This window comes from Ornithorhynchus anatinus, chromosome 6 (assembly GCF_004115215.2).
Source record: "Ornithorhynchus anatinus isolate Pmale09 chromosome 6, mOrnAna1.pri.v4, whole genome shotgun sequence".
NCBI classification, from domain to species: Eukaryota; Metazoa; Chordata; class Mammalia; order Monotremata; family Ornithorhynchidae; genus Ornithorhynchus; species Ornithorhynchus anatinus.
In genome coordinates, this window is record NC_041733.1 from 16,754,762 (window position 1) to 17,043,119 (window position 288,358).

A 288,358-nucleotide genomic window follows, 5' to 3' on the forward strand; every position below is an offset into this window, starting at 1 on the left:
AAAACTTCACAGGGGATAGGGATAGAGAACCAACATGGCCAAGTGGATAGAGCTCAGACCTGGGAGTGAGGATATGACTTCTAATCCCTGCTCTGTCAAAGCAGCGTAGCTCAGTGGAAACAGCCGGGACTTGGGAGACAGAGGTCATGGGTCCGTATTCCGGCTCGGCCACTTGGCAGTTGTGTGACTGTGGGCAAGTCACTTCACTTCTCTGGGCCTCAGTTACCTCATCTGTAAAATGGGGATGAAGACTGTGAGCCTCACGTGGGACAACCTGATTCCCCTGTGTCTCCCCCAGCGCTTAGAACAGTGCTCTGCACATAGTAAGCGCCTAACGAATACCAACATTATTATTACAGTGGGGATTAAGACTGTGAGTGTTATGTGGGAAAGGGACTGTGTCCAGCCTGACTAACTTCCAGCTGCCCTAGGGCTTAGTACAGTGCCTGGCACATAGTAAGCACTTAACAAATGCCATAAAGGGAAAAAAAAAGGACTGATGGGGCTGATGATTTTGTGTCTGCACAGAGTAAGCAACTCAGCAACACCCAGTGATTATTTCCGGTTTTCCTTGTGGAAAGGGTCAGTTCACCTCAGCGTTATCCCCCTGTGACCTCGCCTCTCTAGGGCTGCAGACCGCAGCACCCCCTCCCCGTCCCCCCTTTCCGGCTCCGACCGAAGACTCCCCTTGGAGAGGCCTGTGGTCCGTGTGACTTGTTGACCTGTTTAAAGAGGAGCTGACCAGGCCCGGCTGCTGTTGACAGACCTCCGCTCCTCTGTTTGTCACCCTGTAGCGGTCACTAGGAAATGCGTCCTGGAGCGACCTCTCTCCTCGTTACACCCCGGGACTGCCCAGTAGAGCTGCAAGGAGTCACTGGGCAGTGTCCTCCCAGCCCCTGGACAGACAGGCGGCTTTGGGGGAGGCAGAGAAGGAGGCGGAGAAGGTGGGGGAGGAGGAGGAGGAGCAGGAGGAGAAGGAGAGGAGAAGGAACTGGGGCAGGGGGAGACCTGCTCAGTGTGCATTGACTGTTCAGCCAGTGGCAAAGTCCCGGGGGCCTGGTCAGGGCCTGTCTGCTCTGTGGCCAGAGAGCAGGCCCCCTTTCTTTAAAAATGATATTTTTTAAGCGCTTACTAAGTGTGAGGCACCATACTAGGTTCTGGGGTGGATACAAGCAAATCAGTTTGGACACAGTCCCTGTCCCATGTGGGGCTCAAAATCCCCGTTTTACAGATGTGGTAACTGAGGCCCAGAGAAATGAAGTGACTTGCCCAAAGTCACACAGCTGATAGGTGGCAGAATGGCGATTAGAACTCACGACCTTCTGACTCCCAGGCCAGTGCTCTAACCATTACACCATGCTGCTTCTTGGTGACTGGTGCCTCTTGATGAATAGAGCGGTCCCCTCACTCCAGACAGCGCTAAGCGCTGAGCGTATGCTTTGTGAGCAAACACACATGTTTGCTTAAGGTCATCAGGTGTCTCTCTTTCCTTGTGTCTATTGCTGGCGTCAGCCTGTGGTCCAGAAGATGGGGAGAGAGGCAGGTGAGTTGGCTGGCGACCCAGGCCAGCTCTGGGGACTGGACCTATCGGCTCCTCCCTCAAAAGGTCAGGTGGCTCCAGAAATCACAAGAAGCAGTGTGGCTTAATGGATAGAGCACGAGCCTGGGAGTCAGAAGGACCTGAGTTCTAATCCTGGCTCGGCCACTTGTCTGCTGTGTGATCTAGGGCAAATTGCTTCCCTGATTAATTTGTATCTACTCCAGCAGCTAAATCAGTGCTTCGCACATAGAAAGTGCTTAACAAGTACCATAATAATAGGAACAATAATAATAATAATAAGTAGTAGTGTTATTATTATTGACTAATACCCACCCTCCCTACCACAAGAGCTCTAACTCCATGAAGCTGTTCCTCTTCAATTTGAGAAGAAAGTCAATGGGAGAGTAGGAGGAAGCCATCCCAGCTGCCAAAGACTCAGCTAGGAGCTGGTGGAGCACAGAGGTCTTCTTCTTGGTCGTGATTTTGTTCTTTCTCATGAGAGACTTGGGTTTGTGTTCTAACTGGCAGAGAGTTCTCTGTCCTCGGCCTGGAGCAGATGGGGAGACTAGCCAGAAAGCAAGAGCCCAAAAACGTATTCCTGCAAAGCAATAATCACTGTGGTACTTGTGAAGTGCTAACTCTGTGCCAAGCACTCTTCTAGGTGCTGGAATAGATCCAAATCATGGTTAGCTTACTATGTGCCAATCATGTGGAGAGGGGACGGGGGAGGGCGCCCCCTGAAAGGCAGGATGTAATAATAATAATAACAATGGTATTTGTGAAGTGCTTACTATGTGCCAAGCACTGTTCTAAGTGCTGGGGGAGATACAGGGTAATCATGTTGTTCCACGTGGGGCTCACACTTTTAATCCCCATTTTACAGATGAGGTAACTGAGGCACAGAGAATAATAATGTTGGTATTTGTTAAGCGCTTACTATGTGCAGAGTACTGTTTTAAGCACTGGGATAGATACAGGGTAATCAGGTTGTCCCATGTGAGGTTCGCAGTCTTCATCCCCATTTTGCAGACGAGGTAACTGAGGCACAGAGAAGTTAAGTGACCTGCCCACAATCACCCAGCTGACAAGTGGCAGAGCCGGGATTCGAACCCACGTCCTCCGACTTCCAAGACCAAGCTCTTTCCACTAAGCCACGCTGCTTCTCTAGGATGTGGCTCTGTGGCGCGGAAGGGCTGGCAGTGCCTGCTGTCTCTGACCTCAGGGAGACTGGATCAGATCTGTGGCTTTCCCTGGGGGTTTGGGTGTGTTCTTGGGCGAACCTGCGTGAGGCTTTGAGGGTCCCAGACTGAAGTGGTCCAGGCTATTCATTAACTCCACAGAGAGGCAAGATGGCCAACCCCAGCCCCAAACCCACCGGACATACCATGGCCACATTTTATGTTTCTGGTGACGTGTTTATGACCGCGTTAGAAAACAAACATCGCTCCAACACTTTTCCTCCATCCAACCCTCGGGGCTTCCAACAAAAGAGAAGCACATGACCTCAGAGTCAGGGGGCCAGAGAGCAGCTAAGAAAAGCACTTTCCAAATCCCCTCTCGGACCTATGGTTCCTCCTGTAAGAGTCTGTGGCTTGAAGGGGAGGGGGAACAATTTCCAAACTTGGAGCCATGGGGAATATCTTTTACATACCAAAGCAGGCCTGGCTATACACACGCACGCACACACCATCCCCAAACCCCAAACCACCACGCATAAATAGTTGAGCCACACACAGCCAAACTAACCTGCTTCCATGCCCAAAAAAACCCAAAGCCTTCCCAAAAGCACACAAACATACAGACACAGAGCACTTGTGAACTCACGAACCTCCTGTAGCACTTATAATAATAATGATGGTATGCACTAGAATGCTTACTATGTGCCAAGTTTTGGGGTAGATGAGAGATAATTGTGTTGGACACGGTCCCTGTCCCACATGGGATTCACAGTCTGAGTGAAAGGGAGAGCAGGTGTTGAATCCCCATTTTACAAGTAAGGAAACTAAGGCTCAGACTTGCCCAAGGTCACTGAGGAGGCAAGTGACAGAGCCCAGATTAGAACCCAGGCCCTCTGACTCCCAGGTCCCTACACTTTCCAATAGGCCACTCGGCTTTCATGAGCTCTAACTCATTTTTCTTTTTTCCTCTATCTGCAATTTATTTTAGTGTCTGCCCCTCAAGCTGGATTTAAAAGCTTCTTGAAGACAAGGACCATGTCTCTTATCTCTACTGCACTCTCCCTAGCCCCAAGTGCTTAGAACAGTGCTCTGCCCATAGAAGATGCTCAGTAAATACTAAGGATAGATTGATTCTCCCCAACCCCATTCGCAAGCCAAGCTATCCAAATCAGCATGCCCACACAAACCACCATTCACTCATTCATTCAATCTTATTTATTGAGTGTTTACTGTGTGTGGAGCACTCCACTAAGCGCTTGGGAGAGTACAATTCAACAATAAACAGACACATTCCCCGCTCACAATGAGTTACAGTCTAGAGGGGGAAACAGGCATTGATAGAAATAAATAAATGACAAATATGGACATAAGTGCTGTGAGGCTGGGAGCAGAGATGAATAAAGGGAGCGTGTGTGTCAGAGTGACGCAGAAGGGAGTGGGGGATGAGGAGAACTGGCCTGTCCACTCAACCCAGAGAGCCCCTGAACTCACCTTCTAAGCTCTGCCCATCCCACCCCGCCGCATCCCGTCCGACCACAACAGTTTGGCTGCGGCCCTGAGTTCCTGACACTCTTCTTCCCTTATCGAAAACACCTCCCCACGTTAGCGCTTGTGCAGGAATAATGCCCTGCAAGTTATCTTTAATCCAGGTTGTTGCGGAGATCTTGCAAACATCCATTTCTCCGTCCAACACCCTGCTGGGGTAAGGAAGCACTAAAACCCCTACGCAGAGATGGGGAAACCTAAATGGCTTATGCAATACCACCCAACGAGTCAGAAACGGGGCCAGGGGAGGGTGGGGAAAAGCCCAGGATCCTTGGAATCAGACAACAACCTCATCCTGTTATGTCACCCCAAACCCCCACCCCACCCCCTCAGACTCCTCAATACAGGCTGTGTTTAGCCTATACACCCCCAGAACTACATGCCAAAGAAGCAGCATGGCCAAGTGGAAAGAGCCCTGGCCTGCCAGTGGGAAGATGTGGGTTCTCATCCCGGTTCTGCCGTTTACCTGCTCTGTGACTTTGGGCAAGTCACTTCACTTCTCTGGGCCTCAGTTCCCTCATCTGCAAAATGGGGGTTCAATACCTGTTCTCCCTCCTACTTAGACTGTGAGCCCCTTGAGGGACCTGCTTATCTTGTATCTACCCCTGCGCTTACTAGGGTGCTTGGCACATAGTAAGCTCTCAACAAATACCACATTTATTACCATTATTACACCTACTCACTGTACCTCAATCTTGTCTATCTTCCCACCAACCTCTCGCCCACATCCTGCCCCCGGCCTGAAACACTCTCTCTCTTTATATCCTACAGACAATTTTGAACCTACCGATGCCTGTCTCCTTGTTTTGTTGTCTGTCTCCCCCTTCTAGACTGTGAGCCTGTTGTTGGGTAGGGATTGTCTCTGTTGCCAAATTGTACTTTCCAAGCTCTTAGTACAGTGCTCTGCACACAGTAAGCGCTCAATAAATACAATTCAATGAATGAATGAATGAGACGATGACTCTCGCCCCCTTCAAAGCCTTATCAAAGGTGCATTTCCTTCAAGAGGCCTTCCCTGACTTAGCCCATCTTTCCTGTTCTCCCACTCCCTTCTGCGCCATCCTTTATTCACCCCTCCCTCAGTCCTACAGCACTTATGTTCATATCTGTAATTTATTTCATTCTTTCACTCGCAATAATAATAATTATGATACTTGATAAGTGCTTACTATGTGCTCAGCACTGTTCTAATCGCTAGGGTAGATACAAGGTAGTCAGTCCTACGTGAAGCTCACAGTCTTAATTCCCATTTTACAGATGAGGAACTGAGGCACAGAGAAGTTAAGTGGCTTGCCCAAGGTCACACAGCAGACAAGTGGCAGAGCTGGAATTAGAACCCACATCCTCTGACTCCCCAGCCCGTGCTCATTCCTTTGAGCCACGCTGCTTCCCTGCTTCCTTGTGTTTATTGAGTGCTTACTGGATGCAGAGCACTATACTAAGCACTTGGGAAAGTACAATACAACTATAAAGAGTGACATTTTCTGCCCACAACTAGCTTATTTAAATTACCATCTGTGATTGAATAGGGTCTTGAAACAGTGAGTGAGTGAAGGTAGGAGGCGTTCATGGGCTCTCCTGAGGACTCTTTCATTTATTCATTCAATCAATCATATTTAATAATAATTATGATATTTAATGAGTCCTTACTATGTGTAAAGCACTATGGTTTAGTCCCTCAAGCTCTGCTAAGTCTGAGCGACCTGCTCATGCTAAGTGAGTAAGCTCCAAGAAACTTTGGGAGTTCAGAATCAGGGCACTCTGAACTTTATTCCAACGTTTGTGTCTTTCTGAGTTTCTGGATTGGGGATGTCATTAACAGGGTTTACTCTTCTTCCCACTGCTGCTTCAGTTGAAATGGTCAAGAGAAAACATCTTTCTCTAGTTTTCGTGCCAGCTCATCCCACTCCAGTTAAGACCCAGAACAATAGAGGGAAAACTCCAAGCATTTCCCAACATTCTTCTGGAGCCCCAAAGAGGGTTTTGGGGACTGTGATGGGATTCCCGGCTAACTAAGTTGGGCTAGCTACAGATTTGACCACCTGCACAGATTTAGCTGTAAGATTTTCCTTCTGGATTCCTTGTGGCAAAGATAAAGCAGCGAGGGTGGTGAGCAGAGAAAAAGAAGGCCACAAGTGGAGGCTACTATCTAGGGGGCAACTAGTAGTCAAGTTATGACTGGCCCCTGGGCTTCTCTTTGAGGACATCCCTGAATTTCCACCTCAGACGGAGGAGAGGAAATAAGAGTCTTCTGAGGAAAGATGAAGGATAAAAAAAATCCCTGCCTTTTTCCCTTTGGAATCCAACAAGCAGAGAATCCTAGTAAGAAGCATTCTGAGAAGCAGGAGGGTCTTTTCAGTGATTTGTTTATAGAGAGAACATAGCAGTTCTCTCAAGATTCCCTGAACTCTGAGCTTCCTCTCCACGCTCAGTCTCAAATGCTGGTCTGGTCTTCCGCCAGACTCTAGACATGTTGCTCCACAGCATAAAATCTCCGGAGAGCACTGTAGGGGAAGAATCTCCCCAGAATACTGTAGAATTTGGCTCCTTGAGAGCACTGTAGGGGTAGGACCCCACTGCCCGACCCCCACCCAGAGAAGAGTGAGGAGGTGAAGCCTCCTCGGAGCACTGTGGAGGAAGGGGCCTCTGAGAGAGAGCACTGTAGACCTAGGACTCTCTGGGGCAGAGAGAATCTGTGAGTCCCTCTCTCCTCTTCACTGAGTGGCTCCTGACCCAAACTCTACCCATTTTTGGAAACCCTGGAGGTCAAGAGGCTGAAGTTAGAATGAAATGGGGTGTATGGTACCAATCTCGCTTCCACCTGAGTTAAAAAGGGCTCTCTCTCTGACTCCATGAAAGGAAGGCTGGGGTTAGAACTGCCCATTTTACCCAAGGCCAACCCTGACCAGATCATCGAGATTCTATAGATTCTCATCTGTAAAATGGGGATTAAGACTGTGAGCCTCAGGTGGGACAACCTGATTACCCTGTATCTACCCCAGCGCTTAGAACAGTGCTCTGCACATGGTAAGCGCTTAACAAATACCAACATAATTATTATTATTATCAAGATTTTCCTTCTTGATGAAAACTCCTTGTGGCAGAGATAAAGCAGCGAGGGTGGTGAGCAGAGAAAAAGAAGGCCACAAGTGGAGGCTACTATCTAGGTGGCAATGAGGAACCAAGTTACACATCACCCCTGGGTTTCTCTGTGAAGGCATCCCTGCCCGTCAATGGGCAGGGATTGTCTCTGTTGCCAAATTGTATATTCCAAGCGCTTAGAACAGTGCTCTGCACATAGTAAGCGCTCAATAAATACTATTGAATGAATGTATTTCTGCCTCAGAGGGAGGAAAGAAAATAGATCTGCAGAGCAGGGGACAGGGCAGAGAGGAAGCCCTAAGCCACAGCATTCTCTGGTCACAAAGCACCATCACCACATGCCCGAACATCCAGCCGTTTTTTGGAAACTACAATCTTGGAGGCAGAAATGGCTTCATGAACCGCCATTATGTTGCAGCATGACATTTTGGGGCCATAGGAGTGGCACATTCTACAAGTCCTTAAGGTTTTGGTCACCATCCAGATGCTGGGGGTTCTGGACTGCCCAGGCAGATGCCAGGCAAGTGTCAGTCTTAGCTAGAGTCCTGAACTGTGCTTGAGCTTGAATACTACTACTACTAATAATGATAATAATAATAATACTTGTGGAATTAGCTAAGTGTCTGGGAAAGAAGTGTGAGTGTGGTGTGGTTAGAGAAGCAGCATGGCTCAGTGGAAAGAGCACGGGCTGGGGAGTCAGAGGTCATGGATTCAAAACCCGGCTCTGCCGCTTGTCAGCTGTGTGACTTTGGGCAAGTCACTTCACTTCTCTGTGCCTCAGTTACCTCATCTGTAAAATGGGCATTAAGACTGGGAGCCCCATGTGGGACAACCTGATCACCTTGCACCCTCCCCAGCGCTTAGAACAGTGCTTTGCACATAGTAAGCACTTAACAAATGCCATCATTATTATTATTATTAGTGGATAGTCAGTCAGTGGGTGAATTGTATTTATTGAGTGCTTATTGAGTGCAGAGCTCTATACTAGGGGGGCACGCAATATAACAATATAATAGACACATACCCTGCCCACAGTCTTACAGTCTAGCGGGGGATAGAACATGGGCCTGGGAGTTAGAGGACTTGGGTTCTAATTCCGGCTCTGTCACTCATCTGCTGTGTGACCTTGGGCAAGTCACAACGTCCCTGGGCCTCAATTACCTCATCTGTAAAATGAGCTGTAAGCCCAAATTTGGGACGAGCTGTGACTGTGGGCAAGTCACTTCACTTCTCTGTGCCTCAGTTACTTCATCTGTAAAATGGGGATTAACTGTGAGCCTCACGTGGGACAACCTGATTACCCTGTATCTACCCCAGTGCTTAGATAAAGGGTACATAGTAAGCGCTTAACTAATACCAACATTATTATTATTATTATTATTATTATTATTATTATTAACTGCCATTTTTTAATCCACTAAATCACACTACTTCCCCAAGCACTTAGCAGATTCCAAAAATATTATTATTATTATCACTAGGATAAATACATTACAATCAGATCAGACAATCTCTGTCCCACATGTCCCACAGGTCCAGAGGGAAGGAGAGCGGCATTTCATCCCCGTTTCACAGATGAAAAAACCGAGGCCCAGAGAAGTTAAGTGACTTGCCCAAAGTCTCACAGCAGGCAAGTGGTCGAGTTTGACTTAGTATCTGGGTTGTCGGACTCCCAGACCTGTACTGTTTCTGCTGCCCTCTGCCTAGTTTTCAAAACACAATGGGCATTGGGTGAATTCTCAGAAGTGATTGGGGGTGTGAGGGGATTCAAACGTCGTGAAGGAGAGAGCTATCTCTCAGGCCACATAACCCTGGACTGACTTTGATTGGACTGGACATGTCCCAGAGTGGACATCTGGGAGAGGGCAAGGAAATGGGAAAAGCCTAATATGGAAGAGAATGGATGGGGGGAAAAATGTGACCCCAGTGGCTGATTACAAGAGACTGTGCTCTGAGCTCATTGGCCTATCAGTCGATCAGTGGTATTTATTGAGGGCTTCGATTAGACTGTAAGCCCGTCACTGGGAAGGGATTGTCTCTATCTGTTGCCCAATTGTATATTCTAAGAGCCTAGTACAGTGCTCTGCACATAGTAAGCGCTCAATAAATACTGTTGAATGAATCAATATTATGTGCAGAGCACTGCATTAAGTGCTTGGGGCTGTTACCTGAAAGGTTGGTGGTTCGTGCCCACCCAGGTACGGGGGAGTTACTCTTTAGAAAAGCAGCATGGTGTAGTGGATAGAGCTCGGGCCTGGGAGTCAGCAGGTCAAGGGTTCTCATCCTGGCTCTGCCACGTGTCTGCTGTGTGACCTTGGGCAAGTCACTTCACTTCTCTGGGCCTCATTTATCTCATCTGGAAAATGTGGATTAAGACTGTGAGCCCCGTGGGGGACAGGGACTGTGTCCAACCTGATTTGCTTGTATTCACCCCAATGCCTAGTACAGTGCCTGGAACATAGTAAGCGCTTAACAAATATCACTATTATTATTATTTATACTGTAGACATAGTTCTGGGTAAAGGTACCAAATACAGGAGTCTAGTGTCTTACCCATTAGTCAGGTTTTATACTCTAGACTCAGTTCTGGGTAAAGAGATCATATGCCAAAGCCCAGTGTCTTATCTTTCAGGTTCTATACTCTACACAGAGTATTATTACTATTAATAATAATAATAGTACTTTTTCAGTGTTATGTTCCAAACACTGTTTTAAGTGCTGAGGTAGATACAAGGTAATCAGGTCAGACACAGTGCCTGCTCCGCATTGGGCTCACAGTCTTAATCCCCTTTTTATTGATGGAAGTATCTGAAACACAGAAAAATGAGGTGTCTTGGTCAAGGTCACACAGCAGACATGTGGCAGAGCCAGGATTAGAACCCACGCCCTTGAACTTCCAGGCCCATGCCCTTTCCAGTAGACCACATACAAGCGACCAGTTTCTTGTTCGTCAGGTTTTATACTCGAGACACAGTTCTGGGCATAGGTAACAACTACAAGCATCCAACGTTTTATCCATTCAAGGATGCTTTTATGTTGGGCGCTTTAATGTTCAGTACCTGGTCACCTTCTACCTGCTGACTACAAGGGACCCAGGGAGGGATTTCACAAAGCCCTGGGAGGGGACTTTAATAGCTCTGGAGAAACTGTGTGCTGGACAGGGAGAGGTAAGGGGCTGCCCCCCTAAATCCAGAGGAAGGGGCCTGCTTCTACAACATGGCACAGGTGACAAAATGTGAGAAGCAGCGTGGTTTAGCAGAGAAACCACGGGATTGGGAGTCAGAGGTCATGGGTTCTAATCCCGGCTCCACCGCTGGTCAGCTGTGTGATTTTGGGTAAGTCAGTTAACTTCTCTGTGCCTCCGTTACCTCATCTGTAAAATGGGGATTAAAACTGCGAGCCCCACGTGGGACAACCTGATTACCTTGTACCTACCTCAGTGCTTAGAACAGTTCTTGGCACATAGTGCTTAACAAATACCAATATTATTATTATCATTATTATTAAGACTTTGAGCCCCACGTGGGACAACCTGATTACCTTGTATCCTCTCCAGTGCTTAGAACAGTGCTTTGCACATAGTAAGCGCTTAACAAATGCCACCTTTATTATTATTACTATTATTACCTTGTATCTACCCCAGCGCTTAGAACAGTGCTTGACACATAGTAAGCGCTTAACAAATACCATAATTATTATTATTAATAAAGTATGTGTCTCCTTGTCTGGCCTCCTCAAGGGCCGATAGTGGTCACCCTTGATCCAGCACCTATAACAGGGCTTAATGTTGGTATTTGTTAAGCGCTTACTATGTGCAGAGCACTGTTCTAAGCGCTGGGGTAGACACAGGGGAATCAGGTTGTCCCACGTGGGGCTCACAGTCTTAATCCCCATTTTACAGATGAGGTAACTGAGGCACAGAGAAGTTAAATGACTTGCCCACAGTCGACAAGTGGCAGAGCTGGGATTCAAACTCATGACCTCTGACTCCAAAGCCCGTGCTTTTTCCACTGAGCCACGCTGCTTCTCTAGGGCTCTAGGGCTTGGCACATAGTGAGCGCTTAACAAATACCATCATTATTATTATTCACATGCAACTTTGCAGACACTAAGAGTTAGACAAAGGCAATAAATAAATAAATGAATAATAGCCAATCTTGCACTTACTCTATAACTGAGAGGCCTTGCTGCGCCCTCTGTTGGAAATATCACAGACGTAAATTACAAAACCCATAGGAAAAGAGTTTGGGTGATTTGTTTTTATTTATCTTCCAGTAAGCTCCTTGTGGGAAGGGAAGCAACGTGGTTCAATGGAAAGAGCCCAGGCTTGGGAGACAGAGGACGTGGGTTCTAATCCCGGCTCCGCCACTTGTCTGCTGGGTGACCTTGGGCAAGCCACTTGGCTCAGTGGAAAGAGCCCGGGCTTGGGAGTCAGAGGTCATGGGTTCCAATCTCGGCTCTGCCACTTGTCAGCTGTGTGACTGTGGGCAAGTCACTTCACTTCTCTGTGCCTCAGTTACCTCATCTGTAAAATGGGGATTAACTGTGAGCCTCACATGGGACAACCTGATTACCCTGTATCTACCCTAGCGCTTAGAACAGTGCTCTGCACATAGTAAGCGCTTAACAAATACCAACAAAAAAATTCTCTGTGCCTCAGTTCCCTCATCTGTAAAATGGGGATGAAGACCGTGAGGCTCACCTAAGACAACCTGATTATCTTGTATCTATCCTAGCACTTAGAACAGTGCTTGGCACATAGTAAGTGCTTAACAAATACCATCATCATCAACAAATAACTTAATTATTATCATTGTTTGCTTTGTAGTTCCAAAGAGCTCACTGTAGTGAATTTTTCTCAGTGGGTACTCAAACATTCAATTTATCTAAGTTAATTAACTAATGACTGCTCATAGTGCCTCATAATCAACCAATCGGTGATATTTATTGAGCACTTACTATGTGCAGAGCACTGTACTAAGTACTTGTGAGATATGAATAGAGAGAGCCATACAACCACTGAAGCAGTTTGTAATCTACATTACAGGTAGGGAAGTGGCCAAGTATAAGTTTATCAGTCAATCAAACAATAACCAGTCTGTGGTATTTATTAAGTGCTTGCCAAGGGCAGAGCACTGTACTAAGTCCTTAGGAGAGCACAATATAACAGAATTGGTAGCCATGCTCCCTGCCCACAAGAAATTTACAATTTAGAAAGATTATGTACATAAGGGACAAAAACTTAACTGTGGTATTTGTTAAGCACTAAAGTGCATGCCAAGCACTGGAGCACACACGAGATAATCAGATCACAATCCCTGTCCCACATAGGGCTAAGTGGGAGAGGTGGCATTTAATCCCCATATTACAGATGGGGAAACTGAGGCACTGGGATGCTAAATGGGGTCACAGAGCTGGGGGTAGAACCCAGGGTCTTTGATGCCCAAGCTATGTTCCTTACCTTAGGCTATGCTGCTTACGCTGTAGACCGTAAACTAACCTTGTATAGGGAATGCGTGTACCAATTTGGTTACAGTGTACTCCCCCGAGCACTTAGTACAATGCTCTGCCCACAGTAAGCCCTCAATACATACCACTGATTGATAATTGAGTAAGCTCTCAATAAATATGATTGATTGAGGAAAGTATCTGCCAATTCTGTTGTGCTGTGCTCTCCCAAGCACTTAGTGGGAGAGTACAGCACAATAAGTGCTCAATAAATACCACTGATTGATTAATTGCTGTGGGGTGTACGGTGGCCGAAGGGGGTGAGCAACAAAGTGTTTGAAACTAATGGGCCTCCTCTAGACCGAGTGCTCACTGTGGTCAGGGAATGTGTCTGTTATTATTATCATTATCATTATTATTTTTATTATGGCATTTGTAAAGCACTTACTACGTGCCAGGCACTGTACTAAGCGCTGAGGTGGATACAAGAAAATTGGGTTGGGCAGAGTCCCTGTCCCACCTGGGGCTCACAGTCTCAATCGCCATTTTACAAAGGTGGTAGCTGAGGCCCGGAGAAGTGAAGTGACTTGCCCAAGATCACACAGAAGACTCACTGTGGCGTCAGGATTAGAACCCTTGACCTTCTGATTCCCAGGCCCGCGCTCTACCCCTTATGCCATGCTGCTTATAGTGTAGTGCTGTACTCTCCCAAGTGCTTAGAGAAGCAGCGTGGCTCAGTGGAAAGAGCCCGGGCTTGGGAGTCAGAGGTCATGGGTTCAAATCCTAACTCTGCTACTTCTCAGCTGTGTGACTGTGGGCAAGTCACTTCACTTTTCTGTGCCTCAGTTACCTCATCTGTAAAAGGGGGATTAACTGTGAGCCTCACGTGGGACAACCTGATTACCCTGGATCTACCCCAGCGCTTAGAACAGTGCTCTGCACATAGTAAGCGCTTAACAAATACCAACATTATTATTATTATTATTATTCTCTGTGCCTCAGTTACCTCATCTGTAAAATGGGGATTAAGACTGTGAGCCTCATGTGGGACAATCTGATGACCCTGTATCTACCCCAGCGCTTAGAACAGTGCTCTGCACATAGTAAGCGCTTAACAAATACCAACATTATCATTATTATTATTATTACAGTGCTGTGCACAAAGTAAGGGCTCGGTAAGTATGACTGACTGATTGACTCCTCACAGATCAGCCCCGAGGAGCCTTCCTAAGCCTGCAGCTTCTGCACAGCCTCCTCTCCCAGCTGCTAGGCCACTGGAGGATCGGCCCTCATTTCTGGCCTCCTCCTCGTTCTCATTTCAGTCAATCAATCAATCAATCAACCTGTTTTATGTATCGAGAGCTTACAATGTGCAGAGCACTGTACTAAGCACTTGGAAGAGTCGACTACAACAGAATTACCCGGCACGTTTCCTGCCCGTTAACGAGCTTACGGTCTAGAAGCAGCAGAGAAGCGGCGTAGCTTAGTGGAAAGCGAACGGGCTTGGGAGTCAGAGGTCATGGGTTCTAATCCCAGCTCCGCCACTTGCCAGCTGTGCGACTGTGGGCAAGTAACTTACCTTCTCTGGGCCTCGGTTAACTCATCTGTAAAATGGAGATGAAGACTGTGAGCCCCAAGTGGGATAACCTGATGACCTTGTATCTACCCCAGTGCTTAGAACAGTGTTTGGCACATAGTAAGTGCTGAATAAATACCAATATTTATTTTATTTTATTTTTTAGAGGGAAGAGGAGTCATTTGGAGAAATCAAGGTTGAACGGTTCCTGTCTCTTTAAATCTTGATTGACCGGTGCCTTTAAAAGGGGGAGTGGGAGGGTAGGACTATCTTTCTCACCCCCAGTGGGCCGGCTGGGAGAGTCAGAGGAGCAGCATCTCAGCCTTGGCTTTCCACTGCTGTTTGATTGTCTTCATGCTGCTTTCTCAGAGGGAGGGACATTGTTTTAAATCCTGGGGTCTTCAGTTCGAGGCCTGCCCCCCTTGGGGGTCTGTTTACGGATGGTGATTTTAATCCAGGTGGGCTAGTTAGGAGCAGCTGAGCTGAAACTCTAAGGGCTTCCCGACTCCCCTTCTGCTAAGCCTCAAGGGATGAGGGCTCTGGATTAGGGTCACCTGGATGAGTGGAAGAAGGCCAACTAGACAGCTAGTAGGAAGAGAGCAACTTCTGGGAAACTTCTTGGGGATTTGCCCCTTAGCACTAGTGGGCTGCCCCACCTGATTCCCAGAGGCCCCAACATGGCTCTCCTCCGCTTCCTCTTCTTGGCTCTGCTCCCTTGGGAGCTGGCTTTCAGAGGGGCCGGTATGAATCCTCAGTCCCTGGCCGCTGCCTCTGAACTGTCTTTCCTCCAAGAGCTGCTGGGCAAGACCCCAAAGAGCACCTTTACCGGGCAGCCGCTGCAATACATGCTGGACTTATACTATCGCTCGGCTAACCAGGAAGGGCTCCCGTGGGAGAATCGGACTCTGGGAGCCACTTCGGTCAGACTGGTCCCCGCCTCGGCCAGCACTGGCATCTCCACCAGAGGTGAGTCGTTCAATAATAATGGTGGTATTTGTTAAGCGCTTGCTCTGTGCCGGTTGCTGTCCTAAGCGCTGGAGTGGATAGAGGCAAACTGGGTTGGACACAGTCCCTGTCCCACGAAGGGCTCACAGTCTCGATCACCATTTTTACAGAGGCACAGAGAAGTGAAGTGACCTACCCGGGGTCACCGAGCCAACAAGTGGCGGAACTGGGATTAGAACTCATGACCTTCTGACTCACAGGCCTGTGTTCTATCCACTACACCATGCCGCTTCTCACAATCGTATTTTTTTGAGCACTTGCTGATTGCAGGGCACTGTACTAAGTACTTGGGAGAGTACAATATAACAGAATTAGCGACAGGGTCCTTACCCTGCCAGTCTAGAGTTGGGGCTGAATGTTTCGCTCATTGAAAAGTGAGAATAAACTGTGTCCATTAAAAGGAAAAAAATTCCAGGGTTGGGGTAAGTGAAACCTGTCTCAGGTGTGGTGGGGCATCAGGAAAAGGATTCAGACAGTTTTCTTGACAAACACAGTGACCCAGCATAGAAAGAAGCATCATCTACTCTTGCCAACTAACCAGGGCATAAGGAGGTGAAGGTTAATGGCCTTTGAAAGGAATGAGATTGTCTTTTGCCCAAGCATCCAGGATCCCAAGAAATAAAACAAGCTTCAGCTGAGGAAAACTTGATAGCTAGTCTGCAGAAATGGCTCTGCTAATAGAACTCCATTGCATCCAAGATAGAGCATTATAGCTTTTGGGGCCTGAGCCTGGGTGAGATGGACCTGTGGGAAGGGTAAGAGTCCTTGAGCTATGAATGGTATTTATTGAGCAGTAATTCTGTGAGAGCACTGTAGCAAGAATAAGTAGACTCAATCCCTACTCTTAAAGTGCTTACAGTTAGAGGGGAAGACAGATATTAAAAGACATCTCAGGACTGTAAGCTCCTCGTGAGCAAGGAACGTATCTGCCAACTCTGCTGTACTCTACTATTCATTCATTCATTCAATAATATTTGAGTGCTTACTATGTGCAGAGCACTGTACTAAGCGCTTGGAATGTACAAATCGGTAACAGAGACAGTCCCTGCCCTTTGACGGGCTTACAGTCTAATCGGGGGAGACAGCCAAGAACAATGGCAATAAATAGAATCAAGGGGAAGAACATCTCATTAAAACAATAGCAAATAAATAGAATCAAGGTGACGTACATCTCATTAACAAAATAAACACTTACTACAGTGCTCTGCATATAGGAAATGCTCAATAAATACTAGTGATTGAAGATTAGACCACAGGAGGAGACAGACAGAGTAAATTAGGAATAAAGGAAATGGAGTATCAGAACATTTCTAAAGGATTGTGGGGCTGAGGTGAGTATCCAAGTGCTTAAAGGGGTACACGGCAAAGTGCGTAATTGCTGCTGATGGATGGATGGATTAGGGTGTTTTATGTACTGCGTTCCCCAAGAAGTGAGGGACAGGAAAGGAGAACCATTACTAACTGCTTGTTGGAGGCAGTAGGGAATCAAGGGGAATGGGAGAAGTTGGAGTTTTCGAGACCAAACAGACTGTTGGTGTAATGCCGTAGCTTAATTATTTTAATTACTACGGTATGTGTCAAGCACTGTACTAAGCAGTGGGGTAGATCCAAGTTAATCACGTTGGACATGGTCCCTGTTCCACTGGGGGCTCAGGGTCTAAGTAGGAGGGACCACAGTAATGGTGAGGAGAACCCTGGGAGAGACAGTCATGGGCAGGAAATGCTTCTGTTTACTGTTCTTTTGGACTCTCCCAAGCACTTAATACAGTGTTCTGCACACAGTAAGCTCTGAATAAATACGACAATGAATGAAAGGAGCGAGCAGTCGCAAGAACCTTCAGTCAGTCGGTATTGTGTGCAGAGCAGTGTACTAAGCGCTTGGAGAATCCAATACGATAATATAACAGACATGTGCCCTGCCCACATGGCGTCTATAGTCTAGAGGGGGAGAAGATGAGGATTTACAGGAAAGCGGCCACCTGACATTCACGTTTGCCTCTCTCCCTTCCCTCCCCAAAGGGACCTGGTTTGTGCAGAGCCTGGAATACCCCATGTCGGTGGTCCAGGAGAGGCAGATCCTGGTGAGGGCTGCCGTGGTTTATCCGTCGGTGCTGCGCAAGTCTGACACCCAGTTCTTGTGTCAGATGAAATCTAGGATCCGGAAGAACGAGCCCCATGTCAGGGAGCCTGAGTTCGAGGAAGCCTCTTCCCAGCTCTACCGGCCCACGGCCTGGCAGGAGACGGACTTCACGGCCTACATCCGGCAAAGGCTCCAGAAGGCCCATGGCCAGTTCTCCGTCTGGCTGCACTGGAAGTGTCGACAACAGAGGGCGAGAAGCTCCTCCAGGGCCCCGTGGAGGGGGACGGCCGCCTCGGAAGCTCCTTTTCTCTTGCTCTACTTCAATGACACCCACCAGGGCTACCAGGAAGTGGGGCCGCCTCTCCACCGGAGGGTCCGTCAGGCCGGCAAAGCCCCCGGGAGCAGCTTGGAGCTGAAGTTCTGCTCTCTCCGCCCTTTACTGGTCACCTCAAAGTCGTTGGGCTGGACTAACTGGGTCATCGCCCCCAACAAGTTCAACCCCAACTACTGCCAGGGGCTCTGCCCTCGGATTCTGCACATAGGGCTCAACTCCCCCAACCACGCCATCGTGCAGAACCTCGTGAACGAGCGGGTGAACCGGACGGTGCCCCGGCCCTGTTGCGTCCCCTACCAGTACAGACCGATTAGCTTCTTGTTGAAGGAGGACAACGGGACCGTCTTGTACAAAGAATTCAGGGACATGGTCGCCCAGTCCTGCACCTGCCGGTGAGAGCCTCGCGTTCTCCCCGCACGAGACCGCAGGTGTAGGAAATTAAATAGTCTGATGTCGCTGTACGAGATGCACGAAAATTCTTTACCTGACCCTCTTGCCCCAGAGGAAGCCATTCATGTGTTCTCTTCCCAAGAGGACTCACTGCTATTTATGATTTCCCAGGCTTACACCGCTTTCCTGACTGATCTTATCTGTATGAGTTTTGTATTGGACTTTGTGTGATGCAATGGGCCAACCGACACTGATGCTGTCGTGGTGGATTGGGGCCGGGAAGACGGAGAGTGTGGTGGGGAAGAGGGGAGAAAAGAGGCAAGAATCTGGACCTGGCCCTCCAAATCCATGAACCTCGTCTCCTACTACTGAAGAAGCGAGGTTGGGGCAAAGCAGGATAAAATGAATTTCAGGCTTTTTGTAATGAGGTTATGTGCCAGGATGGCTGAAAAAATTAATCTGGTGTGTGGGGGAGACCTGCTGAGGAGTCTCTGTCACTGTTGCCTGCTGCTTCCCATTTTCCGATTGGACCTCGCCTTGTACGAATCTGCCACCTTGAATTTGAACTTGGCTCAGTGGATCTAATTCCATCCCCCGATCCTCTGCCTCTCTCAGGAACAGCTGGGATAAAAGACTAATTCCTGGGTTTGGATTAGACTACGGTCGCTATCACCTTTTAAGCAGCCCAACTGGGTGACCTCACGGATTACAGGAAAGAGAAGGTTTATGGCTTTTCAAAGTGTGGGAGAGCTGGGGTTTATGGTTTTCAACCCACAGTGCTTTTGGGGTAAGTGGAGCCCAGACTGGAGGAAATGTGGGAAGAGTAGGATTTTTAAAAAAAAGAAAATTTGTATGAAATGGAGAAAGCACTTCACTAAATGATGCCTTGTTTTTAGTAGCACGTTCGATGAACCACCTAATGGAACTAGGATACACTGTGCTCAACCAGGGAAGGGCTTGCCTTGTCACTAATAAATCAAAGTTTTGCATCTAAAAAAGCAACTTTGGAGACTGTATGTGGGTTTCATGATGGTGAGCTGTGGCTCGATTCACTCCCCAAATTCTTGTGGGGCTTTTAAAACACGGCTTAAGTCTCTCATTTCAGACCTTCTTATCTTTTTATTTTTTTCGGTTATTCGGCTTAAGAGGCTGTTGGAAACTTGGGCCTTCTCTGGGTGGTTAGAGCTGGCTTTCCGAATCACTTATGAACTATGGCTGAAGCCCTTTGCCTCTGCAACCCTGAAATTGGATGTTCAAACACTAAAGTCTGAATGGATCCTATCATATGCTCTGTCTTAGAAAATGTGCTGTGTTGCAAATAAATCAATTGCTTTGCTAATGACAATCTCCCATTGCTGTGCCTTTGGTAAAGGGATGGAACTGTGGGTGTGTGTCTCTAGCTACTTCAGTGGAAGAAGGTGGAAGGCTCTTCCGCTTGTATGAGTCAAACACGTTAGTCCTGACCTCAAACCCAATCAATCATATTTATTGAGCATTTACTGTGAGCATAACATTACACTAAGCCCTTGGGGGAGTGTAATAGAATTAATAGCCATGATCCCCATCCTCAAAGACCTTACAGTAGAGTGGGGGAAGACAGGAAAATTAATTCCAGCTACGAAGCAGTAGTGGAGTATACATGTGCTTAGGGAGAGAGTGGTCGGAGTATTCAAGTGTCCAGGAGGCCAATAAGAATTAACTTCTTCACAGAAGAAGCACATGAGCTAGATAAGCAGAGTCCTGTAAGTAGAAGGAGGGGTTCTAATCAGAGAAATTCTCCGTATGCCTCCAATCTCCACTCAGTGTTGAGGAATTGTCTGTCAGGCTCAGATCTGGAAATCTACATATTGGATACTCTTTGGAGGGAAAAAAAAGTATACAGGAGTTATGATCCTGGACTACTATCTCAGGTGATCTGGTAAAGGTGAATGAGCTGATAGTATATGATGAAAAACGTCATGTCTTCCGAAGATGCCTCTTTTAAGCGGCTGAAAAGCATTGTAGTGAGAAGCTCAGGCAATCAAAAATTCTTCATTCCCCCCATTCTTCATCATCATCAAGGATATTAGCACGGGCTTGGAAGTCAGAGGTGGTGGGTCCCAATCCCGGCTCTGCCATTTGTCTGCTGTGTGAACTCGGGGAAGTCACTTAACTTCTTTGTGCCTCAGTTACCTCATCTGTAAAAATGGGAATTAAAAAATGTGAGCCTCATCCACCTCTATATCATACAGAAACTCCTTTTATCATTGGCTTTAAAGCCCTCAATCACCTTGCCCTCATTTCAGTCTTTTTCATGGGCTCCTCCTCTGCCTCCCACCCCTTATTTGTGGATGTCCCTCAAAGTTCAGTTCTCAATTACCTCAAAAGATGAGAAATCCTACCTCACCTCACTACTCTCCTACTACAACTCAGCCTGCACGTTTTGCTCCTCTATTGCCAACCTTCTGGCTGTACCTCAATGCCATCTATCGTATTGAAGGAACGTCTCCAAGAGGCCTTCCCTGACTAAGACCTCCTTTTCCTTTTCTCCCATTCCCTTCTGCATCACCCTATTTTGTTCCCTGAATTCATACCCCCTCCAGGCCCCATAGCACTTATGTTCACATCTGGAATATTATTTATTTAAATTAATGTTTGTCTCCCCTTCTGGACTGTAAGCTCATTGTGGGCAGGGAATGTCTATTATATTGTTATACTATACTTTCTCCAGGGCTCAGTTCAGTGCTCTGAACACGGTAAGCACTCAATAAATGCAACTTACAGAAAGGCACATATAGTGCTGTGGGGTTGAGGGTGAGGTGAATACCAAAAGTCCCAGGTCACATAGATCTAAACCCCCATTTTCTTCAGAATAGTTTCATTTGACTCCCAATCTATTTTCTCTCTCCAGAGCTGGTTAGATCTGTTCCAGGAAACATCTGCTATATTTTAAAAGTTGATTTTTATTTTGTTTAAACTACAGAGATCCTTTCCTATCTCAGGAGATAGAACAGAATTGGTGGTGGGATTCTCAGTTTGAAAGCTGGGGGATTTCTTTTTAATAAACTAAATGTATTGATCCAGTTCACTGGAAAATTAAGAAATCTGTCTAGATGTTGACTGTTCCAAAATTAGTGCCCAGTCAGAAGTGGCCTCTTGAAAGTGCAATTTTCAGTGTAACAATTCTGTGATATGCAATTCCATATTATTCACACCAGCATCTATTAAGTATTTACAGTAAGCTGTGGGGCCATTTCTGGCCCATAGACACTCGGTCTACAGGAGAGGACAATCTATCAATGGTACTTACTGAGTGCTTACTTTGTGGAGAGCACCATACTAAGCACTTTGAGTATAATCCAGCAGAATTCCCTCCTCACAACGAGTTTACGGTCATAGTGGAAAAAACAATCAAACTGGAAACAGAATTTAACTGAAAAATGTTGTGAAGAACACTGTTGACCCAATGACTGTATTCATGCATTGTTCCTTGGGCATATTTGCTACTGGTCAAAGTGGTTTCTTGCCAATTTGAGATCTCTGCCATGTCAGATGTAGCCACATACCTTAAGGGCATTCACCTATCATGAGGTCACTCATCATGGAGAAGCAGCATGGCTTAGAGGATAGACCATGAGCCCGGGACTCCAAAGGACCTGGGTTCTAATCCCAGATCCGCCACTTATCTGCTGTGTGACCTTGGGCAAGTCGTGTGAATGCTCTGTGCCTCGGTTACCTCATCTTTAAAATGAGGATTAAGATTTTGAGCCCCAAGAGGGACATGGACTTTAACCATCCTGTATGTACCCCAGTGCTTAGAACGGTGCTTGACGCATAGTAAGTAAGCCCTTAACAATGCTATTTATTATTATGAGGCCCAGTTGTTCAGAGCATTTGATCCACAAGGCATCTTGAAACACAGCTTCCTGTGCCATCGCCAACCAAGTGAAATGATGGAAACAATGAAACCTAACTTCCTTCCATAATTCCCCATCCCACTGGGTGATGTCAGTTCCTCAGCCACTGCCCAAATAAGAAACCCTTATGTCATTCTTGACTCACTACTGTCTTTTGTTTCACACACCCACTCTCCTGCCAAAATCTGCTTTTTCTAGCCTCTCCAGGGCCTAATCATACATTTTTTTCAATGGCATTCATTAAGGGCTTATTATGTGCCAGTCATTGTACTGAGCACTGGGGGTAGGTACAGGCTAATCAGGTTGGACACAGTCCCTGTCCCCCATTGGATTTACAGTCTTAATCCCATTTTACAGATAAGGTCACCGAGGCAAAGAGAAACGAAGTGACTTGCCCAAGGTCACACAGTGGACAAGTGGCAGAGCGGGGATTAGAACTCAGGTCCTTCCGACTCCCAGGCCTATGCTCTACCCACTAGACTACATTGCTTCTCATCTTGCTCCTCCTCCTTAAATTCCCCACTATCTGGACCCCTCTTCCTCAACTCCAAAAGGTTCTCAACGCCCGTGCCAAGTGTATCTCCTCTTTTTTCGCTTTGTCACCTTCATTAAAGAGCTAAAATCTCAGCATTATGTCAGAACCAAGAGCCTGACTCCTTTCGGATGACTTTCACCAGGCTACTTCCTGATTAGGTTGACCAAAATAACCATTCTCTTTGGTTCTTTGGAAGTTTAGCACATCCTTTTGTTAGGTAAGGGGTCACCATAATACTAAAGGCTTCCTCTTTCATTATGGGTTTTCTGGTTTGGGGGCCTTCTACACTTCTCTCTCTCTCTGCAGCTAGAGAACACCACCTTCCAGGTTTAAATGGTATATGTGTGCATCTCCTTCTGTGCTGGGTATTGACTGGGGATGGATGCAGGTAAGGAAAATAGGAGAATGAAGTGGGTAGGGGAGAGGGAAGACTCCCTTCTGGATTGTAAACTTGTTGTGGGCAGGGAATGTATCTGTTAGATTATTCTCTCCCAAGCTCTGAGTACAGTGCTCTGCACACAGTAAGCACTCAATAAATACGATTGATTGACTGACTCTTTTTAAAATATATAGAGCCAGGGCAAATCAGAGGACTCTCCTCCTCTGCTTTTCACTCAGTGGCTTTTATTGAGCAGGGTGGCTTTGTGGATAGATCCTAGCCTGGGAGTCAGAAGGATGTGGGTTCTAATCCTGACTCTGCCACTTGTCTGCTGTGTGACCTTGGCCAAGTCACTTCACTTCTCTGGGACTCAGTTACCTCATCTGTAAAATGGAGCTTAATACTGTGAGCCCCATGTGGGAAAGGAACTGTGTCCAACCTAATTAGCTTGTGTCTACCCCAGAGCTTAGCGAGCTTAGAACAGCGCTTGACACATAGTAAGCACTTAACAACGTCATCGTTATTATTATTATTATTATTATTATTATTGTTGTGCACTTAATGTGTGTAGAGCATCGTACTAAGCATTTGAAAGAATAAATCTGAGTTGTTAGACGTGTTCCTCGCCCACATGGAGCTTGCTGTCTAGAGGGAAGCACTTAATCTACTTTGGCCCACTAATGTTATTATCAACTACCATCGAGTCATTTCTGATTCATAGCAACTCTATGGATATATTTTCTCCAGAAGGTCCTGTCTTCTGCCATAATCTGTAACCTTGCTAACAGTTCTTCCGTTATCATTGTTATGGTCTCTATCCATCTAGCTGCTGGTCTGCCTCTTCCACGTTTTCCCTGGAATTTTCCTAGCATTCATGCCCTTTCCAGAGAATTAGTTCTCCTGATTATGTGTCCAAAATATGCTAATCTAAATTGAGTCATTTGGCCTTCCAAAGACCATTTTGGCTTAATTTGTTCCAACATCCATTTATTTGTTTTTGGGGCGGTCCACAGTATTCACAAAAGCCTTCTCCAACACCACATTTCAAAAGAATAGATGCTTTTTCTATCCTACCTTTTCACTGTCCAGCTTCCGGATACAAACACTGTCACTGGAAATACCATAGAATCAACAATTTGTACTTTTGTGGCAATTGTTACATCTCATTGCAATTGTTACATTGTTACAACTGTTGCCCTGCGAGTCTCTCCTATTTCATTCTCTTCCTTTTAGTTGCTCAGTCTTTCCCATGATCTCCCCCTGTACCTCAGATTCATCTGCTGCCTGACTTTGGACAAGTCTATTTATTTCTCTGTGCCTCATTTCCCTCATCTATAAAGTGAAGATTGAGACCATGAGCCCCTTGTGGGACAGGGACTGTATCTCACCTGATTTGCTTGTATCCATCCCAGCACTTAGTACAGTGAGGGGCACATAATAAGCACTTAACAAACACTATTCGAATCGCGCCTCTGCCACTTGTCAGCTGTGTGACTGTGGGCAAGTCACTGCACTTCTCTGTGTCTCAGTTCCCTCATCTGTAAAATGGGGATTAAGACTGAGCCCCACGTGGGACGACCTGATTCCCCTGTGTCTACCCCAGAGCTTAGAACAGTGCTCTGCACATAGCGCTTAACAAATACCAACATTATTATTATTATTATAGGCACTTGGAAGATTAAGGAGGAGGAAGAGAGGGGCAGAGAGACAGTCCTGAACATTAGCATTACCACATTATGTGTTTCCCTAATTGTTTTGTATCATCCTGTGCTGCCCATTTTCCTGCCTTTATTTTGCTATCAATCAATTAATAATAATTAATAATAATGGTATTTGTTAAGCGCTTACTATGTGCCAGGCACTGTTCTAAGTGAGGTAGATACAAGGTAATCAGATTGTCCCACGTGGGGCTCACAGTCTTAATCCCCATTTTAAAGATGAGGTAACTGAGGCACAGAGAAGTAAAATGAGTTGCCCAAGTCACAGAGCAGTAAGTGGTGGATCTGGGATTAGAACCCACTTCCTCTGACTCCCAAGCCTGTGTTGGTTCCACTAAGACATAATGCTTCACACCAGACACACGCTCTGCACACAGTAAGAGAGGGCGCCCAGGGTAGAGTCTTTAGATTTTCAGCCATTCTCCTGTTGCCTGTGTTGGGTAGTCTAACCCCATTTGGGTGTAAATTCCAAGCGCTTAGTACAGTGCTCTGCACATAGTAAGCGCTCAATAAATATTATTGAATTAATGTAAAAAGGTTTACTTCTCCCCCTCTAGACTGTGAGGTCGTTGTGGGCAGGGAGCATGTCTACAAACTCCATTATACCGACTGATTGATTGATTGATTGGTTGGTTGGTTGATATTGGTTCTGGGCTTACAATGTGCCAGGCGCTGTACCGAGTGTTGGGGTAGATAAAAGATAATCGGGTCAGACAGAGTTCCTGTCTCACACAGGGAATCACAACTTTTAACCCCTTTTCCAGATGAGGTAACTGAGTCACAGAGAAGTGAAGTGACTTGTCCAAGGTCACCCAAGCACTCAGTCCCATGCTCTGCACTCAGTAAGTGCTCGATAAATGCAATTGATTATGATTATGATTTCTTTATAGATTTCTCCTGGATCTTTGGCCTTCCCCAACTAAGGGGCAGGATTTGTTCAGAAGTGTCCAGTTTGGGGAAGGTCCTGTGAGTTGTGTTCACATGGTCTCTTAAACCCAGAAAAATGCCAGAGCAGTGTGACTTCCCTTCTTGTCCCAGCCATGGCTAAAGGTGACCATGCATTCTCCGCTGAATGAGTTGGTTCTGAGGACCACCCCGGGCCCTCTCAAGAGCTTAATACAGTGCTTTGCACATAGTAAGTGCTCAGTAAATACGATTGAATGAATGACTGAGGAATCGCCTGCTGTTATTGACTCAGTTTTAGCACCTGAGAAGTGGGAAATGGAATCCCTGGCCTGTAGTGAAGCAGCGGGGCTTAGTGGATAGAGCACGGACCTGGGAGTCAGAAGGACCTGAGTTCTAATCCTGGCTCCACTACATCTCTGCTGTGTGACCTTGGACAAGTCACTTCACTTCTCTGGGCTTCAGTTTCCTCATCTGTAAAAATTGGGATTAAGAGTGTGAGCCCCTTGTGGGACAGGGACTGTGTCCAACCTGATTACCTTGTATATGCCCCAGAGCTTAGAACAGTGCTTGGCACATACTAAGCACCTAACAAATACCATAATTATTATTATTATTGTTAGTGAGTCATTACACTCAGAGCAGGGAAAGGTGACTGAAAGTACTTATTGCTCAATTTTCCTTGTAAATAAGTTCTTATCATTAATGATCATAGAAATAGTCATGGTATTTAAGTGCTTATTATGTCCCAAGCATTGTACTAAGCCCTCCTTTTGTAGAGGTCTTTGATTAGAGAGGTGCAAAAACACATATGCCAGAGACCCAGCCCCCACCAGAGAGTTACAGAAGCATGGGGCCAGGGCAACTCAATACTAGCAGCTTAGCTTAGTGGACAGAGCACAGGCCTGGAAATCAGAGGGACCGGCTTCTAATCCTAACTCCCCTACTTGTCTGCTGTGTGACCTTGAGCTAGTCACTGCACTTCTATGTGCTTCAGTTACTTCATCTGTCAAATGGGGATTAAGTCTGTGAGTACCATATGGGACATGGAATATGTCCAGCCTGGTTAGCTTGTGACTACTCCAGCGATTAGTACAGTGCCTACCTCCCCCTCCCCCCCCCCCCAAAAGAAGAAAACAAACAAGAAACAAACATCAAAAGAAGTGAATAGGCATCAATATGAATAAATAAAATTATAGATATATACATATATACATTCTTTTGATGTCTGTCTCCCCCCTTCTAGGCTGTAAGCCTGTTGTGGGCAGGGATTGTCTCTCTTTATTGCTGTATTGTACTTTCCAAGAGCTTAGTACAGTGCTCTGCACACAGTAAAGCGCTCAATAAATATGACTGAATGAATGAGCACTGTACTAAGTGCTTGGAAAATACAATTCGGCAACAGATGGAGACAATGCCTACCCAACAATGGGCTCACAGTCTAAAACTGTCTGTAGAGCTGTCATTTATTCATTTCTATTAATATCTATCTCCCCCCTCTAAACTATGAGCTCACTGTGGGCAGGGACTGTCAAATTGTATATCCCAAGTGCTTATTACAGTGCTCTGCACATAGTAAGCGCTCAATAAATACGATTGAATTAATGAATGAATGGTATATGGTCCTACTCTACTCTCCCATGCTCTCAAGTATAGTGCCCTGCACTAAGTAAGCTCTCAGTCAATACGATTGACTGACAGGACAGGGAATTACACAAAGGCTGGGCTCCACAACAGGGCTGGAATGGCTGCCGACCACCTGGAATTGCTCAAATATTTGATCACGGACTGAGGGCAGGAAGGTAGCATATTTGAGGCCCAGGGAATGAAGGCCACATTCACGGATCATCCAGCTGGCTGATAAGTGCCCTGTCAGAGATTCTTTCTCTACCTTCAAACTCCAGGCGAGTCTGTGAGTGGTCACAGGTCGCACAGTTCCCTCTGTCAGCAAGAAGCCCAACATGATGAAGACCGGGACATCCATGATCTTTGTGCTGTCCTCGCTGCTTACTGCTCACCAGGTAGGTTTGATTTGCTGAGGAAGCGAACCTGAAAGTGGACAGATGAACGGACACTCCGGGGAAATGCATTTCTTGCTGAACATTAGTCAGTCAGCCACCAATCCAGCTTGAACATTCCCTAGCCCCTCTCTCCATCTCCCTACCCTCCCCCCGGCCAAACATACCGACACAGCACTGGTCTTTCTGCTAGAAGTGTTAGATTCAAGTAAACACAAAATCGAGCAAAATGCCTAGTCTTAAACAGTTTAGATTCAATTCCTCTGATTCCTTTGGTTCCAGCAGCCTCTGGACCAGAGCAGCTGGGAGCTGTTAATGTGATTGCGAACTGTTGGCCATGACAGTCTTAAGAAATGGCTTAGCAGTCAGGGATCTAGTGAAAATAAATGAATGGAAAATATGTGGTAGAGCGGAGAATTGGATAAAGCAGAGTGTTTGTGCCCTTTCGAGAGAGTAGAGGTTGAGAAGCCTGTGGGAGAACAGTCTGGCTTCCATATTTAAAATTCATAATTCAGATCACACCTCATGCATTTTCCAGTTGGCCCTGTCCTGCTCTGAGGATTAACCTTGGTTCCTAGGCCTGGTCTGGTTTCTGAGCCTGTGTCTGCAGGGGGAAGTTTTTAGCTCCCCAAATGATAGGCACTAGGAATCCCCTTTTGACAGTGGAAGGCCCATTTCCAGTAAGAGCTTCGCTTACCGTGGTAAAAAAAAAAAAAACTATTTTGAAAACTCTGAGGCCACAATTAGACTGAATCACAAACTGCATAGTTTTTGCTACTAGGGAGAGGAGGTAACTTTGGTCCAATGTTTTCTTTGCCATTATAAATGAAAAAGAACCATTGGCCCTTAGATAAGCTGAACTTAAAAGACATTTTTATCTTGGGCTGTAATAATAATGATAATTGTGCTATTCGTTAAGCACTTACTATGTGCCAGATACTGTACTTAGCACTGGGGTGGATACAAGCAAATCATGTTGGACACAGTCCCCGTCCCACATGGGGCTCTCAGTCTCAATCTCCATTTTACGGATGAGGTAGCTGAGGCCCAAAGAAGTGAAGTGACTTGCTCAGGGTCACACAAAAAGCAAGTGACAGAGCTGGGATTAGAAGCCATAATCTTCTGACTCCCAGACCTGTGCTCCATCCATTAAGCCATTTTGCTTCTGAGATCCCCATGTGGGATAGAGACTGAGAACACCCTGATTACAATATCTCTACCCCAGAGTTTAGTACAGTGCCTGGCACATAGTAATTACTTAACCAATGCCATTAAAATAAATAAATAAATATGATTGATTGATCTCCCACTTGGGATGTCCCTCTGTGGAGAAACCCTCTCCAGGAAGCCCAGCGGGTACTTCCCATGTGGGTCGGAGGTCATCACGGCATCATCGGCGTCAGAAGGTCATGGATCCTAATCGCAGCTCCATCACTTGTCTGCTGTGTGACATGTTGTCCATGATGTCCATGTCCTTATGAGGCTCACAAGCTTAATCCCAGTTCTACAGATGAGGTAACCGAGGTCCAGAGAAATTAAGGGACGTGTCTAAGGTCACACAGGAGACAAATGGTGGAGATGGGAGTAGAACCCAGGCCCTTCCAACTCCCAGGCCCACACTCTACCCAGTAGGCCATGCTTTTTCTTCTTCTCCTGCTTCTGCTTCTTTGTTTAAAAATCTAGTAATACTGCCCAACTAGAAAATTCTAGAATGAGTGCACAAAACAGAGGAAACTCTCTAGCACAACTCTCTACTTCTTTAGGTGGAAGTGATTGAGTAGTAACAATTCTAATCTTATAGGGGAAACCTGGTAGGTGGAAATTAGACTATTTTGTAATATGAATGACTATTTGAAACTGATCTAGATAAATGTATTTATTGCTTTGATTTTATTTCCTTCAAAGCAGCAAATTTATAAGATTTACCTTAAAATTACTATCTTAAAATATTATTCTTCAAACAGAAAAGGCAATTTTATTCAACCTATTAAAAATTGTGTTATAATCATTCCCTGTCAGCTGCAGTAATTCTAGGATTCCTCTTCCACTAAGTCTTCAATAATTTCATCTGTAGACACAGCGAACCAATCTATTACAATGCAGGGCTTACGTCTGTCAAATTGACTTTAGTCGATCGATCAATTGTATTTATTGAGAACCTACTATGTGTGGAATGTTGGAAGAGAGCAATAAAGAGACATGATCCCTGCCCTCAGAGAGCTTTCAATGTAAAAGGAAAGATGGATACTAAAATAAATTTCAGGGAGGGAAAGCAACTGAGTATAAGGATTTGTACTTAGGATTTGAGGGCAGGGGTAATTATGTAGGTGTTTAGAGAGCAGAACTAAATGCACAATGGGGAGGGAAAACATGCTGGGGAGAAGAGGGATTAGTTAAGGAAGCCTCCCTTGAAGAAATGAGATTTTAGGCTCATGCTTATTTATATCAAACTCATTTGTTTATCACAAAAAAGTTCTTGGTAAATGTTTAAGACTTTTGTATTTTTAATAAAAATGTGTTTTAGATTGGGCATAGAGATTCAAATCATCTATGAAGGGAAAATGTGTCTTTTATTAAAGCCATGACTGGAATTAATTAGTTTTTTGCTTAGAGGATCCAGTCCCAAACAAAACCATAATGGACTTTGCAAGTCTCTTTAAAATATTTTCCTGTTTACAAGGAAGACACTCAATTTGCCTGTCCTTTCCTCAGTTGAAAGGAATAAAATGTGTGTTTTTTTTGTAGCAGGCAAAAGGCAATAGAATTCCACCTATCTTTAATGCAGAGCACAAGATAGAGAACTAAATTAATGCTCCTTCTACATGTCATTCTCTTTGGTCTCTGCAAGCCGCAAATGATTTCAGTTGTACAAACCATTGGGGTACTGATTTTTTTTAATAAAAAAGCTCATAGGCAGATTGCCTTGGTTTTTGGTCTCTTGATTAACCATCCAGAACCTACAATCTAGATTTTGAATCCCAGTGGAAATATGCAGCATCATTTTCTTCCTGAATGATTTCATTCTTTCAATGTGAACAAATTTTCTTTAAATAGATGTCACCAGTTGGTAGATAATAGGTCAGTATATCAGAGCCTGTACTTTGCTGAATCTGAAGCAGCAGCATCTAGTGGAAATGGCAAGGTGAGGGAAATAAAGTGCCTATCTTCTAATCCTAGCTTTGCCACTGGTCGATAGTGTGAACTTGATCAAGTCACTTCATCCCTCTACGCTTCAGTCCAGGGCTTAGAACATCCCTCTGTGCTTCAGTCCACTGTCCAGAACAGTGCTTGGCACATAGTAAGCACATGACAAATACCATCATTATTATTCACCACTAAAACAGGGAAAAGAGACTGACTTCTCCTTATCTAATAAAAGCAATACTGGGGTACACCCCAGCTCACCTCCTAGCCGTACTTTGTTCTAGACTCTTCCATCTCCGATCCAATGTGCCCATCTTTCCCTCTCCTTGGACGCTCCTCCTCCTTTAAATTTGTTATCAGAGATGCAGGGTGGCTTAGTGGATAGAGCACAGGTCTGGGAGTCAGAAGGATTTGGGCTCTAATCCCAGCTCCACCTTTTGTCTGCTTTGTGTCCTTGGGTAAATTACTTCACTTCTCTGGGCCTCAGTAACTTCATCTGTAAAATGGGGATTAAGACTGGTAGCCCCATGCTGGACATGGACTCTGTCTAATCTAATTACCTTATATCTACACCAGCACTTAATACAGTGCCTGGTACATAGTAAGTGACTAACAAATACCATTAAAGAAAAAGAGGTCCCTCCCCACCTTCGAAGCCCTCCAAAAAAACACCTCCTCCAGGGGGCATTCCTGGACCAATCCCCTGATCAGATCAACCCAGTGCATACCTTTACTAATGATGGGTATTTCAATTTATTTATATAGCCATTCATTCCTTCTAGACTGTAAACTCCTTGTTAAGTGTTAGGCTGAGTGTCTGAGCCACAAGAAGATGTTGAAACTGGAAAGGGAGCAGAGAATTTACTCCCTTAAGAAAAGGAAAGGGATAATAATAACAATAATGTTGGTATTTGTTAAGCACTTACTATGTGCAGAGCACAATTCTAAGCGCTGGGGTAGATACAGGGTAATCAGGTTGTCCCACATGAGGCTCACAGTCTTAATCCCCATTTTACAGATGAGGTAACTGAGGCACAGAGAAGTTAAGTGACTTGCCCACAGTCACACAGCTGACAAGTGGCAGAGCCGGGAGAGCCGGGATAGAGAGAGAATATCATCTGCCCCTAATGACGCTCCCTACGTGCAGTCTGCCAGCTTTCACCAGGAGTTTCAAAAACCAGCAATGCCTAGTATAAAGAGCAAAGGACTGAAGTTCCAACTCCACTCTGGCACTTGCCTACTGAATCACCCTGGTCAAGTCACAGTTTTTCTGGACTTCAGTTTCCTCCTTGCAAAATGGGGATGAAATACCTTTCGGCCCTCTTTTTTTTTTAAGGTATTTTCTTTTTATGGTATTTGTTAAGTGCTTGCTATGTGCCCGGCACTGTACTAAGCGCTGGGCTAGATATAAGGTAATCATTCATTCAGTCAGTCAGTCGTACTTATTGAGAGCTTCCTATGTGTAGAGCACTGTACTAAGTGCTTGGAATGTGCAATTCAGCAACAGATAGAGACAATCCCTGCCCAACAACGGGCTCACCATCTAATTGGGGGAGACAGACAACAAAACAAAACAAGTAGTCTGGCGTCAATATCATCAAGATAAATAGGATCATAGATATATACACATCATTAACAAAATAAATAGAGTAATAAACAATACATACAAATGTGCACAAGTGCTGTGAGGATGGAAAGGGGGAAGAGCAGAGGGAGGGAATAGGGGGAATGGGGAGGGGAGGAGAAGCAGAAAGAAAGAGTAGATGAAGGATAGATGAGGGATAGATGAGATCGAGATACAGTGAGGAGGTGGAATTAGAGGAGAAAAGTGTGTGGGCTGGGTTGTAGTAGGAAATCAAAGAGGTAAAGTTGGAGAGGGCAAGCTGATTGAGTGCTTTAAAGCTGATGGTAAGGAGATTCTGATTGATGCAGAGGTGGATGGACAACCACTGGAGGTTCTCGAGGAAAAGACGTATTCCCCGCCCACAAAGATTGCAATCTCTTGGAGCCCTTTCACTTATCTTGGTTTCTTTTCCAAACGTCCCAACTGATCATCACTGTGGCTAGTGGAAACCCTGTCCCCGCTCTCTTTTTTCTCCCCCGAATGTACGTGTCACCTTTTTTTCAACTACAGCCGAGGTTCATTCGCTGAATGGAAATCTTCTGGAATCTGGACAAGGTGACAGCACATTACTTATTGGAATAGCAATATCTGTGGTGCCCAAAACATGTACTTGGCCTGTTCCTGTGAGAAACATGGTCTTTCCCCAAATGTTGGCTCTTTTTGATTCAGGGCATCAGCATTCCGTGTGATCTCGAGTTCAAATTCCTCCATGCCAAACAGAAAAGCTTGTTGGTTTAATCCCTCTCGCCCGAGGTTTGGAAAGTGGGTCCAGGCAAGGCCACGAAGCACTAGCTATGGGAGGAATTTGGAATTCGATCGTACACCATTTTGGACAATTCAGGCCATGTCTCTGTCATCTGGGGAGGGAATAAAAAAGATGCTAATATTCTGAATGGTACTTAGGTACCACACTCTGATTGTGAGTGAAGAAGTTGCTTCTTAGCCGGGCAGAGGCAGGAGAGAGGCTGAAGAGGGTGGGAAGGTAGAGGAAGAAGGAAAGAGGAAGGAGAGGAAGAGAGAAAGGAGAGAAGAGGAAGGAAAGGAGGGAGGGAAAATAACAGGAATTGAAAAAAGGTAGTGAATCAGGAAAAAAAAGAAGTTTCCTCGGGTCGAAGATAGGAGAGACCAGGAGAGGCAATCAAAAATAAGAACACTGGGCACAGGAAGAAGAAAAGAGGGGATTGGGTATAAAATAAGAGACTACAAATGGAGAGGAAAAAGTGTGGAAAGAACAGTGAAAAATGCTTCTAGAGTAACCGAATGTGAAAACCTTTCCTGAGATTTCACTGCCACCTAATGGTCAACTACCACCCAATCAATCAATAAAAAATCGTATTTATTGAGCGCCTACTATTTACAGAGCACCGTACTAAGCGCTCGGGAGAGTACACTACAACAGAATTAGCACACAATCCCTGCCCATAACGAGCTTACAGTCTAGAGGAAGAGACAGTATGAAAAACAAATAATTTATAATATATAATTTAAAGATATGTACCTAATAATCACGGTATTTGTTAAGCACTATATAATAATAATGTTGGTATTTGTTAAGCGCTTACTATGTGCCGAGCACTGTTCTAAGCGCTGGGGTAGACACAGGGGAATCAGGTTGTCCCACGTGGGGCTCACAGTCTTCATCCCCATTTTACAGATGAGGGAACTGAGGCACAGAGAAGTTAAGTGACTTGCCCACAGTCACACAGCCGACAAGTGGCAGAGCTGGGATTCGAACTCATGAGCCCTGACTCCAAAGCCCGTGCTCTTTCCACTGAGCCACGCTGCTAGCATTGTACTAAGCGCTGTACAAGCAAATCGGGCCGGACACAGTTCATGTCCCATGAATCTCATACGGGATTCACAGTCTCACTCCCCATTTTCCGGGTGAGATAACTGAGGCACATAAGAAGTGCAGCGACTTGCCCAAGGTCACACAGCGGACACGTGACAGAGCAGGGATTAGAACCCGTGACCTTGTGATTCCCAGGCCCGTGCTCTAGCCACTAAGCCATGCTGCTTCTAACTGAGTTAGCCACTATGCCATGCTGCTTCTAATTGAGTTAGGGATGGGGCAAATATCAAATCTGGGCTATTATAATTATTAATAAGAATCAGTCTGTCAGCCAATCAATGGTATTTGAGCTCTTACTATGTGCAGAGCCTGTACTAAGCGCTTGGGAGAGTTCAATACAATGGTGTTATCACTGACTCCTGTCTCTCATGCAACCCACATATTCAATCTATCACTAAATCCTGGAGGTTCAACCTTCAAAGTATAGCTAAAATCCACCCTTTCCCCTCCATCCAAACCTCTACCATGTTGATCCAACCAATTATCCTATCTCGCCTTGATTACTGCACCAGCCTACTTGCTGACCTCCCCGCCTCCTGTCTCTCCCCACTCCAGTCCATACTTCACTCTGCTGCCCGCATCATTTTTCCACAGAAACGTGCAGTCCATGTTTCCCCACTTCTCAAGAACCCTCAGCTTTACTCATCCACCTCCACATCAAACAGAAACTCCTCACCATTGGCTTTAAAGCAGTCAATCCCCTTGCCCCCTCCTACCTCACCTCACTACTCTTCTGCTATAATCCAGCTGACGCACTTTACTCTAATGCCAACCTACTCACTCTTCCTCGATCCCATCTATGTGCTGCTAGAAGCTCTCATATTATCCCGACTGGATTACTGCATCAGCTTCCTCTCTGATCTTCCATCCTCCTGTCTCTCCCCGCTCCAGTCTATACTTTATTCCGCTGCCCGGATGGTCATCTTTCTACAGAAATGCTCCGGGCGTGTCACTCCCCTCCTCAAAAATCTCCAGTGGTTGCTTTACTGTTTTGCTTCGCATAAAACGAAAGATTCCTCACTCTTGGCTTCGAAGCTGTCCATCCCCTTGTCCCCTCCTACCTCACCTCCCTTTTCTCCTCCTCCAGCCCACCCCGCACTCTCCGGTCCTTTGCCGCCCACCTCCTCACCGTCCCTCGGTCTCGCCCATCCCGCCGTCGACCCCTGGGCCGCATCCTCCCGCTGCCCCGGAACGCCCTCCCTCCTCACCTCCGCCAAACGAACTCTCTTCCCCTCTTCAAAGCCCTACTGAGAGCTCACCTCCTCCAAGAGGCCTTCCCAGACTGAGCCCTCCCTTCCCTCTGCTCCTCCCTCCCTCTGCTCTTCCCCCTTCCCCTCCCCACCGCACTTGTGCATACTTGTATATATTATTTTTTACTCTAGTTTGCTAATGATGTGTCTATATGTATGATTCTATTTATCTTGATGATATTGATGCCAGACTACTTGTTTTGTTTTGTTTTCTCTTGCGGTCTGTCTCCCCCGTTTAGACTGTGAGCCCGTTGTTGGGCAGGGATTGTCTCTATCTGTTGCTGAATTGTACAGTCCAAGCACTTAGTGCAGTGCTCTGCACATAGTAAGCGCTCAATAATCACGACTGAACGAATGAATGGCAGCTGACCTCTCTCCCATATCCTGCCTCTGACCTGGAACACCCTCCGTTTTCATATCTGACAGACAATTATTCTCCCCCTCTTCAAAGGCTCCAAGGAGCCACATCTCCTCCAAGAAGCCTTCCCTAACTAAGTCCTCATTTCCTCTTTTCCCACTCCCTTCTGCGTCACTCGGACTTGAGTATCAATCCCCATTTTACAGACGAGGTAACTGAGGCATAGAGAAGTGATGAGACTTGCCCAAAGTCACACAGCTGACAAGCGGCGGAGCCGGGATTTGAACCCATGACCTCTGACTCCCAAGCCTGGGCTCTTTCCCCTGAGCCACGTTGCTTCTCTGATGAGGATGATGACTGTTCTGCACTCTTTAATCATCATAATAATTATGGTATTTGTTAAGCGCTTACTATGCGCTGAGCACTGTTCCAAGTGCAGGGCTAGATACAAAGTCATCAAATTGTCCCATGGGGGAGGCTCACAATTTTAATTTTAATCCCCATTTTGCAGCTGAGGTAACTGAGGCACAGAGAAGTAAGTGGCTTGGCCCAGGTCACACAGCAGATGAGTGGCGGAGGTGGGAGTCGAACCCAAGACCTCCGACTCCCGAGCCCGGGGTCTTTCCACTAAGCCACGCTGCTTCTCGAATGATGATGATGATTTCCCGAAAGCACACCTGCTACGGAAGCAGAAGCAGCGTGGCTTAGTGGAAAGAGCCCGGGCTTGGGAGCCAGAGGTCATGGGTTCTAATCTCGCCTCCGCCACTTGTCTGCTGTGTGACCTCGGGTGAGTCACTTCACTTCTCTGGGCCTCAGTTCCCTCATCTGTAAAAATGGGGATTAAAAAGTGTGAGCCCCGTGTGGGACAATCCGATTACCCTGTATCTACCCCAGCACTTAGAAAGGTGCTCGGCACCTAGTAAGCGCTTATCAGCGTGGCTCAGTGGCAAGAGCCTGGGCTTGGGAGTCAGAGGTCATGGGTTCTATTCCCAGCTCTGCTGCTAGTCAGCTGTGTGACCTTGGGCAAGTCACTGCAGCGTGGCTCAGTGGAAAGAGCCCGGGCTTGGGAGTCAGATGTCATGGGTTCAAATTCCGGCTCTGCCACTTGTCAGCTGTGTGACTATGACCAAGTCACTTTACTTCTCTGTGCCTCAGTAACCTCATCTGTAAAATGGGGATTAAGACTGTGAGCCTCACGTGGGACAACCTGATGACCCTGTATCTACCCCAGCGCTTAGCACATAGTAAGCGCTTGACAAATACCAACATTATTATTATTCTCTGCACCTCAGTTACCTCAGTTACCTCATCTGTCAAATGGGGATGAAGACTGTGAGCCCCACATGGGACAACCTGATCACCTTGTATCCCCCAGCGCTCAGAACAGTGCTCTGCACATAGTAAGCGCTTAACAACTACCACAATTTTTTATTTATTTTAACAAATACCGTAATTATTATTATTATTATTATTATTCTAATTCTTACAGATGAAATGGCCTTTTGTTTGCCATCTGGGAGGCGGCCTGGCGGCCTGGCTGGGCCAGTGACACAGATACTATTTTCAGGCTGGTGACCTGACATTTGCCAACAGGCCGAGCGCAGAGAGTTCATTCAATTCATTCATTCAATAGTATTTATTGAGCGCTTACTATGTGCAGAGCACTGTACTAAGCGCTTGGGATGAACAAGTCGGCAACAGATAGAGACGGTCCCTGCCGTTTGACGGACTTACGGTCTAATCGGGGGAGACGGACAGACGAGAACGATGGCGATAAATAGAGTCAAGGGGAAGAACATCTCGTAAAAACGATGGCGACTAAATAGAATCAAGGCGATGTACAATTCATTAACAAAATAAAATTTTGTTAATTTTAGAGGAGAGGTCAGCGCTTAGTGCTTAGGGACATTGGAGCTTTCTTAAGTGCCGTTTTTGCCTTGCTCCCGGTGACAGCCGCCCGGCAGCCAAACCAAGCACCAATTATCGTTCGTCCCCAAGCTGCCCTCTGGATCCATTCCTCCTCGCCAGTCTGGTGGCAGAGGGTTTCCTCTCACAGCTCACACACATTCATTCATTAAATAGTACTTATTGAGCGCTTACTATGTGCAGAGCACTGTAGTAAGCGCTTGGAATGGACAAATCGGTACCAGATAGAGACCGGCCCTGCCCTTTGACGGGCTTACGGTCTAATCGGACAGACAAGAACAGTGGCAATCAATAGAATCGAGGGGATGAACGTCTCCTTAAAGCAATAGCAAATAAATAGAATCAGGGTGATGTACATCTCATTAACAAAATAAATAGGGTGATGAAGATCTATACAGTTGAGCGGACGAGTACAGTGCTGAGGGGAGGGGAAGGGAGAAGGGGAGGAGCAGAGGGAGAGGGGGGAAAGGAGGGTTTAGCTGCGGAGAGGTGAAGGGGGGGATAGAGGGAGCAGAGGGAAAAGGGGAGCTCAGTCTGGGAAGGCCTCTTGGAGGAGGTGAGCTTAGAAGCAGCGTGGCCTAGTGGATAGAGCAGGGGCCTGGGAGTCAGAAGGTCCTGGGTTCTAGTCCCAGCTCTGCCGCTCGTCTGCTCTATCACCTTGGACAAGTCACGACTCTTTTCCGTTCCTCAGTTACCTCGACAGCAAAATGGGGATTAAGACCGGGAGCCCCACGTGGGACAGTGACTGTGTCCCGCCCGATTGCCTTGTATTTGCCCCAGTGCTTAATACAGTGCCTGGCACCTAGTAATCGCCCAACAAATACCACGATAAAAGCACGATTGAGCGATTGCTTGAGTGACTGCCATTCGAGTTCTTAGAAACAGGGCATTTCCATCTGATTAGACTAGATTATTATGATGATGATTATTAGATTATTATGATTAGATCTAATGATTAGATTAGATTTTATTAGCTTGTGAGCCCATCACTGGGCAGGGATTGTCTCTATCTGTTGCCGAATTGTCCATTCCAAGCACTTAGTACAGTGCTCTACACATAGTAAGCGCTCAATCAATACTACTGAATGAACAATGAGAAGCAGTGCGGCCTAGTTGGAAGAGCATGGGCCGGGGAGTCCGAGGATCTGGGTTCAAATGCTGACTCTACAAGTCACTTCACTTCTCTGTGCCTCAAGTGCCTCATCTGCAAAATGGGGATTCAATACCGGTTCTCTCTCCTAGTTAGACTATGAGTCCCAAGAGCTGATTATCTTGTATGTATCCCCCGTGTTTAGTTCGCTGCTCATTTCATAGTAAGGACTTGTGCTCGTCCGCTCATTTGTGCTTGTCCGCTCATTTGTGCTCGTCCGCTCATTTGCATATATTTTTAATACCCTATTTATTTTGTTAATGAGATGTACATCCCCTTGATTCTATTTATTGCTATTGTTTTAATGAGATGCTCTTCCCCTCGATTCTATTTATTGCCATTGTTCTTGTCTGTCCGTCTCCCCCGATTAGACTGCGAGCCCGTCAAAGGGCAGGGACTGTCTCTATCTGTTGCCGATTTGTACATTCCAAGCGCTTAGTACAGTGTTCTGCACACAGTAAGCGCTCAATAAATACTACTGAATGAATGAATGACTTTAGAAATGCCACAATTATCCTCCCCTATGTTTAGTACAGGGTCCAACACAAAGTCATAATAATAATGTTGGTATTTGTTAAGTGCTTACTATGTGCCAAGCACCGTTCTAAGCGCTGGAGTAGATACAGGGTGATCGGGTTGTCCCATGTGAGGCTCACAGTTAATCCCCATTTTACAGGTGAGGTAACCGAGGCACAGAGAAGTGAAGTGACTTGCCCACAGTCCCACAGCTGACAAGTGGCAGAGCCGGGATTTGAACCCATGACCTCGGACTCCCAAGCCTGGACTCTTTCCCCTGAGCCTCGCTGCTGCTCTAATAATAATAATAATAATAATAATAATGTTGGTATTTGTTAAGCGCTTCCTATGTGCCAAGCACTGTTCTAAGCGCCGGGGGAGATACAAGGTAATCAGGTTGTCCCACGTGGATTCACACTTTTAATCCCCATTTTACAGATGAGGTCACTGAGGCCCAGAGAAGTGACTTGCCCACAGCCCCACAGCTGACAAGTGGCAGAGCCGGGATTCGAACCCATGACCTCGGACTCCCAAGAAATACCATTAAAAAATTCTGCAGGGCAGCAAGAACTTTTTCAATTTTATTTTATTAAGCGCTTACTCTGTGCCAGGCACTATTCTAAGCGCTGGGGTGGATACAAAGTCATCGATTGGCCCCGGTCCCTGTCCCGCGTGGGGCTCCCAGTCTTCACCCCCATTTTCCAGATGAGGTCACCGAGGCCCAGAGAGGTGAAGTGACCTGTCCACGCCCGCCCGCCCGCCCTCGTCTGACCAATAGGGCGGCGACCCCTGCCCTCCCCCGACCAATGGGGTGGCGCCCTCAGTGCCCCCCGACCAATGGGGTGGCGCCCGCCCGCCCGCCCTTGACTAAAGGGGCAGTGCCCGCCAAAGCTCCCTTGGCCTTTAGGGTGACACCCCAGCCCTCCCTCGACCAATGGGGTGGAGCCCGGCCTCCTCCCCCGGCCAATGGGGTGGCGCCCTCAGTCCTCCCCGACCAATGGGGTGGCGCCCGCCCGCCCTACCGTGGCTAAAGAAGGGGTGCCCGCCCGCCCTCCCCCGACCAATGGGGCGATGCCCTCAGCCCTCCCCGACCAATGGGGTGTCGCCCGCCTAAAGAGGCGGTGCCCCCCGCCCTCCCCCGACCAATGGGGCGGTGTCCCGTCCCTCCCCCGACCAATGGGGCGTCGCCCGCCCTACCTCCCCGGTCTAAAGAAGCGGTGGCCGCCCGCCCTCCCCCGACCAATGGGGCGGTGCCCTCAGCCCACCCCGACCAATGGGGTGGCGCCCGCTCTACCTCCCTCGGCTAAAGAGGCGGTACCCCCCCTCCCGCCCTCCCCCGACCAATGGGGTGTCGCCCCAGCCCTCCCCGACCAATGGGATGGCGCCCGCCCGCCCCCCCCCCCCGGGCTAAAGAGGCGGCGCCCGTCGTCCCCCCCCGACCAATGGGGTGGCGACCCCAGCCCTCCCCGACCAATGGGATGGCGCCCGCCCCCCCCCGGGCTAAAGAGGAGGCGCCCGTCGTCCCCCCCGACCAATGGGGTGGCGACCCCAGCCCTCCCCGACCAATGGGGTGTCGCCCCTGCCCTCCCCGACCAATGGGATGGCGCCCCCCCGGGCTAAAGAGGCGGCGCCCGTCGTCCCCCCCCCCCCGACCAATGGGGTGGCGACCCCAGCCCTCCCCGACCAATGGGGCGGCGTCCTCCGGCGGCCGCGGGCCAATGGGAGGGCGGGGCGGGGCGGAGGGGGGGGGGGCGCCCGGAGCGCCGGCTAGAGCCGGGCCGGGCGGAGCGGGTAGGAGGGCAGGCAGGCGGGCAGGGGTCAGAGGTCAGAGGTCACCGGGGGGCTCCCACCCGCAGCAGCATGAGGAGCAGGAGCAACTCGGGCGTCCGTCTGGACGGCTACGCCAGGCTGGTCCAGCAGACCATCCTCTGCCACCAGGTGGGTGAAGCCCCCGCCGGCATCACTCCCATCGTCTAATAAGGAGGATGAACAATCCCCACCCCGCGGGGCTCAGCGGCCCCGGCCCGGCGGGGGGGGGGGGGGGTCAGAAGGGCGTGGGTTCTAATCCCGCCCCCGCCACCTGTCTGCTGGGTGACCCTGGGCCGGTCGGCGGTGATAAAATCAGGTTGGGGTTGGTTAAGCGCTTACTACGTGCGGAGCGCTGTGCTAAGCGCTGGGGTCACAATAATAATAATAATAGTAATGTTGGTATTTGGTTGTAATAATAATAATAATAGTAATGTTGGTATATACTGGTTGTGTATACTGGTTGTAATAATTTGGTTGTAATAATAATAATAATAGTAATGTTGGTATATACTATGGGCGGAGCGCTGTGCTAAGCGTTGGGGTCATAATAATAATGTTAATGTCGGTATTTGTTAAGCCCTTACTATGTGCGGAGCGCTGGAGTAATAATAATGTTGGTATTTGTTACGCCCTTACTGTGTGCGGAGCGCTGGGGTCACAATAATAATGTTGGCATTTGCTAAGCCCTTACTATGGGCGGAGCGCTGTGCTAAGCGTTGGGGTCATAATAATAATGTTAATGTCGGTATTTGTTAAGCCCTTACCATGTGCGGAGCGCTGGAGTAATAATAATGTTGGTATTTGTTACGCCCTTACTCTGTGCGGAGCACTGTGCTAAGCGCTGGGGTAGATACAGGGTCATCAGGTTGTCCCACGTGAGGCTCCCGGTCTTCATCCCCATTTGACAGAGGAGAGAACTGAGGCCCAGAGAAGTGAAGCGACTCGCCCACGGTCACACGGCTGACGAGTGGCCGAGCCGGGAGTCGAACCCATGACCTCGGACTCCCAAGCCCGGGCTCTTTCCACTGAGCCCCGCCGCTTCTCTGGGCCTCAGGGACCTCATCTGGAAAATGGGGAGGAAGAGTGTCAGCCCCGTGTACGGCGGGGACGGTGTCCACCCTAACTTGACTCTTCCCCAACGCTTGGAACAGTGCTTGGCTTCATAGTAAGCACTTAATAAGTGCCGTCATTATTCTTACTGTTGTTTTTCATAAATGGCAATGTAGTAATGTAATATTGTTGATTAATAGTGATAACTGTGGGTTTTGCTAAGCGCTCACTAGGTGCCAAGCACTGTACTAAGCGCAGGGGTGGATACAAGCAAATACAAGCAAGGGGAAGCGGCGTGGCTCAGTGGAAAGAGCCCGGGCTTCGGAGTCAGAGATCACGAGTTCGACTCCCGGCTCTTCCACTTGTCAGCTGCGTGACCGGGGGCGAGTCACTTCGCTTCTCTGGGCCTCAGTGACCTCTTCTGTAAAATGGGGATTAAGACTGTGAGCCTCACGTGGGACAACCCGATGACCCTGGATCTCCCCCAGCGCTTAGAACGGTGCTCTGCACATAGTAGGCGCTTAACAGATACCAACATTATTATATGGTGTTCATTCATTCATTCAGTCGTATTTATTGAGCGCTTACTATGTGCAGAGCGCTGGACTAAGCGCTTGGAATGGACGATTGGGCAGCGGATAGAGACAATCCCCGCCCAATGACGGGCTCGTGGTCTAAAAGGGGGAAGACGGACAACAAAACAAATAGTCAGGAGTCAGTACCATCAAAATAGAATCAGATATATACACATCATTAATAAAATCAATAGAGTAATAAATAATATATACAAATATGCACAAGTGCTGTGGGGAGGGGAAGGGGGGAATGGGGAGGGAAGGAGCAAAGGGAAAGGGAGGGCTCAGTATGGGAAGGCCTCCTGGAGGAGGTGACCTCTCAGGAGGACTTTGAGGAGGGGAAGAGAGTTTGGTGGAGGGGAGGAGGGAGGAAGCGCCTATATGTGCCGTGCACTGTACTAAGCGCTGGGGTGGATGCAAGTAAATAGGCTTGGATAATAAAGGGAGGAAGCGCCTATATGTGCCGTGCACTGTACTTAAGCGCTGGGGTGGATGCAAGCAAATAGGATTGGATAATAATAATGATGGTATTTAAGTGGTTATTATGTAATAATAATAATGTGGGTATTGGTTAAGCGCTTCCTATGTGCAGAGCACCGTTCTAAGCGCTGGGGGAGACCCAGGGGAATCGGGTCGTCCCACGTGAGGCTCCCAGTTAATCCCCATTTTACAGATGAGGGAACTGAGGCCCAGAGAAGCGGAGTGACTCGCCCACGGTCACGCGGCTGACGCGTGGCCGAGCCGGGAGTCGAACTCATGACCTCTGACTCCGAAGCCCGGGCTCTTTCCACTGAGCCACGCTGCTTCCCGTGCCGAGCACCGTTCTAAGTGCTGTAATCGAGTCGTCCCACGTGGGGCTCACAGTTTTTAATCCCCATTTTACAGATGAGGGAACCGAAGCACAGCGAAGTTAAGTGATTCGCCCAAGGTCACACAGCAGACGAGTGGCAGAGAAGAGTCCCTGTCCCGCACTGGAGAGGTGCGGGACCCTTCCGCCGCAGGGACCAATCAGTCAACCCGTGGTATTTATTGAGCGCTTACTGCCTCCAGAGCACTGTACTAAGCGCTTGGGTAGCAGAACCGAGCCGGGAGACCCGTTCAGTGGGCAGAGTTCAGCGCGTTTATCTTTGGCCAGGAATTTGCAATTGAGCGGTCTCTCCTGCCCCCTTTGACAGATTGGGAAACTGAGTCCCAGAGGCTGACGAGGGGTCGCCCGAGGTCGTCCAGCAAGTCAGGGAGGGTTAAAAACCACTCCTGCCCTGTGTGTTGTCCACGGGGCCACGGACATGGCTTTGAAAACCTTGTCCGGTCCCTTGATTGGGACCGCAAAAAGCCCATTCTCTGCACTCGATCAATCAATCAATCAATCAATCAATCAATCAGACGTGGCATTTTCTTTACTAGGATCGGCTCATTCGCCTTTATCAGAAAAGAAGAAAAACTTCTTCCACCTCTGTCTGACCAGGAAAACGAAAACACCCGGTGGTGGCGAAACGCTTCCGAGAGAAAAGAGCGCCGACAAGAACTCATTTGACCTCGGTTAAAATAACCGCTCGATTGGCATCGTGGCTCGGTGGAAAGAGCCCGGGCTTCGGAGTCAGAGGTCATGGGTTCGACTCCCGGCTCGGCCACTCGTCAGCCGCGTGACCGTGGGCGAGTCACTTCACTTCTCTGGGCCTCAGTTCCCTCATCTGTAAAATGGGGATTAACTGGGAGCCTCACGTGGGACGACCCGATTCCCCTGGATCTCCCCCAGCGCTTAGAACGGTGCTCTGCACATAGTAAGCGCTTAACGAATACCAACGTTATTATTGGCATCGTCAACGAGTGTCTGCCGACACTGTTATTGCTATATTGCACTCTCCCAAGCGCCTAGTATAGTGCTGCGCACACAGTAAACGAAGCAGCGTGGCGCAGGGGAAAGAGCCCGGGCTTGGGAGTCGGAGGTCATGGGTTCGAATCCCAGCTCTGCCACTTGTCAGCTGTGCGACTGTGGGCAAATCACTTCACTTCTCTGGGCCTCAGTGACCTCATCTGTAAAATGGGGATGAAGACTGGGAGCCTCACGTGGGACAACCCGATTACCCTGTATACCCCAGCGCTTAGAACAGTGCTCTGCACTTAGTAAGCGCTTAATAAATCCCAGCATGGTTATTACAATTGGCAGGATTGTCCTCCGAATGAAGCATTCTGGAGTTTTAACGAGGCTTTGTTAATTTAATCGGCGTGTGACTGTTCAGAGGACTGTAGATGTAAAAAGGGTTATAATAATATTATGAAAATCTACCTTTATTCATTTCTACGGGTCCGTTCCATTTCTCGTGTTGCGTTGTCCCTTTTCAAAATGCCACGCTTCCATAATTAAGCCGCTCGCAATGCCCCGATGTGTGTAAATTGGAGTGGGATCATTCTTAAGTAGGAATCTGATTTCAGTTTCTCGTTTCCAGTAAGTGCGAACAGAGTAAATATCAGCAAGAGAGTCCAGTGGGGGCTCAGAGGGAAGATCGTCCTGATTATGAGGGTCAGGAAGGTGGAAAAGAGGAATTAGTATATAGAAAATTGCAACAGGTAGTTTGAGGAGTTTGCCCCCGAAAGCTTTGGTAAAAATAGAGACTGGTGGTGGGGTGTGCTAGATATTTTTCTCCTGCAGTCCTTTCTTCCTGACTTCTAAGTCGTGACATCGTCGCGATTTTATGAGGGGTGATTTGACATAATCCCAGTGTTCTTTGTTCTTCGATAACAGTGTAGTTCGGGGAAGCGTCGATTGACTTTGTGCCCAGACCGAATGGGGAAAGGGTGAAGAGGGGGAGGCCGGTGGAAATGCACACTTTTCCGTTACCGTGAGAAGCAGCGTGGCTCAGTGGAGAGAGCCCGGGCTTGGGAGTCCGAGGTCATGGGTTCGAATGCCGCTCGGCCACTCGTCAGCTGTGTGACTGTGGGCAAGTCGCTTCTCTGGGCCTCAGTTACCTCATCTGGGAAATGGGGATTAAGACCTTGAGCCTCACGTGGGACAACCTGACGACCCTGTATCTCCCCCAGCGCTTAGAACGGTGCTCTGCACATAGTAAGCGCTTAACCAATACCAACGTTATTATTATTATTAACAAATACCAACATTATTATTATGATAGACCTTGTGTCTGCAAGTGGGCAGGTACAGTTGTGCAGCGGACAGTTGATTTCTAATGAGCAGACGGCGAGGGAAAACTTGGAAATTGGTAGTGTGGCCATTTCTTTTTCCAGGGTGTGGGGCAGCAGTTCTTTCTCATTATGAATAATAAGGGTGTCGACCACTCTGCTAAACATTTAGACACAAGAGTATACCTGTCCCACGAGGAACTCACTATTTAAGGTGGTGAGGAGAACTGGGGTTATCCCCATTTCAGAAAGGAGGACGCTGAGGCCCCGAGAGCCCGAGCGACTTGCTTAACGTCTAGGGCAGGTCAGTGCCAAAGCTGCCGTTAGAACCAGGGCCTCCGGACTTCTTTTCTTATGCCCTTTTTCCACTTAGTCACTTAGCCACTTCTCCAGTTTCTTCCCAGGGAAAATTGAGGTTTGACTGGGGCTAAGGATGTTATCTTGTTATTAACAATGAATAATACCCGTGCCCCTTTTCCCTCTGCTCCCTCCTACCCCCCTCCCTCAGCTAAGCCCTCTTTTTCCCCCTTCCCCTCTGCTCCTCCCCCTCTCCCTTCCCCTCGGCACTGTGCTCGTCCGCTCGACTGTATATATTTTCATTACCCTATTTATTTTGTTAATGAGCTGTCCGTCACCTTGATTCCATTTATTGCTCTTGTTTTAATGAGATGTTCATCCCCTCGATTCTATTTGTTGCTGTTGTTTTTATCTGTCGGTCTCCCCTTTAGACCGTGCGCCCGTCAAAGGGCAGGGCCTGTCTCTATCTGTTGCCGATCTGTCCCTTCCAAGCGCTTAGTCCAGTGCTCTGCACATAGTAAGCGCTCAATAAATACTCGGGAATGAATGAATGATAGTAAATACTAAAGGGCGTTTTTTCCTCATAACCAGCGGGAGACGCAGCATGGTCTAGTGGACGGAGCCCGGCGGGAACGAGAATGGAAACGAGTGCCGGAGGGAGAAGAGATGTAAACAGGCTTAGAGAAATGGAACAGTCATTCCCTGTTCCAGAAACTCCTCCTTCGGAGATTAACGGGGCCGCCAGGCTACCTCAGAGTAGCAAGTCACCCTCACCGTCCCCCAAGATCTGTCTCAGTGGAAGGAACCCGGGCTTTGGAGTCGGGGGTCATGAGTGCGAATCCCAGCTCTGCCCCTTGTCAGCTGTGTGACTGTGGGCGAGTCACTTCACTTCTCTGGGCCTCAGTGACCTCATCTGTAAAATGGGAATGAAGACCGTGAGCCCCACGTGGGACAACCTGATTCCCCCTGTGTCTACCCCAGCGCTTAGAAGAGTGCTCGGCACCTAGTAAGCGCTTAACCAATGCCAACGTTATTTTTAATTAAGATGCATCTCCCCGAACCTTTCTTGGTCTTGCAGAATGCCGTGACGGGACTGCTCCCGGCCAGCTTCGATCAGAAAGATGCCTGGGTGCGGGACAACGTGTACAGCATTCTGGCTGTGTGGGGGCTGGGCCTGGCTTACAGGAAGAATGCCGACCGGGATGAGGACAAAGCGAAGGCCTATGAGCTGGAACAGGTACGTACGCCAGAGGGTCACTGCGTCCTTCTAAGGAAGGAGCCTGGAAGGGTGTGCGTTTGTGCGTGGTGGGGGCCCGTGACAGGGGTAGGGAAGCGAACTAATCATAATAATGGTAATGGTGGCATTTGTTAATAATGTTGGTATTTGTTGAGCACTTACTATGTGCCGAGCACCGTTCTAAGCGCTGGGTTAGATACAGGGTCATCGGGTCGTCCCACGTGAGGCTCCCAGTTAATCCCCATTTTACAGATGAGGGAACTGAGGCCCAGAGAAGCGAAGCGACTCGCCCACGGTCACACGGCTGACGAGTGGCAGAGCCGGGATTCGAACTCATGACCTCTGACTCCCAAGCCCGGGCTCCTTCCACTGAGCCACGCTGCTTCTCTGCTTGCTATATGCAGAGCACTGTTCTAAGCGCTGGGGGGGGGGGGGGATACAAGGTGATCGGGGTGTCCCACGTGGGGCTCACGGTTTTAATCCCCGTTTTAATAATAATAATAATAATAATAATGTTGGTATTTGTTAAGCGCTTACTATGTGCCGAGCACTGTTCTAAGCGCTGGGGTAGACACAGGGGAATCAGGTTGTCCCACGTGGGGCTCACGGTCTTAATCCCCATTTTACAGATGAGGGAACGGAGGCACGGAGAAGTGAAGTGACTCGCCCAAAGTCGCCCAGCTGACGAGTGGCCGAGCCGGGATTCGAACCCATGACCTCTGACTCCAAAGCCCGTGCTCTTTCCACTGAGCCACGCTGTTACCGAGAGGCAGCGTGGCCTAGTGGATAGAGCACGGCCTGGGAGTCAGAAGGTTATGGGTTCTAATCACGGCTCCGCCACTTGTCTGCTGCGTGAGCTTGGACAAGTCGCTTTACTTCTCTGGGCCTCAGTTAACCTCATCTGGAAAATGGGGATTAAGACTGTGAGCCCCGTGGGGGACAGGGACTGAGACCAACCTGATCAGTTTGTATCTACCCCAGCGCTTAGTGCAGCGCCTGGAACACGGTAACCACTTAAATACCATTTTTCAAAAGGCGCTCAATAAATACCACTGATGGATGGATGCCCAAACACCTCTCGCAAGGTTTCTGAGGGGAGAGAGGGTTGGGTCTAATGCAACCTCCTAAAGAGCAGAAAAGGAGTGGTTTCTGCTCTTTAGGAGATTGCATTAGAAGTCATGGCTCAGTGGAAAGAGCCCGGGCTTGGGAGTCAGAGGTCATGGGTTCGAATGCCGGCTCTGCCGCTTGTCAGCTGTGTGACTGTGGGCAAGTCACTTCACTTCTCTGGGCCTCAGATACCTCATCTGTAAAATGGGGATGAAGACCGGGAGCCTCACGTGGGACAACCTGATTCCCCTGTGTCTACCCCAGCGCTTAGAACAGCGCTCTGCACATGGTAAGCGCTTAACAAATACCAACATTATTATTTAGAAAGTCCTTACTGTGTGCAAAGCACTCTACTGAGCACTCAGAGGGTACAGTACAATGGAGTTGGTAGTCCGTTCCAACCGAGGCATTGAGAAGCAGCAGGGCTCAGTGGAAAGAGCACGGGCTGGGGAGTCACAGGTCATGGGTTCTAATCCCGGCTCCGCCGCTTGTTAGCTGTGTGACTTTGGGCAAATCAATTAACTTCTCTGTGCCTCAGTTACCTCGACTGTAAAATGGGGATGAAGACTGTGAGCCCCACGTGGGACAACCCGATCACCTCGTATCCTCCCGGCGCTTACAACAGTGCTTTGCACATAGTAAGCGCTTAACAAATGCCATCATTATTATTATTGGAAGAACCGGTTTGGGGGCTTGTTTTCAGTCAGCTCCTCAGGCGAAATGGAGCCTCCTTATCTTGCCCCCGAGAATTGGGGAAGCTTCCTGGAGGAGGTGGGAGTGGAGGAGGGTTCTTAATGCAGAGTCATCCTGCTAATCTCCCCGGGAGTCAGTTGCTTCTAGTCTGTCCCGAGTGCTTTTTTTAGAGGAGGAACAGGGCGAGGGAGGACTTGAAGACCGGCGTGTTGGGTTTTGATGATTCGTTTTAGCAGCTCGCTGGTCCGGCGGGCTCCTTCGGTGGAGAGGTTCTTCCGAGGAAGCAAAACACCTGTCTGGCATCCTCTAAATTAGAGTGCCTTCAGCCCGTACAACTGTCCGATGGGCCTTTGCCAAGACGTTCGGATAGTTTGTAGTTAGACTGGCAGATTCAGGGATTTTCCAGGCAGCCCTTTAAAGCGTTTCAATTGTGAGTGAGTCTCGGCTACAGGGAGAGAAGAGGAAGATGGCTTAGACCCAGAGATCGGAAGGTCTTATGGTTTTCCTGTCATTTCCCAGTCACATTTTACTCTTTCCACTTTTCGGACATAGACCCTCCTCACTTGCCAGTCTGGCCTCCAAATGGGGGTCTCCTTGGGTCGTCTGAGGCAACGTCACGCGGCTCAGTGGCAAGAGCCCGGGCTTGGGAGCCAGAGGTCATGGGTTCGAATCCCACCTCTGCCACCTGTCAGCGGTGTGACTGCGGGCAAGTCACTTAACTTCTCTGTGCCTCAGTTCCCTCATCTGTAAAATGGGGGTGAAGACTGTGAGCCTCATGTGGGGCAACCTGATTACCCGGTATCTACCCCAGCGCTTAGAACAGTGCTCTGCACATAGTAAGCGCTTAACAAATACCAACATTATTATTATTTAGAGAAAGGATACCGGCTTCCCGAACTGCAGGCCGATACTTCGAGAATCCAGGAACTTTAGCTCCCTGAGTTGTTTTTATTTCTCCCCCTCACCCCGCTCCTTTCCCTGAGGATAGGTCCACCGGATGGTTGGGGTTTGTTTTTCTAAACTTAAATCTGGCCCATCTTTGATTTACTTCATCTACTGGTTGTCTTGCTTTGATTTAAATGAAAGAAAAAATTAATTCCCTTTTGGTTTTTGGCCTTCAAGCAGCCAGCGTTCAATATGATCTTCTGTCCTTCTCTCAGCAAGTTCTGCTCTCTTGGGCACCCAGCAAATGCCATGTTAAGATGAACTCAGGGTAGGGTTACGTGCTCTTGAAAGGTCATGTGCCAGCTGCAGTTGCTGAATAAATGTTCTCCCCATCTAGGACTATGCGTAACAGGTTTGTTTTCCATTCCTCTTTACAGAGTGTAGTGAAGCTGATGAGAGGATTGCTGCAGTGCATGATCAGACAGGTAGAGTATGGGCGACACTTTCCCACTGTAATTTGCTTCTGATGGGCTTCAAGAATTTTCCTCCTGTTGCATGGCATCCTTGCCTGAGATCAGGAGGTGTTAAGCATTGCTATTGCAGTGCCATTTATGGGAGGAGAAACCGAGGCCCAGATGGGTTGAGCCAGTTCAATCTTGCCCCTGATGGGTCAAGAGTAACGTTTGCAGTACTGAGGTAAAGGACAAGGATGATCATTCAGACCTGGTTTCTGTCCCACAGTCTCTGAAAATTGGGGAGCGGGGGGAGGTTGGCGATGGGTCCACAAGGAAATATAGGAAGGATACAGACAGCAAAATAAATGAAGCCGACATGGACAGCAACCCCAACAACTAGAACAGTAACTGCAACAGTGAGAAGCCGCATGGCCTAGTGGAAAGAGCACGGGCCTGAGCGTCAGAAGGACCTGGGGTCTCATCCCAACTCTGCCACTTGTCTGCTGTTTGACTTTGTGCAAGTCGCTTCACTTCTCTGGGCCTCGGTTACCTCATCTGTAAAATGGGGATTGAGACCGTGAGCCCCATGGCGGGACAGGGAGTGGGTCCAGCCTGATGAACTTCAATCTACCCCAGAGCTTAGTACAGTGCCTGGCATATACTAAGCGCTTAAATACCATAAAGAAAACTCCGGTACTTCACAACTGAAGAGCCCCAGTTCCTGCCCCAGGAGTCTGGTTCAGAGTCCAACATCACATCCATCCCAACGTTCTTAAGGCTTGGAAGATTGGTTCATCTCACTCCAGTGGGGCAGTATTGGACTGCCAGGGTGGCAAGGTGGGCAAATGGCGACTTTCCGCCCTGGCACTTGGGTGGAAGAGGAGCCACCCGGGATGGGTGTTTGCTGCTCCTGCTTCTACCTAAGCTAAGCACTGTAGTCAGAGCTCTGGAGAGTATAATGAAAATAGAAGGCAACGTCTCTGCCTTCAAGGAGCTTACAGTTTAGTGGATGAGATGGACAAACGGTGGGTGCAGAAGGAAAGGCAGAAGCAGCGTGGCTCAGTGGAAAGAGCGCGGGCTTGGGAGTCAGAGGTATTACCGGAAATAGCAAAATTGAAAGGAGTGAATAAACGCAGAAGGTTATTCGAGGCATATATATGTACGTGTGTTATTCTGGGGTTGGGAGACTGGCATAAAAAGGTGAGCATGGGGACATCCAGAACCCGACATCTAGTTCCAACTTGCTGTGGGACTTTACTACATATGCATATATATATATATATATATATATATATATATATATATATATATATATCTGCGCTAAGGGAGTTTGCCTGTGTATGTGCTTCTGTATAAGCAGTAAAGTCTCAGCAAGTTGGGACGAGATTTTGGATTCTTTAAGTGCCTCCCATCCTCGCCAGTTTTTGCCATTCTCCCAAACCCCGGTGTAAGTGCAAATACTCTTTTGTATGAAGGTTGGCCTGTTGGGAATTTCCTTCCCTAGGAGTTTATATAGGGTCATAACTACTTGTAAGTATGTGGATGTACTTCTGTAGAGAAGCAGTGTGGCCTAGCAGAAGAAGCATGGGCCTGGGAGTCAGAGAACGTGGGTTCTAACCCTGACTCTGCCACTTGCCTGCTGTGTGACCTTGGGAAAGTCACTTCTCTGTGTCTCAGATCCCTTGTCTGCAAAATGGGATTCAATACCTGTTTTACCTCCTAATTAGTCTCTGTGAGGCCTGTGTGGGACCTGCTTAGTACGGTGCCTGACAAATAGTAAGCGCGTAATTAAAAACCACGATTATTATTGAATAAAGCCCAAATTCCACTCAAAACTTGGTTGGTTTTTATTTTGACTGGCGAATTTAGTTTTCATGCTTCCTCCTGCCAATAATACCTTTCCTTCAAACTGAACCCCCAAATTCCTCAGTATCGTCTCCCAGTCTTCTCCTCACACCTCCCCAGATAGCTTCCATTGCCCTCACTCTAAAATGCGCACTTATGTCCTCTGAACATGCCACTGCTCTTGGCTCTCTTGCTCAGATTTTCTCTCAGCTATTTTGAATCTCCCAAGAGGAAAAGATGGCATTGGTGGATTTAGTGTGTTATACACTTTCCCAATCAAATCACTTCATGCTTAAGTGTGTCAGTATTAGAGCCACTGGACTTGTGTGGCGACTTTTTTTTTTGTATGCTATTTAAGGACTTACTGTGCGCCAGGCACTGAACTGATCGCGGGGCTAGACAAGATAACCCTTGTCCCACAGAGGGCTCATGGTCTTAAATCCCATTTTGTAGAGGAGGTACCAGAGGGACAGAGAAGTGAAGTGACTTGCCCCAAGTCCCACAGCTGACAAGGGCTGGAGCCGGGATTAGAACGCTGGTGATTTACCTCCGGAAATGGTTTGTTTCAGGTGGACAAAGTGGAGTCCTTCAAATACAGTCAGAGCACCAAGGACAGTCTCCATGCTAAGTACAACACCAAGACCTGTGCCACCGTGGTGGGAGATGACCAGTGGGGACACCTCCAGTTAGACGCCACCTCTATTTACCTTCTCTTCCTGGCCCAGATGACCGCTTCAGGTAGGTGAGGGGTTAGGGACGACAGCGGGCCGGCCATACCGGAGGGTTGCTATTTAGGACATCCTGACTCTCTGGGGATTGGCAGAACGAGGAAGAAGTGGACCGACCCATCTTCGTGGCTGTTGCGTCAACCAAATTAGCTGTTGGGATTCTGGAGGAGAATTGTCGGGCCGTGAACGCCAGTGGTGATTCATTCATTCATTCAATAGCATTTATTGAGCGCTTACTATGTGCAGAGCACTGTACTGAGCGCTTGGAATGTACAGTTTGGCAACAGATAGAGACAATCCCTGCCCATTGACGGGCTTACAGTCTAATCGGGGGAGACAGACGACAAAAACAAGACAACTTAATCAAGGGGGATGTACACCTCATTAACAAAATAAATAGGGTAATAAAAATATATACAAAAGAGCGCAGTGCTGAGGGGAGGAGAAGGGAGGGGGAGGAGCAGAGGGAAAGGGGGGAAAAGGGGGCTTAGCTGAGGGGAGGTGAAGGGGGGAGAACAACTTGTATCTTCTCCCTCCTAGGGCTCCATATCATCTACAGCCTGGATGAAGTGAACTTCATACAGAACCTGGTGTTTTATATAGAAGCGGCTTACAAAACAGCTGTGAGTATACGTTGGGGAACCGTTGCTGACCACACGGTATTCTGTCTTCCCTTTGTGCTTTCCCTTCTCACCCCCCATCACAAACTGAGATGAATCCCTGATCTCCATCAGCTAGGCGAGTCAGCTTTCTTCATCTTTTGTTGAGCTTTCTTTCCTCTGCTCCCCTCTTTAGCGTGAGACTGAATTTTAAGCAGCAACGAGGTGTCCAAAGCACTTGGCTAGAGAAGCAGGGTGGCCTGGTGGATAGAGCATGGGCCTGGAGTCAGAAGGACCTGGGTTCTAAGCCAGGGTCCGCCACATGTCTGCTGTGTGACCTTGGGCAAGTCTCTTTACTGCTCTGGGCTTCTTGTTACCTCATCTGTAAAATGGGAATTGAGATCGAGAGTCCCATGTGGGACAGGGACTGTGTACAACCCAGTTAACTTGTATCTCCACCAGTGCTTAGAACAGTGCGTGGTATTAATTGCATTTAACAAGTACCATAATAATAATAATGATGTGGGAGAGGGAATGGATCCGGACTGATTACTTTGTATCTACCTCAGCACTTAGAGCAGTGCTTGGCACATAGTAAGCGCTTAACAAATACCATAAATATTATTATAACTCGGCTGCCGTTTGGTTTTTTTGGTCCCTACAACTATGGAATGTAGATTAGCCTTGTAAGTTGAGTTGGGTTAGTCAAATATGTTCTGCTATTTTGGAATGCCAGTCTCCGTTTTGGGTTCTCAGTCTTTCTGGGGTGTTATGGCTCCTACGTGTGAGTTTCACTGCAGTGGATAAAGAGAAGGTGGGGGGCTCTGGGTTTGGGAGAGAGGGGGAAGTTCTCCAAGGGATCAGATGCCTGTCTGGAAGCAGGGGAATCCCAGAGCCAAACTTCCCGGTGCGGAGAGGGAAACAGAAAGAACCCGGATGCCATTTCCCCAGCTTTACGATGAGTCGGTGACACACCAATAAGTTTTATCTATTGAGCGCTTACTGGGGGCACAGCACTGCCCTAAGCTCTCGGAAGAGTACGATACAACAGAATCGGTAGACGTGTTCTCTGCCCACAACCAGCCAACAGTCTAGCCTGCAAGTCTACCCCAACTCCCACTGTCCTGACCCACTTGGGGCACTATAGGTGTTCTTTATCTCTGGGGCGGGTTGGGGGAAGATGATGATGATGATGGTGGTATTTGTTAAGCGCTTACTATGTGCCAAGCACTATTCTAAGTGCTGGGGTAGATACTAGGTAATCAGGTTGTCCCATGTGGGGCTCACAGTCTTAATCCCCATTTTACAGAGGAGAGAACTGAGGCACAGAGGAGTGAAGTGACTTGCCCACAGTCACACAGCAGACCAGTGACGGAGTCCGGGATTAGAACCCACAACCTCTGACTCTCAAGCCCAGGCTCTTTCCACTAAACCACGCTGCTTCTCTAAGCCACGCAGCGATCCCTACACAGAGCTAGAAAATCCACCTCCCTCTGCCTTCTCCAATCTCACCGAACCCTCGGGGGTTCACTGGCAGGAGCTGGTATTCCCAAGCCTCACGGGAGCAGATCAAGGCTGCAGGAGTTGGCTCCTGCCTTTGTTTACCCATCCCCTTCTTATTCAGCTTCTCCATTCTGGATTTCTGAGCGGTCTTTCTCCTCGGAGGGGATCCCAGTCAAGTTTGCAGACCACATGACCTCGTCTCATTAAGTTGTCCCCTGGGTGGCTCTTAAGAAAGCAGGGGCCTAAAACCTGTTGCTTTATTATCCCTTCACCCGTGTCCGGTTCTGGGCTGTCCTAAAAGGGAGGGCTTCATCCACATTAGCTGATGATGATGATGTCGCATATTGGTGCATTTCCGGCAGGACTTTGGGATTTGGGAGCGCGGAGACAAGACCAACCAGGGGATCGCAGAGCTGAATGCCAGCTCAGTTGGCATGGCGAAGGTAAGTCGCATCATTCTTTCAGCAGGTATCAGGTTGGGGAGAGAGTGGAAAGGTCCACTAAATATTTCCAGGCTACGTCCCTATAACAGTCATAATAATAATGGTACTTGTTAAGCACTTACTATGTGCCAAACACTGTTCTAAGCATTGGCGTAGATAAAAGATAATCAGGTCAGACACAGTCTGTGTCCCACATGGAGCTCACAGTCGTAATCCCCATTTTACAGATGAGGAAACTGAGGCAGAGAGAAGTTAGGTGATGTGTGCATAAGTGCTGTGGGGCTGATGGGGGGTGTTCAGTATCAGGTGCCCAAAGGGAACACATCCACAGGGATAGTGGTTAAAAATCAGCTGCCTGTGGGCACTGAGTGGTGCTATTTTTCAGAGAAGCAGCGTGGCTCAGTGGAAAGAGCCCGGGCTTGGGAGTCAGAGGTCGTGGGTTCTACTCCTGGCTCTGCCACTAATCAGTTGTATGACTTTGGGCAAGTCACTTAACTTCTCTGTGCCAAAGTTACCTCATCTGTAAAATGGGGATTAAGACTGCGAGCCCCCCATGGGACAACCCGATTACCTTGTATCTAATCCCGTGCTTAGAACAGGGCTTGGCACATAGTAAATGTTTAACAAATACCGTCATTATTATTAGTAGTAGTGGCTAGAATTCTCGGCACAGCTCTGTGGGACTTGGGACTTGGGGGTGGGGGTGGGGCATGTATCTTTTATTATTATAATTTTTTTGATCTGAGGTACTCGTGTCCTTCCCTCCTGTTCCCAGGCAGCGTTGGAAGCCCTGGATGAGCTGAACCTGTTTGGCGTGAAAGGTGGTCCTCAGTCAGTGATCCACGTCCTGTCCGACGAAGTGCAGCACTGTCAGGTGAGCGCGTCTGCAGAGCTAACCGGAGACTGGGGTGGGAGGCGTCCTGGCTCGCTCGGTCAGTCAGTCCAGCATCTGTAGGACACCGTATTGAGCACCGGGAAAGAGTCTTGTCTTAGGCTGTTGAGTCGTCTCTGACCCGTAGCCACACCGGGGACACATCTCTCCCAGAACGCCCCACCTCCATCTGCCATCATTCTGGCAGTGGATCCAGAAAGTTTTCTTGGTAAAAATGCGGAAGTGGTTTACCATCGCCTCCTTCCGTGCAGTGAGGTTGAGTCTCCGCCCTCGACTCTCTCCCGTGCTGCTGCTACCCACCACGGGTGAGTTTTGACTCGTAGCCTTCCACTCGCTAACCACTGGCCGAGCTAGAAATGGAGTGGGTAGGCCTCTGCTTGACTCTCCCTCCTGTAGCCGAGACTGTTAGAGGACTGGGAATTCTCCAGGTGCGACCCTGAGAGAGGTGGGAAAGCGTACAGTAGAGCAAATTCGATAGGGAGAGACCTGGCGAAAGACAATTCAGAAGCAAGAGACCTGTGTCAGAGGGCTCAGCATCATGCCCAGGATGAGTAATAAAGTCTCTCACTACTTGAGACGGGTTCCTCCGCTACTCTTGAAGTAAGAATTGTCTAGGCCTGAACTCTTTTTGTATACTCCCCTCCCTCTGCCCAGAATAAGTGCTCAATAAATACCATTGATTTCCTCAGAATGCTCTGCTGGCTTGACGTATATCAAGGCTCCCCCAGCTCACTCAAAACTCTTTTTTCATATCATACTCTCCCAAGCATTTAGTATAGTGCTGTGCACAGCATAAGCAATAAATTTCAGTGATTAATTCATCAGAATCTCCAGTGGTTGAGGTATGTCTGGGCTTGCCCAGCGCTTTTGGACTCAGCCCTGCTTGCTCTTAGAAGCCCGAGTCTCTCCCTTCCTCCACCGGCTCCTCCCTAGGCAACCTCTGTCAGTTACTCCGCCATGTTCTCTCTCCCACATGAGGGTTCCTAGTTAGTAGCCCTGTGGCAGCACTGTAGTGGAAGAGAAGTGTGGCCTGATGGATAGAGCACGGGCCTGGAAGTCCGTAGGACCTGGGTTTTAATCCCGGCTCTGCCACTTGTCTGAAGTGTGACCCTGAGCAAGTCGCTTTACTTCTCTGGGCTTAAGTTACCTCATCTGTAAAAGGGGGACTAAGATTGTGAGCCCCAGGAGGGACATGGACTGTGTCCAAACCTACTAGCTTGGATATACCCCAGTGTTTAATACAGCGCCTAGCAAGTAGTAAGTGCTTAACAAATACCATTATAAAAAGAGGCAGGCCGACGGCAGGGTTGAATGTTTCAGGGGTCAGCGTGGGGAAGTGGTGGACTTGTATCTCTTCAAATCTTGCTCAAGGCCAAGCTGGTGTTGCTGTCTGTGTTGGGAAAGTCAAGTCCTCGCCTGTTGGCGTGGTGAATTTTGACTTTGCATCTGATTAGACCCCTATAAGTGGAGGTGTATATATGTTTTGCCGGACATTCCATTTGGACCTTCCTAACACGTGGATTCCCCCTGCCCGCTAGCTTCTTCAAGTGACTTTTCTCCTGCTATTTGCTGTAGGATTGAAAGCTGGTGAGAAAAGCAGTTGCACTTTTCACCCAACTCCACAAGTGTCTAAGACTTCCAAGCACTCTCCAGAGCTACTCCCTAAGCACAAATTGGCTTGCTCTTTTAGAGAGCCTCCCTGAGCTAACCTTTGAAATACAACCCATCAGTTTTATAACACCAAGGAGCTTACTAATGTCAACAGAGGGCGGGGAGGGGGGTTACGCAGTCTACCACGGGAAGTCGTGCTGGCCGAAAAATATCAATAGACTCCAGAAGGCTTTAGAAACTTCGTGAAGGGTGCGTCCTTGGTGGTTGAAAGAATACTGGGCTGGACTGTGAGCTTGTAGGCAGGGAACGTGTCTACCAATGCTGTTGTACTCTCCCAAGCATGTAGTACAGTGCTCTGCACGTAGTAAGCACTCAATAAATGCCATTGAGTGATTGGATCGGGTTGACCAGTCTGGCCCAATATGGCATATCGCGTGTCCTTATGTCCCATTTCCTCTCTCTCAGTCCATCCTTCACTCGATCCTGCCCCGGGCTTCAACATCCAAAGAGGTCGATGCAAGCGTCCTGTCGGTCATCTCTTTCCCGGCGTTCGCAGTAGAAGATAGCCAGTTGGTGGAAATAACCAAACAGGAAATCGTATCCAAGCTCCAGGTAAATCTGTCCGACTGTCTCTGCCTCTCCCAAGTAGGAGTCGTTCTAAAAAGGAAATATCAACTTCTTCACTGTGGATCTTGTAGCCCCAGAGGTATTGACGGACAGTTAAAACAAAGGTGAGACCTACAGGGCTCTGATCTGCCCAGGCGGATTTAAACGGTGGGGGCAAAAGCAGAGGATTCATTCCGTTTTCTGGCGGGAGTGGATTTGTCAGGCCTGGGCTGCAAGGCACCGGCCCATTCCTAGAGTTCCGAAAAAGCAGAGTGGCCTCGTGGATAGAGCCCGGGCCTGGGAGTCAGAAGGACCTGGGTTCTAATCCTGATTTCCCACTCTTCTGCTGGATGATTTTGGGTAAGTCATTTGACTTCGGTGCCTCAAGTTACCTCATCTATAAAATAGGGATTAAGAACTGTGGGCTCAGTGCAAGACATGGACTGTGTCCAACCTGATTATCTTGTATCTACCCTGCCACTTAGTACAGTGCCTGGCACACTGTAAACACTTAAATTCCATTTAAAAAAAAGAAAAGGTTCAGAGCACCTGGGGATCACAGTGGCCATGTCCCACTTTTCAGGATCTGGTCATGTTGAATTCCTGTGTCTGATGCTAGCCTGTCTTGTTCTGGTGACCTAAAGTGTAGTATGAACCATTTTCTAAACAGTGTAGAAGTTTTCAGAATGACTCACCATGACTCTTCTCTTTTCTTCCCCAGGGCCGTTACGGCTGCTGCCGCTTTCTCCGAGATGGATACAAAACCCCCAAAGAGGTACAAACCGTGAAGAGATTCATTCTCCTCAAATAAGGCACCCCTCCCCTCCACCTCTTTTTTTCAGCTCTGTAGAAAGGTGCAAGTTTTCCTCCTAACGATCTTCCCCATCTGTGAATGTTCCTAACTGAGGCATGAAAAATGCCATCTTAGGTGTTTCCTGCCCTGCTATAATTTGGCAGTTAGGCTTAAAACTGATCTGAGACGCCTTGGGCTCTTCTGATGAGGGTGAGCTGTGGGAGATGGCTTTGTTTTTACTTTGTCATGGCTATCAGGATGGCTCTGGGGCACGGTAGTTGGCATCTATTTAGCTTCCTTACCCCAAATCGCATCAGATACTAACTGGGAGAAAGCGACCAAGGCAACGTCATTCTGAGATCTTCTGGCAAGGCAGCATCTTTGAAGGCTCCAGGCAGCTATCTAAAGCCCTATTAACTTTTAAAAAATTGAAGTACAGAAGGTTGGAGGGGGAGAGATGGAAAAATGGATAGAACCCAGCCTGAGTTGGCTGGCTGACGATATGGCAGTTGGCAGGACTCTGAGTTGGATAATTAGAAAAGATAGAAGTGTACTTGAACACAACGCAGACTGTGAGATGGTGGCTTAGGCTGGCGTCGCAATAATGATTCCCTGAGTAACTTCTGGTTTAGACACTGACCTGCAGTGACAGAGTCCGAACTAGTGACTTAACTGACCCTCTGTGGTGAGTGATTTTTCTTTTTAGAACAAAGAGGGTAAGTTCCAAAAGGAACGACTGCTCCGATTCCCAGATTATTTTTTCAACAGGGCTTTTTTTTTTTACTGTGCATCTTCTGTTCCTTGGCCCTCAGGGAAAACAGATAACCAAGAATGAAAGGGCCATTACCAACTTCTTAGGCTAAAGGGACTGTTCTAATTGAGTGGAGTGACCTAATGGATTGACTTTTTTTTCTCCCAGGATCCTAATCGTCTGTATTATGAACCTGCTGAGCTGAAACTGTTTGAGAACATTGAGTGTGAATGGCCATTGTTTTGGACGTATTTCATCCTGGACGGGGTCTTCGGTGGCAACGCAGAGCAGGTAACGTGGGCGCCGTCCTCGAGCTGGTCGGGCAGTCTCTGGAGAAAGGTTTAGGCTGTCGCTGTCCTTGGGTGCAAGTGGGCAGTCCATCCAACCGGGAACAGTTTGTTCTGTTTTCAGGCATTGAGCTGCAAGGCAGGAGGCCCTTTCTGGCTTCTTCGCTGACCATCGTTGACCTGCTCCGTGCCTTAGCTTACCTCAACTGTAAAATGAGAGAAATTCCAGCTTCCCTCCTGCCTCCTAAAGGCAGCACTTATCACTTCCTGCCTTGACTACTGCATCAACTCTTTGTTGACTTCCCTACCTCCTGTTTCTCCCCTCTCTAGTCCATATTTCATTCTGCTGCCTGGATCATTTTTTTGAAATGATCCTCCCCCTCCCTCAAAAACCTCCCATGGATGCCCATCCACCTCAACATCAAACAAGTTCCTCATCGTCAATTTTAAGGCACTCAGTCAGCTCTCTCCCTCCTTCCTGACCTTGCTGATTTCCTACTGCAACCCAACACACAGTCCACTCTTCTAACACCAACCTACTCTCTGTACCTCAGAGTTGTCTGTCCTACCACCTACCCCTTGCCCATGACCTCCTTTGGGCCTGGACTTTTTCTCCCCCATCAAATCTGACAGTCAACCTCTCTCTCCTCCTTCATAACCTTTTAAGATCACATCTCCAAATTGACGCCCTCACTAAAGCCTCGTTTCCTCTATCCGCCTTCCCCTCTGCATTGACTATGCACTTGACTATAACGGAAATAGTAAATATGGTGTTTGCTAAGCGCTTACTATGTGTGAGGCACTGTACTAAGCACTGTAGCCCTTACACAATTGAATACTCATCCCAGCCCCACAATACTTATGTAAATATCTTTATACTGTTTTCCCTCTCTGTAATTTATTTTGTCTGTCGTCCCCTGTAGACTACAAGCTCTTTGTGGGTAGGGGTAACGTCTACCAACGTTATTATATTTTTTCCCAAGCACTTAGTACGGTGCTCTGCACACAGTAAATGGTCAGTAATTATCACTGACTGATTGGAGGGGAGTGACCTGTCTGTAAATTGCTTTGTACGCTCCCTAGTTGGACATTACTTCCTGAGTGTCCATTGCCCTCTTTCTCTCAATCAGTGGTATTTATTGAGCACTTTTCAGCGTGTAGGGAACTGTCCTAAGTGCTTGGGAAAGTTCGTAGAAGCGAAAGGGCAGATTTTAGAGATGTTTTGAGGGGAAGATGATTGGTAGATGTGAAAGGCCTGATTCTAGAAATGTTTTGAAGAGAAGTAACGAGGCTCTCCCTACCCTCCTCCCCATCTTTTGCAGGTTCAGGAGTACAGGGAGGCACTCGAAGGCGTCCTCATCAAGGGAAAGAATGGAGTTCGCCTCTTGCCGGAGCTCTACAGCGTTCCTCCGGAAAAGGTGAGTCGGTCAGCACGGCTGTAACCGGTTGGCGAAAAGGCCGTGGGTGGGCAACTGTCTGAGTTCTTTCCATATCCTCATGATCACATTTAGGGGGATTTTTCAACTAGCACTAGAGGCAAGTGATTACCCAAATGAAGACCCAAAGTGACACGGGCAGGGGTGGCGGCAGGAGCTGTGGATTTGGGGAGAAAAGAGGGGAATGGACATGATCTCCTGAAGCGGCTGCCTGGATTTGAGAGTCTTAGTTCCTAGGATCACCGAAGTGCAGGAACAGATCAGTGCTGCTGCCTTCCCAAGAGGCAGCCTTTTGGTACTCTAGCCCCAGGTGAGAGGTTTGTCACTGAAGACTGGAATGGATTGAACTCTGAGGCTAAGCAGAACCTGGCGGACCAGGGGTTCAGTAGCATCCTCTGACCCTTCTTCCTCAGAATGACCTTCCAGAGCCCTAGGCCCAGCTTAACTTGAAGGCCCAAGGGAGCAGTCAGTCAGTGGTATTCATTGAGCAGTAGAGCACTAAAATAACAACAATAATAGTAATAGTGTGGTATTTATTAAGCCCTTACTGCGTGCCAGGAACTGTACTAAGCGCTAGGATAGATACAAGCTGATCAGGTTACTCAGTCCCTGTCCCCCATGGGGCTCACAGTCTTAATCCCCATTTTCGAGATGTGGAAGCTGAGACACCAAAGAGTCAAGTGACTTGCTCAAAGTCACACAGCGGACAAGTGGTCGAGCTTGGATTAGAACCCAGGTTTTCCGAATCCCAGGCCCGGGCTTTTCCACTAGGCCACGAAGGGCCCCGGGGGAGTACAATAGAGCAGAATCTGTTGGTACGGGATGAGAGGGAGCATTTCTCTTCTGGCGTAGAAATATGGAAGAAGCACCATGACGCAAGGGAAAGAGTGGAAGGAGGGCGGTGGGGGACGGGGGGCGGAGCAGGGGAACGACGGGTGTTCAGAGGGCCGAGTTCCACCTGGATGGGCTCAATGTGTCTGCAGTTATTAACTGAGCTTGTGTCTTGCAGGTGGATGAGGAGTATCAGAACCCCCATTCTGTGGACCGAGTGCCCAAGGGCAAGCTCCCGCACATGTGGGGTCAATCCCTCTACATCCTGGGGAGCCTGATGGCCGAGGTACGGGACATTCACCCCCGGGCTCTTTCCCTTTCCTCTCTATCTTCCACAATCGCTGGGTATCTTGTTGTGACCGCCAAGCTAGGCCGGGTTCCCGAAGTCTGATTATTGGTTTCTCTTCTCTCCTGAATCCGTTTGCTTCCTAAGTCCAGGGCCGCAGAAGAATGAAGCAGCGTGGTCTAGTGGAAAGAGCCAGGGCCTGGGAGTCAGGAGACCTGGGTTCTAAATACTAATGAGATATGACCAGTGAGGAAAGAATGAGGAATATTTTTTCAGGAGAAAAACAGACGTGTTGTCTGACCGGCCGCTTGTCTGCCGTGTGACCTTGAGCACGTCACTTCGCTTCTCTGGGCCTCAGTTACCTCATCTGTAAACTGGGGGTGAGGATTTGGAGCCCCATGTGGGACAGGGACGGTGTCCAACCTGATCGCTTGTATCCACCCCAGTGCTTAGTACAGTGCTTGTCACGTAGTAAACGCTTAACAAATACCACAATTATTATTATTGTAAAGATCTGAGAACAGTGATTTCTGGTGAGCCAGAATTGCCATCAGAGAAGCAGAGGAGTACTGTTCCTTAGCAAGGTTGAATGAATGGAATTATGGTATTTGGATTGCATATCCAAAACTTGTAGGCCCTCAGTAAATGCTACTGACTGATTAATTGCAAGAGGCTGGGAGAGGGGGCAGGAGTTGAAGAGTGTGTGTGAGTCTGTGCTCCCCCTCTAGACTGTAAGATCGCTGTGGGCAGGGAATTTTTCTGTTTATTGTTCTGTTGTACTCTCCCAAGCACTTAGTACAATGCTGTGCACACAGCAAGCACTCAATAAATACAGCTGAATAAAATGAATGAAATTGTACCGCCAGGGTAGGGAAGCCTCACATGGTTGAAAGTGCATCCAAAATACCTGCCTCTGAATCTTTTTAAAAAAGAAGTTGAATGGAGATATGACATGACGGTCGTTGGCATTTTTTTCTAATGACTCTGTTAGGGGTGAGTGTAAGGTTTTGAATTTTTCCATCAATAGTGAGTTCACATCTGCTGCAGCCGCCTCAGCTCTTGAACTGTGGTGTTTTTTCCTGAATTCACCTATTGGTGTAGGCTTTTGACTAGTGTAGTTATATTAATAACTGTGGTATGTGTTAAGCACTAACTATGAACCAAGCACTTTATTAAGTGCAGGGGGAGATACAAGATAATTAGGTCCCACATGGGGCTCACAGTCTAAGTAGGAGGGAGAGCGGGTTTTGGATCCCTATTTTGCAGATGAAGGAACTGAGGCACAGAGAAGTTAAATGACTTCCCCAAGATCACCCAGTAGTGAGTGGAGGAGCTGGGTTTAGAACCCAGGTCCCCTGACTCCTATAAACCTGTAGACCTTGAAAGTTGTTGAGATTTATATTTGTATACACAATTTATTTACATTAATGTGTGTCTCCCCCTTGGGACGGTAAGCTCGTGGGGGGCGGGAAGCGTGTCTATCAGTTCTGTACTTTCCCAAGCACTTAGTCCAGTGCTCTGCATACAGTAAGCGCCCAGTAAGTGCCACTGACTGATTGGCTGTTCCTGCTTTTTATTCAGGGATTTCTAGCCCCTGGTGAAATTGACCCCCTGAATCGCAGATTTTCGACCGTCCCCAAACCAGATGTGGTGGTCCAAGGTAGGCGTGTCTTTGTCCCGTCCAGAACCTCATAGATCCATCTCTCAGGAAAGCGTAGTAACGTCTACTTGAGTCACCTCATTTAGTTGCTTCCTGGACTCCAGACTGTAAGCCCGTCAAACGGCAGGGACTTTATCTGTTGCCGACTTGTTCATCCCAAGCGCTTAGTACAGTGCTCTGCACATAGTAAGCGCTCAATAAATACTATTGAATGAATGAATAGATTTGGTTTAGTTTGATTTCCAAAAGTGCTGGTCATCCGCTGTGTCTGCAGAGCAAACAGGGCAAACAGTCTAGATTGCTTTTGGGGGTATTGAAAAGCATCTGGAGGGAGGATTTCCTTCCCTTCTGCATTGTTCTTGCACTTGGATTTTTATTGTTTTTTCACCTCACCCTCAGCTCCCCAGGGCTCGCGTATAGATCCATAATATATGTCTGTCTCTCCCTCTGTAAGCTCCTTGTGGGCAGGCACGTGTCTACCAACTCTGCTATATAGCACTCTCCCAAACGCTTAGTACAGTATTCTGCACACAGTAAGCGCTAGCTATCGGCAGCGCACATTAAATCCATCTCGTGGATGTTATGGCTGAAGCCTAGAGCTATTGCAGTTATCTGCCACATCTATTAAATTACTCAGTTATAGGGCACAATCTGGGTCTCCAGAGCTCCCAGATCATCCTCCTTTTAGAGGGAACATTTACAAGCCACACATTTTTCTGTGGAGCTCAGACTCTTCCCTTTTAAAAATGTATATATCCGGAAGCAATTATCATTGGTGTCCTTGTCCAGTCACCTTTATTCACTAGTAAAATCTGGGGAACAAAGGCAAAGTTCCTCGGGAAGAGAATGTCTTCGTGATGACTCCTTCTTCCCTGTCCCCTGGTTCTCCCTCCAGTGTCCATTCTAGCCGAGTCGGAGGAGATCAAGGCCATCTTGAAGAAGCACGACTTGGAGGTGGAGACGATTGCGGATGTGTATCCCATCCGGGTACAGCCGGCCCGAATCCTCAGCCACATTTACGCCAGCCTGGGTGAGAGATGCTGACGGTCAGCGGCACTCGGGCTACCAGTGGAATTCTGTCGGGGTTGTCGTCCAGTTTGGGCCGGCCTGGTCCGAGCTAAGGCCGGTGCTGTACCCAGTCCTTCCCCGACTAGGCCCTCATTTTCTCCTCTCACGCTCCCTTCTATGGCGTCCTCATGTTTGGATCCGCTCCTTTTATTCGCCCCTCCCTCAGCCCCCCTGTACCTATGTCCATAGCCTCCTTTTTTTTATTATTTATATGAATGTGTGTCTCCCCCTCTAGATGGTAAGCTCCTTGTGGGCAAGGAATGTGTCTCTGTTGCATTGGCCTAGCGGATAGAGCTTGGGCCTAAGAATCAGAAGGACGTGGGCTCTAATCCCGGCCCTCCACTTTTCTGCTGTGACCTTGGGCAAGTCACTTCACCTCTCTGGATCTTAGTTACCTCATTTGTAAAATGGAGATTAAGACTGTGAGCCTCATGCGGGACAGAACCGTGAGCCACCTGACAATTTGTATCTATCCCAGCGCTTAGTACAGTCCCTGACACATCGTAAGCACTTAACAAATACCACAGTTGTTACTATATTACTCTCCCAAGTGCTTAGTACAGTGCTCTGCACCCAGACGATAAGTGGTCAAATAAATACTGTCGAATGATTGAGTGGTTGAGTGACAAGCCGATTTCTGGAGGGGGAGGAATGGGGTCATGCATCCTCAGTTGTTTCCTCCTCTTCCCCTGCCTCCACGGCACATCCCAGGCTTTACAGTGGAAAAGTCCGAGGAGATCAGAGTAAGGAACTGCCCTCAGCCTGTCTTTGGATAGCCTGGCCCAAGGCCCGCATGCAGAGCTCTCTTAGTGGGAGGGGCTGAAGCACAGAAGCCTCCCACCTTAGGTGGAGGACTGGGTCTTAATTGCTTATTTTGTAATAATAATAATGTGATATTTGTTAAGCGCTTACTAAATGTCGGGGTAGATACAAGCTAATCAGGTTGGACGCAGTCCTTGTCCCAAATGGAGCTCATATTCCTAATCCCCATTTTGCAGGTAACTGAGGCACAGAGAAGTTGTGTTTTGCCCAAGGTCACGCAGCAGCCAAGTGGCGGAGCTGGGATTAGAACCCAGGTCCTCTGACTCTCAGACTGGGCCACACTGCGTCTCACTTAAAATACTATCATCATCACCATTATTACTGTTATTAATATTAAATAAATACCATAACTAATGGATTCTACCATAAACCCGAAACCCGAGTTCCCAGTTGGGCCCGTCTCATGTTCTCGTGCTTTGTAAGATGCGGACCCAGATAACGGGACGTTGATCTTTCCGTTTCCACCCACGTCCCGTCTCAGGCCGCAACAGTAGGATGAACCTGAGTGGAAGACCTTACCGGCACATGGGAGTCCTCGGGACGTCCAAACTTTACGACATCCGAAAGACTATCTTTGCCTTCACTCCACAGGTGAGTCAACAGCCTAGGGAGCCTCGATCAGCTGAAAGATCATTCGGTTATATTTATTGAGCCCTTACTGTGCGCAGAGCACTGTACTAAGCGCTTGATCACTGACTGGGCGCGTCCCGAACATTGACTAGTAAGGCATGATAGAATAGATGCTGGAACCTGGTTGATTCCACCGCATAAAGAGGGTGGAGAAGACTTGAGGTGGAACTGGTGTGCCCCGCCTTGGGAGTGGGATTTGTGAAAAGAGTGTTTGAAGCGGGGTGGATAGCAGGGAAGCAGCATGGCCTAATAGAGTACGGGCTCAAGATAATAATAATGTTGGTATTTGTTAAGCGCTTACTATGTGCAGAGCACTGTTCAAAGCGCTGGGGTAGATGCAGGGTAATCAGGTTGTTCCACGTGAGGTTCACAGTCTTCATCCCCATTTTACAGATGAGGTAACTGAGGCACAGAAAAGTTAAGTGACTTGCCCACAGTCACACAGCTGCCAAGTGGCAGAGCTGGGATTCGAACCCACGACCTCTGATTCCCAAGCCCGGGCTCTTTCCACTGAGCCACGCTGCAAGATCACACGGGAGACGAAGGGCAGAACTGGGATTAGAACCCGGGTCCTTCTGACTCCCAGGCCCATGTTCTCTCCCCTAGACCAAGCTGCTTCTCAGTCTATCCCAGCACTTAGTACAGTGCTTGGCACATAGAGCTTAACAAATGCCATGCTTATTATTATTATTTTAGGTTGTCGGTTAACAATCCTACAATAAAGTGTGCGCATTTTGCTTTACCTGTTAAAGAGATGGTCTTGACTGGATGGAAGTCGATGTGCCAAAAAGGCCTGGAAGATTTGGCCTCCGTGTAGACATTGCTTTTTTTCATGGCATTTGTTAAGAGGGTACAGGCACTGTGCCAGGCACTGTGCTACGTGCTGCGGTAGAGACAAGCTCATCAGGTTGAACACAGTCCATGTCCCACGGGGGGGCTCACATTGCTAACTAAAGCCACTGTGGACTGGAGCCAGAAGCAGGTCTGAGAGCCTCCAGGAGCATATGAAGCGGCACGGCCTAATAATGTTGGTATTTGTTAAGCTCTTACTATGTGCAGAGCACTGTTCTAAGCACTGGGGTAGATAATAATAATAATACTAATAATGGTGGTATGTGTTAAGCGCTTTCTATGTGCCAAGCACTGTTCTAAGCGCTGGGGGGATACAAGGTGATCAGGTTGTCCCACGTGGGGCTCACAGTTAATCCCCATTTTACAGATGAGGTAACTGAGGCACAGAGAAGTTAAGTGACTTGCCCACAGTCACACAGCTGACTAGTGGCAGAGCCGGGATTCAAGCCCATGACCTCTGACTCCCAAGCCCGTGCTCCTTCCACTGAGCCAGGCTGCTTCTCTAGTGGCTAGAGCACGGGCCTGGGAGTCAAAAAGTCATGGGTTCTAATGCCGGATCCGCCTCTTGTCCGCTGCGTGACCTTGGGCGAGTCACTTCACTTCTCTGGGCCTCAGTTACCTCATCTGGAAAATGGAGATTGAGACTGGGAGCCCCGAATGGAGCAGGAATGGGAATGGACTGCATCCCACCCGATTTGCTACCCCAGTGCTTATTACAGTGCCTGGCACATAGTAAGTGCTTAACAAATACCATTATTATTATTATGAGAGAATCTTGCCCGGGGTCCGTTCGCCAAGCAGAGACTCGTTGAGCGTTGGGGGCTTTTAATGGGGAGGGCGATCAGGTCATTTCAACCCTTCCTGCCTCCTCCCCACCCCCACCCCTTCCTCCCGCCCCAGTTCATCGACCAGCAGCAGTTCTACCTGGCGCTCGACAACAAGATGATCGTGGAGATGCTACGCACGGACCTCTCCTACCTCTGTAGCCGCTGGAGGATGACCGGGCGGCCCACCATCACCTTCCCAATTTCCCACACCATGCTCGGTAAGCGGGGCTGGGGCCGGGGCTTGGGTGGGTGATGGGGGCTGGGTAGAAGACAGTGTGAGTGTCCACACAAACCCCAAGACTAAGCTAGAACTTTGAGGATTGGTTGAACCCTTCAGACTCTTGGTTTCAGGAGAAAGCTGAGAAGCCGTGTGTAAGCTTGTTGTGAGCAGGGAATGTATCCACTTATTGCGATACTGTACTCTCCCAAGTGCTTACTACAGTGCCCTTCTGATCGCAGTAAGCGCTCAGTAATTACAATTAACTGATCGACTCTAGCAGAAAGAACACGGGCCCTTAGAGGCGGAAGAGGAACCGAGTTCTAATCCCCGACTCTGCCACTTGTCCTCTTTGTGATCTGGGGCTGGTCCCTTCACATCTATGGGCCTCAGTTGCTTCATCTGTAAATGGTGGTTAAATACGAGTCTAACTTCCCCCCACCCTTTCTTCCTCTTTTACGGTATTTAAATGCTTACTCGTGTCAGGCACCGAACTAAGCGCTGGGGTAGATACAAGCTAATCAGGTTGGAAACAGTCCCCGTCCCACATGGAGGTCACAGCCTGAATCCCCCTCTTACAGATGAGGTAACTGAGGCCCAAAGAAGTTAAGTGACTTGCCCAAGGTCACGCAGCAGAAAGCTGCAGAGTCGGGATTAGAACCCAGGTTCTCCTGACTCCCAGACCTGTGTTCTATCCACTAGGCCAAGCTGCTTCTCCCGTTAGACTCTGAGCCCAACTTGGGTCAGGGATTGTGTTTGTCCTCGTTATCTAATAGTCACTTCAATGCTTAGGATGGTTTTAGGCACAAAGCTAGCAAATAATAAAAATAAAGCAACTTCCTGCCCTAACCAGCATCAACTCCCGAGATCTCAGCTTGATGAAGCTTTGCTAATATGCATATGCTGTAAGGCAGCAACCCAGCATAGCAGAGGTGGATTTTAACCGACGTCTTGCAAGAACTCACTTTCTGGGGAAGTCCTTGAGGAGTGGGCTGGTGAGTCCCGAGCCCCCATGAGTTAGGAGATAAAAAGTGAGAAAGTTCTTCATTTTCTTCATTCCCTCCCTTTTCCTGGCACTGCTCGCTGGACTCTAGCTGAAAGGCTTTGTTGTTCTCTGCCTGGCAACCTCGCCTTTCACGGGAGCGAAAGAATCCCCTGCCTAAAGCCAGGCAGACATCGAGGGATTCAGGTCACATCATCAGGAAGTTTCAGCCTTCGGGACAGCAGGCAGCGGACTTTTCTCCCTAAAGATTAGAGCAGCCTTGGCACACAGACCCCACAGACAGTATTTATTGAGTGAGTACTGTGTTCAGAGCACTCTCCTAAGCGCTGGGGAGAGTACAGTAAGACAGAGATGTACATCACCCTGATTCTATTTATTTGCCATTGTTTTAATGAGAAGTTCTTCCCCTTGACTCTCTTTATTGCCATTGTTCTCGTCTGCCCGTCTCCCCCGATTAGACTGTAAGCCCGTCAAAGGGCAGGGACCGTCTCTATCTGTTGCCGACTTATACATTCCAAGCGCTTAGTACAGTGCTCTGCACATAGTAAGCGCTCAATAAATACTATTGAATGAATGAATGAACATTCCCTGCCCACAGTGAGCTTACAGACTAGAGGGGGAGACAGATATTAATATACATAAATAAATGACAGATATGTACAGAAGTGCTCTTGGCTGGGACGGGGGATGAACAAAGGGAGCAAGTCAGGGTGACACAGAAGGGAGTGAGAGAAGGGGAAAGGAGGGCGTAGTCAGGGAAGGCCTCTTGGAGGAGATGTGCCTTTGATAAGGCTTTGAAGAAGAGATGGGATAGGATTTGGGGCCACTAGCTACATACCAGCCAGATTTTCAACTCCTTGGGGCAGCGGAGGGCATTTTCTAGATCTAGATCCTGCCCATCTGCTCTACTGGCATGAAAGTGCCCTCTGACGAGTGGGCATGGAAGAAGTGCTTTGCCTGGATCAGGCTTTCCGGATGCAGTTGGCTTTGTGTCAAGCTGTTGGCTGGTGGCCGGTGTCCAGGCAGAACCCAAGCCTGAACCAGGTTTTCTAGGCAAAATCCCCTAAAGGCTTGTATGTGTCTGCTAGCGATGTGACCGTGACTTGAGCTGGAGAGGATGTAATTTTGTGCATGATGGTTGGAGCGGAGGCTAGGAGAGGGTGCGGTACTAAGATCAGGGAGAAGGAAACGCAGGCAAGTAGAAGAGGTTAAGGGGGGCAAAAAAGGGGGTGATGGGGAGAGAGATATTTGCAGGATGATCCCGGCCCCTCGGGGGCCTTCAGAAAGGGGTCACACTTGCCTGAAGTGTCACCATAAGCAATTGGGTTTGAAACTCGTGCTGGTTTTTCCTGGCCTTGGCTCCAATCTCAAACATTTTTCTCTCTCTCTTCCTTCGAAGACAAATCTGGAACTGCTTTAAATTCAGCCGTCCTGGCTACCCTGAGGAAAATGCAGGATGGGTACTTTGGCGGGGCAAGGTAAGGGGCCCCTGCAACCTGTTTTGCGTGTAAGGTATGGAGGGATCTGATAGGTCGTGGGCAGACCCGCCCTGGGACAGAATTCAGCCTGAATTAATCGAATCCTGTTCTGATTAGAGTTTCTTGTTGCTTCATTCGGGGTTTTACCGACCAAAACCTCTAAGAGTTCTAAATCTAAAAAGGAGGGAGGCAACCTGACCTCATGGAAAGAACATGAGATCAGGAGTCAGGAGATCTGGGTTCTAGTCCCCGCTCTGCCTGTTCTGTGACCAACAGGCAGGTCGCTTAACTTCTCTGGGCCTGAGTTTCTTCATCTGTAAAAGGGCAATGTAATTTCTGTTCACTCCACTCTTGGACCGTGAGCCCTGAGTCGGACCGAGGCCGTGTCCGACCTGATTGTTTGTGTCTACACCCACACTTAGTGCACAGTGAGCACTTAATGAAACGTAAAATTGGTCGTTTTAGTTACTGCTTATTGAGGGTGATGATGATGATGATGGTATTTGTTAAGCGCTTACTATGTGCCAAGCACAGTTTTAAGTGCTAGGGTGGATAGAAGATAATCAGGGTGTCCCACATGGGGCTCAGTCTTAATCCCCGTTTTACAGATGAGATAACTGAGGCACAGAGAAGTTAAGCGACTTGCCCAAAGTACACAGCAGAAAACTCTAGTAGTTGAGTTGGAGTCAGGACTCTTGTATTTTGTTCATGTCTTGAAGTAGGACAGAGTAGCAGACTGTAGACTGTAAGCTCACTGTGGGCAGGGACTATGTCTGTTTATGGTTATATTATACTCTCCCAAGAGCTTAATACACTGCTTTGTACCCATTAAACCCTCAATAAATACGCTCAAATTAATGAATGAATGAAAATAGTGGTTTATCCAGTTATTAGTGAGCTTCTGGGGGAGGAAAGGAGTGGCTGAGAATCCCACCTCAGCCACTTGTCAGCTATGTGACTGTGGGCAAGTCACTTAACTTCTCTGTGCCTCAGTTACCTCATCTGGAAAATGGGGATTAAGACTGTGAGCCTCACATGGGACAATCTGATTACCCTGTATCTCCCCCAGCGCTTAGAACAGTGCTCTGCACATAGTAAGCGCTTAACAAATACCAACATTATTATTATTAATTTTATTCTAATGATTGGGCGACGATTTCCGGATCTTTCAAGAGCCCTCAGATGGCTCAAACTTTTACTCATAACTGTGTGTTCCTTACTTACTTTCCCTTACTCTCCCTCTCAAATTTTCAGGGTTCAAACAGGTAAGTTGTCAGAGTTCTTGACGACTTCATGCTGCACACACCTGAGCTTCATGGACCCTGGGCATGAGGAAAAGCTGTACGGTGACAGCTTTGAGGACAACTACAGTGGCTTAAATTCTGAAGACTGGATGAATGACTTTGACCCCACTGATAAAGGTAAGGAGACTAGAATTAAGGATCTCTTTGGGGAGCAAGGCAGAGGTTTTAAACATTCCTTTAAAAGGTGACCGCTGTAAAAAGTCTCACCCTCCAGCACACTCATCCCGCTCTTAAAGCTTTCTACTTTGGTCTTCCTGTAACGGTTTACTGACCTGCTTATTTTTGCTTTCTGCCTATTGTTTCTGGAGTTTTCCGGGTTGTAGGGCCTGAAGTCCCCCAGAAGGGCAAGGTGACTTTGCATTCCTGAATTGGTAGTTTCCAGATGAGACCACAACAAGGAATAAAACATTTTTGAGGAAGAATCCTGTGTGCAGTGAGGAAGATTTACATTTTTTTTTGAAAGTGACTTAGGCTGGCGAGTGGCATGAAAAAGAGTTTTTTTTCAGTCAGGAAAAAAAAAAACCTCTCCCATTTTAGGCCTTTTTTTCAGGTGTTGAAGCGATGGCTCCATGAGCTTGCCCTTTTAAACCCAAAGTGTTAGTGCAGTGTCCAGGGGGTGGTGAATTCCTCTTTTAGCCAAACCGGAAGGTTCAAGAACAACAAGCTTTCTATTTGTCCACTTGGCCCACTCCTGGAGAAGCAAATCTCTCGGACTCCATGATTAGCCATTCCGAATGAACAACCGCTATTTTAAAGGCGCTTTGGTTTTCTGGAAAATAGAGCAATGGCTAGGAAGTGAGGAAACTGTTTTGCTTTGGTTTTTTTTCACTCTGATTCTGTCTCTGTTCTGGTTCTCTCTGGGTGGTTGAACAAGCCTCCCAACCCACACTGGGTATTTCCTCCCTGTATGAGGATCAAAAAAAAGGACCTATTTTAAGTCATGGACAGGGTGGGTTTAGGAATGGTAATGGGCTTTGGGCACAAAAATGCCTTGTCAACGACCAGGAGTATTATTGCCAGGGCAATTATCTGCATCCTAAAAAGGGAGGTTTGTGAATAGTCTGCCACTTTTTTTCCTTTTGAGCCGGGCTTTCTGCTCTAGGGGCTGTTGTAGCTTGGGGACGTGGGGTTGAAATAACTGAACTAATTGTTTCTTTTTCTCCTCTTTCTCCCCCACCCCCTTACTAATCATGCAGCTCACTCTGGTGACGAGATTACTCGGTACTTAGATCACCTTTTGGAACACACTACTCCCAGGCCCAAACTGCCCCCTACGGCCCAGAAGGGAGGGCTGAGTCGGTTCCGAGCGGCCGTGCAAACCACCCGTGACTTCATGTCCTTGGTGACCCAGGCCAAGGACCTGCATGTACAGAGTGAGTAGCGCACGGGGGCTCGGAGGCTATGACAAGCAGCGTGGCTTAGTGGATGCAGCACGGGTCTGGGAGTCAGGAGGACCTGGGTTCTAATCCTGGCACCGCCACATGTCTGCGGTGTAACCTCGGGCAAGTCATTTCACTTCTCTGGGCCACAGTTCCCTGATCTGTAAAATGGGGATTAAGAGTGCGAGCCCCATGTGGGACAGGAACTGTGTCCAGCCTGATTAACTTGTGTCTACACTAGTGTTTAGAACAGCGCTTGGTACATAGTAAGCACTTAATAAGTACAATAATAATAATAATGTGAAACGGGGACTGTGACCAGCCTAATGATCTTGTATCTGCTTCATTATCGGGAAGCAGCGGGGCTTAGTGGAAAGAGCACAGTCTTGGGAGTCAGAGGTCGTGGGTTCTAATTCAGGATCCGCCACTTGTCAGCTGTGCGACTTCGGGCGAGTCACTTAACTTCTCTCTGCCTCAGTGACCTCATCTGTGAAATGGGGATTAAGATTGTGAGCCCCACGTGGGACTACCTGATGACCATGTATCTATCCCACCACTTAGAACAGTGCTTGGCACATAGTAAGTGCTAAACAAATACCGTCATTATTATTATCATTATGAATGTCAGCCTGGCTCAGTGGAAAGAGCCCGGGCTTGGAAGTCAGAGATCATGAGTTCGAATCCTGGCTCTGCCACTTGTCAGCTGTGTGACTGTGGGCAAGTCACTTCACTTCTCTGTGCCTCAGTTACCTCATCTGTAAAATGGGGATTAACTGTGAACCTCACGTGGGACAACCTGATTACCCTGTATCTACCCCAGCGCTTCCAACAGTGCTCTGCACATAGTAAGCGCTTAGCAAATAACAACATTATTATTAATGTATTTATCCCAGTGCTTAGAACAGTGTTTGGCACATAGTAAGCACTACCAAGTACTATTAATATTAATATTTCAGGGACAGTAGAGCTCAGCTGTGGGCAATGGCTTCTCTAGTGGTCTAGTGGAAAAGGCCCCAGGATTGGGATCCAGTGAACCTGGGTTCTAATTCCAGCTCCACCACTTACCTGTTGGGTGACCTTGGGCAAGAATAATAATAAAATAATAATAGTAATGGCACATAGTGCTTAACAAATACCATAAAAAGGCAATACTGCCCTTAGAGCACTTGGGCTCCCAGAAGATATATTTCCAGTTGTAATGCTACTGAGGGAACCTGTTTAGGTAGGAGCTCTGCTTGTCAAAAAAGAAGTAAGATGGTGGTTTCCAAAAGCCAGGTTTTTCTCCTCTTCCAAAGGGTCACAGTCTCCTGTCCCTTACTCTGCTTCAGAAGTGTGTGCAGTATATGATGCAGCCTGACCAGGTGTTTTGACAGAACTTGATTTTTTTTTTAAATGGCATATATGTGCTTACTTTGTGTTCTAAGAGTGAGGTAGGTACAAGTTAATTAGGTCAGGCACAGTTTCTGTCCCACTTGGGGCTCACAGTCTCAGTAGGAGGGAGAACAGGTATTTAATTTCCATTTTACAGTTGAGGAAGCTGAGGCACAGAGAAGTAAAGTCACTTGCCCAAGGTCACACAGAAGGCGATTGGCAGAGCTGGGATTAAAACCCAGGTCCTCTGATTCCCAGGCCCGTGCACTTTCCACTAGACCACACTGCTTCTGTTGGACGTTTCCTTGCAGCGCAAAGGCTCCTTGGATATCTAACTGAAGAGGCAGAAAAATCCACCCCCACCTCCCATGACTGAGTTTTCTGCTTCTAAGGCCCTAGGCATTAACTCCCACCTCCCATGACTGAGTTTTCTGCTTCTAAGGCCCTAGGCATTAACTCTCTAAACTGAGGGCAGGAAAACTCCAGAAGTGCATGTTTACATTGCCTAAAACTCACTGACCGGGACTAACCAAGGGATATAGCTATCGTCAGCACTGGTAGTGAGTATTCTCTTTGCAATCAGGAAGTAAAATAGTAGCAAGATCCTTTAGATTTTCCCTCTGCGTGAAGGAGAGCGGATGTGTTGGCTTGTTTTCAAGAGTCCACTTCATTCAGATGAGCTTATCCGGGGTCAAGAAGTGGCCCTGAGTGGTGAGTGGTGAGTTCTCTGGACTGGTAATGGGCAGGTGAGAAGCAGTGTTGTCTGGTGGGAAGTACACGGGTCTTGAGTTCAAATGCCGGCTCTGCCGCTTGCCTGCTTAGTGACTTTGGATGAGTCATTGAACTTCTCTGTGCCTTAGTTTCCTCATGTGCAATATGTTATTCCCCTTAGACTGTGAGCCTCAAATGGGACAGGGATTTTATCCAACCTGATTATCCTGTATCTACTCTAGTTTATGGCACAGAGCAAGCGTTTAACAAATGTTTTTAGTATTTATTATTATTATTATTATTATTACATGATACTAGCCCAGGCTCTCCAGTAGCTAGTCATAACCTAGTTTCTACCTCTGGAAAAGGGCAGAAGTAAGCAAATCATCTTTAACTGTAGAGGTACTTAACTAGCAAAGCTCTTTAACGGACATAGCAAGTCTGTTTGTTTCCTGACCAGGGCCACAGCATTGATGGGGCCTTCCACTTATTCTTACAAAAAACCTAGCGGTACAGAACCAAAATTCTGAATCTGGAATACAGCTAACCGGTATGAGAGAACTCTGCGTAGTGATTGTACTGACAGAATCTGAAACTGGCTCCCACAAGGCGATATGAGGACCCAGGTGATTCGAGAACCTATCTCGTTTCCACATCTCCTCTCCAGGTTTTAATAACAAGAAACGGCAATTTTTTTTTTAATCCTTGCAGGTACACAGAGGTGCTTAGTAAGCTATGATGTGATTCTGATTCAAGCAGGAATTTCTCACCATTTCAGATTAAACCCTCCGTGTGCCTAGCGTGTTTCAGCGTGTCCTGTCCCATTGCCTGACTGTTTTAAATGGTTTTTTGCAGATGTTCACATGTATCTTCCTACAAAGTTATTTCAGGATTCCCAGCCTTCGTTGAAGTTACTGGATTCCCCACAACTTGCTTCCACCGACGAACAGGTAATCTTACGGGAAGCATTTTCATCAGCTGTTGAGTCAAGCTGCTGACTCCCTTGTTGGATACCTCTTTGGGTCCCACCTGGAAATGATGAAACTGAAATGATGAAACTCTGGTTTTTTCTGTTCATGCTGGAGTGAGATGACCTGGAACAGTGCTGATGCTCTGTGATCTTGGGCAAGTCATTTAAATCCTCTGTGCTTCAGTTTCCAAATCTGTTCAATGGACATTCATTACCTCTTCTCTCTCCCGCTTAGACTGTGAGTCCCATGTGAGACAAAGCCTGTATCCGATCTTGGTTTGTGTAATAATAATAATTGTGATATTTGATAAGCACTTATATGTCAAGCACTGTTCTAAGGTCTGGGGTGGATACAAGCTAATTGCGTTCCACATGGGATTCTAAGTCTAAGTAGGAGGGAGAACGGATTTTGAGTTGTCATTTTGCATAGAGAAGTTAAGTGACTTGCCTCAGGTCACACAGCAGACAAGCGACAGAGCTCGGATTAGAACCCAGGTCCCCGGCCCGGGTGTTTTCATTCATTCATTCAGTAGTATTCATTGAGCGCTTTCCACTAGGCTAAGGAAATGTGCCTTGCCTGAGGTGAGGGGCTATGTTCCTCAGCGCTGCACATAGTAAGCGCATGACAAATACAATTATTATTGTTACCGTTATCCAGGTTCTCGGTGAGTTTGAATATTTTCAAAGGGTTCTGGTTTTATGTAGCTTCAGTATTGTCATGCTCACAAGCTTCGAAACTTTAAGCTGTGTTTGGCTTTGCCTTTTCTCTCCCCTGAAGGGCAGTGCAAACAGATTGGGCCTGTTGTGATCTTAGAGGGAAGGGAAGCTGGGATTGCTTCACTGAAAGATGCTTTTGTCCTGGAGCTCTTTAACTTTCTGCCGTTTCCAATGGAAGGTTCCCTCCGTCCGTGTGGAAATGCACCTTCCCAGAGACCAGTCTGGAGAAGTGGACTTCAGGGCTTTAGCCGATCAGCTGCGAGATTGCCCGAGCTTACAAGACCAGGCCGACATCCTCTACATGCTCTACACCATGAAGTACGTGACTGTCGTTTTCCATATTCTACCCCGAAGGGCTCGGCTCGGTTCCCCGAACCGAAGTCCGAAAGAGAGAACGCACTGACTCTTGACGAAAGGGTGTGAAAAATGCTTTGTCTCACCACTCGTGCAGAGAAGCAGCGTGGCTCAGTGGAAAGAGCACGGGCTTTGGAGTCAGGGCTCATGAGTTCGAATCCCAGCTCTGCCACTTGTCGGCTGTGTGACTGTGGGCAAGTCACTTCACTTCTCTGTGCCTCAGTTCCCTCATCTGTAAAATGGGGATTAAGACTGTGAGCCCCACGTGGGACAACCTGATTCCCCTATGTCTACCCCAGCGCTTAGAACAGTGCTCGGCACATAGTAAGCGCTTAACAAATACCAACATTATTATTATTATTATTATCGTGCTTCTGTCGATTTCGTTTTGGGTTGGGAAGGAGGGGGTGGTTCAGGCCAAAGGCGGCACTTCTTAAATGTTTATAGCCAGATAGTCAAAAGTGGGGAAGCCTGCATCTGCTACGTGCTCACCCTCTGACCAGTCAACATGGTTTCTCCGTGGCACTGACCTTATTAGCCCGCAGCTGTAGGTATCTTTAATTGCTTGCCCTCTACTATGACACTCATCTTGCCATCGTAGACCTCCCTATTGGTATTCTGATACTTTCACCAAAAGAAGCAGGGTGGCCTAGTGGAAAAAACATGGACCTAGGAGTCTGAAGGACCTGGGTTCTAATCCTGGCTCCACCACGTCTGCTATTTGACCTCAGTCAAGTCATTTAAACATCTCTGGGCCTCAGTTACCTCATCTGTAAAATGAGGATTGATTGTGAGCCACAGGTGGGATAGGATTGTGTCCAAACTGACTAAGTTTGTATCTACCCCAGCGTTTAGTACAGTGCTTGGCCCGAAGTAAGCATTTAACAAGACCTGGGTTCCAGTCCCAGCACTTGTCTGAGGTGTGATCTTGGGTAAGTGGCTTCACTTCTCTGCGCCTCAGCTACCTCATCTGTAAAATGGGGATTAAGGTTGTGAACCCCATGTGGGACTTGGATTGGGTCCAACCTGATTAGCTTGTATTTACCCTGGCACTTAGTACAGTGCCTGGCACATGGTAAGTGCTTAACAAATACCATTAAAAAAAACCAAAAACACTACCTCACAAGATGAGTTTATGTTCCCAGGGTTTGGTCACCTCTAATCCAATGCTTAGGAATTCAAATCTTGGCTCTGGAGATTTCTCTTCCTCTCCCTTGGCACAGCGAATGGTCTTAGCTATTTAACTGTCCAAACTTGGTGAGCGACAGAGGCTTTGCTGGGAGATTTATCAAGAATAATAATGGCAGTTGCCAAATGCTCATTATTTGCCAGGCACTGCAATAGATACAAAACAATTAGGTTGGACACGGTCCTTGTCCCACCTAAGGCTCAGGGTTGAGCTAGAGAAGTAGAATTTTATCTCATTTTATAGATGAGGAAGCAGGCTAAGAGACGTTAATTGACGTAAGTCACAAGGTCACACAGCAGGCACGTGGCAGAGCCAGGATTAGAATGCAGATCTTCTGATTCCTAGTCCCATGCTCTTTCCACCAGGCCACACTGCTTCCCAAACCCAAAAAAGTATTAACCCTGTCTTCTCCTGAGCAGGCAGTATGCATTTTCCCTCTCTGCTTAGCTGGCGGTGATTGGTGGGGCTTTACTGGTAACACACCCCACCCCTCCTTTCTAATTCAGGGGTCCCGATTGGGATACCGAGATCTACGACGAAGGGGGAGCCACGGTCAGAGAGCTCCTCGTTGAGCTGTACGGCAAGGTGGGAGACAGTCGCCAATGGGGCCTGATCCGCTACATCTCTGGGATCCTGAGGAAGAAGGCGGAAGCCCTTGATGAGGTGACGCGGCTTCTCGGCGCTTCCTTTCCCTGCAGTGCGGGCTGGGTGGTGGGAGCGCCTCTCTTTGAAGTGTTCGAAGAGCCGAGGGAATATATGCCAGGCACTTTACTCGGCACTAGGGATGGACACAGTCTCTGTCCCGTATGGGGCTCACAGCCATAATCCCCATTTTACAGATAAGGTAACGGGAACAGAGAAGTGAAGTGAGTTGCCCATGGTCACGCAGCGGACAAGTCGTGGAGCCAGGAGTAGAACACAGGTCCTTTGACTCCCAGGCCTGTGCTCTTTACACTAGGCCACGCTACTTCATTTCCCCAATTATTCACCCTCCCTTGTGCATTCCTCTCAGGGTCGCACCTAGAGAGTGTCCAGGACCCTACCAGTCTGGGACTGTGGGAGGGAGAGTCAAGCAGAGGCCTACCCATTCCATTCCAAGCTTGGGCAGTGGCTAGCGAGTGGAAGGCAAACTGCTACAAGTCAAAACTCCCCGTACTGGGTAGCAGCGACACGGGAGAGAGTCGAGGGCGGAGACTCAGGTTTACTGCGCGGAAGAAGGGAAGGGGCCGTCCTGGTATCCGGCTCGGGCTTAAGGATTCCCCTCCACGGTATCAGCGGGGACGGGCAAACCGCTTCATGAATGCTCTCCCCAAACCCTGCAGCTTCTCTCCGTCTTAGCTCACCTCGCTCCTCTCCCTCCTCAACCCAGCGTCCACTCGCTGTACCTCGATCTCGGCTCTCTAAGCCGTCGACCTCTTGCTCTTCGCCTCTCCCCGCAATCAAAGCCCCACGAAGATCATATCTCTTCCGGGAAGCCTTCCCTTGACTAACTTCTCATCTCTCTTCCCTTCAGATTCACCTTCGCACTTTAAATCCCTACCCCCTAAATACTGAAGTCCTCACTCCAGCCTCAGCCCCACTGCACTTACATACATATCTTTATTCTCGGCTGCTTCCCCTCCCTGTAATTTATATCTTTACTTCCTGACGAGATTATAAACTCCTCAAAGGCAGGGCGCATGTCTGTCAACTCCACTGCACTCTCCTAAGTGCTCAGTACGGTGCCCTGCACACATGGCAAGCACTCAATAAATACAACCGATCGATCGAGAGTTCATTCAGTCGTATTTATTGAGCTCTTACTGTGTTCAGAGTACAATTGGGAAGTACAATTCAGCAATAAAGAGATGTTCCCATTAGACTGTGCCTCACCTGGTCCTGGGTCTTACTTCATTTGGACCTCACGACTCCTCTTTTGGTTCATTTTATGCCCCACGCCTTAGTTTCCCATGGATAAAAAAAGAGTAGAAAGTCACCCCTCCCCATCACCCCTCTCCCAATTAAATTGAGCTTGGGAAAATGCTCCATGTAAATGCGATATATCATAATTTTCCTTCTAAGGCCCAGGTCCGCGATACATGCCATTCTACGATACTGAATGTTCCCTCTTAAAACATTTTTTAATGGTTCCCCCTGTTGGAATCCCTTTCAGCTGTCTTATCGTATGGGTGTCGGACAATGATCTTTTTAAATAAGGATGATATCTTGGGAAGGGAATGGAAAGTTATGGATTTATGATTAGGACCGAGAGATCTGACTCTGTCATTCGGAAAAACTCTCAGGCGAGACCATCTTTAAAAATGTTTTTCTTGTATTAAACCAGCTATCACACATGCGGGTACGTGCCTTGCCAGTAACCCACGCGTACGTATCGACTTACATATCCTGTGACTTAAAGCACGCGCTCGTCTCCATTTCCACTCTTCCTTCTCGGTGGCCCGTTCCGTTCTCGGTGGGCTACAGCAGAGCAAATCCCTCAGCCTTCCTTCATAAGCCATTCCGGCATTTAGGTCTCTTCTGGATTCACATCACAAAATGGTGGCAGACAGTAAAAAGCTATGTTTGTTTTTATGTGTTGTGGTTTTTTTTTTAGCATCTTTTGACAATAATAGTAGAAAGGATAATGGTATTTATTAAGCCCGTGTGGAGTGCAGTGCACACTACTGAGTGCTTGGGTAAGGGAAACAGAAGCCAAGGATTTAATCCTTGTCCAGGGAGTCTTTCCGTTCTAATGGATAGCAAAGTAATGCAATAGCAGATGTAAATTGGGAAGCCACTTTAGTGCTTATAGTCTTTTCCACTCTCAGTTTCTGGAATGGAATCAACTCGTGGTATGCTAATAGTACAGCACAGATTTGTGGAAATCATGGCATTCTTAATAGCCTGTAAGAGAACCAGGATTTCTTTTTGTTTTGTTTTATTTAAATGGTGTTTGTTAAGAGGTTACTGTGTTTAGTAACTAAAGTGACAGGACAGGCAAGTCAGACACAGTCCCTGTCTTACACAAGGGTCACAATCTAAGTCCGAGGGAAGAGGATTTGATCCCCATTTTCCAGATAACTGAGGCACAGAGAAGTTAAGTGACTTGCCCCAGGTCAAGCAGCAGACTTGTGGCAGAGCTGGGATTAGAACCCAGGTCCCCTGACTCCCGGGCCTGGGCTCTTTCCACTAGGCAACGCTGTCTCTTTTTGAAGCGTTCCAAGAGCCGAGGGACTATATGCCAGGCACTCGGCACTAGGGTTGGACACAGTCCCTGTCCCATATGGTGCTCACGGCCATAATCCCCATTTTACAGTTAAGGTAACGGGAACAGAGAAGTGACGTTAGTTGCCCAGGGTCACGCAGCAGACAAGTCGTGGAGCCAGGAGTAGAACACAAGTCCTCTGACTCCCAGGCCTGTGCTCTTTCCACTAGGCCACACTACTTCATTTCCCCAGATATTCACCCTCCCTTGTGTATTCCTCTCAGGGTCGCGTCTGGAGAGTGTCCAGTCCTCTACCAGTCTTGACTACGGGAGGGAGAGTCAAACAGAGGCCTACCCGTTCCATTCCTAGCTTGGCCAGTGGCTAGCGAGCGGCAGGCAATCTGCTACTAGTCAAAACGCCCCTGTGCTGGGCAGCGGCGGCATGGGAGACAGTCGAGGGTGGAGGCTCAGGTTTACTGTGTGGAGTGTGGAAGGAGGCAATGGAAATCACTTCCGTATTTTTACCAAGCAAACTCTCTGGATCCACTACCGGAACGATTGCTGATGGAGACGGGCCGTTCTGCGAGAGATGTGTCCATAGTGTCGCTATGGGTCGGACACGACTCGACGGCATAGGACAACAAAAACAACTTGTGCATTGCCCTGCACTTGATTCTGTACCCCTTAAGCCCTTTGATTGGCTCCCCTCCCCAACCCCACCTTACTTCTAAGCCCTTGGATTCTCAACCCACCTCCAGCCCCAGTTTATGTACAAATCTTTGCCATTTCCCCTATCTAAAATTAATTTTAATGTCTCCCCTCCTAGACTGTAAGCTGTTCGAGGGTAGGAATTGTAGCTACCCACTCTCTCATATTGTACCTCTCCCAAGTAACATTCAGTCGTATTTATTGTGCACTTCTTGTGTGCAGCGCACCGTACTGAGAACGCACGACGACAATAAACGGTCACATTCCCTGCCCACAACAAACATAGCCTAGTAGAAGGGATACGGGCTGGGAGAGGACCTAATCCCGGCCCGCCGCTTGTCAGCTGTGTGACCTTGGGCAAGTCACTTAATTATTCTGTGCCTCAGTTACCTCATCTATAAAATGGGCTTAAAGACTCTGAGCCCCATGCTCGTTGTCGGCAGGGCACGTCTCTCAATTCTGTTGTATTTTACTCTCCCAAAGGCTCGGTATAGTGCTCAATAATAGTGTTCATAGCGGGACATGGACTGCGTCCAACCTGATTAGCTTGTATCTACCCCAGTGCTTAGTACAGTGCCTGGCATATAGTAAGCACTTAACAGATACCATAAAAAAGCACTTAATACCGTGCTGAGCCCACAGTAAAGCGCTCAATAAATACATTAATCGGGAAAGATTACACAAGTGGGGAATTATTCAAGTTTGCCGGTTAAGAAGCTATCTTGGGGAAAGGGTTTGGTTTGAAATGAAAACAGGTCTTTGCGGGGAGGGTGGAGAAGTGGGAAGAGAAGCCGTCACGGTATTCGGGATGTCTGAGCAGTGGCTCTGGGGTTCGAGGAGGAGTGTGACGTTTTCAAGCCTGGTGTGTGACGGGTTTGTCCGTTTAGGCCTGCACCGACCTCCTTTCGCATCAGAAGCATCTGACGGTGGGACTTCCTCCAGAGCCTCGCGAGAAGACCATTTCTGCGTAAGTGGTCCCCTGGGATGGTACAGCTTTGCTTCACTGAACCCCCCTCCACCCCGGCCCCTCCTGCAAAATCTGTAGACGAGCTGTTGTGGCCCACCTTGCCTATCAGTGCGTAGCTGTCTCCCAGCCCTGGCATGGCTTTCCTACCCAAAAGATGCCAAATACATGATGAGATAGAGCCCGGGCCTGGGAATCAGAATAATAATGATGGCATCTGTTGAGTGCTTACTACGTGCAAAGCACTGTTCTAAGCACTAGGGAGGTACAAGGTGATCAGGTTGTCCCACGTGAGGCTCACAGTCTTAATCCCCATTTTACCGATGGGGTAACTGAGGCACAGAGAAGTTAGGTGATTTGCCCAAAGTCACACAGCTGACAAGTGGCGGAGTTGGGATCTGAACCCATGACCTCTGACTCCCAAGCCTGGGCTCTTTCCACTGAGCCATGATGACATGGGTTCTCATCCCAGCTCCGCCGCTGGTCTGCTCTGTGCCCTTGGGCAAGTCATTTCACTTCTCTGGGCCTCAGTTCCCTCATCTGGAAAATGGGGATTAAGACTGTGAGCCTATTTGGGACTGTATCCAACCTAATTATCTTGTATCTACCCCAGCGCTTCGAACAGTGCCTGGCACACAGTAAGCACTTAAAAAATACCATTATTATATATTATTCATATAATAATAATAATAATAAGTACATGCAGGAGAGGAAGATCTCATCCCTGCCTTCAGGCCTTGGGAGTTAAATAATAAATATGACGGTATTTATTAAGCACTTACTATGTTCCAAGCACTGTTCTAAGCACTGAGTGCTGTTGATGGGAGAGAGATGGGAGAAACACAAACATGTACCTAAGACCAAAGATGACAGATCCTAGGAGCAGATCCCAAACTGGCTTCAGATGTGGAGAGAGATACCCATAAGGGCTTAGAACAGTGCTCGGCACATAGTAAGCGCTTAACAAATACAGTAATATGAATGATTTATATCAATGGCCCCCGCTCTAGACTGTAAGCTCCTTCTGGGCCTCTGTCCTATTGTACTCTCCCAAGCGCTTAATCGGGGGTGGCGAAGGAGGGAAAGAAATTTAAGGGGACTCCGGGGCTATGGCGGAGGGGCTGCAAAGAGGGAGGGGGAGAGCATTAGGAGAGAAACAATGGTGAGCTGCAGCGTGGTGGTATATCACAGTGGCCTTTCTTTTCTCTTCCCTCAGTCCCCTGCCCTACGAAGAGCTCACTCAGCTGATCAATGAAGCCAGTGAGAACAATATGATGATTTCGATCCTTACGCAGGTGAGCAAAATTCAGTCAGGCATCAAGGATCCCAGACCTAGAGGTCACTTGGAAACAGTGGTTGGGAGATACAGGATGGGAAGGGGGACGTGGCCTTGGGAATATTGATACTTGGGAGAAGCAGCATAGCCTAATGGCAAGAGCACGGGCTCTGGAGTCAGAGGACGTGGATTCTAATCCCAGCTCCAGCACCTGTCTGCTGTGTGACCTTGGGTAAGTCACTTCACTTCTCTGTGAGTCAATGACCTCATCTGAAAAATGAGGATAAAGACTGAGCCCCTCGTGGGATAATAATAATAATGTTGGTCTTTGTTAAGCGCTTACTATGTGCAGAGCACTGTTCTAAGCGCTGGGGTAGACATAGGGGAATCAGGTTGTCCCACATAGGGGCTCACAGTCTTAATCCCCATTTTACAGATGAGGTAACTGAGGCCCAGAGAAGTTAAGTGGCTTGCCCACAGTCACACAGCTGACAAGTGGCAGAGCTGGGATTCGAACTCATGACCTCTGACTCCAAAGCCCATGCTCTTTCCACTGAGCCACGCTGCTTCTCTACGGAGACTGCCTCCAATCTGATTAGAGAAGCAGCGTAGCTTAGTGGCAAGAGCACAGTCTTGGGAGCCAGAGGATGTGGCTTCTAATCCCGGCTCCGCCATTTATCAGTTGTGTGACTTTGGGCAAGTCACTTCACTTCTCTGTGCCTCAGTTACCTCTTCTATAAAATGGGGATTAAGACTGTGAGCCCCACCTGGGACAACCTGATTACCTAGTATTTACCCCAGCGCTTAGAACGGTGCTTGGCACACAGTAAGCGCTTAATGAAATACCATCATTATTATTATTATTACCTCGTATCTACCCCAGTGCTTAGATCAGCGCTCGGCTCGTAATAAGCGCTTAACAAATGCCATAATTATTATTACTGTTATTACTGATGGGTTTTTCCCCCTTAATGACTCGCAGGAGATAATGGTGTACCTGGCCATGTATATGAGAACCCAGCCCACCCTGTTCGCCGAGATGTTTCGGCTCCGGATCGGTCTGATCATCCAAGTTATGGCCACGGAGCTGGCCCAGTCCCTCCACTGCTCGGGTACGTGTCTCGGGCCCTCTCCCGAATGCTTCTCACAGCTCCAGAAGCGCACAGGGTGACGGTGGCTCGTTTAGACCCGAGCCAAAACTGTCCCTAAACCTGGGAGCGGCCAGCGTTGGGAGTTCGCGGTTGCTGGCCTCTATTTGGGTTGGGGTTCGGGGTTTGGCAAGGCCTGCCTGTATGGTCTGCTCGTTTGGGGATGTTGGGGAGGGTCTCACAGAGCTGAGGGTACGACTTTCTCCTCACATCCAACACCTCCGCCCCCGGCAGACTTTTTTTTTTGTCTTTGTGGCACTTGTTAAGCACTTACTATGTGTCAAGCACTGTACTAAGCTTTAAGGTAGATACAAGATAATCAGTTCATCCTCGTCCCACATGGGGATCAGAGTCTTAAATAGAAGGGGGGAGAATTTAATCCCCATATTACAGATGAGGGAATTGAGGCACAGAAGTGAAGCGCCTTGCCCAAGGTCAAGCAGACAAGTGGCGGTGTCAGAATTAGAACCCAGGTCCTCTGAGTCCCAGGCCTGTGTTTTATCGACCGGGCCACGCTGCTTCCGGGGCTTGGGTGGACTTAGCCAAGAGCTCCTTGACCCATGTCCCTTGAGCTCTGCAGAAGTCCAGAGCCTCAGCTGGGTCACCCTCAACTCAGGAACTGTGTAAGGAAGCAGCGTGATCTAATGAATAGAGCACAGGCCTGGGAGTCAGAAGGACCTAAATTCAAATCCCAGCTCTGTGACCTTGGGCAAGTCACATCACTCCTGGGCCTCAGTTCCCTCATCTGAAAATGGGGATTAAGACCGTGATGTAGGATGTGGATTGTGTCCAACCTGATTAACTTGCATCTACCCCAGAGCTCAATACAGTGCCTGGCACATAATAAACGCTTAACAAATACCATTTTAAAAATGAAAAAACTGTCGAGTGGCCTTGGCTCAACCTAAAAAAAAGATAGAAGTTCTTGAACTCCCTCTCTTGGGTAAAACTGGCTTCTCTTTACCCTGATCTCCTTTGACGTCGGAGCTGCGTTCTGGGAAAAGGCAGCAGACCCAGATCTGTCTTCGGTTTAGCAGCTGCCATAGGCTGATTCTGCTTTCTGAGCAGTTCGGGCCCCTGGTGTCAGCTGGTTACTATGGTAATCGGAGCCGGGACTGAAATAATGACCAGCTGACGTGGCAAGATCTCTGCAACCAGAAACTCCGGGCTTCGGCTGTCAGTGGAAGACGGTGCCATACTCTTAGCTTTTTATGGCCCGTTTCTAGACCGTCCCCACCCTCAGCGTGCTAATGCCTGGGGCCAGCTGCTAGTGGAGTTTCTCTAAATCTGTGCCTGGCGGGCATGGGTGTACCTGATGGAGTTGGTTTTACCAATTAATCAGCGGTATTTATCGAGCGCTTACTGTGTGCAGAGCACTGGACTAAGCACTCGGGACAATACAGTTCGTATATTCTCTGCCCACAACGAGTTTACAGTCTAGGTGGGGAGACAGACCATTTATATTATGATAAATAATTTGTAATATCTAATATATAAATGTGTACATAAGTGCTGAGCGTAGAGTGAATACCAAATGCCCGAAGGCATTCCTGTGCAAACACCACCCGTGAACTTTTTGCTCACCCAAAAGTTCTGGTAGGTGACTGTTTCTCCTCTGGGCACATTTCAGTAGCATTTATTTGGCGAGAATGAATTTATCTGCATCTATGCCTAACATGCTCCTCACAGCTTACAACTAAACTCCCGGGTGAACTCAGTCTTCCAAGTGCAGGGTAAACATTAGAAGGGAGGAGGCCGTATATAGATAGTCTCTCCTTCCCTTTTTCATTCATTCCGTCGTATTTATTGAGCGCTTACTGTGTGCAACGCACTGTACTTTTTCCATGGTGTTTAGTGAGCACGATACACTCAGCGCTGGAGCCAAAATAATGAGCTCACACAACATTAACAGTCTAAGGGATTGGAGGAGGGGGTGCTTTCAGGGGTGTGTTAGATAGCAGCCTTCCCGTAGTAGAGCTGATCGACTATAACTTCCCGGGGGGTGGCTCGAAGTTCTAATCCTAAAATATGGTGGTAAAGGAGCTGGATCATCCCGTCTGTCACTCTGACCCACTGTTTGTTGCGTTCAGCCGAAGAAGCCACCGAGAGCCTGATGAATCTCAGCCCTTCGGCCATGAAGAATCTTCTACATCACATTCTCAGCGGCAAAGAGTTTGGGGTGGAGAGAAGCGGTAAGACGAAAAGTTCGACTGCAGTCCGAAGGAGTTTCCAAATAAAATCCTCCTTTCCCGTCGGACTCCTTAATGAGACAGGAAATTGGTTTTCTTCCTTTCTTTCTCCCATCCCTTTCGTCGGTGTCCTGTGGCCAACACCCACCCCTAACAATTCTACCCTGAGTGCTCATTTGCACAGATATCAATTAATGGTCTTTAGTCAATCAATCCCCTGTATTTACTGAGCGCTTACTATTTGCAGCGCCCTGTACTGAGTGCTTGAGAGAGTACAATATAGCGGAGTTGGTAGACTTGTTCCCTGCCCACAGAGAACTTACAGGCTAGAGATAGTACATATCACATAGTACAATGCCTGGCACATAGCAATTGCTTAACAAATACCACTAATATTATTACTATTGAGGAGGAGGAGGACAGATCCATGACCCTGCTTATCCTTTCTCCCTCCCATCTGCGGCCGTGTAGTACGTCCCCTGGATTCGGCCACCAGTCCGGCCATTTCCATCCATGAGGTAGGTGCCGTCGGCGCCACGAAGACTGAGCGGACGGGAATCATGCAGCTGAAGAGCGAGATAAAGCAGGTGAGGAGCTCGCCGGACCAGGCTCCGAGGCCAATTGTTCCGGAGTCATCCTTTGTCGGGATCGTTTATCGTGTCTCACCTCCTGAGCTGTCTCCACCCCCTCTTTATTTTCCAGGTGGATTTGCGGAGACTGTCTGTCTCGCCTGAGAGTCAGGTGAAATATGAGGGTTTCCCTAACAGTTTAACACACCTGGTTTGCAGTGCAAGCATGTTAAATTGAGGCAGCAAACAGTAGAAGAGCCAACTGGGTCTTGAACAGTCATTTTTAGCATTAATTTTGCCTTTTCGGAGAGTGATAATTTGCCGCTTCAGCTGTTGGCAAGAATAATTCGCAGATCACCGATGGAAGTGGAATCACTAGTTTTCGGGGACTTGGTCGGGTGCGTTGCTGCTCCGTTAATTCTTTGCCAAACTGAGCTTAGTTTCTCGACTGTTGACATGGGGTCATTAGAGGGCATCCAGATGAGATCAGGGCCAATGTCTGCTTGCCAGAAATTTTCCCTGTTTGCAAGAACCTTCCCTGGCCGTTCTCTTCTCTCCCCACTCTATTTCCCTCATAAGTCCTCACAGCTCTAAGCATATAGGTGTTCTCCTCACCACAGCATTTATGTACCTATCTTTATGCTTTTTTGTTTATTTGCTTTTTCAATGGCATTTATGAAGCACTCACTATGCGCCAGGCACTTTACTAAGTGCTGGGGTAGACACACGTTAATCAGGTTGGACACGATCCACGTCCCACCTGGGGCTCACTGTCTTAATTCCCGTTTTGCAGTTGAGGTAATTGAGGCGGAGAGAAGTTAAGTGACTTGCCCTAGGTCACACAGCAGACAAGGGGAGGAGGTGGGATTTGAACCCAGGTCCTTCTGACTCCCAGGCTCTTTCTCTATCCACTAGGCTATGCTGCTTCTCAGTTGTTTCCCCTACCTGTAATTTATTTTAGTGTCTGTCTCCCCTGCTAGCCCGTTAGCTCCTCGAGGGCAGGGATGATGTCTTCTAACTCTAGTGTGTTCTCCCAAGCACTTAGTACAGTGCTGAGCCTGGAATAGGTGCTCAATATATTACTGATTGACTGCTCGTGGAGAGGGTTACATGTACCAACTGTGTTGTACTTTCCCAAGCACTTAGTACAGCGCTCCGCACACAATAAGCATCAATAAATGTCACCGGTTGATTGTCGTTTCTCTAGAAGCTGAGGACCTGGTGCCTGCAAAGCCCTGTGCTAGGTGCTTGGGAGAGTAAAGGATAATTACTTTTACTCTCTGCTTTCGAGGACCAACCCCAATTGTATACATTCAAGAAGTAGCGGTGATAGTATTCAGTGCCTATTACGAGCAAAGTTTTATACCAAATGCTGGGAGAAATGCACTGATGATAGGATGAGACGTGGTGAGCTAAAGTCATAAATGAATAAATTAGATAAGAGAACTGAGAATCAGTCTTGGCTGCAAGCAGATTTCTTCTGGAAAGTGCTTATAGATCAGATTTGAAATGAAAGAGCTACATTTAATCCTGGAGTTGAACTGCTTTCATCCAGTCTTATTTATTGAGCACTTGCGTGTGCAAAGCACTGCACTAAGTGCTTGGGAGAGTACAATATAACAACAGATACATTTCTGCCCACAGTGAGCTCACAGTTTAGAGGGGGATGTGGACATTAATATAAATAGATTCATAAATTACAGATCTATATATGCTGTGAGAACTTCTTTTTAAACTTATTTTGGTACAACTCCTACATGTCTTGACAGGGTAACTAACCAAACACCTTAGAATGGAAAATCGTTACAGAATGCCATAATCTGAAATTCATGTCCCTTGCCATTTTGGCGTGATAATACAGGCCTGTTTTTAAACTTGACAAAACTTTATCCCATTATCCTTCAAGGGAAACTAACTATAGTGCATTTAGTACTATAGTTTGGGAAAAGAGGAGAAAATAAATCCTTCAAATCTTTCTTCAGTTTATTTGTTTTACTTGTCGTAGATTATTGGATGCCTAGCTCGCTTTTCATTGGCCTGACTCACTTCCCTAACCTCCATTACATTAAAACCACCAATCAATGGTAATTACTGAGAGCTTATTTTGTGCAGAACACTGTACCAAGCAGTCGGGAGAGTAAATAGACACAATTCTTGCTCTCAAGAATTAAACACCAGTCGTCCAGTGACTTTATTTCATTTTTCCAATGTGGTCGATTCTATACTCTACAAGGACCATTTGCAATTTCCACTTATGTATTCTTTCCCGGAACTTAGTTCAGTGCTCTGCACACAGCATGCACTTGATAAATACTATTAGCCCGACTAATTCTTTAGCTTTGTAGCTGTTTGAGTGGTTAACAATTTCGCACCCGCTAAATGCGTAGCTTTTTGTATTGCCGTTGCCTCGTCCCTTTGGGATCTCATTCTCTATTTTCTTTCCCAGCCCTGCGGCGGGCCGAGTCTCAGTCTAGATCCGACGTCCCCGGCTTTGCTGGTAATTGTTGACCCCTTCAGCTCTTTGCCTTGATGTACTGTTTCTTTCCAAGTCGCTTGGGAGACAGGGCATCCACAGAATAGCTCTCTGTCTGTGTCCCGAAACGCGGCCGTCGATGGGATTGGGAAAAGGCACCCTCTGAACAGCTGGGGAGCAACACAACCGCTTTGCAGGGGAAAACAACTGTGGTATTCAGTGTCTGCCACCTCTGTCCTATTGTACTCTCCCAAGCGCTTAGGACGATGCTCTGCCCGTGATAAGTGTTCAATAAGTACCTTTGATGATGATACGAGAGGGGATGATTCAGTTGAGAGCTGCTGGGAAATGCAGTGAGAGTAGAAATTCCCTAACAGGGTAGACGCCAGGGCCAACGTCCTGTCCACGTTCATTAGTGAGAAATAACTCCCATAGACTCGTTGCGGGCATGATCGTTATGCTGATATATCACACCAGGACAATAAGATGAGGTCTGTAAGTTCAGCTGCATCATCATCACACTCATCATCAGGGGTACTTATTGAGCATTTGGGAGAGAATAGTACTATAGAGTTGGCAGGCACGGTCCTTGCCCACAGTGAGTATACAGTCTAGAGGGACCCACGGAACCTAAAAAGCCTCATCTTAGTGCAGAAGGAACTCAAACTCCTGCCTCAGGGGAGCCAGTCTGAATTGTGGAGTGCCCATCCTGACCTCAGTTGAGCAGCTAAGCCTCTGAGGTGGCACTGTAGCCACCAAAGAGACTCCAGAGTAGCTTTCGGGATCATTAGACTGAAAGCTCCTTGTGGACAGGAAATGTGTCTGCCAACTCGCTCTCTTTTTTTTAATGGCATTTGTTAAGCACTTACAATGTACCAGGGATTGTATTCATTCATTCATTCAATAGTATTTATTGAGCACTTACTATGTGCAGAGCACTGTACTAAGCGCTTGGAATGTACAATTCGGTAACAGAGACAGTCCCTGCCCTTTGACGGGCTCACGGTCTAATCGGGGGAGACGGACAGACGAGAACAATGGCAATAAAGAGAATCGAGGGGAAGAACATCTCATTAAAACAATAGCAAATAAATAGAATCAGGGTGATGTACATCTCATTAACAAAATAAATAGGGTACCAAGTCCTGGTTTAGATGCAAGATAAGCAGTCTTAATGGGGCTCAGTCTTAATCACCATTTTACAGATGAGGTAACTGAGGCCCAGAGAAATGAAGTGACATGCCCAAGGTCACACAGCAAGCCCCGGGTAGAGCCGAGGTCAGAACCCATCTCTCAGGCCCATGATGATCTTTCCACTAGGCCTTGCCACGTCTCTCTCTTGTTGCAATGAGACCCAGGAGAGCGTCAACCTGAAACGTCAATACCGTTTCTCTCGGCTGCCTAGCCTTTATTTGGATTGTGACGTGGAGTGTTTGGATTGCTGACATGATCTAATCAATTCATGTAGGAAAAGCTGATGAACTCAGTGGCCAGTGTGGCCCAGTATCTGGCGATTGAGGATCAAGACAGAAACTAATGCCCATTGAAGAAAAGAACAAGTCTAAAGTGATAAACGTGGAGAAAGGAAGCTGAGCGTTTTTACTGCTCTTTGCCTTGCTACCCTCCTGGAAGCAGCATGACATAGTGGAGAGAGTACGAGACTGGGAATCAGAAGGTCACGAGTTCTAATCCCGGCTCTGCCACTCGTCGGCTGTGTGACCTTGGGCAAGTCACTTCACTTCTCTGTGCTTCAATTTCCTCATCTGTAAAATGGGGATAAAGACTATGAATCCTATGTGGGGCAAAGATTATGTCCAACCCATTGTATCCTCCCCAGCGCTTAGTACAGTGCCTGGCACATAATAAGCACTTGAATACCACAATTATTATTATTATTATTATTATTATTATTAAAGGGGACCTGAAATAGTCTGGCTAACTTGTTCTATACATAGGAGACAGAAGTTTCTCGAACAAACAACTCACTCCTCAGATCCCCACACAGGAGTGCAGCTCTCTTGTCTAGAGTGTCAATTAGTTCACAGCATCAGCAGGAGCATACCCAATCTCACAGATGGATTTGGGCAAGGAGGCAGGACCTAGAAAAGTGACAGGAAACCCTAGAGGCACAAGGAGAAAGAAGAGTGTGCTGGGTGTCCAGAGCAAGTGGATGAGAGGAGCAGAGTTCAAGCGCTTAATACAGTGCTCCACACATAGTAAGTGCTCAATAAATACCATTGATCGATTGATTGCTAGACATCTAAAGGGAACGGGTGAGAGCCGCTGGAGTTTGTCAGGGATCAATCAGTCTTATTTATTGAGCGCTTACTGTGGGCCGAGCAGTGTGTTAAGTGCTTGGAAGAGTACAATATGACAATATAACAGACACATTCCCTGCCCACAGTGAGCATGCAGTCTAGAGGAGGAGACAGACATTAATATAAATAAATGACAACAGATATGGACCCAAGTGCTGTGGGACCGGGAAGGGGAGATGAATAAGGAGAGCAAATCAGGGTGACGCAGAAGGGAGTGGGAGATGAGGAAAGGAGGGCTTCGTCAGGGAAGGCCGCTTGGAGGAGATGTGTCTTCAATAAGGCTTTGAAGTGGGGGAAAGTAATCGTCAGCAAGGGTCATCGGGTTGAACCTCCGGGAGAGGAGCTATGAATGGTGGGTCCATGGAAAAACCATATTTACTTGTGTAATTGCCCCATGTTTTGGCGTAATTTTTCCAATCCAAAACGGGAGGGGAATGAAGTCTAGAAAGAAGGGGAACAGGAGAGAAAAGTAAGGGAGTAGCAAGAGGATGCTTGAAACTACTTACAAGTGGGGCACTCTCCCACGTGCTCATCCCAGCTGTATCATCAGGTTCCGCTCCCCTGACCCATAGCAGTCTTAGCAAATTAACTACACCCACCTGCTTTGTTGCTTTCTCACCCTTCTGCTGCTTCTCCTCTCCAAGCACGTGGCTGTCGCCACTTACAGTTATATGGTACAAAAAAGAATCTTTAGTTTCCTCCTCAAAATCAAGGCTGGGTGACTATGGAAGTACTGTATAGTGGTGGTCTAGCAAGGGAGCGATAACCTTCGGGTTTAAATCGGTAACAAGTTCCATATCAGGACTAGTTAGTTGTCCTTGGACCTTTTTCTAATGGTATTTGTTGAGCGCTTACTGTGTGCCAGGCACTGTACTAAGCGCTGGTGTAGATGCTAATCAGGTTGGACACAGTCCGTGTCCCACATGGGGCTTCCAGTCATAATCCCCATTTTACAGATAGCACAGGGAATTGAAACGACTGGCCCAAAGCCACACCACAGGCGAGAGGTAGAGCCGGGATTAAAATCCAGATGCCTCCCCTTCCCGGACCCTACCCTCTAAGCCGCGCCGCGCCGCTTCTCAACCGATCGGTCACCTCTTCTGTGTCTCTCTTTTGGCACCATGTTCTGTTCTGCTCAGACACCGGGGAACTCTATGACTCCCAGCGGCGGATCCTTCACGAGCGCCTACGGAGACCAGGTCGCCAAGGACAGCCGTCAAGGGCAGTGGCAACGGCGGAGGCGATTGGATGGAGCCCTCAACAGAGTCCCCGTTGGATTTTATCAAAAAGTCTGGAAGGTTTTGCAAAAGGTCAGCTGATTAGAATTGCATCTTTGTGGGTGGCTTTCTCCATTATCCCCCTCTCGACGTCATCATTACCTCCTCCAGAATAGCGGCAGAGGAGGTAGCTTGGGGGCCCAGAGCTTTTCTTGGACTTGGGCGAGGAGCTCTAGCTTAGGACCTTGGGTCTGTTGGAACTTCCCCAGTTGGAAGGAGGCCCGGGATGACTCAGATCAGATATTGGTAGCGTTTTCTCCTTGCCGCGACCGTTCAGATCAAAGTTGTTGGGCAAGTGTGTGGGACGGTGGCTAGGAGCCCGGGGGGAAGCGGGTCCGTGAGGCAACCGCTTCTGATATTGCCAGTTCTGTAGTATTGCCTTGGCCACTCGGAAGTCTTTTGACGCTGATCCAGGATGCCACGACGCTCATGTTCCCCAAGAGGAGGTAGAGGCCAGCAGGGGAGGCAGAAGGAGAGAATTTGGGGATGAGATTGGGAGGGGAAGAAGGGCTAAATGACAGTCAGGACTTCAAAGTGACTATTCGTGGCTCAATGGAAAGAGCCCGGGCTTGGGAGTCAGAGATCATGGGTTCGAATCCTGATTCTGCCACTTGTCAGCTGTGTGACTGTGGGCAAGTCACTTAACTTCTCTGTGCCTCAGTTACCTCATCTGTAAAATGGGGATTAACTGTGAGCCTCACGTGGGACAACCTGCTTACCTCGTATCTTCCCCAGCGCTTAGAACAGCGCTCTGCGCATAGTAAGCGCTTAACAAATACCAACAGTATTATTATTCTTCTTCCAGAACCACACTGGTGTTAGGCCCCAGTAACTGAGTTTCAGTGCCTGAGTCCATGGCCAGGCACCATCAGCTAATGCCAGGTTTCATCCCTGATTTGGACTTCAAATGGCAAACACTTTGAGAACAAAGACCTAAATGCTTATCTCTAGCCTTCCTTATTTCAAGATAGGAGCCAAGTACCCACAAGAAGATAGAAGCGGCATGGCGTAGTGGATAGAGCATGGCCTGGCAACCAGAAGGTCGTGGGTCCTAATCCTGGCTCAGCCGCTTGTTTGCTGTGAGACCTTGGGCAAATCGCTTCACTTCTCGATGCCCCAGTTACCCCATCTGTAAAATGGAGATTAAGACCGTGAGCTCCTCGTGGGACACGGACTGTGTCCAACCCGATTTGCTTGTGTCCACCCCAGCGCTTACCTGGCACATAGTAAGTGCTTAACAATACAATCAGGATTATTATTATTTCCCAAGAACCTCAGGTTCACCTGTTAAGTCACCCACCTGGAAGCAAGAATTCTGAATTGTGCTAGTGTCCCAGGGAAGGCTGGCGCTGTGGTTTGCTTCAGAGATCTTAAGAAAGAGGTTGTTCAGAGAGTTTATTTTGAATGACATTCATTAAGCGCTTACTAGGTGCCAGTACTAAGCACTGCAGTAGATTCAAGATAATCGGGTTGGACATGGGTTCACTTGGAGCCTCACAGTCTTAATCCCCATTTTACAGATGAGGTCGCTGAGGCACAGAAATGAAGTGATTTACCCAAATTCACACCGCAGACAGATGGCAGATCCGGATTAGAACCCAGATCCGTTTGACTCCCAGGCCCATGCTCTGTCCACAAGGCCGTGCTGCTTCTCGGCATGTTAGCTGGAATTCTGCTTGAGCGATCTCTGACTTTATCCCCTTTTACTTCATTCATTCGTTCTTTCAGTTGTATTTATTGAGCATTCATTGTGGGCAGAGCACCGTACTAAGCGTTTGGAATGTGCAGTTCGGCAACAGAGAGAGGCAATCCCTGCCCAGCAACGGGATCACAGTCTAGAAGGGGGAGACAGACAGCAAAACGCGTAGGCAGACTTCTCTCATCCTTCCGTGCAGCGTGGCTCAGGGGAAAGAACACGGGCTTTGGAGTCAGAGGTCATGGGTTCGAATCCCGGCTCTGCCAGTTGTCAGCTGTGTAACTTCTCTGTGCCTCAGTTTCCTCGTCTGTAAAATGGGGATTAAGACTGTGAGCCCCACGTGGAACAACTAGATTCCCCCGTGTCTCCCCCAGCGCTTAAAACAGTGCTCTGCACATAGTAAACGCTTAACAAATACCAACATTATTATTCCCACCCCTCATTTGGACTGTTCACATCCTCCAGCCAAGGTGGTGGCTGGCAGGGCACGTCACTTCATGAGGGGGTGAGAGAGGGCAGAGTCACCTTGGCAACTAATGGTGGCCTCCCTCTTTCAGGAGTGTAGAGGCCCTCCAGTCATATGTTGATGTAAGCTCGCCCCAAAGGTGTGGCGGGAGTTAATTCCCAGCAAGGGCAGCTTGCCTCTTGCCAGAAAGAATTTCCCAGCAGCACAAACACCAACCCCACCTCATGGGAAAAATTGAGTTTTTGGGATTGACTCATTCAGTTCATTCGGTCATATTTATTGAGCGCTTACTATGTGCAGAGCACTTTACTGAGCGCTTGGGAAAGCATAATACAACAATAAACGGCGACATTCCCTGCCCACAAGCTCACAGTGTAGAGTGGGGGAGAACAGACCTCAGTAGAAGTAAATACAATTACAGATATGTACATAAGTGCCTTGGGGTTGGGAGAGGGGAAGGGCAAAAGGATAAGTAAAATGACAGATTAAATAAAATGACAGATATGAACATAAGTGCTTTGGGACTTGTGGGCTGGGGGGTGTTGGGGAGAGGAAAGGGAGCAAGTCAGGGTGACCCAGAAGGGAGGGGGAGATGAGGAGAAACCCTGCAACCCTTTTCTGTTACATGAAAGTGACGCTCTTTAGTGTCCTTTCATTCATTCGGTTCTATTTATTGAGCATTTACTGTGTGCAAAGCACTGTACTAAGCGCCTAGGAGAGTACAGTATAACAACAGATAGACACATTCCTGCCCACAGAGAGCTCACAGTCTAGAGAATTTTGCCCCACTACTCTGTCGACGGGGTCTGTGCCGGTCCAGCGAGCCGAATAAGTAAAGCCTACCCGTCGACAAGCCAATCTGCAGTGATTTTAAAGAACAAGGAAATAGATTTGGGCCTCTCTCAGCTTGGCAGAGGTTGGACTGGGCTGCTGGGCGGTGTTTGAATGGTGAGCGTGGCCTCTGCTGGCTTTGCCGGGCTGGTGGAAGAAATGAGCCGTGTCCCTAAAACGAGGCTTGACTCCCCTTGTGTGTGTCATGGGGCTGGACGCGTACCAGACACTTAAAAAAAAATCATTATCATCACTCAAACAGTTTCAGTTAAGTGCGGTGAGAAGGATCTGTCTACGTGTAAGCTTGTTATGGTTGGGGAACATGTGTGCTACTTCTGTTGTACTCTCCCAAGCTCTTAGTACAGTGCTCTGCACATAGTAAGCGCTCAGGAATTACCGTTGATTGATTACCGGTGTGTGTAGCTAAACTTACAGCCCACAGATTCTCAGCCTCAAGACCAAAGCTTCTGGTTTTGATTTACAAGCACGTTGGCTAATCGCAGACTTTTAAAGCTACAGTGTTCATAGGTCTGGTGACCAAAATTCAAAAACAGATTAAAGAATTCTAAAAATTGAGCACTGTTTTTGTATTCTAACCTTGATGCTATGGCATGTCATAAACATAGAGATGCATAAATAGCACCCCCCCTTTCCTGAGCGCCCCCACCTCGCCCCGACTCGCTCCCTTTTCTCTACCGCCCTCCCCACCCCACAGCACTTATGTATATATTTACGTATCTATAATCCTTTATATTTATATTAATAATAATAATAATAATGTTGGTATTTGTTAAGCGCTTACTATGTGCCGAGCACTGTTCTAAGCGCTGGGGTAGACATAGGGGAATCAGGTTGTCCCACGTGGGCTCACAATCTTAATCCCCATTTTACAGATGAGGGAACTGAGGCACAGAGAAGTTAAGTGACTTGCCCACAGTCACACAGCCGACAAGTGGCAGAGCTGGGATTCGAACTCATGAGCCCTGACTCCAAAGCCCGTGCTCTTTCCACTGAGCCATGCTGCTTCCCCCCCCGTTTACTTGTTTTGATGTGTGTATATATATATATGTATAATTCTATTTATTTATATTGATGCTACTGATGCCTATTTACTTGTTTTGATGTCTGTCTCCCCCCTTCTAGACTGTAAGCCCATTGTGGGCAGGGATTGCTGAATTGTACTTTCCAAGCGCTTAGTATAGTGGTCTGCACACAGTAAGTGCTCAATAAAGAAGCGGCATGGCTCGGTGGAAAGAGCCCGGCTTTGGGAGTCAGAAGTCATGGGTTCTAATCCCGGCTCTGCCCCTTGTCAGCTGTGTGACTGTGGGCAAGTCACTTCACTTCTCTGTGCCTCAGTTCCCTCATCTGTAAAATGGGGATGAGGACTGTGAGCCTCACATGGGACAGCCTCATTCCCCTGTATCTACTCCAGCGCTTAAAACAGTGCTCTGCATGTAGTAAGCGCTTAACAAATGCCAACATTATTATTATTATTATAAATACAATTGAATGAATGAATAGTATATGATCTCTAGCAAAAAGTCTTTGTCGCTTTACCTGTAGTCATTTAATTCAGTAAATACTGTTGATTTAGCTTTGAAAAAAGCCAAATGCCAAAAACCACAAGTCCCTGGTGATTTTAGGTACTGAACTGAGGAAAGTAAAAAGCATATGACAAATTTCATTGCAGAATGCAGTTGCACGCTTGGGGAAATTGCATTTCCTAAAGTTTGGACAAAGTGGCTTGCTGTGGTGAGAAGACCTTCCCCAAGGCCTGCCTGTGTGGTGGGTTTACGTTCCTCTGAAGGCCAGCCTGGATTCCTGTCGTAACTGTGCTGGGAGAGTCACCTCTAATAATAATAATAATACTAATTGTGGTATTTGTTAAGCGCTCACTATGTGCCAGGCAGGCACTGTTCTAAACCCTGGGGTAGATACAAAGTAATCAGTTTGAACACAGTCCCTGCCCCACATGGGGCTCACCGTCTTAATTCCCATTTTACAGATGAGGGAACTGAGGTCCAGAGAAGCGAAGCGACTTGCCCCAGGTCACACAGCAGACATGTGGCAGAGCCGGGATTAGGATCCACATCCCCTGGTTCCCAAGCCCGTGCTCTTGCCGCTAAGCTATGCTACTTCTCAGAGAGTGTGAGTTTTTGTAGACTGTGAGCTCCCTGGGGGCAAGGAACCTGTCTACCAACTCTGTTAATATCATACTGTCCCAAGTGCACAGTCCAGTGCTCCGCAAGCGGTCAATAAATACAACTGATGGATGTCACCGAGTGTGACCGAAACAGAGAAGCAACCAAAACAGAGCGGCTTTCAGAATGGTAATCCAACCCTCTTCTCTTCTGCAGTGCCACGGGCTCTCTGTGGAAGGCTTCGTGCTGCCGTCTTCAACCACCAGAGAGGTGAGACTCCACGGGCCATTCTTGTTTCAGTGACTGGCTACGAAGGCTGACTTTTCAAAATAGCGGACCGTTTTCCTCCCCTCTCCTTCCCCCCCTCCCGCCCTCTGCTCTCCCCCCTTTCCCTCCCCTCAGCACTGTGCATATTTGTATATATTATTTACTATTTACTACTTTACTACCCTATTTATAAAATATATATTCATTTACTACTAGAGAAGCAGCATGGCTCAGTGGAAAGAACACGGGCTTGGGAGTCAGAGATCATGGGTTCGAATCCCGGCTCTGCCGCTTGTCAGCTGTGTGACTGTGGGCAAGTCACTTCACTTCTCTGTGCCTCAGTTACCTCATCTGTAAAATGGAGATTAAGACTGTGAGCCTCCCATGGGACAACTTGATTACCCTGTTTCTACCCCAGCGCTTAGAACAGTGCTCTGCATATAGTGAGCGCTTAACAAATACCAACATTATTATTTATTTTGTTAATGGGGTGTATATCTCCGTGATTCTATTTATCTTGGTGATGTTGTCTTGTTTTGTTCTGTTTTGCTTTGCTCTCTCCCCTGTTTAGTCTGTGAACCCGTTAGTGGGCAGGGATTGTCTCTATCTGTTGCCGAATTGTACGTTCCAAGCGCTTAGTACAGTGCTCTGTACATAGTAAGCGCTCAGTAAATGCTATTGAATGAATGGATGAATTTCCAAATGAGTCCTGCGGCCAGCTTCTGGAGGAAAGAGGTGACTTAATGAAAAAATGAAGGATAAGTACCCGAGTATCCTCTTAGCTAATCCTGGGCGGCCTTCCTTGTGTTTGGCGGGGTAAGGCAGGACGGAGAGCTTTCTGACGTAGAGGGGATGGAAGAGAAGCTAGGGACTGCTTCACTTTCATTCATTCAGTCTTATGTATTGAGCACTTACTGGGTGAAGAGCACTGTACTAAGCACTTGGGTGAGTGCAGTTGAACAATAAATAGACACAGACAATCTATATCCCCTGTAGACTGTAAGCTTCTTGTAGACAGGGATCATGCTTGCCAGCTCTGTGGTATTGTACTTTCCCAACTGTGTAGCTCAGTGCTCTGCCCACAGCAAGTGCTCAATAAATGTCATTGATTCAATGATTGATTTCCCGAGCGCTTAGTACAGTGCTGTGCACACAGTAAGTGCTCAATAAATGCCAATCAGCGGCACTTATGTACGTGTCCGTAATTTATTGATATTAATGTCCGTAATTTATTGATATTAATGTCTATTTCCTCCCTGTAGACTGTAAGCTTATTGTGGGCAGGGGACATGTCTACCAACCTTGTTACGTTGTACTCTCCCAAATGCTTAGTACGGTGCTCCGCACCCTGTAAATGCTCCGTAAATACAGTTGATTGATTTGGTTGAAATCTGGGTGGCTGGGGACCAAAACGGGTGGTGGGGTTCATTTTATTAATTACCCAAGAGCCGCCCGCACGGTTTTATCAAAGCCTCGGGAGGTGTGAGAACAGTGATGTTACTGCAGCAGCGGCCCAACAGAGGAGGGGTAGGAGCAGATTATGGAGGATTCTGAGAAATGTAGAGGCGGTGGGGATGAACAGAGGTAATATCTCGGAGCTTCACTCCTGCTCCCAGAACCCCTTTCCCCATCACCAGAGGGTGGCCTGTTCAAATGTCCTCTCAGTTCCTTCGGGACACAGGGGCTCGGGGTGAATTTTTGCCTTCTTCTACGTCACAGATGACCCCGGGGGAGATCAAGTTCTCCGTTCACGTCGAGTCGGTTCTCAACCGGGTGCCTCAGCCCGAATACCGGCAACTTCTGGTGGAAGCCATCCTCGTCATCACCATGCTGGCAGACATTGAAATCCACAGCATCGGGAGTATCATTGCCGTGGAAAAGATCGTGCATATAGCCAATGACTTGTTTCTGCAAGAACAGGTCGGTAGCCCTCTTCTCGATCGAGTGTCTGAAGGAGTTCTGAGTGATTTAGCAGAGAAGCTGTGGCCAGTTTCTCGATTTTCTCCACCCCACTTCTCAGAGACCTTTAGAAAGAGGTTGTCCAGATAATTTTTTTTAAAAAATGACATTTCTCATGCGCTTACTACGTGCCAGGCACTGTTCTAAGCGCTGGGATAGATGCAGAGTAATCAGGTTGGACCCAGTCCACGTCCCACCTGGGGCTCACAGTCTTAATCCCCATTTTACAGATGAGGAAACTGAAGTATAAAGAAGTTAAGCGACTTGCCCAAGGCCACGCGGCAGAGAAGTGAGAATTAGAACCCAGGTCCTTCTGACTGCTCTATCCACCAGGCCACGCTGCTTTTCTAATCTGGTGCATCTCTTCCCTTGGCCGAGTACTCTTTGAAGTAGATTATCACCAGCCACGAGGATTTATTGGGAAACCCAGAGGGTCCGCGGTGCTGTGTCCGGCTATAGGAGCTCTGATTGCAGAGGGGAAAGAAAATCCGGCCTTTTGTGCAGTTCTGTTCTGCCCTGCGTCTTTTCACATACGTGTTTCCCTGGCGGGGTGCGGGAGCCGTCATTTGATAGCTTTTTAAAGTCCTTTTGGTCCTAATTCAAGCCCCTTGTCACACTTAGTTATTTGCAGCTACACTGCCTTATTAAGACCCTAATGGGGATCATAACCTCTCTGTCAAACTCGGGCTCAAAGAGGTCTTTTGTTCTCCTTAGGCATTTATGGGAGAGTATCCGCCTATAATCTGGTGAAACGTAATACCTCTTTTGCCTAGGAAAAATCCTCATTCAGAGAGTAGCACCCTCCCCCCGCACCAAACACATACACACACACACACACACAAAAATTCACACGCAGTCACTCCCCAGTGATTGCCCGAGGCTTTCAAAATGCCGGGCAAAAATCACTAGCCCTTCTTGCAGATTCTGAGTCTGGAGGAATCCGAGGATGAGGTAAGGGAAGAGATTTGCCTTCAGCCTTGTGGTGTGGAGGGCGGGAAGAGATGGAGACCGAACAGCGGAAAATAAAGCGTAGGAGTGCTCAAGTCCAAGAAACTCAAAATGGGCACGCTGCCCTCGGCCACTGCCCAGAGCGATGTTTTGTCGGCGCTAACCCTCGGCCCCCGTACGAGAGATGCCCTTATTCATTCGGTCTTGTAAATTTTCACCGCTCTGTCCCGTCTCTTCCTTCCTCCCCCGGCGGAAACCCAACAGAAAACCCTCGGGGCCGACGACGACATGTTGGCGAAGGATCCCGCCTCGGGCATCTGCGTTCTGCTGTACGACAGTGCGCCCAGCGGCCGGTTCGGCACCATGACCTACCTCTCCAAAGCCGCGGCCACCTACATTCAGGAGTTCCTGCCCAACAGCATATGTAGCATGCAGTGAGGGCTGCCTTCCCAGGCTTGGACGCTTTCTAGTAGGACTTCCCAAGTGCCCTTCTTCCCGTCGACCCGGGTCGCTCGTCGGACGGGCCTCCGATCGGACGGTCTCGCCCGGACTGCACATTCCTTTCTCGGAACAGAAGTTTTATGGCCTGAACACTCCCCCCGACCGCCGACCACCTCCTCCACCAAAAGAGAGAACCCTTCTTCTCGAATAGCTGCTCGTGAACACGGTTCTTTGGAGAAAGGTTCTTCGGGTGCCCAGAAATGGACAGTGAAGCTAAGCGATTCGTTGTTGGCCTTATTTCTTCAGGTTTGCTTGGAAGTGGGTGTGTTTTTGCTTGATTTTTTTTTTAAAAAAAAAATCTATTGCCAGCTCACTTTTCCCAGCATCAGAGCTCCTGTTCTGAAGCAGGAGCGGGTTTTAATATTAACTTATTCTTAACTTTTTTCCCCCCGCCTTGAGTGTGATTTAGAGGTCTGTGAGCTTGTGTTTGTGTGTGAGTGAGTGAGGGGGGCATCCCTAAAGTGTCGAGTCTCCGATTCGTTGGTTTTGGGGATGAGGTTTTGAAAACTGATATCAGCTCCAAGTGCCCCTTATCGGAGGAAGAGTGGAAACAGCCTGACCTTGCAGCTTCCTTCTTTGCTTCCCTGCGGCCTTAAACCATCCTGAGGGCTGAGACTGTGACCTGCCCATTTTGGATTCATTCCCTCAATCCTTTGGGTTTTGTGTGACACGCACCGCCTCTCCTCCACTCTCCTCAACCCCCGCCCCAGCGCGCGCATACTTCCCCATCTCTCTTTTCAGGAAAATATTAAACTATGGCCAGTACGGTTTTTTTTTTTTTTGAAGGCACCTGTGCCTTACCTTGAAGCCTACGGTCCTTTTTTTAAGAACAAAAAAAATACAAGTGCTTTCCCCTACATGATAAGAAATGTGGGTTTTTTTGTTTTTTGCCTTTTTTCCAGAATGATGAGGCCCCCTGTAGAAAGATCCTGGTGAATCTCTGCTTGTAGGGGGATGAGAACAGGATTCTGAGTGGTTGTGGGGTATTTTTTCTGGGGTGTGGAGTGAGTCAGATTTTCTGAGATTCCTCCCTCAAGCCCTGTCATTGCTCCAAACCTTCCAGTGCCCATTCATTCATTAGTATTTATTGAACACCTGCTGTATGCAGAACACTGTACCATTCATTCATTGTACTACTAATAATAATAATGTTGGTAGTTGTTAGGCACTTACTATGTGCAGAGCACTGTTCTAAGCGCCGGGGCAGATTCAGGGTCATCGGGTTGTCCCACGTGAGGCTTACAGTTAATCCCCATTTTACAGATGAGGTAACTGAGGCACAGAGAAGTGAAGTGACTTGACTAGGCGCTTAAACATACAATAAGCCTTTAAGACATGGTCGCTGCCCTGGAAGAACTTACAGTCTACACCCTTGGAATGGCTGCTGGGGGAAACTACCATCTTACAGTTGCCCATGGGGCCCGCTGGTGGTTGTAAAGCCAGTAGACCGGGGTGGAGGGAGGAGGGGGGGTTCATGGGGGCATTTACCTCAGTTGATCGATTCGATCTAATCACCCCAGTTGCACAGCCCTCTGGGCCAAAATTCCTAAAGCAGGGATGGAGAAGAGGGGAGGTGGACTGAACCCACCCGCCCCAACCCCAGTGGGTTCGACTGGATGTACGGCCCAACCTCGGGTGGCTTTTTCTAGTCTGCCCTGCCTCAACCTACCACTGCTTTCATTAACCATCATTAACCGACTTGCAGGACGGGAAGACCACGTGGACACGGCTAGATGGTTTTCAGACCGACACGAGGCTTGCCCCTGGACAAGTAGCTGAGCTCGCAACTTCCCTGGGCTAGTTGGTAGTTCTGCTGACCCGCTGAATGGAGTGAAAATTCCCTTTTTTTTTTTTTCCTTCGTCCCGGGGTCGGTTAGGCAGTACTGTAGCTTGAACAAAGGTGGGCGTTTCTGATGTAGTCAGCAAGTGGAAAAAGCCACTAACCCGTCATTGTACTGACACCGGTCTCTGCGTCGCTCTTGAGCTTCCCGATTTGCACTATGACCGCGAGGCCTCGACGAAGCACTATTTATCCATCCGTCTTCTAACGTCACTTCCTAAAATCCGGTGTGTGTATAGTTTTAAGCGTGTGGTGCTGAAAGCGCATGTAGATTTTGTTGCTCTTTTAAAAAGTTGAATACATTTTCAAGGATGGAAACAAAATAAAACGGTTGCCTTATGTCTGTCTTGTTAATGGGTCGATTGGTTTTTATTGTTGGGGGTGTCTAGCTCTTGGCTGTCCGAGTTCGTTCATTCAGTTGGATTTATTGAGAGCTTACTGCGTGCAGAGTGCGGTGTGAAGCGCTTGGGGAAGTACAATACAGCAGTAAACAGTGCCGGTCCCTGCCCACAACGAGCTTGCGGTGCTTAACTCGTTCATTTGATCATATCTATTGAGTGCTTACTGTGCGCAGAGCACTGTACTAAGCACTTGGAAAGTGCAATTCGGCAACAGATAATAATGTTGGTATTTGTTAAGTGCTTACTATGTGCCGAGCACTGTTCTAAGCGCTGGGGTAGATACAGGGTCATCAGGTTGTCCCACGTGAGGCTCACAGTTAATCCCCATTTTACAGATGGGGTAACAGGCACAGAGAAGTGAAGTGACTTGCCCAAAGTCGCACAGCTATTATAAAATTAATAAAATTAATGAAATTCTTAAATACCATAGAAGCAGCGTGGCTCAGTGGAAAGAGCCCAGGCCTGGGAGTCAGAGGTCATGGGTTTGAATCCCGGCTCCGCCGCTCGTCAGCTGTGTGACTCTGGGCAAGTCGCTTCACTTCTCTGTGCCTCAGTTACCCCATCCGTCAAATGGGGATTAACTGCGAGCCTCACCTGGGACGACCCGATGACCCTGTATCTCCCCCAGCGCTTAGAACAGTGCTCTGCACAGAGTAAGCGCTTAACAAATACTAACATTTATGTGCAAAGCACCGTTCCAAGCGCTGGGACGGGGGGTGATACAAGGTGATCAGGTTGTCCCGCGTGGGGCTCACAGTTTTAATCCCCATTTTACAGATGAGGGAACTGAGGCAAAGAGAAGGGAAGTGACTTGTCCCAAGTCACACAGCTGGCGAGCGGCGGGGCGGGGATTAGAACCCATGACCTCTGACTCCCAAACCCAGGTTCTTTCCGCTGAGCCACGCTGTATCTAACCCAGCGCTTAGAATGGTACTTGGCACCCATTCATTCATTCGATCGTATTTATTGAGCACTTACTGTGTGCAGAGCACTGTCCTAAGTCTTGGGAAAGCATCATAAAGCAATACGGTACAATAGTAAGCACTTACTACCAGAATTATTATTATTACTATAATTCTCCAATCGAAAACCTTCAGTGGTCACATCATTCATTCGTGGCTTAGTGGAAAGAGCAAGGGCTTGGGAGCCAGAGGTCGTGGGTTCTCATCCTGACTCCACCGCTCGGCAGCTGGGTGACTTTGGGTAAGTCACTTCACTTCTCTGTGCCTCCGATACCTCATCTGGAAAATGGGGATGAAGACTGGGAGCCCCCCCATGGGCCAACCTGATGAATCTGTATCTCCCCCAGTGCTTAGGACGGTGCTTGGCACGGAGTAAGTGCTTGGCACGTAGTAAGCGCTGAACAAATACCATCATCATTCATTCAGTTGTTTTTATTGAGCACTTACTGTGTGCAGAGCACTGTACTAAGTGCTTGGGAGAGTATAGCGCAACAAGAAACGGACACGCAATGAGCTCCCTACAGGCCACCCCCTTCTGTCTAACACAGACACACACCCCTCCACCCCACTACCACTGTGGGAACGGTCTTCCGGCTGGTGAGGGGGAAAATCTTAAAGATTTTAAGGTCACAATAGATGACCTTTCCCTCCGCTCCTCCCCCTCTCCCGTCCCATCCCCTCGGCACCGTACTCGTCCGCTCAACTGCATAAATCTTCAGCACCCTATTTGGTTAATGAGATGTACGTCACCCTGATTCTAATAATAATAATGTTGGTATTTGTTAAGCGCTTACTATGGGCCGAGCACCGTTCTAAGCGCTGGGGGAGATACAGGGTCATCGGGTCGTCCCACGTGCGGCTCACAGTTAATCCCCATTTTCCAGATGAGGGAACTGAGGCCCAGAGAAGTGAAGTGACTCGCCCACAGTCACACGGCTGACAAGTGGCCGAGCCGGGAGTCGAACTCATGACCTCTGACTCCGAAGCCCAGGCTCTTTTCCACTGAGCCACGCTGCTTCCCCGATTCTATTTATTTGCTATTGCTATTTATTTGTTGTTGTTTTAATGAGATGTTCATCCCCTCGATTCTATTTATGGCCATCGTTCTTGTCTGTCCGTCTCCCCCGATTAGACCGTGAGCCCGTCAAAGGGCAGGGACCGTCTCTATCTGTTGCCGATTTGTCCACTCCAAGCGCTTAGTACAATGCTCTGCACACAGCAAGTCACTTAACTTCTCGGTGCCTCAGTTCCCTCGTCTGTAAAATGGGGATTAAGACTGAGCCCCACGTGGGACAACCTGATTCCCCTGTGTCTACCCCAGCGCTTAGAACAGTGCTCGGCACATAGTAAGCTCTTAACAAATACCAACATTAATAGTAAGCGCTCAATAAATACTATTGAATGAATGAATGAATGATAAGCTTACCAGGTCTCAGCGATCTTACACGTAGGGGCTGATCCAAGGGATAGGTCACCGGCCTGGGAGTCAGGAGAATCTGGCTCCTAATCCCAGCTCTGCCGCTTCTCTGTTATATGTAAGCTCATTACGGGCAGGGAATTCATTTATTCAATCTATTGTATTTATTGAGCGCTTACTGGGTGCAGAGCACCGTACTAAGCGTTTGGAAAGTACAATGCGGCAACACACAGAGACGATCCCTGCCCAACGACGGGCTCGCGGTCTAAAAGGGGCAGACAAGACAACAAAACAAGCACATGAGGAAGTACATCACAACAAAATACAGTGACATTCCCTGCCCAAAGGTGCCTGCTAATTCAATAGTATTTATTGAGTGCTGACTATGTGCAGAGCACTGTACTGAGCGCTTGGAATGTACAATTCGGCAACAGAGACAATCCCTGTTCAGTGATGGGCACACAGTCTAAACAGTCTAGAGAAGCAGCGTGGCTCAGTGGAAAGATCCCGGGCTTGGGAGTCAGTGGTCATGGGTTCGAATCCCAGCTCTGCCACTTGTCAGCTGTGTGACTGGGCAAGTCACTTCACTTCCCTGTGCCTCAGTTTCCTCATCTGTAACATGGGGATTAAGACTGTGAGCTTCATGTGGGACAACCTGATTCCCCTGTATCTACCCCAGTGCTTACAATAGTGCTTTGCACATAGTAAGCGCTTAACAAATACCAACATTATTATTATTAAACGGGGGAGACAGCAAAGCAAAACAGAACAAAAAAACCCTCCCAAGCGCTTAGTATAGTGCTCTGCACACAGTAATCCCTCAATAAATATGATTGACTTGTCGTGCGCAGGGAATGCCTCTGTTTATTATTGAATTGTGTGCCCTCCCAAGCGCTTAGTACAGTGCTGTGCACACAGTAAACGGTCAATAAATACAACTGACTCGTGGGCAGGGAATGTGTCTATTACTGCATTGTGTGCCCTCCCAAGCGCTTAGTACAGTGCTGTGCACCCAGTAAACGGTCTCGGCTGTGTGACTGTGGGCAAGTCACTTAACTTCTCTGTGCCTCAGTTCCCTCATCTGTAAAATGGGGATGAAGACTGTGAGCCCCACGTGGGACAACCTGATTCCCCTATGTCTACCCCAGCGCTTAGAACAGTGCTCGGCACATAGCAGGCGCTTAACAAATACCCACATTATTAGTAAATACTATTGACTCATCATGGGCAGGGAATGTGTCTATCATTGCAGTGCACCCTCCCAAGCGCTTAGTACAGTGTTGTGCACACAGTAAAGGGTCAACAAATACAACTGACTCGTGGGCAGGGAATGTGTCTTATTATTGCATCGTGTGCTCTCCCAGGCGCTTAGTACAGTGCTGTGCACACAGTAAACGGTCAATAAATACGACTGACTCGTGGGCAGGGAATGTGTCTATTATTGCATTGTGCCCGCCCAAGCGCTTAGTGCAGGGCTGGGCACAGGGTAAGCGCTCAATAAATAGGCCTGAGTGAATGCTGGATGCACCAGGGCTGGGCCTGAGGGTGGGGGGGGGGGAGGCCTGGCGAGCTGCCTGAAAACTACAACTTCCGGCATGCACCGCGCCCCGCCGGTGCTCACCTCAAATGCGTCCGGAGGGAAACGAGCGCTCCCCGCCCCGCCCCGCCCGCCGTCGATGGCACAAAAGGCCCCCGGACGAAGAAATCAAATACGGAAACCTCGGCTCCGTCTGCAAGCTCCTGGGATTCCCGCTCCAGGGGGTTCCCGTCGCCGGCGCGGAGGAGGAGGCTCGGCGAGGGGAGCGCGGAACGTACGTGCCGCGGGCTGCGGGGCGGGGCGGGCGGGTGTTGCAGGGGCACCGCCGCGGCCGGAGCCGGCGGAGACCGGCGGAAGATGCAGCAGGAGCGGGAAGCGCAGCAGCTGCAGCAGGAACGGCTGCACGAGCTGCACCGGGAGCAGCAACTGCAGCGGGAGCAGCAACTGCAACGGGAGCTGCAGCAGCAGAAGGAGCTGCAACAGGAGCAGCAGCAGGAGCAGCAACTGCAGCGGGAGCTAGAGCAGGAGCGGCAGCAGGAGCTGCAACAGAAGCAGCGACTGCAGCTGGAGCAGGAGCTGGAGCAGGAGCAGCAACAGGAGCTAGAGCAGGAGCTGCAGCAGGAGCTGCAGCAGGAGCTAGAGCAGGAGCTGCAGCAGGAGCAGCCGCTGCAGCAGGAGCTAGAGCAGGAACTGCAGCAGGAGCAGCCGCTGCAGCAGGAGCAGCCGCTGCAGCAATTGCAGCGGCATCACCCGCATGGGGTGAAGACGCCGCGGCTGCCCCCGGTGTATATCTACAGCCCTGAGTATGTCACTGCCTGCGACTCCTTGTCCAAGGTCCCCAAAAGGGTAATCATCGTCATAATCATAATTCTGATGGTATTTGTTAAGCGCCTGTTATAATAATGTTGGTATTTGTTAAGCGCTTACAATGTGCAGAGCACTGTTCTGAGCGCTGGGGGAGATACAGGGTCATCAGGTTGTCCCACGTGAGGCTCACAGTTACTCCCCATTTTACAGATGAGGTCACTGAGGCCCAGAGAAGTGAAGTGACTCGCCCACAGTCACACAGCTGACAAGGGACAGAGCCGGGATTCGAACCCATGACCTGTGACTCCCAAACCCGGGCTCTTTCCACAGAGCCACGCTGCTTCCATTATGTGCGAAGCACTGTTCTACTGCTAATAATGATGATGGTATTTGTTAGGTCCTTACTATATGCGAGGCAGTGCACTAATAATAATAATAATGATGGCATTTGTTAAGCGCTTACTATGTGCGAGGCACTATACTGCTACTGCTAATTACAATAATGATGGTATTTGTTCAGCGCTTACTCTGTTTGAGGCATTGCATTAATAATAATGGTATTATTATTATTAAGCCCTTGCTATGTGCGAGGCACTGTACTACCGCTGCTAATAATAATGGTGGTTTTTTTTAAATGCTTGCCGTGTGCCAAGCACTGTTCTAAGCACTGGGGTAGATACAAGGTAATCAGGTTGTCCCATGTGGAGCTCCCAGTCTTCATCCCCATTTTACAGATGAGGTACCTGAGGCACAGAGAAGTGAAATGACTTGCCCCAAGTCCCACAGCTGACAGGTGGCGGAGCAGGGATTAGAACCCGTGACCTCTGACTCCCAAGCCCGGGCTCTTGCCACTGACCCACACGCCCTGGGATGGATACCAGCAGATCGGGTCGGACGCGGTCCCTGTCCCACGTGGGGCTCACGGTCTCAATCCCCATTTTACAGATGAGGGAACTGAGGCCCAGAGAAGTGACCCAGAAGGACCCGACTGCTGCTGGGCGACGGAAGGAAGGGGATCCCAGGGGACCCGGGAGTGTGAGCAGGAGTGTGTGTGAGATGATTTAGAGGGAGGATTTGGCGTTGGAAGGGCAGATTTGGGGTGCTAAGGGGAGGTGTGACATCCTGGACAGTACAGAAAAGCAGCGTGGCTTAGTGGAAAGAGCACGGGCTTGAGAGTCAGAGGTCGTGGGTTCTAATTTCTGTCCCGCCACTTATCAGCTGGGTGACTCTGGGCCTCAGTTACCTCATCTGTAAAACGGGGATTAAAACCGGGAGCCCCATGTGCGTCCACCTGATTACCTTGTATCTACCCCAGCGCTTAGAACAGTGCTTGGCACATAGTAAGTGCTTAACAGATGCCGTCATTATTAAAGGGCTAGTTGGGGACTTTAGGAATAGGGTCCAGAAACCCTGCTGGAAAGTAAACCTTAAGGTGACCCTGGGACTTGACCCCACTGACTCCACTGGACTTTAAATCAGTGAGTCAGTGGTACTGATTGAGCACTTACTGCGTGGAGAGCACTGTACTAATTCAGTCGTATTTATTGAGCGCTTACTGTGTGCAGAGCACTCTACTAAGCGCTTGGGAAGTACGATTCAGCAGCAAATACACTATACGCTATAACAGAGTTGGTGGATACGTTCCCCACCCTCAGTGAGTTTACAGTTCAAACACACAATAGGAGGGGGTCGGGGGGAGCTAGAACAAATCTGATGCAATTTTGAGATTTATGGAAAAGTAGAAAAGCCGTAAAGAAAAAAAAAATTAAGCCCCTTCTTTTTCCTCTCCCCTTATTAGGCCAGCATGGTGCATTCGTTGATTGAAGCCTATGCATTGCTCAAGTTAATGAGGTAAGTTTATTTTTTTTCCCCCCAGGATTCGTTTTCCACATAATAATAGTGATGGTACTTGTTAGGTGCTTATTATATGCCTAGCACTGTTCTAAGCGCTGGGGTAGATGCAGATGAATCAGCTTGGATGCAGTCCCTGACCCACATGGGGCTCTCAGTCTTCATCCCCATTTTTTACAGAGGAGGGACGAGGCCCAGAGAAGTTAAGTGGCTTGCCCGAGGTCGCACAGCGGACCCGTGGCAGAGCCGGGATTAGAACCAGTGACCTTCTGATTCCCCGGTCCGTGCTCTAGCCACTAAGCCACGCTGCTTCTCACGTCCGAGGCTTCCAAGTCCCAAATGTCCATTTCCAGTACGGTAAATATGCGACGCTCTAACCTAGTTCCTGAAACTAAAGGAGTATGGGTTTCAGTATATCTACAGTGAGTTTCTTTCGGTGTTTTATGAGTTAAGTCCTCTGAAATAAAATATGGTTCCCGATGGGAGGCAGTGGTCTTGGGGGTTCAGAGATATCCGGGAATGGGGAAGCAGTGTGGCTCAGTGGAAAGAGCCCGGGCTTGGGAGTCAGAGGTCATGGGTTCCACTCCCGGCTCTGCCACTTGTCAGCTGTGTGACCGTGGACAAGTCACTTCACTTCTCTGGGCCTCAGTTACCTCATCTGTAAAATGGGGATTAATTGTGAGCCTCACGTGGGACAACCTGATGACCCTGTGTCTCCCCCAGCGCTTAGAACAGTGCTCTGCACGTAGTAAGCGCTTAACAAATACCAACATTATTATTGGCAAAGGGCTAATCATTGAATCGCGGAAGAATGATTTGTAATGTAGGTGTTTCCAGACATTGAACTGGTTATTCACCCTGACCTCAATCTGGTTATTAATCCAGTTAATTAAGAACCAGGCTGCCGGTCTACCTCAGTTGACCGAGTGAAATTTCCCAATAGGGGATCATTTGGTTTTTCTGACGTTTTCTTCTTCCTTCACCCCTACTGACCCAGAACACTTGAGTTAGGAAAAGCCCCCGTTGAGACCGTGAGCCCGTCATTGGGCAGGGATTGTCTCTGTCTGTTGCCGAGTTGTACATTCCAAGCGCTTAGTACAGTGCTGTGCACACAGTAGGCGCTCAATAAATAGGGAAGCAGCGTGGCTCAGTGGAAAGAGCACGGGCTTGGGAGTCAGCGATCATGGGTTCGAATCCCGGCTCTGCCACTTGTCAGCCGTGTGACTGTGGGCGAGTCACTTCTCTGTGCGTGTTACCTCATCTGTAAAATGGGGATCAAGACTGTGAGCCTCACGAGGGACAACCTGATGACCCTATATCTACCCCAGTGCTTAGAACAGTGCTCTGCACATAGTAAGCGCTTAACAGATACCAACGTTATTAATAAATACTATTGAATGAACGAAAACCAGGGAGAGAATGGAGATTCACACATCTATCCCGCCGTCGTCCCGTAGTAGAGACGTCACTGCGGCCAGGAGGAAGTGAAGAATAACGCAGGGGAAGAGGGAGCAGAGTGTATTCTTTCGCGTGACAGATGGAAAATTAGAGCCGGGAGGTTCATATCCCGCTCCGACTGCTGTCTCCTCCCCACCCCGGCAGCTGCAGTCACCCCCCCGACTGACTCCCTCGCGTCTCTCTCTTCCTTCCCTTATCTTTAGGGTGGTCAAACCCAAAGTGGCCTCCATGGAGGAGATGGCAACCTTTCACACCGATGCTTATCTGCAGCACCTCCAGAAAGTCAGCGAGGAAGGGGACGACGATCACCCAGAATCGGTGGAATACGGTCTAGGTAAAGCGACTTCACCGGGCAGCGGGTTAGGGGGTAGATGGTACGAGAGCCCTTTCATTCGTTCAATCGTACTTGGTGCAGAGCACTGTCCTAAGCGCGTGGGAGGTACAGTTCAGCAGCAAATAGGGACGATCCCCGCGCACAATGGGCTCACGGTGTAGAAGGGGGGAGACGGACATCAAAATAAGGAAAAGGACATCGGTAACATCATTATAAAATAATTAAAATAGTATAATAATATAAATGTATTATAAAATATAAGTAAAATAATAATAATCATCATTACATAAATAGAATTAGAGATCTAATCACATATATACCTAAGTCTTTGCCCCCCAACCCCAGTCCTTGAGCCAGCTGCGTTCCACTCGGTGGGAAGGCCCATGGAAACTCAAGCAAGCCAACCCAGGACGATGGTCCTCCGCTCTTCCCAGACTTCCCATCCCAGCTGGTGCGGCCCTGCTCCGTCGAGGATTTAAGAACGTGGTGGTATTTTTTATCCGCTTACTCGGTGCCAGGCACTCTGCTAAGTGCCGGGGTGGATACAAGCAGATCGGTTTGGACACAGTCCCTATCCCACCTGGGGCTCGCGGTCTCAATCCCCATTTTACAGATGAGGGAACTGAGGCCCAGAGAAGTGAAGTGACTTGCCCAAGGTCACACAGAAGACAAGTGGCAGGGGCCGGGATGAGAATCGTGACGTTATGACTCCCAGGCCCAGGCTCTGAGAAGCAGAGTGGCCTGATGGAAAGAGTCTGAGGCTGGGAGTCGGAAGGACCTGGGTTCTAATCCCGGCTCTGCCACTTGTTTGCTGGGTGACGCTGGGCAAGTCACTTTGCTTCTCTGGGCCTCAGTTTCCTCAAGTGTAAAGTGGGAATTTAATTAGCCTGTTTTCCCGTCTACGTAGCCTGTGAGCCCCATATGCGACAGAGACTGCGCCTGATCTAATAACCTGGTGTCTACCCCAGTGCTTAGAACTGTGCTTGTCACCTAATAAGCTCCTAACAGATACCACTGATAATATCATATCATCATTTGAGTTTACCTCTTATCATAAATGTCATTTTCAGTTCCCACTGGTACTCCTACTCACCACCTCTTCTCTGCTCCCGACACGACAGACTCATCAGAATGAAATCATTTTCCCACTTTTGGAACGAACGGGGGTTGTTTGAAAAGAGGAATATTCTAAGAGAAGCAGGAAGGAGAGTAGCAAAGAATAGAGCGGAGCGTACCAACAGCAGGATGGAGTTTTACTCAAATTAGTTCACGTATTAATCAATCATTCAGTGGTATTTTTGTGCAGAGTACTGTACTAAACAGTGGGAGAGGACAGTACATCGGAATTAACAGACCCATTCCCTGCCCACAATTTAATCCTATAAATGAATTTTTCGCTTCATAAAATCTGCAGCGACTGGCATATTTGCGTGAAAAGACCCCCAGTGGATTGATTAGCCGCGGCAGTAATATTTATGAAGTGTTTATTACGTTGCAGGCATTGGGGTAAATAAAAGATAATGAACCCACATCCCTGTCCTATAAACCCCTCAGGATCTCAGAGCGAGTGGAGATACGGACACAGAGCTCGATGATTCATTTGAATTTTGGAATTTATTCGGTGCTTACAACGCTAAGCACCGCGGTCGATCCAAACTAGTCCGATCAGCCGCCGGACCTCACGGGCTTCCAGGGGGGGAGGGTAAAGGGCGAGCAACGATAGGAGCAAATTAAAAATCGAACAGTCAAATGCACGTTAAAATGAGGCACTTGATTAGACGTAACTTGAGCATGATATTAATTTGAGGGGCAGTACTCAAGCCCCTCAATGCTCCAGGCAATATTTTCTGAGTATGAATTGCTTCAACCCTGCTGAGGTTGGGAAGACAGGGTAATAATAATAATAATTACGGTACTTACTGAGTGCTTACTATGTGCAACGCACCGTTCTAAGCACTGAGGTAGATTCAAGTTAGGTCCCTGTCCCACACAGGACTCACACTCTTAATCCCCTTTTACGGATGAGGTCCCTGAGGGCTGGAGAAGTGAAGTGACCCCTCCATGGTCACACAGCAGACATGTATCTCGTTTCTATTGATCGCTATTGTTTTTGTCTCCCCCGATTAGACTGTGCGCCCGTCAGAGGGCAGGGACTGTATCTGTTGCCCATTTGTCCATTCCAAGCGCTTAGTCCAGTGCTCTGCACGTAGTAAGCACTCAAGAAATACTATGGAATGAATGAATGTGGTGGAGCCGGGTTGAGAACCCAGGTCCTTGTGAATCCCAGGCCCGTGCGCCCGCCACTAAGCCGTGCTGCATTTGGGGAGCGCCCCCAACCCTCACTTTGATCAACGGGTTGTTGCTCTATTTTTGGATTGCATCCGATCGTATCATCTGGTAGCTCGTCCAACCCCTTATCACACGCTTAGAGAAGCAGCATGGCCTAGTGGCTAGAGCCGGGGCCTGGGAGTCAGAAAGTCATGGGTTCTAATCCTGGATCCGCCACTTGTCTGCTGGCTGACCTAGGGCAAGTCACTTCACTTCTCTGTGCCCCTGGTCATCTCTAAAATGGGGATTAGGCCGTAAACCCGTCAAAGGGCAGGGACCGTCTCTATCTGTTAGCGATTTGTCCATTCCAAGCGCTTAGTCCAGTGCTGTGCACATAGTAAGCGCTCAATAAATACTATTGAATGAATGAATGAATGATTGAGACTGTGAGCCCCACATGGGGCAGGGCCTGTGCCCAAACCCAATTCGCTTTTAGCCACCCCAGCGTTTAGAACAGTGCCTGGCACATAGTAAGCACCATTACCATCATTATTATTAGTAGCAGTAAATGCTATCATTAATCGCCTCTATCTTTCCCAGCCTCTCTGCGTTGTCTCTGAAGTGCATCTAGAGAAGCAGCGTGGCTCAGTGGAAAGAGCCCGGGCTTGGGAGTCAGAGTTCATGGGTTCGAATCCCGGCTCTGCCATTTGTCAGCTGTGTGACTGTGGGCACGTCACTTAACTCTTCTGTGCCTCAGTTCCCCCATCTGTAAAGTGGGGATTAAGACTGTGAGCCTCACGTGGGACCACCTGATGACCCTGTATCTACCCCAACGCTTAGAACAGTGCTCTGCACATAGTAAGCGCTTAAATACCACCATTATTATTAACTCTTGAGCTAACTCTCTTTTGGTTTCTGTCCTCAGGCTATGACTGTCCAGCCACTGAAGGGATATTTGATTACGCGGCCGCGGTGGGCGGGGCTACAATCACAGCTGCCCAGTGCCTGAATGACGGAAAATGCAAAATCGCGATCAACTGGGCCGGAGGTTGGCACCACGCGAAAAAGTAGGTCGACGGCCTCTGCGCTCTGTGGTTCGAGAAGCAGAGTAACCTAGTGGATAGAGCCCGGGCCTGGGAGTCAGAAGGTCACGGATTCTAATCCCGGCTCCGCCACTTGTCTGCTGTGTGACCTTGGGCAAATCACCTCGTTTTTCTGTACCTCGTCTGTAAAATGGTGGTTGAGATTGTGACCCGCATGTGGGACGGGGACTGGGTCCAACCCAATACGCTTGTATCCACCCCAGCGCTTAGTGTGGTTCCTGGCACATGGGAAGCGCTTAATAAATTTTGTAATTATTATTATCATTATTTTAACTGCACGCCTCGGCCAAGGCTTCCGTGGTGTCACCTTTTAAGTACACCCTGAGGAGTTAGAATGAATCGGCAAGATCAGATGGGGCTGGGGAGGAAAATCAGTCTCTGTCTGTATCTGTTACCGATGTGTACATTCCAAGCGCTTAGTACAGTGCTCTGCACATAGTAAGCGCTCAGTAAATACTACTGAATGAACGAATCAGTCATTCAAATTGGTGGTATTTACTGAGCGCTTACTATGTGCAGAGCACTGTTCTAGGCGCTTGGGAGAGTGTAGTACAACACCAGCGGGGCCTAGTGGAAAGAACATGGGCTTGGGAGTCAGAAGACCAGAGTTCTAATTCCAACTCTGCCACTTGTCTGTTGTGTGACCTTGGGTAAGTCACTTCATCTCATAGTTTCCTCGTCTGTAAAATGGGGATTAAGACCGTGAGCCCAAGTGGGACAGCGACTGTGTTCAGCCCAATTAGTGCTTAGTAAAGTGCGTGGCACATAGTAAGCGCTTAACAAATACGACAGTTGTTATTAGAATTAGACGTGTTCCCTGTGCGACACGAGCTTGTAAGGGGGAGGCTCGTGTGGTTTTCGAGGCAGATAGATTTGGATGAAATATGTAAAAGGTTGCCTTTGGGACCCTAGGAAAGTCTCGATGATAGTCCAGAAACCAGGTCTACCGGCGTCTGACGGGGACTACGTGGCAGTCGGTATTCTGAGAAGCAGCGTGGCTCAGTGGAAAGAGCCCGGGCTTGGGAGTCAGGGGTCATGGGTTCGAATCCCGGCTCTGCCGCTCGCCAGCCGGCAAGCCACTTAACTTCTCTGTGCCTCAGTTCCCTCATCTGTAAAATGGGGATTAAAACGGTGCGCCCCACGTGGGACAACCTGATCACCTTGTATCCACCCAGCGCTTAGAACAGTGCTTGGCACATAGTAAGCGCTTAACAAATACCACCATGGTTATTATCATTATTATTCTGCTTAGCGTTTGCATTCTGGGGCTTAGAGGCGTTCGTAAAAGAGGGGAAGAGTCAAAGGAGAGATGAATTTATGGGCGGAGAGCCGCCAGTGTTGATGCCCACACTGCCAGCTGGGATCTTGACGCATTACATCGCTCCTGACTCGGGAGAGGGCCCTGTGCTTTATAAACCTCCTATTAGAAAACCATTTCAGCATTAGCTGCCCCCTCTAGAATAATATTATTCATTCGTTCGTATTTATTGAGCGCTTACTGTGTGCAGAGCGCTGTACTAAGTGCTTGGAAAGTGCAGTTCGGCAACAGATACAGTCCCTACCCAACAACGGGCGGACAGTCTAGAAGATAATAATGTTGGTATTTCTTAAGCGCTTACTCTGTGCAGAGCACTGTTCTAAGCGCTGGGGGAGATACAGGGTAAGCAGGTTGTCCCACGAGAGGCTCCCGGTCTTAATTCCCATTTTACAAATGAGGTAACTGAGGCACAGAGAAGTTAAGTGACTTGCCTACAGTCACATAGCTGACAAGCGACAGACCTGGGATTAGAACCCATGACCTCTGACTCCCAAGCCCGGGCTCTTTCCACTGAACCACGCTGCTTCACTAATAAAAATAATATTATTATAATTCTCTAAATAATAATAATAATGGTATTTTTTAAGTGCTTACGATGTGCCGGGCACTGTACTAAGCGCTGGGGTAGATCTGAGATAATCTGCTCGGACACCTGCCCCGTCCCAAGTGGGGCTCACAGTCTCCCCATCCTCAGTGTCCCTTTAACAGGCATTGAGGTCCGGCAGGGAATGTCTGTTTATTGTTCTCCCGAGTGCTCAGTACAGTGCTCTGCATCCAGTAAGCGCTCAGTTAATATGATTGAGTGAATGAATGAATGTATGAATGATCGAGAAGACCCCCCCCACGGGGGGGCTGGGCTTGAAACTTGTGCAAGAGATGGCGTATTTAAGGAATTTATTAATTTGCTGGTCTAGAAAAGTTGGATTTTTTTCATTTTGCCTAATTCACCACTAGAGGGTAGTCATGGTTTAATTTAAAAATTTTTTGGCTGAATGATGGTTTTTCCTTTTTTATTATTATTATTACTATTATCATGGTATTTGTTAAGCTCTTACTATTTGCCACACACTGTTTTAAGCATGGTCCCAGTTTTGACCGTTCATCTGGTGCCTATCCTTGCCCAGCGTTCACTTTTAGAGTATTTAGCCGGGCTTCCCTTTCTTTCCACAACCCTCACATGTAGGTTGGTTTGGGGAAAATATGCAGTCTAATAATAATAATAAAAATAATAATAATGTTGGTATTTGTTAAGTGCTTACTATGTGCCAAGCACTGTTCTAAGCGCTGGGGTAGATACAGGGTCATCAAGTCGTCCCATGTGAGGCTCACAGTCTTAATCCCCATTTTCCAGATGAGGTAACTGAGGCACTGAGAAGGGAAGTGACTTGCCCAAAGTCACACCGCTGACAAGCGGCGGGGCCGGGATTAGAACCCACGACCTCCGTCTCCCAAGCTGGGGCTCTTGCCACTGAGCCACACTGCTTCTTCTAATTAACTGTATGCAGTTGGTCAGTGATGGTGGCATTTAAGCGCTTACTGTGTGCCAAGCACTGTTCTAAGCGCTGGTATGTACTGAGCACTGACTTCCTCAAGAGCTGGGTGCTAAGTGCCTAGGAGTGCAGTACTGTTGGTAGATTTGTTGAGTGCTTACTTCATCCCTAGCACTGTACTGAGCACTTGGGAGAGTACAGTACAGTTGGTGGATTTACTGAGCGTTTACCTCCTCCAGAGCACTGAATTAAGTGCTTGGGAAAATACAGAACAGTTGGTAGACGGAATCCCTGCCCTCAAGGAGTGTACTTATATGCTTGTTGTCAGGAGTTTTTACTCTGATTAATAGTTCGGCAAGCGCGTCGTTGCCGGCCGAGGAAATAAATCAGCCAGGTTGGGCAGAGGGAGGAAGGAAATATCTGGCTTCTTGGTTAGAATGTCCAGTAGGATTTTATGAAGGGGTTTTTTGAAGTTCTGTGGGTCCACAGCTCTGCCACTTGTCAGCTGTGTGACTGTGGGCAAGTCACTTAACTTCTCTGTGCCTCAGTTACCTCATCTGTAAAATGGGGTTTAACCGTGAGCCTCACGTGGGACAACCTGATTACCCTGAGTCTACCCCAGCGCTTAGAACAGTGCTCTGCACGTAGTAAGCGCTTAACAAATGCCAATATTATTATTATTATTACAGCACGGTAGGGCGGAGACCAGAAACTCCTTTTTGCCTCTCTACATCCAGTTGTTCTCATTGGAAATCCGTTAAAGGAGTCTTGGGGCCTAGCTTGCATGCTGGTGTAGCAGATTATAATAATCATAGTAATAGTATGTGGTAAGCACTTACTATGTGCCAAGCACTGTTCTAAGTGCTGGGATGGATACAAGTTAATCAGGTTGGACACAGTCCTTGTCTCACATGGGGCTCACGCTCTTAATCCCCATTTTGCAGATGAGGTGACCGAGGCCCAGGGAAGTGAAGTGGCTTGGCCAAAGTGACAGAGCAGACAGGTGGCGGAGCCGGGATTAGAACTGACTGTCAGGGCTGTGCTCTATCCAGTAAGCCATGCTGCTTTGTTACAGATGGATGCTTCTCAGATGGATGACCACACAGGTTAAAAACTTATTTTTGGTGTCATTAGCAGCCTCTAGAGGCATTTTTAACAAGGGAATCAGCATGCCTCAGTGGAAAGAGTACAGGTCCGAGAAGCAGAGGACCTGGGTTTTCACCTGGGCTCCGGCCATTTGCCTGCTCTGTGACCTTGGGTTGGACAAGCCATTTAATTTCTCCCTGCCTCGATTCCCTCATGTACAAAATGGGGATTAAGTACTCGTGTGACTCAGTGGAAAGAGCACGGGCTTGGGAGCCAGAGGTCGTGGGTTCTAATTCCCAGCTCCGCCACTTGTCAGCTGTGTGACTTCGGGCAAGTCACTTAACTTCTCTGTGCCTCAGTTACCTCATCTGTAAAATGGGGATTAAGACTGTGAGCCCCATGTGGGACAACCTGATCACCTTATATCCCCCCAACGCTTAGAACAGTGCTTTGCAGATAGTAAGCACTTAAATGCCAACATTATTATTATTATTATTACCTGTGTTTCCTCCTCCTTAGGCTGTGAGCCTAATGTTGGAACGGATGATCTTGTATCTGCCCCAGTGCTTAGTACAGTGCTCGGCACAGAGCAGGCCCTACCAAAACTACAGTCACCATCATCATCATCGATTATTTGACCTGATTATTTTTGGTACCCTGGGGCTTGGCATATATTATCTGTTTGTTTTCTGGTATTTGTTGGGCGCTTACTATGCATCAAACACTGTTCTAAGCACTGGGGTGGGTACAAGTCAGTCAGCTCGGACCCAGCTCCTGTCCCATAGGGGGCTCACGGTCCGAAGTGGGAAGGAGAACAGATGCACAGTAAGCACTTGACAGATATTATTGTTCATATTATCCTGCCTTCCCTCTGCCCTCTTGAATCTATCTTTCCCCTGGGCTTTAATATAGACTAACTGTAAAGCTCCCGACATTAACCCTAATTTTAATGGCACGTTACGTGATTGAATTTGTTTCTTTTTTTAAAAAAAAAGAAAAGGTCATTATTACACATTCTCTAAGACAATGCCAGTTTCACATATGGCCACAACATAATTCTGGGTGTATAAAATTTGCCTAAATGTGTTTTAACTGAAAGCCCCTACCATGTTAAATTTATGCTGTTCCCCATTTGGTTTTCGAGAAGGGCAGATCCTATGATGTCAAGTCTTTTGGGCGGGGCTAGTTCAGCCTGAAAAACGCAAGCATTTGAAGGTGAAAGATGAAGGGGTGTTATGCCTTTTACATGATAGATTTTCCATTTTTTGAGCTAAGGTGTGAGCCAACATTTTGACTTTTTGCTTTCACACTTGAGTGTTTTCATAGTTATGGGAACAGCGGTCTTGCAGGATGGATGAGAAGGTTGGGAAGCGAGGAACACAGTGACAGTTTGCCACAACCCTTGCCTTCACCCCAATTTTCTGTCCCAGACTTATCTTGAACGTGGCTGTTATAATGCCAAAATGAAAATTTGGTCTTTGTAAGGAATTTTTTTTTTCCCAGCACTTAAAACTACGCACAATCGAGGGAAAACAGGAGCAGTTGGACCACTGGAATATCTGTTAGCAAATTTAACTCATATAGATTTTATTTTATATTAAAATTGCTTCCTTTGTATTTTTAAATGGAATCTGATCGCAGTTTCTATTTTGGACAGTACCATTGAGATCAAATGATTACCTAACTAGGGTTTGTTTTGGGAATTTTTTTTTATTCTCTAGTGAAATTAACACAGCGTGAGCCCAGAGCTTCAAACCAATTGTCATCTAATCAGAGTGCCAAGGTGCACATGAAGTACTTTTGGGGACTTCTTAGGTAGTGCCCAGAACTGCAGAATGGTGGCCACCGCACCCTCCATTTTACTTTTTAGGATTTTCAGTATTACTTTCCACTTAAGCAGGAGACTCTGTGATATAATACAGAAGCCTAAGTGCTACTCCTTTAGAATATAAGTTTGTCGTGGGCAGGGAAAGTATCTACCGTACTCTCCCTAGTACAGTGCTCTGCGCACAGTAAGTGCTCGATAAATACGATTGACTAAGCACAGCTCAAGAGAAGCAGCGCTCAATAAAAATGATTGAATGAACGAACGAATGAAAATAAGTTGGGAACAACTGGTTTCTTAGAGAGTATGCCTGAGGCTGGGGAGTACTGTAGGTGCCTCAGGTACCTCATCTGTAAAATGGGGATTAAGACTGTGAGCCCCACGTGGGACAACCTGATTACCTTGTATCTACCCCAGCATTTAGAACAGTGTTTGGCACCTAGTAAGTGCTTAACGAATACCATAATTATCATTATTATTATTTTACTTGCTCTCAAAAGTCGACTACACGAAAGTACGGTAAGGTTTAAGGGAAAATTTGGTCCACAGGTCTTAACCAATTATATTTAGTCAGTCAATCATGTTTATTGAGTGCTTACTGTGTGCAGAGCACTGTACTAAGTTCTGGGGACAGTATAACAGACACATTCCCTGCCAACAGTGAGCTTACAGTCTAGAGGGAGAGACAGACGTTAATATAAATAAATATAATGACAGGTCCGTAAGTGTTGTGGGGTTTGGGGGTGGGGGGAAGAACAAGAGAAGCAAGTCAGGGCAAGTCAGAAGGGAGTGGGAGATGGGAGGAAATGGGCCTTCAATAAAGCTTTGAAGCGGCGGGGAGCGTAATCGTCTGTCGGATGTGAGGAGGGAGGGCTTTCCAGATCAGAGGCAGGATGTGGGTGAGAAGGCGGTGAGTTAGATGAAATCAAGATATGTGAGAAGGTTGGCATTAGAGGAGCAAAGTGTGCGGGCTGGGTTGTAGAGGAGAGTAGCGAGGTGAAGTAGGAGAGGGCAAGGTGATGGACGGCTTTAAAGCCGACGGTGAGGAGTTTCTGTTTGCGGAGGTGGATGGGCGACCACTGGACCTTCTTGAGGAGTGGGGAAACGTGGCCTGAATATTTTTGTAGAAAAATGATCCAAAAATGAAGTGTGAACTGGAGTGGGGAGAGTCAAGAGGCAGGGAGGTCAGCAAGGAGGCTGATAGCGAGGCGGGATAGGATAAGCGATTGGATTAATGTACCACTTTGGATGGAGAGGAAAAGGCAATTTTTAGCGATGCTGTGAAGGTTGAACTCTCAGTATTTAGTGATGAATATGTGGGCTGAATGAGAGAGAGGAGTCAAGGATAACACCAACGATACGGGCTTGTGAGACAGGAAGGATGGTGGTGTAGTCTACAGTGATGGGAAAGTCATGGGGAGGACAGGATTTGGGTGGGAAGATAAGGAGCTCCGTTTTAGACATGTTTAGTTGGAGGTGACAACGGGAGGACATCCAAGTAGAGATGTCTTGAAGACAGGAGGAAATGTGAGACTGCAGAGCAGGAGAGGGATCAGCGCTGGAGATGTAGATTTGGGAATCATCCTGTTCTGTTGCACTCTCCCAAGTGCTTAGTACAGTGCTCTGCACACAGTAAGCACTCAATAAATATGACTGATTGATAGGTAACTTTCCCAAAGTCACCAAGATCTCGAGTTGGAACTTGAACCCAGATCTCTAGATTCCCAGTCCGGTCTTCACTCCACGGGACCGCATGCCCCTCCGAAAGGGGAATTTCGGTTCTAAAATATGAAATTTAATAGCGAAATAGGATTTCAGGTTCTCCAGCCTCCTTCTTTCCTAGAGGAAACAATATTGTCATAAAACCCCAAAAATCCCTCATCTGGGAAAACCATTGATTCCTTTCTCACGGGAGAGCAGTGCCTGTGATGGCAACGTGAGCCGTGGTGGCTGCGGGAGCCAGGGCTGGGGTGGAAGGAGAAGGGGCTGTAGAAGCAGTCAGCTGAGATGGGGGAATTAGATCCAGAATTAAGCGCTTAGTACAGTGCTTAGCACACAGTAAGCGTTAATTAAATACGACAGAATGAAACACGTGCTGCTTAGCATCGACAATAGCCAGTTGTATGCTAGAATCTTTCAGGTCGGAGTCGACTCATTACCCGATTTTTCCCTTGGGTAATTAAAGCAGCGTGGTCTAGTGGATAGACCATGAGCTTGGGAATCAGGAGGTCATGGGTTCTAATCCTGGCTCTGCCACTTGTCTACCGGTGACCTTGGGCATATCTCTTCACTTCTCTGGGCCTCAGTTACCTCATCTGGAAAATGGGGATAGAGACTGTGAGCCCCACATGAGCCAGGGACGGTGTCCAATGCGACTGCTTCCACCCCAGTGCTTTGTACAGTGCCTGGCAAATAGTAAGCACTTAACAGATGCCATAATTATTATTATTATTATAATTATAATTAGGAGTGGGGTGTGGACAGATTCAGCGAAGAAAAATCCAGAACTTGGGAAATGTTGTTAACGCTGTCACCAGCATCTCCTCTGTGTTTGGCTAGTTTTTGTTCCTCAGCATTCTGACCAGAAAATAGAAATAAAATAATTCTGCAGAATTAGAATGCAGGCTCCAGAGACTTGTAGTTTCCTAACTTTACCCTACATCATTTCATCTAGGGAGGAGCAAATGAGATGAAAATGGAAACTTTAAGAGCTTCCAAGCGAAGAAGGGAGAAGGGTGTGTATTAAATAATTGAGGTGTTTGGTAAGCACTTACTATATTTCAAGCACCATACTAAATTCTGGGGTAGATATAAGATAATCAGGTCCTACGTGGGGCTTGCAATATAAATAGGAAAGAGCATAGGTATTGAATCTGTATTTTACAGATGAGGGAACTGAGGCACAGTGAATAATATTAACAGTAATAGTAGTGGTATTTGTTAACTGCTTACTATGTCCCAGGCACTGTACTAAGCACTGGGGTAGTTACAAGGTAACCATGTGGGACACAGTCCCTGTCCCACATAGGACTCCCAGTCTCAATCCCCATTTTATAAATGCGGTAACAGAGGCACAGACAAGTGATGTGACTTGCCCAAATTCTCCCAGTAGACAAGTGGCAGAGCCAGGGTTCGAACCCAGGTCCTCTGACTCCCAGGCCTGGATTGGTTCCACCTGGCCACACTGCTCATCATTAGAGCAGTTTTTCGCTTTGGGAGACTTGGAGGTGTGCCTCAAAAATCTGCTGTCTTGCCGTGTCTCCTTTCACCAGGTCTCGGTGGGCAGGATTCCACCCTCTGGTTTGCATCCGTGCCTAAACCATGGAATTCGAGATGGCCCCATCATAACTGATGTGCCCAACAAAGCCAGTTTGGCCTAGTGGAAAGAGTGGGACTGGGAGGAGGGGGAGTATGAGGTATGTAGACTTAAAATTCTATAATTTAGCTTTAAGGAGACTCGGGTTCTAATCCTCCATGTTCTGTGACCTTGGGCAAGTGGCTTCACCACTGTGGACCTCAGTTTCCTCATTCTTTGGGAGGCGGGGGGAATGTTATTTGTGAAGTGCTTACTATGTGCCAGGCTCTGCACCAAGTCTTGTCTTATGCTGTCGAGTCGTCTCCGACCCGTGGCGACGCCATGGACACGTCTCTCCCGGAGCGCCCCATCTCCATCTGCCATCGTTCTGGCAGTGGATCCATAGAGTTTTCTTGGTAAAAATCCAGAAGTGGTTTATTCATTCATTTACTATTGCCTCCTTCCGCGCAGTCAACTTGACTCGACTCTCCCATGACGCTGCTGCCCAGCACGGGGGAGTCTTGACATGTACCAGTTTGCCTTCCACTCGCTAGCCACTGGCCAAGCTAGGAACGGAATGGGTAGACCTCTGCTTGACTCCACCTCTCGAACCCGAGACTGGTAGAGGACTGGAAACTCTCCAGGTGCCACCCTGAGAGGGTCTGTACTAAGTTCTGGGGTAGATATAAGCTAATGAGGTTGGACCCAGTCTGTGTCCCACATGGGGCTTCCAGTTTTACAAATGAGTTAACTGAGGTCCAGAGAAGTGAAGTGACTTGCTCAAGATCACCCAACTGACAAGTGGCGGATCTGGGATTAGGACCCAGGTCTTTCTGATTCCCAGGCCCATGCTCTATCCACTAGGCCATGCTCCTTTTCATCTGTAGAGTGGTTAGGATAAAATACATGTCCCCCTTACCTCGTAAACTTTGAGCCCCACATGGCACGGGGACTGAATCTAGGCTATGAACTTATTGTGGGCAGGGAATTTGTCTGTTTTATTGTACTCTCCCAAGTGCTTAATACAGTGCTCTGCACACAGTGAGTGCTCAATAAGTACAGTTGACTGACTGAATCAGATCTGACTTTATCGACCCCAGTGCTTAGCAGGTGCTTGGCACATAAGAAGGGCTTAATCAGTCAATCTGTGGTATTTGTCAAGCACGCACTATGTGCAGAGCACTTTGCTAAGCACTTCGGAGAATACAGTACAACAGAGTTAGCAGACTGTTCGCTTAAGGACGTAAGATGGGCTTAATCAATCTATGCTATGTGCAGAGCACTGTACTAAGCGCTTGGGAGAGTACAGTACAGCAGTCTTGGCAGATACGTTTGCTTAGTAGATACATTATTATTATTTGGGGGCAGACAGGCTGCCGGGACCACCGATTGGAAGGGCCCGCCATTTCTGAGCCACGCTCCTCGCCGCGGTTGGCAGATGGCAGCTCTAAAAAGAGAGTTCTTCCTCCAGCCCACCCCGCCGAGGCCTGATGGCGGGGGAGGGAGAGGGCAGGGGGGCAAGCGGGCCCAAGCCAGCTGGCATTTCACAGCTCCCAGCTTGAGAAGGGGATTTTCGAGAGAGGAACATCCTGTCAGTGGAACAGCCTTTGATCCTTAACCCGCTGCTCCTTGAACCCAAGGCCGCCAGTGGTCTCGGCCCCAGGAACCAGTGACTGCCAGCTTGGTGCCGGGAGAGAGCCGTGGAAGGGAGGGGAAGGATCGGAGAGGGATCTGATCTGCTTTCAGAGCCCCGCCACCCACACCGGGGGTTCCCACGAATGAAAACGGTGGAGACCACTTTTCCCCGATTAGAAATACAAACGGACGGGGGAGCCGCAGAAGGGAGGCAGAATGGAATTTAGCATGTGCCGGAACCGTCTCTAAAGGTTCAGAGGATTATTTACTTTGGTTTCCGTGTTTGGTTGGACTCCCGCTGTCAACTAACCCTCCCTTCTTGCCAGTCTCGCACTTCAGTCGAGGAATATAAACTACTTGTGACCACATAATAAGTTGCACTCAGAGAATTCATTCAGCCGTATTTATTGAGCACTTAACTGTGTGCAAAGCACTGTACTAAGCGCTTAGAGGCTCCAGTGCCATTAAAACATTTGACCAACACTGAAACTCAAAAAATACACACCGTCCATCCATTTGAAAATAAAAGTTCAGTGACTCAAGCAGCACCTTCATTCTGATATGTTGTACATATTCAGTCAGTCAGTCAGTCGTATCTATTGAGCACTTACTGCACTGTACTAAGCGCCTGTGAGACTACGATGCAAAAATAGACATATTCCCTGCCCACAACAAGCTTACATTCCGGAGGGTGAAATGATTATTACATAAGTGCCTTGACGGTGGGCAAAGCAGAAGGGAGTGAAAGAGAGGGGGAACAGGTATCTTATCCCCATTTTACAGATGAGGTAACAGACACAGGGAGGGTCATTGACTGACCCTAGGTCACACAGGAGGTAGGTGGAGAGCTAGGATTAGAACCCAGGTCCTCCGATTCACAGGCCTGCTCGCTTTCCACTAGGCCACACTGCTTCTCCACCGGTTCACCAGGAGGAAAGTGGAAGCAAACCAAAGACTGCTTTCTGATCAGGGATTGGGGAAATAAATCTGGATCCGAGCTCTGCCACCGGGCAAATCATGACCTTGGGCATGTCGTAGGCCATGTGGCCTAGTGAATAGAGCACGGGCCTGAGGATTTGGGTTCTAATCCTGGCTCCACCACATGTCTGCTGTTTGACCTTGGTCAAGTCACTTCACTTCTCTGAGCCTCAGTTACCTCATCTGTAAAATGGGGATTGAGACTGTGAGCCCCACACGGGACAAGAGTCTGTGTTTACTTGATTACCTTCTTCCTATTCCAGTGTGTAGAACAGTGCCTGGCACCTAGTAAGCGCTTAACAAATGCCCCAATTATTATTATTATGCCACAACAAGAGATGTACCCTTTGTCCATGTCCTCCGTCTTGCTTGGAAACCCCTTTCCTTCCTACCCAACAGACCATCCCTCCCCCTACAGCCACCTGTAATTTATATTAATATGATAATAATAATTGTGGTATTTAAGTGTTTACTATGTGCCAGGCACTGAACTAAGCACTGGAGTAGATACAGAGTAATTGGGTTGGACACAGTCCTTATCCCACACAGGGCTCCCAGTCTTAATCCCCATTTTACAGATGAGGGAACTGAGGCCCCGAGAAGTGAAATGACTTACCCAAGGTCACATAGCAGGAAAGTGGCAGAGACAGGATTAGAACCCGGATCTCTCTGACTCCCAGACCCATGCTTTATGCTCTAGACCATGCTGCTTCTATTAATATTTGTCTCCCCTTCTAGTCTGTAAATTCCTTGTTGGAATATACCTACTCTTTTGTATTGCACTCTCCCAAGTGCTCAGTACAGTGCTAAGGACTGTGAGCGCCCAGTAAATACCACTGATCGATTGACATTTCAGAAAAGGAGTTTCCTAGTCTACATCGAGAGCTTATTTTGGGGGGGACTGCCCACCTCTGGTCTGAGGCTACAGAGTGAAGAAAGGAACATTAAGATCTCCTATATGACCACCCCGTGAACTGAAATAAGACCCACACCTCACCTCTCTCTCAGTCATTTGAGATTTGGAGTCAGTATCAGAGAAGGGTGAGTCTGAATTACATATAGTAATTCATCAACAGTCTTTTTTTCCTTCTAAACGGTGCTTGCTAAGCACTTACAATGTGCCAGGGACTGTATTAAGTGCTGGGTTAGATCCTTTTCCCCTTAGGGCTCACTGTCTTTTAAATAAGTTTCAGGGGGTCTCTAATGTAGGGCTAAAAAAAGAGTAATAAGCAACCTGGAGAGTCTCGGGATTCAGATATTCCAGTTGTGACGGAACTTGGGGTGATCAAAGAGCTTGTGAGCGCAACAGACCCACACAGGTGTTGAGCAGGCCCAGCACCCATGAAAGTAATCTGATTTTGCAGAGGGCCTTAATGTGTGCTATAGAAACTCTTTCGCCAAAAAAAAGATGTTTAAACAGCAATCCCAGATGTTGTTGTTTTTGGGGGTTTTGTCATATGGCAAAAATCTCCCTGGATTTATTTGCATTAGGCAAAGCCAGAAAGTCTGAAAACATTTTGGATTTTGAGATCAGCCAAACCCACTGCTGTCGTCTCCCTCTGATTCTATAAGAGAAGCTGTAATCAGTGCCCTGAGAACAATAACATTTCCTCCCATCGACCACCTAATAGGAACTCAAGCCGAGTTGATCAGCTTCCGGGGCCTCTTTCTTTAGGTGGAGGGTTAAAAGCACCAAAAGAGAAGCAGCGTGACCTAGCGGATAGAGCATGGGCAGAATGACCTGGTTTCTAATTCCAGCTCCGCCACTCATTTGTTTTGTGGCACTTGTTAAGCACATACCTTGGGTCAAATGCTCTAAGGTAGGTACAAGTCCGATCGGACGCAGTCCCTCTCCCGCCAGGACACTTGTCTGCCAGTTGACCTTAGGCAAGTCACTAAACTTTTCTGGGTCTGAGTTACCGCATCTGAAAAATGGGAATTAAGACAGTGAGCCCCATCTGGGACATGAACTGTGTCCAATGTGATTAACTTGAACCTTGGTACAGTGCCTGGCACATAGTAAGTGCTAACAGATGCCATAAAAAAACCCCCACCAAAACCCTGTGGTTCTTGAAACTCCCAACTTGGGCTTAATTATCATGTACAGAAATGTTCATACGCACACCAAGCCTGAGGAAGCTGCTTTGATCCTTGATCTGCCACTTGCCTGCTGGGTGATCTTGGGCAAGTCACCTAACATCTCCATGCCTCAGTTTCCTCATCTGTAAAATGGGAGTCAGTATTTATTCTCCCTCCTACTTAGACTGTGAGCCTCAGGTAGAACAGGGAGTGGGTCTGACCTGATTATCTTGTGCCTACCCCTCTGCTTGGTATAGTGCTTGGCACGTAGTAGCCCCTTAACTACCACAATTATTATTAACTTGACTTTTCTCCATTTAATTTAATTTATAAAGATTAGTTACCCAGCCTTTTTGCATCAAATGCACCTCAGATCTTGGTATTCTTGTGGGGCCACCATTTCTTAAGCTATTTCATTGGTGGTCTCTTCATCTGTTGAAGTATTTCTTTCCCTGTTTTTAAAAAATGGCAATGAAGTTTCATAGGAAGCAAAAAGTCCCACCTAAGATAATCAGGAAAATAGACCAACGAATGGGAACGTGGCAGTATGAGACAAGAAGTAAATGTGCGGAACTGCCTTATTATGTAATTATAAATTTCATAAGCATGCTACATATATATGGTAAAAAATACTCTTCATGTGAACTCATCCGATATCCGTGGCCTCCGAGAATGCCATTTGGCATTTACTGTTATAATGAATGAATTCTGGGGCTCTGGAGGTGTTTTGGGGTGGCTGCAATTTGCACTCCTTGTCCAGGGTTTGTCTCGGGAGAAGCTAGTCATGCTGCCAAATGGTAGCTGGTAATGGCAGAGAAGAAATCTGCTAATGCCTTAGTCAACTTCACTGAACGTAAGATCAAAACACCGAACCCCAGAGGCAAAGCCTTAGGGTGTGAACTTATTGTTGCTCTTAGTGAATAGTATATATAGTATATCTATATTATATAAATATATATATATGTAATTTTTAAATGGTATTTGTTAAGTACGTCCTCTGTGCCAGATGGTATACTAAGCAGTAGGGTAGGTACAAGCTAATCAGGTTGGACACAGTCCCTGTCCCATATGGGACTCTTAGTCTTACTCCCCATTTTTCAGATGAGGGAACTGAGGCCCAGAGAAATGAAATGACCTGCGCCAGGTCACACAACCGACAAATGGAGCTGGAATTAGAACCCAGGTCCTTCTGACTTCCAGGCCCGGATTACCCTACTTCCCAAGAAACAGCTTCTCCCATATACTTGGGAAGATGGGAAATATTAATAGAGTCAGGTCAGTGGCAGGACAGTGCAGAGATGGAAGAGGGCTTTATCAGAGGAGAAGATTCAACCACTGCACATTTGGCCTTTCATTCTTACCCTCGATCACTACTAGCCCAGGATTTGCATGAAATATAATATCTATAAGTGGAATGCATTTTTTTTTTTACTAAGCGAAGGGGAATTTGAAGGGGATAGGTTTCAGGGGGTTAGATCTTTGGCAGGCGAGCCTTCCTTTGGTTACTTTTGGCTGCGACGCCTTGTTTTCTTGCAGAGATGAAGCATCTGGCTTTTGTTATCTCAATGATGCCGTCTTGGGAATTTTGCGATTGCGACGGAAATTTGACCGAGTTCTCTACGTGGATTTGGATCTACACCACGGGGATGGTAAGGATACAGATGTTGCTACTGCTGCATTCAAAGTTATCCTCTGCTAGAACTTCTTGGATATAGCCCCAAAGCTGTCTCTCCAGGGTCTTGGGAGGATGAAATCAGACATCACATCTCTGCGTGGCTTAAGAGTAGAGCGTGGGCCTGGGAGTCAGAAGGACCTGGGTTCTAATCGTGGCTCCTCCACGTGTCTGCTGTGTGACCCTCGGCAATTCACTTCACTTCTCTGGGCCTCAGTTCCCTCATCTGAAAAAGGGGGATTAAGACTGTGAGCCCCACACGGGATGAGGGACGGTGTCTAACTTGAGTAACTTCTTCCTACGCCAGTGCTTAGAACAGAGCGTGGCACATAGTAAGTGCTCAGCAAGTAGCATGACTATTGTTATCATTATCATTGTTATCATCAAAGCTACTGTCTCGTACTTGCCCAGTTGCTTAATGCAGTGCTCAGCACACAGTAAGTGCTCAATAATTACCCCCATTTGACTGGTTGATTGAAATGCCTCCTCCCATTCAAAACTCTTCCCAGCATCCTTGAGTCAGCACTGACCATCATCATCCATGGTATTTATTGAGCGCTTACTGTGTACACAGTGCTGTACTTACCCCTCAGGAGAGTATTGAAGGCATATCTCTTCCAAGAGGCCTTCTCTAAGCCTCTAGACGGTGAGCTTGTTGTGGGCAGGGAATGTGTCTGTTTGATGTTGTATTGTTCTCTCCCAAGTGCTTAGTACAGTGCTTTGCACAAAATAAGTGTTCAATACGTATAGTCGAATGAATGAATGAAGCCCTCCTCTCCTCTTCTCCAACTCACTCCAGCGTTGCCCTGATTTGCTCCCTTTATTCATCCTCGCTCCCAGGCCCAGAGCACTTATGTACATAGGTGTAATTTAATGACCTATTTACATTTAATGTCCTTCTCTCCCTCTAGACTGTAAGCTCATTGTGGTCAAGGGATGTGTCTGTTTATTGTTGTATCGCACTCTCCCAAGTGCTTAGTACAGTGCTCTGCACACAGTAAGAGCTCTGTAATTACGACTGAATGAATACAATATAATAGAGTTGACAGCCACATTCCCTGCTCAGAACAAGTGATTAGGCTCTTGAGTTGAGAAGCAGCTTGGCTTAGTGGAAAGAAGCCGGGCTTGGGAGTCAGAGGACATGGGTTCTAATCCTGGCTCTGCCACTCTTCTGTGTGACCATGGGCAAGCCACTTCTCTGTTGCCTCAGTTTCCTCATCTGTAAAATGGGGATTAAGATGGTAAGCCCCACGAGGGACAACCCGATAACCATGTATCAACCCCAGCGCTTAGAACAATGTTTGGCACATGGTAAGCGCTTAACAAATACCGTAATTATTATCTCCCCTAGTGTTTCCTGCAGCCCTTAGTTTTCCCGGGACCTTTCCATGAGACTTTAATAAGGTGCAGTCTTGTCTTCCAGTTCTTTCTCCGTCTAAAGTCAAATTGACGGTTCTGTCCGCCTGAGGTTCAGTCAGTGCCTTCCCAGCAGGCGTTTCGCTTCATGCGGTGGTCGGGTCTCAGGCTTTTACTCCGTGCTATTAGATATTTACCCTTTACTCTTGCTTGATCCCAAAGTATCCTTCAGAAAGTTTTAATAAGAACAAAATCTCCCTTAACAACCTGCCTTGATCCCACTAATCCCCCTGCTCAGGGGGCCTTTTATTGAGAGGATTTCCCCTCAACTTTCCCTGCGCACTTTCAATCAGGAAGGCCAAGCTTGGGTGACAGCGATTCGTTAGGATTTTGCAACTGCACGGACCCGCTTAAGAACTGACCCTCCCCGTCAGGGCGTTAGGAAATTAAAGCCATCGACACCAAACGGCTTAGAAAAGAATCAGTGCTCTCAAACCTTATAAGAGTGAAGTGAGACGCCCTCCAAAGCCGCTTTCTGCACTAGAGATGTTATTTTCTACCCCCATTTTGCATTTCCTGCTTTGGCCAACTTTTATGGTGTGTTTCATTTCGGTTTATTTCCCCTCTTCCACATCACCTCCCAACCCCACCCTGTCCCACATTTGGTTCCCGTTAAAGCCTTCCATAATTTTTCCTTGTCTCATTTTGCAAAAGCTAGCCGGGTTCGAGTTCTCCTAAAAGATTCGGAGAACGGCCTTAGAACCAGGGGAACGGGGAGCTGGGTCAGCATCTCTGTCCGTAACGGCCAGTTGTGGCCTGTAGCTGGTCTGCTTGCATCTGGCCCTCCGGGCGCCAGTCGTTGAGCAGAGACCCAGATATTCATTCAGTCGGATCTATTGAGCACTTACTGTGTGTAAAGCACTGTACTAAGAGTTTGGGAGAATACAATAAAAAACAGACACATTCCCTGCCCACAGAGAGCTCACATTGTACTCTCACACTTGAGAGAGTACAGTATAACAATAGGAAGCAGCATGGGATAGTGGATAGAGCACGGGCCTGGATTCTCATCCGACTCTGCCACTTGTCTGCAGTATGTTCTTGAGCATGTCACTTCACTGGGCCTCAGATCCCTCATCTGGTAAATGGGATGAAGACGGAGATATTCGCTTAAAACCACTCCAACTTCACATTTGTCAGTCAGGCGTATTGATTGAGCGCTTACAGTTTGCAGAGCACTGTACTAGGCACTTGGGAGAGTACAGTACAACAATAAACAGACACATACCCTGCCCACAACAAGTTTACAGTCTCGAGGGGGAGATAGATATTAATATAAATAAATTGTGGATATAGACATAAGTGCTGTGGGGCTGTGAGAGGGGATGAATAAAAGGAGCGAGTCAGGAAGACGCAGGAGGGAGGGGGAGAAGTGGGACAATTATTTATCAGATTGCCAGGATCGGAGGTCCTTTTATAAAATCCCAGGCACTTATTAGACCCCCTGATTAAAGATGAAGGGCTCAGTTTTCTTTCTGCACAACAGTCGCTCCTGTACTTATTTCCTTTTCTGCTCCCTTCAGCCTTCCTCTTCCTTCCATGGCTCCTGCCATGGAATCTTTGTGAGTTGCATCAATCGATCAATCATATGCACTAAGCGCTTACTGTATGCGGAGCACTGTACTAAGCACTTGGGAGAGTATAGCGTAACAGTAGGTAGCAGCATGGCCTAATGGATGAAACACGGGCCTGGGAGTCAGAAGGACATGGGTTCTAATCCCAGTTCTGCCACTTGTCTGCTGTGTGACCTCGGGCAAGTCACTTCACATCTCTGAGTTCCCACGTCCAGAAAATGGGGATTAAGACTGGGAGCGCCATGAGGGACAGGGACTGTGTCTAACTGGATTATCTTGTATGTACCCCAGTGCTTAGAACAGTGCCTGGCACATAGTAAGCACTTAACAAATACCATAAAATTATATAACAGCCACATTCCCTGCCCACAGTGAGCTTTCAGGCTAGAGGTGTTCCATTTACAGTGAATTGAAGCGACTCTCTTGACTTTTTGTCTCCTGCTAGGTGTGGAAGATGCCTTCAGCTTCACTTCCAAAGTCATGACTGTGTCTCTGCACAAATTCTCGCCAGGATTTTTTCCAGGCAGGTGATCTATTTATTTTCATTTGGCCTTGGGATACGGAAAGCTGCTCTGAGGATTTCTGATTCCTTGATAGCCTCAAGAGGGTGGGACTTCTCAATAAACCAGCCAGCTCTCAACTATGCAGGGCTTGATTATCCAGACCCCTTGCTTCCTCTTTAAGGCTGCTTGCTTTTCGCCCTTTAATCGCTTCACAGCACCTTCACTGGGGAGGGGAATGTCAAGTCAGTATTTTTTTTCCTCATTTTTGAATAGCTCTATTAAAAGCTTTGATCTATTAGAATTCCAAACCAAATGGTGACCAGAAGATTTTTGAAATGATCTCTAACTTTCAGTGACAGGGTATTTCTTTCCTCATACATAATTGGGAATTGTGTTATGTGTTTGAACCTTCTATGAGTAGGTGCTTATGTGTAATGTCAGAAGCTGAGTTCTAAGTTACAGTGATCTTTTGTCACAGAAGAAATAAATGACTGGTGAATAAAAAGCTAGTCATGGGGCTAGGGACCCTAGGAAAATGACTGAACAATTATTTCTGAGTTATTTTCGGCCTGAATTTTTCAGTAGATTTATTCGACGATATTAGTTGTTCTAAAATCAATTACTTAGAAAATGATGTGTTAATTATTAATTATGCTAACTAGTAATTTGGAGAAGAGTGTCAGAGCTTTAAAACCAAAATGTTCTTTGGACAAGATGACCAAAGAGACAAATGTCGTTATTCTGTTGCTTCTGTAGATTTTGGTATTACTTTGCTAGAGAGAGCATGGGCCTGGGAGTCAGAGGAACTGGGTTTTAATTCCACTCCACCTCTTTCCTGCTCTGTGACTTTGGGCAAGCTACTTAACTTCTCTGGGCCTCAGTTCCGTCATCTGGAAAATGGGGATTCAATACCTGATCTCCCTCTTACTATGTGAGCCCCATGTGGAACCTGATGTTCTTGTACCTACCGCAGCGTTGGCATAGTGGCTAGAGCACAGACCTGGGAGTCAGATGATCATGGGTTCTAATCCCAACTCCACCACCTGTCTTCTGAGTGACCTTGGGCAAGTCACTTCTCTGCCCCTCAGTTACCTCATCTTTAAAACAGGAATTGAGACTGTGAGCCCCACGTGCGATAGGGACTCTGTCCAACCCAAAGTGCTTGTATTCAATCATTCATTGTCATACTTATTGCTTACTATGTGCAGAGCACCGTACTAAGCGCTTGGAAAGTACAATTCAAATTTTACCAACCCCAGTGCTTAGTACAGTGCCTGGCCCATAGTAAGCATTTAACATATGCCACAATTATTAGTAGTAGTAGTATAGTAGTACACTGCTTGACACATAGCAAGCCCTTAGCAAATGCCATTATTATTATTATTATTATCATTGTTATTGGTGCATTGTGCAAAATCTGAACCCTGGCTATATGAGTTTGCAACAGTTATCACTTTTCCATCTAATGTCAGCCTATCATGGCCAGTCACATCATTTTGTATTATTAATAATAATAATGGTATTTGTTCATCGTTTACTATGTGCCAAGCACTGTTCTAAGCAATGGATAATAACAGTCGTGTTTCTAAGTAGTGATTTTATTACCAAAGCACCCTACATTATTTAGTGATTTATTCCTTGCAACACCCCTGCGAGATAGAGTTCAGGTATTATTACCCCTCATCTGCATTGGGGGAAACTGAGGCATGGGAAGGATAAGTGACTTGCCTGAAGCGCCCCACAGCAAACGGGTGTCCGACCTGGGACTCGAATCCGGGATCGCCGGTTTTCAGGCCCGCGGCTCTTCCACCGCGCTACGCTATCCTTTATAATTTGGAACAGTCTATTTATCTTAGTGTGGGAGTTTGGCCTAGTGGAAAGAGCACGGGCCTTAGAGTCCAAGGGCCTTGCTACTATTCTCGGCTTCTCCACTTGAGTGCTCTGTGAGCTTAGGCAATTCATTTCATTTTTCTGTGCCTGTTTCCTCATTTGTAAAATAGGGATTAAGTTCTTCTCCTTCCTCCGTAGACTATGAGCCCCATGTGGGACAGGGACTGTGTCCAACCTGATTATCTTGGATCTAGTACAGCGCTGGGCACATTGTAAGCGCCTAACAAATGCCAGCAGGAGTAATAGTGACGGCAGGGGTGATGGTAGTAAGGGGGGACAAACTTTCAATTAGAAGATAGAAGTTATTAGGATCTTTAGCAAAGCTTTGCATCCTTTGATCTGCCCTAACAAGGTGGAGAACAAAATAATTCTTGGTTCCCCTGGTTTTTCTGTTTCCTGGTTTCTTTTGTGTTTTTTTAAATTTCAATCTCTTGGAAACCATCAATTCTGTGTTGTCCCATCTGCCTTCCGGTTAAAGACAATGGCAAGGCCCAGACCACTCTGATCAGCTCTTTTCGTTTCCCATCAGAGGCTTCGTCTTCAAGTCTTATGTGTCGCATACTCTTTCCGGCTGTTTACAGCGCTTCTCCTCTCACCCTTTCACAGGAACCGGGGACGTGTCTGACATTGGTTTAGGGAAGGGACGGTACTACAGCGTCAACGTGCCCATTCAAGATGGCATTCAAGATGAGAAGTATTACCAGATCTGCGAGAGGTACGACAACCGTGGTAAATTGATGGGAATGAGATTCCGTTTCTTTAGGGTCGACCGCTGTTTTTTAAGTCGAGCAGCTACTGTTTTCCAGCTACGGTTCCAAAAAAGAAACACAGAAAAGGCTGTGGCTTTTTAAGTCACACTTGGTTTGGGGTTGTGGGAGTTGCCCCTCATTTCATGAACTGTAGAGTTGTGAAATTCAAGATTTTGAGAGTGTTCTTTGCACTGCACAGTGACTTTTTGGCATGCACTCTTAACGGGTCATGGACTTTATAAAGATGAATTTTGAGCGGGTTGGGAATCGACTGCACGACACAAGATTCTTGGGCCTAATTTTGTCATCCCCCCAACCCTGGACTGGACTCTCCCAACGGTTTTGCATTTTAATTTTAATGGGCGGCCTTACCCGCTATTACCCAGTAGGCCCCACGTTATTTCTTTTTTTCCCCTCTACTTGGCATTCTTCCCAGCAGTGGGGATTAATTCACCTTCTGAAAGGGGAATCATCCTAGTAGCTGCTTCCTCAAATTTAATTTGCCTCATTCAAAGATCTAGCTTCCACTTTCATTTGTAGCAGAACTTGCAGGAAATCTTTAATGACCCAAAGTGACAGGTCCTTGATGTAAGTTTTTTAAGAAGGGCAGCGTCCCAGTCATTCATTCGTTCAGACATATTTATAGAGCACTTACTAAATGCTTGGGAAAGTACAATATAAAAATAGACAGATACATTCCCTGCCCTCAACAAGCTTACAGTCTAGATGACTAGAGTCACAGTCCCTAGCACTGGGCCGAGTCATTCGAAACTGCTTGAGTGGCAGGTGTCACTGTATCCCCTGAACCCCTTGCTGCAAGCCAATGGTTGTAGGAACCACAAATATAGTCCTCTACCCCTTGGAGACACTCTATAAATATTAACTAAATTGAATTGAGAGCTGAGAGAGATCCTTGCATGAGAGGTCTGGCGTGTAATGGAGGGAAAAATAGGAGAGAGATTTCCTTTCCCAGTAGACTTTTTAACTCAGATTTAAAGAAGATGTGTTCTAATAACAGTAGTTCTCTTTCATTATGTGTGAAAACCGCCGGGAATATTTACCTTGACTCTGGTTCTGTTTTAAGCTTTCGGCTTGAGACACGTGAGTCCCTATCATTCAATTATAGAGGCAGGTAAGGATCCTACAGTGAAAAGGATTACGGTTTAATTATAGTACATTCCTTCAGGCTTGGGATGGGGAGCGGGGGTGGGGCACTGGGTTAAGAGTCGACTTCAGCAGGTCTTCCTGGAAGTCGAGGATTTATTTTCTCGAAGTTTGACTTGAGATCATTTAGCTCTGAACCCTACCAACTCCACCCTGTTATCCCTACTGTCACCCCTTCACCCGTTTGCCCCATGATCGGAGCACTGGCAAGATGATATGCAAAACCATTCAGCTTCACTTCATCTCAGCCCCAACCGTCTTCCTCCACGCTATGGCAACGGAGCGGCCGGGGCCCAATGATAATGAAGAAGCCAAAAAAAGCCAGCTTGCTCTCGGAGTCTTAAAGCCTGTGCACTTTGAACTTACCGCTCCATAAATAACTCGGGCTTGTGTCGAGTCCTTTTGTTCTATCTGATCAACTCCTATCCCACTTCTGGGTGGTAGTGCCTAGGTATAATTGCCTATTGTTTCTGGAAGTTGAGTGACTAAGACACTAATTAAACTCCTCCGTGAATAATAGTCACACAGGCCAAAGCGTGGCATTTATTGTTCAGAGTTTGACGTCTTAAAAATCCCCCAGCGGGCACCGGAGAGCTGTGGGCAGTTCATCTGGGAAGCTGGCCTCTCTCAGCCTGAAACACTGTCCCCTCCAGAGGTCAACCGACAATGGCTCCCTCCCCATCCTCCCCTTTAGGCTTTGTTCTGAACAACGGGAGAGGGTGGCGTTACCCAAAGGCAGGGGTGGACGGGAGTAGGGAACGGTCTCAAGGGCGACTGTTCGGTGTCACAATCGGCTCCTTCTGTGACTCACCGGCTGGCGAATCCCCCAGCGCTTGAAGTCGCCAGAGGTTAGAATGGAGCTGAGCGTCATTTTAATTGAATTCTTCTTTTGGTCTTTGGTTCCCTCTGATTTAGAGGTCGGGTTTCTTTCTGTTCTCTCGTTATCCCTGAGTCATCACTGCATCCTGGAGAAACTGAACCTTTCCTTCAGCCGTTGGCTTTTAATCTTGTGCTCATCTCTAGACTGTCAGCTCGTCGCGGGAGGGGAAAGTGTCGGCTAATTCTGCTGTGTTGTACTCTCCCAAGCGCTTAGTCCGGTGCTCTGCACATAGTAAGCGCTCTTTAAGTACCTTGGACGGATCGATTGTTGGTCCTCATTCCGAAGGGTTTTCCAGATGTGTTCAGAAGCCGTAACGACTCCATTGTGGAAAAAAAGTTGCCAGTTAATCTAGAGCTGCAGGTCTACAAAAATCAAACCAACTTGAGCTCCTGACTCAGGTAGAAGGGATGCTAATTTGAGTGTCATTAGAACCCAGTTCCTTCTGACTCTCAGGCCTGCCCTTTATCCACTAGGTCATGCTGTTTCTCTGCTTTGCTGCTTTCCTTTTTGTTCTTTCAATTCCATCTTGAGGGGCTTAAAAATCAGGCAATTATAACACAATAGATATGAAACAAATTCAGTGGATTGATTCATTTCATATCGGTATTGGACGGTTAACTCTTCAATCCCTGTTCCTTTCTTTCTTCCCTACCTCGGTAGATCTCTTTATCCCTGATGGGTCAGGTTGGAGTGACCTGGCCTAGAAATAAGTGTTCAGGTCTTGCCTTCTGGATTCAGTCTCGGTACAGCTCTGAATTAACTGACATTGCTCCCAAAATAGTAATAATAACTGTGGTATTTATTGAGCACTTACTATGTGCCAAACACTGTTCTGAGCACTGGGGTAGATGCAAGGTAATCAGGTTGGACACAGTCTCTGTCCCACTTGGGGCTCACAGGTCTTAATCCCCATTTTACAGGTGAGGAAGCTGAGGAACAGAGAAGTGAAGTGACTTGCCCAGGGTCCCACAGCAGACAAGTGGCAGAGCCAGGATTGGAACCCAGGTCCTTCTGACTCCCAGGCCTGTGCTCCACCCATCAGGCCACACTGCTTTCATGGTCTGATTAGCTTCCTTCGTGTTCCCCTCCACTGGCCTGTACTGCGGAGACAGTTGTTAAAATCCAGTTGACAGAATAAGGGAATAACAAATTACAAATGAGAAAGAGAATTATGGGATTGAAAACTGGCTAATAGCTGGGGTAAAAATAAGGCAGATAGCTCATAGTTCCAGTCACCCCAGAACTCACAATCTAAGAGGCAGTGAGGACCCCACTTATTTTCCCCCCATTTTACAGATGAGGAAACTGAGACTCAGGTTAAGTGACTTGCTCAGAGTCTTACAACAGACCAGTGCCCGAACTGGACCAAGAAGTTGGATCCCTAGACCCTCAACCTATTGCGTTTTCCCCTAAGAAGTTGTAGCTTCTTTAAGAATTGACCTCCCCCAAGGTCAGACCAGAATTAGGTCCATTAGTGGTAGGGGAAGAGTGAGGGCATCGAATTAAGCACAGTAAAAAAAACAAGCAGCGTGGTGTGGTGGTTAGAGCACGGGCCTGGGAGTAAGAAGGCCATGGATTCTAATCCTGCCTCCACCACTTATCTGCTGGATGACCTTGGGAGAGTCACGTCACTTCTCTGGGCCTCAATGACCTCCTCTGGAAAATGGGAATTAAGACCATGAGCCCTATGTGGGATAGCGACTGTGTCCAACCCATTTGCTTATATTGAATTCTTCTTTTGGTCTTTGGTTATTAAAGTGCTTAACAAATACCACAAGCAGTATTATTAGTAGTAGTAGTAATATAATTATAAATAGTAATAATAATAATAATCCATATATAATGCCAAGACTTCCCTCTTTGCATTTCTGAGAGGCAGCTGTCTCAGTCCAGAAAGTTGAGCTCTGCTAGCAGAGTTCTCCTAATAATAATAATTAATGATAATAATTATGGTACTTAAGTGCTCACTATATGCCCAGCACTGGGGTAATATAGAAGATAATAAATTCAGACACATTCCCTGTCCCAACAGGGATTCACAGTCTAAATGAGATTTAGTCTCCATTTTACAGATGAGGAAACTGAGGCCCAGAGAAGTGAGGTAACATGCCCAAAGTCACCCAGCAGGCAAGTGACAGAACCGGGATTACCGCTTGGGTCCTGTGAGTCCCAGACCTGTGCTCTTTCCACTGAGGCTAGTAAACAAGTAAGCCAAAAGGAGGGTCTTGAACAGAATTCAAATTCTGGACTCATTTCTGAAGGGAGAATAAAGAGCTTCCCTCTGTTCAGCCGCCATGGGCCCAAACTGGAGGTGCTCCCTGATTGATCCGGGGATCGCCCAGGGTTTGGAGTTCTGGATTTGCACAGGGACTCTTAGGGATTTCACCCAGACGAGGTCTGGCAGCAATTGCCAGAGGCCCGGGTCTTGCATCTGGATTTCATTGGTGTGATCTGGATTTCATCGAGCAACAGGACACCGATCCTAAACGGTCCTCCAGACTCTAACGTCGGCACGCTCCAAACATATCCCGCCCCAGAAAAATAACAGTCAAGCACGAAGGGTCAGATCAATCCATCGAATTTATTTTATATCGATTATGTTATAATCGCCTGATTTTTAAGCCCCTCAAGATGGAATTGAAAGAACGGAAAGGAAAGCAGCAAAGCAGAGAAGCAGCATGACCTAGTGGATAGAGGGCAGGCCTAGGAGTCAGAAGGACCTGGGTTCTAATCCCGTATCTACCGCTTGTCTGCTGGGTGTCCTTGGGCAAGCCACTTCACTTCTCTGGGCGTCAGTTCCCTCATCTGGAAAAAGGCATATAAAGACTGGGAGCTTCCTGTAGAATGGGGACTGTGTCCAGTGTGATTAGCTTGAATCTACCCCACCATTTAATACAGTGCTTGGCACATAGTAAGCACTTAACAAATACCATCGGGAAAAAAAAAACTCCAAACACTGGGTGGCACACCCTTTTGTGTATAGTGTTTTCACCAGACCTTGATTCTTCTCCTGCCCAGCAAGTTCTGACTTTGAAGACCACATTTCAACCTGACATTCTAGGAGTCTTTCCCTGGAGAGAGAATGGTATTTATTGAGCACTTTACTGTGTGCAGAGCATTGTACCAAGTGCTTGAGAGAGTACAATATAACAGAATTGGTAGAAGCATTCATAGTGAGCTCACAGTTTAGAGGCATGAGATAAGGCTAGCATTTTCTTTTTTAGCCCACCTCCGTTCAAAAACTGGCGTAGCTTTGTTGAACAAGAGAGAGGAGATGACTTGATGACCTGTAGGGAACGGAGGAGCCACCAGCAAAAAAGGAACTTGGAACTGAAGTGTAATTGGGAGCCCCGGGCCTAGATGTAAAAGAAAAACTCGAAAAAATAAACTCCATTCAGTTCAGCCAGATAATAAATTCTTCTGGGTGGGGAGATAGTTTATCTTTGTTCTTAAACAGTGTAAAAAAAAAGCACATGTGAATGCAACGCTGGGGTGGGGCGGTTATGAATGCACATTTATATGTACATAAAAGGATACATTTGTTGACAAAAAGTTAGGAATGGCTTCGCTTTGAACAGTGCTTGGCACATAGTAAGCACTTAACAAATACCATTATTATTATTCAGTCTGCTCCTTCTCCCAGGGCTGCCACTAGCTAAGGTCTGCAGAGGCTAAATAGCTTTTTGGCTTCCAATCTGATTTTGTGCCTTAGAAATCAGAGAAGTTGGTTTCAATTTTAATAACCCATTCCCCCAACCCCTCAGTAAGTAACAAAGGGCACTTTGTTGCTCTGCCTTTTTTCTTTCCTTAAGTGAATTTTGTGCCGGGGAAAGGTAATAGATTGACAGCTTGGGAAAATGAACTTCTGCATTCCCAGAGCAGGTAGAGAACAGGCAACACAGGGCCAATTTCTCTTGACCTTCAGGGACCTCAGTAGGGTTTGAGGGGAGTTTGGTCTTTGTAATTCACTCAGCCCATTGCTCCTCCAACAGGACGGCCATTGTAGGAAGAAGGAATCTCAGTTACCATTGGGAATTAGAGCAAGACCATCAGCCCATTGTAAATGGGCTATACCCGCAGTGTGGATTGATTCAAATTTACCCTATTTAACTCTATTTCTACCACCCCAAATATTTTTAAAAATGTAAAAATTAGGGTTAAACACCCCCTAAAAAAACAAACCCAACTTGAATCTTGACTGTCTTGTGGTCAAAAAGTTGATGGTTGCTTCTGATTTCTGCCATGATCAACATGATTCATTCATTCAACAGTATTTATTGAGCACTTACTATGTGCAGAGCACTGTACTAAGCATTTGGAATGGACAATTCGGCAACAGAGAGAGACAATCCCTGTCCAATGACGGGCTTATAGTCTAACTGGGGAAGACAGACGGACAAAAACAAGACAACATAATCACGATAAATAGAATCGAGGGGATGTACACCTCATTAACAAAATAAATAGAGTAATAAAAATATATACAAATGAGCACATTGCGGAGGGGAGGGGAAGGGAGAGGGGGAGGAGCAGAGGGAATGATGAGTGTGTTGAATTGACATTTGCATTCATTGGTCAAATGAGCTTTCAGTGGGATCCTTGAAAGTTTCGGTCGCGTCTTAATGTCATCAATATTATTTTATGGGGGATTTCCATTTTCCCCACCCTGTAGAAAGTTTAGAGTTTCCTTAGGTAGCTAATTTCTTGTATGAGCATCAACTTTTTCCTCCAAAGAGAGCCCTTGCCTCAAAACCAACTGTTAGATATGTTAAGCCATTGACTTGACACAGGCGTCTTGAACCTTAAGCTCATTTTCCACATGGCTGTAGTGTCCAATCAGTCAGTCATATTTATGCTTAAAGTGCTTAAATAGTGCTTAAAGTGTGCAGAGCACTGTACTAAGCGCTTGGGAGGGTACAATATAACAAAATAGGGAAAAACGTTCCCTACCCACAACGAGTTTATAGTCTAGACGACTGTCCAGCATTTTATTTAGTCATTTTGTATAATTTGCAGATCCTGGAAAAGTGTAAAATTCCTGAAGAACCTATTGCCAGGCAGATAGGTCCAGTCGAACATTATGGAAGTACAGTGTGCAGAACACTGTGCAGGGTGCCTGGGAGAGTACCATAAAAGACACCATCCATACCTTGAGGAGTTTACAACCTAATCCAAAAAACAGGCAGTTGCAAATTGTATATGTGCAGCGAAGGCAGGAGGGAAAATACAGATGCAACTAGTCACAGGGAGAACGTGGACAAAACAATTAAACGGATGCCATACGTCACCACATTCTTAACTGTTTTGGGTGGGTGGTAGAATCCCATGACAAGGGATGGTGGAAGTCCATTGGCGAAGACCTTTTCTAGAAGGTGAGTTTTCAGGAGGACCTGGTAGAGGGGGAAAGACTTAGAGTGTGGTGGGAGTTGTAGGTGAATCACAAAGATAAAAATGAAAACCGAACTTTTAAAATTTACACCTGAATTAAAAGACTCGATAATTGGCTCCCAAATCACATTTTGTTTTAAGCCTGATGAGGTGATTATTCTAGATGTGCAGAGACCAGCTACAGAACTTGAAATGACAGGTTTCACAAGTCCTTTCTTGGGAATCAGTCAATCCATCAGTTGTATTTACTGAGCACTTAGTGTATTCAGAGCACACTGCACAAGATGCTTTGAGAGAGTACAGTATAACAGAATTGGTAGACACGTTCCCTCCTCACAACAAGCCTGCAGCTTGGACGGAATAGCGCATGCCTCAGGTTCACCGTGACATAACCTTTTAGATCAAATAGCTTGTGAAGTGTTGGTTCTTAGAATTTATCCAACACAGAGATTGGCATCAGGAAATGGTGACCAGGCCCTACTAGGAAAGAGAGGAGGATGAGGGAAGCTGGCATGGGGAGGCCCGGGCGTTCAGAGGGTGCCTTGGCCTCGGTCCCCCATGGTGCTTACAATCTTAATCCCCATTTTACAGATGAGGTAATTGAGGAACAGGACAGCAAACTGACTTGCCCAAGGTCACACGGCAGACAAGTGACGGAGCCGGGATTAGAAACAGGTCCTTCTGACTCTCAGGCCTGCGCTCTATCCACTAATCCACGCTGCTTCAGGCCTCGTGGTCCCGGGACTCTCGTCCGATTGGTCTGGTAGATTTTGATTGGGTCCAGTTGGGGTGGGAGTTTGGGGCCTGAGACGGGGAATTCGAGACTTGAAGCTCGTCGTGGTCTGCGAATGTCTGCTGTATTCCGTCTAAGGCTGCAGCTTGGGAGACCAGCAGCCCGGATCCCGATTGTCCACAGTGGCCCCGTGCCTGCCACCTCCTTGGAAACCTTCCAAGTGTACCCTAGTGGAGGTGGAGGTGTGTGAGGGGTGGAGGTGTGCTGTAAGACCCGGCGCTCAGAGTGGCTTCTAAGCCTCAAGTCAGTCGTATTGAGCATTTGCTGTGAGCTAAGTGCTTGGGAGAGTACAGTACAAGAATATCACAGACACATTCCCTGCCCACAACAAGCTTAGAGTCTAGAGGGGGAGGCAGACGTTACTAGAAACAAATAAATTACAGATACGTAAGTGCTATGGGGCTGGGAGAGGGGATGAATAAAGGGAGATAGGTCGGGTGATGCAGAAGGGAGTGGGAGAAGTGGAACAATCATTATTATTATTCTTTATTAGATTGTCCAGGAAAGGAGGCCATTATTCATTCATTCAGTCGTGTTTATTGAGCACTCACTGCGTGCAGAGCACTATTCTAAGAGCTTAGAAAGTACAGTTCGGCAACAAATAAAGACAGTCCCTACCCAACAACGGGCTCACAGTCCATTACATCTCCTGTACTGGAGCTTAGTTAAATGTGAGGTCCTTCGATAAAACTCCGGGCACTCATGGATTCTAATCCCGGCTCTGCCACTTGTCTGCTCTGTGACCTTGGGCAAGTCACTTCACTTCTCTGGGCCTCAGTTTCCTCATCTGTAAACGTGGCTCAGTGGAAAGAGCATGGGCTTTGGAGTCAGAGGTCATGGGTTCGAATCCCGGCTCTGCCACTTGTCAGCTGTGTGACTGTGGGCAAGTCACTTAACTTTTCTGTGCCTCAGTTCCCTCATCTGTAAAATGGGGGTTAAGACTGTGAGCCCCACGTGGGACAACCTGCTTCCCCTGTGTCTACCCCAGTGCTTAGAACAGTGCTCTCACATAGTAGGCACTTAACAAATACCAACATTATTAAAATGGGAAACAAGACTATGAGCTCTACGTGGGACTGGGACTGGGTCCAACCTGATTTGCTTGCATCCACCTCAGCTCTTAGAACAGTGCCTGACACATAATAAGCACTTAACAGATACCACTAATTAAAGATATGAGGGGCTTAGTTTTCTTTCCACACAACAGCCGCTTGTGGACTTCGTTCTTTTTCAGCTCCCCTCAACCTTTCTTTCCTTCCATGAATCTTTGCAACTTGAATCATGTGGGACCTGCTTATTTTGTATCTACCCCAGCACTTAGTACGGTGCTTGGCACATAGTAAGCATTTAACAGATGCCACAGTTATTATATGGTACAAAGATGTGAAATGACTTGCCCAGTGTGCAATCCAAATTATGAAAGATGGGATTAGAAATCAGGGGTTTGTGGTGGTTTTTTATTTGTAGTTTAGCTCTCCTCTTTTTCTCTTTCCATCATCCCCCTTTCATCTCCTTGCTTTCCTGTTCCTCTCTCCCCTCCTCCACCCCAAGGGTCAGACGATCTGTTCTCTGTATTCTTTTCATACAGAGGTCTTGGGCATGTAAGAGAAGGGACAGATGACAGACCCTGTAGCATAATTCTAATTTTAGCCTCGACACTACCCCATTGTATGCCATCAGGCACATTCTTCTGTCTCTTCTAATGGGAATGACCCAAATCATGAGAGGTCAGTGAGAAATAACTTAAAAAAAAAAACCCAACAGTGCCACATTTTGCTATTAAAGCACTGTGCCGACCAGAATTACAGCAAGACATGTGGTATAGCAGTACTGGTTGCAATCTCTTTTTCTGTAACAGAATCAGCCGTGGGAACAGTTTAAAGTTGAAGGGCACAATAAAAAAAGTTGCGAAAGAGCAGCTGCAAAATTGAAAAGGTGAAAAAGAGTTTTTCTTGGTCTTACAACTCAACCACCACATCTTGCCTGGTCACGAAAGCGGAAAAAGGAATTTCAGGCTCATGTCTGTATCCATATGATGTTAGAGGCAGCCTGGGCGTGAATTAGAGAAGCAGCATGGCATAGTGGATAGAGCACGGGCCTGGGAGTCGGAGAAGGTCATGGATTCCAATCCCGGCCTCGCCACTTGTCTGCTGTGTGACCTTGGGCAAGTCACTTTACTTCTCTCAGCCTCAGTTGCTTCATCTGTAAAATGGGGATTGAGACAGCCCCACAAGGGACGGGGACAGTCCAACCTGATTTGCTTGTATCCACCCTAGTGCTTAGTATAGTGCCTGGCACATAGCAAGCACTTAACAAATACCATAATTATTATTATTAGAAAAGGGCACTTCCCATCTTCCCATCCTAACTGGGAGCCCTGGAAAAAAAGATGAAAAAGACTATTCTCCGATTAACCTCGTAGGCCTGGATCTCATTTGGATCAGTTGTTCAGGAATAAGAAAAGAGCCGAACGGATCCGGGCTCATATGGTAGCAATTTCTGCATTCCGCGAAGCGGTCGGTTCTTGCACCATAAGTCAACAGGACCGTAGATGACATATTATTGAAAGAATTAAGAAAAAACAGACCCGCAAAAAGTTTAACAGCTCTCTTTTGGGATCTATTACGGCAGTTTAAAGCTCAGCGCAATTCCCCGGTGAACTCGGTCGAATCGAATACAAGTCCCCCTTGGTGGACGCGGTGGCGGAGTTGTGAGAAAAGACAGGGCAGGCGGAACCTATTGAGACTGAACCCGGTTTGCCATTAAAATGGCAAGTTGGGTTCCAGATCCTTTGAGCCTGAGCCACATCCAGCCGCACCGTTGAACAGACTGCAGCTTTGTAGCGAAGCAGTGTGGTGTAGTGGATAGAACACGGTCCTGGGAGTCAAAACAATAATAATAATAATGCTAGTATTTGTTAAGCGCTTACTATGTGCCAAACACTGTTCTAAGTGCTGGGGTAGATATAAGGTAATCAGGTTGTCCCACGTACGGCTCACAGTCTTCGACCTCATTTTATAGATGAGGTAACCAAGGCACAGAGAAGTGAAGTGACTTGCCCAAGGACACAGCTTACAAGTGGCGGAGCCGGGATTAGAACCCATGACCTCTGACTCCCAAACCTGGGCTCTTTCCATTGAGCCACGTTGCTTCTCAAGAAGAGCATGGGTTCTAATCCCAGCTCCGCCACTTGTCTTGCTGGGGGACCTTGGAAAAGTCACTTCTCCTCTCTGGGCTTTAGTGACTTCATCTGGAAAATGGGAGTTTAAGAGTGCGTGCCCAGTGTGGGATTGGGACTGTGTCCAACCTGATTAACTTGTATCTACCCTGGCACTTTGAACAGTGTTTGGCACAGAGTAAATGCTAAAGTACCATTGTTGTTATTATTCAGGAAAATTGAGCTGTGGTGAGCTCCTGGGGTCTATGCCGTGCCCTCCCCCAGCCACAGCCCAAAATCTGGGAATCCCCAAGCCACTACCAGCCCTGGGAGTTTGAGCTTGCAAAAGAATCTTGACCTGTAAGTCTGAAACCACGTAGGAAAAAAAGTACGTGAAGGAGAACAACCTGGATGTGTAAAATTTGGATATTGGAAACTGGTGTCTTTGTTGTTTTGTTTTGGAAAGGGGTGTGTGTTTGTTTTGTTTTTGGGAGGGTGAAGGGGGGTTGCGTTTGCCAGTAACTTTAGCCAGAATGGATTTTGGAGCACAACTTTAGGAACTGATTCAGTCATTTTTATTGAGTGCTTATTGTGTGCAGAACACTGTACTAAGCACTTAGGAGGGTACAGTACACAATAAATAGGCACATTCCCTGCTCACAATGAGCTTGCAGTCTAGAGGGGGACACAGACATTAATATAAATAAATTGGGTTGTCTCCCTCTCTCTATCTACCCCCTCCCCTTCCCTTCCTTTTCCCCTTCTTTCATTTATTCATTCATTCGTATTTATTGAGCACTTACTGTGTGCAGAGCACTGTCCTACACACTTGAGAGAGTACAATTTAACAATAAACAGACACATCTCCAGTCTAGAGGAGACACAGACGTAATATAAATAAGTAAATAAATGACAGCTATGTACCCAAGTGCTATGGAGCTGGGAGGGGGGATTAATAAAGGGATCACTGCCCTAAGCTCTTGGGAGAGTTCAATATAACAATAAACAGACACATTCCCTGCCCACAATGAGCTTCTATCTCTTCTCCCTCCTCTCTCTCCCTCATCATAAGCTGGTGATATTCATGGGGATAAAGGAAAAGTTCTGTGTTACCACCCCCATGCTAACCAAGAGGAAAACCAGAAAAAACCTGAAGCTAACAGTTGGTCCTTTATTCAAAAACCTCATTCATGTCAACACAGCAAACCGACCCCCTACAGCTTCTGTGAATTCCACGGAAGTGCGCTCGGAGACCTCTAGGTCCTAACATCTTCCCTATTTGCCTTGTCTTACGAAAACTCTCGTGATTTAGTTTTCCAATGAGCAAACAGCATTTCAGACGGATAGCCTGTGTGTTTATAAGGAAATTACTAATATACTGTAGTGGGATACCCATCCTCCCGCCTCCTTGGCTGAGCTTCTATAATTTTTCAAAACCTCAAACTAATGATTTTGCTGCGGGCCAAGCAGCGTCGTTGGCCGCAGTGAGCTGAGCTCTGCCAAAAGCAATCTTGTGGGATATTGATACTCAGAGGTCTTCATACGAGGCCTCCGGTAAAGAAAGTTTACTCTAGGGTTGTTTCAAATCCACACACTCTCTTTCCACGACTCCTTCCCAAAATGGGTGAAAGCAATTGCTGAAACAACACTCGATCGTTTATCATTGCCGATGTGGTAATAGGGTAAAGTACACCACCGGCATTTCCATAAATCTTATTGTATTTATCGAGCGCTTACTTTGTGCAGAGCACTGTACTGAGTGCTTATTTCGCACTGCAGTGAGCGCTTGCGAGGATCCAATTGAAGTAGCAGTCATGATCCCTGCCCTCAAGGAGATTGGAATCTAATAGTAATAAAAATTGTCTTGTTTGTTAAGTGCTTACCCTTTGCCAAGCACTATCCTAAGCACAGGGGTAGGTACAAGATAATCAAGTCCCACATGGGGCTCACAGCCTAAGTAGGAATTCTGATGAGGAGACAAATGCTAAAATAAATTCTAGATGATAGGAATAGATCATTGAGAATAAAGATATATATGTAAGGGTGCTGAAGGGCTGAAGAGGCAGTTGAGATGTTAATGGGTGAGGAGATAGGGAATTATAATTGTAACAGTATTTGTTAAGCACTTACTATGTGTCAAACACTGTTCTAAGTGCTGGGTAGATACAAATTAATCGGGAGGGATACAGTCCCTGTCACACAAGGGGCTCACAGTCTAAGGAGGAAGGAGAATGAAATAGTGAACACCCATTTTTTAGTTGAGGAAACTGAGGCCCAGAGAAGTTAAGAGACCTGCCCAGGGTTGCAAAGCAGGCAATTGTGGTATTTGTTAAGCACTTAGTATGTGCCAGGCACTATACTAAGCACAGGAGTGGATACAAGCAAATTGTATTGGACACAGACCCTGTCCCTCATGGGGTTCACAGTCTTAATCCAAGTTTTATAGATGAGTTAACTGAGTCACAGAGAAGTGAAGTGACTTCCCCAAGGCCACACAGCAGACAAATGGCAGAGCTGGGATTAGAGCTCCTGTCCATGTGACTCCCAGGCCTGTGCTCTATCCACTTGGCCGCGCTGCCTAATCAGGGAAATCCTCCTAAAGGAGGTGAGGTAGTGAGATAATACGAAGTAGCGTGGATATGTTTATAGGCTTTATATGTTCGTGTGGGCCTTTATGATTAAAAACGCAGTGGTTGTTCAAAATGGCTGTAGTCCTAACTCCTTTCCCTCATTATAGTTGTAGTTTTTCCTGCTTATGAATCTTTTCCGGGAATAAATCCGCATTCCCACTGCTGTTTCAGGAGCATATGAAATTCCCCTTCATTTCCCTACCTAGTAGAATATTATTATTTAACGTGTGTTGAGTGTCAACATTAGGGCTAAGTATTATATAGAAAATTACAGCTGTGTTATTGCAGTGCCGATGTGCAGCTGTTTGGCAGCTGCTGCGTTTCACCCCAGGCATAAAAACCTTAGTTGTTTTTGACTCCTTGCAGCGCTCTGCCCCCCACATCCAGTCAGTTGCCTAATTGCCCCTTTAACAACAATTGTGATTCAGTGACTTTTCCTTTGTTCTGCTGGGAAAGTTGTCCAGGCCCTGTTGGATCTTTCCTAAACTCTTCCAGTCCACTTACTGATTCCAGTGAGAGAAATAGAGTGTGTGTGGATGTGCGATCTCTGCTGGGTTTCCCAGATTGTGAAATCCCAAAAAGAACAAATATTAAACAGGTTCTAATCCCGGCTCTGCCCCTTTGTCTGCAGTGTGCCCTTGGGCAAGTCACTTCATTTCTCTGGGCCTCAGTTACTTCATCTGTAAAAGGGGGATTAAGACTGTGAGCCCTTCGTGGGACAGAGACTGTGTCCATCCTAATCAGCTTATATCTATCCCAGCGCTCAGAACAGTGCTTGGCACGTAGCAGTTACCAAATACTATTATTATTATTCTTTCAATTGTATTTAGTGAGCACTTACTGTGTGCAGAGCACTGTAGTAAGCGCTTGGGAAAGTACAATACAAAAATAAACTGACATTCCCTGCCCACAATGAGCTCATAGTCTAGAGGGGGGAGACAGACATCAATACAAATAAATGAAATTACAGATATGTACAAAGGTGCTTTGGGGCTTGGAGGAGGGGAAGGGTAAAGGGAGAGGAAAATAAAGCAAAGAATGAAGAACATTATGAGGAAGAAGTATAAACACATCAGGATGAAGGAATTCCTAACCTTGCTGATCTGTTACTACCGAACACACACCCTCCACTCTTCTGACACCAACCTAGCCTCTGGTAACTCTTTTTTATCCCACCCCTTTTGTAACTCTTCTCTGTGACTCTCTTTTATCCCACCTCCAAACACTTGCCCACGTCCTCCTTCGGACCTGGAACTTCCTCCCTCTTCATATCTGACCATCCACCACTCGGATTGTCTCCCCTGATTGCTGTATTGCACTTTGAGAAGCAGCGTCGCTCAGTGGAAAGAGCCCGGGCTTGGGAGTCAGAGGTCATGGATTCTAATCCCGGCTCCGCCGCTTGTCAGCTGTTTGACCTTGGGCAAGTCACTTCACTTCTCTGGGTCTCAGTTACCTCATCTGTAAAATGGGGATGAAGACTGTGAGCCCTATATGGGACAACCTGTTTACCTTGAATCTACCCCAGCACTTAGAACAGTGCTTGGCAAATAGTAAGTGCTTAACAAATACCAACCTTTTTTTCTCAAGCGCTTAGTACAGTGCTCTGCACACATTAAGCGCTGAGTAAATTCGAATGAATGGATGAATGAATGAAAACCCTTCAGAAAATCACATCTTCTCCAAGAGGCCTTCCCAGACTAAGCCCTTCATTTCCCTTCTGCCCTCCTCTCTGTGACAACTATGAACTTGGCTGGGTAACCCTTAAGCGCTTTGATTCTCAGCCTAGTCCAACAGACCTTTTGGAAATATTTGTATACTCTGCTATTTCCCGTATTCCCAATCTCTTTAAATGTCTCACTCCCCCTGTAGACAGGTCAGTCAGTCCGTCTTATTTAGATCTTACCATACAGAGCTGAGGTGATGATGGGTGAGGAGATAGTAAATTTTATTATTATGATATACTTCAAGTGCTTACTATGTGTCAAGCATTGTTCTAAGAGTTGGGGGAAAATACAAATACTAAGGCTGGGGAGAGTACAATATGACAATAAACAGGCACATTCCCTGCCCTCCCCCACCAACTTCAAAGGCTTATTGAAGACACATCTCCAAAAAGCCTTCCTTGACTAAACCCTTCTCACCACTTCTCCCCCTCCCTTCTGCGCTGCTCTTACATGCTCCTTCATGCATCCTCCCTCCATCCTCACAGCATATATAATAATAATAATAATAATGTTGATATTTGTAAAGGGCTTACTATGTGCCGAGCACTGTTCTAAGCCCTGGGGTAGATACAGGGTAGTCAGGTTGTCCCACGTGAGGCTCACAGTCTTAATCCCCATTTTACAGATGAGGGAACTGAGGCACTGAGAAGTGAAGTGAATTGCCCAAAGTCACACAGCTGACTGGTGGTGGAGCTGGGATTAGAACCCATGACCCATAGAACCCGAGAAGCAGCGTGGCTCAGTGGAAAGAACCCGGGCTTGGGAGTCAGAGGTCATGAGTTCGAATGCCAGCTCTGCCACTTGTCAGCTGTGTGGTGGTGGGCAAGTCACTTAACTTCTCTGTGCCTCAGTTACCTCATCTGTAAAATGGGGATTAACTATGAGCCTCATGTGGGGCGACCTGATTACCCTGTATCTACCCCAGTGCTTAGAACAGTGCTCTGTACATAGTAAGCGCTTAACAAATACCAACATTATTACTATGTGGGACAACCTGATTACCCTGTATCTACCCCAGTTCTTAGAACAGTGCTCTGCACATAGTAAGCGCTTAACAAATACCAACATTATTATTATTATTATGACCCCTGACTCCTAAACACGTGCTCTTTCCACTGAGCCAGGCTGCAGATGAGGTATCTGAGGCACCGAGAAGTTAAGTGACTTGCCCAAAGTCACACAGCTGACAGGTGGTGGAGCCGGGATTAGAACCCATGACCTCTGACTCCTAAGCCCGGGCTCTTTCCACTGAGCCATGCTGCTTCTCTGTGTATGTGTCTGTAATTTATTTATTTATCTATTTAATTATATTAATGTTTGTCTACCCCTCCAGACTGTGAGCTCTTTGTGGGCAGGAATGGGTCTGTTTGTTGTTCTATTGTATTCTCCCAAGCGGTTAGTACAGTGCTTTGCACACAGTAAGCGCTTAATAAATAGGATTGAATGAGTGAAAGCTCCTTATAGGCAAGGATCGCATCCTTCAACTCTGTTGTACTTTGCCAGCTAATACAGTGCTTTCTACAGAGTAAGTGCTCAATATATACCATCATTCATTCATTCAGTCGGATTTATTGAGCGTTTACTGTGTACAGTGCACTGTACTAAGCACTTGGAAGAGTACAATGCAAGAATAAACAGACACATTTCCTGTCCAAATGATTGCTGTCCAGGCAAGTAAGTAATCAGGATAGGATTAAAGGACACCAGTGCTAGGGGTGGGTGTCGGCCTGATGTGAATGGGGTTTCCTGAGATAATCGGAGAGGCGTTGTGAGGTGTTTTTTTTTTCCTTGAAGCTGGGTAGAGTTATGATGGGGCAGATTTGTGGGAGAAGGGAATTTGATGCTGGGGGAACAGAATGAGTTAGGTAGGGGTCAGAGGTGAGAGACTCAAGAGTGAGGTACCCCATTAAAAGATAAACTGGGTCAGGGCTTTAAACTCGTTAAGGACAGCGAACGCATCTGTTCATTCTGCTCTATGGTACTCTTCCAAGCACTTAGCACAATGCTCAGTGCATAGTGAGCACTCAGCAAATACCACTGACTGATTAACTGAGGGAAAGCATCATGATGTAGTGGATAGAGCACAGGCCCGGGGGTCAGAAGCTCATGGGTTCTAATCCTGACTGCCGCTTGTCTGCTGTGTGCCCTTAGGAAAGTCGGTCACTTCACTGCTCCGTGCCTCAGTTCCCTCATCTGTAAAATGGGGATTCATAATAATAATAATAATGTTGTATTTGTTAAGCACTTACTATGTGCCAAGCACTGTTCTAAGTGCTGGGGTAGATACAAGGTAATCAGGTTGTCCCACAAAGAGCTCACAGTCTTCATCCACATTTTACAGATGAGGTAACTGAGGTACAGAGAAGTGAAATGACTTGCCCAAGGTCACACAGCTGACAAATGGCAGAGCCAGGATTAGAACCCATGACATCTGACTCTCAAGTCTGTGAGCCCCATGTGGGATAGGAACTGTGTCCAACTCGATTTCCTTGTATCCACCCCAGCGCTTAGTACGGTGTCTGGCACACAGTAAGCGCTTAACGAATATCACAATTATTATGGAGGAGTGCAGGCCGGGAAGTAGCAGGGGAGGAGACCTGATCTGTAAAATGGAGACAGCGAGCCTCGAGGCCCGTGTTAAGGAGTTTCTGCTCGAAGCTGAGGGAGGTGGGAAATCACTGGAGGGTATTAGGAGAGAAAACATTCCTTGCAACTTAGACCAGTCTCAGGGCATTGCAACAGCAAGTCAACTTTTAAAAAATCTTAATTGTAGGCGCTGTTTTTCCATCACAGTTGGATTCCTTAATCCTCATAGTAGTCTCACATTCGATGACAACTTAACCAAAGAATTCCTAAATGGGGAGGTATGGTCTTTGCTCCCATAGGTGAATTTCACCGTCATCTTAGAGCACAAATAACAATTAAATACACTGCATGTTGATGGTTAGTGCAAGTGATTGTCTGATTTGGGGGTCTTTTTATAGCTCTGCAAGTAGTTTGTTCTAGTTGAAAAGTCAATTAGTTGAGCACTTCACAACTCTTTATTTGGAGGTACACCTTTCCATCAACCAGTGATATTTATTGAGCGCCTGCTCTGTGCCAAGCACTGTACTAAGCACTCGCGAGAGTACAGTGGAGTGAATAGACGTGATCCACTAAATTAGAAGCTCTATTAGGGCAAGGATCATGTCTGTCAACTCTATTGTACTGTACTCTTTGAAGTGCTTAGTACAGTGTTCTGTGCAGAGAAAGCCCTCAAAAAATATCATTCATTCATTGATCCTTGCCATCTAGGGGCTTCTAATGCAGTGGGAAGAGAGAGGAGACGGTGGACCGTAGCTTCACCCCCCATATTAAGACGGCTTTGATGGGATGGGGAGAGAGGACCATGTTTGTAGGTTGTGGCGGTGGGATCCCTGGTTTGGCATGGTTCACATAGGCCTCCACCTTCTTTCACATCATTGTATTGGAGAAGAGCAATTGCAGATGGCAACCCTAACAGATTTTCAGGAAATAGTCTTCCTGAAGCATTTCACAGCTCATTGGTGTGCTGTTGCAGGCCAACAAGATAGGGTTGATCCGGACCGTCCCCTTACACTTCTCCTTAAACTGTTTCATTCAAGTGACTATTCAGGAAAATAATTTCAATGCCTCCTACAGTAACTCATTTCTGGAGCTCACAACCCATAGACTGAAGATTCTTCGGTATTTTTATGCCTAAATTGCATCAGGGTGGATTTATAATAAGCCCATTTCCTCTTATTATCTCCTTAGCCTCCTCGGAATAATACTACTTAGTATCTTTGAAGGGCCTGATTAAATTGCCCTCAGTTACTTCTCTAGGCTAATTAATCTCACGTCCTTCAACTTTTCCACAAGAGATCTTTTTTTCCTACCTCGTGATGTGCTTTAGATACCGGGGGCAAGGAAACCTTGCTGTGGTCAAGATATATTGCCTCAACCATTTCTTTCAGCTGCTAGGCCTATTGCTATCATTTCAAAGAAATTATTGTAGCATCAGTCTGACAGTATTTATTCTCCACAAAGCCATGTTGATATTACCCAGTACATTGTACTTTCCTAGGTGTTTACAAACTGAATTTTTTCTTCATTTTTTCCAGTATTTTGCCTGATATGGAAGTGAAACTGTTCAGTTCATACTTGTAGGAAACTTCTTTTTTTTTCTTTTTTTACGGTTAGGAAATCTGTTTGTCTTTGTTCATTTTTCCAGTTCATCACCACATTTCATGAGTTTTAAAATGATCTTTCAATATCTAATAGCTGTATAAGCCTCATTTTTTCCACACTGAAAACAGGGAAGATAATATGCACAAACCTCACGGGGATGTGGAGATTGAAATAACATTTTTGTGAAGGAGGGTTTTGAGAAAAAAACTCAAAAGATTTTGTTTTGGTAATTGCTTGCTGGTATAGTATACCTCTCATACCGGGCTGACTTCTCTCGTTTTATCTTTTTTGTCTTCTCCTGCAAGCGTATTGAAGGAGGTGTATATAGCCTTCAATCCCGAAGCCGTGGTTGTGCAGCTGGGGGCCGATACGATGGCCGGAGACCCCATGTGCTCTTTTAACATGACTCCAGTGGGGATCGGCAAGTGTCTGAACTACATCCTTCAGTGGCAGCTGGCTACCCTCATCCTGGGTGGAGGTAAGCACATTCAGTGTCACCCAGACGGGTTAATTTCCTTTCCTGTTTGGAGAAAACCTTCCTGCAGTGACTAGGGTCTTCTTATAATAGTAAATATAATCATGAAAGTATTCATCGTGGTATCTGTTAAGCGCTTACTAAGTGCCAACCACTGTACCGAGCCCCGGGATAGATCCAGGGTAAGCAGGATGGACGCAGTCCCTGTCCCATAAGGGGCTCGCTGTCCAAGGGGAAGGGAGAACAGGGATCGAATCCCGGTACTACAGGATGAGGAAATTGAGGCAAAGGGAAGTTAAGAGAACTTGGCCCAAGGTCACTCAGCAGGCAATAATAATTATTTTGGTATTAAGTACCTGCTATGCGCCATGCACTGTACTAAGCACTGGGGTGGATGCAAGCAAATCGGGTTGAACACAGTTCCCCTCCCACATAGGGCTCACAGACTCAATCCCCACAGTCTCAATTACAGAAGAGGTAACTGAGGCTCAGAGAAGTGAAGTGATCTGCCCAAGGTCACACAGCGGATATGGGACAAAGCCAGGATTAGAACCCATGAGCTTCTGAGTCCCAGGCCCGGGCTTTATCCATTATACCATCCTGCATCTTTGGCAAGTGGTGGAATCAGTATTCAAACTTGGATTCTCCGATTCCCAGTCCTTTGCTCTTTCCACTAAGCCATGCTGCTGGTGACTTGCCTGGACCCTCTAGACTGTAAATTGGTTGTGGGCAGGGAATGTGTCTATCTATTGTTGTAGTGTACTCTTCCAAGAGCTTAGTACAGTGCTCAACACACAATAGGTGCTCAGTAAATATGATTGAATGAATGAATGAATGGACCGTAAGTGGAACAGAGCAGCAGCAGCAGCATAATAATAATAATAACCATTATTATAGTGCTTGGCACAGAGTAAGTGCATAACAAATCCTATAATAATAATTCATGTAATATGATAAAATAATTATTATAGGATCGTTACAATATTATTGTACGATGTCTTGTGCTCTTTCTATGTGCCAAACACTAGAGTAAGTGCTTGGGTAGATACAATGCAGTCAGATCAGTCCGGGTCCATGTCCCATGTGGTGCCTTCAGTCCGAGAGAGAGGGAGAATGGGTATTTAATACTTTTTACAGTTGAGGAAACTGAGGCACTGGGAGGTTAAGTGACTTACCCAATATCACACAGCAGGCAGATTGGTAAATCTAAATTAAAAACTGGGTCTCCAGACTCCAAGGCCTATGTTTTTTCTACTAGCCTTAGTAATTTTCTTCCAGTTGAGGAAGGGAATATTTTTTCCCTCTAAGGTTTGGGAACGTGCACCGGCGCACCAATGGAAGAACCCAAATCTATTGACTTCTCTGGGACTCAGTTACCTCATCTGTGAAATGGAGATTAAGACTGTGAGCCCCATGTGGCACATGGACTGTGTCCAACCCAATTAGCTTGTATCTATCCCGGCACGTAGTATAGTGCCTGGCACATAGCAAAGTGTTTAACAAATACCATAAAAAAAACCCAAAAAAACCAGAGGTTGACCTGGCAGAAAGGAAGCCCAGGATTGTATTCCGTGAGTTCCCTTCACTGGCATGAGCTCCTTGGCAAACTCTAGTCAAAGCCTCTATTCCTTTAGCAGAGGTCCGTGGAGGTTAACATTTGCCTGCCATTGTCTGGGAATAGAGAGAACTTTAATCTGCCTTCTCTGTGGTGTTTGATTCGCACGTTTAATGAAACTTACGGTGGGGCTTTTCTTTAAAAGTTAGCACTAAAACTCAAATTATTTCTGGTATGTTTGGTTTGAATGTTTCCACACTGTATTGAAAGGATGGTCTGGGGAAAGAGTTTGGATATGTTACAGAAAGCAGAATTCAGATATTCAGTAGGAGCCTCTTGGGTATTTTTTGCCTTCACTGGGTCGTTCTGATGTTTTGCATTACTTAGTGGTCAGAAAATAAGCTGAGTCTTTTCAATGGAAACATTTATACATTTGTGAAAGGATCCTTTGTATTAGGATATAATGACCTCAGCCACCTTTGAAGATGCCTAACTTAGACTATCCTCTGAATGGCTGAAATCTTTATTTCATGATTTGTGCTAGTGAAGTGGAGTGGTTGAGTGCTGCAGTTTAGATTTAAAATCGATGACCTTGCATGGATGCTAATTGATCACTCTCCAGATTATTTTGATTTCTAGAAACCCCCAGTAGAGCGTGGAGCCTGGGAGTCAAAAGACTAGGTTTCTAATCCCGGCTCTGCCAATTTTTTGTTGTGCGACCTTGGGCAAGTCACTTCATTTCTCTGGACCTTAGTTCTCTTCTTACTCCTACTTAGAGTGCCTGGCAAATAGTAAGCACTTAACGAATAACAGTATCATTATTATTATTACTTAGACTGTGAGCCCCATGCGGGACAGGGACTGTCTCCAACCCTTTGTCTCTGGGTCTCTACTCACGTCTGATTCTGTCTCTTTCTCCCCTCTCTTTTAGTTCCTTCTCTCTCCCCTGTTTCCCTCTTCTCTGTCTGTCTCTGCCTCTCATTATCTCTCTGCATCCCTGCTCACCTTTGATTCTGTCCCTTACTTCTCCTCTCTTTAGCTGCTTTTCTCTCTCCCCTGTCTCTTTTCCTCTGTCTCCCTGCCTGTCTCCACCATCTCTGTGTCTCTCTCTCTCTCTATTCACCTCTTACTGCTTCCCTCTTCTCATCTCTTTAGTTCCTTCTCCCCTTCCCTCTGTCTCCATACTTATGGGGAAGCAGCGTGGCTTAGTGGAAAGAGCATGGACTTGGGAGTCAGAAGTCGTGAGTTCTAATCCTGACTCTGCCGCCTGTCAGCTGTGTGACTTTGGGCAAGTCACTTAACTTCTCTGTGCCTCAGTTACCTCATCTGGAAAATGGGGATTAAGACTGAGCCCCATGTGGGACAACCTGATTACCTTGCATCTACCCCAGTGCTTAGAACAGTGCTCGGCACATAGTAAGCGCTTAACAAATACCATTATTATTATTATTATAATTTGTACCTATCCCAGCACGTAAAACACATAGTAAGTGCTTAACAAATACCATTTAAAATAAAAGGCCTCAGGTTGGTGGGTTCCCCACCCATAGATCACTCGGGTGAGATGGAGCCTCCCTTCGGAAATGAAGGAGGAGTTTCAGGTCAGTCACGGAGACTTCAGAATCGAGACCTGTGAAAAGAAATTGCCAAGAAGCAGTGGGACCTAATGGAGAGAGCACAGGCATTAGGAGTCAGAGGACCTAGGTTCTAATCCCGGCTCTGCCCCTGGCCTGCTGTGGGACCTTGGGCAAGTCACTTGACATCTCTGGGCCTTAATTGCCTCCTCTATAAAATGGGGATTTAATACCCGTTTCCGCTCCCCTATATCCTATGAATCCCATGCAGGACAGGGTCTGTGTCTGACCTGTAGTAAGCACACAATAAATACGACTGACTGATTGATTGGTACTGTAAGCCCCTCTTGGTTCAAGGTTTCAGCAGCCACTGTCATTGAGCTAAAGAATCTTAAACTCCTCTGTCTCCCCCCTTCTAGACTGTAAACCTGGTGTGGCCAGGGATTGTCTCTATTGCTGAATTGTCCTTTCCAAGCGCTTAGTACAGTGCTCTGCCCTCAATAAATATGATTGAATGGCCAGAGTTGGTGACAAGCAGAGGCAACCCCATATTGACCAGGCAGGGTCCGACAGGTCCCAAGGGTCGGAAACGGGGGAAAAAGCCTGAAAGTTTCCAGAAAAGCAGAATAACTCCTCCTCAGGAGCACTGAGGTGGAACCCATCCCTATACCGCCCTTCCCCCCCCCCCCCCCCCCCCCCCCCCCCGCGATTATGGCCCTCTGAATTCTGGCATTAATAACAGTAGTTATTGTAATAATTATGGTATTTGTTAAGCACTTACTATGTGCCACACAGTGTACTAAGCGCTGAGGTGGATACAAGCAGATGGGTCTGAACACAGTCCCTGTCCCACGTGGGGCTCACAGTCTCAATCCCAATTTTCCAGGTGAGGTAACTGAGGCACAGCGAAGTGAAGTGATTATCCAAGGTCTCACAACAGACAAGTGGCATAGCCGGGATCAGAACCTGTGACCTGACTCCCAGGCCCGTGCTCTATCCACTACGCCAGGCCACTCTTCAGGCAAAATTTCTTTGGCCACAGGCCTTTCCTTGGAAGTTCCTCCTATTGATCCTCACCCTTCCTGGCAAACCCCAACTTCCCATGCCTCTTCCCTTTAGATTCCTAATCGGAGCTCTTCTTCCCACGTCCATCCCCTTCAGATGTTCAGTACGGGCCCTTCCTTCTCCTTGGGTTCTGGGATTTCCTCTCACTTGCTTAACACCTCCCACCTTGCCCAAGACCTCCCCCATAATTGGCTGGGGTCGAGCTCATGTCACCAGCGGAGTGATTGACATCCCTTGCAAAAGGGCTTTTCCCTTGGGAGGGCACCTGAGGAGGAATATTTTCACCGTTCTGGAACTTCCGGGCCTTACCCCCTTTCCGACCCTCGGGACCTGTCGGCCCCTGCCCAATCAGTATGGGACTGCCTCCGCTCATCACCAACTCTGACATGTCCTTATACTCTGCCGCTTTCCCTAGCTGTAATTTATTTTCAAGTCTGTCTTCTCCACTAGAGTGTGAACTCACTGAGAGCAAGAATCATGCCTACCAGCTCTATTGTAATCTCCCAAAAACAAAAAAGTGTTGTGCATAGTAAAGGTATCACATTTCCTTCTGATGTCCCATTTCATTCAGTCAGCCAATTAATCAATTCATGGTATTTATTGAGCATTTACTACCTGCAAAGCACTGTATTAAGCACCTGGGAAGGCACTGGCTGCAAATAGACTTCAAATAAAATCAATTCCCTGTGACATCCTATAGCGCTGTTGCAGAATTCTTGTTTCCAGATAACTGTCAGATTTATTAAGTGCTTTACTGCATGCAGAGCACTTTACTAAGTGCTTGGAAAGTATAATACAACACAACAGGAGCCTTGCATATCATTAATTTCCCATAGTGGGAAACAGTCAGATTTAGAGGAAAGAGTACGGGCCGAAGAGTCGGAGGGTCTGGGTTCTAATCCTGATTCTGCCGCTTGACTGCTGGGTGCTCTTGGGCAAGCCACTTAACTTTTTGGTGCTTCAGTTTCCTCCCCTGTAAAATGGGGATTCGATACCTCTCTTCCTTTTACTTAGCCCATCAGTACCATGTGGGAAAGTAACCCTGTCCGATCTAACTCAGAGCTTAGCATGTAATATGTGCTTAATAAATGCCACTGTTATTATTTTTTACTCACGATTTCAAGGAGTCCAGAGACCCCCCTACCTCTATATCCAGTAAAATCCCTCCTTTCATTTATTTATTTATTTATATTTGTCTCTGTCTCCCCCTCTAGACCGTGAGCTTGTTATGGGCAGGGAATGTGTCTGTTGTTGTATTGTACTCTCCCAAGCACTTATTGCAGTGCTTTGCACACAGTAAGCACTCAATCAGTATGATTAATAATAATAATAAGCGCTCAATACATACGATTGAGTGAATGAATGAATGAATTCATACATTGTTTTATTGCAGTTTTCTAAGTCCTTGTACCTAAAGACTAAAATCCGGCAGGTATCTCTTGATACAGTCGATGAGGTGATGTTGCCTTAAGACCCCTAAGTCCCTTAAGACCCCTTTGCTTTGCCTAGTCAAATATGCAGCCTTCTCAAACCTGGTCAGGCTCCAGCTTGCCCACCAAACCCTAACCTAACAAGTTAAAAGAAAATGCCATAGTCCACTAGACCAGAAGCTCATCATGGGCAGGGATCGGGTCTACCCACCCTGTTGCATCGTACTCTCCCAAGCTGGTGCAGTGCTCTGTACCCAGGATGCGCTCAATAAGCAGCACTGATTGATCGACTGGACAAATATGGTAAGGCTAGTTAAAGAGAGCTTATTTGTACGGTCTGGGAATCGACGACGCGCTCTTCCTTCCCCGCTAGACTTTCTTTCCTTTCATTAAAACTTTCTCTCCCGTTTCCCTCCCCACCCCTCCGCAACCGCTCGTAACGTCTCGATTCTCGGTGGAGACAGGAGGCTACAACCTCGCCAACACGGCCCGCTGCTGGACGTACTTGACCGGGGTCATCCTGGGGCGAACACTATCCTCTGAGATCCCAGATCATGAGGTAAGACTCTGACAAGCCCTCCCTTCTTCGGGAGGAAGAGCTGAGTCATTCCACCTAATCAAAACCGCGTCCTGGCCACTCAATACCATTTTGTTGAGAGACACTCAAGTAACAATAGCACACTGTCCTGGCAGTATAGTGGACTCTTGTTCCGAAAAACCCGAGACCTTCTGCCTCCTTTTACAAGGGATCTCAAAAGCCAACCGACTTGAAATTCTCAAATAATTCGAGACTGGGAAGGGGGTCACCTGTTTACACAAAGAGTTCTTTGGGTTCTGGGCATATTTTCATCTTCCCTATTCCTATTCCCCACCCCCGGCCCCAAAGAAGAGAAAGAGGCTACTTCAAGAGAGGTTATCTGGTTTTCTTGCCATTCTCGAAGTAATGCCCTTCAGTCATGGTCACGGGTGGCTCAACCTTTTTTGTTCATGTGGGCAGAAGTGGAGAACACCAGGGCAGTGATGTTTTTTCTGAGAAAAGCAAGACCTAGGGTAGGAAGACCCAGAATGTACTGGGTTTTTTTGAGGGGGTGGGTCGGGGGGGGGATTGCTCCTGCATCTTGATCCTTGGACCATTTTCCAAGGTGTGCTTAGTTTCATTTTCCCGAAAGAGCGTTTCATTTTTGGTTTTACCAATACGAGTTGATAAAGGCCACTGGTAAAAGAACCATATCACTAGAAACGAAAGGTGCATACCCTCCCATACCTGCCTGGAATTCTAGGATTATCCATCCCCTGGATTATCCACCCATGGGGTTCACCAGTAGCCATCCAGGGCTAACAGCCCCAAACTTCTCCAGCCAAATTGTAGAGTCCTGTCCTCTGATGCTCACGGGGTGATTTTTAAAACTAGAATTCCTCTGAGTGCTGAGAAAAACCTTCCAGGCTTGTAATTAAGGGATAATTACAAATATGTATATTTTTGTAATTTATTTATTCATTCATTCAAATTAATGTCTGTCTCCCGCTCTAGACTGTAAACTCATTGTGGGCAGGGAATTTGTCTGTTTATTGTTATATCGTACTCTCCCAAACGCTTAGTACAGTGCTTTGCACACAGCGCTTAATAAATACGACTGAATGAATAAATGGATGGATATTAGATGGTTTGTGTTACGAGACTTGGAGAAAAATTGACTATTAGCCACGGTGATTTCAAAAAATGAATTGAATTTGCCCCTTTCCCAAATCCGATATATTGCATATATGTGTGCAGTATGTGTGTGTATATATATATATATGTGTGTTCGATAAATGTAGGAAAGACACAAATTCAATATTTTTAGTGAGACAGAGCTGCTCAACATATATTACTGTGTCGGGAAAAAAACCCAATGTTTGGCCCTGGACCTTGTTCTTTGGTGTTTGTTGGAGTAAGATATTGGCAGTGTCGCAAACTTTCAGTTGTGTCTTTTGCTGTGCTCTGCTTCACCCTAGGCTAGTCTGCCCATTATTGGGTCTCCCAGGAGTACTCACTGCTTGACATAGTGCTTCACTTAATCTGTAAAAGGATTTCTCTTCCTTGCCTATGCCCTCTCCACCCGTCATTTCGTCACAGAGCAATTGTGCGATTCACCGGCTTTTCATCCCATCTCCTCTCCCGTCCTGCCCAAGAAAGCGTTTCTTTAGAGCCAGTGTCCTGTTGCTTTCCAGGAACGTGTTATTTGCTATTTGATAAGTATGGCGTGAAGGTGACAGCAGTGACATTGCTCAGATGTGGCATCTATGCAGCGCAAAGATTTTTACCAGGTGAAACGGCTTCTACTCTGTGTGTCTTCTGTTGGCCAGCTCCTATACTGGCTTTCTCGATTGGGTTCTTCTTTGTCCGTCGGTGCATCGTTGGAAGCCACCATTTCGGGCCTGCTGGCCGCTGTGAGCTGTCTGCGTAGCAGAATTCAGTGAAGGCATTCATTTCTGTGTGTCTGATGAAAATCGGTGAGCAAGTGTTGGGAATCTTGGACCCAGACTGGTACATAATCTCATCTTTGGGCTTGTTCTTGCTAACCTGCCAAATAATGTTGAGTCCTGCATTACTTCATTCATGGCAGAGAACAGGTCTAGCAGAGCCCTTGAAATACGAACCAAGCAACCACGTCGTCATTGTGGCATTGCCCCAGGATCTAGATAAATTTCTCGGGGCAACCAAATTCATCTCCTGGGCTTTGTTTTGTTTGCTTTTTTAGTGTGTGTCAGTGTGTGTGCGTGTGTGTGTGTGTGTGTTTTAATGGTATCTGTTAAATGCATATTATATAATAATGATGGTATTCGTTAAGCGCTTACTATGTTCAAAGCACTGCTCTTAGCCCTTAACAGCAACCTACTGCTGAACAGCACTGTTCTAAATACTGGAGTAGTTCGAAGCGTGGTTTAGCGGAAACAACACAGGCTTAAGAGTCAGAGGTTGTGGGTTCTAGTCCCAGCTCCGCCACTTGTCAGCTGTGTGACTTTGGGCTAGTCACTTCACTTCTCTGGGCCTCAGTTACCTCATCTGTAAAATGGGGATTAAGACTGTCAGCCCCCTGGGGGACAACCTGATTACCTTGTATCTACCCCAGTGCTTAGAACAGTGCTTGGCACATAGCAAGCGCTTAACAAATACCAGCATTATGATTATTATTATTATTATTATACAAAGTAATCTGGTTGGACCCAGTCCATATACTACATGGGGCTCACAGTCTTCATCCCTGTTTTCCAGATGAGGTAAATGAAGCCCAGAGAAGTGAAGTATCTTGCCCAGGGACACAGAGCAAACAAGTGGTGGAGCCGGGATTAGAACCTAGGTCCTCTGACTCCCAGGCCCATGCTCTGTCCTCTATTCAATTCATTTCAGTCATATTTATTGAGCACTTACTGTGTACTAGGCACATGGGAAGCTAAACTCTAATAGTATAACAGACACATTCCCTGCCCACAGCAAGGTTATAGTCTAGTGCCCCAAAAGAGCTTATGGGTGGGTGAGCTGAATTAAGATACCTATGGGAAATGTATGAAGTGGGAAACCAAGGAAGCAAAAAGCTTCTTAAAAATGAAATGAATGATAAAGGCCTCCTTTTAAAAAAAATTGGTATTCATTAAGCGCTTACTATGTGCCAGGAACTGTATTAAGCACACTGAGATAGATACATGGGTAAAGCACGGGCCTGGGAGTCAGGACTTGCGTTCTAATCCTGGCTCTATCGCTTTTCTGCTGTGTGACCATGGGCAAGTCACTTACCTTCTCTTGACCTCAGTTCTCTCACCTGTAAAAGACTGTGAGTTAAGACTGTGAACCCTATGTGAAGCAGGGACTGCATCCGACCCAATTATCTTGTATCTACCCCAGTGCTTAGTACAGTGCCTGGCACATAATAAATGCTTAAAAAATTATTATTATACATGACAGTCAGGTTGGACTCAGGCCCTGTCCCACATGGAGCTCAGAGTCTTCATCCCTGTTTTCCAGATGAGGTAACTGAGGTGCAGAGAAAGTGAAGTGAGTTGCCCGTGGTCACCCACCAGACAAGTGGCAGAGCCGGGATTAGAACCCAGGTCCTTCTGACTCCCAGGCCCAGCCTCTTTCCACTAGGCCTGTTTCAACCTCCTTGGCACGAACTCATTTCTGCCAGCCGGTTTGTACAGCTCTTGTTTTGTAGTCTGTGGTGCTGTTTTCTTGCTCGGGGCTCAAAGACCCCGCTAAGGTCCTGCTAAGATGCTACCAGCAACCCAGAAATTTTATGGAGGTGCCACTCCACTCCCTCACCAACCCTCCACCCCTTTGCCCTCCCCTTTCTCCTGGCGAGGAGAGGAGGCTGAGAATCAGGGGAGCTGCAACGCGCCACTGTCTGGGGAACAAAAAGCACTTTGTACCTGTTGAATAAACCTCTCTCCCCGCTCCTCATTCCACCAGCTGCTGCCTGTGGACACACAAGTGAGCAAACAGTTGGTGGGGGGTGAGGGGGAGTGGGGGATGGGGTATTGGGAAGAGGGAAAGATTTGCATTTGGAACCAAAAAAAAAAAAAAAAGACATGACAAAGGCATGATTGTAGCATTAGTCTTTTGTTGATCATTAGTTTGTCAAGGCTTGTTCAGGTTCTGCCTGTGGTTTGGCCTCCACCTAGCTGTCTAAGAGGCTTGATAGCCAGTGGGATTTTCATTCTTTGGACATTTAGTTGAGTGAGAAGAAAAGTAAAGAATGAGTGGATTTTTCCACTCATCCTAAAGGTACGTCGTACTGTTGTACAAGTATCCTTAACCTCATTCATGAAATGCGTTTTTTTTGTTGGTTTGTTTTTTATTAAAAAAAACCTCCGTCTTCTCTTTCATTAGGTCATACTGGGGATTTTTCCAACACAGTAATCTCTACTCGTAATCCTAGGCCCTTCTCTAAGGTACTAAGTGCTGAGGTTGATACGGCAGTGCTCTGCATGCAGTAAGCACTCAATAAATGCAACTGACTGACTGACTACTACTCATTGGGGTATTTGTTAAACGTTTACTGTATGCCAAGCACCAAACTAAGCGTAGGGGTAGATAGAAGTTAATTAGGTCCGACATTGTCCCTAGCCCCCATGGAGATCGCAGTCCGAGGTGAGGGAGAATGGGTATTTAAATCCCCATTTTACAGATGGAGAAACTAAGTACAATAGAACAGTAAGCAGACATACTCCCTGCCTACAAGGAGCTTACAGTATAAAACAGTGTTGGTATTTGTTAAGTGCTTACTATGTGCAGAACACTGTTCTAAGCGCTGGGGTAGATACAGGGTAATCAGGGTGTCCCACGTGAGGCTCACAGTTAATCCCCATTTTACAGATGAGGGAACTGAGGCCCAGAGAAGTGAAGTGACTTGCCCACAGTCACACAGCTGACAAGTGGCAGAGCCGGGAGTCGAACCCATGACCTCTGACTCCCAAGCCCGGGCTCTTTCCACTGAGCCATGCTGCTTCTCATATATGACACATGATGTTGATGGAACTACTCAAGAAGCCGTATGTGGTGCTTATGGTGGGTCCAGATCAATCCACCAGTCTGTGGTATTTATTGAACGCTTACTCTGTGCAGAGCACTGTGCCAAGTTCTTGTGAGAGTACAATTATATCAGAGTTGGTAGACACGTTCCCTGCCTATTAAGAGCTTAGCTCTCCCACCCCTACAGGGAAAGCAGTTTGGCCCAGTGGAAAGAGCATGGGCCCTGGGTTCTGAGCTCAACTTTGCCACGTACCTGCTGTGTGACCTTGGGCAAGTCCCTTAACTTCTTTGTGCCTCAATTCATCTGGAAAATGAAGATTCAGTACCTGTTCTCCCTCCCTGTGGGACCTGATTATCTCATATCTCGCTCAGCGCTTAGTTCAGTGCCTGGCACATGATAAGCCCTTAACAAACACCACTATAATTGCTATTATTATTACTATACAAGATTGGACAGCCCTACGTGCTTGTAATTTGGTCTGAAGTCACCACACTACTAATATAGATTTCCACTTCACCATCTTGTACTGAATCAGTGGATGTCGTATTGTCCATTAAGCAAGTTTCCAGGGCAGTTTACATTTCTCTTTTGCTCTTGAAGGCCTTTGGTTGTGCCTAGGGTTTTCTAGGGGAAGGTCCAGATATCCTCTAAGATTTCTTCAGACTGTTCACCTATCTTAGTAATAATTGTGGCATTTGTTAAGCGCTTACTATGTTCCAGGCACTGTATTGAGCTCTGGGGTAGATACAAGATAGTCAGGTCCCACATGAGGCTCCCAGTTTAAGTAGGAGGGAGAACAGGCATTGAATCCCCATTTTGCTGATGAGGAAACTAAAGCACAGAGAGGTGAAGTGACTTGCCCAAGGTCACACAGCAGACAAGTGGCAGAGCTGGGGTTAGAACCCAAGTCTTCCGACTCCCAGGCCCATGCTCTATCCATTAGGCCACAGTGCTTCTCAGCGGCATTTGTTACCCTGGGGGAAAGCCAGACGCCAAGAGCCATTCCTCGACTTTCAGACTAATGAAATTGCTTCATTTTTTTAAATGGAGGTTCTTTTAGCAACAGGTGTTTACTTTTCCTGACTCGAAATAGCCTCTTGAAAAATAAACAAAATGCCAGTGGTTGACAGAAGTGTTACCGTACAGTAAGTTTTCCCAAACTCAAAGTTATCTGTGCGAGGGAACAGGGCTGAAAACTTGGAAGTCAGTTCAGAAACATGTGACCCAAATGTTTCTTCTCTATAGAATTTCAGAAGGCGATAATTAACTTGGCAGTTGCCCATCACAGAGCACGTGTTTTGCTAAGACTTTGTGGAAAAGAAAAAATGGTAACTGAGTTGTGCGGTCCATAAAACAAGCCCTTCATTTAGCCTACCCAGGGGAAATTCTAAACCTGGATTACTAAACAAAAAACAATCTCTGAATGCGGTGAGAAGCAGCATGGCTGAGTGGAACGAGCAAGGGTCTGGGAGTCAGAAGACCTGGCATCTAATCCCGGCTCTGTCGACTGTTTGCCGTGTGACCTTGGGCAAGTCAGTTCACTTCTCTGTGCCTCAGTTCTCCTGTTCTCCCTCCTACTTACACTTTGAGCCCCATGTGAGACAGAGACTGTGTCCAGTGTAGCTAACTTGAATGTCACTCAGCACTTAGAACCATTTTTGACACATAATAAGTCCTTAACAAATACCATTAAAAAAAAAATCCACAGTTTGTGTTTGTGCCGGACTCAAGGATTTGGGTGGCGTGTAGAAGGTGACACAGAGGCTGCTGGAGAAAGTGGAAAAGAGTAATGTATGCTGGAAGAAACCCATGTGATCTCTCTTTTTAATCAGTCAATTGATGGTATTTATTGAGCACCTACTATGTGCAGAGCACTGTACTAAACACTTGAAGAAATACAGTGCAGTAGAGTTGGTGGACATGATCCCTGCCCACAAGGAGTTTACAATCTAGAAAGGGAGACAGACAATAAAATCCATTTCGGCTAGTGGAAATGGCAGAGTATAGGAGTACGGACAAAAGTGCTTAGTACAGTGCTCTGCGCACAGTAAGCTTTCAATAAATACGATTGAATGGGTGAATGAAGAGAAAGAGAAACCTCGCCTGCCAGCATTTCTCCAGAAATCTGGCCATCTTATTTTGTATATTTTAATAGATGTCTGTTTTTTTCTCACCTTTATCTCATCCCTCACTAGCACCTCTTTTCCACACAGCAGATACGCTGGCCTCGTTTTGGAAAGAAGGCCTTGTGGGGAAGTGATCTTTGGAAAGAATGTAATTTTACAAACGGAAAAATCCGAGGCTCTGTTAATGGGAGTTATGATTCACTCCTGAGATATTTCATTTTTCTAAAGTGCATTGCAATTGTTTTATTAGTTGCCGTTCAAAAGAGGGAGCTGTTCATTCATTCATTCGCATTTATTGAGCCCTTACTATGTGCAAAGCACTGTACTAAGTGCTTGGGAGAGTACACTGCAACAACAAACAGAACACATTCCCTGCCCACAACGAGCTCACAGTCTAGAGGGGGAGACAGACATTGTCTTGTCTTATTTTATGCTGTCGAGTCATCTCCAACCTGTAGCGACTCCATGGACACCCCTCACCCAGAAGCCCTGCCTCCATCTGCAATCATTCTGGCAGTGGATCCAGAGAGTTGTCTTGCTAAAAATGCGGAAGCAGTTTACCACTGCCACCTTCCACGTAGTAAATTTGAGTCTCCACCCTCGAGTCTCTCCCGTACACAGGGGAGTTTTAAAATGGTGGTATTTGTTAAGCGCTTACTATGTGCAAAGCACTGTTCTAAGCGCTGGGGGATACAAGGTAATCAGGTTGTCCCACGTGGGGCTCACAGTTTTAATCCCCATTTTACAGATGAGGTAACTGAGGCACAGAGAAGTTAAGTGACTTGCCCAAAGTCACACAGCTGGCAAGTGCCGGAGCCCGGATTCGAAGCCATGAACTCTGACTCCCAAGCCCACACTCTTTCCACGGTACCACGTGAGTTTTGACTTGGAGTAGATTGCCTTCCACTTGCTCTCCACTGACCAAGCTAAGAATGGAGTGGGAGGGGCTTTTCTTGACTCTCCCTCCCGTAGTCCAGACTGGTAGTTTACTGGAAGCTCTCCTGATGCGATCCTGAGAGGGGAGACTGACATTAATATACAGAAATAAATAAATAAATGTATTTAATATACATCAGTATACATAAATTGTAGAAACCCCAACATATAGTTCAGGAATCTGAGCCACATTAAGCCTAACAGAAATCCTCCTTATAGGTAAGTCCCCTCTCCACCTCATATAGTTTTAGATTGGAATAATAATGTTGGTATTTGTTAAGTGCTTACTATGTGCAGAGCACTGTTCTAAGCGCTGGGGTAGATACAGGGTAATCAGGTTGTCCCACGTGAGGCTCCCGGTCTTAATCCCTATTTTACAGATGAGGTAACTGAGGCCCAGAGAAGTGAAGTGACTTGCCCACAGTCACACAGCTGACAAGTGGCAGAGCTGGGATTTGAACCCATGACCTCTGATTCCCAAGCCCGGCCCCCTAAGGGCAAAGGACTGTGTCAAATTCCCACCTGCGTATTCTTTCCCAGTGCTTAGGTCAGTGCTCTTCCCTGTGCCTATTCATGCATTCATTCAATCGTATTTATTGAGCGCTTACTATATCCCATTTATGTCTCCCTGTTTTTCCCCATTAGATTGTAAACTCCTTAAGAGCAGGGGCTGTTTCTTTTACTTCTTTTATACTCTCCTAAGTGCCTAGTACAATGCTGTAATATTAACAATAATAATAATAATAATTGTGGTATTTTTTACGTGCCTACTATGTGCCAAGCACTGAGGCACATACAAAATAATCAGGTCCCACATGGGGTTCACAGTCTAAGTAGGAGAGAGAACAAGTGAACAGAGAAGGAGCGTGGCTTAGTGGAAAGAGCACGGGCTTGGGAGTCAGAGGTCGTGGGCTCTAATCCTGGCTCTGCCACTTATCAACTGTGTGACTTCGGGCAAGCCACTAAACTTCTCTGTGCCTCAGTTACCTCACCTGTAAAAGGGGGACTAAGACTGTGAGCCCCACGTGGGACAACCTGATTACCTTGTATTTACCCCAGCGCTTAGAACAGTGCTTGGCACATAGTAAGCGCTTAACAAATACCGTAATTATTATTATTATTACCCCAGGGATTAGAACAGTGCTTGGCACATAGTAAGTGCTTAACAAATATTATCATTATTATTTTGCAGAGGAGGGGATTGCGGCCCAGAGAAGCAAAGTGTGGGTCACATAGCAGGTAAATGGTGGGGCAGGGATTAGAACCAGGCCCTCTGACTCCCCTCCCTGGCTCTTTGCGGTGAACCTCGTTGTTTCTCATGCATGCGGGTTGTAAGAGATGGTGAGGGCTAGTGGGAGAGAGCAAAGATCTGGGAATCCAGAGACCAGGGTTACAATCCCAGCTCTACAACTGCCTTGGTATGGTACGTTGGACAAGTTACCTAACCTCTTTTGGCCTCCTATAAGATGCCTGCTCTCCTCACCTCCTAAATTTTGAGCCTAGCGTGGGATGCGGGTTGTGTCCGATGTCGTTACTTGGATCTATCCCCCGCACGTAGCACAGGGCTTTTGCACCTAATAAGCGCCTAGTAAATACCATTTATGATTCATAATTAGTCTTATAATAATAATTTTTGTATTTTTATGCCTTACTATATGGCAGGCATGGTACTAAGCAATGGGATAGATACAAGGTAGTTGCGTTGGACACATTCCGTGTGTCCCACATAGGGTTCAGAGTCTCAACTCCCATTTTACAGTTGAGGTACCTGAGGCACAGAGAATTGAAATGACTTGCCCAAAGTCACACAGCAGACAAGTGGCAGAGGCGAGTTTAGAACACAGGTCCTTCTGACTCCCAGGCCCAGGCTCTATCTACTGGGCCATGTAACAGTCAAAAACTTACCAATGAATAAGTGAACAAGAATAGAAAATCTTAATTATTAATCTCTCAGACGTTTTGAAGCTTTTTAAATAATATAATAATTGTGGCATTTGTTAAGTGCTTACTGTGTGCCAGGCACTGTACTAAGCACTGGGATAGATACAAGGTAATAGGGTTGGACACAAGTTCTTCTGACTTCCACATCTGTGCCCTATCCACTAGGCCATGCAGCTTCCCTGCTTGAGACTCCGTGCATTCTCAGGATTTCATCCCAAATAGCCCGTCCATCCCCACTCATGTGTGCTCAGACTTCCAAGGACACACACATACTTTAGCCAGAAATATCACTCCCCATACTTTGTGGTAGAGCAGAATACTACCGGCCATCCAAAGCTTATCTCTCACTTCTTGCTGGGCTCCACAAGTTTTTTTTTTTACATTATTATTTTTTGTTTTGCTTTTGTTTGTTTTTTATGGCATTTGTTAAGTGGTTACTACGTGCCAAGCGCAGTTATAAGCACTGGGAGGGTGGGGGGGTAAAAGATAACCAGCTTGTCCCACATAGGGCTCACAATCTTAATCCCCATTTTCCAGATGAGGTAACTGAGGCACTGAGAAGCTAAGTGACTTGCCCAGAGTCACATAGCTGACAACTGGTGGTGTCAGGATTAGAACCCATGACCTCTGACTCTCAAGCCCATGGTCTTTCCACTGAGCCTCACTGCTTCTCTATAATAATAATGATAGTATTTGATAAGTGCTTACTATGTAGCCCATGTAGGTCTCCCGGTCCTGTTCTATAGATGCGGTAACTGAGTCACAGAGAAGTGAAGTGACCTGTCCAAGGGCACCCAGCCGACATGATTAGAACTCAGGTCCTTCTGACTCTTAGACCTGTGCTCTATCCACTAGGCCATGCTGCTTCTCTCCTCAGTCCCCATCATCTGTCTCCAGAGTTTGCCTTCAGAGCCATCCCCCGCCCACAGTGTTGAAAACTAACCACAAGGGCGTGCGTCATCCTTTAAAAACAGACCTATTACTATTGCAGCAAAGGCGATGGTCGGTTGACTGGCTGTCAATCAGTTTGGACACAGTCCGTATCCCACATAGACTCACAGTCCAGTGCCTTTTTCAGGAATTCCTAGCCGGCCAGCTTATTGTACTCTCCCAAGCGCTTAGTACAGTACCCTGCATGTAGTAAGCACTGAATAAATGCCATGTTTCGCTAGATTCCATCCTGGCCAGGCAGACTCCTCCAAGAGATCTTCCCTGTCTGAGCCCTCCTTTCCTCTTCTCCCACTCCCTTCTGCATCGCCCCGACTTGCTCCCTTTATTCATCCCCCTCTCCCAGCCCCACAGCACTTGTATTCATATCTGCTATCATTTATTTATATTTATTTCTATCTCCCCCTTTAAACTGTAAGCTTGTCGTAGGCAGGGAATGGGTCCATTAATTGTTATAGTGTACTCTTCCAAGCGCTTAGTACAGTGCTCTGCACTGGCTGGCTGAGCGGAGGAGGGAAGCATGGAGAGTCAGAGAGAATCGGGCTCCCCTCAGCCGTGTTTTTCTCCTCCCTCAAGCTCCCCTGAGCCAGCTCAGTCCAGCCACTGCACCTCTCTTTCCCTCCCCATCTGCCCCGAGAGTGACGGAGCCACTCTACTTGTCCCGGTTTTTATCCTGCTTTTTTTAGGAGTTAGGAATCCCGCGGAGCTTTGAGAAAGAGGTGGACTGGAGTCAGTTCTTCACCCCCTCCACCTAATTGCCGGCCGAGAGTACAGAGTCCGAAAAACCGGAGTCTTTCTTCTTTTCAGCCTGCTGCTTGAATTGGCAGAGGAGAAAAAGAAACATTATCCTTGGCCTGGTGAGGACGTCATTTAGAGGATAGAATAATAACCCATTTATTTGGGAAAGTCATTTTTACAAAAGAGGATGGCTGCGGTAGAAGTTGGGAAAGTACCACTTAAGGGAAAGAGAGATGTATTGAAAAAACGGGGGGGAAGCTGTTGCTTTTATTTCCTGGGTGCTTTGGGGCCAGCGTAGAATCGATAGAGAGAATGAATATAAATGCCTAAACACTCCCAGGATTGTCAAGCGGGTAACTTTCAGCAAAACCCATTTCTGTGCGGTGATTGAAGGGGAAGTGGTTTTGTGCAAAGGAATGGATTCCTGGTCTCTTTTGGACTGTGGTTTTACACATCCTTTTTTATTTTATAAAAAGCTATGTGCCACTTTTGTTTCATTGACTATTGTGGTAAGAGTGTGTTTTCAGTTTTCACCAGCTTCACTTCTGTCAGTTTTTCCTGCTCTGGGAAACAGGGATCTTGCCTTGAACGGCTCCCAGATGTATTCACCGGATATGAGCAGCCCCTGCTCAGAGAGCTCATTTTTATCAGTTGGAAGGGTGGCCGGATTATTGTGAAAAGGAGAAAGCCGAAATTGGGATTTCCAGTGCCACACCCTCCTTCCCACTTTTCCTCATCTCCTTTCCCCAGCCTGATGCCTGCATCCTGAGTGAGCTGTAGGAGCAACAACAAGCCTCCTCTGCTTCTTTATTGTGATGGTGTTTGGTAAGCACTTACTAGTATGTGCCAGGCACCATTCTAAGCACAGGGGTGGATACGCGTCAGTCCGTTTGGACACAGTCCTTCAGACTCACAGTCTGTGTAGAAGGAAGAACAGGCCTTGAATGCATTTAAGAGGAGGAAACTGAGGCACAGATGAGGAAACTGAGGCCCAAGGTCAAACAGCGAGCAAGTGGAGGAACCAGGATTAGATCCCATGTCTCTAACTCCCAAGCCAATGCTTTTTCCACCGAGCCACAGTGCTCCTCCAACCTGGCTTCTTCACTCGTATCTTTTTCCCCAGCCAGTCGCCAGCTGCATCCGCTGACCTTTATTCATCCTCCCTCCCAGCCCCACGGCACTTATGTACATCTCTGTAATTTATTTATATTAGCATCTATCTCCCCATCTAGACTGTAAACTCGCTGAGGGCAGGGAATTTGTCTGTTATATTGTACTCTCCCAAGCGCTTAATACAGTACCTGCACACAGCGCTCGATAAACGATTGACTGACTGACCTCACCCCTCCCACCCTTTCCCACTAGGGTGTCCAGTCTCCTCCCCGCCAACAGTTCTCCTTCTCTCACCCCACCTCACCAGAACTCGGTGAAGCGGAAACAAATTCCAAACGGAATTGGCCAGGGTCCGAATTGGAAAACTGGCAGGGCTTCACTCACCTGGTTTGGCTCGTAGTCCCTCCGGATAGATCTTGACCGCGGTTCCTAGAGGCTCAGCCCGGTCCTCCGTCGAAGCCACGGAATTCTCAGCAGACGGGCCAAAAGTTGGTCATCGTCATAGCATCCCTCCCCAGGGGCTCCCCAAAAGCAGACCTTCTAGGGGGTCGGACGCCTGCTCAGTCAAACTAACGAGAGGGCAGGGGAAGCCCCAGACAGGAAGGATCCGCCAACTGCCTTAGCCCCTCACACATCTACCAGTTAGAGCATTTCCTGATGTTGGAGCACGTTAATGAAGAGGCTACGGTGTTGTTGTCCTTAAGTACAGCTCAAGAGGAGCAGTGTGGTCTAGTGGATAGGGCACAGACCTGGGAGTCAGAAGGACTTGGATTCTAATACCAGCTCCGCCACTCTGTGCTGTGTGAACTTGGGGAAGTCAGTTCACTTCTCTGTGCCTCAGTTACCGCGTCTGTAAAATGGGGATTAAGGCACTTCGCTCTTCTAATGCTAAGCTTCACACTGAACTTCAATCTCATATATCTGGCTGCCGACCTCTCACCCACGTCCTGCCTCTGGCCTGGAATGCCCTCCCTCTTCAAATCCGACAGATAGTTACTCTCACCCCCCCTTTCAAAACCTTATGCAAGAGACATCTCCTCTCCTCTCTTCTCCCACTCCCTTTTGCTTTGCCCTGACTTGCTCTCTTTATAATAATAATGTTGGTATTTGTTAAGCGCTTACTATGTGCAGAGCACTGTTCTAAGCACTGGGGTAGACACAGGGTAATCAGGTTGTCCCATGTGAGACTCACAGTCTTCATCCCCATTTTATAGATGAGGTAACTGAGGCACAGAGAAGTTAAGTGACTTGCCCACAGTCACACAGCTGACAAGTGGCAGAGTCAGGATTCGAACCCATGATCTCTGACTCCCAAGCCCGGGCTCTTTCCACTGAGCCACTCTGCTTCTTTTGTTCACCCCCTTCCCCAGCCCCACAGCACTTATGTCCATATCTGTAATTTATTTATATTAATGTCTGTCTCCCCTTACAGACCGTAAACTCACTGTGGGCAGGGAATGTGTTTGTTATATTGTGAGCACTCAATAAATGTGATTGGTTGACTTTCTGTTAATTGGTTTATTCCTGTTTCTGCTGGGTCCACTTTCCAGGGCCTTGTAAACCCACTGCCAGGCTGGGGATGAGCGGCAGGTGCCGGAATTTGTCCAACGCTCCTGAAGGCTTGAAACTGGACTCCTCGCCTCTGGGCCGGAATACGTGCTCCTCGGGGGCACGATTCACCCGTCCATTTTCAGTCAAACAACTTTGCCTTGCAAAGCTGAAGCTTTTGTTTAGGAAAAGATCAGAAACATCGGTCATTTCTGAGATTTCCAAGGAAGGAAATTACGGCTACTTCCTCTGATTCTCTTTTTCATCTTTCCTTAAAATTACTTGGAAACAAGGCCTGTAGCGAAGCAGAAAAGCAGCAAAGTGGAAAGCCGGCACAGAATATTATCATTCAGGCAGTAGGAGGCTAGATCGGTCAATCAATAATAATAATAATGATGATGATAGTATTTGTTATTAGTAATAATAATGGTATTTAAGTGCTTACCAAGCACTGTTCTAAGTGCTGGGGTAGATACAAGGTAATCAGGTTTCCCAGATGGGGCTCACAGTCTTAATCCCCATTTTACAGATGAGGTAACTGAGGTACAGAGAAGTTAAGTGACTAGCCCAAAGTCACACAGTTGACAAATGGCAGAACCAGGATTAGAACCCACGACCTCTGACTCCCAAGCCCTTGCTGTTTCCACTAAGTCACGCTGCTTCTCGTCGTGTCAAGCACTGTTCTAAGTGCTGGGGTAACACTAATCAGGTTGGATATTATCCCTGTCCCACATGGGGCTCACGGTCTTAATCCCCATTTTAAAGATGAGGTAAGTGAGGCACAGAGAAATTAAGTGACTTGCCCAAGGTAATATTTATTGAGCACTTACTCTGTGCAGAGCACTGTACTAAGCACTTGAGAACATGTAATAATGATAATTGTGGTATTTGTTAAATGCTCACTATGGGCCAGGCACTGTACCAAGAGCTGGGATGAATACAAGCAAATCAAGTTGGACACAGTCCCTGTCCCAAAGGGGGCTCACTGTCTTAATCCCCATTTTACAGAAAAGGTAACTGAGGCACAGAGAAGTGAATTGCCCAAGGTCACACAGTAACAGGCAAGTGGCAGAGCTAGGATTAGAACCCAAGTCTTTCTGACTTCCAGGCCTCCGCTCTACCCATTAGGCCATGCTACTCTAGGAGAGGGAAAGAGACACAAAAGCAAATTACAGACTGGGGAAGCAACGGCTTTTAAAGGCGTGTGCGTAAGTGTTGTGAATCACCCGTGGGCTAGGTCACTTTGGATTTAAGATTTGGGAGTTGGTGCTGTTTTGCGATCAGCCTTGGTTGCGAGCTGTGTGCTCTCAGAGCATCCATCCTATCAGAGGCCCCGTTGAAAGTTGGCAAGGGAATTGCCGAAAAGGAAAGTGAAAGGGCGTTTCCCAGGAAGCCAGAGGACTGATTCACCACCTTTTGCAGGAGAAAGGGGTTGCCCTGAATGGAGCCAAGCCCCCACAATTCTCTTGTGGGAGCATTCCACGCTGAGGAGCTGGCCAATTTCTGGGGGAACCTCCTTATGGGAAGCAGCATGGCCTAGTGGAAAGACCTCAGGCCTAGGAGTCAGAAACTCTAATCCCGACCCCGCCACTTGCCTGCTGTGGGACCTTGGGCAAGTGGCTTCACTTCTCTGTGCCTCAGTTCCCTCATCTGGAGAATGGGGATTCGATATCTGTTCTCCCTCCTACTTAGACTGTGAGCTCCATGCGAGACCTGCTTATTTTGCGTCCACCCCAGCACTTAGTACAAACACCACAATTATTATTTTTCAGCTTTTTTATGTTCATGCAATGGTGCATAGGTCTGTGCACGTTTAGAGTATGCACAACTCCGGTCAGTCACTTCTATTCTTTGAGCGCTTACTGTGTGCAGAGCACTGCAGTAGGCCTCCTGTCTTTCCCCGCTCCAATCCATAATTCACTCTGCTGCCCGGATCATTTTTCTACAGAAGCGTTCAGGTCACTCCTTAAGAAACTCCAGTGGTTGCCCATCTGCCTTCTGTATCCAACAAAAACTCCTTACCATTGGCTTTAAAGCAGTCAGTCACCTTGCCCCCTCTGACCTCACCTTGCTCCTCTCCTACTACAACCCAGCCCTCACACTTCCTCCCTCTAAGCAACAATCTTCTCACTGTACCTCAGTTTCATCTATCATCTCGCCACCAGCCCCTCATCCACATCCTCCCTCTGGCCTGGAGCACCCTCCCTCCTCAAATCCAATTGACAGTGACTCTCCCCCTCCCACTTCAAATCCTTATTGAAAGCACATCTCCTCCAAGAGGCCTTACCTGACTAAGCCCCCGCTTTCCTCTTCTCCCATCCCCTTCTGTGTTGCCCTGACTTGCTTCCTTTCTTTATTCATCCCCCCACCCCCATCCTCACAGCACTTATGTCCGTATCTGTAATTTCTTTATGTGTATTAATGTCTGTCTCCCCCTCTAGACTGTAAGCTCATTTGGGCAGGGAATGTGTCTGTTTATTGACATATTGTACTCTCCCAAGCGCTCAGTACAGTGCTCCGCATACAGTAAGCACTCAATAATTCAGTGATTGAATGAATGAATGAGAAGTTCAAGCATAGCTGGAGTCAGTGCATGGGAGGTTTTTTCAGTCCAGCCTTGCATAAGTCTGCCTGGATCAGAGAAAACGGGAATGGAGCGACACCATTTCCTCCTGGGCAAATCTCGCACCCTTTCAAGCTAAAAGGAAGCGTTATGCACATTATTAAGTAGCCAACAAAAGCGCAGAAATGGGGATTTCCAAATTGCAGGAGCACAAAGCACCAATCAAGCATACCATCTTCCAGCCAAGGGACTGTGCACATTCTCAGTTAACAGGCATTTTTGGCTTCGGGATCCTTAGCTGGAATGAAAAAATGAGTCTGGCAGGGAACGTATCTGTTTAGTGTTATGTTGTACTCTCCCAAGCGCTAAGTATGGCGCTTCACACACTAACGCTCAGTAAATGCGATTGACTGACTAATCCCCCTTTAGACTGTAAGCTCATTGTCAGCAGGGAACGTTTCAGTTTATCGTTCTATGGTAGTCTCCCAAATGCTTAATACAGCGCTTAGCACTCAATAGATAGGATCCAACGAATGAAGGAATGAGTGATTTAGAGAATGGGATTCAGGCTGAATCCTGCACTTAATCTTCAAGGAAACCCTCCTACAGAGAAACAAGTGTAGTATTCTCAGCTTGGCTGCTTTGGTAAAAATGAAGTTACACCTTTTTTTTTTTTGGTTTCCTCTGTCACAAACCCATGGGAGAGGCTAGAGATGGGAATCTGTCTTTTGTTCTCCTATTCCCACTGCTGCGAAAGCAAATTTTTTTCTAAAGAGGAAGTGGAATTTTGCCCGGAATTGTTCAAGCTTAATCATCTTCCCCTCTCCTTGACGAGGGGATAGTTAGCCAGAACTGCAAGAATTGGAGAAGCTGACCTGGTCGTTCACTGCCAATGGTAAGATGGGCCGAAGGAGAAATGCTCAACTGGATTTGGCGGCCCACAAATTGCACAGGAAAGACCCGTGCATTAATTCTTTCGTCCATCGAATTGTATTTATTGAGTGCATACTGTGCACAAAGTAGTGTACTAAGCACTTGGGAGAGTACGATATAACAGTCACATTCCTACCCACAAGGAGCTCACAATCTAGAGGGGGAGACTGACATTAATATAAATAAATACAAATATATACATATGTGCTGTGGGGCTGGGAGGGAGAATGAATGAAGGAGCAAGTCAGGGTGACGTAGAAGGGAGTGGGAGAAGAGAAGAGGAGGGCTTAGTCAGGGAAGGCTTCTTGGAGGAGATGTACCTTCAATAAGGTTTGAAGTGGGGGAGAGCAATTATCTGTCTGGTTTATCCATAGATCTCCAGGGTTGTCGGGAGGGTGAAACGAGGTCATTGATGGGGAAGCCTCTTGGAAAAATAAAAAGGATCTTTATAAATTATATTCAAGGTGTTGTCTTTCTCTTACATTCTATTACAGGAAGAGGAACTGGGAACTAATAAGTCATAATTATTCCTTGATCAGGGACTTCCCAGTTAAGCACTCTTTAATTGGTTCCATGAAAATACAATAAGAGTGTTAAGTGAAACTGGGTCTTGGTTCCCTCATCTGTAAAATGGGGATTAAGACTGGGAGCTTCCCTCATCTGTAAAATGGGGATTAAGACTGTGAGCCCGAGGTGGGACATGGACTGTGTCCAACCGGATTAGTTTGTATCTACCCCAGCGCTTAGTACAGTGCTTGGCAAATAGTAAGCACGTAACAAATACCATAAAAAATAGAGTGAGATGATCAGATAGCGTTGTAAATGTGTACTAATAATAAAAGATTTGGTCTCGGGTATACAAATACTTAATTTTCATAGTGTTATCTTTTTTAACCAGTTGACTGATTGGGAGCCTAGTCAGCAAGGAGGCCCAAGTAATGGTGACTTAGCTGGCAGCTTTCATTATCTATACTAAATAGATCTATCATTATCTATGCTAAATTGAAATGGGCTTTAATCACTTTTTACTTCAAAGGTTGAGGGGGAGAGGAAAGGAGGTGTTTAAGATAAATTTTGTTCCAAGTGAGGGAGCTGTGCAGTAAAATTCAGTGTCTCTTGCTGTTTGTAGCAGGGATGACTTTGGTATTTTAGGTCACCTTTTTTGGAGCTCAAAATCTTTATTTGACTTTATTTACTCTCGCAAGAGCTAGAAGGATTTAATCAATCAAGTCAAATCAAGCACCTCATTATTATTATTAAGTGCCCGTTGAGTTGTTTCTGATTCGTAGGGACTCTGTGGAAATACTTTCTTCAGAATGTCCTGTCCTCTACCATAATCCGCAACCTTTCTAATGGTTTTTCTGTTATCATTGTTATGGTTTCTATCCATCTAGCTGCCTCGGTCTGCCTCTTCCACCTTTTTCCTGGACTTCTCCAAGCGTTAGTGTCTTCAGAGAATTAGTCCTCATGATTATGTGTCCAAAATACGCTAATCTAAGCACCTTAGTACAGCATATAGTGGATGGTAAATGCCTTTACCGCTGCTATTTATTGAGCACTTACTGTGTACAGAGCACTGTAAGAAGTGCTTTGGACAGTAAAATAAAGTCACTAGAGAGGCAGCATGGCCAAGTGGATCGAGCACGGGCCTGGGAGTCGGAGGACCTGGGCTCTAATCCTGACTCTGCCACTTGCCTGCTGTGAGACCTTGGGCAAGTCACTTAACTTCTCTGGGCCTCAGTTACCTCATCTGTAGAATGAGGATTAAGATTGTGAAGTCCATGTGGACAGGGACTGTGTCCGATCTGATTATCTTGTAACTACCGCAGAGCTTAGTACGGTGCCTGGCGCATAGTAGGTGCTTAACAAATGCAATATAATAGTAATAATAATAGTAATAATAATAATAATGGGGATTCCCTCTAAGACTCTGAGCTCCATGTAGGACAGGAACTGTATCTGACATGATTATCTCATGTCTACCTCAGTGCTTAGTTGAGTGTTTGGCACATAAGAAGTGCTTAACAAATACCACAATTATTATTATTAATCATAAGGTACTTTCCAAGTGCTTAGTACAGTGCTCAGGAAGCGCTCAATAAATATGATTGAATGAATACAAAGAGTTGATCATTCACTGGGGGAGACAGGCTCTATAATCATTTACAAATAGGAGATAGAAGGAAAAGGGGAATATGGAAATAAGTTCCGGCTTTTAAATGTCTCCAATGCAGGACAGGAACTGTGTCCGACCTAATAAATTTGTATCTACCCCAGTGCTTAGAACAGTGTTGGACACTCAGTAAGCGCTTAGCAGGAACCATTTTTAAAAAGTACAGAAGTGTAACAGAAGGTGGTGCGTACACGAGTGGTCAGATGGCACAGAGTCACTGAAGCAGCTGGGTATTTTTAGTCAGCTTTTACAGATCGGATGCCAGAGGCCCAGAAAGATGGAATAAGATGGCCCAGGGCACACACCGAGTCAACGAGAGTCAGAAAGAGGTCTCAGAAGTTCCCACTGCAGCGTGCCTGATGTACCACCATGACAAGATGAGATCTGTGACCTTGAAGTTCGGACAGCGGGTAGGAAAAGTACCCAGACTGGTCTGAATTAGCTCCTCCGATGTCTGCCAGAGCTTTTGCAAGTTCAGCTCACGAAAGCATTTCTAATGTGTCTCTAGCCCTGAAAGAGACACTGCTCAGGAAACCCATCCCAGGAATTGAGGAGTCGCCTCCCCAGTGCCCTACTTGAGAGTCACCAGCCCCTCAGGCCTCCAGACCCAGAGCTGAAGTTTTGTTTGGGTTTTTCTTTTAAGTGCTTACTATGCGCCAGGCACTTTACTAAGTGCTGGGGTAGATCCAACCTTATCAGGTTGGAAACAGCCCCTGTCCCACACGGGGCTCACGGTCTTAATCCCCATTTTCCAGTTGAGGTAACTGAAGCCCAGAAAAGTGAAATGACTTGCCCAAGGTCACACAGCAGTCAATCCATCATCGTATTTTCAAGCGCTTACTGTGATCAGAGCACTGTACTAAGTGCCAGGGAAAGTACACCACAACAATATAACAGACCCATTCCCTGCCCACAACGAGCTTACAGTCTAGAGGGGGGAAACAGCAGACTAGTGACCGAGTTGGGATTAGAACCCAGGCCCTCCTGACTCCCAGGCTGTGCTCTTTCCACTGAAACCAGGTTGCTTCTCAGGGAAGTCGAAGGATCGCTTCGAAGGCTGATTAATCCACTTCCGTCACTCCTCGGAGCACAGAGGAAAGTTTCGTAATGGCAGGTTGTTACGAATGAGGGACGTCCAGAAGGCCAGGGTGAAATGGCCCAGATTTAGCAACTTGAAACAAAAACCAAAGCAGTTCGGGATTTTACTTTTGTAAACTGACGCCGCTGAGCTTCTGGTCCTGGACCAGCACACACGACATTGACCAAAAAGCACACTGCTCTGATTTTCTTCAGCCCACTGGTTTGTCATCAAACCTCGCAAATTATCCGGCTTGTGTAAACTTACTCTCTTATACCTGTCTGGCTCTTTTATTCCACCAACATAGTCATTTCAACCCTGTGCCTTTTGTTGTTTTGACACATGTCATAGTTTTTTTTATGGTAATCATTAAGCACTCACTGTGTGCCAGCCACTGTAGTCAATCAGCCAGTCGGTCGTATTTATTGAGAGCTTAATGTGTTCAGAGTACTGTACTAAGCGCTTGGGAGAGTACAATATAACAGACACATTCCCTGCCTTACAGTCTAGCGCTGGGTAGTTATGATGTTGGTATTTGTTAAGCGCTTACTATGTGCAGAGCACTGTTCTGAGCGCTGGGGTAGATACAGGGTAATCAGGTTGTCCCACGTGAGGCTCACAGTCTTCATCCCCATTTTACAGATGAGGGAACTGAGGCACAGAAAAGTTAAGTGACTTGCCCGCAGTCACACAGCTGACAAGTGGCGGAGTTTCAGGTTGGACACAGTTCAAGTCCCACATGGAGCTCACAGTCTTAATCCCCATTTTACAGATGAGATCACTAAAGCCCAGAGAAATGAAGTGCATTGCCCAAGGTCTCACAGCAGACAAGGGACAGAGCCGGGATTAGAACCCAGGTCCTTCTGACTCCCGGGCCTGTACTCTATCCACTAGGCTAAGCTGCTTCCTGGCTAAAAACTTAGCTCCCTTCTTTGCAGGACATGGAGTAGTCTGCAAAATAATAATAATAATTGTGGTATTTGTTAAGGGCTTAATGTGTGCTAGGCACTGCACTAAGCACTGGGGTGGATACTGGGGTGGAGAAGCAGCGTGGCTCAGTGGAAAAGAGCACGGGCTTTGGAGTCAGAGGTCATGGGTTCGAATCCCAGCTCTGCCACTTGTCAGCTGTGTGACTGTGGGCGAGTCACTTCACTTCTCAGTTCCCTCATCTGTAAAATGGGGATTAACTGTGAGCCCCACGTGGGACAACCTGATTCCCCTGTGTCTACCCCAGCGCTTAGAACAGTGCTCTGCACATAGTAAGCGCTTAACAAATACCAACATTATTATTATTATTATTATTACCGGCAAATCGGGTTGTACACAGTCCCTGTCCCACAGGGGCTTCTGAATCGTAATCCCCATTTTACAGATGAGGAGACTGAGGCACGGAGAAGTGAAGTGACTTCATTCAGTTGATTTATGAAGCGCCTACTGTATGCAGAGCACTGTACTAAACGATTACCCAAGGTCACACACAGCAGACAAGTGGCAGAGCCGGGATGGGAACCCACGATCTTCTGATTCCCAGGCCCGTGCTCTATCCACTACGCCATCCTGCTCTCCAGGCCACCTTCTGCCCCCTTCCCCCGACCCCCAGGCCCCGGTATGTCATCACTCATAGAGGGGTGAGCATTTGAAGGTCCACGTGGCAGGACGATTTGCCTTTCCGTCCCCCCATGGAACGCTATCACAGTCAACGCGGACCGAATCGGAGGCCTTTTCCTTTCTCGGCCGGAGCCCCCGTTGCCCCATGGCAAGCTAACCTAAATATTCTCAGAGAACGCCACAGTCATGCGCCCCTCTCAAAGCCAACACAAACATGCCGACGGCCGGGAGTTCCAACTGTTTTGTTTGTCTCTTTGGGGGCTGAAATTTACCGAAGGAAATGGGTCCGGCTAGTTTTTTTCCACTGATTGTTTTGCAGCCGTTTGGCCGGCGCGGGGGACGCGTGCTTCCTCTTGTCATTCGGGGGAAGAAACGATGGGGAAATTGTTACCAGTTACGCTTGTTTACCTGCTAGGGATGATGCGGAGAGACCAGAAAAGTAAATCTGCAGCGTTCAGAAGAAGGAAAGACGACAGCGTTGATGATGCTCTTTGTTAAGCACTTACTATGTGCCAGGCACTGTACTGAGCACTGGGGTGGATATGAGCAAATCGAGTTGGACCCCAGACCCTGTCCCAAGTGGGGCTCGCAGTCTCCATCCCGGTTTTACAGATGAGGTCACTGAAGTCCAGAGAAGTGAAGTAACTCGCCCGAGGTCACACGGCAGATGAGTGGCGGAGCCGGGAATAGAACCCATGACCTGCTGACTCCCAGGCCCGGGCTCCATCCACTAACAATAATAATAATAATAATTATGGTATTTATGAAGCGCTTACTATGTTCCGAGCACTGTTCTAAGCGCTGGGGTAGATACAGGGTAATCAGGTTGTCCCACATGGGGCTCACATTTTTTCAATCCCCATTTTTACGGATGATGTATCTGAGGCACAGAGAAGTTAAGTGACTTGCCCGAGGTCACACAGCAGACAAGTGGTGGAGTCAGGATTAGAACCCACGACCTCGGACTCCCAAGCCCTTGCTCTTTCCACTAAGGTCTGTAAAATGTAAAATCTGTAATCTATAAAGTCTTAATCTGTAAAATAAAGACTGAGCCCTATGTGGGACAGGGACTGTGTCCAAACTGATTACCTTACCAATGCTTAGTACAGTGCCTGGCACAGAGTAGGCACTTAATAAGTGCCATTAAAAAAAATTGATGGGGGGGGGGTGTTCTCTGAGTCAGGAAGGGGCAGACTAAACTCCTCTCTGCAGCCGACATGACTTAACCCAAATCCCGGAACTTGCCCTTAGCCCGATCGCAACCCTGGGAGCATGTCCAAGCTCTCCTGAAGCAACCCAGCAGCGAGTTCATGGGTCCGTGCTGTTTCCCAAAACCCGGCTGCCAGGGGGTGAGCAGGGCCAAGGTTTTCCATCGTGGGGCCGACCCCACTGAGACCACCCTCTTGGTGAAGTAGAAGGAACCCAGAGAAAGTCTCCAGAACCTCACCGGGCCCTCCTGAAGCCTGGGGAGAGGGGGCTCCGTGGGAGAAGTGGTGTCAGGATCGTTTTTTAAAAAAATGATGTATGGTAAGTGCTTACTATGTGCCAGGCACTGTATTGAGCGCTGAGGTAGATACAGGCTACTCCCATTGGTGACTCACAGTCAATCCCATTTTACAGATGAGGTATCTGAGGCACAGAGAAGTTAAGTGACTTGTCCCAGCTCACAGAGTGGACAAGTGCTCACCTCCTCCAGGAGGCCTTCCCAGACAGAGCCACCCCTTTCCCTCTGCTCCTCCTCCCCTCCCCATTCCCCCCCTCCCGCCCTCTGCTCTTCCCCTTTTCCTTCTCCTCAGGACTGTGCGTAGTTGTATATGCTATTTATTACTCTATTTTGTTAATGATGATCACTATGATTCTATTTGTCTCGATGATGTCTGCGCTAGACTGCTTGTTTTGTTTTGTTCCGTTTTGCTTTGCTGTCTGTCTCCCCTGATTAGACTGCGAGCCCGTTGTTGGGCAGGGATTGTTTCTATCTGTTGCGGAATTGTACACTCCACGCGCTTAGTACAGTGCTCTGCACATAGTAAGTGCTCAATACATACTATCGAATGAATGAATGAAAGTGGCAGAGCCAGGATTAGAACCCACAGCCTTCTGACATCCTGGCCTGGGCTGTATCCACTAGGCCAAGCTGATTTGGTAGGTCTTGCCTGACACTGGCTCATTAAGCACTTGGTAAAATGCTCTGCACACAGTAAACAGCAGCGTGTGGGAAGCAACGTGGCTCAGTGGAAAGAGCCTGGGCTTCGGAGTCAGAGGCCATGGGTTCGACTCCCGGCTCTGCCACCTGTCAGCTGTGTGACTGTGGGCAAGTCACTTCACTTCTCTGTGCCTCAGTGACCTCATCTGTAAAATGGGGATTAACAGTGAGCCTCACGTGGGACGGCCTTATTACCCTGTATCTCCCCCAGTGCTTAGAATAGTGCTCTGCACATATTAAGCGCTTAACAAATACCAACATTATTATTATTATTATTATTAAATGTTTAATAAGTACGATTGAATGGAATCTTAGCACTTGCAATCCACCAGGCCCCAGTGAGCTGTAGCATCCTGCTGGAGGGAATGTAGCGGGCAGCAGGAGGGGCAGGAGACGGGGCACCGTTCCGTTCCTCGGGGCTGGCAGCTCTTGCCACCGTGCAATTATGGTTCCGTGGGTTTTTACCCATTCTCCATCCCTCTAGACTGTCAACTAGTTGTGGGCAGGGAACACACCCCCTAATTCTGGTGTTTTCTCCTCACTCGAGCATCTAGGGACAGTGTCCAACCTGATGGCATAGTGGATAGAGTGCAGGCCCGGGAGTCAGAAGGTCCTGGATTCTAATCTCAGCCCCGCCACCTGTCTGCTGTGTGGCCTTGGGCAAGCCACTTAACTTCTCTGGGTCTGTAAAATGGGGACTGAGACTGCGAGCCCCACGTGAGACAATCTGATTACCTTGAATCGACCCCAGTGCTTAGAACGGTGCTTGGCACTAGTAAGCGCTTAACAAATACCATAATTATTATGATTACTTCAGTTCTCTAGGCCTCAGTTATCTCATCTGTAAAATGGGGATTGAGACTGCGAGCCCACCTGAACAGGGACTGTCCAACCCCATTTGCTTATATCCACCCTAGCACTTAATACAGTGCTTGGCACATAGTAAGTGTCTAACAAATACCATAATTGTTATTATTTATTACCTTAGATCTACCCCAGCTCTTAGAACAGTGCCTGGCATAGAGTAAGCTCTTAAATACCATTATTATTGTCAATATTATCATCGTTGTTATTATTAAGTGGCAGGGCTAGTGGACTGAGAAGCAGCGTGGCTCAGTGGAAAGCGCCCGGGTTTGGGAGTCAGGTGTCATGGGTTCGAATCCCGGCTCTGTCACTTTCAGCTCTGTGACTCTGGGCAAGTCACTTAACTTCTCGGTGCCTCAGTTACCTCATCTGTAAAATGGGGATTAACTACGAGCCTCACATGGGACAACCTGATTACCCTGTATCTACCCCAGCGCTTAGAACAGTGCTCTGCACATAGTAAGCACTTCATACCAACATTATTATTATTATTATTAATAAGCAAAGCCGGCTGTCTCACCAGCCTCCCCTCCTCCTCTCCCGTGCTTTCGTACCCCGCTGTCTCCCGCCGGAAGTCCTACTCTGAGCCCCTCCCTTAGCTCCACCACTTCCCCGTCTCCGTCTTGCAGTACAAGATGTCCCCTCTCTGATTTGTTTGTTCAGTTATTTGTGGTTCAATACCCCGGGTGCCTTCAGTCCTCCAGGAGCTTGCAGGATCCAGGAAGACGGAGTGCTTCATTGTCCTTTTAAATGCTTTGTTTTTACCAAAACTGTGTATTTCCCTTTCTTCTTTTTTTTTTTTTTTGGTTCAGGGAGGTGAGCAAAGTTCTCCCTATAGGATGTCGTTTCGTGACTGGGGCTACTGCAGGGACCCCTGCTAGGGGAGAGCACTAGCACCTCGAACCCTCCAAAAGGCCCAGGCTACAGAGTATCTCACATCTGGAATTAGGGGTGAAGTCTGGGAACCCCACGTGTTCTGCCGGGCAGATCATCTTCCTGGATCCGGACTCACAGTCCCAGTTGCCAGTTCAGTTCCCAGCTCTCCCAGATCTGAGCACAGACCATTAATATGGAGAAGTAGCGTGGCCCAGTGGATAGAGCCCGGGCTTGGGAGTCAAAAGGACCTGGGTTCTAGTCCCAGCTCCTCCAGTTGTCTCCCGGGTGACCTTGGGCAAGACACTTCACTTCTCTGGGCCTCAGTTACCTCATCTTCAGTCATATTTATTGAGAGCTCACCGGGTGCAGTGTACTAAGCGCTTGGGAGAGTACAGTGGTAAAAAGACACATTTCCTGCGCACAGTGAGCTTACAATCTAATGGGGGGGGGACAGACATTAATATAAATAAATTACGCATATGTACATAAGTGCTGGCTTCCGTCCCCTTCACTCCACTGAAACCGCCCTCTCAAAGGTCACCAGTGACCTCCCTCTTACCACTCCATCGGCTCTTACTCCATCCTAATCCTCCTCGACCTCTCAGCTGCCTTTGACGCTGTGGGCCACCCCCTTCTCCTGGATATGTTATCCAACCTTGGCTTCACTGACTGTCCTCTCCTGGTGCTCCTCTTATCTCTCTGGCCATTCATTCTCAGTCTCCTTCGTGGGCTCCCTAACTGTGGGGGTCCCTCAAGGTTCAGTTCTTGATCTCCTTTTATTCTCCATCTACACTCATTCCCTTGGTGAACTCAGTCACTCCCACAGCTTCAACTACCATCTCTATAGGGATGATACCCAAATTTACATCTCACACCCCCACCCCCGATCTCTCTCTCTCTCTCTCTTCAGGCTTGCATGCATCTCCTTCTGCCTTCAAGACATCTCTACTTGGATGCCCTCCCATCACCTCAGACTTAACATGTACAAAACAGAGGTCCTCATCTTCCCTCCCAAACCCTGTCCTCTCCCAGACTTTCCCGTCACTGTAGACGGCACCACTCATCCTTCCATCTCACAAGCCCTTAATCTTGGTGTTATCCTTGACTCCGCTCTCTCTCGTGCAACTCACATATCCATCTGTCACCAAATCCTGTTGGTCTCACCGTCACAACATTGCTAAAAATCCACCCTTTCCTCTCCATCCAAACTGCTATCAAGTTAATACAATCAATCATCCTATCCCGCCTAGATTTCCGCATCAGCCTCCTTGTTGACCTCCCAACCTCCTGCCTCTCCCCACTCTAGTCCATACTTCACTCCACTGCCCGGATTATCTTTCTACAGAAACATTCAGGATGTCACCCCCTCCTCAAAAATCTCCAGTGGTTGCCTATCCATTTCCACATCAAATAAAAGCAACTCACCATTGGCTTTAAAGCACTCAAACACTTTGCCGCCTCCTACCTCATCTCCTTTCTCTCCTTCTACAACCTAGACCACACACTTCGCTCCTCTGGTGCTAACCTTCTCACTGTGCCTCCATCTCAGCTGTCTCGCCACCGACCCCTGGCCGACACCCTACCTCTGGCCTGGAACGCCCTCCCTCCTCAAATCCCACAGACAATTACTCTCCCCCCCTTTCAAAGCCTTATTGAAGGCACATCTCCTCCAAGAGGCCTTCCCAGACTGAGCCCCATTTTTCCTCATCTCCCACTTCCTTCTGCATCACCCTGACTTGGTCCCATTGCTCTTCCCCCCTTTACCCCCCACAGAGCACTTTTATATATATATCTGTAATTTTATTTATTTATATTGGTGTCTGTTTACTTGTTTTAATGTTTTGTATCGATGAATTGATGTTTACTTGTATTGAGCTCCCCCCAAATAGACTGTGAGTTTATTGTGGGCAGGGATTGTCACTCTTTATTGCTGTATTGTACTTTCCCAAGTGCGTAGTACAGTGTTCTGCACACAGTAAGCACGCAATAAATATGATCCTCATCTTCCCTCCCAAACCCGGTCCTCTCCCAGACTTCTCTATCACCGAGGATGGCACGACCATCCTTCCCGTCTCTCAGGCCCGCAATCTCGGTGTCATCCTTGACTCGTCTCTCTCGTTCACTCCACGCATCCTATCCGTTACCGAGACCTGCCGGTTTCACCTCTACAATATCGCCAAGATCCGCCCTTTCCTCTCCACCCAAACGGCTACCTTACCGTTACGGGCTCTCGTTATATCCCGGCTAGACTACCGTGTCAGCCTTCTCTCTGACCTCCCTTCCTCCTCTCTCGCCCCGCTCTGGTCTATTCTTCACTCCGCTGCCCGGCTCATCTTCCTGCAGAAACGATCTGGGCCTGTCACTCCCCTTCTCAAACAACTCCAGTGGTTGCCTGTCAACCTCCGCTCCAAACAAAAACTCCTCACTCTAGGCTTCGAGGCTCTCCATCACCTCGCCCCTTCCTACCTCTCCTCCCTTCTCTCTTTCTACCGCCCACCCCGCACGCTCCGCTCCTCTGCCGCCCACCTCCTCGCCGTCCCTCGGTCTCGCCCATCCCGCTGTCGACCCCCGGGCCGCGTCCTCCCGCGGTCCCGGAACGCCCTCCCTCCTCACCTCCGCCAAACTGATTCTCTTCCCCTCTTCAAAACCCTACTTAAAACTCACCTCCTCCAAGAGGCCTTCCCAGACTGAGCTCCTCTTCTCCCTCTACTCCCTCTGCCATCCCCCCTTTACCTCTCTGCAGCTAAACCCTCTTTTTCCCCTTTTCCCTCTGCTCCTCCCCCTCTCCCTTCCCATCCCCACAGCACTGTACTCGTCCGCTCAACTGTATATATTTCCATCACCCTATTTATTTTGTTAATGAATTGTACATCGCCTCGATTCTATTTAGTTGCCATTGTTTTTACGAGATGTTCTTCCCCTCGTCTCTATTTATTGCCATCGTTCTCGTCTGTCCGTCTCCCCCGATTAGACCGTAAGCCCGTCAAACGGCAGGGACCGTCTCTATCTGTTGCCGACTTGTTCATCCCAAGCGCTTAGTACAGTGCTCTGCACATAGTAAGCGCTCAATAAATACTAATGAATGAATGAATGAATGAATGAATGAATGAAAGCTGAGGGGATGGGAGGGGGGATGAATAGGGGGAATAAGTCAGGGCGACGCAGAAGGGAGTGGGAGAAGAGGAAAGGAGGGCTTTGAAGAGGCAGAGAGTAATTGTTTGTCGCATATGAGGAGGGAGGGCATTCCAGGCCAAAAGTAGGACGTGGGTGAGAGGTCGGCGGCAAGAAAGACGAGATCGAGGTACAGTGAGAAGGTTACCATTAGAGGAATGAAATGGGTGGGTTTGGGGGTTGAGACTGTAGCCCTACTTGGGATAGCGATTGTGTCCAAAGTGATTATTTTCTATCTAGCGCTTAGTACGGTGCCTGGCACACATACTATGGGCTAAACAAATACCAGGAAAGGAAAGAAAAGAACAGTAATCCCTGCCTGTGCTCCAAAAGTGCAGCTGAGACTTGTGGAAAGACCCTAATTATAACTTCTCAGGATTTTATGGAATGCCTGTTTATTTTGTACATATGTAACATCAGGAAGCATCTTGGCCTAGTGGATAGAGCACAGGCCTGGGAGTCAGGAGGTCATGGGTTCTAATCCCGGCTCTGCCACTTGTCTGCTGTGTGACCTTAGGAAAGTCACTTAACTTCTCTGTGCCTCAGTTACTTCATCTGTGAAATGGAGATTGAGGCTGTGAGCCCAACATGGAACAGGGACTGGGTCCGACCCGATTTGCTTGTATCCACCCCAGTGCTTAGTACAATGCTTGGCACATAGTAAGCACTTAACAGATTTGTCATACGCTGACGCATCGTTTCCGACCCATAGCGACGCCATGGACGCGTCTCTCCTAGAATGCCCCACCTCCACCATAATTATTGTTATGAATTATATATTATTTATAATAAATATATATGAGATAATAATGTTAATAATGTTGGAATTTGTTAAGCGCTTACTATGTGCCGAGCACTGTTCTAAGCGCTGGGGTAGACACGGGAATCAGGTTGTCCCACGTAGGGCTCACAGTCTTAATCCCCATTTTACAGATGAGGTAACTGAGGCACAGAGAATTCATTCATTCATTCAATAGTATTTATTGAGCGCTTACTATGTGCAGAGCACTGTACTAAGCGCTTGGGATGAACAAGTCGGCAACAGAGAAGTGAAGTGACTTGCCCAAAGTCACACAGCTGACAAGTGGCCGAGCCGGGATTCGAACCCCTGACCTCTGACTCCAAAGCCCATGCTCTTTCCACTGAGCCACGCCGTTACATCATAAATATAATTGTTCATATTAACATCCTTCTCCCTTTCTAGACTGTAAGCTTCTAGTGGTCAGGAAACGGATCTCCCAACTCTGTTAAACTGTCCTCTCCCAAGAACTTAATCCACATTCTATATGCCCTGCACACAATAAATGCTAAATATATGTGACTGATTGATTGATTGATTGATTGATCTTTTGGGCATCTAGGCGTGTGTGCTGATGATCTTCCAGTTACTGTTGTAAGCTAATGGGTCCTTTGCACAGTGCAGTTAGCTTAGACTATTTATTGTACTCCGATGAGCCAGATTAACAGTCTATCAATTTGGTGGGAAACTAGCTCAGAAGTCAGTGGAAATGTCAGATGAAATATTTACCCAACCTCGAGATAAACCAAGAGAAACAGTATGTACTTTGTCTCTTTGTGTGTGTGTATGTGTGTGTGTGTGTTTGTGCACGCGCACAAAGCTGCTGACCGTTTGTCAACTTCCCAGATGAATTCCTCTGCTTCTGGCAAGGAACTCCTAATGATTTAATAGCTTGTCAACACCTCTACAGAGAAACAAGGGCTGGCACTTCCTCCTCTCTTATTTTCTTTGCTTTAAATAGGAATTCCTATTCTGATTCACTGGAACCTGGAAATCATGCCGTCAAACTGGGCAGTTTCTCGAGCTGAGCACACAGTTCCTGGATCCGAGCGTGATGAATGTAACCCAGTGGCCACTTTCCTGTTTGACAAACACGGTGTTGCTATCCTTTCAGAGGGAGTCGTGGAGTTCACGGGCCCCTAGCCCAGGCTCCAGTCTTTGTGCCAAAATGTTGCCCCCAACTAACTGCAAGTGTCTCTTCCCATTTAACCCCCCTCTCTGTCGGCATCCAGCGCAGTTGCTGGCCACATACGGAGGAGCAGTATGGCTCAGTGGAAAGAGCACGGGCTTTGGAGTCAGGGCTCATGAGTTCGAATCCCAGCTCTGCCACTCATCGGCTGTGTGACTGTGGGCAAGTCACTTAACTTCTCTGTGCCTCAGTTCCCTCATCTGTAAAATGGGGATTAAGACTGTGAGCCCCACGTGGGACAACCTGATTCCCCTATGTCTACCCCAGCGCTTAGAACAGTGCTCGGCACATAGTAAGCGCTTAACAAATACCAACATTATTATTATTATTATAATGGATGGATCCCTGGTTCCGCCACTTGTCCTCTGGCGGACCTTGGGTAGGTCACTTCACTTCTCGGGCCCTCAGTTACTTCATCTGAAAAAAAAAGGGGGGAGTGAAAACTGCAAGCCCCATGTGGGACAGGGACTGTTTCCAACCCAACATTAGTGCAGTGCTTGGCACATAGTAAGCACTTAACAAATGCTATTATTATATTGTTGTTATCATTAGTTTACATTTTCCCAGACCCAGCTAATGGTCATGCGATTTTTAAAGTCTGGTTTTCCTGTGCATAGTGCTACTATGACCCCCTCACCCACCACTCACCACCCTAATAAGCCTTTGCCTCGGAGGGTTAAATAATAATAATAATGATGGTATTTGTTAAGCCCTTACTCTGTGCCAAGCCCTGTTCTAAGCACTGGAGTAGATACAAGGTCATCAGGTTGTCCCACATGGGGCTCACAGTCTCAATCCCCATTTTCAGATGAGGTAACTGAGGCACAGAGAAGTGAAGTGACTTGCCCAAAGTCTCAAAGCTGATAAGTGGCGAAGCCGGGATTAGATCCCACAACCTCTGACTCCTAAACCCTTGCTCTTTCCGCTAAGCCACACTGCTTCTCGATTAAAGAGCGGCCTAATGATTAGAGCCATTACTGACATTGAGATGAGCGAAGTTTCATTCATATCTAGAATAACATTTTGGATCCGAACAGCACTTTTCTCCATAAGAATTTAAAGCATTTTCACATACATTATTTTATTTGTCATCATAGCATCCCTTTTTTCAAACGTTCAAAAGGCACTTGATGACATTTAGGACGGTGAATAGCTCTTACATTACCTAGGTGCTCAGTAAAACCGCAGCCTCCCCAGAGCCCGGAAGGGCAGGTGTATTCAGAACCTGCCCCGGCAAACCTTAATCTTTAATCTGCCCAATCGGGTGATGGTAAATGCCTCTTCTTGGGAACTAGGGAGAAGGCACTTTCCCTTCCACCAGAATCGAGGGCCTCCACGTTGAGGGCTCCGTTTGCCTCGGGGCTAGACAGTGTCGTGAGGTCATCTGGCTCATCTCCCAAAAAGATGAAGATGAAAGGCTGCATTTGAGGGGGGATGATTCTTAACTCAGGTACCATCACTTCCTCCGCTCGCCTGCTTTGACCTACCTTCTCCCCGACCCGCCACCGCTGCATGGCCAATGAAGAAAAGAAAGCAGGGTGCCCCAGGATCCCAAGAGAAAAGCGATAAAGATATTTAGAGAAGCAGTGTGGCTCAGTGGAAAGAGCATGGGCTTTGGAGTCAGAGGTCATGGGTTTGAATCCCCGCTCAGCCACTTGTCAGCTGTGTGACTTTGGGCAAGTCACTTAACTTCTCGGGGCCTCAGTTACCTCATCTGTAAAATGGGGATTAAGACTGTTAGCCCCACGTGGAACAGCCTGATTCCCCCTGTGTCTACCCCAGCGCTTAGAACAGTGCTCGGCACATAGTAAGCGCTTAACAAATACCAACATTATTATTTGGGGATGGATGGGGAAAACCACAGGTGAGATGGAAGAGTAGATTTGCAGATAGAGAAGACTTTCTATTATTCAGAGGTGAATTAACTCTCTCTCTTATTTTCCATTGGTGGATTACTCAGACTCCTCTCTGCTGCTGGGGCAGCCTTTGTTAACACCCCCACAAGGAAAGCAAAACAAGGAAGAGACACTGTATATCAGTCTCGGGGACTGATTCTTCAGGGTGGGTCAGAGACTGCACCAGACTTGGAGGAAGTTTGTAAGCTCCTATGGGCAGGGAATGTGTCTGTTTATTGTTATATTATACTCTCCCAAGCGCTTAGTGCAGTGTTCTGCTTAAACCCTCAGTAAATACGATAGAGCCGATGAATTTAGTTCATTAAGAAGGTTACTTACTGAGTGGATTCTTAGGAGCAGAAGAAGTTTGGGCTTCACCCAAAAGTGAGCGATTAACTGCCTTCTCGTCAGCGCAATCAAATCCAGTAAGGCTAAATCAAGCCTGTAATCAACTCATTCACATTGTAGAGATAGTATTAAGTGTTAACCATGTGCAGAGCATTCTGCTAAGCCCTGAGGAAAAATACATGGGTATAGAGGACTATTTGTAAGTGATTCAAGTTCTCTCCCACCATATGGTCATGACCACTTTAGTATGTCCAAATTCCTTGCAAAATGATTCAATAATATTTATTGAGCGCTCACTGTATGCAGTGCACTGTACTAAGTGCTTGGAATGTACAAATCGTTAACAGATAGACAGTCCCTGCCCTTTGATGGGCTTATAGTCTACTCAGGACTGTAAATGACAAGGGCTCCTTGACTCTGCTATCAGATGGGATCTAGGAAGTGCAGAGAGGAGGAGTCAGAAAGATGAGCTGCCCAGAAAGAAGATTCATTTTTTTCAAAAAACTTTCAGTATTACTGTGAATACCTCACTGAATCCAAAAAAAATCTCAACCTTCTTCTGGCCAGTTATTTTTAATGATGTTGTCCTTAAGGCCTCCCGCTCATGGCTACTGCAGTCACTCCCTCATTCTTTGGGCCTCGGAAATTGTAAACAAGCAAAGAAAGTTCTTGGAATCCCGACAGAAGTGACTTTGGACCTGAATCGATAGCCTCCCTCTGTTTGGCTTGAGTCCATCGATTGTAATAATGAAACTAGCGACTTTAAAAACATGCCATTCTTAATCTGGAAAAAAGGAATCTGCAAAATCAGGAGGTGTCCCTAAAGTGGGCCAAAATCTAATGCAGAGGGTCGTGACCTTTGCCATAATGAATACATCACATTGGGCTGAGAATACTCCACCTCCACCTGTTCCCCCCCCGCCCCCCAGTCAGTTGTATTTGTTGAGAGCTGTACTCAGTGTTTAGGAGAGTATTATAACAATAAACAGACATATTCCCTGCCCACAGAGAGCTTACAGTCTAGAAGAGGGGAGAGGCATTAATATACATAAAGAAATTACAGATACGGACGTAAGTGCTGTGGGGCTGGGAACGGGGGATGAATAAAGGGAGCAAGTCAGAGCGACGCAGAGGGGAGTGGGAGAAGAGGAAAGCGGGGCTTAGTCAGGGAAGGCCTGTTGGAGAACATGTGCCTTCAATAAGACTTAGAAGGCAGGGAGAGTAATCGATTATATTAATGAACATTATTATTATAAAGAGATTGAGAGAAAAGACTGTGGGAAAGCCAAAGGAGTGATCAAGGCTGTATCCTTTCATTCGCATTGTAGTTATAATATTTATTAAGTGTTTACTGTACGCAGAGCACTATGCTAACTGCTGAGGAAGAATACATGGGTGAGAACTAATTGTAAAGAGAACTAATTGTGTGTGATTATAGTTTTATTTTTTTAAATGGTGTTTACTAAGCACTTACTAGCACCATTCTAAGCGCTGGTTTAGATAGAAATTATTTAGGTTGAACACAGTCCCTGTCCCATATGGGGCTCATAGTCTTAATCCCTATTTTACAGATGCGATGTTAAGTGACTAGAGAAGTTAAGTGACTTGCCCAAGGTCACACAGCAAACCACTGGTGGAGCCATGATGAGAACCCAGGTCCTTCTGACTCCCAGGCCCGTTCTCCATCCACTAATAATAATAATTGTAGTATTTGTTAAGTGCTTACTATGTACCAAGCACTGTACTAAGTGCTGGGCTGTTTACAATTAAATCAAGACACAGTCCCTGGCCCACACAGGGCTCACGGTCTCAATCCCCATTTTGCAGATGAGGTAACTGAGGCCCAGAGAAGTGAAGTGATTTGCCCAAGGTCACACAACTTCTCAAGCTTACCGCCACTGTATATTTATGGTCCTTGAGAAGTATTTTAATGAACCGAAGCAGTGTCTCAGTTTGGCAATGCAAGCTGTTTAAGCCAAGCCCTGCAGTAGTGAACCATCCCTGTGTACTGAATCAAAATCATCTTCTCACTGACCCCTTGTTTACTGCTGAAACAATGGTTGATACAACAGGAATTTTTGTTAACGTGGGGGGTTTTGCAACTATCACATTGTAGCAGTGCTGGTTATTATTTCCTCTTCCCTCCCCAGAGGAAACCTCTTGAGTCCCTGGTACAGTTTAAGCTACCAATAAATGGCATTTGGTGATGACTAGGCAGATTGGAAGACTTGTAAATTGCAACTATTCCTTCCCCCAAATCTACCTGGCCGGCACCTCGTCACAAAAGGAAATTAGATTAGGCCCTCTGGGTCCTTTTTTTCTTTTTTTTTTTTTAATAAAGCCATGGTGGGTATTGCCCAATATTCTAATCTTATCTTCATTTTGCAATTTGAATTTTTTATGATTTGTTCTAGGGTATTTCCTTCCTCATGTGCATGGCAGTTTTTGCAGGTGTCAGTTGTAAAGGTTGAACTGACAGGGAAATAATTTCCACCATCTTTCTTTTTCTTTTTTGCAAAGATGGTTACCATTCTAACCCGTTTCCAGTCTTCAGCAAGTCCTCTGCGGATTCCCAAATATGGTCACTCGGGTCTTTTGGAAACCTGGGGTCAATTAAGTGTCTTTGGATGGAGAGTCACAGAGAATTTGAATTTTGCCTTCTACCACTCAATTTTAGAACACATTGTCCTAACAATCACATCTCTTCCAAAAAGCCTTCCCTGACTAAGCCCTCATTTTTTTTTACGGTATTTGTTAAACACTTACTGTATACCAAGCTCTGGGGTAGATACAAACTAAGCAGGTTGGACACAGTCCTTATCCCACCTGGGGCTCAGAGACTCAATCCCCATTTGACAGATGAGGTAACTGAGGCACAGAGAAGTGAAGCGACTTGCGCAAGGTCACACAGCAAAGTGGCAGAGTCAGGATTAGAACTCAGGTCCCTCTGACTCCCAGGCCTATGCTCTATCCGCTAGGCCATGTTGCTTCTCAAGAGAGTAGTCCTAGTCTGGTGCGGGAGTTTGTTGGATGCCAGATGAAGGTTAGGTATGAATTATATCTGAAAGAAGTAATTACCAAAGTTCCCACTTGAGTTTACTCCTAATTAGCCAGGTGTAACCTTTAAATAATAGCTTCATCCTAACTGCAGGGTTAGAGCACAATTACATTTCAACGATACCATTACCATTTCACTATAAAAAATATGATCTCCTTTATTAGAAGCAGCATGGCAAAGTAGATAGAGCACGGGCCTGGGAGTCAGATGATCATGAGTTCTAATCCCGGTTCTGTCACTTGTCTGCTGTGTGACCTCGGGCAAGTCACTTCACTTCTCTGTCCCTCAGTTACCTCATATGTAAAATGGGGATAGAAACTGTGAGCCCCGAATGGGACGGGGACTGTGTCCAACCCAATTTGGTTGTATCTTCAGTACAGTGCCTGGCATCATCGTGGTCTTAGGTCCCACTGATAAAACCACAAAAGAGCTCTCGTTATGGACAGCTATCTGGGCTGTTGGAGAACACGCCTCTCCTTGCCTCTAAACTCTTCCCTTTTCAGTCTGTGCCATACTAGGTTGGGTAGAGAAATAATAATAATTCCGGTATTTGTTAAGCATTTAGTGTTTGCTAGGCCCTGTACTAAGCGCCGGGATGGACACAGGCAAATCGGATTGGACACTGTCCCTGTCCCACATGGGGCTCCCAGTCTTAATCCCTATTTTACAGATGAGGAAACTGAGGTACAGAGAAGTGAAGCGACTTGCCTGAGGTCACACGGCAGGCAAATGGCAGAGCTGGGATTAGAAGCCAGAACCTTCTGACTCCCAGGTCCGTGGAAAGAGATCACCTTCCTAAAATGCCTTTTTGCCTATTTGTCTTCCGTCCTCTAAAACCACCAATGATGAGTCATTTCCCTCTGCATCCACGAATTATCTGGACCATTTGTTTCAAGTATCTCATCTGTAAAATGGGGATTGAGACTGTGAGCCCCATCTGGGCCATCAACTGTGTCCAACCTGATTAGCTTGTTATCTACCCCAGCACTTAGTATTAATAATGTTGGCATTTGTTAAGCGCTTACTATGTGCAGAGCACTGTTGTAAGCGCTGGGGAAGATACAGGCTAATCAGGTTGTCCCACGTGAGGCTCACAGTTAATCCCCATTTTACAGATGAGGTAACAGAGGCACAGAGAAGTTAAGTGACTTGCCCACAGTCACACAGTACAGTGCCCGGCACGTAGAGCTTAAGAAATACAGTATGGAGCAAGAAGCAGCATGGTGCAATGCATAGAGCACGGGCCTGGGAGTCAGAAGGTCATGGGTTCTAATCCTGCCTCTGCCGTTTGTCTGCTGCATGACCCTGGGCAAGTCGCTTCGCTCTCCGGTACCCCAGTTACCTTATCTGTAAAATGAGGGTTGAGACTGTGAGCCCCTTGGGGGACAGGGACTCTGTCCACCCTGATTTGTGTGTATGATATGTAGTAAGTGCTTAAGAAATACCATAATTATTATTATTAAATACCATTAAAGGCTGTCTAGAGCCCGGGCTTGGGATTCAGAGGTCGTTTCTCATCCCGGCTCTGCCACTTGTGACTTTGGGCAAGTCACTTCACTTCTCTGTGTCTCAGTTCCCTCATCTGTAAAGTGGGGATAAAAGACTGTGAGCACACGTGGGACAACTTGATTACCTTGTATCTACCCCAGTGCTTAGAACAGTGCTTGACACATAGTAGTCACTTAAAAATACCATAATTATTTTAATTAAAATTATTAGGTGGCAGAGCCAGAATTAGAACCCATGATCTTCTGACTGACAGGCCCATACTCTATCCCCTAGGCCATGCTGCTTCTCTGCAAAGAAGAGAGTAGATGCCTGCGAGGAGCTCTGGGACAACATCACAGCTGATCTAAGGGAAACAGATTCAAACTGCAAAGAGATCAGTGACTCTCGGCAGGATTCCCTTGGACTGAGAGGAAAGGGGAGCCGCATCCTTTCCTCAGGGGAGCTGAAGTTTTGGTTGTGCATCAACAGAGTTTAAGTGAGGATTAGGAATCCTTTGTTCATCAGGGATCAGAAGAGTCCTTCATGTAAACTCATCCTCTACACCGAATGCTCGCTGTTATATTGCTGTTTGTACTCTCCCAAGTGCTTAGCACAGTGCCCTGCACCCAATAAGTGCTCAATAAATATGATCAATCAGTGCTATTTATTGTGCACTTCCTGGGTGCAAGGCATTATACTAGGTACATGATAACAGAGTTTCCTGCCCACAACGAGTTCTTTATCAAACAGGCTTTTCGATCCCTTGACTGGGCCCAAGGATTACTATTATTATGGTATTTGTTAAGCACTTACTATGTGCCAAGCACTGTTCTAAGCGCTGGGGTAGATACAAGGTAATTAGATTGTCTCTTGGATGGCTTACAGTTTTAATCCCCATTTTACAGATGAGGTAACTGAGGCACAGAGAAGTTAAGTGACTTACTCAAGGTCACGCAGCAGATGAGTGGCGGAGAGGGCATTAGAACCCACCACCTCCGACTCCCAAGCCCGTGCTCTTTCCACTAAGCCACACTGCTTCTCTAGGATCCTTAACTTCATTTGCTGGTCACATCTGGAAGCTTTCCATGTCATCATAGTAATTGTGATATCTGTTAAGTGCTTATTATGTGCCAAAAAGATCAGACACAGCCTCTGCCTCACATGGGACTCACAGTCTAAAGGAGGAGAGAGAGGTATTTAATCCCCATTTTACAGATGGTAAACTGAGGCCCAGAGAAAGTTTAGTGACTTATCCAAGGTCACACAGCAGGCAACTGGAAGAACGAGGATTAGAACCCCGATTCCAAAGCCCGTTCTCTTTCCACTAGGCCATGCGGCTTCTCATTTGTTATAGTCAAACTGCCAGAAGTTTTTGATGATGAGTTCTTACTGCGCTCCAAGTAGGTTGTTAATCTCGGCATTGTTTCCATATAACCCATCTTGCAAACACATCATCGCCATCATCATCATCCCACCCGATAATCTTTCTTTGTTACAGAAACGTCTTTCAAATATTTGAGTTAGAGAGAGCTAATATTTAGATAGCCAAAAATTGATATTGAATGAATAATCCTTGGGAACCCCGTACTAACTAGAATGTTGAGATATTACTTAGCTGTAAGCAAAAGAGAATTAAAAAATCAAAAATTCAAATGAGATTCATCCGTTTTGTAATCCTACAGAAACAACTCTAGCTACCCCCATTAACCAGTTTTTAATTTCAATTATGAGATGGCAGGTTTTCTTAAGCTGAGCAAATATCTAGTTAGAGTGGTCACAAATAACTGTCCCAAATCATCTTGAGTGGAATTAGAGGAGTTGGAGGAAAACTATGTGAGCTATGTAACACGTGGTGTTGATGCATATGTTCACGATCCTTTCACACAAAGGATTCTCTGGTCTGAAGTGTGCATGGAGAACTGTTTTTGTGAGGGATCTTTTTTTCACTCACCTGAATGGCTCACGGCTTGGAGGATTTGGGCTGTTCCTATTTTCTCCTGAAAATCGTCTTCCCTCATGGCTTTCCCCCCAGTGTATCCCCCAGAAGATGAAATCAGATGGGATGACTGGTACCATCAGTCGATCCTTTTCATTCAGTCGCATTTATTGAGCATTAACTGTGTGCTGAGCACTGTACTAAGCGCTTGGGAGAGTACAGTACAACAATAAACAGACACTTTCCCCGCCCACAAGTTTACAATCTAGAGAAGGGGAAGTCTACCATTGAGCTTCCACTGGCTGTTGATTACTGAACTAAGCATTTCTCATAGTCTCTTGGAAGGTAAAGATAATCAATCAATGCTATTTTTTGAGCACTTATGGTTTGCAGAGTACTGTACTGAGTGCTTGGGAGAGTACAATGCAACAAGGTTGGTAGACTCATTCTGTGCCAAAAGGAGCTTACAGTCTAGAGGGGGAATATAACAGCATCTGTTCTCCAGAAACTTAAAATCCATCTAATGGTGGAGACGGGCAGGCTGTTATTTACACTTCCAAGAAAACTGGTGGTTCAACAGGCAATCATGGAAGAAGGGAAAGATGGATCGGTGAATCAAGAGAATGCCATGTGAGCAAGGCCCAGAAGTGGGAGAGGCGAGAGCAAGGAGTAGTAAGAAAAGTTTAGGAGAAGCAGGTGAGACACGGGTGAAGGGTGCATGGAGGTGAAAAGGAGAGCGCTAGTTGACAGCCACAGTCTGCTGTCTGATCTTGAGCAAGTCACTTCACTTTTTTGGGACTCACTTACCTCATCGGCAAAATGGGGATTGAGACCAGGAGCACGTCGGGGACTGTGTCCAAAGTGATTTGCCTTTGTCCAACCTGATCTGCTTGATTCCAACCCGGCGCTTAGTACAGTGCTCGGCACATAGTAAGTGCTTAACAAATCACTGTTATTATTATTATTACTCCAGGATCATGACACTAAGAAGGAGTCTTGAAACTCTACTTAGACACACTTTCCTCCATTGAGGCGGAGGCCCTTTAGCATCATGCAGAATCAATCAAAACCTGAAGAAAAGGCCTTAGCTCCAGGCAAAAACATGAAAAAGTGATAAAGCACCTGGGCCTCCGGGTTTACTCTGTAGGGGGATTGACACAGACTTCTCCTCATTTGAAGTATTTGGATCACTGAGAAGAACCAAAAGACTTCAAAGGCCCCTCCCTAATCACCATCTTTAAGAAGAAAGGGAAAAGAGCTGATTAGTGAAATAGCAGGCTATCTTTCCTCTCTGTGACTGCCAGGAACCCAGCTACAGTCCTCTTGAACAGGTTACTGAAAAATATCTTTAACCACACCCCTCCAGATGGCTTTAGACCAAAATGCTGCACAGCATGCACAGTTTCTGCAGCACGACAGAAAGTATTTTCATCCTCCTCCTCATCACTCTATGTCAGCTACATTTATTTGCTGCTTCCTGTTTGGGGAACACTGAGCTACTTACTAGCTTCGTGATGGGAGTAAAAAGTTGAAAATGCAATCCCTGTCCTCAAAGTCTTTACCTTCGAATGGGGAAAACAAGCAGACACAAATTGCTAAACGTACAATAGGTGAATAAAAATCCCCACAAGTGGAAAGCCCCAAGGATTAATAACAAGAACAGTGACGATGTTTCTTAAACACTATTTTCTAATGGATTTTGTTAAGCACTTACCGTGTGCCAGGCACTGTCCTAAGCATTGGGGTAGATACAAGGTAGTCAAGTTGGACACAGCCTGTGTCCCACATGGGGCTCACGGTCTTAAACCCCATTTTACAGATGAGGGAACCGAGGCCCAGAGAAGTGAAGTGACTTGCCCAAGTTCACAGAACAGATAAGTGGCGGAGCTGGGATTAGAGCCCAGGTCCTTCTGACTCCCAGGCCAGTGCTCTACCCACTACGCCATGTTCTTTCTCAAGCACTATCCTAAGCACTGGGGTCTTGTCTTATGCTGCCGAGTCGTCTCCGACCCCTAGTGATTCCATGGATACATCTCTCCCAGAACGCCCCAGCTCCATCTGCAGTCGTTCTGGTAGTGCATCCTTAGAATTTTCTTGGAAAAAATACGGATATAGTTTACCATTGCCTTCTTTCACTCAGTCAACTTGAGTCTCCACCCTCGCCTCTCTCCCGTGCTGCCGCTGTCCAGCAGAGGTGAGTTTTGACTTGTAGCAGATGGCCTTCCAGGCGCTAGCCACTCCCCGAGCTAGGGATGGAGTGGGTAGGCCTCTGCTTGACCCTCCCTCCCATAGTCGAGATTGGTAGAGGACTGGAATCACTCCAGGTGTGACCCTGAGAGGGGTAGCACTGGGGTAGGAACAAGATAATCAGATCAGACAGTCACTGTGCCACACAAGGCCACAGTCTAAGTGCAAGGGAGAAGAGGTATTTCACCCCAATTGTACAGATGAGGGGATTGGCGCCTCGAGAAGTGACTCGCTCAAGGTCCACAGCCTAGAGAAGCAGCGTGGCTCAGTGGAAAGAGCACGGGCCCTGGAATCAGGACTCATGAGTTCGAATCCCAGCTCTGCCACTTGTCGGCTGTGTGACTGTGGGCAAGTCACTTAACTTCTCTGTGCCTCAGTTCCCTCATCTGTAAAATGGGGATTAAGACTGTGAGCCCCACGTGGGACAACCTGCTTCCCCTATGTCTACCCCAGCGCTTAGAACAGTGCTCGGCACATAGTAAGCGCTTAACAAATACCAACATTATTATTATTATTATTATTAAAAGTAAAAAGGCTGGGACTGGAACCCAGGTGTCCTGACTCCCATTCACACGCTCTCTCCACTTGGCCACACTGCTTCCCTAAGAATCCATCAAGCAAATATTTAACAGAGAAACAGACATGCACACAATCGCCAAGAGCCTGGAAGCACTACAAGCTGGCCGGCCCCTCCATTTTTCTAAAGATTTCATCCCGTGTGACCGTTAACATTATGTCATGACTGGCTCTACTGTTCTCTCATGGCTACCCTGGGAATGTCATTTTTTGTTTTCCTTCCTGGTGAACTAGTCCAATGAGAAGTTTTTGTCCATCCAAAAAAAAAAATCCAGTTATTATGAGCCCATGGCAGTGCCTTTTGCGACTTAATTGGGATTAAGTTTGTAGAGTTGCCTGTCAAAGACATACAAAAGCCAATTTCCTGTTGTTCAACTCAGGATTCCACAAAGAATCTCTATGCTAGTGACTATAAAGTCTGTAGTGCTTCCAGCCTCTTTAAAATAATCCGGGGTCAACATTGACAACTAACAGAGGAAGCAGTGTGAGCCAGTGGATAGAGCACGGACCCAGGAGTCATAAGAACCCGGGTTCTAACCCCACCTCCACTGGTGTGCTGGGTGACCTCGGGCAAGTCACTCCACTTCTCTGCACCTCAGGTACATCATCTGTAAAATGGGGATTAAGACTCTGAGCCCTCTATAGGACAGGGATTGTGTCCAACCTAATTACCTTGTATTTACCCTAGTGCTTAGAAGAGTGCGTGACACATAGTAACCTCTTAACAAATACCATAAAAATACTTATAATAACAACAACGATAATTCCCACCTGTGCAGAATGTGCCCCACTGAGTGCATAATAAACACTGTCACTGCTATTACTTCTAGAGATCTCATTTAAAGGGGAAATGGATGGAGAAAACACTGCTACGTGTGAATTTTCATCTGACAAATATCAGGGGTCCTTTTCTATCTCGTCCTTCCCATTTCTTCAAGGCTACAAACGTAGTTGACATTTCCTTGTTTTCCTGCTGCCTGGTAATATCAATATCGTAAGCCCACCAAATGCCACAGAGAGGTGGCATTTTGCAGAACCCAGCAATAAGCAAAACTCACAATGTACTCCTCACACCGCGCCCAGTCAGACTGGCTCTGACAGCCGAGAATGTTTCCTAGCCCTGTAGTTGCATTCAGCACAAAATGCTTTGGCAAACTCATTGTGACGCTAGAGAGAAGACTTCAAGATGAGCTCACCTGTTGTTTTCAGTCCGGTAGTATTTATTGCGCACTTCCTGAATGCTAGAGACCTGAACTAAGCTCCTGGGAGAGTACAGCGGAGTTAGCCGACTCAACCCTTGCCCTCAAAGCGTTTACAGTTGAGCTGGGGTGCATACAGTCTAATTTTGACTTCTCTGCCCTTCCTGGTAATTCCCACCTTTTCTGAGGGGCGACGGGGGAGACTTTTTGCTTGATCCCGGACATCAAGGACCGTGAATCAGCAGACGCTCCCAACCGTTCGCTTTAAGGCACTCAATCGGTTCTCTCCCTCTGACTTAGCTCCGCTCCTCTCCCACTTCACCCGAGCTCACACTCTGCTCCTCTCAAGCTAACGTACTCACTGCTGCCAACCTCTTGCTCGTGTCCTCCGTTATACCTGGAACCCTATTCCCCAGATCGCAGATTTCCCCATCTTCGTAGCTCTCCTGAAATCACATCCCCAGGGACCCTTCCCTAATCAATCACTCATCTCCCAAGTGTCATATATGTCTTCTGCACCAACTAAGCCCTCCTTTCCTCTTCTCCCTCTCTTTTCTGCTTCACCCTGACCTACTAACTTCACTCATCCCACCACCCAGCCCCACAGCACTTATGTACATACCTATCATTTTTTTATTTCTAATAATATCTGTCCCCTCTACTGTAAGCCCACTGTGAGCAGGGAATGTGTCTATTTCTTGTTATATTGTACTTTTCTAACTGCTTAGTACAGTGCTCTGCACACAGTAAATTCTCAATAAATACAGTTGAATGAACGAATGAATGAATGAGTATACCTAATCTTACATACTCTATTACTTGCTCTTGTCTTATATCGTAGCCACAGTTAATTTTAGATCTGTCTCCCCATGAGATATGAAACTCCTTGAAGACAGGAAGGGTGTTTATTAATTATTCTGTAGTCTCCCAAGTGTTCCTGATTTATTAATTGGTCTGCTGATTCTCTGGAATTTTAGTGGGCATTTGAAGTTTTCATGCTTTGTAACCCTCCAAATTCCTTAACAATTCCTGGTGAATAGATGTGTGGTTACATTTAGTTCTAATCCTGGCTCTACCACTTGTCTGCTGTGTGACCTTGGACAAGTCACTTCACTTCTCTGTACCTCAGTTCCCTCATCTGGAAATTGGGGGTTGAGACTGTGAGCTTCATGGGGGACAGGGACTGTGTCCAATCTGATTACTCCAGCACTTAGAACAGTGCTTGGCACATAGTAAGCGCTTAACAAATACCATAATTATTATTAATATCAGTTTGATCTAAAACACTTGGGAAGTTTACAGCAGTATGATCCAATTCCTCCGACCTGACTGGTAGCAAAAACAATTTGCACGTGGGATTCCCCTCTAATAACTTCCGCAGTAAAGACCAGGCTTGAGAATTAGCTGAACCTCTTGCCAGTTTCCTTCTCATTCCTGACAACATTTACTCCACAATCATCAAGTGGATTCCCTAGCCGACGTTTAAGTTATTTCAACAATCTTTTATTGTTCGCCTTGGTGGCTCTTGCACGGTGCTCTTTTAATTGCTTATTATGATGTTTTTTTCCCCTTAAAAATGAATGATAAAATCAGGTGTAACTAGTATTCTAAAGGTTTGCCAATTCTCTCATTCATTTTTTTTTCCAAATAAGCCATAGTTACTGGCTTATTACCTGATGGTGTATTTTTTTCTGCAGCTGGAGAAGCTGACACAAAAAGTCAGTCATTCAAAGAACCAGGAATAGAACCCAGAAGGCTTTATTTTGATCCCTGGGTAAAAATAGCTACCTCCTAATGAGAGATAAGATAAAATAATCATACCTGTGTGAAAGATGAGGGACAATGAAAAACCGGTCTTGACTTCACCTGTCCCCCGAAGCACCTTCTTCTTAATAACCGGTCTTTCATTGTCATATTGGCAAGCCAAGTTTACTTAAACCACAATTCAAATACTCTACTTCCGTGGTTTCTAATACTGACTCCTTTATTTTTGCCGTTGCTACAGGGTTTGGGCCCCAGGAAACCCTTATTAAGTTTGTTTTTTCGGTCGTTTCCTTTTTGCCAGTTTTTCACAGAATATGGTCCCGATTACGTGCTGGAGATCACGCCAAGCTGCCGGCCGGACCGCAACGAACCACACAAAGTCCAGCAAATTCTAAATTCCATCAGAGGTGAGCAGCATCGTGTCCTTCTGCCCCCTCTTCCCCCAGCCCCTCCTGCCCCTTGCCAGCATCCCCTTCCATCGAGGGTAGGAAGCCCACCCATTTGGGAACCTCCCAGAAAGCTTTGTTCTGGGAAATTGGTCTTTTGGAAGTTGGTTGTGCTCGATGATAGGAAGGCCAGGTCCTTTTTCTGCCTGATAAATTGTAATACGAAATGCTCATCTGTTGCTCTGGTTTGCATTTTCAGCGGTCTTGACTGGTATGGCTTACTGGGTATAAAAAGACTCCGCCTCTAGGGCCTTACCTCTGTCCACTTTCAGGCCTTCATTCAGTCGTATTTAGTGAGCGCTTATTGTATGCAGAGCATCGTACTAAGCTCTTGGGAGAGTACAATATAACAGTATACAGATTTGCTGACCTCTCTCCATTTTCTCAAAGAATTCAAATGAACAGCCTAATCCAGAAGTGTTGGCCTTTCATTTTGAATGTAAGGGTGTACAGGGGAACTGGGAGGGGACAGGCTTATTCTTATAATCGTAATTGTGGTATTTGTTAAGTGCTTACTATATGCCAATCCCTGTTCTAAGCCCTGGGGCAGATCCAAAATAATCAGGTCCCACATGGGGCTCACAGTCTAAATAGGCAGGAGAACAGATATTGAATCCCCGTTTTACAGATGAAGGAACTGGGGCCCAGAGCAATGAAGTGACTTGCCCAAGGTCATGCAGCAGACAAGTGGTGGGGTCGGGATTAGAACCCAGGTCCTCTGCCTCCCAGGCCCGTGTTCTATCCACGAATCCACATTACTTTCCGGGAACTAAAAAGCCAGAAAAGGCACCACTGTGCATCTTTGCAGCCCTGATGCCGTGATCAAAAGCCTCCCTTGCCCACATAGATACCTAAAAGCAAATTAAACTTTTAAAAGGTCTTTCAGCTCCAGTAATGCAAAACATCAGTGGTCCCAAATTATTTTCCCATCACTGGTGACCCTTTTCAGATCAGTGGGATAAATGTTTGGTCAGTCAGCTGTAGCCGAGGTGGTATGTGCCGGATTAAATGACATGGATGCCCGAAAGAGACTCGAGAAAAACAACAGGTGTTCTACATTTGGTTTGTTTCTCCATGGAGGAACAAAAATGTGATTTTACTTCTCATCGCAGGATCTCCAGCTATTGTGTAAACAAATGTTGTTATGAGGCAAGGTCAGCCAAAAGAGAAACTGCAAATTCTACATACCTCTGCAAACATTAATGATTCTTAAGGAGGTAGGTCTGGAAATACAAGGATAAGGAGAGGAGAGAACCAGGGAAAGAAAGGAGGTTCTGAGAGGAGAAAAAAACACATTCTCTCTTTCTCTGTCTTTTTTTCTCTCACACACACACAGTATTGCAATTAAATCTCATAAAGGATTGAAGTAAAGACCATTGAAAGCCCTAAAAGCCCAACCTTGAGAGTCTGGTGACATAAATAAACTCATAAAGTCATCAGTTCCTCAGTTACCTCATCTGTAAAATGGGGATTAAGACTGTGAGCCCCAAGTGGGACAACCTGATTACCTTGTATCTACCCCAGTGCTTAGAACGGTGCTTGGCAGATAGTAAGCGCTTAACAAATACCATTATTATTATTAGTATGAGTCTCTCGGGGAGAGGACATTATTGAATCTCAGGCATCTTGCAATCCCTATTGCCCTGAGATGTTGACAGTCACTGTGGGAGGTTCAGTCAGCCTTAAGTAATTGGGTTCCATTTGCCAAACCAAGCAGGGCAAATTCAACCCCGCTGTTATTGAAATTATACCAGGAAATGGTTTTTCACATCATCAGGGCTGTGTAGTGAGTGAATACCAATAGCTGGGAAACTAGAAAGCCAATGGATCTTGTTCTGTGTGATCTCATCTAAGAGAGGAGTCATTGCGTAGATGGTTGGAAAGAGCAGAAACTTAGAGACAGCATGGCGTAGTGGATAGAGCAAGGGCCTGAGAGTCAGAAGGTCATGGGTTCTAATCCCAGCTCCATCACTTGTCTTCTGTGTGACCTTAGGCCCGTGACTTAACTTCTCAGTGTCTCAGTTACTTCATCCGTAAAATGGGGATTGAGACTATGAGCCCCACAGGGTATAGGGAACGTGTCCAAGCCGATTTGCTTGTATCCACCCCAGCGTCTAAGTACAGTGCCCGCAACTTAGTAAGCATTTAACAAATACCATCGCCAAACCAAGAAAGGTTTAGGGGTGTCCTTGTCCTCAAAAAGAGGGAGCCTGTGTATGTGAGAGTATTTCTATGCTATGTATGTACCCCCATCAGCCCAAAGCAAACCAGATGGTGCCCTGGGTGTGAAAACATCAGAGTGGATAGAGCATGGCCCTGGGAGTCAGAGGGACCTGGGTTCTAATCCCAGCTCTGCCACTTCTCTGCTTTGTGACCTTGGATGAGTCACTTCACTTCTCTGTGACTCAGTTCCCTCATCCTCAAAATGGGGATTAAGACGGCACGGAGGCTCACTTTATTAGCCTGTATCTACCACAGTGCTTAGAAAAGTACCTGCTCCATAGGAATGCTTAGAAAATACCATAAAAACGGGGAAAAGAGAACAGCTATGATTATGGATGTGCAACCTGTGGGAGAAATGAGTGACAAGTGGAGATCGGGCTAAAAGTCTAAGCTACATCTATTTAGCCAGAATTTTTGGCTAAATAGTTTTCTGCTTAGGGTCTGCTATTTGCCGACATTCTCGTTGGTAACCCCAGAAGCTGGGATTTGACCGGGCTGGAAATAGGGATTGCAAGATGCTTCCTCTAGAAGGGAAAGGGCGAGTGGCATTCCATGAATCCCAGGAATGCCTCTACTTATGCCAACTCGTCTTTAATGAGTATCAGTCTCAGGAATTTGAAAAGAAGATGGAGGCAAATCTGAGTGGAGGAGAGATGGGGAACCGGAAAATCAACCGGAACTGGAAATGTGCGAGATGGATAGACTTGGACTACTTTCACCCAAAGTGACGGAGCCAGGATTAGAACCCAGGTCCTTCTGACTCTCGGGCCCAGGCTCTATCCACTAGGCCACACTGCTTCTCAGAGTACAAGAACAGTTGAGGCCGCAGTCTCTCTGCCACTTCAGCCACCCTCAGTCAATCAGTCAATTAATGGTATTTATTGAGCAGTCACTGACACTTTCCCTGCCCATAATGTTCCCTGTAAGGACCCTCCCTAAAACCCTAAAGCGACTCCTTAATTTTTTTTATAATATTTGCTAAGTGGAGCCGGGATGAGAACCTAGGTCCTTCTGATTCCCAGGCCCGGGCTCTATCCACTTACTCAAGCTGCTGCTTTAAAAGATGTTGTACTTTTTCGATTTTAATCCCCTAAGGAACAAGGCTGGGTCCCCTTGCCTCAGACTGTCATCATACAGCTCGAGACAGTGATCTCGTGACCTGTCATTAAAATCTTGATGGTGGTCAAGAAAAGATAGAATCAAGAATGGAATCTTCATTCATTCTATAGTATTTATTGAGCGCTTACTAATGCAGAGCACTGTCCTAAGTGCTTGGAATGTACAGTTCGGCAACAGATAGAGACAATCCCTGCCCAGTAACGGGCTCACAGTCTAAATGGGGGAGACAGCAAAGCAAAACAGAGCAAAACAAAACAAGACAACATCATCAAGATAAATAGAATCAAGGAAATATAAACCTCATTATCAAAATAAATAGGGTAATAAATTTTATATATATATATAAAATATATATACAAATGAGCACAGTGCTGAGGGGAGGGAAAGGGAGAAAAGGGTGAGGTGTGGGGGAATCTTGTAAGACTCTATTAACAACACTCCTCACTCTAGGCTTCAAGGCTCTCCATCACCTTGCCCCTTCCTACCTCTCCTCCCTTCTCTCTTTCTACCGCCCACCCCGCCCGCTCCGCTCCTCCGCCGTCCACCTCCTCACCGTCCCTCGGTCTCGCCTATCCCGCCGTCGACCCCTGGGCCACGTCCTCCCACGGTCCCGGAATGCCCTCCCTCCTCACCTCCGTCAATCTGATTCTCTTCCCCTCTTCAAATCCCTACTTAAAGCTCACCTCCTCCAAGAGGCCTTCCCACACTGAGCTCCCCCCTTTTTCCCTCTGCTCCCTCTACTGCCCCCTCACCTCTCTGCAGCTAAACCCAGCGTGGCTCACTGGAAAGAGCACGGGCTTTGGAGTCAGAGGTCATGGGTTCGAACCCCGGCTCTGCCACTTGCCAGCTGTGTGACTTTGAGCAAGTCACTTAACTTCTCGGTGCCTCAGTTCCCTCATCTGTAAAATGGGGATTAAGGCTGTGAGCCCCACGTGGGACAACCTGATTCCCCTGTGTCTACCCCAGCGCTTAGAACAGTGCTAGGCACATAGTAAGCGCTTAACAAATACCAACATTATTAAACCCTCTTCTTCTCCCCCCTTTCCCTCTGCTCCTCCCCCTTTCCCATCCCATCCCCTCAGCACTGTACTCATCCGTTCAACTGTATATATCTTCATCACCCTATTTATTTTGTTTATTTTGTTTAATGAGATGTACATCACCCTGATTCTATTTCTTTGCCATTGTTTTTGTGAGATGTTCTTCCCCTTGACTCTATTTATTGCCATTGTTCTCGTCTGCCCGTCTCCCCCGATTAGACTGTGAGCCCGTCAAAGGGCAGGGACTGTCTCTATCTGTTGCCGATTTGTACATTCCAAGCGCTTAGTACAGTGCTCTGCACATAGTAAGAGCTCAATAAATACTATTGAATGAATGAATGAATAGTCTCAACTGAGTCTCTCTTAACTCAAAGAGACAATTCCTACAAGAGACCAAAACAGTCAGGAGAGAGAAAGGCAAAAGCATCCAAAGAGAGATACCTACTTATCTATGGGAGGTATAGAGTGCAAGGGCCTGCTGCTTGTAGAGAAGCAGCGTGGCCTAATGGAGCCCACCTTTTCCTCTGCTCCCTCTCCCCATCACCCCAAATCTTTCTCTCTGCTCTACCCTCCCTCCCTGCTCCACAGCACTTGTGTATATATGTACATATCTATCATCCTATTTATTTATATTAATGCCTGTTTGCTTGTTTTGATGTGTGTGTCTATTACCTAGAATTCTATTTATTTATATTGATGCTATTGATGCCTGTTGACTTGTTTCGATGTGTGTCTCCCTCCTTCTAGATGTGAGCCCATTGTGGGCAGGGATTGTCTCCCTTTGTTGCTGAATTGTACTTTCCAAGCGCTAAATTCAGTGCCGTGCACACAGTAAGCACTCAATAAATAAGATTGAACGGATGAATGAATGAACGAATGAGCACGGGCCTGGAAGTTAGAGGAACTGAGTTTTAATCCTGCCTCTGCCATTGGCCTGCAGTGTGACCTTGGACAAGTCACTTCAGTTCTCTGTGCCTCAGTTTCCTCACCTGTTTAATGGAGATTAAATACCTGCCCTGCCTCCTACTTAGACTGTAACTGAAAAGTCTCCTACTTAGACTGTCCCACATGGGACAGCGACTGTGTCTGATCTGTTTATATTGTATCTACTGTGGTGCTTGGTTTAGTGTAAACACTTGACAAATACCAAAGGCACATAGTAAGCACTCAATACCACAAATACCACAGTTATTATTATTGTAGAGCACTGCATGAAGGAAAACTCACACTGCAGTATTAACCTTACATTGCACTATATCCAGGCAGTCAAGCGTTATCAGAAGATTATCCCCTGAATCTGCAGCGTGGCTTAGTGGAAAGAGCCCGGTCTTGGGAGTCAGAAGTCATGGGTTCTAATCCCAGCTCTGCCACTTATCAGCTATGTGACTTGGGGCAAGTCACTTCACTTCTCTGGGCCTCAGTTACCTCATCTGTAAAATGGGGAGTAAGACTGGGAGCCTCACATGGGACAACCTGATTATCTTGTATCAACCCCAGCGCTTAGAACAGTGCTTTGCACATAGTAAATGCTTAACAAATACCATAATTATTATTTTTATTATTATTATTCTCTCCAAATCACTTAATGAAAACACGTGTTCTGGTAGAACTGAATGTACCTGAATGAAAGAGCTAGAAAGGTAGAAGACAGATAATCCCTATAGGAAAGAGACCATTCTTTTTAACTTTTTTAACTTGAAGCATGGCCTAGTGGATAGAACTCAGGCCTGGGAGTCAGAAGGACTTGAGTTCTAATCCCATCTCTGCCACTTGTCTGCTGTGTGACCTTGGGCAAGTGACTTAACTTCTCTGGGCCTCAGTTACCTCATCTGTAAAATGGGGGTGGTAAAGGGACTGTATCCAACCTGATTAACTTATATCTACTCCAGCACTTAGAACAGTGCTTGGCACATAGGAAGTGCTTAAAAAGTACCATAATTGTTATTATTATTATTAAGCAATCCACCAATCATATTTATTTAGCACCTATTTTGTGCAGAACACTATACCAAGCACTTGGGAGGGTACCACGCAACAGAATTAACAGTAATATTCCTTGCTCATAAAAAACAATGAATAGAAATCCTACTTACCGTATTAATATTACAGTATTGGGGAAGCAGCGTGGCTCAGTGGAAAGAGCCTGGGCTTCAGAGTCAGGGGTCATGGGTTCGACTCCCGGCTCTGCCACTTGTCAGCTGTGTGACTGTGGGCAAGTCGCTTAACTTCTCTGTGCCTCAGTTCCCTCATCTGTAAAATGGGGATTAACTGTGAGCCTCACGTGGGACAACCTGATTACCCTGTATCTCCCCCAGCGCTTAGAACAGTGCTCTGCACATAGTAAGCGCTTAACAAATATCAACATTATTATTAGGAATATTGGCAAGGGAGATTCTCTTCCAAAAGCTCTTTGTGAAGCTAAGGAGTAAAGTGGAAAAAAAAGTCAATGTTGTTAAGAAGAAGCTTCTTTTTTGGAAGGAGGTAACCAACCATTTTGGAAACACAGAGACGCTACCAAAGCAAAGGAGTTTGTTGACCTTGGCATGTAATTGGAGAGCTTGGGTGGGGAAATGAGAAAAGAAACAAGGGAGGAAGAAGAAGAGACAGGAAACCAAATACAGTCATTTTTGTGATAATTACGTAATTTCAGAAATGTCCAAAAGGATCAAGGGAAAAGGTGAAAAGACATCATCATCGGTTCAGTATTGGACCTGGTGCTCTGATCCTTCATTAAGGAACACAGAGACGGAGAGGTGTAAGAGATGGCTTCTAATCTGATGTGGGGTAAGGTCCTTGGGGTGGAGGAAACTCTAAGAAAGAGAATAAGGGGAGGGGAGACAGGGCAGGGTTCCACAGTGTTTGCCAGAAGTCCCAGCTAAAGGAAATGGAATTTCTGTGCTCGAAGGAAAGAAAGGGAGAGGGTTAAAAGGTGACATCCTTGGGGTTCTGGTGTGGACTTCCTGGGTCATCTCAAAGGGGTCAGGCCTGGGACTGATAAGGCAGATATCCAGAAGGAAATCCCTGCCCTGTTTATCAGCAGGACTGAGAGATTATAAACACCGGCCGACAGCTGCCTTGCATTGTTATTTGCTGGAAGGGAGTGGAAGCACGCTTCTTGGCCTGATGGTGTTCGGTAGGTATGTTAAGTGAAATGGAGGGCTCAGAGATGGCTGAGAGGAAGCCAAGGGAGGGGGCAGGGGAACGAGAAGAACATACGACGGAACTCCGGGATCCAACCTGGAAAGAGCAGAGCCAGTGTCGGAGAGAGAGAGACAGGAGGCTAAATGAGTGAATTTGATAGTTAAGGACCTGGGGATCGAGGTGGCTTGTGGGTCATGACTTTCCAAAATGGGGGCAGGTCTCAGAGCCTGCCAGAGAGGTGATTAGGAAGACCTGGATTCTATTCACAGATCCATCACGTGTCTGCTGTGTGACCTTGAGCAAGTCACTTCACTTCTCTGGGTCTCAGTTACCTCATCTGTAAAATGGGGATTGAGACTGTGAGTCCCCGGTGGGAGCGGACTGTCGACCCGATTTGCTTGTATCCACCCAGTGTTTAGTACAGTGTCTGGCACACAGCAAGTGCTTAACGAATACCACAGTTATTACTATTATTAGAGAAGGGGAAGATGGGGCTTTTCCTCATCAGTAAAATGGGGATTAAGAGTTTGAAGTATTAAGAGGGACTGTGTCCAATCTTCTTAACTTGTATATATCCCAGTGTTTAGAACAAAGCTTGGCACATAATAATCACTTAAGTACCATAATTATTATTATCAATCAATGGCATTTATTGAGGACTTACTATGTGTAGGGCACCATAATAATAATGTTGGTATTTGTTAAGGGCATACTATGTGCAGATCATTGTTCTAAGCGCTGGGGGAGATATAGGGTAATCACGTTGTCCCACATGAGGCTCACAGTCTTAATCCCCATTTTACAGATGAGGGAACTGAGGCACAGAGAAGTTAAGTGACTTGCCCAGAGTCACACAGCTGCCAAGTGGCAGAGCCGGGATTCGAACCCATGCCCTCTGTACTAAGTGCTTGGGAGAGTACGATATAACAGAATCAGCAATTGCCCATAGGAAGCGTACAATCTAGAGAGGGATCACGTACAATCATTGAGAAGCATGAAGAAGGTATCACAAGCAAGTCATTGAGAAGCAGCATGGCTAGTGGATAGAACACGGGCCTGGGAATCAGAAGGACCCAGGTTCTAATCCTAGCTCCACTGCTTGTCTACTGTGTGACCTTGGGTAAGTCACTTCACTTCTCTGTGCCTCAATTACCTCATCTGTAAAATGGGGACTGAGACTGTGAGCCCCATGTGGGACAGGAACTTTGTCAACCCGATTTGCTTGTATCCACCCCAGCACTTAGTACAGTGCCTGGCACACAGTAAGTGCTTAATGAATAGCACAATTATTATTATTACTATTATTTTTAGAGAGTGGGGAGATGGGGCTTTTCACAGTAGCTTTGAAGGTGGGCATAGGTTCTTATTCCCATTCTGCCATCCTCCAGATCTCTGAATGATTTGCTTTTACCTTGTCCATGTCCTTTGTTATCAGCTATTAATATTCACAAAAATCCCCTTCTGTGTAAACTGCTGCCAGGGAATTTGGGAAATGGTTTTCTCATTTAAGATCCTTCTTAACTAACCCAGCAAGGCCCTCGCGCATTTGTAAATCACCACAGTTTCATGTTTCTCGTTAAGGAGGACTAACGAAAAAGGACAGAACCGTTTTCACTGATTTCTCTGGAGCGACTTTCTTTCTGGCTCCCGGTTTCTGAAAAGTGTGATTCGAAACAATTCTTCAGGTTTAAATTTGGAGGTGAACATGCCTGCAACAATTGGGAATTTACAGTTTGTTTCTGTATTATGTTACTTCTTCACACCGCGGGTGGTGAACACATGGATTTCATTACCCAGGGATTTGGATAAGTTTATGACAGAACAGAGGGCCACAGGTTCCTAAAAGGAAAGTTAAGGACGTCGAAGCAGCCGTTGGGGATGGTGGCTAGAATGTGCCTGAATATTAGGGTGGATGTAATTGGAACCCTAATTGGTGCTCTTCCGCTCATTTGTATATATTTTTATTACCCTATTTATTTTGTTAATGAGATGTACATCCCCTTGATTCTATTGCTATTGTTTTTGTCTGCCTGTCTCCCCCGATTAGACTCTAAGCCCATCAATGGGCAGGGACTGTCACTATCTGTTGCCAATTTGTACCTTCCAAGCGCTTAGTATAGTGCTCTGCACATAGTAAGTGCTCAGTAAATACTACTGAATGAATGAATGAATGAATTAATTAATTAATTAATTAACCCACTTCCCCACTCCTCAGGAGACTCCAGTGGTTGCCCATCCACCTCCGCATCAAAGAAAAACTCTTCACCATTGGCTTTAAAGGACTTAATCACCTTGCCCCCTCCTTCCTCACTTCACTCTTCTCCTACTATAACCCAGTCCGCACACTTTACTCCTCTCATGCCAACCTTCTCACTGTACCTCGATCTCTTCTATCTCGCCACCAACCTCTTGCCCACATCCTGCCCCTAGCGTCGAGTGCCCTCCTTCATCATATCCAGCAGACAATTACTCTCCTCCTCTTCAAAGCCTTTTTGGAGGCCCATCTCCTCCAAGAGGCCTTCTCTAAGCCCCACTTTTCCTCATCTCCCACTCCCTATGCGTCGCCCTGACTTGCTCCCCTCATTCATCCTCCCTCCCAGCCCCACAGCACGTATGTATGGAAATAAGCAGCGTGGCTTAGTGGAAAGAGCACGGGCTTGGGAATCAGAAGATGTGGGTTCTAATCCTTGCTCCACCACTTGTCTGCTATGTGACCTTGGGCAAGCCACTTAACTTCTCTGTGCCTCAGTTACTTCATCTGTAAAATGAGCCTGTGAACCTGACGTGGGACAACCGGATTACTCTCTATCTACCCCAGCGCTTAGAACAGTGCTCTGCACATAGTAAGCACTTAACAAATACCAATATTATTATTATTATTTAAAAGTACCATTAAAAAATAATAAAAAAATAAAGACCTGCCTCTGAGGCATGGGAACGCCCCTTTGACTAGCAGACTCTCCTGCCCCAGAAAAAAATGAAAAGCAAAAGCCCAAAGGAACAGGCTTTTTTCATTTAAAAAAAGACCATTATAAAAATATGCAGATTTTTAAAAGTTAGAGTGAAAGCCAGCAAGCTCACTAGAGAGATAGCGATTCACCCAGTAGCGATTCACCCAGTAGTAGACGAAGCCATTAGAACCATTGTCAGGTGATTAACAAGGACTCTGAGCTATTGCAATAGACCTAACATAATTGTGTTTGGAATTCTGGGCTAGAATCCGGTTTAATGGGGTACATCAAATCCTCCTCTGTCCATACAGCTTCATAGCCACCCCACCCCCCTCGGATTCTCCGCTGTGCCAAGACACATTTTGGAGGGAGGTTTTCGTAAAGATTCCTTCCGCTTAATTGAGTTAGAATTTCAAGTCTTTTGGAACATGTAATTTAACACACTCGGAAAGAACCGAGTCCAGGCCAGCCAGTTGGCAACAGTGGAGATGAAGTGTTTAGAGACCGTCTAACCGAAATAAATAAAATGAAAGCATCAAAGTGATTAAATGTGCCTGAAGAGCATAATTGAGTGCATGAATAAGAGAAAATAAAACAAATTGATTTTCTCCAGGGCCAGAAAAATAGAACAATTGAGAAGAAAATAATAGCTTTGAAGAAGTCACCCACTGAGGAATGAATCACAGTTACCCCAGCCTGGAGAGTTATTTACTGTGTTTTCGGGGATCATTTTTCTAGCTTCAATTACGTTAGTTAACAAAAAGAACAAGTCGATTGAAAAATCAGCTGTGCAAAGGAGGCGGGAGGGAGCCCAGGGTTTTTAACGCCCTCCTCGAGCCGCCTCTGGCATTGACCCTTTCTTGGCTTTCGTAAATCTTAGTACCAATCAATCAATCTATTAATTTGGGTATTTACTGAGTGTTTATTGAATGCAGAACACTGTACTAATAATGATGGTATTTATTAAGCAGTTACTGTGGGTTAAGCACTTTTCTAAGTGCCGAGGTGGATACAAGCTAAGTCAGGTTGGACACAGCCCCTGTCACACATGGGGCTCATAGTCTCAGTCCCCATTTTACAGGTGAGGTAACTGAGGCACGGAGAAATGACTTGCCCAAGGACATACAGCAGACAAGTGGCAGAGCTGGGATTAGAATCCAGGTCCTTCTGACTCCCAGGACGGTGCTCTACCCACTAGGCTGTGCTTCTTTTATAAGCATTCGGGTTCCTAGAGTTTGGCATTGGATAACATTCCATGAAAGAGCCACAGGGAAAATAGCATTACAGCCCCATACTTTAGCCAAAACGACAAGTTCAGTGTTGTTGTTGTTTTTTGACCAAGGATTATTAGTGGTTTTCTTTCACTGTAGCTCACGGAGACTGCAACAGCTCCCAGAAACCCTGTTACTGATCTGGCAGTAATAATAATGATGATGCTATCTGTTAAGTGCTTACTATGTGAAAGGCACTGTACTAAGCGCTGGGGTGGATCCAAGTAAATCTGGTTGGACACAATCCCTGTCCCATTTGGACAGTCTCACAGACTCAATCCATTTTAGAAATGAGGTAACTGAAGCCCAGAGAATTGAAGTGTCTTGCCCAAGGCCACACAGCAGACAAGTGGCGGAGCCGGGATTAGAACCCATGACCTTCTGACTCCCAGGTCTGGGCTCTAGCCATTATGTCGTGCTGCTGGAATGATCCCAAGAGCCTCCTTCATCTCAGTCGGTCAGTCACTCGTAATTTTTGAGCACTTACTGTGTGCAGAGAAATAGCATGGTGTATGGATAGTACACGGACCTGGGAATCAGAAGGACCTGGGTTATAATCCCGGCTCTGCCATTTGTCTGCTGTGTGACCTTGGGCAAATCGCTTTACTTCTCTGTGCCTCGATTTCCTCATCAGTAAAATGGGGATTAAGACTGTGAGCTCAACATGGGACAGGGACTGTGTCCAACCCAATTAGCTTGTGTCCACCCTATGGCTTGGAAGCAGTGCTGGCACCAAGTAAGTGCTTATTATTATTAACTATTATCACTATACTAAGCGCTGGGGAGAATACAGTATAACAATATAATGGAGACATTCCCTGCCCACAATGAGCTCACTGCTTAGAGAGGAGCCCCCGGGAAGGGGAGACTGTGGCATCAGAAAGGGAAGTGACACCAAACCCTCGCTCCTGCTGCTCTTCCCACCACCGCCCTGAGCTCCGTTTCCTGTTATCTACAGTATTATCTGTGGCCCTTTGGCGTTCTGGAGACCCAGAGCAATGTAGTCAGTTTTCTTAGTTCTTCGCGCCACAGTTCAAACAGCAGGGCCTCTACAAAGGGATCGATTGCCTTTTGGCGGAGACACTCCCTAGAAAGGGCCATCCTCCTCTAGAAGGCGGCGCCTTATGCATTCATTCAGTCGTGCTTACTGTGTGCGGAGCTCGGTACTAGGCGCTTAGGAAAGTACAGTACAACAATAAACAGTGACATTCCGTGCCCACAACAAACTTTCAGTCTAGAGGCGGGCAGACATCAATAAATATAAATAAAATAACAGATATGTAAGTGGCGTGGGACTGGGAGAGCAAGTCAGGGCAACGCAGAAGGGGCGTGGGAGATGAGGAAAAGTTGGGCTCAGCCTGTAATCTCTGATTTGGGTTTTCACTCGTGTTTGCCATTCAGTTTCCCTTTTTTTTTTTTAATGGTATTAGTACCTACTGTGTGCCAGTCACTGTACTAAGCTCTGGGGTAGAAACAAGAAAATCAGATTGGACATAGTCCCTCTCCCACATGGGGCTCATACAAGTCTTCATCCCCATTTTACAGATGAGGGAACTGAGGCATGGAGAACAATAATAATAATAATAATAATGTTGGTATTTGTTAAGCGCTTACTATGTGCAGAGCACTGTTCTAAGCACTGGGGTATACAGGGTAATCAGGTTGTCCCACATGAGGCTCACAGTCTTAATCCCCATTTTACAGATGAGGTATCAGGCACAGAGAAGTTAAGTGACTTGCCCACTTAAGTGGCAGAGGTGGGATTCAAACCCATGACCTCTGACTCCCAAGCCAGGGCTCTTTCCACTGAGCCACTGATAGTGATGATAGCCACTGAGGAGAAGTGAAGTGACTTCCCCAAAGTCACACAGCAGACACTGGCCAAGACAGTTCTGCCATGACGGGTGTTTTCATTTCGTGCTTGGCCGAGCACAGGACCGTTATTCCAGCAGCGAGAGCCTGTGGGGGTCCAGCAAGCAGCAAAAGTTCAGGACTGGGAGTGAGGAGGTAGGATTCTAGGCTCGGCTCCACCATTTGCCTTTATTCTGTGGCCTCCGGCAAGTCACTTCACTTCTCGGTGCTTCAGTATCATCTGTAAAATGGGGGTTCAACCCCTGTCCTCCTTTCTTAAACTGTGGTTTCCATGTGGGACAGGAACTGTCCAGGCAGATTATTTGGCCTCAGTTTCCACATCTGCAAAATGAGGATTCAGTTCCTGATCTCCCTTAAACAGTCCTTGTGGAATTGGGTCAGGCCTGATGAATTTGTATCTATCCCAGTGATGAGAACGTGCTTGTCACATACTAAGCACTTAACAAGCATTATTATTATTATTATAAACGCCAATGCTCGGCACATAGTAAGCACTTTAACAGATGCCACAGTAAGAGGAAAGCAACGTGGCTCAGTGGAAAGAGCCTGGACTTCGGAGTCAGAGGTCATGGGTTCGACTCCCGGCTCTGCCACTTGTTAACTGTGTGACTGTGGGCAAGTCACTTCACTTCTCTGTGCCTCAGTGACTTCATTTGTAAAATGGGGATTAACTGTGAGCCTCACGTGGGACAACCTGATTACCCTGTATCTACCCCAGCGCTTAGAACAGTGCTCTGCACATAGTAAGCGCTTAATAAATACCAACATTATTATTATTATTATTAAGAGTATTAGCGCTGTCAGAAGAAAGCGCTTGTGTGCATGGGTTCTGTGGCATAGCGACTGAGTCCCACAGCCCATGTTCTCCTTCATACGAGTCCATGCCAGCTCTCAGCCGTCACGTCAGGGGCAGTCGTGCGGGTGAGGCGAAGCCATTTCTCAAGGCACTCAGTCCTGTAGCGAAAGGAGCAGCCTGACGTAGTAGATAGAGTGCCTGGGAGTCAGAGGTCATGGGTTCTAATCTCGGCTCTGCCGCTTGTCTGTTGTGTGACCTTAGGCAAGTCACTTAACTTCTACAACTCAGTTACCTCATCTGTAAAATGGGGATTGAAACTGTGAGCCCCGCGTGGGACAGGGACTGTATCCAACCTGATTGGCTTGCATCCACCCCAGTGCTTAGTACAGTGCCTGGCACATAGTAAGGGCCTAATGACTACCACAATCATTATTATTAGCATGAAGCCAGAGTCTCGGTGATGCGTCTGGGAGATAAACCAGGCACCCAGGAGACAGTGGGTGTCTGTGAGATTGGAGAGAGAAACCAAGACCTGCCTACTGTTGGCGAATGGCTTTGCACTTAGGGGAAACCAGATTGTTTTACCCTTTGATCTCTGATTTAAGGAAGGAATTAGGAGAAGGAAGTCTTTCGCCCTTATTGCTGGAGTGGGAAACTCTCTTAACTGTAGAGGAATTCCAATGAGCCAAAACCAGGCCTAGATAGAGTCCGGGATTATAACGTACCCGAAAAAGGGATTCCTCAGGTAAAGAGCTACCGCTACTGGATTCCCCCTCCAAATCACCAGCCTTAATGACATCCTTGGTTAAATCGAGTAGTTCCCAGATTAACCGTGGATCCTCTAGACCGTAAGCTTGTTGTGGGCGGGGAATGTATCTGTTTCTTGTTATATCGTACTCTCCCAAGCACTTAGTACAGTGCCCTGCATGCAGTAAGCGCTCACTAAATACGACTGAATGAATCAGGATGCATTCTATCATTTATTGGGTCTATTCTTTTAGGTTCCTCTCCAGTCAAGTCCTGCCTCCTGATTTTGCCGGTTTAGTTTGTCCTTCTACTGACTGACTCCTGATGTTGCCTGGAAAAATAATAATAATAGTAATAATGGTATTTGTTAAGTGCTTACTATGTGCCAAGCACTGTTCTAAGCACTGGGATACATAAAGCATACTGAGGTTGTCTCATGTGGGGCTCACATTCTTAATGCCCATTGTACAGTTGAGGTGACTGAGGCAAAGAGAAGTGAAATGACTTGCCCAAAACTGATAAGTGGCGGAGTCGGGATTAGAACCCATGACTTCTGACTCCCAAGCCCGGGCTCTTTCCACTGAGCCACCCTATTTCTCCCGTAGTATAATTTCACTTGAAGCCAGAGGGAGCTAGCCTAAGTGAGGGAAAAACGATCTTTTTTTATCGAAGTGTCAGGCCTGGCTTGGGGGATGTTCCACCCATTGGAAAAAAGGAAACCATCACTTTAATGCTATCCCCCTGATAGAGAGCAAGGGGCTGGTTTCCTGCTGATATCAGAAGCCATTTAAGCTAGGGCCATTTTTATGTGCATAGTGTGACTTGGGACTGTGGATCCCAGTTGGCCTTTTCAGTCACACTTGCACACATCAGTCCATCGGTTAATGGTATTTATCGAGCGCTTGGGAGAGCTGGAAAATAACTTGATATTTATTAAGCGCTTACTATGTGCCAGGCAGGCATTGTTCCAAGCAAATCAGGGTGGACACAGTCCCTGGCCCACATAGAGCTCACAGTCTCAATCCCCATTCAGTCATATTTGTTGAGCACTTACTGCATGCAGAGACTATACTAAGCACTTAGGAGAGTACAGCATAACAATAAACAGACACGTTCCCTGCCCACAATGAGCTTACAGTTTAGAGGACTTGCCCAAGGTCACACAGACAAGTGGCCCAACTGGAATTAGAACACAGGTCCTTCCGACTCCCAGGACTACTCTCTATCCACTAGTCCACGTTGCTTCTCTGTGTGTATACAGTAGCTCTAGAAATTTTCAAATTAGTGTGGCCTAGTAGAACTCTATGTGGGAAAGAGACTGGGTTCGATCTGTTTGTACTCTACCTACCCCAGCCCTCAGGGTGCTTGGCATGAAATAAGGGTTGAACAAATATCACAATTATTATCATTATTATTAAAGCATCTTAATCTTCAAGGATTGAAGTGGCTATAACATCTAGAGCATTAGCTGGCTAGGTCAAACAAACTGGCAGAAGTGGAGGCCAGACCATTAACACCTTCTTCAGCACCTGATGTTGTTTGGAATTTTGCAGGGTAGTAGAAAACCAGCCCAAAGTCGAATTGCCAGCCCCAGTCAGTCAATCAGGGGTATTTATCGAGCACCTACTGTCTGCAGAGTAATGTACTAAGCGCTTGGGAGAGTACCATATAGCAAAATCGGTTGAGCTTGCAGTCCACAGTTCTGGGCTTTCTCTGGAGGTCTCTCCTCTCCCTACCAGAGCAGTCTGAGCGTGTCGAATACATGAAATGGGATAAATTTCTAGACTGTGAGCCCGGTGTGGGCAGGGATTGTCTCTATTTGTTGCTGAATTGTACTTTCCAAGCGCTTAATACAGTGCTCAATAAATTTGATTGAATGAGTGAATGAATGAATAAACAAACTGTCACACTGAGCCAATTTCATTTCAGCTGGTGTCATTTAGATGGCTAAAACCTCGTAGGATCCTCCATAAATCCTACTTTTTAACTCCCCAGTGAGTGCCTAAGCCTTCTCTTATGTTTAAAGCCACCGTTGCTCTGCAGCTTAAATATGATGCATTCCAGACTGGAGTATTTCATCTGGGTCCATTGCATTGGGGAGAGTTTCCAGAGCTGTGTGACCTTGGGCAAGTCATTTCACTTCACTGGGCCTCAGTTACCTCATCTGTAAAATGGGGATTAAGATTGGGAGCCCCACGTGGAACAACCTGATTACCTTGTATCTACCCCAGCACTTAGAACAGTGCAGAGTAAGCACTTAATAAATACCATTATCATCATCGGAGAGTGACCAAACTCCTCTCTTTGGGATTCCGTATCACTCAATCAGTGGTATTTATTGAGGGCTTACTGTGTGGGTAGAGCACTGTACTAAGCACTAGGAAGACTGCGGCGCAACAGAGTTGGTAGATATGTTCCCCGTATCCTCATCATCAACATCAGTGGTATTTATAGAGTGCTTACTATGTGCTGAGCAGTCTACCAAGTGCTTGGAAGAGTATAGTACAACACTCTCGATAGCTATGTTCCTCATATCCCCGTCGTCGTCATCATCAATATCAGTAGTGTTTATTGAGCGCCTAAAGAGTGCAGGGCACCTTGGGAGAGTACAGTGCAACAGAGTTGATGGATACATTCAGTATATCCTCAACATCGTCATTGTCAACATAAGCGGTGTTTATTACTAATAACAATAATGGTATTGGTTCAGCACTTACTAAGTGCCAGGCACTGTACTTGAGCACCGGGGTGGATGCAAACAAATCGGTAGGGACACGGTCCCTCTCCCATTTGGGGCTCACAGTCCCAATCATAATTTTTCAGATGAGGTAACCGAAGCACAGAGAAGTGAAGTGACTTGCCCAGGGCCACACAGTAGACAGGTGGCAGAGCTGGAACCCATGACTTTCTGACTCCCAGGCCCGTGTTCAAACGCTTACTGTGTGCGGAGCACTATACTAGGCGCTTGGGAGAGTACAGTGCAACAGAGTTGGTGGACCCGTTGCCTTTACCCTCCGGGCCTTTCAACATCCTCGTAGAGCAGCTATAACTGGTCTTTCTTCCCTTCATCCCGGTGCCTAGGAGAAATCAAAACAGAAGGAAAACAGAATGTTCCCTCTTCTAAGCTTGGGTTTTGACCGTTACCCAAAACCGACGTTGATCGCCGTAAACCCTTAGCGAACATCGTTTTCTGTCGATTTGGTAAACTGCCTTAAAAGCAGAGCTGGAGAGAGAGGGTGAGAGAAGGGAACACCGGCTAGGCAGTTTTCAATGAGAACAGCATGTTATCCGAGCAGCTCTGGAGAGGAACTTAATCTGCTCTGAAAACTGGTGTTTCCATATCATTTACTGATTGGCCGACACTGCCGGGGAGGAGGGAGGCAGCTCGGGACCCAGAGGAAGATGCCATAAACACATCTTTCTTTTTACTCGAGTTCCGCCAGGGAGGATTTTAAGAACTGGAATCACTTTTCCAAAAAGACTCTCAAATACCGTGGATCCCCCAGGGGAAAGGAAAACTCGCCACTGCCTCCCCCTTTCCCGTAGATCGGAAAGGGGAAGGCTCCAGCGCTTTGGTGCTCAGCTTCTCCTCCGTGAGGCTTGAGCCCCGTTAATGGCAACTGAATCTGAGTTTTGTTTTCTCTCTTTTGTTTACAGGGAATCTGAAGCATGTGGCTTAGTTGACAAGGAGAGCTCGGATTTCCACAACAGAGGAGCGTTTCCTGTAATGAAGACAGTGTGTTTATGTGAACGGTTTGTGGAATTTGTGGCTGCAGGGGAAATTTGGAAGAAATTACTTCTTGAAAGTTTCCAAGCCAGCACCAAGCGGCGGCTGATCTCCCGCAGTGCGGTGGGCAAGAGAGTCACCAGAGCCCTTGGCCAGAGGGGGAGGGGAGACCTACCTCCCGAAGTCCAGACTGCTCAGGCACAACCTTGGGAAGACGGATTCCGCTTTATTTTTAAGAAAGAAAAAAAATCCATTTTTATCCCCCCAAATTATTTTTGGGTTTTTTTAAAGGGTTTGAACATGGGGGCGGGAGGGGTGGGGAGGGGACAATGGGGAATTGGGCTGGGATTTTCCCCCGCAATCGGGGACCTGAGCCAGCCGCATCCCGAAGACCTTGGATCATTCGCCACAGGGTGAGAAAGAAGCAAAGTCGTGTTTTTAAAAAAAACTCCCGTGTAATTTTTTTTTAATAAAATTTTTTAAAAGCCTTCCTTTTTGTCTTGTTGGCCGAATTGCGGGCTGGGTCTGGCAGCAGGTTCTCTTCATTCCGTTTTTTTTCTTCTGGAAAGACAGATCACCATTCCACCGCTTGGCGCTGGCAGCTGAGGAGCTCAGAGCAAGGAATGAGAACCCTTCACTAAACATTCCTCTCCCAAGGTCTCCGAGGGACACGTGGGGAATTTCCATGCTCTGGACGAGGATGAGACGGGGAAACCGAGAGGAGGAAAAAGATACTGACTTGCTCTAAAGCTTTTCTAGACAACAACTCATCGAGCCCCGGTCTCTTGTGAGCGCCCCTTGAGACTCTGAGCTCGTTATAGGCAGGGAACGTATCTGCTAATTCTGTTACGTTGTACTCTCCCAAGCCCTTAGTATTTAGTACATAATAAACGCTCAGTAAATACCACTGATTAATTGATCCTGCTCCCGGGCATGAGCTCTGTGCTGCTTGGAGATCTCAGGGACATTCTTGGAGGAAAAAACAGCTTGAACATCATACAGAGAAGCAGCGTGAACCAGTGGATAGAGCCTGGGCCTGGGATTCAGAAGGACCTGGGTTCTAATCCCGGCTCTGCCATTCGTCTGCTGTGTCACTTCACTTCTCGGATCCTCAGTTCCCTCATCTATAAAAGGGGATTAAGTCCGTGAGCCCCCATGTGGTACAGGGACTGTGTCCAACCTGATTAGCTTGTATCTACCCCAGTGCTTAGTAGAGTGCCTGGCACATAGTAAGCGCTTAACAAATAGAACAGTGCTAAGCGCTTAGTCCTGTGCTTTGCACACAGTAGGTGCTCAATAAAGACGTATAAATGAAGATATTGCAGAAGGTGATGCCCTCTGCTCTCAGTTTGGAGAAGTCCAGGTGTTCTCAAGACACACCAGAGCAGGGAGGAATCACCTTGCAAAATAGGAAGGAGGCGATTTTGTTACCTCAGTTACCTCAACTGTTAAATGGGGATTGAGGCCACGAGCCCCACGTAAAACGGGACTGTGTCCGATCCTATTTGCTTGAATCCACTCCAAAGCTTAGTAGGGGGCCCGGCACGTAGTAAGAGGTTAACACATACCACAATCATTAAAAGGTGACAATTATGTTGGGGGTGGAGGAGAAGGTGGAGGCAGGAAAAGCAGTGCTCAGCTGGCTCTTGGCAGATTGTGGAGATTGTGAAACTGTTGACAGCAGAGTGAAGGTTACAGTATCAGAATAATAATAATGATGGTATTTGTTAAGTGCTTACTGTGTGTCAAGCACTGTTCTAAGTGCTGGGGTAGATACATGTCTATCACCTTGATCTTAGTCCCTGTCTCACATGGGGCTAAAGTCTAATCATTTAATCATTCAGTTGTATTTATTGAGCACTTACTGTGTGCAGAGAGCTGTACTAAGCGCTGGGGAGAGTACAATACAACAGTAAGCAGACACATTCCCTGCCCACAACAAGGAGGGAGGGCAGGATTTGAATGCCCATTTCACAGATGAGAAAACTGAGGCCCGGAGAAGCAAAATGACTTGCCCGAGATCACGGAGCAGGCAGTTGGCGGAGCTGGGATTAGAAGACAGGTCCTCTGCCCCCAAGACCAGTGTTCTTTGCACTAGGCCAACAGACTTCGCTCATAATAATAATAATAATTGTGTTTGTTAAACACTTATTTGCCCAGAGCTGGAGAAGATGCACGATAATCCGATGAGATACAGTCTCTGTCCTAGACGGGCTCAAAGTCTAATGGGGAGAGAGAATAGACACTTCATCTCCATTTTACAGTTGAGGAAACTGCAGCACAGAGAAATGCAGTGATTTGCCCCAAAGGTCACACAAAAGGCAAGTGGCAGAGCAGGAATTTGAACCTGGGGCTCCTGATTCCCAGTTCTGAGCTCATTCCGTTAGTCCTTCCTCCTCTTCAGACTGACCGACTTCTATCCGTTCCTATCAAAAATGTGTGCCATTTCTATGACCGATCGTAATTGCAGAGCAACATACCCGTGCCACACTGAACACTTTCTCGGTGGGGTAATTCCTTAAACCTGCTTTTTCACGCCCTCCCCGCTCCCCCTAACCTTCAGGTTTCCAGAGAGACTCCCTGTGTCACCACAGTGAGATTCTGGCAGCCAAGACCTGCCTCAGTTGGCCAGGAAATGAACCCCAGTGTAGCTTTTCTGGCAGCCCTCCTTCCCAATTTGATAGCGACTGAGAAAATCAATCGGTGGTATTTGAGCACTTATGGGTACAGCACTGTCCTAAGCACTTGGATCTCATTTTCCTTCAGTCCTGTGGGAGCTCACTTTCCTGTGATCCATTTCTTTAGATTGTCAGTGCCTGGAGAAGCAGTGTCTTAGTGGAAAGAACAAAGACCGGAATCGGAGGGCCTGGGTTCTAATCCCCGCAACGACATGACTGCTGTGTGACCTTGGGCAAGTCAATTAACTTCTCTGCAAAATGGACATTCGATAACTGTTCTCCCTCCTACTTAGACTGTGGGAGCAGTTTATCTTGTATCTACCCTAGCAGACAATAAGGTGCTTGACATGTAATAAGCACTTCACAAATACCACAATTATTATTACTATTATTGAGGGCAGGGATCACATCTTCCTTTCTGAAGATAAGTACTCTCTGAAGTGTTTAGCACAGTGCTCCTCATTCAGAAGGTGTTCAATAAATACCATAGATTTTTAGAAAGAACCAGATTCAAAATAATATGTCTGATACTTCCAGCACCTCAGGCACTTCCTGGTTGAAAACGTAAATACTTTTGGAGGCCAATTTCAGGAGAGAGACAGAGAATGAGAGAAATAGAGAGCGAGAAAGTGGTTTTAAATGACCTTTTCAGTGGGCATCTTGTCTCTGCAAGAAGATTTGGCTGAAAAGGCCTAAAGCCTTCAATAATCCTTTTCCCCTAGATGGTCTTTGTACTTTTTTAAATGGTATTTATTCAGGGCTTACTATGTGTCAAACACTGTTCTGAGTGCTGGGGTAGATACAAGTTAATCAGGACTGGCAAAGTCACTGTCTCTTGTGGGGTTCACAGTCCACATAGAAGGAAGAATAGCGTGGCCCACTGGATAGAGCATGGGCCTGGGAGTCAGAGGACCTGGGTTCTAATTCCCGCTCCGCCACTTGTCTGCTGTGGGTGAGTCGCGTAACTTCTCTGGGCCTCAGTTACCTCACCTGTAAAATGGGGATGAAAAACGGTGTGCTCCATGGGGGAAATGGACTGTGTCCAACCTGATTAGTTTCTATCCACCTCAGGCTTAGTACAGTGCCTGGCACATAGTAAACGCTTAACAAATACCATTTTTTAAAAAAGGTATTGAATCCCTATTTTACAATTGAGGAAACTGAGACATAGAGATATTAAGTGATTTGCCCAAAGTCACCCGGCAGACAAGGGGCAGACCCAGGATTAAAACCCATATCCTCTGTCTTCCAGACCCGGAGCTCTTTCCACTAGAAGCAGAAATGCAAATATTCCTCTTGCCGTTTTTGAACACAAATAGGTCTTCAAAGATCGTCTTGGCTGGGCCAGGGAGGAATCTCCTGCCTCTTTTTCCTGCACTGAGAAGGGCCATATCCTCTAGACTGTAAGCTCACTTTGGGCAGGGAATGTGTCAGATTGTTGTGTTGTAATAATAATAATAATAATAGTATTTGTTAAGTGCTTACTATGTGCCAAGCCCTGTACTAAGCACTGGGATGTATACAAACAAATCGGGTTGGACACAGTCCCTGTCCCACGTGGAGCTCACAGTCTCAATTCCCATTTTACAGATGAGGGAACTGAGGCCCAGAGAAGTGAACTGACTTGCCCAAGGTCACACAGCAGATGAGTGGAGTAGCTGGGATTAGAACCCAGGTCTTTCTGACTCCCAGGCCCGTGCTCTATCCACTATGCCATTGTACTCTCCCAAGCGCTTAGAACAGTGCCCTGCACACAGTAAGTGCTCATGACTGACAGCAGGGTTCCTCCCAGTTTCAGCTCTGCCTACCATGATCAAAGAGTTGCCAGAACGGGCCGGACCGCGAGTCCCAAATATTGGAAGCCACTTAAGACCTATGTTTTTGTTTTCTAATGGTATTTGGTTAAGCACTTACTAAGTGTCAGACGCTATACTGAGCACTGGGATAGATACAAGCTAATCAGGTTGGACACAGTCCAGGTCCCGCATGGAGCTCATCGTTTTAATTCCTGCTTTACAGATGCTAACCTTCTCACTGTACCTTGATCTCATCTATATCACCACCGACTGCTCGCCCACATCCTACCACTGGCGTGGAACGCCCTCCCTCCTCATATCAGACCGATAATTGCTCTCCCCCCATTCAAAACCTTATTGAAGGTACATCTCCTCCAAGAAGCCTTCCCTGACTAAGCCCTCCTCTCTTCTTCTCCCACTCCCTTATGTGCCGCTTTTAATAATAATATTGGTATTTGTTAAGCGCTTACTATGTGCAGAGCACTGTTCTAAGCGCTGGGGGAGATACAGGGTAATCAGGCCGTCCCACGTGAGGCTCACAGTTAATCCCCATTTTCCAGATGAGGTAACTGAGGCACGGAGGAGTTAAGTGACTTGCCCACAGTCACACCGCTGACGAGTGGCAGAGCCGGGAGTCGAACCCATGACCTCTGACTCCGAAGCCCAGGCTCTTTCCACTGAGCCACGCTACTGACTCCTTCATTCATCCTCCCTCCCATCCCCACTGCACGTAAGTGTAGTTCTGTCATTTATTTACTTGTTCATTTATTTATATTAATGTCTGTTTCCCCCTCTAGACTGTTAGCTTGTCATGAGCAGGAATATATCTGGTTATTGTTGTATTCTCTCAAGTGTTGCAAGAGAAGCAGCGTGGCGCAGTGGAAAGAGCATGGGCTTTGGAGGCAGGGCTCATGAGTTGGAATCCCAGCTCTGCCACTTGTCAGCTGTGTGACTGTGGGCAAGTCACTTAACTTCTCTGTGCCTCACTTCCCTCATCTGTAAAATGGGGATTAAGACTGTGAGCCCCGCGTGGGCCAACCTGATTCCCCTGTGTTTACCCCAGCGCTTAGAACAGTGCTCTGCACATAGTAAGCGCTTAACAAATACCAACATTATTATTATTATTAAGTGTTTAGCATGGTGCTTTGCACACAGTAAGTGCTCAATAAATACGATTGAGTGAATGAATGAGATGAGGGAACGGAGGCACAGAGAAGTGAAGTGACTTGCCTGGTGTCACACAACAGACAAGAGGCGGAGCTGGGATTCGAATCAGTCGAATCCCAGGCCCCGGGCTCTGTCCTCTTGTCGTGCTGCTACTGTCTTAAGGAGACACTGAGGTCTAGTGCCAAAACTCATGGACCTGGGAGTCTGGAACTCTGGGTTCCAGTCCCACATCAAGCACCGGTCTGCTGTGTGACCTTGGCCAAGCCACTTAACCCCTCTGTACTTCAGTTTCCTCCTCTGTAAAATAGGAGATAAGACAATGGCAGACAACGGCTCTGCCCTATCTCTTGGTTACTGTGTCCAATCTGATTATCTTATATCAATCTACTCCCGCACAGTGCTTGGTGCATAGTAAGAACTTTATAACTACTATAATGTTATAATAATTGTGGTATTTGTTAAGCTCTTACTATCTGCCAAGCACTGTTCTAAGCACTGGGGTAGAGACAAACTAATCAAGTTGTCCCACATGGGGGTCACAGTCTGAATCCCCACTTTACAGATGAGGTAACTGAGGCACAGAGAAGTGAAGTGACTTGCCCAAAGTCATTCAATTCATTCAATAGTATTTATTGAGCACTTAATATGTGCAGAGCACTGTACTAAGCGCTTGGAATGAACAAGTCGGCAACAGATAGAGACAGTCCCTGCCGTTTGACGGGCTTACGGTCTAATCGGGGGAGACGGACAGACGAGAACAATGGCAATAAATAGAGTCAAGGGGAAGAACAGCAGACAAGTGGCAGAGTGAGGATTAGAACCCACAACCTCTGCCTCCCCAGCCCGTGTTCTTTCCACTGAACCACCCTGTTATCTTCTCCCTGTAGCTTTGGAGTTAAGATAGAGCTGCCAATTTAGCTTTAGTTTGGTAAACTAAACCAGTAACTTCTGTCCTTTGCAGAAACCCAAGTAAACCTGCTTCAGGATTGGGTGGAAGGGAGTGTTGGTTTTGAGTTCATTCATTCATTCATTCAATAGTATTTATTTAGCACTTACTATGTGCACAGCACTGGACTAACGCTTGAGGGCTGAGAGTTACTAATTAGACTCAGGAGGAAGAAGAAGGTTTGTGGCTTCTCCTGAGGTCTGCAAACTGTGGGGCACTTGGTAGAGAAGCAGTGGGGCTTAGTGGAAAAAACATGGGCTTGGAAGACAGAGGTCATGGGTTCTAATCGCAGCTCTGCCACTTTTCAGCTGTGAGACTTTGGGCAAGTCACTTAACTTTTCTGTGCCTCAGTTACCTCATCTGTAAAATGGGGATGAAGACTGTGAGCCTCACGTGGGACAACCTGATTACCCTGTATCTACCCCAGCGCTTAGAACAGTGCTCTGCACATAGTAAGCACTAAACAAATACCATTTTTAAATTATTATTATTATTATTATTAATCACCCCACCCTCAGGGCCGCAGCATTTAAGAGAAGCACTATTGCCTAGTGGAATAAGCACCGTTTCAGGAGTCAGGACCTGGGTTCTAACCTCAGCTCTGTCGCTTGCTACGTGACCTTGGGCAGGTTGTCATCCTGTTTCCTCACCTGTAAACTGGAAATTCAATCCCTGTTTCCCCTCCTACTTAAACTGTGAGCCCCATGTGAGACAAGGATTGTGTCCAACCTGATTGACTTTTATTTACCGCAGCCAGTAGAACAGTGCTTGACACATAGTAAAGCATTTAAATACTAGTTTTATTATTGTGTACATAACCTTAATTCATATTAGTATCTGTCTTCCCTCGTCTAGTTTGCAGGCTCATTGTGGGCAGGGAGTGTGTCTACCAAAATTTTTATATTGTTCTCTCCTAAACACTTAGTACAGTTCTCTGCACACAGGAAGCTCTCAATGAATACCATTGATTGATTGAATGGGGTAAGATTTCACTTCCCTTACCCGCTGGAGGTTCTTTTTCATTTTATTCTGGCTCTAAATGGCAGGCAGATGCTTTGTCTCCACTTTGCCTGCCTCTCCCGCTCAGGCAATTAACAAAGTGCTGGTGACTTGGAGGACTGTGGAGAGTTAAGAGATCAAACCAAAAGCAGCCTAACCGCAGAGAGGATGTTGATTTCGGCTGGAGTTGGCCTGAAAATGCGAAGTGTACTTTGAATTTGTAAGCCGGGGGTGTCATCATCACCAACTACTGAAGCAATGGATGCATTAGATAAGAAAACATCTGCCCGGGGAGCAAACAACTTTCTTCTTGCTTCAAAAGCCCAAACTGTTTGAAGATTAAATTGGAGGGGGAAAGAAATTGGCCCTCTGATAAAAGGAAGAAAAGGAAGATAGCCTTCCTTTCACATTGCAACACTCCGAACTGCATTTAGATCTTCACAGAATTTTAGCAGTTATGCCGAATAATCAACCAATCCATCTATGGTATTTATTGAGTGCTTACTGGGTGCAGAGTACTCTACTAAGCGCTTGGGAGGATAAGGGTTGAGTAACAGGCTTGTATCCTGTCCACCGCTAAACTATTCAAAAAGTCACCCAGATTAATAATGTAATTGTGGTTTTTGTTAAGCAATTACTATGTGCCAGACACTGTATTAAGCACTGGGGTAGGTAATCAGTCCCCACTTGGGGCTCACAGTCTTGAGTCCCCATTTTAAGGAACTGAGGCACTGAGAGGATAAGGGACTTGCCCAAGGTCACACAGCAGACTAGTGGCACTGCTGGGATTAGAATCCGGGTTGTCTGATTCCCTGCCCTGTGCTCTATCCGTGAGGCCGTGCTGTCAGAAGACCAGAGTGGGCCTTCCTTCCACTATTATGCTGTGTGTTCTTTGTGGTACGGTCATTAAGAGATGGACAGATTGGTTAATTTTTCCAGAATTCCCCTTGGGCTGACGGCAAAGTGTGGGATTATCCTTTAATCACTTCTAATGTGGATAATACGTAGCCTTTTTTTTATGGTGTTTGTACACTTGGGAGAGAACCATGCAATAGAGTTAGTTGGTAGATATACCAATAGAGTTGGTAGATCCCTTTCCTCAAGGAATTTACAATCTAGTGCACATCTGGTGGCTCTGATTTTACCAACAAAGAAGGACCATGGCATTAGAGATTAGTTAGGAAGATGGTGGAAGAAGTCAAATGTTTGGAATAGTTGGAGGGGAGCTGTGGTGAGGGCGTCAATGAGGGAGGGACATTAGAGTTGTGTAGCAGAAGTGAGAGCTGAGTTGTAGAAAGACGGCGTTAATTCGTTGTGGCAGATTTCTGCCAGCTGAACACACTGAACAGACACAGAAGCGGAGAAAGGGGACGTAGGCGAACCTAGATTGGGGATTGAAGATGAGAAAGTGTTGGAGGGAGACCGGGGAGGAGAGAGCTGAATTGGGTGGAATTGAGGATGTGTATTTTCGTGAGGACGGATGGGAAGGTAGGCAGGGGACTCAGGAGGGTTGAACCACTACACGGTTTAGTGGAAAGACAATGGACTTGAAAGTCACAGACCTGGTTAAAGTCCAGGCTCTGGCTCTCTGACCTCGGGCAAGTCACTTCGCTTCTCTGGGCCTTGGTTTTTTCATCTGTAAAATGGGGATTCGATACCCATTCTCCTTCCTACTTAGGCTGTGAGCCCCAAGTGGGACAGGGAGTGGATCTGACCGGATTATTTTGTGTCTACCCCAGCATTTAGCGCGCAGTAAGCCCTTAACAAATCAATCAATCAATCACTGGTGTTTATTGAGCTTTTACAGTGTGCAGAGCACTGTACTTAGCACTTGGGAGACCAAGATAAAGCAGAGCTGGTAGACATGTTCCCTTCCCAAAAGGAGTTTACAGTCTAGAGAACATTATTAATAGCGTCATCATTATTTTTAGTAGAGGGGAGAGCCTGGGTTAGATGGAGAAGCAGCGTGGTTCAGTGGAAAGAGTCCGGGTTTAGGAGTCAGAGGTCGTGGGTTCTAATCTCGGCTCTGCTACCTGTCAGCTGTGTGACCTTGGGCAAGTCACTTCACTTCTCGGTGCCTCAGTGACCTCATCTGTAAAATGGGGATGAAGACAGGGAGCCCCACGTGGGACAACCTGATTACTCTGTAATAATAATAATGTTGGTATTTGTTAAGTGCTTACTATGTGCCAAGCACTGTTCTAAGCGCTGGGGTAGACACAGGGGAATCAGGTTGTCCCATTTGGGGTTCACAGTCTTAATCCCCATTTTACAGATGAGGTAACTGAGGCACCGAGAAGTTAAGTGACTTGCCCAAAGTCACACAGCTGACAAGTGGTAGAGCTGGGATTCGGACTCATGACCTCTGACTCCAAAGCCCGTGCTCTTTCCAGTGAGCCATGCTGCTTCTCTGTATCTACCCCAGCGCTTAGAACAGTGCTCTGCACATAGTAAGCACTTAACAAATACCAGCATTATTATTATTATGGAGTGGGTCTGGAGTCCGGAGGTCACAGTAGGAGCTGAGGCCAAATTCAATGGACAGGGAGTGGGGGTGGTTCAACTCGGAAGCCGTTTCCTCAGGTCACCTAACTGAACATTAAATTGCAAAATCACTAGGTCCAGGGACAGAGCTCGTTGGCCAGAATAGAAGCAACATGTATTGCATCATTGTTCCTCGGAGTGTGAAGAAAAAACTGGCACCCCTAGAGTCTTCAGAGACTGTCATTTCTACTATCAAGTCTTCCCTCTGCAGCTAATAATAATAATGTTGATATTTGTTAAGCGCTTACTATGTGCAGAGCACTGTTCTAAGCGCTGGGGGAGACACAGGGTAATCAGGTTGTCCCACATGAGGCTCACAGTCTTAATCCCCATTTTACAGATGAGGGAACTGAGGCACAGAGAAGTTAAGTGACTTGCTAACCCAGAAGCAGTGTTGTGTAGTGGAAAGAGCACGGGTTCTAATCCCAGCTCCGCCATTTGTCTGCTGTGTGACCTTAGGCACGTCACTTCACTTCTCTGGGCCTCAGTTCCCTCATCTGTAAAATGGGGATTGAGACTGTGAGTCCCACGTGGGACAGGGACTGTGTCTAACCCAATTTGCTCTATCTACCCCAGCACTTAGTACAGTGCTTGGCACATAGTAAGTGCTTAACAAATACCATTATTATTATTATTATCAAGTCAGAGGAACCTGGGCTCTAATCCCGGCTCCGTCATTTTCTTGGGCAAGTCACTTTACTTCTCTGGGCTTCAGAAACCTCGTCTGTAAAATGGGGATTAAGACTCTGATGTGAGGAGGGAGGGCGTTCCAGGCCAGTGGTAGGATGTGGGCGAGCAGTCGGTCAGTCGGTGGCGATATAGATGAGATCGAGGTACAGTGAGAAGGTTAGTATCTGTAAAGCAGGAATTAAAACGGTGAGGACGGGGACTGTGTCAAACCTGATTAGTTTGTATCTACCACAGCACTTAGTAGAGTGCCTGGCACATAGTAAGCACTTAACAAAATACCATTAATCAACAAATAAATAATAAATTGAGGCCAGGCCACCAACTCTATTGTAATCTCCCAAGTATCATATACAGTACTCTGCACAGAAAAGCACTCAAGAAATACCAATTGATTGATAGTTTGCACCTCTGATTCTTTTCCTGGCATAGTGGCTAGAACACGGGCCTGGGATTCAGAAGGCCATGGGTTCTAATTCCAGCTCCGCCACTTTGCTGTGTGACCTTGGGCAAGTCACTTTATTTCTCTGAGCCTCAGTTACCTCATCTGGAAAATGGGGATTGAGGCTGTGAGCCCCATGTGGGACAGGGACTGTGTCCAACCTGATTAGCTTGTATCCACTCCAGGGCTTAGAACAATGCTTGGCACATAGTAAACACTTAACAAGTACTGTTATTATTCCCTCCCACCTCCTAAAATTGTTTGCTCCTACACTTCCCTCCTCTCCCTCCTTCCTATTTTCAATCTCTTACTGTCCAATGGCTCCTTCCTCTTTGCCTTCAAACTTACTTAGCCTCTGAGCCCCATATGTCCCACCTAATTATCTTGTATGTAACCCAGAGCTTAGTATAGTACTTGGAACATAGTAAGCACTTTTTTTTAATGGCATTTGTTAAGCGCTTACTATGTGCCAGATGCTGTACTAAGCACTGGAGTGGATACAAGCTAATTAGGTTGGACACAGTCCAGGTCCCACGTGGGGCTCACAATCTTAATCCCCATTTTACAGATGAGGTAACCGAGGCACAGAGAAGTTAAGTGACTTGCCCATGGTCACACAGCCGACAAGTAGCGGAGCCGGGATCAGAACCCACGACCTCGGACTCCCAAGCCCAAGCTCTTTCCACTGAGCCACGCTGCCTCTACTGTACTCTTTCAAGGCCTGAATATAGTGTACTGCACAGAGAAAGCACTCAATAACTATGATTAATTAACTGATTATTCCCCACTGCCTCACTTCCTCTTCAACTCTTCTCAAGCCACTGCTGTCAGGCTTTTGACCCCTTCACTCTACTGAGACTGTCCTAAGGTGACCAGTGACCTCCTTATAGTTAAAGCCAAAGGGCTGCGTTCTGTCCTGGAGTTCCACTGAACTTGGGCAGTGCCTGAAACGTATACCTCCCAAGCACTTAGTACAGTGTTCTGCACAAACTAAGTGCTTAATAAATTTGATTGAATGAACGACCGCCCCAGAAGCAAAGAGAAGTCAAACGTCTTCCTGTAGCTGAACCATTCAGAATTCCCCTGAAAAGAACATAATTCCCAATAAAAACAAAATAAAAGGACTGTAATGGGAAGAAAATACCCGATTTATTAAATTCCTTCTAGGTCAGTAGGCTGGTTTCTCTTAGGTCTTGCTGCTTAATCTTAATTTCTTTAATACTCTGGGCATCTTGTCATATACTAATTAGCTCGTTGAAAACAAGGACTATATTTTGTTCTTCCTAGAGAAGCAGTGTGGTCTACTGGATAGAGCACCGGCCTGGGAGTCAGAAGGACCTGGGTTCTAATCCCAGCTCCACCACTTGTCTGCTGGGTGACCTTGGACAATTCACTTATATTCTCTCTGCCTCAGTTACCTCATCTGTAAAATGGAAATTGAAACTGTGAACCCTAGGTGGAACAAGGGCTGTGTCCAACCTGATTATCTTGCATCTACCCCTGTGCTTAGTACGGTATCTGGCATATAGTAAGCGCTTAACAAATACCACAATTAATCCCGCCTCTGCCACTTGTCAGCTGTGTGACTTTGGGCGAATCACTTAACTCCTCTGTGCCTCAGTTACCTCATCTGTAAAATGGAGATTAGGACTGTGACTCCCCTTGGGACAACTTGATAAATTAGTATCTTCTCCTTCAGGGCTTAGAACTGTGCTAGTAAGTGCTTAACAAATACCATTATTATTATTATTATTTTCATCCTCTAGACTGTAATCTCTCTATGGGCAGGGAACGTGTCTGTTCACTCTCTTATACTGTACTCTCCCAAGCTCTTAGCATAGTACTTTGCACATAGTAAGGACTCAATAAATACCACTGATTGATTGATAATAATAACTGTGATTTTGTTAAGTGCTTGTTATGTGCCAAATCCTCCTGTGTCAGATACAATACCATCAGATCAGACTCAATCCTTGTCCCAGGGGGAGTTCACACTCTACTTGCTCCCTTTATTCATCCTCCATCCCAGCCCCACAGCACTTATGTCCGTATCTATAATTGATTTATTTCTATTAATATCTGTCTCCCCTTCTAGACTGTAAGCTCGTCGTGGGCAGGGAGTGTGTCTTGTTATATTATACTCTCCCAAGCGCTTAATACAGTGCTGTGCACACAGTAAGTGTTCAGTAATAATAATAACTGTGGTATTTGCTAAGCACTCTAGGGATGCGCTACCAGAACGATTGCAGATGGAGGTGGGGTGTTCTGGAAGAGATGTGTCCATGGAGTCTCTATGGGTGGGAGATGAAAGCATCAAACAAGACAAACCGAGGGACAGAGAAATGAAGTGACTTGCCCACGGCCGCACAGCAGACAAGTGGCGGATCCAGGATTAGAACCCGTGACCTTCAAGTCATCACATTTCAAAACTAAATCCCATGAAGACTCCAGAAGAAGTAAAAATTAGCCCGGTTAAAAGGTCAGTTATGTTCAAAAGGCCTTGGTGGAAAGATTTATTTTGCCTTTTAAAGGTTGTGTAAGCTCCTCGAGGGCAGAGATGGTGCCTATTAACGCTACTGTACTCTCCCAAGCGTTGAGTACAGTGTTCTTTCTGCACACAGAAAGTGTTCGATAAATACCACTGATGCATTCCTTTTTTCAGGAACCTTGGTCAATTAGTTAGTTGGATTTTGATGTCTTTAGATTACTCTCAGTTCTGGCTTTGCTTGTGTTTTCGATAAACTCTGTGGCTGGAACTCAGTGAAGAAATTAGAGAACAACCTGCTGAGACGGTAAATTCATAGTGGGTAGGGGAAGTGTCTACCAACTCTGTTCAATTATACTCTCCCAAGAGCCTAGTACAGTGCTCTTCAATAAATGCCATTTTTTAAAGGTATTTGTTAAGTGCTATGTCCCAGGCACTACATTAAGTAGTGGGGTAGATTCGAGAAGTAGTGTGGCTCAGTGGAAAGAGCCTGGGCTTGGGAGTCAGAGGCCTGGGGTTCGAATCCCGGCTCTGCCACTTGGCAGCTGACTGTGGGCAAGTCACTTCACTTCTCTGTGCCTCAATTACCTCATCTGTAAAATGGAGATTAACTGTGAGCCTTACGCGGGACAACCTGATGACCCTGTATCTACCCCAGCACTTAGAACAGTGCTCTGCACATAGTAAGCACTTAACAAATACCAACATTATTAATTAGGTAGGACAAGGTCCATGTCCCATATGGGGGTCACAATCCTAATCCCCATTTTACAGATGAGCAGCGTGGCTCAGTGGAAAGAGACCAGGCTTGGGAGTCAGAGGACACGCGTTCAAATCCCAGCTCTGCCACTTGTCAGCTGTGTGACTGTGGGCAAGTCACTTAACTTCTTTGGGCCTCAGTTACCTCATCTGTAACATGGGGATTAACCATGAGCCTCACGTGGGACAACCTGATTACCCTGTATCTACCCCAGCGCTAAGAACAGTGCTCTGCACACAGTAAGCGCTTAACCAATACCAACGTTATTATTATTGTTATGAGATAACTGAGGCACAGAGAAGCGAAGTGACTTTCACTCAAGCGGTGGAGCCGGAATTAGAACCAAGGTCTTTCTGACTCGCAGGACGGACCTCTATCCACTAGACCACACTGCTTTCGATCGATCGATAGGCGGGTTCTGTTCAAACTGGAGGTGCCGGTTTATAGGAAGAAACATCTTCAGTGCACGTGCTCGGTTTCGGAAGGGATGAGTGCTACCACCCAGGATTTCCTCTCCACGGGGTTCTGCGAGAAGGCAACCCTTTTGATCGAGGAGAACTGGGTGAATTTGTTTTAAGTTGCTTTTGTTTTTGATGATTTGTCAGGATGAGCCCCATCTGTCTCCAATTGCTCCCTTCTCCCCATTAGCCCTCCTTCCCATCCTTTATCAGAGACATTCATCTGTGTCTCGGTTCAGCTGGGGTTGGTTTCCAATGTGTTTTATGTTTCTGTCACTTGTGTTTGGCTGTTCATAGTTGTGGTTCTCCCTCCTCCTCCACTAGATTGTAAGTTCCTTAAGGGTAAAATTTCTAGCCTGGAGGAAAGGGCACGGGCCTGGGAGTTGGAGGACTTGGGCTCTGATCCCACCTCTGCCACAGGACTGTTGTGTGACCGTGGGCAAGTCTCTTCGCTTCTCTGTGCCTCAGTTTCCTCACCTGTAAAATGAAGATTCATGAGCAGTTCTCCCTCCCTGATAGACTGTGGAAATGGGAAGTCTGTACTACACAGCGCATGTTGCAGAGCGAATCCCTCACTGGCTTCCTGCCACTTTAATTAGATGCTTAGAAATAACTGGAAGGGGAATGAAATGCAATGAAACTCCCAGGGTGCCCTAAGTTGTTTATATCTTTTAAAAAAAAAAATTTCCCTTTTTGTGCAAATAACAGGAAATCAAGTTGGGAATTAACTCAGCTGGACCAAACTCCAAATGTTTCTGCCTGCTCCATGTTCACCCCCACCCCCCATCCCTCTCTTATGTAAACAGGAAATCAAGGATCGAATTCATGGAGTTGTTTGGGGTGCTAAAGATGCCTCTTTATCTGGTATTTGTTTAGTTTTCTCCTCCTAAAAAAATTTTTTTCTGAACAGTAGCAGTTTTTTAGAAGCAACCACATCTCCACCATCAATGGGGAGAGGAGGGAAGAGTCAGGTTGCTCTGGTACCTGTGGTATTTGTTAAGTGCTTACTATGCGCTGTGCACTGTATTAAGCTCTGGGGAAGGTACAAGATGATCAGGTCCCACATGGGGCTCACAGTCTAAATAGGAGGGAGAAGCATCATAGGTTAGTGGCTAGAGCACAGGCCTGGGAGTCAGAAGATCCTGGGTTCTAATCCCCACTCTGCCACTTGTTTGCTGTGTGACCTTGGGCAAGTTGCTTCACTTCTCTAGGCCTCAGTTACTTCATCTGTAGAATGGGGATTAAGACTGTGAGCCCCACATGGGACAGAGACTATGCCCAACCCCATTTTCTTGTATTCACACTCAGTAGAGTGCCTTGCAAGTAGTAAGTGCTTAATAAATACAACAATAATAATAATAATAATAATACTAGTGTTTGGGAATGGAGTTAAAGGATGACTGCAAATGAGGCTCTGAAGACCCCACAACAGGACCCCAGGGGAAGGCAACAGTGGGCAGGGAATGTGTCTGTTACACTGTTGCCCTGTACTCTCCCAAGCCCTTAGTACAGTGCTCTGCACATGTAGTAAGTGCTCAGGTAATACCACTGATTGATTGAGTTGGGCACATTCACGCTGTTAAAAGCGGTAGGTTCTTTGTGGGCAGGGAATGTGTCTATCAACTCTGTTGTACTGTACTTAGAGAAGCAGCATGGCTTAGTGGAAAGAGCCCAGGCTTGGGAGTCAGAGGTCATGGGTTCGAATCCCAGCTCTGCCACTTGGCAGCTGTGTGACTGTGGGCAAGTCACTACACTTCTCTGTGCCTCAGTTACCTCATCTGTAAAATGGGGATTAAGACTGTGAGCCTCACGTGGGGCAACCTGATTACCCTGTATCTACCCCAGGGCTTAGAACAGTGATCTGCCCATAGTAAGCGCTTAACAAATACCAACATTATTATTATTATTATTACTCTCCCAGGTGCTTAGTACGGTGCTCTGCACCCAGGAAGCTCTCTGCATGGCACAATGGAAGAGCCATGGACCTGAAAGGCAGAAGCCCCGAGTTCAAGACCTGACACTCTCTCTTTCTCTCTCTCTCTCTCTCTTTCCTCTCCATCCTCCTCCTCCTCCTCCTTGAAGTGCCCAGCCCCTCTCTTAGCCAGACTCCTCCTTCCCTTTCTTCTCCATCCCGAGGAACCCTATAAACACATTTCCCTCTGTTCTGCTCCAGCCGGCCAGCTTGCCTAAGCCTCAATCAGATTCATGTGGATACAAAAGTGCAGGAGGAAAGATTGGGTGGGGATTTAATAATTGAGAAGAAAGGGTCTGAATCTCCCTGTTCCTCACACCAGTCAAGGGCACATCTCTCAGCCCTTGTTCCCGGGGGCCCCCCAGAAACAAAGGTAACAGATTTTCTCCAAAGATACCGAAGCTAAGCTCTTATGAAATCTTTCCTGCTTTAAGCAGGGCGAGAGCCAACTCCACAAAAAAAAAGGCTCATTCTCATGGCTCTGGGGGTATCGCTTACCCTGGGTGTGCACAATGCAAATTCTCTCAAGAAAGAGAAGAAAATTCTCTAAAGAAAGCTGCAGCTGAGTAAGGAAAGCAGGATAAGCACCAAAAGAAGGCAGAACCTGAGTTCTTGGGCCCGAGATTTGGTGATTTCCAGGGAGAAGGATGGCCTGAGAAAGGGAGATTGGAAAGAGAAGGGGGAAGCTGGTAGGTTCAGCCTGGAAACCTGGACCTGGTTGCCGTTGGATGGATGGGGCAGGGGTGACTCTTTAAAAAAAACAAAACACTCCTCCCTCCACTAATCTCCTTAGCTGAGAAAGCTCTCTCCTGCCTCCCTTTTCTGTTGGCTATTTACTGAGCACTGCTCAAGGGTCCCAAAGGTCTTTCTTATGCTTTACTGAAGAATAAAAGTCACTGGCCTGAGACTTTGCCAGGCAAGAGCCCTTCCAAGCTAAAAACCTTGTACTTTCCTAGACTGCTAGATTCTCATTGTTTAAAAAGATGTTTGTTTTTTTTAAATGGCATTTAAGTGCTTACTATGTGCCAGGCACTGTACTAAGAGCTGGTGTAGATAACCAGGTTGGAAACAGCCCCATATGGGGCTCACAGTCTTAATTTCCATTTTACAGGAACTGAGGCATAGAGAAGTGAAGTGACTTTCCCAAGGTCACACAGCAGACAAGTGGCAGAGCCAGGATTAGAACCCAGGTCCTTCTGTCTCCCAGCAACGCGCTCTACCCACTAGACCTTACTGTTAAGTGCTTACTATATGCCAGGACTGTACTAAGTGCTGGGAGAGATACAAGTTAATCGGGCTGGACACAGTCCATATCCTACATGGGGCTCACAATAATAATGCTGGTATTTGTTAAGCGCTTACTATGTGCAGAGCACTATTCTAAGCGCTGAGGTAGATTCAGGGTAATCAGGTTGTCCCACGTGAGGCTAACAGTTAATCGCCATTTTACAGATGAGGGAATTTAGGCCCAGAGAAGTTAAGTGACTTGCCCACAGTCACACAGCTGACAAGTGGCGGAGCCGGGATTTGAACCGATGACCTCTGACTCCCAAGCTTGGGCTCTTTCCACTGAGCCAAGCTGCTTCCCAATCTTAATGCCCAATTTACAGATGGGGTAACTGAGGCACATAGAAGTTAAGTAACTTGTCCAAGGTCACGGGGCTGACAAGTAGTGGAGCTGGGATTAGCACCAGGTTCTCTGACTCCCAGGCCCATGCTCACTCATCCTTTAAGGCCATTCTGCTTCTTCCAGAAATCTCTTCAGTTCAGTGATAGTTTCCCTTCTCCCACCCCCACCCCCAACCCCCAGAACCCTGCAAATTCGGTACCAGAAGCAGCGTGGCTCAGTGAAAAGAGCACGGGCTTGGGAGTCAGAGGTCATGGGTTTGAATCCCGGCTCTGCCGCTTGTCAGCTGTGTGACTGTGGCCAAGTCACTTAACTTCTCTGTGCCTCAGTTACCTCATCTGTAAAATGGGGTTTAAGACTGTGAGCCTCACGTGGGACAACCTGATTACCCTGTATCTACCCTGGTGCTTAGAACAGTGCTCTGCACATAATAAGTGCTTAACAGCACCGACATTATTACCAGAGACAAAGAGCATGGGTTTTGGAGTCAGGGCTCATGAGTTCGAATCCCAGCTCTGCCACTTGTCAGCTGTGTGACTGTGACTTGTCACTTAACTTCTCTGTGCCTCAGTTCCCTCATCTGTAAAATGGGGATGAAGACTGTGAGCCCCACGTGGGACAACCGGATTCCCCTGTGTTTACCCCAGCGCTTAGAACAGTGCTCTGCACATAGTAAGCACTTAACAAATACCAACATTATTATCTCTCTTACTACCATTATTATTTATCCAGGTACTGCAGGTGGCCCAGAGATAAGTGGCCACCTGCAACCCTTGGCTAAATAATAATAATGATAATAAAGCACATAAGTGCTTAACAAGTATTATCATTATTATTATTATTATGCTAGGGCATAGTGGAGATTTCACATTTTGAGTTAGATGTGTTTATAATTTTCAGTATAAAGAAGTTACTCCATTTGAAGGTATTTGTTGAGCAACCACTACACACAACACACAATATTAAGTGCTAGGGAAAAATAAAGTGAAGGATAAATAAGATTTATTTATAATAAAGATTTACTTATTTATAATACATTTATATATATGTGGTAAAGTTATGGGCAGAACTAGGAAAAGAACCACGATGGCCTAGATACCTGGTGGCCAAGCAGTGAGGGTCACAGCCAAGGCTCTGTCATTTGATGGAGCTCAGGATAGTCAGTCAGTGAGTCAATCGTATTATTTATTGAGCGCTTACTGTGTGCAGAGCACTGTACTAAGCGTTTGGGAGAGTACAGTAGAACAATAGAGCAGACACATTCCCTGCCCAAATGTGACTGTGAGTCTAGAGGGGGAGATAGACTTTAATATAAATAAATAACCGAGGCCCAAATTCCTGATGAGCTTGTGTGTAGAGGGCAGGGTAAAATGATTCATATTATCCACTTGTGTCTTAATAACACTGATAATAACTGACTCATTAGCCGACTAAGAGAAGTCTTCATTCACTACATTAGAGTATAAGCTCCTCATTGTCAGGGAATGTTATTTGTTTTGCATTTCCCAAGTTCATTCATTCATTCATTCAATAGTATTTATTGAGTGCTTACTATGTGCAGAGCACTGTACTAAGCGCTTGGAATGGACAATTCGGCAACAGATAGAGACCATCCCTGCCCGGTGACGGGCACACAGTCTAATCGGGGGAGACAGGCGACAGAGCAAAACAGAACAAAACAAAAACAAGACAACATTATCAAGATAAATAGAATCAAGGGGATGTACACCTCATTAACAAAATGAATAGGGTAATAAATAATAATCTAGGGCACTGTATGTACCTAGTGGGCGACTTTGGTATTTTTTTCATGGTATTTGTTAAGCCCTTACTATGTACCAAGCACTGTACTAAGCGCTGGGGTTCATACAAGCTAATGGGGCGAGATACAGTCCGTGTCCCACATAGAGGGAAGCTCATTGTAGGCAGGGAGTATGTCTGTTATACTGTCAAACTGTACTCTTCCAAGATCCTCTCAAATTCGCACCTGGAGAGTTCCCACTGCTCTACCAGTCTCCGCTACTGGAGGGAGGGTCAAGCAGATGCCTACCTACTCCATTCCTAGCTTGGGCAGTGGCTAGGGAATGGAAGGCAATCTGCTACAAGTCAAAACTCACCCATGCCGGGCAGCAGCGGCATAGGAGAGAGTAGAGGGAGGAGATTCAAGTTTACAGCACGGATGGGGTAAACTTGAGTCTTTTTACCAAGAAAACTCTCTGGATCCACTACCAGAACGATTGCCGTTGGAGAGCGGGGCTTTCTAAGAGAGATGTGTCACTGCGGGTCAGAAATGACTCAACTACCTAAGACAAGACTCTCCCAAGTGTACAGTGCTCATCACACAGAAGGCCTGACATGGGCTCTCAGTCTGAATTTCCACTTTACAGATGAAGGAACTGAGGCACGGAAATATTAAGTGACTTGTCCGGGGTCACACAGCAGATAAGATAAGCAGAGAAGCAGCGAGGCTCAATGGAAAGAACCCAGGCTGGGTAGTCAGAGGTCATGGGTTCAAATCCCAGCTCCGCCGCTTGTCCGCTGGGTGACTTTGGGCAAGTCACCTCACTTCTCTGGGCCTCAGTTACCTCATCTGTAAAATGGGGATGAAGGCTGTGAGCCCCACGTGGGACAACCCGATCGCCTTGTATCCCCCCAGTGCTTACAACAGTGCTCTGCACATAGTAAGCACTTAACAAATGCTATCATTATTACTATTAATATTATTATTATTATAAGTGGCAGGGCTGGGGTAAGAACCCGGGTCCTTCTGACTCCCAGGCCCGGGCTCTATCCACTAGGCCACGCTGCTTCTCATCTCTGAAAGAGGAGTGTGGCAGGAAAAGGGCTGTAATTGCGGAAATGTCAAGAAGGACCGCCGGGATCATCCAAAGATGGAACATGGTGTGGTTGGCACTACCAGTGGGTATCAGGTGAGTACCGTGCCCATTCACACAGTTTTGTGAACTTTGAATCATTTTAATTTTTGAACTCTGAATACAGAGAGAATGAATTCACTGTGGTATGTACTAATAATGATACTAGGTAGATACAGGATAATCAGAACAAAGTCCCTTTCCCATATGAAAGAGGGAGAGTTTATATCTTATCTCCATTTGACAAATGAGGAAACTGAGGCACACAAGATATAATAATGTTGGTATTTGTTAAATGCTTACTATGTGCAGAGCACTGTTCTAAGCGCCGGGGGTAGATACAGGGTAAACAGGTTGTCCCACGTGAGGCTCACAGTTAATCCCCATTTTACAGATGAGGTAACTGAGGCACAGAGAAGTGAAGTGACTTGCCCACAGTCACACAGCTGCCAAGTGGCAGAGCTGGGACTAGAATCCAGGTCTCCTGACCCTTGGATCCCAGTCCCTTTCCACTAGTGTTGCCTTTACCGAGAAGCTTCAAGCTGGGCCATAATAATTATGGTATTTGTTAAATGCTTACTATGTTCCAGGCACTGTACTAAGCACTGGGGTGGATACAAGCAAATCGGGTTGGACGCATTCCCTGTCCCACATGAGGCTCACAGACTCGATCCCCATTTTCCAGATGAGGCAACTGAGGCACAGAGAAGCAAAGTGACTTGCCTAAGGTCACACAGCAGACAAGTGGTGGATCTGAGATTAGAACCCATGACCTTCTGACTCCCAGTCCCATGTGCTTAGAATAGTGTTTAACACACAGTAAAAGCTTAACAAATACCATAAAAAAGCATTGTAATAACAAGATAATCAGTTTGGACACAGCCTCTGTCCCACATGGGGCTCACATTCCTGTCTCTATTTTACAGATGAGGTAAATGAGGCCCAGAGAACTCAAGTGACCTGTCCAAGGTCACACAGCAGACAGGTGACTGAGCCAGAATTAGAACCCAGGTCCTTCTGATTCCCAGGCCTGTGCTCTATCCACCAACCCACACTGCTTTCCAAGTCAGGGAAAACCCTTCTTCCAAGTCAGGGGAAACTGCCATTTTAAGAGGTGCCAGATGCTGATGGAGAGATGAAATACTAACAATAATCATAATTATTATGCTAAATGTTAAGCAATTACTATGTGCCAAGCACTGTTCTAAGCACTGGGGTAGATACAAATTCATCAGGTTGGACACAGTCCCTGTCCCACATGGGGCTCACAATCTAAATCCCCATTTTTTCCAGATGAGGTGGCTGAGGCCCAGAGAAGTGAAGTGACTCACCCAAGGTCACACAGCAGACAAGTGGCGGAGCCGGGATTAGAAAGCAAAGCCTTGGCCGGGGATGTGCTTTGCATATAGTTTTTGTCCATTCAGCAGGTATTTCCTGACTCAGCCAGAGCACAGTAGCCAGCTCGGCCCAACAAATGACCTTTCCCTCTCCCAGCTGCTCAGAAAACCCTGAGCTTGCTGGGATCTGTCATTCCTCGGGAGAATCTGGCGGGGAGGGAAGGATTCAGAGAAATGCAAATGCTTCATTCACCACCACCATCAAAAAAGTGGGCATTCTCCAAGGAGGGACTGGACTTTTGTGATCCGCAGCTGAAGAACGACGGGATTTTTTTTTTCTTTTTCTCCCTAGTGTTCATTGTGCGGTCATTGTGGGGCTGCCCGGTGGAATCGTGGGGAGGAACACACTGGGCTGTGTTCAAAGAGACGTGTGGATATAGGGTGGTCCTTTTCATGGCCTTGAATGGTCTGGATGGGGGTCTATTGAGCAACCGATGAGGGAGACCCTCTGGAAGGAGAAAATGAACATATGCCTCTTTCTAACAATTGGACCTGGACTCCTTGAAAACGTGGAAGGGAAAAATCTCTCGCTTCCCGGATCGGGATTCCAGTTGGCAAAGGCCTATTCCTTGACAGCCGGGCAGCTTCCAAACTGCCCCAGGAAAGCATGGATTGACTCCCGGGTGGGGGGGAATGCAAATTAACAACACAATGAGAAAGCAAAGAATAATTTCCCTGCCTTTTTCTCAGTGGTGTTTTTAAAGAAACATTTTCCTGGGGAAATCCAAGAATACTTGAAAGTGGATTTTTTTTCCCCCCTAAACTTTAAACACATGCAAATGTTGTCAAGGACCAGACACAGACCCTCCTTTAATCCCTTAGATCAAGAATTGAAGGCAAACGCAGAAACAAAGCAGCCCGTTGAATGAGAGGAAGTCGGGGAGTCGGAAGACCTGGGTTCTCCTGCCTCCTCAGGGTAGGTTATGTTGCCTCCCACGGGCTTTTGGCTTTCCATTTTGCAGAGAGAAGATACTTTTGGAAGGCCTGGAGGGACAGCCGTGGGATAACGTTTGCTTGCTGCTTGGAACTCCGTAGAGAAGCAGCATGGCCTGGTGGAGGGAACCTGGGCCTGAAAGTCAGAAGGATCTGGGTTCTAATCCTGCTGCCACACATCTGCTGGGTGACCTTGGATAAGTCACTTCACTTCCCTATACCTCAGTTATCTTAGTCTGGGGATTAAGACTGTGAGGCTTATGTGGGACAGGAACTGCGTCCAACCTGTTTAGCTTGTATCTATTGCAGCGCTTAGTCCGGTGCCTGGCACATAGTAAGCGCTTAACAAATACCACAATTATTATTATTATTAGCTTGTATCTACCGCAGGACTCGCTACATTGCCTGGCAGGTACTAAGTGCTTAACAAATACCATTAAAAAAAGGGGGGGCACTCCAAACACAAGTTGTTATTAATTAGTAGCGGCGACAGTGATGATGGCAGGAATAATAACAATTTGTCTATTTTAGTCACTGATTCGACCTCCCAGGAGAAGATGCATAATAATAATAATGATAATAATAATAATGGTATTTGTTAAGAGCTTTCTTGAGGCCAAGCATTGTACTAAGCATGGGTCAGACACAAGGTAAGCAGGTCTCACATGGGGCTCACAGTCTAAAGAGGAGCAGGAATATGTTTTGAATCCCCATTTTGCCGATGAGAAAACTGAGGCACAGAGAAGTGAAATGATTTGCCCAAGGTCACACAGGAGGTGTGACCTGGGATTAGATCCCAAATCCTGTGACTCCCAGGCCTGTGCTCTTTCCCACTAGTCCATGCTTTTAAAATAACTCTGAGTGGAGAGCATCCTTCAATCTAACTTTTCCTCCTGATCCTTAATCCTTATCTTCTTCCCTTGTTCTTGCTTTGCAAAACCAAGGGAAAAATCTGTCAAAGATTCCAACTGAAATCCTTGGAGGGTAGCAAATAGTCACCAGATGGTCCCTAAGTGGATATTGTAGACAGTTTAAGGGGAAGTAGCAGAATTTAGAAAAGAAAACATTATCTCTGAAAAGGAGGGTAAAAAGCAGGAAGATGGTGAAAAACCAGAGAAAGTAACAAGATTTCGATCTTAAAATGCACAAATCCGCCAGGCAACTTCAAATTTAAGCAGACAGACCTAAAAGCACCAATCAACCAATTCTCTCAGAGTATCTACAGATCAGAGCAACCCTAGCACTTAAGTTTTAAACCATCCCCACATTTACTTAGATCTGCATATTAAATTGCACATTCAATTGTTTATATATTTCATCTAGGCATATTCATTTTACTTCCTATCTGATGGTTGTTCTTCCTATTTTTAAAAAATATTTCTAAAGCTCACTGCCCCATTAGATTGTAAATTTCTTAGGGCGGGAGGGAATATGTCTTCGTGGGCTAATAGTTAGAGCATGGGCCTGGGAGTCAGAAGGAACTGGGTTCTAATCCCAGCTCATCCATAATCTTCGGTGTGACTTCTTTGTGTCACTTAACTTCTCTGCGCCTCAATTACCTCAACTGTAAAATGGGGATTAAGACTGTGAGCCCCATGTGGACAGGGACTGTGTCCAACCTGATTAGCTTGCTTATTCCCCAGCACTTAGTACAGTGCCTGAAACATAGTAAGTGTTTAACAAATATCATAAGTATTAGTATTATTATTATTACGTCCTTTGTTTTACGTTCTCTTTTTCCCAGGGCTTTATAGAGTGCCTGGCATTCTTGGCACAAACTGTCATAAGCTACTCCTACCACTGCAGATTTACCTCACAACTGTTTACATCTGGATAATGTAGATCTCAGTGGCTGGCAATCTCTTGCTAATATTCACCTAATTAATAAATCAATTGCATTTATTGAGTGCCTTACCCTTCTACTTGGATTTGTACCCTTTCTTCACTCTTCCCTCAGCTCCACAGCACTTATGTCCATAGCCATAACGTATTTATTTATCTTAATGTCTGTCTCCCCCTCTGGACTGAAAGCTCATTGAGGGCAGGGAACATGTCTACCGACTCTGTTATATTGAACTCTCCCAAGTACAATATTACCCTATTTATTTTGTTAATGAAATGTACATCACCTTGATTCTATTTATTTGCTCTTGTTTTAATGAGATGTTCATCCCCTTGATTCTATTTATTGCTATTGTTCTTGTCTGTCCGTCTCCCCCGATTAGACTGTAAGCCCGTCAAAGGGCAGGGACTGTCTCTATCTGTTACCGATTTGTACATTCCAAGCGCTTAGTACAGTGCTCTGCACATAGTAAGCGCTCAATAAATACTATTGAATGAATGAATGAATGAAGTCACTTAACTTCTCTGGTCCTCAGTTACCTCATATATAAAATGGGGATTAAGACTCTGAGCCCCATATGAGACAGGGAATGTGTCCAACCTGATTAACTTTCATCGACCCCAGCGCTTAGAAGAGTGCTTGGCATATAGTAAGCGCTTAACAAGTATCAGCATTATTATTATTAATTATTAAATGCTTAGTAGAGTGTTCTGCACACAGTAAGTGCTCAAGAAATATAATTTACTGCCTGCAGAGCACAGTACTAAACATTTGGGAGAGTAGTAGGCAGTTGGCTCTCCAAATCTATCTACTTGCTCTCCAAGTCTATGTCAACCTACCCCCTGCAACCTAGCTTCAAGACAGTTAGCTTGAAGGAATCAACAACCAAGTTACAGGGCTTTAGTGAATAATAGTAATAATAATAATAATAGTACTTGTTAAGTGCTTACTGTGTGCCAGGCACCGTGCTAAGGTTCTAGGGTAGATACAAGTTAATTAGGATGGACACAGTCCCCGTCCCACATGGGGCTCACACTCTTAATCCCCATTTTACAGATGAGGTAATTTAGGCTCAGAGACATAAAATGACTTCCCCAGAGTCACACAGCAGAGATGAGGCAGATTGGGGATTAGAACCAATGACCTTCTGACTCCCAGGCCCATGCTCCATCCACTAAGTCATGCTGGTTGAGTTGGCGAAAATGAGGAAACAATCTAGAAAACAAGCATTTTATGGGTCACGTGTCATTTGTCCCCTTAACTACATATATGTTCTTAGAATATCTGTGTTCACGACTTCCAGGTTAAAACTGAAAAATGAAGAGTTTCCACATCTGTAAAAGGGGTCGTGATACAAACTTTCTTGCCTTTTAGCTAGAGAGTCCCCTATGGGATAGCAAATCTGTAGCAAATCTGATTATTTTGAATCTACTTTTGGCTTAGCATATAGTCATCATTTAATAAATACCATAATTAAGGTAGTTGCCAGAGATCTTCTAGGCCCTCACTTGTGGGATTTTTTGTTTGTTTGTGCTGGCTTTTAGGAGATCGAACTGAGACCTGCACCCTCAGCTTGGAGAAAGGGGAAAACTATATTTTTTTTAACCAATTCGAAGTGGCCACTACTTGTCAGTTGTGTTAACTTGGGCAAGTTATTTAATGCCTCTGTGCCTCAGTTGCCTCTTCTGTAAAATGGGAATTAAGACTGTCTATATCCCACCTGTCTGCTGGTATCTACCCCAGCGTTTAGTACAGTGCCAGGCACGTAGTAAGTGCTTAACAAATGCCATTTAAAAAAAAAACCATCCACCCCTCTGGTGGGTTACTACTTTCAATTCCTAGGACAGTGTTACCTGATCAGAGAAAACAGACTGTTTTTTGCTTTTTGGTTCTTGATATTTGCACACATTAAATGCTCAATAAATACGATCAAATGAATCAAATAATAATAATAATGGCATTTGTTAAGTGCTTACTATGTGCAAAGCACTGTTCTAAATGCCGGGGAGGATACAAGGTGATCAAGTTGTCCCAGGTGGGGCTCGCAGTTTAAATCCCCATTTTACAGATGAGGTAACTGAGGCACAGAGAAGTGAAGTGACTTGCCCAAAGTCACACAGCTGACAAGCGGCGGGGCAGGGATTTGAACCCATGACCTCTGACTCCCAAGCCCGGGCTCTTTCCACTGAGCCACGCTGCTTCTCATCGATAATAATGTTGGTATTTGTTAAGTGCTTACTATGTGCCGAGCACTGTTCTAAGCGCTGGGATGGATACAGAGTAATCAGGTTGTCCCACATGAGGCTCAGAGTCTTAATCCCCATTTTACAGATGAGGTAACTGAGGCACCAAGAAGTTAAGTGACTTGCCCAAAGTCACACAGCTGAGAGGTGGCGGAGCAGGGATTAGAACTCATAACCTCTGACTCCTAAGCCCGCGCTCTTTCCACTGAGCCACGCTGCTTCTCTAGATGTCATGTAGATGTCTAGATGTCTATAGATGTCATGTTTGTATTTTTAACCGAAGAAAAACAAATCAAATTGCTAAATGGCTTAATAGCTAAATTGCTAAGATCAGTGGGATAGGAGGTAGTTTTCAATGAAATACGAAAAAACTTTCAATTCCCATTCGATTTTGAAATGGCCTTCCATCTCTTTGGTAATGTGTTCTAAGAAGCCAAGCCTGGAGTTATCCCGCTGGTGTCACTTTAAGACGATGGAAGGAAGGGCAGCCAGAGTACAGCAGATGGTTTGCTTAGTTCCCAAAATATCTTATTATGATTAAAACAATAACATTAATCTATTGCCTTCCGTTCCTATAGTCTGTCTCTCTATATATAGCCACCCAAAACACTCACCCCTCAAAACGCATACACAGGGCCAGCCCCTGTGGAGTCTTTCATCTGTCCTGACTGGTCTGCCGGCTATATCGTACTCTCCAAGTGCTTAGTACAGAGCCCTGAATAAAATAAAGTGCCCAATTCATTCATTCATTCAAGGCAGCGTGGCTCGGTGGAAAGAGCTTGGGAGTCATTCATTCGTTCAATAGTATTTATTGAGCGCTTACTATGTGCAGAGCACTGTACTAAGCGCTTGGAATGGACAAATCGGCAACAGATACAGTCCCTGCCCTTTGACGGGCTCACAGTCTAATCGGGGGAGACGGACAGACAAGAACAATGGCAATAAATAGAATTGAGGGGAAGAACATCTCATTAAAACAATAGCAAATAAATAGAATCAGGGTGGTGTACATCTCATTAACAAAATAATTAGGGTGATGAAGATATATACAGTTGAGCGGACGAGTGCGGTGCTGAGGGGATGGGATGGGAGAGGGGGAGGAGCAGAGGGAAAGGGGGGAGAAGATACAACTGACTGATTAGGCGAAAATTGGGAAGACTGCCAGCCACTGAGATCCCCATTATCCAGAGAAGCAGCAGAGCCTAGTGGATAGAGCACAAGCCTGGGAGACTGAAGATCATGGGTTCCAGCGTGGCTCAGTGGAAAGAGCCCAGGTTTGGGAGTCAGAGGGCGTGGGTTCGAATCCCTGCTCTGCCACTTGTCAGCTGTGTGACTTTGGGCAAGTCACTTAGCTTCTTGGTGCCTCTATTACCTCATCTGTAAAATGGGGATGAAGACTGTGAGCCTCATGTGGGACAACCTGATTACCCTGTATCTACCCCAGCGCTTAGAACAGTGCTCCGCACATAGTAAGCGCTTAACAACTACCAGCATTATTAGTATTATCATTATTATTAATCCCGATTCTGCCACACATCTGGGGTGTGACCTTGGATAAGTCACTTCACTTCTGTGTGCCTCAGTTACCTCATCTGAAAAATGGGAATTAAGACTGTGAACTCTATGTGGGACAGGGCCTCTGACCCACCTGATTAGCTTGTATCTACCCCAAAGTAATAATAATAATAATAATTATGGTACTTGTTAAGCACTTACTATGTGCCAAGCACTGTTCAAAGCACTGGGGTAGGTACAAATTAATCAGGTTGGACACAGTCCCTGTCCCACATTGGGTTCACTCTTAATTCCCATTTTACAGATGAGGTAACTGAGGCCCAGAGAAGTGAAGTGACTTGCCCATGATCACACAGCAGACATGCAGCGGATCTGGGATTAGAACCCATGACCTTCTGACTCCCAGGCCTGTGTTGTATCCACTAACCACCCATAGTAAGTGCTAATAAACACCATAATTATTACCATTATTATTATTAAAAATCAGTCCATCTGTCAATAGTTTTTACAGAGCACCTACTATGCAGGTGAAGTAGCGTGGCTCAGCGGAAAGAGCCCGGGTTTAAGAGTGAGAGGTCGTGGGTTCTAATCCCGGCTCTGCCGCTTGCCAGCTGTGTGACTTTGGGCAAGTCACTTCACTTCTCTGTGCCTCAGTTACCTCATCTGTAAACCGGGGATTAAAATAGTGAGTCCCACGTGGGACAACCTGATCACCCTGTATCCCCTCAGCGCTTAGAACAGTGTTTTGCTTCATAGTAAGCACTTAACAAATACCACCATTATTATTATTATTATGCAGGGCATCTTACTAAAGTCATGATCCCTGCCCTTGAGGAGTTTACAGTCTAGCAAACTAGTTTCATTGGTTCATGCATTCAATCATATTTACTGAGCACTTATTGTGTGCAGATCACTATACTAAGTGTACTGATACAGCAAATACAATACATTGTAGTCAATACAAATACAATACAGTTTATAATCAAGTCATTAAGAAGGAAGGACATCTCTGTAGCTGCCGACCAGGATTACAGAAAGCTATTTCATTCTTCTGGAAAAAGAAAATGCATCCCCTGAGAGTAAAGGAGAGTCTTCTCCCTCCCTCCTCCGACCTAAAGGGGGGACACCACATTCAAATTCGGATCAAGCACAGTACCCCAATAGAAAGAGCATGGGCCTCAGAGCCAGAGAACCTGAATTCTAAACTCGGCATTGCCACTTGCCAGCTTTGTAACCTTGGGAAAAAAAATCCCTTAAAAAAATAATGTATTTGTTAAGCACTTACTATGTGCCAGGCACTGCACGAAGCGCTAGGGTGGATACAAGCAAATCGAGTTGGAAACAATCCCTGTCCTTCCACATGGGGCTCCTTGTCTCTATCCCCATTTTACAGACGAGGTAACTGAGGCCTGGAGAAGTAAAGTGACTTGCCCCAGGTTACACAGCAAAGTGGCGGAGTTGGGATTAGATTTAACTTCTGGTGCCTCAGTTTCCTCATCTGTAAAATGGGGATTCAATAGCTCTTCTTCCTTTTACTTAGACTGTGAGCCCCATGTGGGACAAGGATGGTGCCCAACCAGATTATCTTGCATTTACCCCAGTGCTTAATACAGTGCTTGGTGCGTGGTAAGTGCTTAACAAACATCACTTACTATAATTACTTAGTAAGTAATTAGTAAGTAATTGTACTTTTCAAGTGCTTAGTCCAGTTCTCTGCACACAGTGAGCGCTCAATAAATACGATCGGATGAATGAATGAATGAATGAATGAATGGCTGTCCATTGCTGAATTGTTCTTTCCAAGCACTTGATACAGTGCTCTGCACACAGTAGGCGCTCAATAAATACGATTGAATGAATGAATGACTATCTGTTGCCGAATTGTCCTTTCCAAACACTTAGTCCAGGGCTCTGCACACAGTGAGTGCTCAATAAATACAATTGAATGACTGACTGACTGATGGAATGACTAACTGAATGAATTACTAACTGACTGACATAATGAATGAGTGAGTGAATGAATGAATGCCTGAATGACTGACTGAATCAGTGAATGATTGAATGACTGAATGACTGATTGAATGGATGACTGCCTGCCTGACTGAATGACTGACTGCTTGACTGAATGAATGAAGAAATGATTGATTGACTGAATGAATGAATGACTGCCTGACTGAATGACTGACTGCTTGACTGAATGAGTGAATGAATGATTGACTGCCTGACTGAATGACTGACTGCTTGACTGAATGACTGACTGACTGACTGAATGAATGACTGCCTGACTGAATGACTGACTGCTTGACTGAATGAGTGAATGACTGACTGAGTGAATGAATGACTGCCTGACTGAATGACTGCTTGACTGAATGAGTGACTGACTGAATGAATGACTGCCTGATTGAATGACTGCTTGACAATGAGTGAATGAATGACTGAATGAAAGAATGACTGCCTGACTGAATGACTGACTGCTTGACAATGAGTGAATGAATGATTGACTGAATGACTGCCTGCCTGACTGAATGACTGGCTGCTTGACAATGAGTGAATGAATGATTGAATGACTGAATGACTGAATGACAGACTGCTTGACTGAATGAATGACTGCTTGACTGAATGAATGAGTGAATGAATGACTGCCTGACTGAATGATTGACTGCTTGACTGAATGAGTGACTGACTGAATGAAAGAATGACTGCCTGACTGAATGAATGACTGCTTGACTGAATGAATGAGTGAATGAATGACTGCCTGACTGAATGATTGACTGCTTGACTGAATGAGTGACTGACTGAATGAAAGAATGACTGCCTGACTGAATGACTGACTGCTTGACTGAATGAGTGAGTGAATGGTTGACTGCCTGACTGACTGAATGACTGACTGCTTGACTGAATGAGTGACTGACTGACTGAATGAATGATTGCCTGATTGAATGACTGCTTGACTGAATGAGTGACTGAATGAAAGAATGACTGCCTGACTGAATGACTGACTGCTTGACTGAATGAGTGAGTGAATGGTTGACTGCCTGACTGAATGACTGACTGCTTGACTGAATGAGTGACTGACTGACTGAATGAATGACTGCCTGATTGAATGACTGCTTGACAATGAGTGAATGAATGACTGAATGACTGCCAGACTGAATGACTGACTGCTTGACAATGAGTGAATGAATGATGGACTGAATGACTGCCTGCCTGACTGAATGACTGGCTGCTTGACAATGAGTGAATGAATGATTGAATGACTGAATGACTGACTGACCGACCGCTTGACTGAATGAATGAGTGAATGAATGACTGCCTGATTGAATGATTGACTGCTTGACTGAATGAGTGATTGAATGAAAGAATGACTGCCTGACTGACTGCTTGACAATGAGTGAATGAATGACTGACTGAATGACAGACTGCTTGACTGAATGAGTGATTGAATGAGTGACTGACTGAATGAGTGCCTGGCTGCCTGACTGAGTGAATGAGTGACTGAGAGAGTGTCAGGTGGGCCGGTCCGCTCCGCTCTGCCGCGATCCAGTCCGGTTCAACGTGGTCCGGTCCGGTCCGGTCCGACCAGGGAGAATCCAGTCCCGGTTTTGTGCGTGCCCGCGGTGCGTTGGCCCATGTGCTCCCGGCTCCCCGAGACCCTTATAAAGGCCGGAGCTCTGCTCGCTTGGCTCAGCTCAGCCGAAGCCTGTCCTCTGCTGAGCGCTCTGCACCCTCGCCTTCTGCACCTTTGCACCCTCGGCCGAGCTCCCTCTGCACCCTTGCACCCCTGCACCGCCTCCTTCCCCCCACAGACCCTCCCTGGAGGGTCACCTTCCCCCCCTTGCTACATCTCCCTGCTTCTGCCCGAGGCTGCCTCCTCCACTCATTCCATCCTTCAGCGCCGGCCCTGTGCAGAGCACTGAGCTAAGCGCTTGGAAAAAGTCCCACCGGGCAACAGAGACCATCCCTCCCCCAGCAGCCCCCGTGGATGGGCCGGGGGCGTCTCCCCCGCCTCCCTTGAGCGCCTTCCTTTCGCCTTCTTTGCGGAGGAGGGGTCCGCAGCGGTAAGTCCCGGGGCGGGGAGGGGGTGAGAGGTGGCTTCGTTTTTCCAAATGCAAAAAGAAAACAAAAACAAACCCAAATAAACGGAAAAAGCAATCCCCGGAGGGAGTGGCGGCCGACGAGGTAGGTTGTAAGTTACTTATTTGTATTAATGTATTTCTGTTCTTAGGTTCATGTGAGTCTCCCCCTCTAGGATGCAAATTCGCTGTGGGCTGGGATAGGGTCTGCTACTTGGCTGGAATATGTATTCACGAGCGTCTAGTACAGTGCCCCTCACCTAGTAAGAGCTCAATAAGTACTTCGAGTCCTCCTTCTGTCCCCGGCGGAGCACCCCTAATAATAATAATAATGATAGTGGTATGTAAATGCTTACTTTGTGCCCAGCACTGTAGTAAACTCTGGGGTAGAAACAAGATAGGTCAGACCCAGTCCCTGTCCCACATAATAATGTATTTGTTAAGCGTTTACTATGTTTCAATAGCTGGGGGAGATACAAAGTATTCAGGTTGTCCCAGGTGGGGCTCACAGTCTTAATCCTCATTTTACAGATGAGGGAACTGAGGCCCAGAGAAATGAAGTGACTCGCCCAAAGTCATACAGCTAAGTGGAGAAATCGGGATTAGAACCCACGAGTTCTGACTCCCAAGCCCGGGCTCTTTCCACCAAGCCACGCTGCGTTGAGTCCCTGTTTTCCTGATGAGGAAACTGAGGCACCGATAACTGAAGTGACTGCCAAAGGTCACACTTCGTGCAGCCAGTTGTGGGCAGGGATTGACCCTCTTTATTGCTGTATTGTACTTTCCGAGCGCTTAGTAGAGTGCTCCGCTCACAGTAAGCGCTCAGTAATAACGGCTGACTGAATGAATGAATGCAAATAACGGAGGTGGAATTGGAACCCAGGACTTGGGACTCCCAGGCCTGTGCTTTTTCCAGTGGGCCACGGATTCCCAGGTTTGCAGCTAGGTGGGGGACTTGGGGACTTTGAGGGTTGTTCAGGGGTGTGACCCTCTCCCCCATGGCTCCCGCTTGTCTATGCCTTGAATTCTTCTCTCCTCCCTTCAGCTTTGGTTGGAACCAGCTCCCCAGGTCCAATTTTCACTAGGGAGAACAAATCGTTGTGCGGTACTGCTGCAGAGCAGGGGCACTGGTGAAAAGGAGAGGATGGCGGGGTTGGACACTTCATTCCATAAGAATAATAACTACGGTACTTGTGAAGCGCTTACTACATGCCAGGCACTGGATCCGTTGCCGAATTGTACATTCCAAGCACTTGATACAGTGCTCTGCACACAGGAAGTGCTCAATAAATACGATTGAATGAATGAATTAACTGGATACCAGGAAATTGGGTGGGACATAGGCTCAATCCCCATTTTGCAGATGAGGTCACTGAGGCCCAGAGAAGTGAAATGTCTTGCCCAGGGTCATACAGCAGGCAAGTGGCAGAGGTGGGATTAGAACCCATGACCTTCTGATGCCCAGGCCTGTGTTCTAACCATTATACCATGCTGCTAAACTGACGGAAGCTGCATTCAGAGTGCTGAATTGTAGTCTTTCCCAGCGTTTAGTACAGTGCTCTGCACACAGTGAGTGCTCAAATACGATTGAATGAACAAACCCCTACTCTCAGCCTCTTTCCTGTCCCATTCAGGGCCGGGAGAGCCCCCAACCCCTTTGCAGGACCTGGGGACCTGTTCGGAAGGGGTCTTTGCTTCAGCGGTGATGACTTTTAAGCGTCCTCACTGAAGGAGTTGTTCCCCAGCTGGGCACCCCAGCTTCCAGGGAAAGGGGAAACCTGAAAGGACAAAGAAACAAAGCTGAAGGAAAGAGGCTCTTCATAAATCCAGGGGTAGATGCATGATGAGCCAGATCGGACAAAATCCCTAATCCCACAAGGGTCATGTAGAGAGAGGGAACAGATAAATTATTCCTCACTTTACAGATGAGGCAACTGAGGCACAGAGGACCTTGATTTGCCCCTGTAGACTCAGATCACTGTGGGCAGGGGACATGTCTACCCGCTCTGTTGTACAGTATTCTCCCAAGCACTTAGTCCAGTGCTCTGCACATAGTAAGTGCTCAAATACCATTGACTGATTGCCCAAGGTCACCCAGTGGGGAAGTGGGCTGGCCAGGATTAGAACCAGGATCATTTTATTTCCAGGCCTGTGGTCTTCATTCATTCATTTGATAGTATTTATTGAGCACTCACTCTGTGCAGAGCACTGGACTAAGCGCTTGTAATGTACAATTCGGCAACTTAATCCTCCCACTGTAATGGTGCTTCTCCCCTAACTTTCCCCTCCCTTTTTTAAAAAAAATGGTATTTGTTAAGCACTTACTATGTGCCAGTCACTTTTCTAAGAACTGGGGGTAGATACGAGCTAATCAGATTGGACACAGCCCATGCCCCACATGGGGCGCACAGTCTTAATCTCCGTTTTACAGATGAGGTAACTGAGGTCCAGTGAAGTGACTTGTCCAAGGTCACACAGCAGGCAAGAAACGGTGGAGACGGGATGAGAACCCAGATCCTTCCGCCTCCCAGGCCCGCGCTGAATCCCCTAGGCCACGCTGCCTCTCCTTTGCCTCTTTCCAAGGAGACGTGGTTTTCTCTGGGAGCCAGGATTTCTTCCTCCGCAGCGGCTGTTTCTTGTGCTCTCTCCTGGCCCTTCCTGATAGTGAGAGCTTCATTGTATGCCAACACCGCCCTCTCCAGAGAACCCACACAATGACAAGCTGGGGCCTGCAGCTTCTCCTGAGGGGGAGAGGATCCTTTCAAGCGCTTAGTACAGTGCTCTGCACTCAAGAAGCGCCCAATAAATACCATTGAATACCCTCTCCTCCTCGGCTCCTGCTTGCCTGCACCTTGGAGTCTCCTTGGAATGAGCCAAGTGAAGAGCTGGGGGGGTGTGTGTGATAGTTATATGTTTGATTCTTAGGCTGTAAATTCTAGACTGAGACCGTGAGCTCCTATGTGGAACGGGGACCAAGTCCAATCTGATTCGCTTATATCCACCTCAGCACTAAATATAATAATAATAGCAACAATGGGATTTGTTAAACACTTTTTTACTATGTACCAGGCACTGTACTGAGCGCTGGGGTGGATACAAACAAATCGGGCTGGACACAGTCTTCTGGCCCACTTGGGGATTCAGTCTCAATCCCTGTTTTAAAGATGAGGTAACTGAAGCTTGAATGATACAGAGAAGCAGCGTGACCCAGCGTGACCTAGTGGAAAGAGCACAGGCCTGGGGGTCAGAATGACCTGGGTTCTAATCCCGGACCCCCCATTTGTCTGCTTTGTGGCCTTGGGCAAGTCACTTGACTTCTGGGCTTCAATTACCTCATCTGTAAAATGGGGATTAAGACTGTGAGCCCTGTGTGGGACATGGACTGTGTTCAATCTGATGATCTTTCATCTACCCCAGCACTTTGTGACAGGCACTGTACTTAGTAAACACTTAACAGGTACCATAAACAATATTTCAACATCCCCCAACTCATAATGGGCTTCTGGTCACCTGGCTCAACCCCATCCCACCACTCTTGTTCTGAATCCTGCCAGAATGTCACCTGTTTGAGGAAAAACAAACTTCCCTCAACCTTTTGTGGTACTGCAGGGTGACTTTACCCTTTTTTCCCCTTAGCAAGATTGTCCAACTGACTGAAATGTTCCTGCAGACTCTGTCTGGGAGAGACCATTTCACTTGCTGCAGGTTATCTCATTTTCTTTGGAGGGATCCGGGAGAGCTCCATTTACCAAAAGCAATAAATTCTTTGAAGGCTGGGATCACTTATTCCCTCTGTACAGAATCAGTTTGTATTGTGTGCTTACTATGGGCAAAGCAATGTACTAAGTGCTTTGGAGAGTACAATATAAGACACAGTCCTTGCCCACAGTGAGCTTACAGGGGGAGATGGACAATATAAATAAAATTGCAGACATATACATAAATGCTGTGGGGCTAGGAGGGGAGGTGAATAAAGGGAGCAAGTCAGGGCAACACAGAAGGGAGTGGGAGAAGAGGGAAGAAGGGCTCAGTCAGGGAAAGCCTCTTGGAAGAGGTGTGCTCACTGCAGGAGTATTGTAGTTTAGAGCAGTGCCTAAGCACTGTAAGCTGCCCAGGGTTGGCACAGGATGGGAAAAGAGGAGATAGCAGCAGTTTAGGCTACTTTACCTACCACAGGTGGGCAAACGGTACCTGCTGAAAAGCAGTGTGGTCTAGTGGAAAAAGCATGAGCCTGGGAGTCGGGACACCTAGGTTCTAATCTTGACTTTCCCCTTGCCTGCTGTGTAACTTCAGGCAAGTTACTTAACTTCACCGTGCCTGTTAACTCCACTGTAAAATCCCAGTGGAGGGTGGGGAGAGAGAGAGGTGGGTGGATGACAAATTAATTAGGAGGCCTCCTGAGAAGTTGGGATTTTTGAAGATCTTTAGCAGAGAGGGTCAAGAATGAAGCATAGTAAGTAGGTGAATGTGAAAGGAATGAAGAGTGCAAAGGGGTGTTTTGGAAGAACCAAGTAGATAAGTAGGTAGAGAAAGAGTTGACCGAAAGCATTACAGACAAGGGTCAGGAGTTTCTGCTTGATGGGGACAAGAATGAGCAACTCTTGGAAGTTTTTAAGGTATTGGGGGATCTGTAGAGAATGATGTAGAAAAAAATGATGGGGGCAGCAGAATGAAATATAGATGGGAGGCAGGAAGATCAGCAAAGATGCTGATGCAGTAGTCAAGCTGGGATATGACAAAGGTCTGGACCGAAGCGGAGGTAATGAGGAGGATGTGGCAAAAAGCAAGGGTTTCGTTTTCTAAAAGTTGAGTATCTGAGCCCCCACAAGGTGCAAAAACATAATTCTAGAGGTAGATCGCAAAGATTAATTGATGTGACATTGGCCCTGCCCCCCAGTGAATTTATAGCATCTAACAGAGGAGCAAGGCAGCAGCTGACACCCTCTGCACATACACATGATATCTGCACATACACATGATATCTAAAGTGAGTTGCAGTTGTGCTGGTGGGTTAGGGATTAAGCCAGGGAAGCCTTCCTGGAGGAGGTGGGCCTCGAGCTGTGACTTAGCAGAAAGAGAGGAATGTGGCCTATCAGATAGGAAATGGGAAGTTGTTCTATACAAAAGGGTCATCAGGGCATTGGACCTGTATTTTATTTTTGTGCCTGTCTTCCCTGCTAAATCAAAGACTCCCTGAAGGCAGGGATTGTGTCTACTAACTATTATATGCCTGATAACCATTATAGTATATATAAACTAATAAGCATAACTATTAATATATAATATACCCTTCCAAGTGCTTCGTACAGTGCTCTGCATCAAGTAAGTGCTCAATAAATACCATTGACTGGTTTGGAGAGAAGTTCTTAAAAGACCTGGATATTTAAAAACACTCCAGCTACTCTAAGAATCTATAAAAACCCTCCCTGATTTGAATCCCTCGAGATTTCCCCACCTCTAGACTGTAAATTCATTATGGGCCGGGGATGGGTCAGTTTTTTGTTGTATTGTTCTCTCCCAAGCGGTGCTTGTATGGTGCTCTGCACACAGTTAAGCGCTCAATAAATATGATGGAATGAATGAATCCTTGAGGAAGTCTTGAGCAAGATGTGTTTTCATTTGGGTGGTGAATTCTCTTTCACAGCTTGGAGGTTAGACATTAGCTCAATATTCTGAAGGCCTCTGGCTTTGCATTTTGACTTCTTCAGTACCTCTGGAGGAGATACAGCCCTAGACATACTGTCCCTTCATGGAGTTGTGTCATTGACACCTCCTACCCAAGAAAGCCACGGAAGGCAAGTGATACCCTTTCTGAATCAAGCTTGGCTAAAAAGAAACCATATTAGTACAGACTTCACCAAGTTCTCCATCTCTAGGATTCTCTGAACTCTACCCCAGCCTTTTTTTAAAAAATTCTGCATAAGCAAGGGCTGTGTGTGTGTGTGTATAATTTCTGTTTTTGTTTTTATTTGATCACCGTACAGTGCTTCTTGTTTGAACTGAATGAAGATCCTTAGTCCAACGTAGAGCCCGGGGTTGGGAGTCAGAGGTTGTGGGTTCTACTCCTGGATCTGTCCCTTGTCTGCTGTGTGGCTTTGGGCAAGTCAGTTCACTTCTCTGTGCCTCAGTGCATCTGTAAAATGGAGATGAAGACTGTGAGCCCCCTGTGGGACAACCTGATTACCTTGTATCTATCCCAGCACTTAGAACAGTGCTTGATGTGTAGTAAGCGCTTAATAAGTATCATCATTATTACTAACTAGTCTGTACAAGGAATGTTTCCAAGAGAGCTACACTACTGTGACCCTTATTTTTTTTTCCTCTCCTTCCTAATAATTGTGGTATTTAAGCACTAATATTTGCTAAGTGCTGGGTTACATACAATCAGTACAGAGCGTGGCTCAGTGGAAAGAGCACGGGCTTTGGAGTCAGGGCTCATGAGTTCGAATCCCAGCTCTGCCATTTGTCGGCTGTGTGACTGTGGGCAAGTCACTTAACTTCTCTGTGCCTCAGTTCCCTCATCTGTAAAATGGGGATTAAGACTGTGAGCCTCACGTGGGACAACCTGATTCCCCTATGTCTACCCCAGCGCTTAGAACAGTGCTCGGCACATAGTAAGCACTTAACAAATACCAACATTATTACAGGCAGTCCCTGTCTCTCGTAGATCTCGCAGTCTAACCAGGAGGGAGAAAAGGTATTTTAATGGCCATTTCACAGATGAGGAAATGTAGGCCCAGAGAAGTAAAATGATTTTGCCCAGGGGAGGCAAGTGGCAGAGCTAGGATTAAGAGTCAGAAGTCCTGTGTTCTGTTTCCCAAGTGTTTAGTACAGTGCTGTGCACACGGTAAACAGCACGGCGTAGTGGATAGAGCATGGGCCTGGGAGTCAGAAGGTCATGAATTTTATTCCCAGCTCCACCACTTGTCTGCTGTATGACCTTGGGCAAGTCACTTCTCTCTGCCTTACTTAGCTCATCTGTAAAATGGGGAAGGAGACTGAACACCCCACGTGAGCCAGGGACTTTGCCCAACCCAAATTGCTTGTATCCACCCCAGTGCTTAGTACACTGCCTGGCACATAGTAAGTGTTTAACAAATACAATAATAATAATTATTATTATTACTATTACCCAGTATATACCATTGATTGTTAGGCCATCTCGACATCCCTGAACTGAGAGGATCAGCAGTAGAGCTAAAAGAAGGATGGGGTGTGTGTGGGTCAGGGTAACACTTCTAAAAGTCCTTCAATAAATGGTATTTGAGCCCTTCTTGTTCAGGGCACTGTATTAAGCACTTTTTTATGGTCCTCGTTAAGTGCTTACTACATGCCAGGCACTGTTCTAAGCGCTGGAATTTGGGGAAAGTACAAAAACGATAGCGTTGGTAAATAATCCCCAGAAGGAGTTTACAATCTGGGGGTTGGGGAGCGGACATTAAAATAAATTTCCAGGCCATTGCCATAATCCCTTTCGGTTGGAACTCCAAGTGAGCTACTAAGTCAATGTGAGTTTACTGTCTGAACTGTTACTCTCCTAAGCACTTAGTAGAGTGCTCTGCACACAGTAAGCGCTGAATGAATACGACTGATTTAAAGAGGAAAATGTCCTGCTTTTACTATCTAAGCCCTAGTTCCCACAGAAGGTGGTATTTCCTAGATTCACCGAGATTCATAAGCCCCTCTTCCTAGTAGCCCTCATCTAGCGTTACAATGCCACATACTGGCTTGGCGCAGAAGGGACCACAATATAAGCAAGATCCTCTTAAAACTGTAAATTTAGTGGTTTATGGTAATCATACAAACAACTGTGGTATTTGTCAAGCCCTTGTTATATGCTAAGTGCTGGGGTAGAGACAAGATAATCAGGTCCCATATGGAACTCACAGTCTAAGGGAGAGAGAGAACTCTTCCAAAACTGTTTAGTGCAGAACCAATATTAAATGGGTTAATGTTCCTCTGATTTGATCTGTCTTTTAAAAGGTGGTAAAAAGATGAGACATCAGGGAACCAATCACAAAATCAAGGGAAGGTAGACCATTTGATTTTGTGTCCCCTCTTCTTGGGTGGGTGGGTGGGTGGGGAGAGAGGATTGGGATGTGTTCCTCTTTTAGGCCTGTGAGATCTTTGGAGTCAGAGGTCATGAGTTCGAATCCCAGCTCCGCCACTTGTCAGCTGTGTGACTGTGGGCAAGTCACTTAACTTCTCTGTGCCTCAGTTCCCTCATCTGTAAAATGGGGATTAAGACTGAGCCCCACGTGGGACAACCTGATTCCCTTGTGTCTACCCCAGCGCTTAGAACAGTGCTCGGCACATAGTAAGCGCTTAACAAATACCAACATTATTATTATTATCATTTTACCTCCCTTGAGTCCTTTTCTTGGCCCTCTGCAAACATGGGTCCAATCTCTACTTTCATTCAGAAGTGCGTATCTTGAATTTTTCAAAAAATTGCCTCAGTTCCCCACTCTGCTTTGCCATTTGGTTTTTCAGTTTAGCAAAATCATCCTTCTTAGAGCAGTGGAGGAATGATCTCCTTAATCTTCCAAAACTCAATTTATGTACCCCAGTGCTTAGTGCAGTGCAAGGACTCATTATTATTTCCATAGAGCAGTTATTGAAAGTAAAAGAAAATCAAATCCTTCTGAAGCATGGGAGTCAGAAGACCTGGGTTCTAATTCTGCCTCTGCCACTTGCCTGCTGTGTGACCGTGGGCTAGTCACTTCCCTTCTCTCTACCTCAATTTCTTCATCTGCAAAATGGGGATTAAATACCTCTCCTCCCTCCTATTCAGACAGTGAGCTCCCTGTAGGATCTGATTTATTTTGTATCTACCCCAGCACTTAGTACAGTACTTGACATGTAGTCAGTGCTTAACAAATACCACTGTTATTATTATGTGTTCTGGTTTTTTTATTTTGGAACCCCTGAATGTGCTAGGTAAAATTGTTAATGAAATGTACATGGCCTTGATTCTATTTAGTTGCCATTGTTTTTACGAGATGTTCTTCCCCTTGACTCTATTTATTGCCACTGTTCTCGTCTGTCTGTCTCCCCCATTAGACTGTAAGCCCGTCAAACGGCAGGGACCGTCTCTATCTGTTGCCGACTTGTTCATTCCAAGCGCTTAGTACAGTGCTCTGCACATAGTAAGCGCTCAATAAATACTATTGAATGAATGAATGAATGAAAAGATAGCTGGAGAAGTAGTTTACTAGTGATTACTAGTTTACATAGTGATTTTTTTAATCCTCTGAAACGATTCCTCAAATGAGGAAACTCCCCAGGAACCCGGGGCCTGTATTTGGTGTATGACATCTGTGTCACTGTTCGGAAGGAGAATGAACAAGACACCTTAAATACTTTTAAGAGGCTCCCAAGTCTCCCCTTTCCTCTTCGATGAATAGGGTAAGTTCAAACCTCTTGAGGCTATTGTCTGGTCTGATAAACTGAGGAGCAAAACAACAGTTTTATCCTGGGGAGAAATGCACACCCAGAGTATGTATGTGTCTGAGTTTCCAAGTGGTATTCAAATGCTTATTGGGTGGAGGGGTGGTAAGCACTGATTTGAATCTCAGTTGTCTGACCCACCCCTTTGTAGACCACCACATTCTTGGCTTCCAAAAGGAACTTCCAAAGTGTTTTGCCTTAGCAGCTTCCAGATGCTGAAAACAGCAGTTCCAGATAACACTGGAATTTAAGGAGACCCTTAGCCTGGTTTAGAAGCAGTGGCCTATTCATCCCAAATCAGATTAATTGAAACGAAGATACCTTTCTGTGAAGGGGCCATCCGATAATAATGATACTACTAATAATTATGGTATTCATTAAGTGCTTACGGTGTGCCGGGGATTATTCTAAGTGCTGGGGTAGAGACGAGCAAATCGGGTTGGGCACAGTTCCTGTCTCACGTGAGGCTCACAGTCTTGGTCCCCATTTTACAGATGAGGTAACTGAGGCACAAAGAAGTGAAGCGACTTGCCCAAGGTCTCACGGCAGACAAGTGGTGAAGCTGAGATTAGAACCCATGACCTTCTGATTCCCAGGCCCATGTTATATCCACTAGGCCGTGGCACTAAGCGCTTCTCTGTGCCAGTGTACTAAGTGCTGGGGTAGATACAGAGGTAATCAGGGACTCCCCTTCCAAAAGAAAGAATAGGTGTCAAATATCCCTTTTACAAGTGAGGAAACGGAGGCACTGAGAACCACAAGGTTTCACAGGAGGCAAGTGGCAGCGCTGGAATTAGAACCCAGGTCCTCTGACTTCCATTAGATCGTGTGGCTTCTCTGTAACAACTTGTCCAGGGAAACCAAAGATAATTCCTAGTTGGCCCTTTTATAGTAATGATGGTATTTGTTAAGCGCTTACTATGTGCCAAGCACTGTTCTAAGAGCTGGGGTAGATACAAGGTAATTAGATTGTCCCATGTAGGGCTCAGTCGCAATCCCCAGTTTACAGATGAGGTAACTGAGGCACAGAGAAGTTAAGTGACTTGCCCAAGGTCACAGAGCAGACAAGTGGCAGAGGTGGGATTAGAACCCACAACCTCTGATTCCCAAATCCGTGCTTTTGCCACTAGGCATATGCTTTATGCTTTCGAGTTGTAGGACTGACCCAGACTTTCATTGCTCACCGTCTTCCCCTGCTACTTTAGGATTTACGTCCAGCCACAGCTCTTTACAGTTCTATTGTTTCCCTCATCTGTAGTTTATTTGTGTCTCTCTCTCCACAAAATGGAGAGGGCAGGGATTATGTCTATTTATTATTGTACTCTTCCCAAGCACTAGATAGACTGTAGACTTCTTGTGGGCAAGGAATGTGTCTTGTTTATTGTTATATTGTACTCTCCAAGCACTCAAATAAAATCAAATGACTTGAATGAACAAATACAGTGCTCTACTTAGAGTAAGTGCTAAGTAAATACAATAGATTGAGTGCTTTCTCCCTTCTACTCTCTCCCTCCACCCAACACCTTATTTGGGAGACTCTGTGCCCTTTAACATAGCCAATCTGTTGACCAGCCCAGAGCTAATCTGAATTACCAGACAAGCACTTGCAGCTTTTTCCTCTGGCCATTCTCACCAAGGACCTTGCTGTGCGAACCGGGTCTAAGATAAACCAAATTCCAGTATAGAAATCTAATCTAAACCAGATCTCTGTCCCCTTTCTTTGGGTGAAAGGTTTGATTGGGTGAAAGGCACTTGGATGGATTCAGGATGCCACATCTATGCCTTGTGACCTCTGTAGCTATTTGGCAACCCCTTGTCATGTGATCGCCTAACCTTGGACAGATGCTGGCTGTTGGCAATTAAAATGAGAGCCTCTAATAGTCTCCTTGTGGGTCAGCTTTTCCTTGCAGCGTTTGTGGTTCGTGAGCTCATTTAAGGAGAGAATTTGGAATGTAGGACTAGAAAAGGTAGTGGATTCAGGCTTCTCAAAAAACCGGATCGCTGAACTGTATCCCTAAGCTTTTTACTTTGTGTGTGTGCCTAAGTGTTTAGTACAGTGCTCTGCACACAATTGGGGTTCAAGAAATGCTGTTGATGAAGGGGTTGATATCCCTTGGCAGTATCCTCTGCCCTGACTGAGCTGATGCATTTATCTATAACTTTTTTCCACATTAATGTTTGTTCTCCCTCCCACCCCCCAGACTGTGAGCCTGTTTTGGCTAGGGAATGTGTGTGTTGTATACTTCCAAGCACTTAGTACAGTGCTCTGCACACAGTAAGTACTCAATAAATGCAACTGAATGAATGAACCCAAGTGCAAGGGGAGGAAGGAATGAGGACTTAGTTGGGGAAGTCCTCTTGGAGGAGTTGTGCTTTAAATAAGACTTTGAAGGTGGGGAGAGTGATTGTCGGATATGAAGAGGGAGGGAGTTTGGTGACCATACTGAGGTACAGTAAATAGGTTGGCGTTAAAGGAGCGAAGTATGTGGGTTGGATTATAGTAGGAGTCAGGTAGGTAAAATAGGAGGGGGCAAGGTGAGTGAGTGCTTTAAAGCCTGTGGTAAGGAGTAGAACAGAATCAAACACTTCTGAGGTGTAGCTACAGTTTTCACTTTCCTTGGGAGTGACACACACAACTTCAGCTCTTCCAAGATGATCAGTATGTGCGAATAGCTCCTTGGGTTTCATCTTCCAAGAGCACTGTACTTGATTGTTTCTGAGCATTGGGGCTAGATTGCCAAATGTCATGATTGTTCTTATCACCTTCCCTGTTTGAAGCCAAAGCCGTAGGAAATGAGACTTTGTGAATCTCTTTCTGGGTGTAAATGGACTCTCCTCCTCTGGAGAGGTGAGAAAAATCTGTCCCTCTCCACACCTCCCTGTGGGAGAGTGAAAAGTCTCTTTGCGAGTACTTTTAAACACTTCTTTCTCAAGGAGGAGAGGGGTGAGGGTTATTAAGCTTACCCAGAGGCTGTAAGGCTACTGTGAACTGGTTGTATCTCATTAAGGATTCCCCTTTCATCTCTGCTGCCTCAAATGTTCCGGAGGAAAGTTAATTGCCACCAGCTGACCAGTGGGAAATGCATCCGCCTCAGGGGTTTCAAGGGTTGGGTGTCCATCCCGTCCGAAAGCACAATTGGGCCCGAGCTTTATACTCAGAAAATAAAGCTGGTGTTCAATCCAGAAAGAATTACCCCATTTCCCCCTCCCACAATCACCAGGCCAATTTAACACCCACTGGTGGTGTCTTCTACAAATGGCCTTAGCTCGTAAATGCCAAGGATTACTTTTGGCTGTTTCTGCATTGGTGGAATGGAGGGCTGAGGAGTCAGGTGGCTGCCCAAGAATGACTGTGGAGAGCCAGTTTAGCCCCCCACTTAAGAATGATGGTATTTGTTAACCGCTTACTATGTGCCGAGTGCTGTTCTAAGCCTAAGCCTTGGGGTAGATACAAGGTAATTAGGTTGTCCCACATGGAGCGCCCAGGCTCAGTCCCCGTTTTGCATATGAGGTTACTGAGGCCTGCAGAAGTGAAGTGACTTGCCCAAGGTCACACAGCAGACAAGTGGCACAGGTGGGATTTGAACCCACGACCTCTGACTCCCAAGCCTGAGCTCTTGCCACTAAGACACGCACTTCCCTTCTCCCCGCCTCCCCAAATCTACCCTCTCCTTCCTATGCTTTATCCAAAGTGAAGCTGAGAGCGAGGATCTGCAAGAATCAGATGCCAGGTCTTAATCCCGGCTCTGCCACATGTCTGCTGTGTGGCCTTGGGCGAGTCACTTCATTGCTCTGTGCCTCAGTTACCTCATCTGTAAAATGGGGGTTAAGATTGGGACCCCCATGTGCGACATGGACTGTGTCCGATCTGACTACTTTGTTTCTCCCCAATACTTAATGCACTGCCTGGCCCCTAGTAAGCGTGTAACAAATTCAGTCGTATTTATTGAGCACTTACTGTGGGCAGAGCACTGTACTAAGTGCTTGGAAAGTACAATTTGGCAACAGAGACAATCCCTACCCAACAACGGGCTCACAGTCTAGTACCATTTAAAAAAGCAGAGAAGGAGAGAGCAAGGATGGAACAGGGAGTAGCCCCCATTTTTAGGATGAACTAGGAAAGTAAATGATTGTGTGCATGATTAATGTATAATGATTGTATGGAAGCGAGGTGGTTTAGTGGAAGGAGCACGATCTTTGGTGTCAGAGTTTGTGTGTTCTAATCCTGGCTCCGACACTAATCAGCTGTTTGACTTTGGGCCAGTCACTTAGCTTCTCTGTGCCTCAGTTACCCCATCTGTAAAATGGGGATTAAGTCTGTGAGCCTCATGTGGGACAAGCTGACCTCCTATCTACCCCAGCACCTAGAAGAGTACTTGGCACATGGTAAGCGCTTAACAAATACCATCATTATTATTAAGTGCAGAGGATGGGTACGATACAGAAATGCTAAGGTCGTCCCTCGGTCTCGCCCGTCCCGCCGTCGACCCCCGGGCCACGCCCTCCCGCGGTCCCGGAACGCCCTCCCTCCTCACCTCCGCCAAACTGATTCTCTTCCCCTCTTCGAAACCCTACTTCAAACTCACCTCCTCCAAGAGGCGTTCCCAGACTGAGCTCCTCTTCTCCCTCTACTCCCTCTGCCATCCCCCCTTTACCTCTCCGCAGCTAAACCCTCTTCTCCCCCCTTTCCCTTTGCTCCTCCCCCCTCCCGTCCCATCCCCTCAGCACTGAACTCGTCCGCTCAACTGTATAGATCTTCATCACCCTATTTATTTTGTTAATGAGATGTACATCACCTTGATTCTATTTATTTGCTATTGTTTTAATGAGATGTTCTTCCCCTCGATTCTATTTATTGCCATCGTTCTCGTCTGTCCGTCTCCCCCAATTAGACCGTAAGCCCGTCAGAGGGCAGGGACTGTCTCTATCTGTTACCGATTTGTACATTCCAAGCGCTTAGTACAGTGCTCTGCACATAGTAAGCGCTCAATAAATACTATTGAATGAATGAATGAATTTGGGTGGCCCGGGCCAGGTAGGTTGAACACCATGCAAACAGTCTCTTCTTTTTGTTGTTTTCTAGGACCCTGCTCAGGAGGAGATGAGCTCTCTAGTCTACCCGAGCCTGGGCATGAAGGACCGGAAAGCCCTGACCATCCTCCACTACCCTGGGGTGGGCGTGAGCGGGAGCAAGGTCAGCGCAGCCCCCCACGCGGGCTCGGCCGGACTGATGGGCTCCCCCGCGGGTCCCCCACCCTCCAAGCCCCCGACCTTCAGCCTCCAGGCCGCCCCTCACCTGCTGGCCACCATGCAGCTGCAGAAACTCAATAGCCAGTACCACGGGGTGGCCGTGGCGGGGGAGTCGGGGACCCTCCAGACCTGGGGCTTCGGGGCCCAGCCCCTGGGGCCAGCAGGCCCGCTGCCCCCCACCCCCGGGACCCCCGGTCCCGGCATCATAGACTCCGACCCGGTGGACGAGGAGGTGCTGATGTCCCTGGTGGTGGAGCTGGGACTGGACCGGGCCAATGAGCTACCCGAGCTGTGGCTTGGGCAGAACGAGTTTGACTTCGCCGCAGACTTTCCCTCCGGCTGCTGATGCCCAGAGATGGATGGAAGCCACTATGTGTCTCCGAAGAAAGAGGGTGGGGAGGACCGTTGATGCCTGGGGGGAGGGAATGGGGGATGGAGCGATTTTCCCGCTGGAGCTCCTTAGATTGGAAGGGGCTGATGGCCAGAGGGGCTAAGCGAGCCGGAGAGGTGGGGAGGACTTGTTCTCAGCCCGGGAGAGACTCCAGGGCTGCGTGGACGCTACTCCTTGCTGGACTGAGGAGCTAAAATTCTGGAGAATTAGCACTGGACTGTGGATGAGAGAGGTTGTCTTCTCTAACGGGTGTGTCTTCTCAGCCCTACCAGCCCTACGTTCCTTGGGTTAATAATCAAAGTGCCACTGGGGGATGAGGTGAGGTGCTGGTTGCCTTCGGACTACTGGTCGACCTCCAAGGACAAATGGAAGGGAGAATGCCTCACTCCCTGCCTCTCTCCCTCCCGGTCCCCTTATCATGGCACTATTGCAAGTCTCCCCCTCTCCCATTTCTTTCCTTTAAAAAAAAAAAAAATTCCTACAGAAGGGGAGGTGGGTGGTGAGCTCGGGCAGATGTGTATATTTTTTTTAAATACAAAAACTGAAGAGATTCCAAATACGCTGTCTGGGAGTGCTGTGTCGGAAGAGTGTCGCTCCTGCCCATTTCTACCCACTGGGTTTGGTTCGGAGACCAGGGTGGGGGCGGGGATGACACCAGTGCATCAGTCAATCAATCGATGGCATTCGCTGAGAGCTTACGGTGGTCAGAGCTCTGAACTAAGCGCCTGGGGAAAAGCATGGTTAAGTTGGAAGACCCCGCCATCAGTGAGCTGACAGTCTGGGTGGGGAGAAGACAGCCGTCGAAATGACATTCCTAAGGTTCCATCCAACCATCTCCTCCTTCCTCCAGCTAGAAGCTGATGGGAGAGTGCGGGGGAAAATATCTTTTGCAGCCCCGGAGCCTCGTAGGCCAGGACGTGAGCTGATGAGTGCAGCGGGCTCCAGCAGGCTGAAGGTTTGCTGATGAAAGCCCCTGTGGTTACCAGTTCAGGGGAAACAATAAAATATTGTGCAGAGAAAGCTGATCTGTAACTGGAGTGCTCTAAATAGCTTGCACGGAGCCTTTTTGCTTGCATGATGCTTATTTTTTTTTTTCAAAAAACAACATTTCCACTTTGCAGGCTGAGCTCAGGGCAAGAAGAGCATGGAAAGCTCAAAGTGTATCTCCACCTAGTGGTCTCGGAGCAAAGTACAAGGTGGCCATCTGCCTATTTGCGTAAGGGTCCTTTTTTTAAAAATCAAATAAAAAATTGGAATTAATAATAATGGCATTTGTTAAGCGCTTACTATGTGCAAAGCACTGTTCTTTGCACTGGGGAGGGATACAAGGCGATCAGGTTGTCCCACGTGGGGCTCCCAGTCTTCATCCCCATTTTACAGATGAGGTAACCGAGGCTCAGAGAAGTGAAGTGACTTGCCCAAAGTCACACAGCTGACAAGCAGTGGAGCTGGGATTAGAACGCATGACTTCTGACTCCCAAGCCCGGGCTCTTTCTACTGAGCCAAATGCTTACTTTGTGCCAGGCACTGTTCTAAGCACTGGATTAAGCACGTAGACCATGTCCCACTTGGGGCTCACAGTCTTAGAAAGCAGCGTGGTTAGGTGGAAAGAGCCCGGGCTTGGGAGTCAGAGGTCATGGGTTCGAATCCCGGCTCTGCCACTTGGCAGCTGTGTGACTGTGGGCAAGTCACTTAACTTCTCTGTACCTCAGTTCCCTCATCTGTAAAATGGGGATGAAGACTGGGAGCCTCACGTGGGACAACCTGATTACCTTCTATCTACCCCAGCGCTTAGAACAGTGCTCTGCACATAGTAAGCGCTTAACAAATATCAACATTAATATTCTTATTATTATTATTGTTCTCTGTGCCTCAGTTACCTAATCTGCAAAAATGGGGATTCAAAATGTGAGCCCCACATGGGACAATTTGATTAACCTATATCTACCCCAGCGCTTAGAACAGTGCTCTGCACATAGTAAGCGCTTAACAAATACCATTGTTGTTATTATTATTCCCCATTTTCTAGGTGAGGTAACTGAGGCCCAGAGAAGTGAAGCAACATGTGCACAGCAGACAACTGGCAGAGCTGGGATTAGAACCCATGTCATTCTGACTACGAGGCCCATGCTCTATCCACTAGGCAACGTTGCTTCTCTGGCCCTTCTGGGGAGAGGACACAAAAAATAAATGGCTTTGGTCAGGAATGAAGAGTGATTTGTGGTATTTGAGAGCTCACTATGTGTTTGATACTGTGCTAAGCACTGAAGTGGATTCAAGTTAATCACGTCAGATCCAGACCTGCCCCACATGAGGCTCTTTTTTTTTTTTTTTCCTTTTAACGTCTCTCTCCCCCTCTAGAATATAAACTCATTATGGACAGGGAGTGTGTCTGCTAATTCATTCATTTAATAATATTTATTAAGAGCTTACTGTGTGCAAAGCACTGTACTAAGTGCTTGGGAAAGCACAATGCAACAATAAACAGTGACATTCTCTGCCCACAAGGAGCTCTCAGTCTGGGGGGCGGCGGGGGAGGAGGAACAGGCAGATATCATGTGTCCCAAGCGTTTACTACAGTGCTCTGTACATAGTAAGTGCTTAATAAGTACTATTGATTGAGGAAGACTGTTATTAGAGCAGCGTGGCTTAGCGGCAAGAGCCCGGGCTTGAGAGTCAGAGGACGTGGGTTCTAATCTCAGTTCTGCCACTTGTCTGCTGTGGGGCCTTGGCCAAGTCACTTTACTTCTCTGTGCCTCAGTTCATCTGTAAAATGGGGATTGAAACCATGGCCCCACAGGGGACAGGGACTGAGTCCAACCGAGTTGCATGTATCCACCCCAGCGCTTAGTACAATGCCTGGCACATAATAAGTGCTTAAAAAATACCATCATAATAGTTACTATTATTAATCCTCCCTTCTGTGTCACCTATGAACGTGGGTCTCTCCCTTAAGCACTTTAGTAGCCACTTCTCCAACCCCACAGCACTTCTATACCTATCCATTTGTAATTTATTTTGTCTGTTTCCCCTCTAGTCTGCAAATTCTTTGTGGTCAACAATTGTCTACTACTCTTTTGTATCGTACTCTCCCAAGGGCTTTAGTGAAGTGCTCAGGACTCACTAAGCGCTCAAATACCATTGATTAATTGCTGCAGTTTAAAAAGCCTGTCCAGAATGAAAAGGCTGTGGCATAACCTAAATATTTTCAAGCTTATAACCACCCTCCCTCCCCAGGCTCCCTGTTGGGACATGCAGGAACAAAATTAAGCATGTTTTGAACAGCACCACGCTTAACTTTTATTCCTTTGAAGTGGAGACTTGAATGTTATCTCTAAACTCCATAGCCATTCTTCCCTTTCCACCCCTCTGCCCATGGTTTATTGGGTGACCTTGGGCAAGTCACTTAACTTTTCTGGGCCTCCAGAACAGGGCTAAAATACCTGTTCTCCCTTCAAACCGGGTCCAATCTGATAAATTTGTATCTACCTCAACGATTTGGATAGTGCTTGACACTGAACAATACCAATGGGGGGGAAAAAAAGTGCTTCTGGTGGTGGTTAGTCTACAAATGCGTAGGTGGCACTGAAGTGGACTCCGAGAGACAAGAGATCAGAGAACCAGACTCTCTTTTTTTCACACAAACTCACGGAAGCACGTTAGTGAAGATAGACATCTCCGGCATGGTACAGAGCAGGTAAGAAGAGGAACGACACCTCAGATTGCCCCCGTCCTCTCCCATTTTCTGCCCTAAGTACCCCCAGTTGCCCAGCAAAGAGCCTGACGGCTTGATGGAGGGGTTAAGCGGACGGCTGCCATTTTTCTCTTCCCCCCGCACCGCCGGAATTCCTCGCTGGGCTCCCTGCCGGAGCTTAGATCGCCGAAGCGGGATCTTCACAAGTCTCGAATCCATCTTTGATAGCGGGAGGATGCAAAATTCACCACGGACCCTCCCGCCTCTAGCCCGATTGACGACGGACTGCTTGGAGAGGAGTGTGGCTCAGTAGAGAAGCAGTGTGGCGTAGTGCAAAGAGCCCGGGCTTGGGAGTCAGAGGTCACGGGTTCTAATCCCGGCTCGGCCACTTGTCAGCTGTGTGGCTTTGGGCAAGTCACTTCTCTGTGCCTCAGTTACCTCATCTGTCAAATGGGGATTGAGACTGAGCCCCACGTGGGCCAACCTGATCACGTTGTTTCTTCCCCAGCGCTTTGAACAGTGCTTTGCACATAGTAAGCGCTTCACAAATGCCATCATCATCATCCCTCTAGATTCTAAACTCATTATGGGTAGGTAACATGTCTGTTAATTGTTTTGCACTGTGCTCTCTCAAGCGCTCAGTACAGTACACATAGTAAGCGCTCAACAAATACCATTATTTGATCATTAGATGCTTACATTGCCCCAGCAGCCACACAACCCTCTCAGGGTAGAACACAGAGGAGCAGTGTGGCTTAGTGGAAAGAGCCCGGGCTTGGGAGTCAGAGGACGCGGGTTCTAATCCCGGCTCTGCCACTTGTCTGTTGCGTGACCTTGGGCAAGTCACTTCGCTTCTCTGTGCCTCAGTTACCTCATCTGGAAAATGGAGATTAAGACTGTGAGCCCCATGTGGGACAACCTGATTACCTTATATCTACGAGAAGCAGTGTGGCTCAGTGGAAAGAACCCGGGGTTGGGAGTCACAGGTCGTGGGTTTGAATCCCAGCTCCGCCACGTGTCAGCTGTGTGACTTTGGGCAAGTCACTTCACTTCTCGGTGCCTCAGTTACCTCATCTGTAAAATGGGGATGAAGACTGTGAGCCTCACGTGGGACAACCTGATGACCCTGTATCTACCCCAGAGCTTGGAACAGTGCTCAGCACATAGCACTAAACAAATATTAACATTATTATTATTACCCTGTATCTACCCCAGCACTTAGAACAGTTCTTGGCACATAGTAAGCGCTTAACAAGTACCAACATTACATTATTATTACCCAGTGCTTTGAACAGTGGTTGGCACATAGTGAACGCTTAACAAATACCAAAATTATTAATCCCCATTTTCTAGATGAGTTAACTGAGGCACAGAGAAGTTAAGTGACTTGCCCAAAGTCACACAGCTGACAAGTGGCGGAGCCGGGATTAGAACCCACATAGTAAGTGCTTAAATACCATCATTATTATTATTATTCTACCAGCTGCCACTGAACTATTGAAGCCCTTTAGCCACACCCTGAATAACAATAATAATTCTGGTATTGGTTAAGCGCCTACTATGTGCCAGACACTGTACTAAGCCCTGGGTGGATACAAGCAAATCGGATTGGACACAGTCCCTGTCCCATGTGGGGCTCGCCGGCTTAAATCCCCATTTTACAGATGAGGAAACTGAGGCACAGAGACATGAAGCGGCTTGCCCAAGGTCACTCAGAAAACAAGTGGTGGAACCGGGATTAGAACCCAGGTCCTTTCTGACTCCCAGGCCCGGGGTCTATCCACTAGGCCACGCCGCTTCACCATTACTGCCTTATCCACCAATCAATCGATTGTATTTATTGAGCACCTATTCTTTGCCAAGCACTGATCTAAGCACAAGGGAGGGTACAATAGAAGGAAAAGCAGTGTGAAAAGCTGCATGGAGAAGCACCATGGCCTAGTCGACAAAAACACAGGCCTGGGAGTCAGAGGACCTGGGTTCGAATCCCAGCTCTGCCACTTATCTGCTGTGGGACCTTGGGCAGGTCACTTCATCTCTCTGTGCCTCAATTACCTCATCTGTAAAATGGGGATTAAGATCGTGAGCCCCATGTGGGACAGGGACTGTGTCCAGACTGATAAATCAGAGGTCATGGGTTCTAATTCTGGCTCCGCCACTTGTCAGCCGTGTGACTTTGGGCAGATCACTTACCTTCTCTGGGCCTCAGTTGCCTCATCTAGAAAATGGGGATTAAGACTGTGAGCCCCACGTGGGACAACCTGATCACCTTGTATCTCCCCGAGTGCTTAGAACAGTGTTCTGCACATGGTAAGCGCTTAACAAAATACCATCATTATTATTATCATCTACCTTGCTGCTTAGTACAATGCTTGGCATGTAGTAAGTGCTGAACAAATTCCATTTAAAAAAAAAAAAAGATGAAAGAGAGTATGTGAATGACAGGGAGTGTAGGAATTTGAATTTCTGTGAGTACACCTGACTAGATACCCAAGGCATGTATGGAAAAATAATAATAATGATGATGTTGGTATTTGTTAAGCGCTTACTATGTGCCAACCACTGCTCTAAATACTGGGTTCCACTGCTCTAAGCGCTGGGGTAGATACAAGGTCTTCAGGTTGTCCCACGTAGGGCTCACAGTCTTCATCCTCATTTTAAAGACGAGGGAACTGAGGCACAGAGAAGTTTAGTGACTTGCCCAAGGTCACCCAGCTGACAAGTGGTGGAGTTGGGATTAGAACCCATGACCAATGTGTATGAATTTGGGAACGTGCTCTGTGTATAAAATAAAGAGGAAAATGAGGCTCATTTTGGGTTAGGTGTCAGGTCAAAGTGACTTTCTGAATTCCTACCTCCAGCTCATTGACTAACTCTTTCAAACTTTAGTTCGGTGTCCTGCACATAGTAATCAATCAATCGATCAGTCATAATTATTGGGTGCCTACTGTGTGCAGAGCACTGTAATAATAATAATAACAATAATAATGATAATGTTGGTATTTGTTAAGCGCTTACTTACTGTTCTAAGCACTGGGGTAGATACAGGGGAATCAGGTTGTCCCACATGAGGCTCACAATCTTAATCCCCATTTTACCGATGAGGTAACTGAGGCACAGAGAAGTGAAGTGACTTGCCTACAGTCACACAGCTGACAAGTGGCAGAGCTGGGATTCGAACCCATGACCTCTGACTTCCAAGCCCATACCCTTTCCACTGAGCCGCACTGGTATTTGTTAAGTGCCAGGCACTGTTCTAAGCACGGGGCAGATACAAGGTCATGAGGTTGACCCACGTGGGGCTCACAGTCTTCATCCCCATTTTCCAGATGAGGGAACTGAGGCTCAGAGAAGCACACACACAGTACATAGTGGGAGTCAGAGGTCGTGGGTTCTAATCCCGGCTCTGCCACTAGTCTGCTGTGTGACTTTGAGCAAGTCACTTCACTTCTCTGGGCCTCAGTGACCTCATCTGTACAATGGGGATGAAGACTGTGAGCCCCACATGGGACAACCTGATTACCTTGTATCTACCCAGTGCGTAGAACAGTGCTTGGCACATAGTAAGCGCTTAACAAATACCATAATTATTATTAATGATCTTGTATCCACCCCAGTGCTTAGTACAATGCCTGGCACATAGTAAGCGCTTAACAAATACCTCAATTACTG

The 288,358-nt window shown here is 46.8% G+C and overlaps 4 protein-coding genes and 2 non-coding genes across 10 annotated transcripts; all 6 read left to right on the plus strand.

Moving 5' to 3' along the window:
* Nucleotides 1-14,663: 14,663 nt before the first annotated feature.
* BMP15 (bone morphogenetic protein 15) lies at nucleotides 14,664-19,543 on the plus strand. Its single transcript, XM_001510595.3, has 2 exons — nucleotides 14,664-15,355; nucleotides 17,414-19,543. The coding sequence occupies exons 1-2, from the start codon at nucleotides 15,067-15,069 to the stop codon at nucleotides 18,202-18,204; spliced, it is 1,080 nt and encodes a 359-aa protein (XP_001510645.2). The 5' UTR covers nucleotides 14,664-15,066; the 3' UTR covers nucleotides 18,205-19,543.
* A 21,708-nt stretch (nucleotides 19,544-41,251) lies between these two features.
* PHKA1 (phosphorylase kinase regulatory subunit alpha 1) lies at nucleotides 41,252-104,920 on the plus strand. 5 transcript variants are annotated; one of them, XM_029067607.2, is made up of 33 exons: nucleotides 41,252-41,405; nucleotides 47,415-47,573; nucleotides 50,696-50,743; nucleotides 53,128-53,296; nucleotides 53,827-53,909; nucleotides 55,751-55,831; nucleotides 56,607-56,705; nucleotides 58,800-58,946; nucleotides 59,662-59,715; nucleotides 60,653-60,775; nucleotides 62,094-62,189; nucleotides 63,217-63,324; nucleotides 64,906-64,984; nucleotides 65,880-66,014; nucleotides 67,356-67,465; nucleotides 69,257-69,401; nucleotides 71,803-71,881; nucleotides 73,136-73,302; nucleotides 74,382-74,558; nucleotides 77,502-77,596; nucleotides 78,512-78,651; nucleotides 80,383-80,539; nucleotides 84,656-84,735; nucleotides 85,949-86,027; nucleotides 86,991-87,120; nucleotides 89,247-89,348; nucleotides 89,817-89,932; nucleotides 90,048-90,086; nucleotides 92,361-92,411; nucleotides 95,845-96,015; nucleotides 101,333-101,386; nucleotides 103,103-103,303; nucleotides 104,555-104,920. In XM_029067607.2, the coding sequence occupies exons 1-33, from the start codon at nucleotides 41,328-41,330 to the stop codon at nucleotides 104,726-104,728; spliced, it is 3,726 nt and encodes a 1,241-aa protein (XP_028923440.1). In that variant the 5' UTR covers nucleotides 41,252-41,327; the 3' UTR covers nucleotides 104,729-104,920. The 5 variants fall into 5 exon arrangements, with proteins under 5 accessions (XP_028923440.1, XP_028923441.1, XP_028923444.1 ...); XM_029067608.2 differs by lacking the exon at nucleotides 90,048-90,086; XM_029067611.2 differs by lacking the exon at nucleotides 74,382-74,558.
* On the plus strand, nucleotides 83,335-83,472 carry LOC114813062. Its single transcript, XR_003760674.1, has one exon. It is a non-coding gene; the product is annotated as a small nucleolar RNA SNORA7 (small nucleolar RNA).
* Nucleotides 104,921-111,037: 6,117 nt separating the features above from the next.
* Nucleotides 111,038-232,764, plus strand: HDAC8 (histone deacetylase 8). Its single transcript, XM_007668293.3, has 12 exons — nucleotides 111,038-111,222; nucleotides 111,266-111,794; nucleotides 113,554-113,606; nucleotides 115,268-115,398; nucleotides 118,592-118,733; nucleotides 134,012-134,124; nucleotides 137,583-137,660; nucleotides 140,137-140,245; nucleotides 160,509-160,681; nucleotides 166,767-166,861; nucleotides 213,432-213,537; nucleotides 232,394-232,764. Exons 1-12 carry the CDS (start codon nucleotides 111,038-111,040, stop codon nucleotides 232,414-232,416), a joined length of 1,737 nt encoding a protein of 578 aa, XP_007666483.2. The 3' UTR covers nucleotides 232,417-232,764.
* A 20,229-nt stretch (nucleotides 232,765-252,993) lies between these two features.
* On the plus strand, nucleotides 252,994-253,131 carry LOC114813032. The gene has a single exon (XR_003760643.1). It is a non-coding gene; the product is annotated as a small nucleolar RNA SNORA7 (small nucleolar RNA).
* A 752-nt stretch (nucleotides 253,132-253,883) lies between these two features.
* On the plus strand, nucleotides 253,884-282,012 carry CITED1 (Cbp/p300 interacting transactivator with Glu/Asp rich carboxy-terminal domain 1). Its single transcript, XM_007668288.3, has 3 exons — nucleotides 253,884-253,947; nucleotides 265,892-266,007; nucleotides 280,435-282,012. Exons 1-3 carry the CDS (start codon nucleotides 253,884-253,886, stop codon nucleotides 280,945-280,947), a joined length of 693 nt encoding a protein of 230 aa, XP_007666478.2. The 3' UTR covers nucleotides 280,948-282,012.
* The last annotated feature ends 6,346 nt before the right edge of the window (nucleotides 282,013-288,358 follow it).

Bases quoted from the DNA above. Each gene is read 5' to 3' on its own strand.
- CITED1 (XM_007668288.3), top strand. From the start codon at position 253,884: ATGTCAAGAAGGACCGCCGGGATCATCCAAAGATGGAACATGGTGTGG. The intron at 253,948-265,891 runs GTATCAGGTGAG...CGCAGCGGTAAG, and splicing joins GTGGTTGGCACTACCAGTGG to TCCCGGGGCGGGGAGGGGGT. The intron at 266,008-280,434 runs GTAGGTTGTAAG...GTTGTTTTCTAG, and splicing joins AGGGAGTGGCGGCCGACGAG to GACCCTGCTCAGGAGGAGAT.
- HDAC8 (XM_007668293.3), top strand. From the start codon at position 111,038: ATGCGTCCGGAGGGAAACGAGCGCTCCCCGCCCCGCCCCGCCCGCCGT. The intron at 113,607-115,267 runs GTAAGTTTATTT...CCTTATCTTTAG, and splicing joins GCATTGCTCAAGTTAATGAG to GGTGGTCAAACCCAAAGTGG. The intron at 134,125-137,582 runs GTAAGGATACAG...GTCTCCTGCTAG, and splicing joins GGATCTACACCACGGGGATG to GTGTGGAAGATGCCTTCAGC.
- PHKA1 (XM_029067607.2), top strand. From the start codon at position 41,328: ATGAGGAGCAGGAGCAACTCGGGCGTCCGTCTGGACGGCTACGCCAGG. The intron at 53,910-55,750 runs GTGAGTATACGT...CATTTCCGGCAG, and splicing joins AAGCGGCTTACAAAACAGCT to GACTTTGGGATTTGGGAGCG. The intron at 59,716-60,652 runs GTACAAACCGTG...TTTTTCTCCCAG, and splicing joins GATACAAAACCCCCAAAGAG to GATCCTAATCGTCTGTATTA.
- BMP15 (XM_001510595.3), top strand. From the start codon at position 15,067: ATGGCTCTCCTCCGCTTCCTCTTCTTGGCTCTGCTCCCTTGGGAGCTG. The intron at 15,356-17,413 runs GTGAGTCGTTCA...CCCTCCCCAAAG, and splicing joins CACTGGCATCTCCACCAGAG to GGACCTGGTTTGTGCAGAGC.